Source organism: Notechis scutatus, chromosome 2, assembly GCF_049901735.1.
Source record: "Notechis scutatus isolate UNSWTSFEM ecotype Mainland chromosome 2, rNotScu1.2, whole genome shotgun sequence".
Classification (NCBI taxonomy): Eukaryota; Metazoa; Chordata; class Lepidosauria; order Squamata; family Elapidae; genus Notechis; species Notechis scutatus.
In genome coordinates, this window is record NC_142010.1 from 119,264,830 (window position 1) to 119,553,187 (window position 288,358).

The 288,358-nt window shown below is 39.8% G+C and overlaps 7 protein-coding genes and 1 long non-coding RNA gene across 15 annotated transcripts; 3 read left to right on the forward strand and 5 right to left on the reverse strand.

Annotated features, from left to right (window-relative positions):
• Positions 1–14,791: 14,791 nt before the first annotated feature.
• On the forward strand, positions 14,792–36,210 carry GPRC5C (G protein-coupled receptor class C group 5 member C). 4 transcript variants are annotated; one of them, XM_087956015.1, is made up of 5 exons: positions 14,792–14,963; positions 26,325–27,398; positions 30,674–30,768; positions 32,126–32,284; positions 32,437–36,210. In XM_087956015.1, exons 2-5 carry the CDS (start codon positions 26,366–26,368, stop codon positions 32,467–32,469), a joined length of 1,320 nt encoding a protein of 439 aa, XP_087812141.1. In that variant the 5' UTR covers positions 14,792–14,963; positions 26,325–26,365; the 3' UTR covers positions 32,470–36,210. The 4 variants fall into 4 exon arrangements, with proteins under 4 accessions (XP_087812141.1, XP_026531567.2, XP_026531566.2 ...); XM_026675782.2 differs by having other exon boundaries at positions 14,802–15,032; XM_026675781.2 differs by having other exon boundaries at positions 14,803–15,479.
• A 7,537-nt stretch (positions 36,211–43,747) lies between these two features.
• GPR142 (G protein-coupled receptor 142) lies at positions 43,748–51,224 on the reverse strand. 2 transcript variants are annotated; one of them, XM_026675785.2, is made up of 3 exons: positions 50,076–51,224; positions 48,917–49,063; positions 43,748–45,901 (listed from the first exon to the last, which is right to left on the reverse strand). In XM_026675785.2, exons 2-3 carry the CDS (start codon positions 49,041–49,043, stop codon positions 45,039–45,041), a joined length of 990 nt encoding a protein of 329 aa, XP_026531570.2. In that variant the 5' UTR covers positions 49,044–49,063; positions 50,076–51,224; the 3' UTR covers positions 43,748–45,038. The 2 variants fall into 2 exon arrangements, with proteins under 2 accessions (XP_026531570.2, XP_087812144.1); XM_087956018.1 differs by lacking the exon at positions 50,076–51,224 and having other exon boundaries at positions 48,917–50,054.
• LOC148132213 (uncharacterized) lies at positions 45,871–60,397 on the forward strand. The gene is made up of 3 exons (XR_015747714.1): positions 45,871–45,931; positions 57,246–58,420; positions 58,784–60,397. It is a non-coding gene; the product is annotated as an uncharacterized LOC148132213 (long non-coding RNA).
• Positions 60,398–64,427: 4,030 nt separating this feature from the next.
• Positions 64,428–74,084, forward strand: BTBD17 (BTB domain containing 17). Its single transcript, XM_026675784.2, has 3 exons — positions 64,428–65,267; positions 70,047–70,323; positions 72,361–74,084. The coding sequence occupies exons 1-3, from the start codon at positions 65,174–65,176 to the stop codon at positions 73,439–73,441; spliced, it is 1,452 nt and encodes a 483-aa protein (XP_026531569.2). The 5' UTR covers positions 64,428–65,173; the 3' UTR covers positions 73,442–74,084.
• Positions 74,085–75,585: 1,501 nt separating this feature from the next.
• Positions 75,586–117,477, reverse strand: KIF19 (kinesin family member 19). 2 transcript variants are annotated; one of them, XM_026675783.2, is made up of 20 exons: positions 117,022–117,477; positions 114,742–114,822; positions 100,523–100,633; positions 98,800–98,887; positions 96,949–97,085; positions 95,794–95,919; positions 93,446–93,640; positions 91,156–91,302; positions 90,269–90,391; positions 89,369–89,516; positions 88,451–88,625; positions 88,088–88,286; positions 87,644–87,914; positions 85,941–86,062; positions 83,299–83,453; positions 81,721–81,826; positions 81,244–81,340; positions 80,324–80,724; positions 78,362–78,521; positions 75,586–77,677 (listed from the first exon to the last, which is right to left on the reverse strand). In XM_026675783.2, exons 1-20 carry the CDS (start codon positions 117,058–117,060, stop codon positions 77,523–77,525), a joined length of 3,036 nt encoding a protein of 1,011 aa, XP_026531568.2. In that variant the 5' UTR covers positions 117,061–117,477; the 3' UTR covers positions 75,586–77,522. The 2 variants fall into 2 exon arrangements, with proteins under 2 accessions (XP_026531568.2, XP_087812142.1); XM_087956016.1 differs by lacking the exon at positions 117,022–117,477 and adding an exon at positions 114,908–115,172.
• Positions 117,478–122,577: 5,100 nt separating this feature from the next.
• DNAI2 (dynein axonemal intermediate chain 2) lies at positions 122,578–145,330 on the reverse strand. The gene is made up of 14 exons (XM_026675818.2): positions 145,261–145,330; positions 141,819–142,009; positions 139,490–139,651; positions 139,206–139,327; positions 137,305–137,447; positions 135,919–136,032; positions 134,362–134,501; positions 133,410–133,532; positions 131,269–131,492; positions 127,836–127,971; positions 126,638–126,784; positions 125,791–126,018; positions 123,844–123,888; positions 122,578–122,697 (listed from the first exon to the last, which is right to left on the reverse strand). Exons 2-14 carry the CDS (start codon positions 141,999–142,001, stop codon positions 122,674–122,676), a joined length of 1,791 nt encoding a protein of 596 aa, XP_026531603.1. The 5' UTR covers positions 142,002–142,009; positions 145,261–145,330; the 3' UTR covers positions 122,578–122,673.
• Positions 145,331–151,064: 5,734 nt separating this feature from the next.
• TTYH2 (tweety family member 2) lies at positions 151,065–215,949 on the reverse strand. 3 transcript variants are annotated; one of them, XM_087956020.1, is made up of 14 exons: positions 215,699–215,949; positions 196,677–196,849; positions 179,060–179,171; positions 176,292–176,512; positions 172,123–172,218; positions 170,677–170,749; positions 169,900–169,969; positions 168,078–168,133; positions 166,900–166,992; positions 165,296–165,406; positions 165,053–165,195; positions 163,898–164,083; positions 160,103–160,181; positions 151,065–153,840 (listed from the first exon to the last, which is right to left on the reverse strand). In XM_087956020.1, exons 1-14 carry the CDS (start codon positions 215,870–215,872, stop codon positions 153,760–153,762), a joined length of 1,668 nt encoding a protein of 555 aa, XP_087812146.1. In that variant the 5' UTR covers positions 215,873–215,949; the 3' UTR covers positions 151,065–153,759. The 3 variants fall into 3 exon arrangements, with proteins under 3 accessions (XP_087812146.1, XP_026531571.1, XP_087812145.1); XM_026675786.2 differs by having other exon boundaries at positions 165,296–165,388; positions 215,699–215,938; XM_087956019.1 differs by lacking the exon at positions 160,103–160,181 and having other exon boundaries at positions 153,577–153,840; positions 215,699–215,940.
• Positions 215,950–226,519: 10,570 nt separating this feature from the next.
• On the reverse strand, positions 226,520–234,034 carry RPL38 (ribosomal protein L38). The gene is made up of 5 exons (XM_026675788.2): positions 233,917–234,034; positions 233,707–233,735; positions 231,214–231,274; positions 229,209–229,331; positions 226,520–226,598 (listed from the first exon to the last, which is right to left on the reverse strand). The coding sequence occupies exons 1-5, from the start codon at positions 234,017–234,019 to the stop codon at positions 226,573–226,575; spliced, it is 342 nt and encodes a 113-aa protein (XP_026531573.2). The 5' UTR covers positions 234,020–234,034; the 3' UTR covers positions 226,520–226,572.
• Between the last annotated feature and the right edge of the window lie 54,324 nt (positions 234,035–288,358).

A 288,358-nucleotide genomic window follows, 5' to 3' on the forward strand; every position in this document is an offset into this window, starting at 1 on the left:
GATTTTGTATATTTGTGCTTTGCATTTTTATCAGTGTTGCCCACGGATGCTCAATGCAAATTTAAAAGTGGAATTTCATTGAATACATGTTCCCATATTCCATCTACATTTTCTTCTCCTCCCCCCTCCCCAGTCATGCAGTCCTATTTTCTCCTTTGTCATATAGTCCTCAGGATGCCGAAGTTAACCATGTAATCATGGTATTTAGGTAAAGCCAGAGGTAAACAGTGAAATCAGAAGTAACAGTGCCTTCAGAGTGGTGAAGAACTTATACAATTCAGGCATATTTGGTTGAAACTCCATCCAGCACATTTGGCTGATACGTTCAGTTCTAATTGGGAGAGACCTTCAAGACTTTCTCATATATCTTCCAGGGGAAACTCAATCTTTGTATCCTAACTGTGACATATAAAATATATGAGAATCAGTTTTGACTAAATGAAGGCCCGGGGGCCAGATCTGGCCCACAGGGTGCTTAGATCTGGACCGTGGGGCTGACCTGGAAACAGCAAAGGACCAGCCCACAGTGCCCTTGCCAGGGTACACGGCCCTCCCAGCCTCTGTTTTTGCTGGCAGAGGGTTGTAGGAGGTCATCGCAGCTGAAAACGGAGTTTGGGAGCCCGTTATTGCTGGTAGACTGTTCGGGCCACCACAGGCACCCCCCAAATATGAGTAACATCATGCTGGCCACGTCCACCCTGGTCACACACACCCCAGCCTCCCCCAAGGTCAACCACAACCCTGGTGCAGCCCTCAATGAAATCAAGTTTGACACCCCTGGACTAAATTAATTTAATAATGATTTTTTTAAAGGAAAAATTATATTTTAAGCCTTACAAATATTTTTAAAGGGACCTTTTTATTCTGTAGACCTCCTGACCACCTAAATTCCTTGGCCAGCCTTTTTTCTTCAAAATGCCTTATTCAGTGGCAGAGTCATGCAACTCGGATGCAAAGTTTTGTTTTTTAGATTCTCACTGATCAATTGATTTCTGCTCTTCCCTTTAAACTGCCTGCCCAAGGTGAACTGACAATCAACTTCTCCTTTAAATGAAGCCATGATGGCTGCTTCTATCTTATTAAGTTCTAGAAGCATTTGGAATATTAAAAAGTAAATGCTGACATTTTCCTCCAGTCCAAATCCATACCTCTTATGTTCACCATGTTTATATATATTGTACATTTTGTACTGTTTTAGTTAAATTGTGGATTTTTGTTGGTGGTGAAGTTTCCCCCCTCTTCTGATTGCTCTATTTTCTGCTTTCATTCAATTATCCTGATTAAGTATTCTTCCAATTTAAATAGTCACTGAGTGTGTTCTAGATGTACCTTTATAATAAACAGAGATCTATGCCTTATTTTCTTCCATCAGATCACTCCAACCTACCACTTCCTCCATAAAGGCTTGAGATAGTTTCTGGTGCTGCCTGTGCTTTAAATCATTTGCAAATCAATATAATGTCTTTTCAGTCTGTGACACCAGAGTAGAATGTGGATTTATCCATTGAAATGGATTGGCAGGAAGTTTGAAGCAGAAGAACCAGAAAATTTATGAAGAATAGTCTCAACCATGACAACTCAGTGGATGAATTCAGGGTCTTTCAGCCAAATCTATTTCCCCCGGGGCAGGTGTGAGGAAAGTGACAGGAGAGAATCAAGTGTACTTTGCCTTGAGCTCTCCGAGGAAAAAGATAGGATATAAATCTAATGAATGAACAGCCAAAGATGGGATATAAATCTAACGAATGAGTAGTGAGTACAATTTGTGGTGGATATTTCATCATCAAATCCTAGCTGTAGGGAAAAAGAAACAGGTGTGCTGAGGCAAGTTTATCTTAATGGCCTTCCTCAATCTGGCTATCTCCAGATATGATGGATCTAGAAGAAGTCATCCAGAGATGTTATCTGTCATCTTCAACATGTAAATTTAGCTGTAAATGCTATCATTAGACCAATGATCTTTGGTGCTGTCCCAGTGAGCAAGGGGGCATTTTTTTAATGGCCCTTAAGTTTGCTAGTACTTAAGAGTCACCATGTTCTTATTGCTAAACATTCTTCTGCTTCAGCAACAGGACAAGAAACTGTTGCTGGCCTCACATGTCTACTGCAGGACAACTTAAGAAAAGTGATCAGTGGATTCTCTTGCTGCTGAGAAAACACAATAATTCTCCCTAAAGCAATCCCTGCCTGTGGACTGGTGCTAGTCCATGGCATGCCAGAAACCGGCCTGTGAAAACAAGTGAAACCTTATCCACGGGATGCAGGCCACATGCAAAACCACAACACCTCCGGTCCATGGAAAAACCTGTCTCCATGGAACCGGTCCCTGGTGTCCCAAAGGCTGGGGGCCGCTGGCCTGAAGAAGACAAGTTTTGACAGATGGCTGGACCTGATCTTGAGCTAGCTGATCCATATAAGCGTGTGTGTGTGTGGAGTGTATGTGTGAGCAGGTTCTGTCCAATAAAGTATGCTGCAGCTACCAAAAAAGCCAACGCAGTTCTAGTCTGCATAAACAGAGGGATAGAATCAAGATCACATGAGATGTTAATACCACTTTATAATACCTTGGTAAGGCCACACTTGGAATACTGCCTCCAGTTTTGGTCATCACGATGTAAAAAAGATGTTGAGACTCTAGAAAAAGGGCAGAGAAGAGCAACAAAGATGATTAGGGGACTGGAGGCTAAAACATATAAAGAACAGTTGCTGGAACTGGATATGTCTAGTCTTATGAAAAGAAGGACTAGGGGTGACATGATAGCAGTGTTCTGATATTTGAGGGGTTGCCACACAGAAGAGGGAGTCAAGCTATTCTCCAAAGCACGTGAGGGCAGGACAAGAAGCAATGGGTGGAAACTTATCAGGGAGAGGAGCAACTTAGAACTAAGGACAAATTTCCTGACAATTAGAACAATTAATCAGTGGAACAACTTGCCTCCAGAAGTTGTGGATGCTCCAACACTGGGGGGGTTTAAAGAAGAGATTGGACAATCATTTGTCTGAAATAGTATAGGGTTTCCTGCCTAAGCAGGAGGTTGGACTAGAAGACCTCCAAGATCCTTTCCAACTCTGTTATTCTATTCTATTCTAAAGTGATCAAGGTTGACCATTCCTCATGCAGATCAGGCACAGCAGCATTAAAGCTGTGCTGTAGGAGACAATGGGGACACGTTGCCCAGCAAAGCACATACTTGTCTACTTTAATGGGCAAAAAGCACAAATCCTATCTTGCCCAAGGTGACGCTACTTTTGCCCAAGACCATAAGGTTCATTAAACAAAAGAGCCATTACAACTTAAATGGCAGAACTTTTTTGAATTAAGCCAAAGTAAGTTCTCTTAATGGAGAATATGTAGAGAAGTACCTCCTGCTTGAAACCAGCTCTGCTTTGTCCTGGGAGTTGCCTGTTAGGGCATTTCTGAAACTGTATCTAATGGTTTCGCATGATACTTATGGGCGTGTAAAAAAATGTCCCAACTTACATTTTTGAGATTTCTTCTTTCTTTACAGGGAAAATTTATCTTTCAGGAAACATTTTTAATGCATGTACTTAGCACTCTCTCATGAGTCCACAATGGAATGGGCTACCACATGACGTGATGAATGCGTTCTCTTTTTTTTATTATTACATAAACAACAGCTGGATGGTCCTTTGACAGAAATGTGCAGTGTATTCTTCATCGAATAGGGACTTGGGTTATATCAAGGTTCCTTCCAGTGTTTTATGAAACACCAGCTAGACTTTATGTGAACAGATTTCTCAATAGAAGTCTCGTTTGTCCTGATGCCAAAACCAAACTCACCAGGAAGGAAACACAACATAACCATAGGAGACAGGGCATGCCCATAGCAGTTAAAATATCCAAAGGGATCTGGGAAGAGCACAGCTCTGGAACATCTTAAAACCCATAACAAAGGAGACTTGGCTCCTGTGGCTCTTATATTCTCAGCAATCTTTTGCTTTATTTACTTATTTAGCAGCATGTGAATGCCCAATGGAATAATTATCAGTTGATAATACCAATTGATACTTGGCCAATGAAAAAAGTAACTCTAGGATTTTGACTAACTACTCAGTTACCAAAAGCAGAGGAGTGTATTCCAGCAACCCTTGATATTTTAATCTCTTGTCCTTCAATTGGGCCAGAAACAGAGGTGGGTATTCAGCAGGTTCTGACCAGTTCTGGAGAACTGGTAGCAGAAATTTTGAGTAGTTCGGAGAACTGGCAAATACCACCTCTGACTGGCCCCGCCCCAATCTATTCTCTGCCTCCCGAGTGCCAGCTGATCGTCTCAGACTTCTTTTGTTGCTCTGCACAGGAGAACAGAGCTGGAAAGCAGGTTAATGGGGTGGGGAGGTAATGGGGATTTTGTAGTATCCTTCCCCTGCCATGCCCACCAAGCATCACCCACAGAACCAGTAGTAAAAAATTTTGAACCCCACCACTGGCCAGAAACATGCTCAGAGGTAAAGAGGACATGAATTTGATGTAAAGAGGATTGACAATCGTATATTTTAAGTCACCAGGGATTGTGAAATAAAACATCAGTTTTCATCCTGCTCCACCTCAGATAGTTACTATCAATGAAGAACTGGAAAGGATCTGCATATTAAGTGCTACTGAAATGATGAAGCAATGGAGGAAAGCAAGTGAAATTACATGTTTCATGGCAAAAAGTTGTATTTGAATGGAAACGCGATTGAATATTCTTTTTTTTTTTTAAGCAAGTTTTATTAATTTCAAAAAACAAACAAATCATCATCAACCATTACATATTTGAACCTTTTTCCATTATAGATTTAACAAGTCAGATAAAACCTTATCTTATACAATACATTTCTATATTATTTCATCTATTTCTTTCTGACTTGATTATCGTCACTCTCTTTCTATGTTTCTACAAGGTTTCACCAATACTCTCAAAGACATAAACAAACACAAACATACATATAAAAAATCTTTTAGTAAAGTAACTTGGCCCCAGGTACCTCTCTTTATATGGGCTTTAATTATATTCATGCTCATCTTACAGATCATTACTTATTTTATTTACCATTCTGTATCTTCTATATAAACTTCTCCACACATTTCACTCTTCATAATTCTATCTTATTCAATCCATCTTAATTTAAATCATTATATTTGTATCTTTTGCCCATCCTTTATTATCCCTCTATCTCATTCCTTATAATGAAAAAAAAAAAATTCTCCTGAAATCACTAATCAGAGTATGATGCCTTTCTATCCTCTCCCTAAATTAATTAGATTAACATTTAAAATAACACCTAATAACCAATTTGATTCTGCTTGGTACATTCTATCTACTAATTTTTACTTTTAGTAACAATAAAAACAGAATAAAAAATCAAAAATGTTTAAATACATAATATCCTCCTAAATACGTAGTTAAATAATAAATCTAAATAATAAATCTTATAGCATTCTCATTGCCTTTCCCTTCAATATTTTATTACATTTTAAAAATCAATCATTATTAAACATTTCAACATTTTAATTTCTGTTTAACTCTTAAGCCTTTCTAATTTTCTATTTCTAATACAAATGTTACAGTACCATCTTGTGTACCTTGCAGAATCTTTTTTAAAAAAGATTTATGCTTTACCCATTATCCCTAAAAAGGATTCCTCTTTTCCCATCTAATTTTAAAACTTTGTGGCTTTTCTCCGCCTTTCCCCTTTCTTTCTTCCCCCACCAAATCTTCCTACCCCCCCTTCTTCTAACCTCTATCTTGCCGGCATCCCTTCTCTGTTGTATTCCCCTTTTCTCTTGTTTGCTATCATTATATTTATTTTGCATCATATTTTTCTCTTTCTTAAATGTTTTTTAGATCTTAAATCCTTCATTTTCCTCGCTTTCTTCCTTCCTTCTTTTTTAGATGAATTTTGGGATTCATTGAAGATGGCATCTTCATCTTCTTCTTGTTGTTCTTCAGCTTCCATCTGTATTGTCTGTTCATAGTTAACCAACGCCATTTTTAAAAAAGAAAAGCTTTTTCCATACCATCTTTACAGGCTGCTTTTGTTTGTTCATATTCATCCCTCAGCTCCTCAAAAGAAAAAGCCATTATAGATCTTTTCTTTTCTTTTTCCCTCTTTCTTCTCACACCAACCAAAATATTCCAAAAGAAAAATAAGACAATCCCAAAGTCCACAATCCTCAATCAATCCAAGCCAAGCCAAAATTCCCCTTTCTCTTCCAGGGGTAGTATCAGAGAAAGAAAAAAAAGTTCAAATCTGTGTTTTGAAGCCTTATTAAGATTTTATTTCTGTTTTCAAATCCTTAAGGCATCTCCTCCAACAAAATCCAACCAGATAAATATATTTTTTGTCCTCTCCCTTCCGACTTATCCCAAAGAGCTAGTTTTACCTGAAAAAAAAAAACAGGTTTCTCAATATCCATTTATTAATTCCGTCGGGGGGGAGAGTAAACTTTCCTTTCAGCACCTCAGAATTGCCGCTTATTTTCTCTTGTGGAAAAAATCATCCAAAAAGCCATCATTTTCAGGAATTAAATTAAATATATCTTAGAGTCCTGGGTCGACCAAGAAGACTTTCACTTTTAAAAACTTTCTCCTCTTCCTCCAGCGCATACTTGCCCAGCTGCCGGCTTCTTTGTGGCGGCCATTACGGACCGCCGCTGCACTGTCTTGGTAAAAGGAGGTTCTGCTGGCTAGGGAGGGGGTCTGCAGCACCCCCAAACCCTTTCCCGGATCCCCCCTACCTTCAGCTGCCCCTGCAGGGCAGCCTTGCTCCGCACCCTTTCGGATCGGAGCCCCAAAAACGGCTAGCGCGGCAGGGATCGCGCAGCTTCGCGAATCCCTACTGCTCGCAAAGCCGACAAACCGGAAAATCCGCGATTGAATATTCTTCATTGTTCTTGCATTGAGGTACTACAGTTTTGTTACTGTGTATGTGTTGTTAGGAATAACATAGGTTACCTAACGTAGTTTGGGTAAAATAATATATATAGACTATGATAGTGAATTTAAGTGTGTGTCACTTTAACTGCAAAGCATGTAATTTTGGGTGCGGCTGTAAAGCGCCATAAGAGGGAGCAAGAGAACTGGATTGATTGCTGGCTTACTGGATTGCTTGCTGACGATGATGGATTGTTAACTGCGTGTTCTCTGCTGTTGCTGAAGGAAGAAAGGAGCTTTGACTTCTTCATATCTCTACTGCAAAGAGATATATTACTGGACTGATATTTGTAAGTTTACCGACCTCTTTTTCGACACTGGACTTTGCAACTGAATAATCCCTGGACGGACTGAACTAGTGTATGATATATGGACTGTTTGACTATGCTAAAACTATTACTGGAATAAACTATTTAACTAGCACATTGTATCTGTTTTACTGAGTGTAAGCTGCAAAACGTTTATCTCACATATTTGCCTGACTGCCTGACTGCCATGCAGGTTCTGCTAGGGTGTATATCCCAAACACGTGTCAAGGTTGACCTTGGGTCCAAGTTGCTTCCTGCTGGGAATCATTCCATAGGAATAGGTCAGGACTAAAATCATCAGGATTTCTAGCAGAGGCCAATGAACTATGGAGCAATTTAAAACTAGGATCAACTTAAGACCAGAGCCAGTTTAATCTGAGAGGATCTCTCAAGAGATAACAAACTTTGTGTCCTGAGAAAACTCTATAAGCTTGGCTGACTGGCGTTCTGTGCATCCATGTTCACTTAAATGTTGTCCTTGTCAGCACTGTCATCCAATCCAGCAGTGGGAATAAGCTCTGCTGTCAGCACAGATATTCTGAGAAGATTTTTCTTCCTGTGCTGTCCAACTGCCTGCCTCTTACCCTTCCTCACAAACACAAAAGCCTTAACATAATGCGTTAATTAGTGCATTCAAGCCTGAATGGATATGATGCCATAGTCAGGATACGAAACCAGCTGTGGCCAAGCAGCAGCATCCAGCCCAAGAACAAGAAGATCACTATCAAGGCTGCCATCCCAAAAATGAGAATTGGAAAACTGCCATGAAAAAGGCAAATGTGCTCAATATGTCTTTTCTGCCAGATGGGTGGAGAGCAAAAATACACCGTCTCTTTTCCATGCTTTTCTAGGTGCCTAAAACCTCAACAAAAGCCATTATAGAAAGCTGGCAGGGAGGCAAAACTTCAAATCAAACATGAGCATCTGTGTGGGAGGAGAAAGAGAGAGAGAGAGGGAGGGAGGGAGGGAGGGAGAGAGAGAGAGAGAGAGAGAGGACGATGATGAAAAGTGCATTTCAATGTCATCTTTTCTTTTGTTCATGAGTCACAATGTGTGGCATGCAAGTACAAAAGGAATGGAAATGATCCTGCAATATCACCATGCATGTTCGGTCATTCTGACGAAATTGTGGCTTGCCGTGGATGCTGCTGATGTTATCTAGCTAATAGTCAACACCACCTAGTCATCCAGAAACATATACATTAAACGCAAGTCACTGCCAATATGAGGTAATGGTCAGCACATCACACAGGAAAGGCTCACTAGGGATTCCTTAAAAAGTCCAGTTTTTCTAATCTAGAGGAGAGAAAGTAATCAAAGAGAATACGTGTAGCTAGGAATGAATTCTTGGAGCTCTCTAAGCTTGGTTGTTTGCCTGCAGGCATTTCATTATTCCACCAGATAACATTATTTATTTTATTTTATTTATTTGATTTGTCAATTGTTTACAAGATAATAAGTATAAGTGTATACATAGTTGTGAATACATGAAATGGGTACATATAAGAAAAATAAAAGAATAAGAGAAACAATAGGACAGGGACGGTAGGCACGTTGGTGCGCTTTATGCACACCCCCTACAGACCTCTTAGGAAAGGGCTCAGGTCAATAGTAGACAGTCTAAGGTTAAAGTTTTTGGGGTTTGGGGAAGAAACTACAGAGTCGGGTAGAGTATTCCAGACATTGACCACTCTATTGCTGAAGTCGTATTTCCTGCAATCAAGTTTGGTGCGGTTAACTTTGAGTTTGTATCTATTGTGTGCTCTTGTGTTGTTATGGTTGAAGCTGAAGTATTCATTGACAGGTAGGACATTGCAATGTATGATTTTATATACCATGCTTAAGTCAGACCGAAGACGGCGTAATTCAAGGTTTTCTAGTTCTAGAATTTCAAGTCTGGTGGCATAAGGTATTCTACAACGAGTAGAGGAGTGGAGAACTCTTCTTGTGAAATATTTCTGGACTTTCTCAATTGTGCTAATATCAGATACGTAATGTGGGTTCCAGACTGATGAACTGTATTCGAGTATTGGTCTAGCAAATGTTTTGTATGCTCTGGTTAGTAGTGTGATATTACCAGAGAAAAAGCTACGTAGGATTAGGTTAACAACTCTTAATGCCTTTTTGGCTATGTAGTTGCAGTGGGCTCTAGCACTTAGATCATTAGAGGTGAGTATTCCAAGGTCCTTTATCCTATTATCAGTGCTGGTGAGCATGGGATTTGCTCCATGTTTATCACTTGCTTTGCCAATGTTGGTAGGAATGTGGTTTTCTCCTTGGTAGTTTCTTGATCAGAATATTGTTTTGTCCTTGATTGTTTGTCTGGTGTTAATCCCTGCTTATTAGGGTTTCGGCTACTGGAAAGGATGTGTTCTACTCTTTTTGTTTCCTTCTCAGCTTTTTTAAATTGCTACTTTTGAATGGTGTATATATGACTGTTGAGGGCTGATTTCTTTGAATACCAACCTTCAATAAATTCACTAGCATTTTTGGATACAGTTTGGTCTCAAATGCTCAGTTGAAACTATAGTTGAGTGTATCCATGTATTGTGAGATTATGGATTTTCCATGTTATCTTCTGACTATTTGGTGTTTATGATACACTGTTAATTTTTTGCCTGTCAGTCCTAAACAGGGGCTGTTGCAGTTCTTCCACTGAATATTTGAGTGACTCCATTTTTTGCCCTAGGCCTACTGAGTGTTTTGCTTTACTTAAGATGTTGTGGAAGACTTCTGTTGGCTTGTGTGCTATGTGATGCTATGTGGTTGTAATAATCGGTTGTTTCTCGGTTATTTTTAATGTGTGGTAGTGTTTTCTTTTTCTTAGCTTGTACTGGGTGTGCTGTCAAGAGTTGAATGATCAAGCACTTTTTAATAAAGTTGTGTAGGTATTCATTTTGCTGGAGGACATTGTCTAGTAGAGACTCTAGAAGGTTATTCCCTTTATCTGGCATTTTGGATTATTGCAACATGTTTGTATGCCTCAAAATTATATCTCTACACAACTCTTTTTGTAGGATTGGTATTGGAGGAGTTGGCTAATGTGGGTTGTTTTTCAATAGACTTGTGTTTCTATTTTGTCATTGTTTTTTCTGCTGATGAGGATATCCAGGAAGGGTAGTGTGGTTTTTTTCCCTTTTTCCCTTGTGAATTTTATTTCTTTGAAGATGTTGTTGATTCATGTGTCTTTTCTAGTTGTTTCTTTTTTATTATGATGGGGTATCATCTACATATTAAAACTGTATTTGGGATGCAGCTGCTTTATGGACTCTGCTACGAGTCCTGAGAGTGGTGGTTTCATAGGTGCTCCTCTGATTTAGTGGTATATTTGTCTATCAAACTGAAAGCAACCAGTGTGGCACAGGTTGATGATGCCCATGATTCTGGATATCTTGATCTTTAGTATATTTGGTTAGATTGGATATGAAGTGTAGTACCGGAAATGTGGCACAAGCCCATCCTGCTATGGAGTGAGTGAGCCATAATTGTACCCTCCTATTTTATGCATTCAGTGAAGCAATGTATCCTGCTGATTATTTTGTGGTCTTGGCTAAGAACTCTTAATTTAGTAAATAATAAATAGATCAGAGTCCACATCCATTTGCTGAAGACAGATATACTTAACAACATATACACACAGCCTGCAACAGCAATGTTTTATTGGCATTACTGCTTACAAAATTATGACTATGAACATGAGTATTCTTATTATACTATTTATTATCCTATAAAACTTAAACATGTTAAAATGTAACCTAGCTTGGATATTTTTGCTAAAATCCAAGCAGGTCTAATAGCTTGAGCCTAACACACCAGCAGAGTCTGAAGAAATTAAGAGTGAAAGCTGGCATTCAGGAGATGGTTGGGAAGTGAATTTTCACCACAAAACAGATGGCCACTGATTGTGAGGCCTGTGGTCCTAACCCTCAGGACTGTGGGCTGCCATCTACATGAGGAGAAGGAAACAAAATTAGCATGGGTTTTAAATCAAGAAATCCCAAAAGGACCAGATTAGGCAGATGTAAATACTGTAGAACCATTAAAGAACAAAAGGCCATAATCTTTTAACAAGAAGGAACAGGGTGAACAAGGAAATGATGACCAGGTAAGAAAAGAAACATACGTAGAAATCTTAGGGCAGTAAACTGGAATTAGGAGGCAAATACAAAGCAGGTTTATGATGAATACAGTTTTAATCTGGACTGCAAAAAGGTCACCAGGAAATTTATCTATTTGTTTGTCAATTTTCTAGACTGCTCATTTCCAAAAGGATACTGGGCAACTTCACCAAATAAAAACAGAAGGAAAACAACTTTACAAAAAGGGCAACAGTCACCCCAAGAAATATATATAATACCCTCCTTATGTCAGCCTGAGCCTAAAGGAGCCCATCAAACTTCTTAACACAAAGCCAGAGAAAAGAACTAAATATTTAGGCATTTATTTTATATAAATATGAGAGTCAGTTTGGTCTACTGGTTAAGGCACTAAGCTAGAAACCAGGAACCTGTGAGTTCTAATCCTACATTAGACATGAAAGCTGGTGGGATGACCTTGGGCCGGTCACTATTTCTCTCAGCCTAGCCCACTTCACAGTGTTGTTGTTTTGGAGGGAAAAATAGGTGAAAGGTGTGCTCAATATGTTTGCCACTTTAAGTTGTAAGTAAAAATTATAAAGGTGGGATACAATTTTAAAAAAAATATGAAATTGCTTTCATCCCATCATCACTGCCCACAATATAAATTTAAAGTTGTCTGTGGCTGTTCTAGTTTTAAATAGTATTTTCCCATTTGTTTCTAGCAGTAGCGTACTTCATTGATAAAGGGATTGCAATTGGGATAAGCAGCTAGAATCTGTCCAGCTCCTATTATCAACTTCAGGCTGCTATGGACAATACCTCTCTCCTTTGGTCATGGATTTCTATGCCCGTTTTCACTTGGCTGCAATTAAGAAGAAACTGGGCACCTGAGGTCCATAGAAGCATCTGGCCATGTGGGGCTGGAGCAGCACTTTTTGAAATTTGTATCAAGTCTTATTGGGGACTCTTTATTGATATGGCTTTAATGGTCTTCTGAAAGAGCACTAGAACCAATTTAAATCAAGAAAGAGAGCCAGATTTTGATAGCTGTGTGTTGCCAATGAGTTCATTACTGATTTTCCATTGTTAAGAAATAATTTCATACCACTATACTTTTTACAGTTTTTATTTTTTGGGGGGGCAAGGGGACTATTGCAGGAAGGCACAGAGGAACAGCATATGGTAAAGAGGGTAATCATCCCTGATACACTTCTTAACTCCTCCTGTGAACCTGTATCCTGTTAGTTGGGCTATTTTTGAAGATAAATTGAAGGTTGTTTTGAAAGAATGCACAAGGCTGGCTGGTTGCAAGTGCCCAGCGTCCTCCTTTCACCAGGATACCTCTTTTTTATCTGACTTGTCAGCCACAAACATTAACCATTAAAAAAAAAAAGATATTCAGAAACAGACATCAACAACTTTTTAAAGTATGCTTTTGAATATAGGTAGTCCTTGACTTGCAACCATTTGTTTAGTGATCAAAGTTAAAGTGGCACTGAAAAAAGTGACTTATGAATGTTTTTTTTTTTTTTTTCATATTTACGACTGTTGCAGCTTCTCAATGGTCACAGGACCAAAATTTGGATGCTTGGAAACCAGCATGTATTTATGATGGTTGCAGGATCCCAGAATCATGTGATCACCTTTTATGTCCTGCTAACAAACGAAGTCAATGGGGAAGTTCATTAGTAACTTAACTGCAGGGATTCACTTAACAGCTGTGAAAAGAAAGGCTGTAAAATGGGGCAAAACTGACTTAATGTCTTACTTAACAACAAAAATGTTGGGCTCAATTGTGATTTTAAGTAGCGAACTACCTGTGCTCTTAAAATCTCTATTCACCAACCTCATTTGTATTTATGCTGTTTGAGAAAGGTCAGATTCAGGTATGCTAAAGCAACTGCTGGTTTCCATATTAGGAAGTGGAACAAGATGAGAAACGTTTCGCTACTATATACTCAAGTTTTCATAAAACACTTTTAAGTATGCATAGAATATCTGAGTTAAAGTTCAGTTTAAATCTGTTCAAGAATGAAATGTGTTCAGCATTATGATTGAACAGTAAATCATCGGGTTTTATTTGTTCTGCCCAAAAGTGTCTTTGGAGGCAGATTTTTTTTTTGAAAAGTTTTTTATTTTTTTAAAGAAACATACAGAAAACACAAACATAAAACATAAAATCATCTTCGGTTACATACAGTGTGTCGGTTGGTACTAGTCTCTTGTGCGCAATCTCTACAGTCATTCCCTTCTAAATACTTTTTAATCCTCATATATGTTATATATATTTCTGATATAATCATTATTATTTAATAGACTTACTTGCATTTCATCATTTTATGTGAGCAAATCCCCATTTTAACTTAGCCTACTTTATAACGTTCATTTCATCATCACCATTTATTCAATCATATTTTATCCTTACAATACTTTATCTCTAAAAATTCTATTATACTTATATTATAGAGTATTATAAAACATTCCACTTCCATATTTTATTATCTAACCATTGATAAAATAAGTCCCATATTTTATAAAATTGTTTATCTTCTTGCTCTCTAATTTCAAAGGTCAGTTTACTCATTTCTGCGCAGTCCATACTTTTCTTGATAACTTCCTCCAATTTGGAGGCAGATTTTGAGGGTCCCACAGTAGTTCCACAGATTTAGAGACACCTATAGAAGCTTAATCCCTCCTTGCTTGCCAACTATGGGCAATAGCAGATGAACCTTTTGAGATCTCTGTACAATCTCAAAAAAGGATTTACATATCCAATACTTTTCCATTCTCCTCCTTTGTCACATTGGGCTCAAACTTCTTTTTTTATGTAACTATACTTCAGGAATCTTTCTGTGGACCATGTCTGTCCCTCACAGCCAGTCATTCAACACGCTAACGCTCCCTGGGACAAACCTGCCCTTTTTGGCAATGCTGTATGGTATTCTATTGCCAATGGTGCTATTAATTTATAGTTTGACTGAATTATATCGGCTAACCTAGCAGGCAGGTTGCCATCTTTCCAGCTCTAATTTGTGTAATAGGGCTGCTGACCTCAGGATGACTAACAGGTAAAAAAAAAGGCAGACAGGTCCCACCCCACCCTTAGAGCCAGCAATCCTCCTCATTTCTTCCTCTATTGTATCCTGCCTTGGTTACCTTTACAAATAACTCAAGCAAACATATCCAAACACACCTTCCTGCTTATTTTCCGCACAACAATCCTGCGAGGTGAATCGGCTGAGATTGACTGGCCCAAGTCATCACTCAGTTGCCTTTCACGACTAAGGCAGCACTTGAACTCACAGTCTCCCGTTTTCAAAGTGGATCCTTAAAATAACAAGGAACTTTAAGGGCAGCAACCCCTGGCATCTTTTCAACGCCCCAAAGGTTGAATCGCACCAATTGTATACCGTTCCTCTGAGACGATGCAGAGTTCTGTAGGAATTTCCCCACCTGGGCGTTTGGTGAAACTACACAAGTGAGAGAGCGAGAGAGTCTCTCTAGACCGAGTCAGACCAACCAGACTCTCGGCTCTTTCAACTCCTGGGATGGGATTTGTTGTCTCGGACACAGCCAGAAGGCAGAAATGAGAGAAGAGGCGGGGACGAAAACAGCCCGAGCGCCAGCTACAAAACCAGGTCTGGAATCGCAGCGCCACACAGAACCTGGGCAAGGGGGTGAGCCGAGAGAAGCGGGACGGGCTCCTGGTACGTAAGGCGAGAGCTCGGTTACTCGACACCCAAAGATTTCTCCGCCAGCCGAGAGCGAGGCCACGGCGGTGATTTATTAGCCTGCAATCTGGTTGCCCAGAGGGCCTGATAAGCACCCTGAATGGAGCCTGATGTCATGCTCGTGTCAAGCGGGTAGCTTCCCACAACAGAAAGCCCGGGAGCGTCACTCGAGGAAGAGGGGAAGAGAGAGAGAGAGAAAGGGACCTTGCTCAGTCTCGCCTCTCCCCCGCGTCGTTCCCAGCCTCGCCACGACACGCCCCCCCCCTTCCGCCACCCGCGCCCGCCACCTCAACTTTCGGCTCCGGCCGGTGGGAGAAAGGGGTCCCAGGGGCCGCCGGACGGCCAATCCCGCCGGCTCCTCAGCTCCGCCGAGCTCCGACCTTCTTGGAAGGGAGGAGCGCCTAATTGCCCTACCTAAAGCAGGTAAGCGTTGGGGCTTGGGGTCCTCGCTGGGGACGCGGGCTCCGCTCTTCTGCGGAGGGAGTTCTAGTTCTCAGCCGAGCCCAGCCCGGGGTCTCTTCTTCTGCCGACCCAGAAGATAACTTGAAGCGTGGAAGAGGGGCGCGGGGGCCTCGCCGCTGGTTTCTTTCAGAAACGGCAGCGGCGGGGAAGGTGGGGAAGGAATGCCTTAAAATACAAAGCAGCCCTCCCTGCTTCCTGTTAGGCGGCTCTCCTTAGCTTCTGCTTTGTATGGGAACTGGCGCGGTCAGGTCATCTTAACACTCGCCAGAAGTATGGAGCCGCTGCATGATGGTCCCAGGTCTTTTCTAAAAGTATAACTTAAGGGTGGTGATAGGTGTTGGGTGTGGATGTGTGTGTGCGTGCACTAGGCGATTAAGTATACGGATGTGTGCGTTTGGATTATCCGATGTTGTTTCTTTAACAAAACAAAACACAGCAAGGAGAAGCTTAAAGCTTTAAAAACCAATCTGGAACATTCTTTCATGTTTTGTTTGAAGAGTGTGGTTGAGGAAAGAGGAAAACAAAATAGCCCCTCCCCAAAAGGTTGTAAAGAGCACCCAGGGGCTTAATATGGTGACTGGGAATTTGCAAGGCAAAAGAGGGATTCTTTAATGGTTGGTGTATTACACTCTCTCCCGACCCCCCTCTCTCCCTCCCTCCCTCAAACCTTTTGGCTGGCTGGAGTGGATAGGAGCATGACATTGAACAATATAGGTTATCCCTAAGGCATTGGGAAGAAAAGAAAACTACAAATGTGCCTGAGAATTTTTTTCCCCAAGCCATTTGGTGGTACTTCATGTTGCCATAAAGGGTGGAGAATTGTGGTGAGTCGACTTTAAAAACCAAGCTACCTTATGGATTCTTCTTTCTGGTTTCAAGTAGGGGTTCTAGGGAATTTGTACAACTGTTCTAAGATGCAGAACTCTTGAGTACAGGCAACATTCACAGGGGTTATGAGTTAGCCAAAAGAGAACATTTGCTTTTTGCCTCTTCTGCAAACAAACATGAACTAAATTAAACTGGGACTTTGCTTCTTGACTAGGGAATATAGAAGGTAGAATAATGGGGTTGGAAGGGACCTTGAAGGTCTTCTAGTACTTTCCTAGGCAAAATGAGTGAAGTTGGAATCTGTGTGAGTATGTATCTTTAAGTCAGTGTTGATTTCTAGTGTCTGCCTGGACAACACCCTGAAGTTTTCTTAGCAACTTTTCAGAGATGACTTGCCATTACTTCCTTATTAGGGCTGAGGCAGATTGACTGGCCCAAGGTCACGCAGCTGATTTTGTGCCTCAAGCAGGACTACAGTCTCCCGGGGCCTAACCTGTTGTTTTAACCACCACACCAAACTGACTATCTTGAAGTAATAATGCATAAGCTGTTACAAGCTGTTTCCATGACCTTATCAAGGTTCCTTATCAAAATACTCAACTGATAACATTGCAGAATTGTTTAGTCACTTTGACATCTGGAGCCAGAGAAGGAATAAATATACAGTAAGTGTTTCCCAGTCAGGTAACCTTGATATATTTGGTTTACAATTCTTGTTGTTTCTGACTTTCAATCTTTGTGGCTAAGGCTCATAGGAGTTGCTGTCAAAACCATCTGATGAACATCAATTGAGAAATGCCAGTGTGTATGCTCTTGGAATTAGGCCAATATATAATATAGACTGATAACTTCAGTCAGTGTTATGGATACTGTTTGACCTCTCAAAGCAGGTCTGCAGAATTCAGCCTATCATAAACTGTCAATCACAATATACTCCAGTCTGCATTACAGGGTTATGCATTTGCCCTAGAACCTTAGCAAGACCTGTGGACTTCAAATCCCAGAATTCCCTAGCTAGAATTCTGTGAGTTGAAGTTCACAAGTATTAAAGTTGCCAAGGTTGGACACTCCTTCTCTAGAATTTGCACAACCAGGCATAGGTTTAAAAATGTTTCATACTGGATGTGATATTTTGGCTATGTTTGCATCACATACTGAAGCACAAACTTATCAACTACATTTCAGCCTTATGCAGCACATGAATTTGGCCACTGAGATTAATTTCTTGTTCATTGTATCAGGGAAACCCAGGATATTGAGTGATATAGTTCAGTTCATTATAGATAAGGATGGTGAGTGAACATTGCCACTATTTGTTATATTCAGCTGTGCTTTTTTAAGTTAACTAAGTAGATCACCAAACTCAGTTTCTGAAAGTTTGATATATACAATTTATTAGGAGCAGAATTGTAGATCTGAATATTCTTTGCAGGCAGATAGAGGTAGTTTGTGCTTTTAGGTAGAGGATGTATATATGCATATATGTCTTCATCGTCACCTGTTCCATAATGTCTATGTTACTTCTGTTTCACTGTTGATTTGTTCTATGGGCATCACTTGCTATTCTCACTTTTGCCTTTTGGTCTATATGAGCTGACCAAACCTGCATAATCTTGCTAAGGACTTTGTGTGGTAATCAAGCATATTTAAGATCATGTTGTTGCTCTTTCCTAAGACATCCTTGTGGGTTTGGAGCCATGAAGAAAAGAGTCCCTGAAATCTGTAAGGCAGGGGTGTCAAACTCAAGGCCCAGGCCCCAATCTGGCTGCGGGGTGGTTAGATCTGGCCCGCAGAGCCACCCTGGAAACAGCAAGGACTGGCCTGCGGTGCCTCTGGCAGCAAAAACGTGGCCCTCCCGAGCTCGGTTTTCGGCTGGGATGGCTTCTGCCAGTGAAAACAGAGCTTGGGAGGGCTGCCCTCTTGACCTCCATTTTCACTGGCAAAGGATTGCAGGAGGCTGTCCCAGCCAAAAATGGAGCTTGGGAGGCCGTGGTTGCTGGCATAGTACTCGGGCTGCCACAGGCGCCCCTGACACGAGTGATATCAACCTGTCCAGGGCCATCCTGGCCACGGTGATCTTGGCCCCCTGAGATCAAACACAGTCCTGATGCGGCCCTCAGTGAAATCGAATTTGATATCCCTGCTATAAGGCATGTATATGAACACTGGTGGCACAGTGGTTAAAGTGCAGTATTGCAGGCTATCTCTGCCCATAGCCCATAGAGTTTGATCTTGACAGGGCTCAAGGTTGACTCAGCCCTCCATCCTTCCAAGGTTGGTAAAATGAGGACCCAAATTGTTGGGGACAATATGCTGATAACTGCCCAGAGAGTGCTGTAAAGCACTGTGGGCAGTATATAAGTCTAAATGCTATTCCTTTTGCTATTTTATGCCTTCTTTTCCTCTCCTGCCAGCCAAAAGAAATAATTGCTCACTGCTTCCTCCTTCCTCTGCCATTTCTACCTCTCCTGCCTACAGAGGAGAGATTCATCTGGAAGCAGCCAACCTCCTTCAGACAGAGCCAGTAATTGATTCTGGGTATCTTGGAAATGGTGCCTGTTTCTTACAGAGGTGTGAATCATAGAAGAAAGGAATTTCTGGGCCTTTGTGGGCTGTTCTGCAGTTTGCCTGTTTGCCTTGGAAAGAAAAACTACCTATAGAAATAAAGCAACTTTTCCCATTATTTCTGTACTCTTTGAAAGCTATTGGGGAGAGGGGGAATATATTTGTGTGTAAACTGTGCTTGGTTTGTGTTGTCTACGGATGCAATGAGGACGCAGCTCACAAATGCATCTGGGGTAATGTATCATTTGGTACAAGTGGAGAAATGGAAACAGAAGTGTTTAATAAAATTGTACTCCTGGCCTGCCATGGAAACCAGATGTCAGAACTGCGGCTTCTCATAGGCCCTTGATGTCGTTGCCCTCAAGCAATGTTTCCAACCTCTCCTGAAAATGCCACATGTTATTTGCAAAGGGAATCTGGGAAAAGTAGATCCGGGAAAGCTCAGGCCTTTAATCCATCTCAAGCGACGCTGCCTTTCCCAACCAGCAGTGGATTTCAAACAGAGGTGCTTTTTATTTCCCCTGCTAAGTGAAGATGAGTGGAGGAGAAGCCTGCTGCATTCTTACAATGAAATAAGCATGTTAACCTGGGTCTTCAGTTCCTCCCTAGATAGCTGTTCTAGAGAAAACTAAGATAAATCTCAGGTACCGCAACAAGGGTAAGCAAATGTTTTAATCAAGAGCTGCCATGTAGAGAGCCTTCTTCTAATTTATTGTAGAATGCAGAGTTTCTATTTTTGTTTTGCACATAGTGATTATTACTGGTCAGGGAATGTAGGCTTGAAAGCTGCTTGGTGCTGTCCTTTCATCAAATGATTTATCTGACCAGATGTGATTCAGTGCCATCTTCCAGAGAACACCTTTAGAAGTACGAGAAGCTTCCTAGTGATGCCTCCTACAAATTACACATTTGTAATTGCATCTGGGGGCTATAACATATCAATGAGCATTGTACAAGAAATGAATTCTGATTGGTGAGAATGATAATATGGATCTTCTCCCCCATTCCTTTTAGAGTCATAGATGGGGGGAAAGGCATATCCATTGTAGTCTTTTATGAAGTACTAGCTCGATACCCGTGCTTCGCTACGAAACTATGTGGTTGGGCTTAGTTTTGGGGAGGAAAATAAGGGGAAAAAATTCTGCCTTTCCCTACCAGCATCCATCGGTATTCATCTGGCTAGCGTCCTGTCAGTGTGTGAGAGAGTTGAGGGCTGTTTGGAAACTGAAATAGTATTTGCTATGTGAGCAAGAAGGAGACAGCATGGAGCCTGGACATGGCTTAGCTCTACTGCTCTGTACTAAAGTTGCTTGGTGCTGTGAAAGTAAAACTGAAACTGAAACTCCTCTGCTTGTGTTTTGCATTTGGAACAGATTTCTTTTCAGGTGGGGAGGGGGAGTAGAACTCCTTAGCATTAGAGTGTGTTAATAATAATATATGAAATAATGCTCTGATGGTCATTTCAAAAAATCCTTTCTTAATGAGCACCTAGAAGCCAAGAGGAACATACATGCCAAATTTCAAGTTTGTAGGCTTTACGGTTCTGGAGATTTTTTGATGATGCATGAGTGGTATTTTGCTTTTATATACATAGATTAGCTATACTCCTATTGGATATTTTTCCTGCGAAAAATTGAAGTCCTCACCAACTTAGCAGTATCCTGTACACAGATCTGTTTCTGCTGATTCAAGATTGGAACTAAAGAAAGGTTAACAGCTAAGCTATCTTATCAGTACTTTGGGGAAGTTTATTGGGGTGGATTTCCAAGGAACTGGCAATGAAGTAAGCATCAATGTTTACTTTAGGCTTCTGCAACATTAATTAATGCTGAATCAAATAGTTTATTGGAGCACTTGGGAGCAGGGCAAAAGTGCTTGTTCTAAGAATCGAGATGACAGTAACTAGCTTGCTCAGAATCCCTACTCGTTTAGTATATTTTTATCCAGCCTTTCTGATCTTATCCAGGCATTGATTGAACAAAATCTGTATTGTGATTTTAGCAAAAAGGCTACATCATCTGCTAACAGACCATGCATTGACCCCTGATTTTTTCTTTTTGTTAGATAGGACAGCTTATATCCAGGATATAAAAAAAAATCTAGTCATTCACTAGAAGATGACAAAAACTTAGGTTTTTGTGTCTCATCATGATCTTCTAGTATCTGTATGCAACTCAGAACTGGCAACCCTGTAGCTGGCTATGTAGAGAAAAATAATCCTGTGTTTTCATGAATAAATATGTATGTGTGTGTATACACACAGAGAGTCATGCTCAAGGAAGCTACTATGTTAAAGAGGAGGCTACTATTCCCTATGATAGGGAATGAGAATTGAGAAAATTACACGCACATGATCTATTGCACTAAGGAGGACAAGATTCCCTCCTTCCACATGTTGAACTATCAACCACAGTTAGAATATGCAGGCCAAGTTGCCAGGCCCCTTTTTCTAAAAATTAAGTTATATGAACTTTGGGCTTGCAGTACAGTAGTTCAGATACCAGAAATGCCTACCTTTGTGTTGTTAATTCTCAAGCTGGAGCAAGCAGGTTAAAACTAGAGAATTGATAGCTTCCAAATAACCATAATTTATTTAGGGCCAGTGTATTAGTGATGCTGCACACATCACTTGTCAGGTGTGTATTTGTTTGGATCGTCATTGGTATGCTCTAAATTGACTTTGATGTTTTGCAAATGTTTTCCCCCCATTGGTAATAGTGATAAAGTGAGTTTGTGTGTAAGAGAGAGAGGGGGGGGGAGAGAGATTATTTCTTTTCCTGATAAGACATTCAGAATAAAGCTTCACAAATAATGCTCTTTAAAGTGAAATTGCACAGTATTGTGCTAATAAGGAAACGATGGCTATTAGAGTCATATCTCAGCAGCCTCTTAAATTAGGGAGCTTAGCTTTTGTTCATATGAGTAATTTAAGGTGTTATATGACAGTGCATTTTAAAAGGAATATTTGATGTTCAAGTGTTTGTGTATTTTGCTTAAATCTCTAAAATCTGTAGGCTTCCTATGGTATGTAGTTGCTTAAGATATTTTGGTGCTTCCTTTGCTAAGGCTGCATGAGTATGTTGAAGGGATATTGGAGGATGCTGTAGCTTTTAGAGTATAATGCTAAATCATCTCTCAGTGAAAAGTATAATATTCTATAAGGGTAAACCGACCCAGCTTTGATGTCTAGAGCATGCAACTCATGCAGTGCTCATTTACATAAGCTTAAAAAAGATCATGTAAATATTAGAATTAATAGACTTGAAAAGCTGTTATTAAATTAGCTTGCCATTTTTTTTACTGCATTGAAACATTGCTGGAAATAATGTTGGTAACTTTAAAAAAATTTTTTTTATATAAATCCAAACTCCACAGGATTATCACCATCACCCAGAGACAATGACTGAATTGGGCTAGTTATTTTATTTCAGTTATTATGTTGTTACTGGTTAAAAGTCTGTTGTCAGAAATGGTAGTAAAATATGCATAGAGACTAAATAAATAGAAATCAACTGGACAGGAAATTCATTGGCCTGATGTTTTCTTGCTTAACCATAGCTTATAACTTTCCTGCTTTAATATTATTATTTTTAGCTGTTGCAACTAGGATTCATATGCTTTCAACCCCAGAGGTACAGTACAATATTAAAAGCTAAGTTTATAACTCAAGTTTTAACCCAAACAATTGAGATTCCACATGAAATAGAAATAATATCTAACAAGCAAGAGCTCAGTGATTTCCTGATCTGTTCCTTAGCAACAGGGCCCTTTTAAAGGATCCCTACTAAAAATTGTTGCTTTATATTCTGACACTCTGATGCATGGTTCCTTTGACCTTTGGTGTCAAGATTACTATTGGTAGACTGTGAAAAATTGGATATGAAGAAGGTTTAAGAATTCTTCTTTAGGTTGTAATGTTCAGCAAATAGGATGATAGTCTGAATGAGTAGGGAATGAGTTTTTTCCCCCCTATGGAACTGGATGGCTGCTTTTTAAATCTGAAAAGCCCCGAATCCATAGATATAAAGTGGGTTATTTGCATGCCTATAGAAGAAAACTCAGTCCTTCTAGAGCAGGGATCCCCAAACTTGGCAACTTTAAGACTTGTGGACTTCAACTCCTATAATTCTTCAGCCAGCTGGCTGGAGAATTCTGGGAGTTAAAGTCCACAAGTCTTAAAGTTGCCAAGTTTGGGGACCTCTGGTCTAGACAGAGCTGCCTTCTAAATAGAGAGGAAACTGAAGTCTACAAAGTTCCCGGCCCAAGTATCAGCCCCTGAAACACACCTTAGGCCTGATTGGTCCCTTGCAGTAATCAGATTTGGAGACATGTGAGCACTCCAACCCCCTCCCGAATTTAGAAGTACATGGATTCCTCTGAGTTTGGGAACCAGGCAGTCCTGAGTAAGAGCCCAGCAAAGGGAGGGCTAGAGGGTGATATCTCAGAGGAGCACAGCTGAGCTGGCAAATGTTTTATACAATGAAATGGAGGGGCAACGTTCTTATTATGCTTGTCCCCCAGAACAGTTTAGCCAAAGAGAGAGGTTCTTTATGTGGAGTCTGTGCAGTTTCTCTCCTCCCTGTGCCCCCCCCCCCCACTTAACCCCTGCACTGTTTTATCAGCCTCCTTTTCTCTGTGCAAACGTCACAAGTCTGTTACTATCAGCTCTGCCACAACTTAGCAAAAGAAGTGGGAGGTGGCACAAACCTTTTTCTACTGCTCTACAGAAGAAGGAAAGGCTTCTCTCAACTTGCTTTGAACTTTTGTTAAATGTTTACATCAATAGCATTCATCCCTTGGGCTTTTCCAGTAGCCACCAAAAGCAGCTTATTGGTATACCAACTAACCTGCTTGACTTTAAAAAAAACAACAACACAACAGCCATGCAATCTCTTACTTCAGGGTGGAATCAGGACAAGTGGGTGGAGCTGAGCGTTTACTGGCTAGATACCTTTCCTGATGCCTGTGCAGAGTTTGCAGCAATTTTCTCTTTGAATCCTGATAGAGATTTTCTTGTTGACAGTGTTGGAAGAAATGTCTATCTGGGTTCAGTTCCAAGTTGAAAGAAAGACACTGGAAACATGGAGACTGCTTGGAAAGACGGTTTAATGATGAACAGGACCACATTGAGGTCCTGGGCAAAAAAGAGCGCATGGGTGAAAGAGGGAGAGAGATTTATAATCTCTGTTGGGCTTTGCTCCCTGTTCCTGTGGCAAGAAATGTATCCTGATTGGTTGTCAGACTCCCATGGGACCATGCAGAGGTAACTTTGTAGGTTGTCTTGAGTCACAAGCTTGATTGAATCTTGCTGGGTGATGTAATCTTCCCAGGTGCCATGTGGTGAGATGGGTAGAGGGCTAATCCTATCATGTCCTGAGGGCCAGGTCTTAATCCCATTACCCTGGAGCTTTTATGTTGTAGATAAGATGTCTTTTTGGGGCTATTAACAAAGGTGGGGACTGCTTTCCAAGGGCATGTTTCTCCTTTTCTCATCCAGGAAGGTATAATATTCTGCCTTTTTAATATTTCCTAGAATATTTCATCCTCCTAGGAGAGGGGCGGGTGCTAACTTCATACAACAGGATACCCCATCTACCTCTTGTGTGTTTCTAATATATTAATTTTCCCAGAAACTAGAAAGGAAGAGGGGAACGAAAATCCTCTCTTTCTAATTTAAACAGGCCATCTGCTCAGTGGCTCCTGCCATCTTATTCCGAACCTTTTTAAAGACAGCTGCTTGTAGCTTTTGACATCAGATGATGACTGTTTTCTTTCTATTTTAAATTTTAGATTGCTTGTATTGGCCAGATTGTTGATTATTAGTCTCTTGGGGCGGGGGTCCCCAACTTGTGGACTACGGCCTATTCACAACTGGGCCATGTGATGGTGGGCTGGCAGTGCTCGCAGCCCGACTGGTGCTCTCGGTGAGCTCTGGTGCTCACAGCCCCACTTGCGTGAGTGAGGGCACACACGCACCTGCTCCTCACACAAAACTATCCCCCTTCCCCCCCCCCATCCCCCTGTGCTGGGCCACAAACCTGGAAAGGTTGGGGAATGCTGTCTTAGGATATTCTTTTTAATTCCATGTTTAAGATTGGATAGCTACTTTTACAGTTTAGTATCATAATGCTTTGTCCTTCAGATTGCTCTAAGTTTTTAACTGTGCTGCAAGCCACAAAACACTGTGAGGTAGAAATATAAAAAACTGCCTCATAGCAAATCAAATAATTGACCTATGTGCTCCCTTGTGGCTTCTGTCTGTATCATGTTTTACCCGCAGTAAACTTAACCTAGGCTTCTGGATTTAATCTTGAGGGTTCACTGAACCATGAATTCACATAGGCTTGGTCAACCACAAGTTAAAAGGAGTAGGCTAGTTTAAATCTGTCATGGAAAAACAACTACTGACTGGCCATATTAGCTGCAGTTGTTTTTAATCTAGGTACAATCACATCAATGTTACTTTGGACACTACTACTGGATTTTCTGACCTTAGAGTACTGTAGGTCCAGGGGCCCTTATATCTGAGTGCTGCTGTTATTAGCTAAATAATATAAACAGACTAGAAAATTAATTCTTGATCTGCCTTAACTATTAGCCTTCTCTGATCTAGATTTAGGGAACAACTCAGGATAAAGTGTTGAGTCATTCTATAAACTGTCTTCCAGAATTTTGGAGTACAACTCCTCTAAGCCTCAGCCAGCATGGCCCATGATTGGGGGATAATGGAACTTAAAGTTTCAGTGAGCCAAGCTGAATAAGTCTGATACATTCAATCACCCAGCTCTGTTACTTTAATAAACTTGAACTTTCTCATAATTAAAAGTTCTAAATTTAGCTGTCTTCTGGAATATGTAGTTTGGCTGGCATGGAAAAGTGCTTTCAAGAAGTAGGGCTGTATCAAATAAACCTTGATCCTTGGCTAACCCTCCCACTGTAAGCATTTCTATCTTCCACAGTACTTCTCAGGGTAATAATCAACCTAGGACAGACACCGTTAAGAGCTTAGCAGTGATATTAAAGGTACTTGAAGAGGTGAACCAAAGAGGCCTAACTAACATGGTCATGACTAGCATGGAGTTAGAGAGGCTTCAAGGCTTTGTATGGGCCTCCAAAATTCTGGCTACATAACCTTTCTAAAGGTTACCATCATATTGTAATGTTTAATGTGATACAAGGAATAAGGGAAAATATTTATTTGGACAGTGTTTATTTTATTCAGCTGTAATAAACCCTACTTTGTCCTGGTTGTGTCCAATTTGGTGTGTGATCCAAAGGCCAAGTAATGATCCAAAGGCCAAGTAATGACTCTCAGTTGCAAAAATATTGGATCTGTCTGGAGAAGAAAAATATTTAAAGTATCAGCATTTTCATATAGACACTGTATCTTTTCTTTTTCTTTTTTTCCTTTAGTTCTTTCCTGAAGAGCCAAGAATATTTGCCATCATTCCATCATGATGGCTACACCCAGGACACTATTGCCATGTCTTTGGCTTCTTGTGCTTTCCATGACAACATGTTTAGCTCAAGCGACTTCACCACCACCATCCCCACCACCAGGATGTGGCAAGGACTTGAACTCCATCTACTACAACCTCTGTGACCTATCTGTCGCCTGGGGCATTGTGTTAGAAGCCATGGCTGGCTTTGGGGCTGTCATCAGCTTTGTCCTCACTGTGGTCTTAGTGGCCAGTCTGCCTTTTATCCAAGACTACCGGAAGAAGAGCTTAATAGGGACTCAAGCTTTCTTTCTGTTGGGCACTTTGGGGCTTTTCTGCTTGACCTTTGCCTTCATTGTCAAGCAAGGCTTCTCAACATGTGCTTCACGACGCTTCCTCTTTGGCGTCCTCTTTGCTATCTGCTTCTCCTGCCTGGCTGCCCATAGCCTCAGTCTCAATTTCTTTGCCCGGCAAAACACTGGGCCTCGGGGATGGGTCACCTTTGGCATGGCTTTTGTCCTCGTCTTGGTGGAAGTCATCATCAACACTGAGTGGCTCATTATTACTGTGGTGAGGAATGATGGTACTACCAAGGATCCCTGTGACCTGAAGAACGAGGACTTTGTTATGGCACTCATCTATGTAATGTTCCTGCAAGTAGCTACTTTCATTGCTACATGGCCTGTCTTGTGGGGACATCACAAGCACTGGAGAAAGCATGCCGTTTTCATTCTCCTTACTACTTCCTTTTCCATGGCCATCTGGATAGTATGGATTGTTATGTATGTTTATGGCAACCAGCAGGACCAGAGATCAACTTGGGATGACCCCACCTTGGCTATTGCTCTTGTCTCCAATGCTTCAGTTTTTGTTTTGTTTTATATCATTCCTGAGATTTCTCAGGTGACCAAGCCAGGACCAGAGCAGGCCTATGAGGATGATGTCTACCCCACAAGGGGGGTTGGTTATGAAACAATCCTCAAGGAGCAGAAATCCCAAAGCATGTTTGTGGAGAACAAAGCTTTCTCAATGGACGAACCTTCTTCAGGTAGGCATGTGATACTGATGAGGAGACCGGGAAAAAACTGTAATCAGAAGAACTGCATGCAGGTTTATACTAAACATATCTTAACATGTTTTTATGTAGACATGAAAATGATTATGGGTAGTCCTTGACTTACAACCACAACTGGGGCCAGAATTTCATTGTTAAAGCAGTTGTTAAGTGTATTGGGTCCAATTTTATGGCCTTTTTTGCCACAGTTGTTAAGTGAATCATGTGGTTCAGTAAATCTGGCTTCCCACATTAACTCTGTTTATCAGAACCCCAACAAGGAAGGTGTCAAATGGCAATCCCAGGACTTGGGGGAGGGGGGTCTGGAACTGTCTTGAATACATGCCACATGCCAAGAGTCCGGATTTTCATTAAGTGAGTATAGGGATACTACAACAATCATAAGTTTGAAAGGTGGTTGTAAGTCACTTTTTTCAGATCTGTTGTAACTTCAAACAGTTTCTAAACAAATAGTTGTTTGTCAAGGAGTAATTGTCCTGAAAAATTATTTGCTTAGAACAATGTTGCCTATGGGTGGATATCATAGTCATTGGTATCTGTGACCCAGCTGGAGAAGACCAGAAAAATAGCTGCATCTGGTGGTTATAAAGAATCAGATCCGTACAACTGCCTCTTTCAGGGAATGATGTTATAGTTGCCTAAATTTGTCGATTCCCAGGAGTACTGGGTAGCCTGTAATCTGTTCAAGAATGGTACGGTCATTGTGGTGAACTTTTGGGGCAGGGAGTTTACATAGTATCAATGCCATCTAATTCTACTCTATGATCTTATAACAATTCTTTGTAGTTGAATTTTCTAACTCTGCTGGACAGTAGCTCAGTAGATGGAACAATATATATATATTTTTTTTAAATAAATTTTATTAAATTTACAATTAAAAACATATCGACATTACATACACAAAAGGGAAAAAAAAAAAAAGAACACTCGGTCTTACAAACTGGAAAGAAAAGAGAAGAGGAGATGTAAAAGAAAGAAAGAAACAAAGAAAGAGAAAGAGAAAAAGAAAAAAAAGATGCGTTTAAAAACAGACAATATCCTTTTTGACAGACTGTCAAAAAAGATGGAACAATATTTTTGATAGCATCAAAATCAGACAGCTTTGCTAAATCTGAGCTGCTCTATAATTTAGTTTTCTGTCTTAAAATTTACATGTAGAATAAAATAATAAAGTTTATGGCTATATTTTATTGGGAGGAAGTAAATCTAGTAGAGTTTATATCTAAGTTTATACAGTGATAAATGATAAGTAAATTTATTATGTGTTTACAGAATTTCTAGGCTCGTACCTTCAGAAATATCCTTATATTTTGACATGGCCAGAAACCACTGCCTGCTGAGAAAGATAGAAATGTAGTACTATAAATAAAAACCAAGATACCACATTAAAACTATTTTCAGCTAAGGTAAAATCAATTTAGAATAGCACACCCAGTAGCTGAGTTCACCTTTTTATTTAAGTGAGTTGAAGATAAACCAGCTAGGATTTGATGCTATGCAGGACAAAACCTGTTGATTGTGTATCATATACAAATGGACTCAACATAATAAGCAAAATTTATTTTAGGCCCATGCGTCAGTTTGAAAGTATGGATTATTGTCATTGGCTTACTGATTACATCAGCCATATTGCAGGGGCTGGAAAGAGCTCAACTTTAGAGCATCAAGACAACCAACATTGTCTCTTGAGTGCCATAAATCCAGATGGATTTTCTTGTTCAGAGAAAGTCTCCAAGCACCTTGGGCTCATTAAAACTTACTTCGTCTATAGTTACCCGCAAACAAGACTTTGTTTTATGGGCAGCTTATGAAACAAAAGTCCCAGTAGCTTTTTTATGGCTTTTTCATTGGACTACATTGATCAGACGATGCTAATAAGCAACAGCAACTCACTGGAAAGAATTATAGATATGTGTTTATATATAGGTGTACTTGTAAGAAAGGATGCCATTAATTTGGGGAAGAGCTTTAAGGGTTTAGCTTTTTTTTAAAGTATACACTGTTATACAAACTTGTGACTTTATTTGTTAGGGTCTCTCTTGCTCTCTTTTTCTATTTTTAATCTTTCCCTGCTCCTAGAGCTATAAAAGTACCTGGGCACATAAAACCAGTATGCTAAGATTTTAATACAGATATACCATGTAGTCCTTGACTTACAATTATAACTGAGCTTGGAATTACAGTCATAAGTCATGGTTGTTGTGGAGTTGGGGTGCCCGATGACTGCATTCAATTTTACAACCTTATTTTGCAGCAGTTGTTAAACAAATGCCATGGTCATTAAGCAAATGCTGTAGTTCTTAAGCAAACACAGTGGTCATTAAATGAGTTCCTTTTCCCTAATGGGCATTCTTTTTTCAGAAACCAGAAGTATACATGCGAAGCCAGCCACACACACACACAAAAATGCCAAAAACTGTGGGGTGCCGCAAACAGTTGTTGAGAATTTAGCCCCAAAAGTGATTTTAATATAATTTTTCTCTTATTTCACATGAAACCCTACAGTCTCAGGTGGAAGCTTTCTCATAAGACTGTGCTAGAAAATTGGGTCTAGGACAACTCAGCACATAGCAACTCACCACAGCCAACTCGCCATTGGACAGGACTTACATTAATATGGAAGAAATGGTGGAATAGAATAAATTTAAAAAGGATGCAAAAGGATGGACAAAATAAAATGTGAACGACAGAAATTAAAACAATTTCTAAATTATTTTAAATACTTAAAATTGAATTGCTGAATTGTCCCGCAGCAAGTTGTCCCTCGATGAACTGGCCATGGTGAGTTGTCCTGAGGTGAGTTGGCTGCGGAGAGTTGACCACATCAGGTTCTCTCATTCCAAGAAAATCAACATAATTTTACATCTAGAACAGGGGTGTCAAACTCGATTTCACTGAGGGCATCAGGGTTGTGTTTGACCTCGGGGGAGCTCGGGGGGGGGCATGGCCAACTTGACGTCACTCGTGTCAGGGGTGCCTGTGGTAGCTCGAGTGCTCTGGCAGAGCACCATGGGCCGGTCCTTCGCTGTTCCCATGGCAGCCCCGTGGGCCAGATCTAAACACCCCATGGATCCAGCCTGTGGCCCTTGAATTTGACACCCCTGATCTAGAAACCAAGTTGTCTTAAGTTATTGACCAGCATTATTCTCCAGAGCCTGCCATTCAAACCATGCTATCTAGTTTTGCTTGTGAAAATGTTTGGAATAGTATATTTAAATGATGTTGTCCTGTGGCTTCTCTCTTTCCAGCTAAAAAGCCAGTGTCCCCATACAGCGGATACAATGGGCAGCTTCTGACAAGCGTCTATCAGCCCACAGAGATGACTTTAATGCACAGTGGGCCTGTAAGTGAATGTGCTGTTGTGCTGGCAGCTGTTTCTCCTTCTCGTCTTGCCTTGACTTTAGCTTAATTTGTTGGGTAGTAGGCTTAAAACAAAAAAAAAAATGGATCTATAAAAGATGTTAGAAGAAGTGGCTATGTTTGACCAGAAAAATGAAGGCTTCTCTGAGATGTTAATCCAAAAACTTTGTCAGATATCGGTTTGAAAGGGGTCATCACAAGCAGGAGAGATTTGAGGGTGTAATCTATAAATAAAAGCTGGATAGTCTCATGGATGTTTCTGCGCAAACCTTTTTTAAAAAAATGTTTAAAATAGCAAATTCATTGCTTTCATTTTTAATCTGATTTTTTGTATAGTATTTATTCCATTTTCAAAGAAAAAAAATGGAAATAAAATTAAAACGAACAATTTACCATATACAGAAAAGGAAAGAAAAAACATTATACAGCAAAATGAACAAACAAAAACTGTGATTACAACTGTGTAAGGCCTACTTCCCAAACACAGAAGGATATGAGATGGCAAATCCCCTTGATCTCTATTTTCCTAAGCAGAGGAGTTTAGCTCAGTTATTGCTTAAGTTGTGAATATTTGTTCAATTACTCACCTGAGTTGACATTGCCTACATTAATTTAGTGCCTCAGGTGTTTTCTGTGAGAGCCAGGCCTTCTCCAGCAGTTTTCTGGGCAACTGTTATTGAAGTTTTGAACTTGTACAATTAAAGAATCAAGAAGCTTTAAGGGTTCAGGAAAGATTTGAAACCTTCAGTCGTGGATCTAAAGTAAAATGGCATAAATTAGGCTCATTTTTCCTGAATAGTGTCCCTAAATTACTGTTTAGCAGTGGTTTACCTTCAAAATGTCTCAGTCTTCCTTGTTCTATTCAATTTTCTCCCGCACAATTCTAAACCTACATCATAGTTACCAAAGCTAGCAAATGTCAAGGCTAGTTTGACAGGCCTTAGTGAGACTGTAAGCTTGTAACTGTGTTAGGAAATGAGGAAATACAAGTGAGGGGCCCTTGGTGTTCTCCGAGCTTGGTTGTTTTCTTGCAAATGTTTCATTACTTAAACAAGATAAACATCAACAGCACTGATGTTGTTACCTACTTCGAGCAATGAAATGTTTGCAAGAAAACAACCAAGCTCAGAGAGTATCAAAGAGCCCTCATTTCAACCCTGAGCTACAAATATTCTCCTTTATTGAGAATATAAGTCTATGAAAGCCTTTTTATTGCCTTAAAATATTTTGGCATCATCAGCAATACTGGTTTGGTTTCTTTTGCAATTACAGTCACGTTTCGAAAACATGATTATACTTTTTGCCCTATTTTTATTATTTATTATTTTTGTGGGTTTCAGTTGAATGCCCCTTATGATGTCATCCTCCCTCGTGCTACAGCCAACAGCCAAATGATGGGCAGTGCCAATTCTACCCTGCGTGCTGATGATGCTTATGTTTCACAGAGTAAGCAAGCATCAGTTCAGAAAGATGGAAGGAACGGGCAAGCGAGCGAAATGGTAAGCCTTGGATTATTCTGTTGTAATCTTAGGAGCAACTGAATTTTTATCTGACCTTTCTACTTATATGCTGTGTAAAATAGTCTGTCTCTTTCCCAGTTACATCCCTAATGTTAAAAAACCTAACCTCTTAATGTCTTGTTTTGCCTTAGGCTTCATCTCCATATAGCAAGCACAGATGGTAGAAGTTTTGAGTCCTGATCTCCACACATTATGGTCCTTGAGGATGTCTTACAAAGCCTGCCTCCACAAAGGAGCATCTAACCGGGGCAAGGCCTCAGATAGACATGGAGAATGGAGATGTTATCCTGGGAACTGAGAAAATTTCATCTTGGTTGCTGAGGCAATGCATTTCTTTTTCTCATGCATAAACCAAGCGTTCTACTTGACATCTGTTACAGTAAATCTGGGTCACTGGGTCAGGATGCCACCTCCTGTTCTGTGTTCCGAACAGTGGGCCTTCTATTCTCCTTGGAGCCTTCAGTCAAATTTATAATTCCACCTCTGTTTTGCCAGTATTTTGAGAGCTTCCCTTATTTTCACCCCACCAATGATGGGCCACATTCAGAGCATTGAATCTTGTTCATTTTGTACAAATATGGTGTTATGAGTGCTGAGAAGTTCCAATCTACAGATCACAATTCAGCCTCTTGTTGGAGGAATAGATGCTTCCTGCATTTTCCCATCTCATGTCTACTCCCACAAGAGAGTGTTTTGGAAATCAGAAGGGTATCACTCCAATTATTCTTTAATAGAGGCCATTCTTCTTAACGGAGAGAGAGAAACTGGTCAAATGTAGCAAGAACTCTTATTTGAAGCCTGTTTTGCTTTCTCCTAATCCTTCTGTCTTTGGACCAAGCCCTGGAATGTGACATCATGGTATTGTTTGGGAATCCTTATTATCTCCTCTTCTGTTAATCCCTCCCTCTTATGAAAATTAAGGCTGCATATTTTTAAAAAAATGCTTGATGTTTTACTTTGAATGTCTGTGTTTATGCAAGATGTTGGATCTACTTTACATTGTGGTCAGAGTCTAAACATTCTTATCTGACTTTGACAACCAACTTGGTGATTGAATATGTTGGAGGCACCAGTGGACATGAAAGAAGGAAACTATATTAAAACAATATTTTCATTTTAATGACACATAAAATGGTGGAATTTGCAAGACTGCTGTCAGTAACTGTTTTGTCAAAAAAGTTCATTGCCGATTGTGCTTTCAATATGGATAAGCCTTCCTTAATTTGATCTTCTCTCGAACTGAAGGACAAGGACTATCACCCCAACCAGAGCGGAAGTGCAAGAAAACTGCCCAGATTTGGGTGGGGTGGGGTGGGAAATGCAGATCTATGAAGGGAAAGTAAAGGAATTTAATTGCAAGGAGAGGCCAGAGGGCTTTACAAGAGATGGGTGGTGTCATGTAACTGCACAAACTATTCCCATTGTAAAAGCTTGTGCTGCTGAATGGATTCTGTCAGGCTTAAAAACACCTGGGAGTGGCAGTTTCATTACAGAAATGTAATTGTCTCTTTTTTGGCATTACTCATCTTGCTTTACCTCGTCCTCACCAGGTGAGGATGAGTCACCTCCATTTAGGATATTTTATTATGCTGACTTATCTTTTCTCATCTTTTTTGTGCTGTTCCTTGGGGAATTGTTCAGACTCTGGAACAAAAACTTTCCCCTGTGGAGTTGTCTCACCTCACCTCTGATGGTGGGTTCTGAGATGCACAGTCTTACGCCTCAATAAATCTATTTGATATGCCTTCAGTTCTTTTCATGGTATCCCCCTTTCTCTTCATGTTTTGGTGTGCTAGTTCCTGGCTTATGTCCATCCTGTCCTTATGCTGCTATTGTGTGCCATTTTTCTCTTTGCCTCTTCTCTTTTGGGCTGAAAAGGGATGCTGTTTCTCTCATGCTGGCAGGAGAAGGAAGCTAGCTTGGTAAAAAGAAGCACTTCCTGTTTCTTGCAATGCATTTTCATCAAGTCTTCTCCTGGCCTCCTAGACTGATGTCCTCTGAAGTTTAGCTTGCTTTGATTGTGCAAGCATTTTGAGCAGGTAAATTCTTTTCCAGACTTCTCCAAATAGGAGCCTCCAAATGTGTGGGGACAGTGACTCCACGAGAGTTCTTTGGGCCGTCTTCTGATTGGAAAGGTATTCTCTACTGTCTATAGAAGGACCATATCCTGCCTGTAGAGTCTGTGCTCAGGAAGCAGACGGAGCAAGTTTATACTGACTCAGACCCTAGCTAGTCTTGAAGAGGCTTGCATTGAGTCGTGATTTCTGCTTGTCTTGCTGAGAATGCTGCTCTGTACCTTGCTAGAGGATGAGTCTGCTTCTGGCTTTTGGCTGAAAGATTCTCTGCTCTGATAATGAGGAATGATGTAATCTCCCTCTGCTAATGGAAGCTGGGTAAATGGCAGAAGACTAAGGAGGAATGTCCCTGACTGCTATTTCATCCAGACTACTCTTTAAGTGGATTGGGGAAGTGGTTCTTATCAGATATGACTTTTCAAATTCAGAATTGTCTGACAAATTAAATATCTTTTTTCCCCCCTAAAAGTGACTTCTGACGACTTGTTTTGTGATATTCTTTTGTGGGTTTGAGAACAAAGGAGGAAGAGTTGAGAAAGAGAAGGGCAAAAATTACAAATGTTTCTCTTCTGACTCTTTATTGTGCATTTCCTAACTGATGGATTCAGCTGATTAATAGGAAGGATTTGGACTTCCCAGAACATTGAACTTAATTATTCTACGATTTGAAAACTCAGATAATTTTATTTGACACAAGATTTATTTTCTGGACAATGTATGGAACATAACATTCCGTTCCAGTCTGGGTAATATTCTTGTTTTGCTCTTGTTCTATTCTTTTTAACTTTTTTGAAAAGATAAGTACTCTGCCGAGGTATTTATACTACTAATTTTAGCTGTAATACATTTTTGAGGAATAAACATTGACTCCAACGTGCTCTCTTTTATCCAGCCTGCAGAAATATTGTTCCTTATGGCCATGATTTCCTCTCAGAATTATTGGATAAGAGTCCCCTCATCTTTGTACCAGATATCCCAAAGGTATTTTTCAAAAGACAACAGGACTTTGGGGGCGGGGTTCCCTTAAAAATGTTTCACTTCTCATCCAAGAAGTTTCTTCAGATCTGAAGAAGAAGCAGAACTGAAGAAGCTTCTTGGATGAAAAGTGAAACATTTTCAAGGAAAAAAATCCCAAGAAGGTCCAGTTGCCTTTTGAAAAGCATCTTTGGGACAACTAAGACGTGGATAATTGACAATATCCATAGATGCTTTGTACCAGATGTTGTAGAACTCTAGATTCTAGAAAATAAAGGTGGCAAGACCCTATTTTCTGTGTGATGATAGCATTTCAACCTATCTACAAGCAGGAGAATCTTTCATTATTTAGGAGTCCAGTGATCAAGAACTGGCTACCTGTTTCTTGCTAAAATTGCAGGTTTGTTACCTGGCTTTAGGGCTTTTATTATCATCAACTTAAAAGCAGCTTATTTTAAATACCAGCTACTAAAGAATAACCAAGAAGTTACACTATCTAGTTGGACATTGTGTGACAAAGAATGCTGGATTAGATAGCTCATTGGTCTCATTCAGCAGGCTCTTCTTGGGTCCTTCTGGTTATGTCACTCTTTCTTATGGAAGTACAATGCACTTTAACATTGTATTTTGTGGTGGTTGACATTGTGGTGTATTCCAGCCTCATCCTTAGACGGTTACTCATGTAGCTGCATTAGTCTTGCAATTCTCTGAATTTCTAGCCAATAAAAATTTACAGGTGGCTTATTTTTTGCTCTTCTACCAACTTGGAGGTGGGGTGCCAGTCTACAGACAGAGAATGAATAAAGATATTTATGAATAAATATATTTTCTGAATAAAGATATTTTTTTTCCTTAGTGGAGTCCTTAGTGCTCTCTGAGCTTGGTGTTGTTTTCTTGCAAACATTTCATTATCAAACTAGGAAAGTGCATTCTTTTCTTTCTCCTTATATAGTCATTTCAGGCCAGATTAGGCCAGTATGTGATGGTGTGAATTAGAAGGAAAAGAAACTTCACATTATATTATTAGCTTTTAGCATGGACTTGATAGTTTTAGGAGTGGCAGTAGACTGCTTTCTCAAATAATTGTAGTTATCCTCTGGAATGATGAGCAAACTTTGTGAATATATGATGTATGTCAAGATCCTCTAAGAAATATTTTTGCATATTCCACTTTTAAAGGAATAGCATCAATAGCGTTGAATTGTATTAACAGAACCAGTGTTCTAACTACAGCTATTATTGTGTTCTGTCAAAAATGATGATTTAGTTAAAAAAAAAAAGAACAGCAATTTATTAGTCCATCTAACATTGTGGGCTCTTTTTAACAAGTCTTAAAAAACTGCTATGTCATCTATTTGCTGAAATGCTCCACGAAGTTTGTTATTATGCTTGAGGTGTTTCTCAAGCAGGAGACATGAAACGACCATAATGTCTTGTGAAGCGTGACATTGTTTTCAAAACACATCAGCCCTAACAAACTTTTCTGGAGTACCTCCATTAATACACAGTGGACTGGAGGTCATGCCAAGTTCAGGGGCTACATCCCTCAGCCAGATAGCCTTTCGTACTGGCAGCAATTTTTCTGCCACTCCCGGATATGGCAGCCTGAATAAACCGCACCTCCATTAATTATTTAGCTGCCCGAAGTGCTCTGCTCACTGTGACCTCTCTTAGTCCTTGGGACAGGCTGGTGCGAAGGTGGGGGGAAGAGTTACAGGAGTGGCCTTGTTAACTTGGTAAACAGCGTAGTCTCTTTTATGATAGGCCTGCCATTGGCATCTCTCAGTCCACCAGATTACGCAGGGATCTGATCTGAATGAATGTTTTCATAGTGTAGCCCAAATTCTTGGCCTGTAACAGTTCTCTCCCAGCTGATGCAGCTTCCCTCTGAGGGGGCACAATTATTAATGTTGTAAATTCATCTGGGCTTGGATCACAGTGACCTTCAAGCCTCTGTTTCAGGGCTGCTCCTTATCTCACCATTTATGAGGTGGCCTTGTTCTGGTTACAACACTATTTTATGCATGAATGGCTGCCTGGCAGGTCCTAGCTGCAGTATGTCAAAATAAAAAGGCTCAGATTCTGAATCACATATCCAGTAAGGGAACTCATAGTCTAGATTTGACACTTCTTTTTCTGGCTCCACCCCTTTAATCAGAAGCCTCTTACTTGGAAAAGTAAAATAAGTGTGTGTGTGGGGGGAGCTTTTCTTGGCTGTGTTGACACAATATGCTTAGTCATAGTTAACTACTGAATTAAATTAACACAATTCTCTTGAATTTGCAGTGTACATTTGGCACATACTCAACAGTCACACAAGTGGACTAGCTTAAAAAGTGTTTGGCTAATTTATAGCTCATAAAGTGCATTCTAGGAGGGAGGCTTTGAAAGAAATGAGTAGTCTTTAGTAAGACAACAGTTACCACCTATGGTAACTGATCCCAGTTGCTATGATAGTTCAATAAAGCTACCCTATTTCTTTATTCAAGGTCTAAAGTTGAGGAGGACAAATAGTAAAGGAATGCTTTTGCCCTTGCGCTCTGTTTATTCAATTCCCAGAAATGTTTGTCTAACTACAGGTGAAAAGGTTAGGCAGAGATGAGTGATGTGCCAAAATTACAATATGAATAGGAGGTATAGATAGAAGTTATAGAAGTCTTCAGCATTCTTCTTAGCAGTAGGGAAATCACAGCTAGAGAGAGAAACCTTCCCTAAAAACCATTTTGATTATGCATGATCTTGATTTTTTAATTGTCTCCAAAAATAGTGGGTTTGGTGCCAGGTTTTTATAGGAATGTTTCAGGTTTTTAATTGCATCTAATTTGGAAGAGTGAGTCATTCCTACCAACAATATATCTCAAGAAATTGACGTGACTCCCTGAAACGCTGCATGCATCCCTTGCTAAATGTTTCAGAAAATATTGAACGAAACAAAAAAAATTGTTGAAGCACCTAGGAAGCATCCCACTTTCAAAAACTTGAATGAGGTGATTGACCATTGTCCAGAGTTATCTAAGGATGCCTTAGCTTGAAAGAAACAAAACCAAAAGTACCATAAGCTATGTGAAGATCACTGAACACCAGGAAACTAACCAAAGCTGCTGGGTTTTCATTATAGCAAATATGTCAGCCATCTTAAATATGCAATAGCCGTCATGAAAAGTCTGTTTGTGGGAAGAACAGGCCAAAGAATGTGGGATGGAAAATCTATTATGGAGAACAGGACTACATGCGGAAAAACAATACCCAGCTTGATATTGGTGGTGTACCTTCCCAAGAGTAAAAATACTTTGCACCTGGCAAATTTCTCCAGGATTTGCTACTGTGGTATACCACATTTAAGCCATTGCTACAATTGATACATGGTCAGCAGAGCTTCAAGAACAATGGAGATTTCTGAAACTACCGGATGGAGTTAGTAGCAGTTAAATTTTCTCTGCAGTTGGCCACACCAAGCCAAAGTGACAAACACTGCCCTAGGGCAGGGCTGTCAAACTCCTGGCCCAGGGGCCGGATGTATCAAGCACTGCCCACGCCCACACCCGATTTAGTGAAGGGGAAAAAAGCCCTGCTATGTCATGTGCCGCCACCGTGACGACATGGGTTTGACACCCCCACACTAGGGGATCTGGGATTTAGCCTGGCTTTCTACAGCCAACACATTATCAAGGCTTCATGGGGCTTATTTGCTGTTACATTCAGCATTATATCCAGATCATCTATGGGTCAAGGAGTGTTTTATCAAGCCAGCCTCCCTCTCACTGGCATCTACTTCCAAGTGTGTAACTATGCCATTTTAGGAATCATAGGGGTAAACTGAGGATCAGCACTTTTGGATTGCAAAATCACAGAGCTGGAAAGAAATTTGGAGGTCAGTTAGTGCAACATCTTGCTTTGGTTTAATTTTTGTTATTATATTATTTCCATTGTCCTTGTCTTTTTTTTTTTTTTTTTGGCGCATTTGGAGACCATACCCAGCACTTCTACTTTCATGAAGAAGTTAAGTTTTGGTAAGTGCTGGATGAGAAAAATAGTACCAGTATCAAGGGTCCAGTCATCCTGGACATTTATACACTAAAACACTAAAAAACTGGAACATTTCTGAACACCCAGTTCCTTCAAATGCAGTAACAAGCTGCTAATGTGGAATGTTAGATAACCAATAACTAGCACAGAAATACTTGAAGCTGCTAGATATTTTTGTGATAGAAGAGTTTTCAAACTGAAATTTTTCACATTTTCTGTCCACAGTGTATTTGTAATTGATCCCTAAGGATTTAGGGAACAAATTTACTAAATAATCTATGTCTTCATCTGTCTTGTGTTTGGTGTTAAACATTACACTGATTCCTGGAGTCTCTGGAAATATTTAACCGGTTAGGCTATTGTCCAGTCAAATAGAATCCAAGCCAAGCCTTGTTTAATCATTATTTTTTAGAAGCTTGTTGGTGTCCTAGACGAAATTAGGTGAACTGGGAATTGTACATTTATCTGGGCAGTTTTTTCTTTCAGATTAGGAGCCTTAATCAGAAGGATGACAGGACTGATAAGGAGATTGTTTTAGACTATGCTGATTCTGTTTTTGGTTTTGCTTATTGAAACCAAGTGTTGATTAAGAACAATAATCCTGAACATCCAGTATCACTGGCCTCTTTCTCAAGATCTGTTTACTCCCGTTCTATTGTTAAACAATTCAGGACATTCCCAGTGGTGGGCTGTGCACTAAGTTGAAATCAGCTCTGGCATGTTGGGATGCCATGAAATTGGTTATATTTGATAGCTATTGTGATTTATTTCTGGATCGGTTGCACTTGAGCCAGTACCATCCCTTTCTCAGTCCAACTTACTTTACACAGTTGTTGTTATGAGGAAAATAGGAGGAGAGAGGAGTATTGGGTAGGTTTGGCACCTTGAGTTAATTATAACCATAATAAAAGTGGAATATAAATAATAATAAACATCAAATCGTAAGTATCATACAAAGAGCAACACATTCTAAGAAACATCTGTTTTTGCAGAGTTATATGAATATGTATGCAAGAAACAACCAAGTGGTTTCATTCTCAGACAGCTCAGTTGTAGGAATGGAAACAATAATTGGCCTGACAAAGCCTCATCTTGACTCTTTCACTGCTGGTTGATTTGCACAATGGAAAACAAGCCTGCTGTTTCCTTGCCGCAGCTGAGGTGGCCCATTAACCATTTCTTGAAAAGTTCTCCTTGGCAGGCTGAAACAGGTTCCAAGTGATCCATGGCCTCCAACAGCAAATGTTAACTCCTGCACCTCCTGCGAATATTCTGATTTGTAGGAAGGAACCATTAGGTGATACTAAATCAGTGTTTTTTCAACCTTGGCCATTTTAAGATGTATGAACTTCAACTCCCATAATTCCTTAGTTAGTGTAGGGAATTCTGAGAGTAGGTCTACATTTCTTAAAAGTTCCAGAGGCCGACAGTCTCAATTTGGCCCTTTGTTCCTTTCCCCAGTCCTTTGCTTTCCCCATGGATATTCTCTCCCTCCTGGCCAAAGTTCCTAGAGACTGATTGAAGTGCTTGGCACCATTTTCCCGCTTCCCTGTACTTGCCCTGCATTTGATTGATCCTGTAGTTAAGTGTTCTCTCCATCTCTTTATTATTATTTATGCATATCTTGAACAGATACCTTTATGATCAAATAATAACTCAAGATCTCCAGACTGGCTAATCCATAAGCATTTTATTGCATAAGGGGCAGTGGCATCTAAAATGACAAGACTTTCTTCCTGGGTCAAAGATGGGAGAAAAGCATACAATTGTGGGTGTGCAGCCGAGCCTTGGGGCAGAGAGCTTTAGATATCCATAGATGTCTATCTCTCATTCCAACTGGGTGATCTCTGTGCTATGACGGGAGATGGAGCTCTTCTCTAAACCATATGTAGTCAAGGATCAAAAATTCTGGGGCTCTGAGATTTTTAAAAACTTCTATTCCTATCTTGCTGTTCTCCTTTGCAAATCAGGAATGCTGCATTTGCACAACATCTTAAATCTGACTCTGAGTTTATTTGTTGAAACCTGAATTAACCAAACAAGCTTGCTAAGACACCTAAAAGATGAACCAAGGTCTAAGCAAGTGATGGCTCATGCACTTCGTGAAGGTAGTTCCTAGGTTTTTAAACTGACTTGGTGAATGTATTGTGCAAGCAGGGCACTGTGTCGGGTATACCTCAAGAGAAATAAGTAGCCTGATCTGATCAGGCTACCAGTAAAGAAGAAAACAAATAGTTCTCCCTCCCAGGTGTTTCTCTTGGTCGATTTTCCAATTTCTGGGACCTGCAAGGGGCACTGAGAGGGTCCAGTGGTAAATTACTAATCCTACAATTTTTGATAGCCCTCTAACTCAGCCTTGAGTTGATCAAGGTGTTTATTCATTCAGTTAAACAAACAATGAGCCACTTTTTTTGCCCTTCAATGGAGCTATTTCCCTTTGTAACTGACAAGCTAGGACTGGCCAGATATTTGTCTTCCTTGATGTTGGTCTGTGGCAAAGCAGGTGGCGGGCAGGTGCAACAGTAGAGGAGTGCGAAATTACTGTTTTCCTTTCTTCTTTGACATGAGGAGAATGTGGATTATTCTTTCAGCTGAAATGGTCTCTTTCTCTGAGCTTCATGGGCCATGGAGGTAGCGGTAGTTAGTGGTTAGTGAAGAGTGACATCACCAGAAGGCCGTACAAAAGAGACTCAGGAGGGTCATGCTTGAGTTTGCACAATAAATGATGAAGGAAGAAATGGAGTTCTACCTGCTTACCGCTTTGCTGCAAGCTGCCAAAGCAGCCATAGATCTGCCAAAGGAAGCTAAAATAGGGTAATTCAAGCAAAGGATTTGTGCCGGCATTCTCTGGCTAGCTTAGTCCAAGCCAGATCAGCGTGTCTGTTTATTCATGAACAATGAATTAAAGGCGGCTAAACGTTGGAGAGTCAACTGTGAGAAATTGTTCTTGCCTTGAGGGAAAGAAGTACTATAACGCTATAACCAGAGGGCCTTTCCAGCTTGCTCAGTGGAAATAGAGGAGGGGGGAGGTGGGTTGGAGGCTTCTACAACTTCAGAACATGGTGGGAGGAGCCTTCCTTTTATAAAGTTCCATAAAACATAATTTTCCTCTTTGCAGTAAACTAAGCCATCTGGTAGAGAACTATGCCAGCTTCTCTTCGTGCTTCCCTAGTACCTACCAAACACAGGACGTTACAAAAATATTATTTCAAGAGTATGAAAATAGTCTTCACCCACAGTTTGCCATATCCTGCTTGGGAATGTGTGTTACTATCCCAAAGCAGGTTTATCCTCTCTGAGAATAGCATTTTTCAATGCTGGCTAAAACTTTACTGGACATGTGAGCACCTCAAATCTGGAAGTCCCCAGCTGGGAAAGCCTTCTTGTTTCATCCTAGCTGTGCAAGTTAGTAACTGGCTTCTTCCTTGGCCATAAAGAAAGGCAAGGAGCCATAGCAGAGGTGGTATTCAACAGGTTCTGACCAGTTCTGGAGAACTGGTAGCGAAAATTTTGAGTAGTTTGGAGAACCGGCAAATAAGTAGTTTGAGTAGTTTGGAATGGATTACAGTATCCTTCCCCTGCCACGCCCACCAAGCCACGCCCACAGAACTGGCAGTAACATTCCTTCTTCTCTCAACAACCCTATGAGGAGTATTGGGCTGAGAACGAGTGGCTGCCCCAAAGTCATCCAGCCAGCTTTCGTTCCTAAAGTGGGTCTATAACTCACCATCTCCTGGTTTCTATCCACGTACCTTAAATACTATTATGTCCCTAGCAACTAGCATCCCTACCATGGACTAAAAAAATTGCCTGAACAAAAAGGAAATTGTCTGATCAGACTACTGAATCAAAAATTCTGTCACACAAAATGGAGAGAAATAGCCCTGCTTTTGAATTCCTCAAATTACTTTGAATATATGTTAATTTTAGGCAAAAAGCTTCAAACCCCCTTTGTAGGGTGGTGGGTAATTTATCCCCTAAGTTAAATAAAATTAAATTGTTCTGCTTTTTTTTTTAGCCTTTTAATTGCCCTTTTCTCCAACTTCTCCAACTATGCAATAACCTTTCTCAAGTGAATAGATTAGATTGGTAGCCAGCCTTTCAAGTATGAACACAGCCTTCATTAATAGTAAGTCAATAGTAACAACAAAAGTTAAGCAGACTTGAAAATTGTCTTATCTACACAAAACAAATATAAGCATTCTCCATTGACTTGTGGAATTTATAACAAATTGATCCTTGTGGACAGTTTGACATGGTGTATAGCCTAAGCACAGATTTCCCACATGAAGGAGAAGTAGTTCATTCAAGACAAATGGTAAGGATCCTCAGTGACACGGATTCATTTCACACAACTTGGGCTAAATCATATAGAAACTTGGTTTATTGAATAAATTTAAATTATCTCAGATTAAGCCATAAACCATGGCTTTTAAACCATTATAGTCACCTTCACACAACATGTTAGAGCCACACTAATGATTACTTAATATTTTTTTTATGAATGTTGGGTTGGATTGTCTTTATCAAAAAGCTTCAGCTCATGGAAGAAGTCTGCTTCTCATTTCTCTGCACAGACCTCCCAATTGTACATGGGAGACCATATGAATGTCCCAACAGGTTTACATCCAGTGTCTGAAGCTGAACTACATGCCTCTGTCTGTTCCTCTGGGAGAAAGCATGAGTTGATGCTTGGCGGGACATAGCTGGCTTTCCTCCCAGGCAGTGGTGCTTGGAGCTATTTGGGAAGCAGCCAGATTGGCAGGCCCTCCAAAAGGGTGTGAAAGAAGCTTTTCAAAGGAGGAGAAAGAAAAAAACTCAGAGAAACTCACCTAAAGACAAATATTTATGGGAGTGGAAAGTTAGGGGTGAGGAGTGAGGAGTGAAGAATGTTGGAATTTTGAAAGTGTGGAATGGATTATCTGGCTCAGAGACATTTACCACACAAAGGGATTACTTGCTTGAAACAATTCTGCCAGTTTCACCCTTCTAAACACATGGATATTACTATTTTTCTCACTTTCAGTCCTAGGGCATGGCTTCTTCAAGATCTCCTTGTATTTTGCCTTTCGTAATTGGGAAATCAATGCACCACAAACATCCCTTCTTGCTTTCTTTAAATACTGTATATACTGCCCTGGCTATGGAAGAATCAGAATCAGAACAGATATTGTGAATAGGAGCTGGGGATAAACCAGACATTCGTCATTCTGTCATACACTAAAGCATTCCACTGAGGTGGAACACATCTCAAATGGCAGTGAGTCTTTGAGGGTTGGCTCACCTCACTGAACAAGGATGAGGGTTATAAGTCCATAAAATAAAAGGAGGATGAACGCTTCCCTCCTTCCTTCCTTCCTTCCTTCCTTCCTTCCTTCCTTCCTTCCTTCCTTCCTTCCTTCCCTTCCCTTCTTCCTTCCTTCCTTCCTTCCTTCCTTCCTTCCTTCCCCAAACAATCCATTACTTAAAATAGAATAAAGAATGAACACAAAGCATCTCTGAATGAAGCTACTTCACTATCTCCTTCCCTTTTTTTCCTGAAGGAACTCAGGGCCACAAAGGAGGTCCTTATTCTCCAACATCTCAGTGCACCAAAAGGCCCATGGAATCCACATTCAGCCCAAGTTGAGCTGGTTTGCAGAAGGATGATAATCTCCCTAAACCGAAGTCCTAGCCCAGACCCCCAGGGGTTTCAGAGTCAATTCCAAAGTGGTGTCCTTCTTTGATGATTGGGTACACTGGAATCTGTAAGACACTAGCACTTCACGGGCAGTACGCCGGAAGGTCTTGCTGACAAAGCAGTAAAGGAAGAAGTTGATGGAGGTATTGAGCATGGCTACCATGTTGGCAACATCCAAGGCCAGGTGTACTCGCCAGTCCTGATTGACTGATGCCACGTAGAGGTGGTAGATCATGACAAATGTCCGTGGAGCCCAGAGGACAATGAAGACAGTGGTGACGGCCAACAAGATGGCTGTGGTTCTGCTGAGGCGGCCGTTGGGATTTCCTGATCGCTTGAGCTTGTAGATTATAACAGAGTTTGTCATCAGAAAGACAGTGCAGGGAATGAAGTAGATGATGAAGCAATGAAGCCACTTCAGGACTTTGTCCATAGTGCTGGGCGGGGAGACATCATGCCAAACATCTAGCCACCAGTAGAAAGGAACTCCAGTAGCCAGTGAGACTGTAAACATGGCAGCAATTATCTTCTGGGTGCGTTCTGGATAAGAGATAGCCCTGTACTGCAGGGGATGGCAAAGGGCCACGTAACGGTCCATAGTCAACAGTACTGTCACCCAGATGGAGGTGTGATTGGCCGTGAACTGTAAGATGTTGATTGCATGGGCAAAGGCACCTGGCACTTCGCGGCCCAAGATGGCTGCCTGCACAATGAAGCCAGCAAAGACCACAAAGACTTGAGTCAGGATGTCAGAAGTGGTGAGCGCCAAGAGGTAGCAGTACGAGGATTTCCGGGTACGAGCAGCAAGGCGGGAAAGTGCAGCGGCAGTTAAAATGTTAACTTGAACAGGGAAGAAAAGATAATAAAAAGGTAATAAAAGTTTTCTGTAGATAAGGAGTTTAAAAGTGCTTTAGGATGAATTAGTATTTGTATGCATAACTCTGACTAATATTTGGTTTCTGCAAAATTGTCCCAAATGGCCTCTCTTTAGCTTATTTGTCCTTGACGGGGCTATTATCAAGATAAAATAAAGCTGGGAAAGATAACAAACAGATACGGGTGTCAGCCAGAAGGACTAGAGATGCAGTCATTGTATTGGGACCCAATTACACCAATGAAATAGGAAGTAGGAAAGTGTCACCCCTGAGAAGTAATTCAGACAAGAAGCACCAACCATGAATACTAACGCTATTTTTATTGTTGCAAGTCTGAAAGTACATCTCTCTCTCTCTCTCTCTCTCTCTCTCTCTCTCTCTCTCTCCCCCCTTACCTTTACCTTACAAATTTGGGGTGGGGGTTCCTTTCAGAGATTTTCTCCTTACCTTTACAATCTAAGAAACTTGGGGCGGGGGAGGGGTTTCCTTTTGGAGATGGTCCTCCTCTCATTCTTTCTGTGAGCTAAGCTGCCTCTTATCTGACCAGTCCCTAGTCTGCAGCTCTTCCTCCTCCTGTCTCTCAGGCATGTTCTTACATAGGAACAATAGAATAACAGGGACCTTGGAGGTCTTCCTTCTAGTCCTACCCTCTAGTCAGGGAGACAAATGGTTGTCCAATCTCTTCTTAAAAACCTCCACTATTGGAGCACTGATTGATGGAATGACTTGCCTCCCCAGAAGTTGTTCCAACACGGGGAGGTTTTTAAGAAGAGATTGGACAGCCATTTGGTTGGAATGGCATAAGGCAAGGGTCTCTGGGAGTTGAAGTCCACAAGTCTTAAAGTTGCCAGCATTGCAGACCCCTGTGATAAGGTATACCACAGTGACCATTGACATTTCAAAACAGAGGAGGCTAATTCCCATGAACTGCTGAAGTAATACCAGGGCTTTGTGAAAACACATCATTTTCAGTATCGCTGGCATTGTAGATGCAAACACTAATGGCGTTGTGGAGCAAGCAGATTTCATACTTTTCTCTCTGAGCCAGCAGTCCCAGTTCCTCTTGTTAGGGACTCATAAAACTACCTAGCCCTAGGGGGAGGCCATCCATGTTCTCCACATCTTTGTTAGGTGATAGCTCCCTCTGGTGTTCATCTTGAAATTAACACTATGACTGTTCGTATGAGTAAAGTTGTACCCACTGTAATAAACTTTTCCCCCTCACCTTCCTATAGTCTTCTTTTTTAAAAAAAATTCCTGACCTTGCATTAAACTGTTGGGACAAGAAATAAAGTTTGGATTTCCCTTTGCTAAAAAAAAAATCAGTAGACATCGGAGAACATACTGATCTCTTACACTGAATAGGTTATTGGAAGGACTGGATGCCCTCCAAAATCTGTGCTCTTAACATTTTATGATTTATTTTTTTTTACTAATATTGATGAGCACAGGAGAAGTGAAAAAAAAGTTCCGTTGGAAGGATTTTGATGAAAATACATCAAGAAGTTAACAGAAGTTGTGGTGATTGTGGAATAGTAATTAAAATGTTGGACCAAATCCCACAGAGATCTAGAATCTAGACTGAGCACAGCTCCCTAGGTGAGTTTAGGCTGATGGCAGTATTGTTGTTTTATGGGGGGAAATGCTGTAAGAGGTCTGAAGCACTGTGGACTGGCAGCCTCCAGGATGAGAACAACTGACTTACGGACAACTTACAAACAGACTGTTGATTCTTCCTTCAGCTAAAGAATTGCTGAAGCCAAGCAATGCTTTCATGAACCACTGAAACTATGTACATTTAACAAATAGTGTGTTTTCAATGGTTCATGGAAATATTGTGTGGTTTCCGCTGTTGGTCGGCTTGAGGAAGGAGAATGTTGTCTGCCAGTTTTAGTCATAGGCAGTCCATTTGTAAGTATGAGTTCTGACTTAAATACAAATTAGAATTAAACACAGGAACGGGACTTGCTCATAACCTGAGCAGTGCCTGCATTGCTTCGAGCTCTTGAGCAAAAAGCAGCATATAAACCTAGCTACAAAATAAACAAGTTTAGTAATATAAACTTTATTAAGGTATTTTACCATATTTTACTATAATTCCTATATATTGCATCTTGAGTATTCCTAGAAAAATAACCCCAGTCCTTACTGTAATAATACTTCGCTTACAGTATTCCTTTATATATCAATCCTATGGGAATTATACAGTCCTTTTTTCCCCCATAGTTTAACATCTTTCCCACACTAAGGGCAAACATTTTCTATTTGTCACTTACCAATATAACATGTGAATGCTGGTAAGAGATAAGCGCTGTACAATAATCAGTGAACCCCACTGCAGTTACATGTAAAGGAAAACATTAAACACTTCTGGTTTTAAAATGAAGGGCTCAGTTAATTTCCTTCGTTATAATCCTTGTCTGAAAATATACCTTCTCAAATTTGGCTGGATACGTTTTATTTTTCATGCTTTGCAGCAGCTGTTTACCTTGGTTTGTCATCCTTTTGCAGCTCCCTGGCTTGTTTGTATTTAATCTGTGAGGGATATATGTCCCTTCCATTTCTATCTCCTATTCTCTATGGTGGCCTTTAGCTCCTATTTCCAACCATTTTCTCCTGATAGCCACTAGAGACAGATTCTTCTCAGCGGAATCCATTTTTTTTTTCTTGGCAGTCTTTCCCGCAAAAAATGTTTGAGTCCCTCCTTCTGCAGGCTTTTAAAATGTGATTTGGTTTCTGGACTGTATTTGTTTGAATTGATAGGATGGAGTTTTTATTGTGCCCTTTTACATACTCCACCCCCCCATGTGTCAGCTTGGCAGTACTACCCCAGACACTTAAACAAATAACCATAAAATCTCTCAACTATGAATTGTTGTTGTTGCTGCTTCTCTTCCTCCTCCTACCTGCTGGAAGTATGCATGAATACATCTCCCTGACACACCTGTGGAGCTGTCTGATTTCTTGATTTTTGTCTTACCAGGCAAACCCACACACAGCAGGATGCAGTAGTAGAGGAGGGCCCCTAGGCTGACCAAGCAAGGCGATATCTCTTTCTCATCTGGGTCCTTGGCATTGCTTCCCCAGGCAGGATCACTTTTGTTCATCTTCTCTTAGCGCCTTCCAGCTACAAGGAGACCAAGGACAATGGGGTTAAAAAATATGATAGAATCCTTGCTTACAATAGAAGAACTCTCACTGACCCTGGACCATTGGCTGCAGGAAATTGTTCCTTTTTTTTTTAAGGAACAAGGCCAGCAAAACAACAGTGCCACAGAATGAATCAATATTCTGCTATAGGCAATGATTGATTTCATTTGACCCACACATTTTCCCCAAGGCTGTCATTATCCCAGCAATTCTATATCTTTCCAGTTGAGTAAAGTTTCTGCCTCAGTGTGTATGTAAAAAAAGATTCATTGGTCTACAATGAAGTTTCTAAACCAGAGGTCAAAGGCAAATTTGACTCTTTTCCACCAAAATATTCAACTTCTGCTCCTTTTCTGTTAGGTGTGGGAAACAAGAACACCTAGAGATGTAAAGCAAAAGGACAGAATTATAATGCCCTCTCCAAAATTCAGGATAGAGAGTCATCATTAAGAGATTAGTGAATGTTCAGGTATATCTGTTGGGCATTTAGCAAGCTGCCCAATATGGTGGACAAGGGTGGAAATAAATGACTACATTTAAATACAAGAGGCATTCAACCAACTCTGAGATATATTCTATTCCATTTTACTAGTGTCTTGTTCCTTCCGGTGGTTATTTATTAGCTATGATGCTACAACGGGTTCCCTGCATTAACAGAAGAGTTGGGCTAGATAGCCTCTGAATTTCCATCAGGTAGAATGATTCTATTTCTCTATCTGGATTGACAGAGAGTGATATCTAGAAGGATTGATAGAGGGTTTTGGGTGCATCACTCCCCGCTATGGACCCCCCTGGGTCCCTGTTTCACTCTTTCCTAGCAAGTAGCAACTTTCTATCCACCTGGCTCCTGATGCTGGTAGAACTAAGCAATGTAACGACGTAGCCCAAGGAAATGCAATTCTCCTTCTTCTTGCTAGATCAGGCTAGGGCAGTCCAGTCTAGGTCACTACATGCCATTTCCTTGCAGATGCAATCTGGTGGAAACTTACCTTGATGCTTTGGCTGCAGAAATTGCTGTCCCGTATTCGCCAGCTCAGCAAGTGGTCCCTGCTGATTCTCCCCAGTAGATGATGTCTGAAGCTCCTCCTCCTCCTCCTCCTCCTCCTCCTCCTCCAGGCTGTTGTAGGGACCCAGAGAGAAAAGACAAAGACAAAAGCCCAGGGGGAGAGATGGAAAAGAGGCTGAGCAAACTGCTGGATTCAAGCTCTTGCCAAAGGAGGGGGAAAGAGGAGGAGGAGGAGGAGCAGTGGCAGGTGTGCACGTGGCTGAGACAGACCTAGGAGGGAGTGGAGAAGCCGGCTGGTCTGGCTGAGCAGAAATGGAGGCGGGAGGAGGGAAAGCTGAATTAAAGCATTGCCAGTCAGTTACTTGTGCTTACTTTGTATGGGTGCAGACATAGTATCTCAAACTATATGGTCCTTATGGACTTCTGCCCAGAGGCTCAGACCCTGAGATGCCCACTTGCCCAGAAACTGGTGCCCACTGATGTTGCTCAACAGTGGGTATTCCACAGCGAGGCTTCCTGCCTTTGAGCTTACCTATAGCAATAGTGTGGATCTAATCAAATCGGAGGCCATTGAGCTGGGACAGAAGGAGTGAAAAGAGGCTGAGAGAGCTAGAAGCAGCAGGTTGCTTCGCTCTTGTTCTGTTGACAGTTTGTCTCAGGATCAGCCATAGAGGTGATGAAAAAAAAAAAAGGTTACTGTGGTGTGGCTGCAACAATATGATCGAAGCTGCCATCTTGAGTTTTTTTTTGGCTCCTCTGACATCTCTAATGTCAATTATTACTCTTCCTCCCCAAAAGAGAGCTTCACATGTATTCCTGTAATGCATAGTCTTCTTTTACATGGCCTCCTTTTTCCTCTCCCAAAGCTAAATGTTTTTTGATGCATTTGCTTGAAGATGGAAATGAGAACTTGAGAACCTTCAGCCAGGGGCCTTATGGCAGAGAGGATGTCCCTCCAGGAACCCTGCCCAAACCAATCAGTGCTTCAACAGTTAAGTATCAATTGCTTGATTTGGACCTGGAAAGAGACCACAGCTAATGCAGATGGTCAAGCTCAAGCATAATGTGTTTGGATGGGCAGGTCCCACTAAGCTGTCCTGGTTTTGATTAGCTGAAACTTTTGGACAATGTTCAAAAGCAGTCCCAGATATCCTACAGATCATTGACCCAAGCAGGTGGTTACCAGAATGGGAATAATTATTGCAAAGCTTTTTTTTGTCCAAAAACATCAGCCAGTCCATTGATCAAACTTGCTTTGAGCCACAGATGATGCTGGTTCTTCTAGTATATACGAGAGATCTGAGAGGAGGCCCACACTGCATGCTTCCCTGCTTAGAATAGGTCAGGGGAAGGCAATCCTTCTAAGCCTGCTGCATTTCTCCCCCTCATTTTTTCAGTTGTGAGAAATTTTATACCCAAATATGTTTTATTCCTTATACTGTTTCCATCTTCCCTTAAAATATTAACAGAATCCACAATGGTTTGAGAATCAGTGCCTCCACTACATAATGGACAGTCAAGCTGAAACTATGTTAATCAACTAAAATTAGCAACTTCCTCAAACTCCTAAATAAGTTACCCAGACCTAATCCGCCTATCAAAGGATAACAGATAACAGATGATCAAAGTTGGAAGGGTTCTTGTAGGTCATCTAGTCCAACCCTCCGCCCATGCAGGAAACCTTACACCATTTCTGACAAACGGCAGTCCAATCTCTTCTTGAAAGTCTCAAGTGATGGCGCTCCCACAACGTCCGAGGGCATGCTGTTCCATCGGTTGATTGTTCTCACTGTCAAAAAGTTTCTCTTTATTTCCAGGTTAAATCTCTCCTTGTTCAGTTTCCATCCATTATTCCTTGTCTGGCCTACAGGAGCTTTAGAAAATAGCTTGACCCCTTCCTCCCTGTGGCAGCCCCTCAAATATTGGAAGACTGCTATCATGTCTCCCCTGGTCCTTCTCTTCACTAGACTAGCCAAGCCTAGTTCCTGTAACCGTTCTTCATGTGTTTCAGCCTCCAGTCCCCTAATCATCCTGGTTGTTCTTCTCGGTACTTTTTCTAGAGTCTCAGCATCTTTTTTATAATGTGGTGACCAAAACTGGATGCAGTACTCTAGGTGTGGGGCCCACAAATACAGAGTTAATTAAATTAGGTCTCCCAGAGGAACTACATGCTCACAAGAATAAACATACCTTCATACACACACAAACACAACTCAAGTGTCACCCTAAATTCAGCACATAGACACTTTACCCTGGACAAGCTCCAGATAAAAATCTGCCACTGTACCCCATTTCTCTGCAGCCTAGCCCTAAAGGCAAACTGTTTTGCTTTTAGGAATAAATATTTCTTCTTTCCTCAAAGCAGTCTGGGTCCCGTTTTTATTTATTCTTGCACAAGCCTGGCTCAAATTGGAACCCCAAGTTATTCTTCTGACACAATGATTGAGGAATATGGCAATGATGTAATGACAGTAGAAGGGTGTATGCATTGAACTTATTGGAATCCAGCTGTTACTAGTGCAAACCTTTTCTCTCCACTGTAAAAGGAGACAGTGTTAGCAAGTGACTCATTGCGGTATTGGTGTGTTGGGAGGAAGAAAAGTGCAACCACACTTGCAAGCTTCTGCTACTTTGGTTGACTTTAATATAGTTCTAGTTATCTTGCCTTATTTCCTGATGTGGTCTACTTTATCGGGCTGCTACATAGAATTGAACTTGACTCTGGATGATACACCCATGCAGTTTTCTTCCTGGAGTTAGGAAAGTAATCTGCCAAGCTTCTTCTTCGATCTTTGTCCTTCGACTGTGTTATGAATGTTGCCAGGAGGTAGAACGTATTAGCAGAAGATTTAAAAAACACATCTGGATGGCCTCTGCCATTCACTTAAGAATCTCTCATTGAGTCCATCACCTGGTTCAAGAACTGCTTCACAACCCTTCTGAGATTAAATGGTGAGGCAGAGCACATTTCCATCTAGGTCAGGGGTCTCCAACCTTGGCAACTTTAAGGCTTGTGGACTTCAACTTCCAGAATTCCTGAGCCAGAACTGGCTGAGGAATTCTGAGAGTTGAAGTCCACAAGTCTTAAAGTTGCCAAGGTTGGAGACCCCTGATCTAGGTGATATCTCAGCCCATCTCCCTATTAAACTTCTCCCAAGAAGCAAATTCTTACATAATTTTGGTTCAAAGCAGAAATGTTATGGTCTTGCTTATGAGGAGATCAAGGTAGCATAGATGCTGGAATGTTAGATAAGTACTAGGAAAAGATAAGTTGGAAGCTCATAAGTTTATTTATTTATTTTATTTATTTTTTATTTTTATTTATTTGATTTGCCAATTGTTTACAAGATAATAAGTATAAGTGTATACATAGTTGTGAATACATGAAATGGGTACATATAAGAAAAATAAAAGAATAAGAGAAACAATAGGACAGGGACGGTAGGCACGTTGGTGCGCTTATGCACGCCCCCCCTACAGACCTCTTAGGAAAGGGGTGAGGTCAATAGTAGACAGTCTAAGGTTAAAGTTTTTGGGGTTTGGGGAAGAGACTACAGAGTCGGGTAGAGTATTCCAGACATTGACCACTCTATTGCTGAAGTCGTATTTCCTGCAATCAAGTTTGGTGCGGTTTACTTTGAGTTTGTATCTATTGTGTGCTCTTGTGTTGTTATGGTTGAAGCTGAAGTATTCATTGACAGGTAGGACATTGCAATGTATGATTTTATATACCATGCTTAAGTCAGACCGAGACGGCGTAATTCAAGGTTTTCTAGTTCTAGAATTTCAAGTCTGGTGGCATAAGGTATTCTACAACGAGTAGAAGAGTGGAGAACTCTTCTTGTGAAATATTTCTGGACTTTCTCAATTGTGCTAATATCAGATACGTAATGAGGGTTCCAGACTGATGAACTGTATTCGAGTATTGGTCTAGCAAATGTTTTGTATGCTCTGGTTAGTAGTGTGATATTACCAGAGAAAAAGCTACGTAGGATTAGGTTAACAACTCTTAATGCCTTTTTGGCTATGTAGTTGCAGTGGGCTCTAGCACTTAGATCATTAGAGGTGAGTATTCCAAGGTCCTTTACAGAGCTTGGGTCATCAACAAGATCTTGACTATTCAGCTTGTATTTTATTTTCTGATTTTTTTTGCCAATATGTAAGACAGAGCATTTATTTGTTGAGATTTGAAGTTGCCATTTGTTTGACCATTCAGATACATAGTCAAGATCTTTTTGTAGGGTAGCAGTATTGTCTGTGGTATTGAACAGCTTTACATCATCAGCGAAGAGAACGCAATTGCTCTTAATATGATCACAGAGGTCGTTTATGTAGAGTATGAAGAGAGTTGGTCCTAGAACACTGCCCTGGGGGACACCACTATTGACAGGTACTGGATTTGATAGGACGCTCCCGATTTTGACCATTTGTTGTCTGTTTGACAGGAATGCTTCTATCCAGTTATTCAGTTGTCCAGAGATACCATAGGATTTTATTTTTAGGAGTAGTTTGTCGTGTACCACTGAATCAAAGGCTTTACAGAAGTCTATGTAGATTGCGTCTATTGCTTTGCCCTGGTCGAGTTGTGTCGTCCATATGTTTTTGCAGTGTAAGAGTTGCAGATTACAGGATAGTTTTTTTCTGAAACCAAATTGTTTATTGGAGAGTAGGTTGTTTGTCTCTAAGTGGAGGATGATGGATTGGTTAATAATTGATTCCATGACTTTACAGGTGACGCAGCATAAGGAGATTGGCCTGTAATTTTCAACTAGGCTTGGGTCTCCCTTTTTGAAGATGGGGATGACTGTGGCTTGTGACCATAGGTTAGGCAAGGAGCTGGTCCTGAAAGATTTTTCAAAGATTATGCTTAGAGGTTTGGCTATGGCAGTGGATAGCTTTCTTAAGAAGTAGGCACATATTCCATCCGGTCCAATAGATAGAGATGGTTTTAGATTGCGTAGTGATTTTTCAACATTGTCTTCTGTGAAATCGATATGTATTAGATCATTGTTGTTATCTGTGGTACGGCTAGGAAATACTGGGCATGATCCATTGCTGTTTACAAATACTGGGCCGAAGAATGTGTTAAAGATGTTGGCTTTAATGGTGTCGTCGTTGCAGTCTTTACCATCAGGTCCTATCAAGGGAGGGATGGACCTTGAGTCTTTTAGTTTGTTGTTTACAAAATTGTAAAAAGCACGGGTGGAATTGGTGCTTAGAAGGTTTTCCTCTTGTTTAATGTGATAATTGGTGCATTCGGTCTTTATCTGGTGGCATAAATTTTTGTATCGGTTTTTGAAATTGGCAACGTGACCAGATTTGTTTTTCCGCCAGAGTGATCTCTTTTGGATTGAAGTTTCCTTATTGATATGGGTAATCTGCTTTTTTGTTTTGTTTTGGGAGTTGTTGTTGGAACATATAGTTTGATGACTCTTTTGACTTCAAGTAAAAATATGTTCTAATGGTCTTCAACGGTATTGCATCCAGTGAATAGAGATTGCCAATCAAGATCATTTTTGCCTTTTTTGAAGTTACAATAGGGGATTACATCATTGTGGTGATTTTTGTGTGGACGTATGTTGAGACAAAAGTCAATCATATTGTGGTCACTACTGGAAAAGGGTTCTTTAGTTTGTATTCCGTAAATTAAATTCAAACTGTTGCAGAAGATGAGATCGAGGCAGTTGTTTAGTCTAGTGTTGTTGATTACTAGTTGTTCCAGTCCCAGATTTGTAATAGCATTGTAGAAGGTTGTGTGTATGATTTCAGTTGTACAATCATTTAGGGTCCAGTCAATATGAGGTAGATTGAAATCACCAAGAAGGATAAAAGGGTATGGACAGGATGCAGCCCATGTTAGTAATGTATTTAGCTTGTTTGCATGTTCGATGTCATAATCAGGTGCTCTGTAACATAGTAAGAATCGAATTGTGATATTTAAGGATAGTTCACAGATGATGGTTTCAGGAAGGGCAAGCTCCTGGGTAACTTGGATATTTTTTAGATGTAAGGATTTTTTATAGAATATAGCAACACCACCTCCTCGACGATTTTCACGATCTGATCGGTAAACATGATAGTCTCTTACTGTGGTAATGGAGTCGGGGAGAGATGCATTGAGCCATGTTTCACAGACAAATATAATGTCGAAGCTAGCCATATTTAGGAGGAAGAGAAATTCAGGTATTTTATTCACGAGGCTTCTTGCATTGAGTAGTTTGCATTTAAGGCCGGCAGTAGTTGGAATTGAGGTAGTTGGGGGCGTGCGTGCCTAGTCTTGGGTGATGGTGGATGGGTTGAGGTAGGGTTGTGGTTGAGGGTAAAAGCTGAGTATTGGGTTGCGTGGCTTTGTAAGATCTTCTTACCCTATCCATAGAAAGCTAGTGGCCTTCAGTGGTTACTATTCATGGTGGCTGGTTATTCTCTCCAGAATTACAGATGGCCTGCCTGAAATACTGCAATAGTTATTTAAATGCATCTATTGGGATGCTGAATGTTGGAGCAGATGGGCCCTTGCTGGGTTAGTAGAACTCTTCTTATATTAAAAGTCACTGAGATAAGAAGGAAGAATGTTACTCAATGATGCCTTTTAGAAAAATGGTGCACAAGGAACATAAATCAGTCAATCCTCCTCCTGTCAGTTTCCTATTTGACTGAAGGGAGACATTACAGAATATATATTTTAGCAGTTATAGGTGAAGCTTGAAAAGATAGAAATATTCAATTTCTTTCCATGCAAATTCTGAAAAGTTGGTTTGCCAGTTACTAACATGGTTTGTTGTAGCAACGTTGTCCTCTCATCAGAACTAGTATTCCAAAAGAGACATGAATCTTAAGAAAAAAACCCTGTTCTGCTACTAGTAGATCTAGTAAGACTGGGAAGACTTCACGTTTGCTAAGAATCCAGAAATGGAGTCAGAACGATCTTAGACCTAGGGATAGTAGCAAGATTGGGCCTTGGGTTCTAACATGAGCAACATTTTTAGCACAACCCAGCTTCTCTTGCCTCTCTTCCGAAGGCCATTTTATACCTGCCTTTTCTCTTTGCTTGATCAGGGAGCCATGTTGTTGCCTGAGACAATTACTTAGTCATCCTGTGATATTATCGGTTAATGCTGTTTTTATATTATCAGCTAATTCCTCTATTTTACAGATGGCTGCATTTAACATGTGTTCACCAGTCCATTTGAAGCATCCCTTGGCTGCTGGACTCTCTCTTCTTATCAGCTGTGCAGAGAACAACAACATGAAAAGGACCTAGCGTATGCGTCATACAACCAGAACACCCAACCACCCCAAGGAAGGAGAAAACTCTTTGTTTGAGGCATTTTCCTTTGCAATTTACCTAATAGAAATCTGCATATTTCAGTTATTCACTGGCTTTCCATTATATCACTGATTAAAGACGGGGTGAGGTACATGGTTGATATTGTCTGAAAAAATAAGAGCATGGCCACTGCTTGTCCAGCCCAAGGTATGTCCCTGAGTTCCTTTCCTCTCATTGATCTCAGTAAGAAGGGGCTCCCATGTTTCCTCTTTAACTACCTATCCAAAGCTGATTTTCCTTCTCTTATTTTTCTCTCTCCTTCACTCTGTTTTTTCTCTTGTAGCCTGTGTGCCTTTTCTCATCAAGCTGTTCTTTTTTCGCACCAGTGGCTAAATGAGCCGATCAGCAGATGGACTGCCAAGCAATTAACCTACAAATGGCAGGCAGCACTGAGCACCGTTGCCACTAGTAATATAAGAATCCATATTTGCCTGGTTATGGCACATTCACTTAGTGGCAGGTAGAAATAGGTGTGGGGTGACAAATGGAGCTGTACTTGATATCTGAAAGGGACAAGAAGCTACTCTGTTTTTGATCTTTGATCTCTTTTTCCCAGCTGCACTTCATATTTTCAGCTTGAAATATTTCTTTCTCAAGAGCCAAATCTTTCTCCCCTGTTCTTCTTTAAACTTGGAGATTCCTTCCCTGCAGTGTTTCCTCTCTCTCTCCTTCCTTCTCTCCCTCCCTCCCCCTTTCCCCCTAAAGACTATATTCTAGCGGTGCATTTTTAAAAATATGCACATGAATATATCTATATAACAGGGCCAGCAGTTCAGCAGGCCACAATCAATATTGGGTTGTGACTAGAGATGTAGGAATAGGTTTGATCATGAGATGCAAACTACCTTGGGTTCTACATGTCTTTTTAGCCATATCCTTGATTTTCATAAGCAACATTGTGGAAGAAGAGCTCAGTTAGTCTATAGATGATTTTAAAAAATCGGCAGAAACCAAGTACAATAGCCCCTTTTTCCAACTGACTAACTTTATTAAAAGGTACCGTGTTTCTCATATAATAAGACCGGGTCTTATTTTTTTTTTTGAGCCCCGAAAAAATGGCTAGGTCGTCTTTTCAGGGGTGACTTAATTCCCCCCCCTTGCATCTTCGGGCGGGCGGTGACAGCTTGGATATTGACCTCAGCGTTGGTGGGGCACTTCGTATCGAGGTCAACGCAGGCAGCACCATATCCGGGTGTGCAACAAAAGTACTTCCTAACGGCAAGGCCCCCCCCACCATTCCCCCCATTTAGCATGTTTTAATATAGGCCTTAATTTGGGGGGAGGGGCTTAATTTCATTTCATGCCTATAAAACATGCTGGGACTTCCTATTGGGGGAGGCCATATTGTTGGAGAAACAGGGTAGGTGCTTTTGTGAGCTGCAGCTCATTTCATCAGATTCATCCGCATTGAATGAAAGATTACAGATAGTCCTCAACTTATGACCACAATTGAGCCCAAAATTTCTGTTGCTAAGTGAGGCTTTTGTTAAGTGAGTTTCCCCCCATTTTACAACCCTTCTTTCCACAATTGTTTTAAGTGAATTGCTGCAATAGTTAAGTTAGCAATATGTTTATTACTATGTTGACTTTCCCATTGACTTTGCTTGACAGAAGGTCACAAAAGGGGATTACATGACTTCAGGACATTGCCGCTGTCATAAATACAAGTCAGTTGCCAAGCGTCTGAATTTTGATCACATGGCCACGGGGATGCAGCAATAGTCATAAGTATGAAAAGAGGTCATAACTCCCTTTTTTCAGTTTGTAACTTTGAACAATCACTGAACGAACTGTTGTAAGTTGAGGAATACCTGTATGCTTTTTATTTTAAAATTGTTAGCTGGGAAAGATGCAACCAGGTCTTGATTTTTAGCCATACTCTATAAATGTAATAAGATAGATTGGAGGTTAGTTATGGGCAACTCAATGACTCAGTGTACTTAATGTCTTCCCAGCAGGTAGCCCAATGCAGCCAATGAGGTTTCCTGCAAACATTATCAGTCCAGAGCTGAAGGAGCTTCTTAGATGACAGCGATATGCCTTCAAAGAAAAGTGCAGAAAATCCAGTTGCCTCTTGAAAAAGGCTTGATAATCCCATACTTGGGATTATCAGTCCAGGCTCAGCCAGCATAAGAAAGGCTCCTTCATCACTCCTCTCCCAGTATGAACTGTGATAACTGCTGTCCTAAGCATCTTTCCTTCAGTGGTGGGATTCGAATTTTTTTACTACCGGTTCTGTGAGCGTGGCTTGGTGGGCATGGCAGGGGAAGGATCCTGTAAAATCTCCAGTCAGAGGTGGTATTTTCCGGTTCTCTGAACTACTCAAAATTTCCGCTACCGGTTCTCCAGAACTGGTCAGAACCTGCTGAATGCCACCTCTGCTCTTCTTGGTTTAGTTACTAAATCCTTAATATTGAGAAGAGGAAAAAGAGTCTGATCAGATGACACCAAGAGCAACAATTACTCTGATAGAGATAAAGAACTGATTTTAATGTACCTTTTCCCTTATCCAGGCTGGGTAAGGATAGCTCTCAAGCTTTGACTGAGCCCTCCTTTGCCTTCTGTCTCCAGAAATATTTGTTATTTGAAGTATCAGCTCTGGATGCTAAAGTGCCAAGAAAGCGTAGATGTTCAATCCATCCATTTGGCCACTAGGAGATGCTCTTTGTCCAGAGTCAAATGATATGAAAACTATTGTCTGGAAGCTCAAAGGTAAAATTACTATTGATAGGGAAACCAATTCTATTTGTCTACCATTCAACCTGCCATCTCTATGCCTAGAAGACTACGGTGGAAGAAGGTTAAAGGGTTTAACATTAAAATTAAACTAAATAATTAAATTAGCTCAAATGAATTTTATAAACTACGGGCACTTTAGATGTCATCTTTTGTTGGCTATTTGTCTCATCCTGCAAAGTAGAAAACTTTGCTTTGGAAAATTGAAAATATTTAAATCAGCCCTGAGATTATCAATGGATAAGGAGGTGACTGTTTCAATTTATTAATTCTTTGATTTGAGAATACGTCACTTGAGAAATTTAGATATTTAATTATATGAATGTGAACCATTAAAAGTGTGGTTTCCAGACACAGGTGTTTTATTGGCTAAGTGATTGTTAATGGGATAAAATAAAAAAAAGAATAAAATTTATTCTTGACTTACTAATCAAATGTAGATATTGATTCTAGTATACAAAACCTAAAGATAAAAATCCAGTGAGTTCTGAACACTGCAAGAAGAAACAGTGAGCAGATTACTCGATATATTTAAGGGCTCCAACATACCATAAAAATCACATTATTTTTGATTTTAAAAAAAAGCAATGTCCTCGCTGCAACTATTCTTTCATCACATTCTTTCATCAAGAATCTATCCATGACCCTTTACACTTATGACCATTCTTTGGTCATTCAGAATGGAAAACTAGACACATAGATCCTGTATACATGCAAGAACATCTCTAAGGGTAGGGTTGCGTCTTTTGCCAAGTGAAATGAGAGGGGACATTAAAAGAATAATGGGCTGCATCTAGAACCATATAAAAGCCCCTTACCAGAATGATAAGGAGCTGGGGTGGGATTCGGGCGAACTGGATGTTAAATTTACACCTGGTTCGCTGAACTGGTAGTTGAACCGACCGGTTGGCCATACTCACCCCTCCCCTCCCCTCCCAGGAATTTCCATGAGGCCTGTTTTGGATGCAAGTAAGTGGGTCCAGGCGGAGGCTTTGGGAGGGCAAAAATGGCCCTCCAGGAAGTTCCAGAAGTTCAGAAACTGTTTCCAGCTTCCAGAGAGCCTCTGGAGCCCAGGGGAGGCTGTTTTCGCCTTCTCAGAGGCCCGAGGGAAGCTTCTGGATTCTGGGGAAAGCATAAAATGGCCGTCCCGGAAGTTCTGGTAGGCCACGCCCACCCAGCAACCGGGCAGAGAGTCGGTTGTTGGGATGTTTGAATCCCACCCCTGGGCAAGCTCCAATTGCACAGGTAAGACAGCTAAATAGAAGTGATTGGTTCTGAGGACGTGACTCCATTTGCTGAGCCAGGAGAAGTCACCCTGCTGTGGATGTGGATTTTTGCCCAGTGAAAGTCTCACGGAAGCGACCTCCTCTTCCTCTATCTCAGCACAGACTCGTTTTCATCTCCCCGGGGTCATGCTCTGGCAAACATAATGACTTTCATCTGAGATACATCCAATTTGGTCACAGCTGGGGAAATATTAGCTTGTTCCTATTTATTGAGTAGCTGTCTGGATTTATGCAGACATCTGGGTTGAATTAAGCAAGCAACTGAAGTGTAAACTCTTCTCTGCCCCCTCCTGTGCAAGCTTTTTATGTCTGGCCCGATAGTTTCATTCCCATCTCGCTGCCCAGATTTGGGCCATTCTGCCATCTCCTTTCCCACCGACTCAGTCAAGCTATTTACATAACCCAGGACAAGGAGAATCATTTGAATCATTTTAAACTCACGTTTACATGGCTCCAAGACATTTTGCTCTTTGGCACTGTTAGGCCACTGAGACGTTAGAAAATTCAGATAACGAAATAAAAAACTAAAGATAAAAATCCAGTGAGTTCTAAACACTGCAAGAAGAAACAGCGAGCAGATTACTCGATATATTTAAGGGCTCCAACATACCATAAAAATCACATTATTTTTGATTTTTAAAAAAATCCATTTCTCCACTGCAACTGTTTAAATTACCCAACCGTTATACAGTAGGTAGGGGTATTCTTTTAAGAATGTCTCTTCAGATAAAGCTTAATTTATTAATTAAATTGCACTTGATTAGTTGTCACTGGAGGAAAAGCCATGTATAATATTTTACTATTAATTGAACATATGCATATAGAATACACATTATAAAAACAAGGATAGATTTACTATGAAGATGAATTCCCTTTCCGAACAAACTCTGAACAGCAATCTGTATGCATGTAAACACAAAAGAATGTATGACAAATTACAATTAGAAAAACAGAAGCAATTACACACACACACACACACAGAGCACAACTTTTCTTATATTGATGGTGCTTTTATGTAAAAATGTCATAACGGAAACAGCTCTGATACAAAAAAAACTGAAATGGTTCAAGAGATTATATTTTTACAGAATGGGACAACCAACTCACTGTGGCCAACTCGCTATGGGATAATTCAACAAATACAAAAATTAAATTAATTTTGATGGAACAGTGGCCAATAATAATAAAATAAAATCAATCCAGAAATAGAAGACTTACAATAATTTTGATGACAACATGTTCATCAATAATAAAAGTAGCTTAATGAAATGATTAACACAGTATTGAATTGTCCCATGGCAAATTATGTCTGTGACAAATTGGCCGTGTCGAGTTGGCTGTGACGAATTGTCCTAGACCCAAATTTTTATAATATTTTTTTCTTGAGAAGCTTAACATAGTCCATATGGGGGTCTTTCCTTATATTGTCCTCATAACAAAAACCATGGTATGTATGCATGCATGTATATAATAGATTTTTATAGCCACTCAACTTGCAAATTGCAACTCTGACTGACTAGTGCTGGATTAAAACCAAACTATAAAGCAACAAGATGCAAACAACAGAAGGAAAAGAAGCTGACGCCAACCCTCAATCAGTCAATTTCCTGCTATGACTGTTTCATCCAGCACCCTTGTGCAATGCCTGGGGGAAAGACCTTCTGCAAGGCCAACAGAGCCAGGATTATTTGAATCTTGGAGCAGAGGTATGTAGCTCCAAAGGGCAGGCAGGCACCATGACAGAGAAGGCACAATTGCTGGGTCCCATAAATGACTCTGTTTTGTAGGAAAGGCTTGGAGCATATCTAACCCGTTGGATCTTATGAGATTGGCAGAATTAATAGGTGATCCAGCAAGTAGCCCAAGACTGTGCCATGTCTGTCTGTCTGTCTGTCTGTCTGTCTGTCTGTCTGTCTATATCTATCTATCTATCTATCTATCTATCTATCTATCTATCTATCTATCTATCTATCTATCTATCTATCTATGTCTGTCTATATTAACTCTACCTACAGTACCTACTTACCTGCATCTATCAACTATCATCTACCTATCTATCATCTACCTACCTAACTCTATCTAGTCTCTCTCTCTCTCTTCTGTCTCTCTGTCTCTCTGTCTCTCTGTCTCTCTGTCTCTCTGTCTCTCTCTCTCTGTCTCTGTCTCTCTCTCTCTCTCTCTCTCTCTCATCCAGCTATCTAGTTCATAACTCAATAAACTCCTTGGTCAACAGGCAATTTGAATATGGGTTCTTTTCTCCCCATTCAATGCTGATAAAAGATGTGCCATGCCAGGTCAGTTCATTTATGGCTGATTCAGATTCCTTTCACATAACATTTCCGCATGAGCAGATATAATCAGCTGGATCTTCCCCACACTGTTGATCACCAAACTGGGAGGTCTGTTTTCTTCAAAAGAGAAGAGACAGAGAGTGAAAAGTTAGGATACTCCTCCAGAAAAAGCCTTAAGCATCTTCCATGCATAGACTTGCCAATTTTTATTCTTTTATCTCTTCTTTTGTTCTAATTTTGATAGATTCTGAACTGCCCATAACGTGGACAGATAAACCTGGTTTTAAGTTATTAGCCAAGCATTCATTCAATAGATTACAGTACACTGAAGTCTTTATTTGCTACACAGACAAATAACCTCATGAATTTGAAATAGTGCAGGACATTCTAAATCTCTGCTGGGCTGCTGAATTGCAATTTTCAGAGCGCAAGCCAGGTTTTTCTTGCTTGCTGCTAGTAAGTATATTTAAGCATATCGTAGTACACTTATATACTTATATACCTTGTAAGGGAGACACTGTAACCATATGTAATGAAGTCAAGTCTCTTTTCCCCTACTGTGATACTGCCCAGCTGCAATACTATGGAAGTACCCTCATATCACTGTTTAGTCCATTAGTATGTCAGATTTATATAGCGAAAACTAGACTGCTCACTGAAGACCATGATATGGTGGCATGCAACTCTTTTGGAACAAACAAATGTCAAAGAGCAGAATATCCCATACTTCAGCAAACAGAGAAAAAATTGAAATAAGAAGAAATTTTCTGATAGTGAGAACAATTAATCAATGGAATAGCTTGCCTCCTGGAGTTGTGAATGTTCCATCACTGGAGGTTTTCAAAAACCAACCAGACAACTGTTTGACTGGGATGGTATAAAGGGCAAGAGGTTGGATTAGAAGACTTTCGAGATCTCTGACATCCCTATGAGATTCTGTGTTCTATGAAGCTCTGCTGCCAACTTTCAGTCAGCTGATAACAATGGACTTATCTACCCCCTATAAAATATGCAAAGACCATAGTTGGAGAGATAATTCATTCCTTTGTAACATTCATTCTATCTTCAGTCTTTTTGGACCGTTGTGTGGGGGAAGAAAAGAACTTTTCTAACTTTTGAAACTGAGATACCAGAAAAGCAAAAGCGAAAAAATGGATGCTCTTTGTTCAACTGCTTAGCTTCCAGCATGCTGAGGAATCAAGGTAGTCTTACTTCTTCAGGGAGACTCTGCCAACCGCCTGGGAGTCCCACAATGCCCCAAAGGCATCCATTCACAATCTTAACTGGTTTCCTTGGTAACAGCTGTTACTAGTTTTCCACCAATCAATGGCAAGCGGGACCAGGGGGAGTCAGTGTCCTATATAAAGAGTCAGACAGATTAGCCTGCTCAGTTGAGGGTTTATTCCTTCTGTGGACCTTCTCCAGGAAAAAAAGAAAAGCCATGGCTAAAGGGCTAGGGACCCAGCAAGCTGCACCCCGGCGATGGGTCTGCTTCTTGGCTGCCCTGTCACTGCTGTGTCTGGCTGTCCAAGCAGGTAAGAGGAAAGACTTCTGAGAAGGAACACTCCAGGTGAACTTGCTGGGCTTGGTGGTGATGGAAATGTGGTATGGGGGGGTCACATTTTGTGCATGGTATGAGTGTGGAAACCCCAAAAGAGCTAAAATGGGGAATGTTTGTGGCAGAATATCAGAATCAACAAAGGCTTTTCTAAGGGGTGCTGTCCAAAAGTGTGTTAGCCACGTGCAATGCATTTATAATAGATTTTGTTAAAAAATCAAATATTGCAGCCTTAGTTTGTCATATAACTTCAGCATGAGGAAATAAGAGGGAATGAGTCGGCCCCTTCTTTTCCACAGAAAAGCCTTCCACACTGCTGATTCCAAGGTTAGAAAAGCGCTTTGCTCATATTCAAGAGCCCAAGAAGTCGTGATCTTGCCCTCTAACTATTAAAGCTCCTTGAGAAAGCAATACTCTCAAGTCAAACTAATGTGTGTGGTTTGAACACTGTCAAGAGGGCTTCAGACCTAACTCAAACAGAGTGAGGATTCTCACAGCTTTGACCCTTTCAGTTTTCACCTAGCAACTTTACTTGGTCTTTAAACTCTGATTCAACAGGACTGTACTGGAAAGAGAATACATGCCGTGGTATCCTATTGGTCTTCACAACAGCCACTTGGATTATGGCTGAAATAGAAAAGGGGGTTTCAACAACAATAACAAACAACACGGACAATCTCCGGTACCTTTTCGCTGCTGGCTTTCATGTTGTTCAGAAAGGCTGCACCTTTTACTTTCAATCTCCAATTCAGCTTGATCAGAGCGGGCTTTGTTTCTAGAGGGTATCCTTTGGCTGAGATAAAGATTCAATATATAAAAGTTATATAAAAAATAACTCCCCGTTGTGAATTTGTATCCCATAAGTCCCATCCAGCTGGATTATAAACTGATTCAACCCAGACTTTTCCTTTTGATTTTCTTGCACCCTTCAGTGCCAATTGAGTCTGGTCTAGATTATATATATAAATGTATGGTATTCAGCTTTGTTCGGGTATTTTCCCACGTCATTATAGTTGTGCTTTTAAAGACGTGGGAAAATACCCAACAAAGCTGAATACCATACATGTAATACCAGCGAAAACTTAAGAATATATATATATATATATATATATATATATATATATATATATATATATATATATATATATATATATATATATATATATGTGTGTGTGTGTGTGTGTGTGTGTGTGTCTGTCTGTCTGTCTGTCTGTATGTATGTATGTATGTATATGTATATGTATATGTATATGTATATGTATATGTATATGTATATGCATATGTGTATGTATATGTATAAAATCTAGACCAGACTCAATTGGCACTGAAGAGTGCAAGAAAATCAAAAGAAAAAGTCTGGGTTGAATCAGTTTATAATCCAGCTGGATGGGACTTTGAATGGGATAAAAATTCACGACTGGGAGTTATCTTTTGACTGCGTTTACTGTGCTACCACCTATGTGAAAAGAAAGATGATATTGGGAATCTGTGCTTTTGTGTTTTAACTCATTTTTTGACATTCTAAATGTTAGCTATTAGCACTTAGCGGCAAGCCAAAGGCATGAACTTTCTTCAGTTGTGATCCAAGAGGTGGGGTGAGGTGGGGAGTTGGAAGTCAGGGTTAAAATGAGAAGATTGCCTCATTAATATGGTCTGCCTCACTGCGAAACAAGCATATCAATTTCCCACAGCTGAATGCAGGAAGCATCTCAGATAAATATCAAACAATTCTGGAATACGGATATGCGGAAGCCCACAAAAAGAGCTGCAGAGAGATGGACAACATGAGGCTGAAAGAGGACATTGTGTGGTTGTTTCTCTTCTCCTCTCTGGAGCGAAGTGTCACCAGTGCTTTTCTTTTTGAAGTGATTTCAACAAAAGTGATGTTTTCCTCGAAATAACCACATTGGGTGCCTTTCTCTTTAAGAAGCCTTTTCCCACCCCACAGTGCCTCTTTGTCCTTGAGAGAGAAAGAGAGAGAGAGAGAGAGAGAAAGCAAGTTTGTTTACTTGCCTTTGAATGTTACCCTTTTATCCCTTGCCCAAGTTGGACTGGACACAAGAACCAAGCCAAGAGATGGAGACTGTGAACAGGCTCAGCTTTCTTTCCTCCAGGGTGGCCCTGAAACACATCTTGGCTCGGGGCAAGCATTTATTCATTGGATGGCAGTGATTTCATTGAGTTAATGATGGCTAGGGAGCCAGAGGCTCAGATCCAACTCCCCAGAGTCGTAAGCGCCTGCTCTGACACCCTCAAGGAATATCAGGAGTAATTGCCATCCTCATGAGCTTGAGACCATCTGGTGTTATAGAGTGTAATTATAAAAGGCCATCCCAAATTGCAATAAGCTAGACACGGTGAGCCACAGTAAAACCCTGAATGTACCAGTCGTCTGGGTTCACTTATATAGATCTAGAAAGGATTACAGCAGTTTCTCAAAGGACAGGAATATAGGTTGCATAAATAAGCGTAAATAAGAACCTAATGCTCATATTCTAAAGTCAATGAATTAAGCACATCCCTTGATTGGAGTCAACCTTGAGCATCTTTAAACACAGTCTTGTTTTGTGCACCAAATGAAGAGTATTTCAAAGAGACTTTTTATCATATAATATAAATGGATAGTGTGCTATGAGATAGCCTTTCAAGCCCAGATATCATTTCTTTCTTTCCTGCCTTTGTTATTTTTATGAATAACTCAAAATGGCAAACACATATAATCCTCCTTCCTTCTGCTCTTTTTCTCACTGTGAGGTGGGTTGGCTGAGTGACAGTGAATGGCCCAAGGTGGCCCTAGCTGGCTTTCATGTCTAAGGCAGGACTTGAACTCATGGTCTCTTGCTTTCTAACCTGGTTCACATCTATTCTTTACATCTGTCTCACTCCCTCCATCGATGATTACTCATCATAAACACACATATACTATGCATGCATACACATTTGCACCTTACATCAAATCAAGGATAGGTTGCTTTCTCCAAAGTCTAATGATTATTTCCTTAGAAAAAAACACAGTCGTCAGGAGAAATGCATAACCCAGGATTGTTCCTCTTAATTAACTCCAGTAAAAAGATGTTGGTCAAACACTTGATTCCTTGTGATTCAGAAATCATTGTCAATATCCAATACAACAGCAATCCTTTCATATAAGCAAAGTGGTTATAAAAAGCTTTATGACAAGATGTTGCTTTGAGTCTTATATTATTCTGCAAATAATATTTCTCATAGCTTTGAGCTAAGAGATTCTGAAACTGTAATGGATCTGAACAAGAGAAAAAAACGTCTATTCCTGATTCTTTAAACATGCAGAACCGATTGTAACTGTTTGATTTGTGTGTGCCTTTGAATCAGTGTTTCCTACTGGCAATTGACTGGCTTAATTCCTGCAGTTTTCTTGGCAAGGATTTTCAGAAATAATTTACCCTTGCCTGCTTTCCAGGGTTGAGAGAGAGGGACTGGCCCAAGGTTGCCCATATGACCTTGTGTGTAAAATAGGACTAGAACTTGTGGTCTCCTGGTTTCTAGCTGGTGCCCTAACCACTGGACCAAATTGGCTCTTTATCTGCTTGGTAAATGACAATAATAAGGAGCAGCATATCCTATGAAGACACTGCAAGCAGAATCCATCTTTGGGGCCCTATTATTCACTTACACCAATTCAAGTGGAGTGGTCATTGTCGCCCATCACCAGGAATCACTACCACAGAATTTCATAGCAGTGAGTGCACTCATAAACAGAGCAATATATCTAACGAAATCATTTCAAACTTTAGGTAAGGAAGCTATTCTGGTTGTGAGCACTTTTAAAACTTTATTTATGTGAAGGATAGTGTGTAAACTTGATTTGATGGGCAATGTAGTGTTCCCTGGTAATTATTCAAGCCACACTTAGAAGAATAGGAGGCTTGAGTGTGCAAATAAATTATGATGTAATGCTGGAGTTATTCCTTGCTTTTTCCCTTTCTGCTCTTTCCAAACCCTGTGGTTAACGTTCACATTGATTTTAGACAGAAGTCAACTGAGATCTGAGATTCCCAGAAGATCCTTTTCATGACCAGCAGGTTCTCTCCAGCCCCAATGGGTATAACTCAGCAGCAGGGTTTCCCATCATTTTGAGGCAAAAACACATGAATGGGCAGTGGAAACTATACAATTGTTTCTAACAACAAGGACCATAAAGGCTGCCAAGCCCTGGACAAGAATCCTGGCTCTGTTTGGTCAATTCTGCCTTCCTCCAATGTGAAAGGAAACAAGTAAAAGAGAAACCTAGGGAGCAATTTTGTTTCTTTCCCTAACCCACAGATGGGTAGATGTTTGATGGCCCAGGGACCCCAATTAATGCTCATCAGTCCCCTAGACAAAGTAAATAACCATGGTTAGATGGAAATGTAACGGAGAGTAATTACATTACTGTGAAAAGCTTTCAGCCTCTACAGAATGTTTACCTTTCTGCTTAGCTGCATGGTGAAGGACCCTGGATGGGTAGAATGCCACGGAGAAAAAAATATGCCATACTGTTTGTTTTCCCTCTTGCTTGCATAAAGTTTGGTGCAAACTGATTTGAATTTGCTAGGAGGATATGTAGCAAAATCTGGTTGCAAAGATACTCTTAGCACCACACACTCTTGGCAAACTCCTGACTTGTACCAAACATTAATAACAACATGTCCCAGTTGCAATGCATTTTCTTCTGTCCTATTTTCCCGGCTGAATAATCTCACTGCCCATTCCTGCTATTTGATCCTGTCACCTGCAGTCCAGAAGGCAGATACCATCGGGGATCCCACGGTGGCTACCATCAACCACTCGCACTTACTGCTGAAGCGGCTTCAAGAGCTTCTGCTCAACGGAAACACCAGCGACACCACCCTGAGGGTCCACACGGCTGGCTCTGATGAAATTAAAGTCTTCAACACCCACCAGCTGATGCTCAGCTTGCAAAGCAAGACCTTTGAGACTCTGTTGCAGAACCAGACTGTGCTTGATTTGCACGAGCCACCCGACAACGTGGCCCTTTTTGAAAAGTTCATCCGGTAAACCGGCGGTGGTGGCTTGCTCTCCATACAGAGAGAGGGAGGGAAACTCTGTGGATTAGAATGTAGTATGTGAATTGTTTCCATGGACTCCATACAAGTGGGGGACACTAGATTTCTGAAGGCAGAGTTTGTCTTTCAGATTTTGTTATGCATTCGATAGTTGTGTTAACTGTGCTAAAGTGAAACTAACCTTTAGATGACCCTAACTGTTAGGTCCAACTGTTTTGGAGGGAAATTTAGAACATTTATATTTGGGTGGGCTTTTTCTAGTTCTATGATTGGTTAAGGCCAGGGGTGGGATTCAAATTTTTTAACAACCGGTTCTGTGGGCGTGGCTTAGTTGGTGGGCATGGCTTAGTGGTCATGTGACTGGGTGAACATGGCTTGGTGGTCATGTTATTGGCTGGGTGTGGCCAACTCAATATCACTCACATCGAGGCACGTATCTCTGTGGGGATGTTGCAACAGTTGTAAGTGTGAAAAATAACTACTCATAAGACACTTTTTTCAGTGCCATTGTAACTTTGAATGGTCACTCCACACAAGCAAAGTACTAGCAAAGGAGGGGGAAAAACTCCAGAGACATTCCTGAGACAGGCAGTCTAGTCCTGCCAAGAATGTAATAAGGGTTAACAGAGAGGCAGTTTCTGTAAGCAATGCCAGAATGTTTCCTTCCTGCCTTCCTTACAGGATTAGGCCAGTAATTTCTTCTAACGACCGGTTCTCTGAACTGCTTAGAATGTTAACAACGGGTTCTAGCGAATAGGTGTGAACTGGTAGAATCCCACCCCTGGTTAAGGCCCTGTGAGCCTAGAGTATAAATCACAGGCATTTTCCTGCAGTTCCTCAGTTTCACTTTTGAGTCAATAAATGCTGTTGCAACTATGCTGGTCTGGTTCTTGCCTATTGAAGCCCACAACACAATAGATTTCTCTTCCTTGTACCTAATGAACTTGTTTTACATGACTTTGAATAAAACATTGTCAGTGATAAACAGGTTTGAGAACCAGTGGTGGGATTCTTTTTTTTTTTTACTACCGGTTCTGTGGGCGTGGCTTGGTGGGCGTGGCAGGGGAAGAATACTGTAAAATCTCCAGTCAGAGGTGGTATTTGCCAGTTCTCTGAACTCCTCAAAATTTCTGCTACCGGTTCTCCAGAACTGGTCAGAACCTGCTGAATACCACCTCTGTTGAGAACACTGCTTACTAACATATGAAGGGCTTTTCTGCATAACCTTGGTATCACACCATCCTGCTTGTTCTAAGGGTTATAAACATAGCAGTAGATTCAACTCAACCTCCTGGCCCATTATGAAATAGCACACACTTCCCTTGGCTCTTCCAGGGGTTCCCACCTTCCACTTGCTGTTTAAAACCTTTGAGGGGAGTCGTATTGATGTAAGCTTGGGATGTGGGCCTGTCTTCCTGTTACCCGCTTGAGATTTCTGCAAGCATTTTCTCTTGCTGGGTCATTTGTCACCATTTTTCAGTACTGTTCTCTTTTAGGCAGCATGGAAATTGGGACTCGTCTGCAAGTATCAAAAGATCACCTTTCCCATTTCTATAATCAATTGAATCAAACCTGGCAGCACCACTCTAGATTATTAGGGCTTAGAGATATAGCAGAAGATGTGGGTGGGGTCGGGTTAGGGAAGCAGTTCTCTTCTTTAAATTTGGGGTTGCAGATCAGTTGGGAGAAAGGAAGTGAGATAGAAGTGGCTCTTTAGCCATCACGGTAAAGCTGCTCTTGCTCGCTTAAGCAGAATAAGCACAGCAATATCGATCACATGTGGATAGCTGGATGATTTTTTTTAAAAAAATGCCCAGCAATGGACACACATTCAGATTTGGTACTTATAAGAAATGCATACTACTTGCAATGCTGAATCGATTAGGGGATTGTGTAGATGGCTAAACAGATAAATCCCACTACCTCTTTTGTCCCCATTAAAAGGGAAGTTTTATTGTCAAATGTAAGCATGATGATGATTTAATTTGGCACGGAAAACAGATTCTCATTGCCTTCTTTCTCTAGGTATCTGTATTGTGGCGAGATCTCCATATTCCTCCACGAAGCCATCCCACTTCATCGTCTAGCCAGTAAATACCACGTGTCCAGTTTGCAGCGAGGGATAGCTGAGTACATGAGGGGCCACTTGGCTTGTGAATCAAGCCAAGGCCATGTGGTGGGATGGTATCATTACGCAGTGAGGATCGGTGACGAGGCTCTGCAGGAGAGCTGCCTCCAGTTTCTGGCCTGGAACTTCTCTGCTGTCATGAGTAGCCCTGAATGGGCCTCTGTAAGCCTAGATTTGCTGCTACTATTGCTTGAAAGATCTGACCTGGTCCTCCAGAGTGAATTGGAGTTGTACGCAGGCGTAGAGAAGTGGGTTACCACATATCAGCCTGAGGACCCTGTAGTGGAGAAGATCCTGAGATCCTTGCGTTATCCTATGATCTCCCCCAGCCATCTTTTCCACCTGCAAAAACAATCTCCGGTGATGGTGAAATACTACAGCACTGTGCAAGATCTGCTCTTTCAAGCCTTCCAGTTCCATTCAGCTTCCCCAATCCATTTTGCCAAATACTTTGATGTCAACTGCAGTATGTTCCTGCCCCGTAACTACCTCTCCATCTCTTGGGGGTCCCAGTGGGTTATTAATAACCCTGCTCGAGACGATCGTAGTACCAGTTTCCAGACCCAGCTGGGCCCCAGCAACTATGATTCTGCCAAGAGAGTGACATGGAACGTCCTCTTCTCTCCTCGCTGGCTCCCGGTGAGCCTGCGTCCTGTCTATTCCGACTCGGTCTCTGGAGCCATCCAACCTATCAGAATCGAGGATGGACGCCCCCGTCTGGTTATCACTCCAGCCACCACCAGCTCAGATTTTGCAGGTGTCAGTTTCCAGAAGACCATTCTGGTGGGCGTCAGGCAGCAGGGCAAACTCTTTGTCAAACACACCTATAACTTCCATCAGAGCACAGATGAAGTTGCCGATTTCCTGATATATGCTGACTTGCAAAAGCGCACCTCTGAATACCTGATTGACAACTCTTTGCATTTGCATATCATTGTCAAACCCGTCTACCAGTCACTCATCAAGATCAAAAAGTAGAAGGAAAACGGGGGAGAGACAGCTGGACACATCATGGGGAGAGAACCATTGGTTGCATTGGAGGATAGCAGTGATTCTACCATTCAGTATTAAAGTGTTTGACGTAGGCTCTGCATCTTTTAAGTCATATTGGCCCTGTTGGAGAAGCTCTGAGAATTCATTGTATAAAACAAGCTTCCTTTGACTCTGGAAACTTTTGTTTTCTAGAGGCAATTAATCAGGGAGTGGAGGGTTCTCTCATCTGTCTTCCCATTGTTTTAACTTAAGGTTTTATCTCCCTTCAATTTGAAGAGACTCAGGTAGAGCTGGAGATTCTCATGGTGCTTTGGAATAGATAATTATCAAAGATGTCACATAGGATTTCTTTTGTCTTTCTCACCTAATTAGAAGTTGTCTTATGTTCCCTTTGTTTCCCCGTTAGGTTTTGTTCCCTTGAGATAATTACAGACTGATATCTTGACAGAAAAACCCCTTTGGAATTAAATTGAAATTGGTGTGTGGTTATTCTTCTGTCTACTTTCAAATCTCCCTTGCTTCCTCTAGTTCTTTATATACCAACTGCAGGGAATTTCCATGAAGATAATGTTATGTGCGAATTAGGAGTACTTCCCTGAATCAGTTGAACATGGTTCAACAATATGGATTTCTGCTAGTTTTGTATTGGAAGTGTTATTGTTACTTGGCCTATTGTCACCTTAGTCATGGAGATTCTGCAGATTTTTGAAACCATATAAAGTTCTGCAAAAAATAAAAAATCCATTGCTTGTCCTATGTCTACTGCTACTGTCCATAGCTTTTTAAACAAAACTTAATGAGTTATTTTGATATTGGAACTGTAAGTCTTATGTGGAATAGGAAGGGTAACTAAAATATTACAAAACTGGTTGAAAAACAGGCCATAAAAGCCATTATATTTTTACAATCTGTGTGATCAAGTATATGTGAATTAATGGCCGGACAATATCTTTTCAGCACTCTGCAAATCAGAAATGTCTGATCATAGCTACTTCCAAAAGGAAAAAAAAAACTCTAATGCAGATTAAGATCCCCATCTCCTAATACCACATATTTCAAATAATCATAAGCAACTACTGCCAAAAATGTAGTGAGCACCATCCTGCTTTAAAAGGTTTAAGATGCCAATTCTTAAATCACCATTTAAAAATGGAAAATGTGACAAGTTAGTCTTCTCACCATCATTGTTCCTTCTCTGTAATATTCTCCTAATTAGAGTACAAGACAACATGGCTAGATGTTGCCTGTGGGACCTTTTAAACACGATAAATCTAAAAGTGAGTCGGCAGTGTATTTCTTGACTGTTGGTTTTACAGTTGACTGTCAGTCCTAAAAGGCCATCCACTCTTTCAATTCTTCATTGTTGTATTTGTTTGATTTTTTAAAATATTTAATCATTATTTCACTATGCTCCTTGGCTTTCATTACTAGGGGTCCCAGATCCTTTGCATTGTCTATCATTAGAGTAATGCCACCAGCATTGTACTTGAATTTCAAAATCATGCTCACCTTCTTCAGTCCAGCCTCTCCTGAAATATATTCAACATGTAAGTTGTCTATATAAAGAGAGAATATACAGCGTTGTCTGTCTCAGTCTTTAAGTCAGTCTTTCATTACGTTCCATCTGGACTGTGGCTTCCTATCCTATATTTAAGTTTTACATGAAATGTTCTGGGATTCTTATTTTTCTAAGGACATCCCACAGCTTCATATGGTCAACACAGCTGAGGATCTTTCTGAAACACATTGACTTCTTGGAATTCTTTCCAAGTTTTCTTAAAAATCCAGTGTGCATCAGCAATAATGCCTTTCTAGAAAAAAAAAAGCTTGAATATTTGGCATTTTACTTTCCATGTACAGCTGTAATCTGTGTTGGATGATCCTAAGTATTATATTGCTAGCACGAGAAACTAAGAATTTACATACTGTGTGCTTTCAATCTGTTAGCCACTGGGTCATTCCCTCAGATTTGCTGGCACAATTTGGCTAGAACATCTATTAATTCTTCTTTGCTTGCATTATTTCTACAGATACTCCATTAATCCCAGAAGTCTTCTAATTTGGTAATGACAACAGTGCTAAACCAACTTCATCTTCCAGTGCTAGAGATTTTTGTAAAATCAGAGTATCTTTTAGCAATAACAATATTTTTACTTGGTAAATGACCAGCAACATAAAACAATAAATAGGGAATAGAAGATAACAAATACAATTAGGATCAACAAAAAGAAATAAGTACAATTATATATTGGCAACTATAAAGTAAATCAAATATGGTATACTCTGAACATCCCTATTACAATATTTATTTATATAACACTAATAAATCTAATATATTAAAGTTATACCCTAAACTAAATGTCCTCTAAAATAATTTTAAAAATAACTGAATAAGTTGTTGAAGAAAATAGAAGTCTTTATTTCTTTAATTGGCTTTGCCTTATTAACACCATGAGAGCATAAAATTTGACTACTGCATGAATGGTGGCTGGATTTGAGTCTTATAAGATGTGTTGGATGTTGACAACCTTAGTATGCAGAATTTCAGAATTTCCATCTTTGATCTTACTTGAACCAGTTGCTGTTGTCCATTGACTTCCTTCAGCATGCGAATTTGAGAGTTGGAAGATTTCTTGGATGACTTTGTTTTCTGTGTCTGTTTTTAATGTCTTTCTTTGTATAGTTGTAATACTACTTCTTGTCTCTTCTTGTCAATCTTCACATTTTATTTTTTTATTCCTTCTTGATGTCTTCATCTTTTGAGTCTTTATCCAATTCCACACTATTTGAATTCACTGATAAATAAGACATCAATGTGTAGTTGAGCTGTTTAATCTTTTACTGTGTTGAGTTTCCCTGTGTTTGCGCTTCTTAAATTCCATGTTTCCGCTGTAATCTTGCTTTTAGCACAGCCAGCGTGTCTAGTGACTCAATGACTGGTAATACCCAGTGAACTTGGTGACTGAACCTAAATACCATCATAGCTAACAAAGAAAAGTAAACAGACCCAATTGGGGGAAAAATGAAGTCAGATTTTTAAAATAAATAAATAAATACAATGGGAAAGTTGGAATGACAAAAGCAGCTGGATCCCATGGGGAAATCTACAATCATCAAAATTAGGCAGAAAACAATCTAGACAGGGATTATGTATATCCAAACCTGTGCAAGATTGTTGTAAGCAGATCTTTCTGATGGCATAATATGAAACATCACGCATATTGCAAGAAGGGAGTCTTTGCCAATAAAAACTACAAGACTGGAAGGATTCTGGAAATACTCTGGAGCTGGTATTGAATATTGTTTGCTGTCTCACTTTACTTACAGACAGATACAAAAGGCAACATTTGGGATTCCATCACATTTTTTAAACCTCCTTGCTGAAAAAAGCAATAGTAAATTGTTTTGTAAAAAGACTTTTCTTGCATCCAAGCCAGTTAACAAGATCATCTAAAAGTCCTTGTAACCCCAAAGGTTAAATATATCCCAGTCATGAAATTAAGGATGGTGCTTGATTGACAACACAACAGCCCCCTTGGTAGAGAATCCTGGCCATAGGCAGACATAGTGTGTTTTCAAATGTCCACAAACCTTTTCCTCTGAAGATCATAGTAGAAAGGTGCTAGTTAAACATATTGAAATTACTGCCTTGGAATGATGCAAAAATACAACAAATCTTATTGCCAGGTTACCCCAATGCTGTGGCACTGTGTCCTCCTCCAACACATAGTTTAAAAACTAAAGAGTTGTGCTTGCACAAGAACCAATCTTCCACGTCTATCTTGGTATTACAGCACTGGATATATCCGGTGGCAGCCTTCTGTGTATCCATCGAGACAACTACTCATTTCAATTTGGGGGAACCTAGAGTCCTGGAGATTAAAAGCTTTTTGTGGTCAGAAAATCCTCTTGTCAGCAACCCTGCAACCCACCAGGCAAGCTTGTAGGCCTTCTGTTCAAGTTAGCTATTTCCTTCCAATGGTTTTAACCACAGTGTCTGGCCCTGACTGGCCCATCAAATGCTACCTTCCTGGAGCATCTCAACTTCTCTGTGCCTTCTCAGAGCTTAACATCGCCGGTTCTTCCCATCTTTGCCAGAAGGGTTTGTCCCATTCACTGTGACATAGTTCAGGCGTGGGGGGTACTGACTGGGCTGGCTTATTTTCTTGGAGATGCCACCTTGATGGGAAGCAACAGAAAGAGAGGATGCCTCACTGGGACCTGAAGGAATAAAACCAGAAATGAAAAAGAAGACAATCATTAGGGCTTGTACATGGCTACATCACAAGCTGGGGAATAATTGCAAAGCCCCTTAACAGTTATCATTCCTTAGGCTGGCCTTCAGTACAGCTGTGCCATCCCCAAAATCAATCAATCAATCAACCAAGCAATCAATCTCTTTTTTTTTCCTTCCTTCCTTCCTTCCTTCCTTCCTTCCTTCCTTCCATCCATCCATCCTTCCATCCATCCATCCATCCATCCATCCTTCCCTCCCTTCTTTCTTTTGTATTCAAGTCACTTCTGAGAACTGGACTAATCCCTGCAATTTTGGGGCCAATGTTTTCATCAGTGGCTTGCTATTACCTAATATTGAAAAAGAGAGCAACTGGCCCAAAGTCACCCATCTGGCTTGGTACCTCAAGCAGAACTACAACTCATAGCCTCTCAGTTTCTAACATTAACCACTACACCACTACAACTGGCTTTCAAACTGCAAAGGCAGGCTGGAAAACGATTCCAGGCATATTGCTCTACAGTAAAAGAGGCAGATCCAGTATGCACAACTGCAGGATAGACATCTTCTGTAAGGTGGTGACGCTCAAATTCTCTGCTGCAGTCAACAGAGACTTTGCTGCATTGAGGAGCAGTAACAGAAAATTTGTGATTTGGTTGATGCTCACATACCTGAAGAAGGCTGGGCTTGCAGAAGCCTCGCTCTGGACAACTGCACAGCAGGTTTTCCAATGCTGCGGATACTGTGCATCCCTCCTGCTGCCATTATCTTGTGCTCAGAACTGCTTTCCAGGGGATGTCGGCGAGAGGCATTGTTCTTTGGGCCCTGGAGCTGCCGGGAGTGGGGGGTGGGGAGAAGAGATGAACACACGGGTTCAAAGGGTATTTCATGGATAAAGAAATTCTTTTACCCCACCATGAATGATTAAAGCACAGGTTAGGCTCCATAAACCAAGAAAAACACCCTGGGTTTCTTTTTAAGCAGTTTGCTTTATTGTTCCTCACCTATAAACAGAAATTTTGCCAAACTGAAGCGGCAGACTACTTGCACCATTAAATATAAACTCTGAGAACTCCTAGGGAGGAGGTGTGTTTAACACACTTCCTCCCCACCAAACGATCTGGAATGCAACCCCTCCCTCCCAGGAATTCAGACCATGTCCCACCACACATTCTGCAAGGAAGATCTGAGTGGGAGGATTTAGTACCAGCTGGGAACAGAGACAACCATCTACTGGAGACGGTGTGCCAGTCAGGTACTCTGAAAGACCAGTTTTCTGATTTGGTATAAAAAGGAAAAGTGATCAGGATTGATGGATTGATTTTTTCTTGTACAGAAGGCCTTCCTGGCCTGCTTCCTCCTTAAATGCATGACTACCATAGCCCTATCCAGTTGATCTTACTAAGGACTGTGAGGGATATACATTAAGAATTCTGGTAGGAACCAGTTCAGAATCAGTTATTCTATGGTTCCCGTGCTTCTGATTTGGTATTGCTGTGCTTTCAATAGCATCCGCAATTGTCACTTTATAGTTCCCAAAGTTCCCTATGCTGATCTCAGGAGAACTACAGCCAAGGAAGGAGCAACAACTCATTGCGCTAATCATTCATTAATGTAGATTCGAGAATCTCAGAATTGAGGGAACCTCACACGAGCCTTTTGCAGCCTGCCTTTGGGAGAAAACAGAGAAAGCTTATTACCTCTTCGGACATTTAATCAGGAGTTTATTAGGATAAATAACTAGCTTAGGGTACAGGATAGCATCACCATAGTGGGACAAGGGTTCACTCAAAGGCTTCCTAAGTGGACCTTGAAGACGGCAGCAGAAACTCAGCACTGGGATTCTGGTGGTGATCTTGCAGCCTGCTAGTGAATTCCTACTTATGCCTGATTATAACAGAAGCAATCTGGTGGGAGTTAGCTTTGGCCCTCAGCTATGGAAGGGAAACCACCAGGATACATTCACAGTCTGTCATAGCTTCTGCAACCCAACAAGATAGCTCCAGACTTCAGAGGACAATTAGAACTGCAGAAAAAAACAATTGTTGCCTTCCACTGAGGACCTGTATACTGCACGAGCCAAAAAGAGGGCTGTAAAAATATATATAGACCCCTCACATCCTGGACATAAATTGTTTTCAACTCCTACCCTCAAAAGGACGCTATAGGGCACTGCACACCAGAACAACTAGACCCAAGGACAGTTTTTCCCTGAACGCCATCACTTTGCTAAACAAATAATTCCCTCAACACTGTCCAATTATTTACTAAATCTACATTACTATGATTATTAATCCTCCCATCCTTCCTTTCACCCATCCCCTCCCACTTGTGACTGTATGACTGTAACATTGTCGCTTGTAACCTTACGATTTATATTGACTGTTTCCTAGTATGATTTGATTGCTTATTGTACCCTATGACTGTTATTAAGTGTTGTATCTGATGATTCTTGACGAATGTATCTTTTCTTTTCTGTATACTGAGAGCATTTGCACCAAGACAAATTCCTTGTGTGTCCAATCACACTTGGCTAATCAAGAATTCTATTCTATTCTATTCTATTCTATTCTATTCTATTCTATTCCATTCCATTCCATTCCATTCATAGTGTTGGAATCGGGGAGACGTACCCTCTGGCCAGTAACCTCGAACGAGCGCGACCGCCGTTTCCTCCTCTTTGCCTCTAGGGATTCTTCCCTCTTCTCAGGTTTCTTGCTTCCCTTTTGGTTAACCCGGAGCCAGGGGCCAAGGGAGCATCTGGGGACGTGTCTCCCAGGAGCAGTATCCCCGGTGCTGCTTGACAGATTGTCCTCGCTGATGGCATGCTGCAAACTGGGACTGGCAGGCTGGCAGAGGGCAGGAGTTCCCCGGCAGGGGGTGTCCTCACTTTCACTCAGGGAGTGGAGGGAGAGGTTGCTGAGCTCCTTGGTTGGCTTCAGCAAGTTCAGCCTGTCGGATTCCAGCACTCGTGAACGACGCCGGGCGGCCTTCACCGCAATGTTTTTGATGCCGCTCGCCATCTCCTTGTGCTCTGCCAGGGGTGGAAGCATGTGGCAAAATTAAAAGCTTTTCCCTGGGTTCCCTTTGCTAGAGTGCCAGTGGCCCAGCAGGGAAAAGGGTGGAAAACACCAGAAAGCAGCTTACTCTCTTTTCAAAAGGGGAGGGAGGCCCTCATTGCACTGTCTTTTTCTGACCTGATGGGTAACTGGGAAGAATGAGGAGGCAGTAAGAGTTCCCAGTAAGTAAATAAAATAGGCCTCAGCTGCAGCTGTTAGCAGCCTTACTGCTTATGGAGCTCCATGAGGAAACACAGAATCTTTAAATATTTAATTATAGGATTTGCATCCTGCCTTTATTTTGTACAACTTGAGGCGGCGTACCTAATGCCCTCGACTATTTTTCCCGCCTATTTTCCCCACACGAGCTGAGAGAGCTGGCTTTCAGTTCTGAGCGGAGACTAAAATTCATGATCTCCTTGTTCCCAGCCCACCATTTTAACCACAATGTCAATCTGGCTCTCAATAAGTATCTAGCATACGCTGTATCTCACCTCCATGCATCAAGATGCCATCCGAACAATGATCGCTGCTGTCAGGGGAAGAATTCTGGTGGCTGTCCAGGATAAGCAAACTCTCCTGGGGTGTATACTAAGAAAAGAAGAAAGGAAGCAGGACAGGTTAAATTATATAAAGCTGTGATGGCGAACCTATGGCACGTGTGCAGAGCCTTCTCTCTGGGTGCGCGAGCCATCGGCCCAGCTTAGCTCTGATGCACATACATGCATGCATACATGCGGGGGGGTCGCAGGCACATGTGTGGGGGTTGCGGGAGGGTCACACACGCATGCACGAGGGGCGGGGCGCATGTGCAGGGTGCAGGCTTTGGGAACTTGGTGCCGAAAAGGTTAGCCATCACTGATATAGAGCTTCCCTGAATGTTACAGCTCCTCTCCTAGTGTAGCGGTGAGATCGTGTTTGAGTAAAACCACCGTATGCACTTCAAGACCCCTTTTCTCTACTCTTCATACCTCTTGACTGATCATGCCATTGACATGGATAGGGGGTGGAGTCATCACTGCTGAATGCTTCATCTGCCGAGCCCGAGGACTCGCCTTGAACACCTGAACTGCTTCACTGTTGAGAAAAGAAAGATAACTTTCTGCTGATTCCAACACAGCACTAGGCAAACAGACCTCACGTGGCTCCAAACTCTTTTTATGGGCTGCTGAGCCTCTATCCCAACAAATTTAACTGGCAAGACTGCCAAAAATCAACGGCAGGCTGTTTTTAAAGGGAAAACACCCAACAACCGTGCTATGGGTTCTAACAAGGCTTGAAAGAAATAACTCCCAAAATAAAATGCCTGTTCTGTATGTGTATACGATGCAGTCCTATCCACTGGACATCTGATCTGAATTAGATCTGATGAATATCCTGATTGTGACTGAACGGGCTTGCATTGTTGTTGTTGTTGTTTTCTAACCCATTCTCCCAACCTTCAAACAAGAGGAAGTGGTCTTCATGACAAACCATTTTCAGAGAAGTGGGGATGCATATGGGTCAGGGTAGGAATTGAAAAGTAAGGAAGAAAACATTCAAGATTAAGTAAGAGCAGGGAGGCCGAGAACAATGATGGAGAGAAACATGGAAAAGAAAGGCACGAGCATCTAAGAAGATGAAAGACAAAAGGGGGAGGAGAATATCTACTGTGAGCACTGAACACCTGTGGAAATTTACACTCTTAACTTGGTTTTGGTTCCAGGAAGCCTTTTACTCCTGAGTTTTCAAAGATCCACTTTTCATACAGAATAGAATAGAATAACAGAGTTGGAAGGGACCTTGGAGGTCTTCTAGTCCAACCCCCTGCCTAGGCAGGAAACCCTACACCCCTTTAGACAAATAGTTATCCAACATCTTCTTAAAAATTTCCAGTGTTGGGGCATTCATAACTTCTGGAGGCAAGTTGTTCCACTGATTAATTGTTCTAACTGTCAGAAATTACTCCTTCGTTGCTTCTCTCTTTGATTTATTTCCACCCATTGCTTCTTGTCCTGCCTTCAGGTGCTTTGGAGAATAGCTTGGCTCCTTCTTCTTTGTGGCAGCCCCTGAGATATTGGAACACTACAGGTAGTCCTCAACTTACAACAGTTCATTTCGTGACTGTTCAAAGTTTACAACAGCACTGAAAAAAGTGACATAGGACCATTTTTCACACTTACACCATTGCCGCGTCTCCACAGCCACGTGATCAAAATTCAGATGCTTGGCAGCTGACTTGAATTTACGAAGGCTACAGTGTCCCTGGGTCAATGTGACCCCCTTGTGTGACCTCCTGACAAAGGAAGTCAACGGGGAAAACCGCATTCACTTAACAACCCTGTTACTAGCTTACCAACCGCCGTGATTCACTTAACAGCTCTGGCAAGAAAGGTTGTAAAATGGGGCAAAACTCAACTTAAGAACAGAAACTCACTTGGCAAACAGAAATTTTGGGCTCAACTGTGGTCGTAAGTTGAGGACTACCTGTATTCTGTGGTGGGTGATCCATCCAAATTGGGAAGCCCTCACTTCCAGCTCCCTTTTGAAGAGTACCGAGCAGTTCTTACCTGTCTGATGCTGGAACAAGGGGTGGGAGGGTATTCCTCCGAGAATCCCGCCAAGGCAGCTGCTGACTCTCTGAACCCAGGGTCTTGACGCTCTCTTGGTCCGAGTCCAGGATATTTTCTGCAGGGAGCGGGGGAAGCTTTGGCACAGAAGTCTCCTGCACATAAACGTTTTCTTCATTTGAACCCTTTTGACATTTATCTTCTTATATTTGTCTTTTTTTTATCATTCTGTCAGCCACCCCTGATCGGTGAGATGGGCAGCAAATATAAAATTTACTAAATTAAAAAAAAAAACACCTAAATAATAAAAAACAAACAAAATAAAGAGTGAATAAAGAGTTTTGGAATGAAACTGAAATGAGTCAGATGTTGAAAAAGTCTTTAAGAGATTTTTCTGGGGGGAAAATGTGATATATTGAAGGGTGGAATTGAAACAAACGCTACAAAGGTTAGCGTCACAAAGACTGTGAGAACGTTGAAAAATTCTATGGCTCCAGGTGTAGGTAACGGAACTGGGAAAATGGCAAAATAAGGAAATGGTTTGGTTATATGCAACGAACACATCATGCAATTATTATTGTTCACTGCATGTGCAAGAAGACCCATCTGTTCTTGACCATTGGAAAATACTGTCACTGGGAGAAAGCTAACAAGACTGTGATGGTGGCTGAGCTTGACCACCTGTCTTCTGGACTCACCCTCTCCTGATGCGTTAAGGGAGGAGACATGTAATTGGGTTTGACAATATTGGACAACTTTTGCCCAGTTTTCAATCTATCTTTTTTTGGGGGGGGAGTTTCTCAAGAGGGTGGGTTGGTGCTCACTCCAGAAGACCCGGGATTATCTGGACCCCTTTCATTCAGGGTTCATTAGACTGGGGTACAGTACTGAGGCAGCACTGGTCTCATTAGCTGATGACTTTTCGGGTGGGGGAGGCATGAAGTGGAAGTGGTGCAACTGTCCTGGCTCTTTTCGTGGGCTTTGATGCCATCAACCATGATGAACTGGCTTCAGGGAGTGGAGAGACACTGTCTTTCAGTGGTTCTTCTCCTTTCTCCATGGCCGGTTCCAATTGATAACGGGGGAGGAGAGGTTATGCCTTAGGCCCCTGCCTTAGGGCTTGGGCCTCTCTCCTCTCCTCTTTAACATCTACCTGAAACTGTTGGGACAAAGTCATTTGATGGCAGGGGTGCAGTGTCATCCATATATTCATGGAGAAGCAGCTGCCCATTTCCACCCCAAGCCAGTCAGGTGATGCTATGGTGGAACTGACTGTGTGCCTGGAGGCTGGGAGGGTTTGAATGGGAAGGAACCGGCTCCAACTCAACTCTGGAAAGATGGAGTGGCTTTGGCCCTCAGGATCTGGTCATAAGTTATCTTTCACAAAGGTTGCATTTCCTCAGGACTGAACTGGTGTGCAATTTAAGGTTATTGTTGGCTTCACAGCTCCTGGTCAAGGAGCAGATGACTGTTGAGGCTGGGGAGGGGAAAAATCTGGATAATCAAAAAGCGTATCTTTTGGAATCATTCCCTCTTACAGAACAGTAAGAAATTGACCATGATTCCTTTCTTGTTATAACATGTTTTTCATCTCGTTGGCTTCTGTGCTCTAGATAATATTGCTTATCTTTAAAGAGATAACGAAAAGTGAGCGGCAGGCTTCCAATAAGGGAGAAAAAACAATTCAGTAATAGATTTTATGTCCAACATTCATAAAAGATGATATGAAAAGATTTTCAGGATGTTTAAACAGGATTTCATTTTTTTAAAAAAAAAATCTATACACTCTTCGTTTTGCCTTGCCTTTTATTGGAAAAACTGCTTTGTTTCTTGACACTCGGGAGGTTTTTTTTTTTCCTGGATGCATCATTAAATGCAATGATGGGTTCAGGAATAAAATGAGAAGTGAAATTAGCTTTTCATTCAATATTCAGAAGAAGACAGACAGCAGAAGAAAGAATGAACTGTAAAATTGATATTTACCACGTTATCTAAATGACTTACTGGAAAGGGTGATGGGCAACTCCTACCCGAGGACCTTCCCTTTCCTGGATTGAAAAGTCTACCCTGTCCCAATGTTGCATTTTCTACATTCAACAAGGTTGTAAGAGCCGTGGTGGCGCGGCGGTTATAGTGCAGAATTGCAGGCTAACTCTGCTGACTGCCAGCAGTTCGATCCTTAGAATAGAATAGAAAGAATGACAGAGTTGGAAGGGACCTTGGAGGTCTTCTAGTCCAACCCCTCTGCTTCGGCAGGAAACCCTACACCACTTCAGACAAATGGTTATCCAATTTCTTCTTAAAAACTTCCAGTGTTGGAGCATTCACAGCCACTGGAGGCAATCTTGACTGGTTCAAGATGGACTCAGCCTTCGATCCTTCCGAGGGTGGGTAAAATGAGGACCCAGATTGTTGGGGGCAATACGCTGACTCTATAAACTGCTTAGGAGAGGGCTGTAAAAGCACTATAAGGTAGTATATAAGTCTAAGTGCTCCCGCAATTGTCACTCTCTGCTTAATGGGACGCCTAGGCTTCCTCGGCTGGTGCAGACAGTTTGGTCTAAATATGGGCACTGTTGAGGCCCAAAGATATTACTTTTGGATGAAGTGAAAGGATTTCAGCAATGAGAACATCAATATACCTTAAGAGCTCTAACAGCTGCTTGATCCATGGCTGCCATTCGATCTAAGGCCCCTTCTTCCAGCTGTTGCAAGTAAACCTGATACAGTTCCTCCAGATGGGATGGCACCACTAGGTGAGACTCTGGCAATGAGAAGCGGAAGCAGAAATCAGGACAGGCAATCAGACCACAGAAGCTTCGACACTGGTCTACAACTGAGATGACAGTCCCTTGTAGTGTGAAGGGAATGGGACAGATGCTATGATTAGGAAGGCATTTGAAAGATACTGAATACTTTTGACGGGAAAAGCATCAACGCCATGAGTGCAATAGGCTAAGACAGGGTGACAAGCTGCAAAATATTCCTGGGTCTCAAATGCATGACCTGTACGTGGCCCTTCAGGATGAAGCCAGTATCAATAAAGATAAGCCAGAAAAACAGAAATTCCCTTGTTTACATATAGGCATGTACAGAAACTAAATGCTCGATTAATTTCTATGCTGTTTGCTCCTAAGGCTACTTACTCCCTAGAGATTTTTATGCCAAAGTTTGAAAAGATTTCATTACTGCAATCTTCAGGTTAATGAACTAGTGCTGATGCTTCTCCCATTATGATTTGAGTTTGAGACTCTTGAGCATAACACTGTGGGATGCCACAAAATTGTGAGGCAAAAAGATTTTTCAATTACATTTGAGAGAGGCCATCAATAATAGATCATAAGCAAAGGTAAGGTATGTGAATCTGAAAGAAAGGATAGAGACCTCTGTTGTGCCTCAGAGAAGTCTGGGAAAGTAGATGATTATTATATAACATCACTTATTTTCTTACATTCAACTTCCTTAATGCAAGAACTGGCCTCCCCTCTACCACATTGTATCAAGATTGTACGTGTGTGTGTATATCCATGACATATATACATCCATACACATCTATCTATCTATCTATCTATCTATCTATCTATCTATCTATCTATCTATCTATCTATCTACATCTATCTATCCAGGGGTGGGATTCAATTTTTTTAACAACCGGTTCTGTGAGCGTGGCTGTTGGTGGGTGTGGCTTTGTGGTAATGTGACTGGCTGGGCGTGGCCAACTCAACATCACTCACATAGAGGCACACATCTCCTCGCCTGGCCTCTCATGACTGTGGAGATGCTGCAACACTCGTGTGAAAAATGGTCATAAGTTACTTTTTTCAGTGCCATTGTAACTTTAAATGGTCACTCCACACAAGCAAAGTACCAGCAAAGGAGGGGAAAAAACTCCAGAGATGTTCCTGAGACAGGAAGTCTAGTCCTGCCAAGAATGTAAAAAGGGTTAACAGAGAAGCAGTTTCTGTAAGCAACACCAGAATGTTTCCTTCCTGCCTTCCTTACAGGATTAGGCCAGTAATTTCTTCTAACAACCGGCTCTCCGAACTGCTTAGAATGTTAACAACCAGTTCTAGCGAATAGGTGCGAACCTGTAGAATCCCACCCCTCTATCTATCTATCTATCTATCTATCTATCTATCTATCTATCTATCTATCTATCTATCTATCATCTATCTATCTATCTATCTATCTATCTATCATCTATCTATCTATCTATCTATCTATCTATCTATCTATCTATCAAATCTACATCAGTTCTACTCAGCTGGGAATTAGAATCCAACACCTCTGGAGGGCACTAAATTGGGAAAAACTGATCTACACTGGGCAACGTAGGTAGCCATACCATGAATGATCTGTCGCTGTTCTTGGATGATGCGGTGACAGAGGCTGCGATAGCACTCAAAGCGACGCACAGCTCTCTCCTGATGACGGATGAAGTTGTCCTTGAGAAGCGTACTTGATTGTATGGCTGTGTTCTTCACTTCCAGTTCATGTACCTTACACAGCAAACTCAGAACCTCTCTCTGCTCTTCTGAGCTGATGCACCATGGCAAGGCCTCCTCTAGCCGCTGCCCACACTGCCGTATATCCCAGAAGCGCCTTTCCAGCTCTGCCTGGCACAGAGAAGAGGTACAGAGTCACAGAGCCAGTGAAAGCCATGGATACCGGATGGGAGGAATGTTGCTGACTGCAGACTGCTCCACACCATAAAGTTGCAACATCCCTTCTTCTCCCTTCCCTCCCTTCCTTTAGCTAATATTCTGTCCACCCCACCAGCTTTTGACACCTTCTGTTTATGAAGTTTATCCTGCTCCCCCAGGAGAATAGCGATGTGTTCCCGAGCTGCTGCCACTTCCTGTGGCTCTGGCACATCCGAGAGTTCGTCCCCAGTGTCAGAGTCCTTCTCATTTTCATCTTTGATGTAACTCTCTTTTCGTTGCTCCTCTCGCCACTTTTGCGCTCGACGTGTCTTCTCCTGTTCCCAACTGCAAAGAAGGGAAGAAAGAAAGGTTGAAGAAATGCCTTATGATCAAGAGCCAGCAAATGACAGGCAACTGGCACATCTAGTCTAAGCTCGCAAAATAAGCTGATGGAAAACACGACCAAGGTCCTAGGAGTGTGTCCTGTTTGTTCCCTACTGTCTGCTTACTCAGCAATGGTGAGGAGATGGCGAGAGCTCTCGATCTGTATCTCCATGTAATTATTCTCCAACTCCATGAGGTGGCGACGCACATCCATCTGTTCCCGAAAGGTGCTGATCAGCTGTTCCCGGAGCTGATCCATCTCCTGCCTCTCAAAGTGATTCCCACGGAGCTGTACTTCGGCTGTACAAAAGGCGGAGAAAAGAAGTGTAACTGATACGGGAAATCCAATCAAAGCGCTAAGAGAAATGAAGCTACCGAATAGCCAAGTTTTTGCTCCCTTTCTTCCATGCCTTACTATTTCAACCATGCTTTCTGTCTACTTGCCTGCGCCTGACTTTTTCAAAACTTTCAGTGCCTCATCAAACCTACCAATCAGATCCCTTTTCATCCATAAGACAGAAATACCAACCCTACTCAATCCATGACCCAAACATATATACGCATTTCCCTTTCTTCTTTTTCTATAGGTGTCAAGATGCCATGGCAGGCATATTTCTGGAATGCTTCAGGAATGTGTAATGTAAGACTGATTGTGCTGGATCAAGCGAAAAGCCTGTATCTTTTAGTGTCCTGTTTCTCATAGTGGCCAAGCAAGTATCAATAAGGAAAATCACAAGCAGGATGTGACCAATGACACCTCTTGCTAATGTTCCTTAGCATTTAGGCATTATACAGAGGCATATCACTTCTAACATTAAAGGCAATGCATCCAAGTGATATGCCTCTGTATAATGTCTAATTGCTAAGGAACATTAGCAAGAGGTATCTGTGGTCACATCCTGCTTGTGATTTTCCTTGTTGATTCTTGCTTGGCTGTAGAAGATTTCTGGAAGATGAGGTTAGCCATACTTCATATATGAATAACCTCATCTTCCAGGCATCTTCTACAGTTATCTTCATGTTATGTCAGCAACTCAGCCTACCTTGAATACTCCGGATGTCTGACCGCATTGGATGGGGCTCCTGTTGCTCAATTTTGCAGTGCAGACGGTGAATTTCACGATGGAGTTCAGCAATGATACTTGTGTACTGAGCGATGTGGTAGGTGACGTTGAGATGGTTGCGCTTCACCTGTCAGGCGAAAGAGAGAGAGAGAGATGGATGGATGGAGGGAGGGAGGGAGGGAGGGAGGGAGAGAGAGAGAGAGAGAGAGAGAGATTGAGAGAGAGAGAGAGAGAGAGATATTGAGAGAGAGAGATTGAGATTGCAGGTGGATATCTCGAAGCTTGTTGCACAATATCTCAAGCTATTGCCATGGCTCCAAAGCTATTTCATGTTTATGTGTTTATATAGCAATAAATCTTGACTCCTAATTCTCAATCCTATATTCAGGAACTTACTTAAAACTTGTTCAAGCAGGAGACCCTATGCAATGTAGTGATACAACATAGCTAGATAAATGACTTTATCACAGATTAAGACAGAAGTCACATATATACATAAGATCCGTCAATTGTAGAACACAAGGATGTTCTGAGATGTTCTATTTGTTCTGAGATTTCAATTGTATGCTTTTTCCTCCTGCCTAAAATTACATCTGGCCATTAATTACTTATCCTTGTGATTGGAAGGCATTTCTTCAATGCTTACATGCTGGTTTGCCCAATTTTGGTTCCTGCCTTACCAGACCCAGCTCCTGCATTGATTAGAAAATATATTGATGGTAAGGCTAGAATTAATCATCTTTCAATGACCGGATGTGGAAGACTGGAGAACCGTCTGGATTCAGGTGAAACAAACTGTGTTATCTGAACGACCTCCAAGAGTTGGAATTCTAGACAAAGCAGAAGAAGCAACAAAATGCCAAGAATGCGGCATCCTACCGTGGTGCGGATATTCTTAGCCCGTTCAGCATAGGTCAAGGTGCTGCGTGACTCCTCAAAAGCACTACTTGCGGGGCTGATGTGAGCAATCATGACTGTACGGCTATTTCCACCTAGAGAATCCTGGAAATAGAAAGCACAGGATTGAACACAAGATGCCAAGAAGCCATACCAGACTTTCAGCAGCAGTCAGAACTCTGTCTACAGAAAAGGAGGAACCACATACACTCAGGTAGACCATGATGATTCTAAATCCATGCTTTAATACAAAAACTGATCTGACTAGATCAAGCCCAATCCCATCAAAGCAGGATCCTCAGCACACATTTTTTAAGCCAGGTTTGCTTAGGGAACCACACTCTTCATACTAGGTATTTGAATATTTAGTTTTCACCTATGAACACTTTGGGAGTCTGGCTCAAGAAATATAAAAGCTTTAATTTGAACTCTTAAGTTGCAGCCATAGTTATCTGCTTGGAACTCTCCAGGGTCCTGAAACTGTACCTTGAGCCATCATGTCTATACTGTACAAATAGGTAAGTGTGAACATTGCTTGTCTTATATAAGTCCACTATATCAACTCTCATCTCTTCTCCATCTCACTCAGTTACAGTTTAAATTACTCTTGCCATACATGTTTCCTTTTCTCTGTTCTACCACAGAAGAAAGCAGGCTATATCAAACTTATGACCAAATAAAACCAACCAGATTGCTATTTTGTTCACTGGAACATTTCATTCCACTTTTAGGGATAGCACAATTAAACACATATTGACACAAATATAACCCCCCCCCCCCCAAATCTCTCTACTCTGTTTTGCCTATCTATTGAAAATACATAGCTTTTTTTAGGCTATTCACACTCTCTGCTTTTTTGCCAAGCCTACCTTGAGAAGGCGAGTAAGCTTGCTGTCCCGGTAATTAACATATTTGACACCTGTCCTGTCGCTGAGAGCATTAATGCAATTGCCAAGAGCCAGCAGAGACCGGTTGATGTGAGCGCCCTCCTTCATACGCTGTCCACGATTCTGCGTCTATGGAGGTTGGAAAAGGTAGAATGGACATGAGAATGAAATTGCCATTCCAACACAGACCACTCCAGAGGCAAGCCCTATTTTTCTGAGATATAATTCTGGGGTCAGATTGAAATATACTTTCCCTGTCATAATTTTGCTGTCACTAATATTTAAGCTGCTTTTACCACAGGGGAAAAAAACTGATGGAAAGTAGATCTTATCAGGAATCAGGTTAAGTTCCTGATATGTTGAAATATGGTGACCCAAACAAAGAGGAGATTGAAACAAAAAAGGTCTTGATCCAAATATTGGATGGAAACTATATTAATGACATATCCATAAATTTCTAAAGAATGATACTTTGACTGACAGTGGTGGCACAGTGGTTAGAATTTACAGTATTACAGGCTAACTCTGTCGACTGCCAGCAGTTTGATCCTGACTAGTTCAAGGTTGACTCAGCCTTCCATTCTTCCAAGGTCAATAAAATGAGATTGTTGGGGGGCATTATGCTGACTCTATAAACAGCTTACAGAGGGCTGTAAAGCACTATGAAGCGGTATATAAATCTAAGTGCTATTGCTGTTGCTATTCTTGCATATAGGAAGCCTGTGTTCACTTGCATATAGGAAGCCTGTGTTCACATGAATATTCTACCAAGTTCTCAGTCCCGATACAGTTTCATTAGTATTTATCATTTCAAACTGGTTATTTAGAAGTGCCAGATAAATAGGACTGTATCCATAATAGCAACATTCTTAAGATTTGAATGTATGATTGAGAGTCCAAGATATCCCCAGATGACTGGACTTTTAGAGACTCTACTAATAGCAAATTTCAATCCAAGTGTTATAATAAGCCTGGTTAATTCTCTGGATTTTTTTTCTCTTCTTTCAAGGAAAGATTGCCCTTTTCTACATTAGCGGTCCCCAACCTTTCTGACTTGGCAGCTTGGTGGCAGGGGGAAAGGGGAAAGTTCTGTGTGAGTGGCAGGCACACACATAGCGTGCGCAGTTTCATTTGCACAAACAGTGGGAGAATGTGCCCATCATTCACACATATGGAGCTTCACGCATGAGTGCAAGTGCCTGCTGCTCAAACAAATGGAGCTTTGCACGCTTGGGCAAGTGCCTGTCTCTCACACAAATGGAGCTTTGCATGCTTGTGCAAGGGCCTGTCTCTCACACAAGCCCAGTTCTGAATGGTCCAAGGCCCAATAGTGGGTCAGGGCCTGGGGGTTGGGAATGCCTCTTCTACATCACTGTAACCTAACCTTCTTGTTTAGATAATAAGAGGATATATGTAGCTCAGGGTTGAACTGTTGGGTTCTATGTACTCTCTGACCTTGGTTGTATTCTTATAGATGTTTCATTACAGGCTAGGTAATATCATCAAGGTGAAGGAGAATAGGGTTCACATGGAAATATAAGAAATGGAGGCTATCTTGATAATAGCCATGCAATTAAAATGAGAAAAATGGACGCTTTATATTTGCATCCTGTCCTCATTCAAAGCTTTTGGGAGAGATTTGCTTTCTTTTTCTTTGCAGGATGAGCTAACTGTCTGAGCCAAGACCATCCCATCTTGGTTGGTCATAGTTCAACTACTCTATCATTCTTTAAAGAGCTGCTCTTACATTTATTCTTATTTCATACTCTCTGACAATTGAATTCAGGATGAATACCTTTTGAAACAACTCTCTTCACCAAATTAACTTTCTGTAATTCAGTGCATATAGCTGCAATGTTCACTGATTTTCTAGTTAAGTATGTTTTTTCATTTGCCTTCTGCCCTCCATTCTTTGTGTAGATGTTTTAGAAAGTAAATCCCTGAGAATAGGGTTATCCCTTTAGTCTTGTAAAACAGACACAGAAGAGTTTATTCTCAATAAAACATTCATCAATAACAATATCTCACTTATAGGACTTTCAGCAAAGTAATCATGCAAACCAATCCCCCCAAATTGGAAGTTAGCCAGTTTCCAGTCTGCCACTGCAAAGGCTGTTTCAATACTGAGGTTTCATCACCAAGCACTTCCTATCTTACTGCTTCCCTAATCTCTCTCTCCTCTCCTTTTCTCTCTCTCTCTCATTCCCCCCACGCCCCCATGGGTGTGTTTTTCCTTTTGAGGCGATTGGCCTTTTCTCCTCCACATCCATACCTGAGAAGCCCGCTCTGAGCCTGCTAAGTCAATCATGAAGAGTCGGCCTATGCGCACCTCCTGCATAATGTTTTTGATGCGGCTCTTTTGGCGCACGGTGACCTGCAGCACCGCATGGGAGCGCGAGGATGTTCGGTTGGCTGCTGTAGGCTCCTGCGTCCGTTGCTTATTGCCCTTCATTAACAACTGCATTATCTACATGAATGAGAAGAATGCAAATCTGACCAAAACTATTTGGTGTAGGTTAGCAATGTGCTACCAGTAAGGACCAGGGGGAGGAACAGAGCAAAAGGGCAGGTTTAATATAGTCTTCGAACTTCCTAAGCCCTATGCACATGAACAAAAGCCAAAGAGTCAGTCATGTTGTTGTGTGTTCTTTGGGAATATGCATTTTACGTCTGAAATTTTCTCATACCTTTGTATCTCGCTGCATATTGTTTTCAGCGAAATTACAAACCTATATAGACAAACCTGTCTTCTCTGCTTTCCAGAAAGAAGATCTATCTCTTTTTTCCTGATTGGATTTATTGTGCCCTGGTAGCAATAGTTATATAAAGGGACAATTCTGAAACAGAAACTCCTTTTTCCCTTCCTCAAAGAGGGTGGGACATGGGTTTAGCATATTAAAGACTTGGTAATGGAAAGCAATTGTGGGCATTGATCAGGCCTTAGTCAGCAAAAGGCCTTCTATCTCTAATAACGTATCAAGCCAAAGTGACTTCCATCTATAAAATAACGGGGAGCTGTGGATGGAGAAAGACAAACAGGACACCATCACCAGGAAAAGGCAAAAGGCAACTTTGAGTCCCAAATTTTATGGAACTTCAGGGGGACTCAAAGCAGAAAATGGGCAACTGAACAAGCTAAGAGATGCAGAAGAACTACAGACACAGAATAACAGAGTTTGAAGGGACCTTGGAGGTCTTCTAGTCCACCCCCGATCAAGCAGGAGACCCCATACCATTCTGGGCAAATGGCTGTCCAATGTCTTCTTAAAACCTCCAGTGATGGAGCACCGACAACTTCTGAAGGCAAGCCATTTCAATGATTAATTCTTCTAACTGCCAGGAAATCTTTCCTTAGTTCTTGCTTCTCTCCTTGATTCATTTCCATCCATTATTTCTTGTCTTGCCATCTGGTGCTTTGGAGAATAGCTTGACTCCCTCTTCTTTGTGGTAGCCCCTCAAATATTGGAACATTGCTATCATGTCACCCCTAGTCCTTCTTTTCACTAGATTAAACATTCCCTACAACTGTTCTTCATATGTTTTAGCCTCTAGGCCCCTAATCATCTTTTTTGCTCTTCTCTGCACTCTTTCCAGAGTATTATTTTTTTATAATATGGTGACCAAAACTGGATGCATCCAAGTGTGATCTTACTAAGGCTTTCTAAGGCTTTTGTTTTGTTTTGTTTTACTAATTACTAAGAGAGCAATTCTTTGCAAAATTTCTTCACACAATATGTTTCTCCCAGAAGCCTGCTGCAATGAAGTGAATACTAACTAAATAAATTTCCTTTGATATTGTGCCATGTGGTACATTGGTCCACAAAACCCATTATTTTTAGCTCAAATGGCTTGGGGAACGCTGCCCAAAACGTTCTTCTTTAACTGAAAAGAAGCGAGGTCAAGGGACTTGCAGCAGTGGTTTTTGTAACTAAATTAGTTAAAACTGCAAAATTATGCTCATTTGCTTGGAATTATTACTTGTGAGATGGATTTTTGAACAAGCAAAAATTACAATTTGACTCTGTTCTTTGAAATCTCTGTGCTACCACAGTACTAGGGAATATCAGTCTGATTTTAATTCCTTTCACCAGTACACAGTGAAAAAGACTAAATTTCTTGTTCCATCTCAGTTGTGTTTCTTTTTCTGCCTCCAAACACGAACACTCATATTCCTCAGCTTAATACCTGTCTTATATCCCACCAAGTGACAGAACAAACAAGTGAAGTTCTCAACTCTAGTCATGGAAATATAGTACAAGAATTAAAAAGGGGAAAGGAAGAAGAGGTTTTGATTTTATTTGTGGGACATTAAACAGAATGCTTTCTGGGGATTCTGGGTTGACAATGTCCTCCAAGGAGAAGTCAAAGAGTCACAGCCGTTGTGAGAAACAAAAAAACTGGGTTAGGAACTGTTACTCTAACCAAATTTTCCAGTTGTTTAAACCAAATGGACTGGATTTGGATGTTCAATCACATCAGACTAGCTATCATAGTGACAAATCCATGTTAGCCTCTTGAAGAAAGTTATATTAATAATTAGGATTACTATGTTGCAAGACTGCATTTGGCAATCAGCATGGTTTTTTTTTCTGAACCTTTGCAGGGTTTATTCCAATTCACCTCCTTAGCATTGATGGTTGAGACTTCTGTGATTCCAGCCACTTGGATGAAACCTTTAGCATCCTCACGCAAATCCAGGTAGCCCAAGGAAGGGTTCAGGAGGTCTCGGATCATCTCATTGTAAATCTAATTAAAAGAACAAGAGAAAAATTCTATGGTAAGGAACTGGGGAATTGTAAGCAGCTTGGGAAAAAATATATACTGGTAGGCTTCAGAATAGACAGAAATTGGTTTCTTTCTCACTGCCTTCTTAGATGCACCCTCCTCTTCTCAGAGACGAGGGAAAATACCGGGAAGAGCTCAAAGTGTCAGTTCTTCAACACTCTATGAAGTGAAGTCACAGAACAGAAGCATCTCTACATTCGAGTTCCAAGACCTAATACCAATTTGCAACACCTAGAATCCTACCAACAACAGCTTACTGGATTAGCTGGCAATCAGGCAGTGCCACCATTACTTTTTCTGTGCATTGAATGCAGCCTGGATTTTTTTAATCTGAAATGCTGCTGCAAATGCTAAACAAAAGTCACAGTCTGAATGACATCGTCAAGTAGATTCAATGTGGTGCACTGCAGGCATATATAAATGAGCTGATACAATGAGCTGTATGCCAAATCAGAAATATTTTGGTTTAATTTCTGAGTAAACACAGGAAAGTTGATTTGAGAGACAAGAAGATAGGAAAACCTGGATTTCCAAAGCAAAAAGGAAGCAAAATGGAAAGATGGTCACTCCACTTTCAAACATTTGGACAGAGTTGAGGGAAAAAGGAGAAAGTGACCTTCAATCCTTCAGGAAAGTTTTGCTGTGTTCAGGGTTTTCTTCCAGCCACTACTTCTTGCTTTTCCTGTTTTGTTGCTGAGTGCTGCTTGTTCCAGGCTGCTAATGCGAGTCAATATTATACTAGCATGAGTCCTAATGGGTTGCCATGGAAATTATCTCAACATACCATATGAAGTATATATCAGCCATAAAGGCGGAAAGGCTGAAGAGGACAGGATATGTTGGACAAGAAAAAAAAAAAATGACAGGGTCCCATGTAACCTTTCACCACTCAGGCAAAGTAGAAGGAGATACACACCACTTAATGTGTAAATAAATATTTCATTCATTCATTCATTCATTTTCCTTTCTGACTCCTTCAAAGTGACCTACCTCCAGGTAGGACATGGAGACTTCATACTCCATGTCATTGCTGGTCTCCTCAATAGCATGGAAGAGATCATTGAGTGTCTGGACATAAATGCCAGGCTCATGATCAGTGCCAAGCATGGTGTAGGTCTTTCCACAGCCTGAGATGTAAGGAAAGAGATCAGAAAAAATGGTTGATAAAATGGGATTTCCATTCTGGGATGATCCAAAACTGTCATTACATTTTCTTTGAAAGGAGCCTGGCATTCTTTTTTTTATAGATTTTTTAAAATCCTGTCTTTATTATTTTTATAAATAATTCAAGATGGTGAAGATACTTAATACTCCTTCCTCCTATTTTCCCCTCAACAACAATCCTATGAGGTAAGTTGGGCTAAGAGAGCTTTCATGCCTACGAGTGGACTAAATCTCACAGTTTCCCAATTTCTAGCCTGGTGCTTTAACCACTACGGTGGCTGCAAAAAAATGTGTTTTCCGAGCTATAGGCCAATCTCTGATTGAAGTTACGGAACAGCATAAAGGTTAAATGAACAAATGACTTTGTTTATGAAGAGACATTTATATCTTTGTGCTTCCAGTTAGCCTGCAATTAATCAATGAGGGCGTTCCGTTTTCAAACAATATTGAGGTCCCACATGGTATCACTGTGGCACACAAACCAATTAAATCCCTCCCAAACACTCTAAGTAAATGGAAAGACCCAGTAGCCCTAGGAAAAAAAACCAGGAGTCATCTACAACAGAGGTGTCCAACTTTTCTGGACCAGCAGTGGCAGCAGTAGCAGCAGGGGGAGGAGAGGGTGTTTTAGCACACTTGTCTGCCACTTGTACAAGTGGAGCTTTGCATGCTCACCTGCCGATTGTGCAGCCTGGTTCCCAGCAGATCACAGACTGGTACCAGTCCACAGACTGGGGATTGGAGACCAATATACACGACTGCAACAGCCACTATATCGGACAAACAGGCAGAAGACTAGCAGAACACATCCATGAACACCAACTAGTAGTAAGAAGACATGATGAAAACTCCTTAATTTCACAACACATGGACAGACTTAACCATAGTTTCAACTGGGAAATCATAAGCATCCTAGACCAAGCCAAACCCAAAAACACTAGAGAATTCCTGGAAGCCTGGCACTCAAACTGTCAATCAACAGTCACATAGAGATAAATGACATCTACGCGTCATTCAAAAAAGACAAGCAAAAAGGAAGCAAAAAGACCAGAACACCTCACCAGAACCAATATCTAGATGAACAGAGATTAACACCAAGAGTAATGGTAGACTAACAATTAAGAAGCAAACAATACCCCAATCAAGGAATTACCAATTCAGATAAATAAGTTAATCATAAGCAAATAGTCCAATTAAGGAACCACCAAGACCACTCTCAATGACACTGACAGAAGAAACCACCAATATATACAATGAGAGCAAACTCCACTCTCTACTAGTACTGATAATGTTACCTAGTTTGGTAATGAAATATCTGCAAGAAAACAACCAAGCTGATACAGCACCAAGGATGCCACAGTTTAACCCTGAGCTACAAAAATTCTCTTCTATCAATACTAAGGTATGCATGCCTGAAAAAAGCCACGAATTAAAACACTTGGTCCAAATATGTTTTCTTTTTGGCTGTCTTCTATTTCCCATGCAAAGCATATTGCTCTGCATTCATTACCACAAAGGAAGCAGCATTTCTCAGCTGAGTCCAATTGCTTCCAGGACTATACAGTCTATGCTTGCAAGACTACAGCAGCCTACAGTTATAGCAACCAGAGCTTGGTTGTTACCAACTCATTGGAAAATGAAATAGACAGCTTCAATCAAAACTGAGCCTGTTTTTACCTGTTGGGCCATAGGCAAAAATAGTTGCATTGTAGCCAGAGATGATCCCTTCTACGAGTCCTTTAGTGGTGGCACGATAGACCATTTCCTGCAGGGAGAGATGAAGAGATATGAATAGATGAAAAACATGAAAGAACTTACTTTTAGGGAAGAAGTAATTGCTCTAAAGATAAAGGTATGGATAGCAATGAACTTTATCAGACATATCTACAAAAGGGATAGAAAAAGTCAAGATGGCAATTATAAGTGCACAATTGAATACCTGTGTGTGAAACTGACACATGTATAACAGAGGTAAGGCTTCAACTGCACAGACATGATTGCCAACTTGACTTTTTAAACTTTTTTACTATGGATATCCTTGAACTTTATCTATTCCTCTTATGCAAGCAGCTCTTCAGTTTGGTGTTGCTACTGCCTTGCTATCTGGCATGCAATCTAACCATTCTGCCCATGGATCATTAACTGAAGAAGCTGGAATGCATCTTGAGATACAGATAAATAAATAGCACACAGAGCAACTATTTGGGGCAGTCCCATATGTCAGATTTATTGCTCCGGGGTTGACAGTGGTTAAGCAGGCCAAAATGAACTAGATTTATAGATCTGAAACAGCTGAGTTAAAACAAGGCACTTCCCTTTGGCTGGAAAGGCATTAAGCTGAAACTCCCCTTCTGAGCTAAATTAATAAAATAAAAAGGACTTGATTCTCTCTCCCCCTTGGCACTTGTCGGCTCTCTTCTTCTCTTGAAATGCTTGTATCTCTTCTTTAAAAATGTCTTGGTCTAAGAAACATGGAATGTCAATATTGGCTATATATACATCCACACAAAATGGGCCATGATGACTTCCAACACATTCTGAAAAACGATGATCAATGGTTGAAAAAATATGTTCATCCAAAAGGCAAGAGATTTTGGTTCTGTATTTCTAGTCATCTACTATATCTCACAAAACTCTTCTTACCCTACTCCTTCTCTGCTCCCCTGATTCTCAGCCCATGAATAATACCTGGCAGAGGAGGAACAGATCTCACTCAGGAACTTCAATTTCAGTCTATGTGCAAATAACTTCAAAATGGAGCTCACAGTTTGGCCCACCAGATACTTGTACCACCTCTGACACAAGCAGTAGCAGGCAGTAAAGCAATAAAGTTGAGCAAACAGAGTAGGGTATCCTTTGCCTTGTTTTGTATGAAAAAAAAATCAGAAATATGAGATTAGAAAAACAGGAACTGTGTAAGAAACTGTTTATGTGTTTTTCTTCAAGCAATGTCTGGATGTGCTTCTTCCTATCCCCACAACTTAGTGGGTCAAAGTAGATGGGACTCCCTAAATGTTTCTCAAAAAGAGGGTGATTTGGTTCAAAATTAATAACACACACACACACACACACAAAATAACAAGCATAACATCCACGTATAGTGAGGGGGGGGCAACTATGGCCCCTTTATGACCCGTGGACTTCAACTCCCAGAATTCCTGAACATACTGAGCTGACTCAGGAATTCTGGGAGTTGAAGTCCACAGATCTTGAAAGGGCCATAGTTGCCCACTCCTGTATATTAGGTGAACTTTAGTTATTCACTTAATTCCTCTCTCTGTCAATCTGCTGCCACAAATTCTTGGCCTCTCGACACACTGCTTTTTATCAATATATTTTTAAAAGTCAGGGTTCAAAAAAGTTTCTTCTCTGTTTGGAATGCCTGGGGGGCAGGCCTCACCTGAGTAGCAGCAAAATCAAAGGCTACATCAAACAGATAGGATTTCTCTCGTGACCGGTTGGCACGGAGCACATCATCAGGGTCCTCCATTGGGTCCATTAGCACAATCATCTGCAGGAATGGATTGGGATTTTGATAAATTATGTTAGGCGTTTTACTGAAGAGGCAGAAACAAATCTTAACAAGGGAGATCATGAAATGAAGAGTATGCCAAGTATTTTTATCCAAGGGGAACATTTTGCAGTCACATCACATTTTCAATTCTTTTCTCTTGCCCTTCTGTCGCAAAGGAGCAACAGATAAGATACATGACAGAACCTCCAAACAGCAGACAGGAACCAGGAAATAACTTGGACACCAAAGAGTAAAACCGAGGGAGATATAATCATAGCATTATTGCACAAGGTAGGATGTTTGCTAATAAATTCTCTTCCACCTTTGTCCCTGGCCAAAGAGAACTGGTAGTATTTCAAAAACTCTGCAAATTTGTTTGCCACTAGAAAAGAGAAACAAAGAAAGAGGCACATTATACTGGTAACAATGCTTCGATCACAGATCTGGACTTCATACTACATATTCATCTCTGTCCTTATTTTAGAAAGATTCTGTGCAAAATGTTACCTTGCTTCAGGACTTGTTATCTGTAACCATGAAATGTAATACCCTCAATGGCAAGATTTTCCCTCAAGCTCAACGCTAGTTGCCCGGTAACTGGCATTTGCTAGCTCAAAGGGAGGCAATTTAATGTACTTCAGTGATTAACCATCACCTATTACGTTGCTAGGGATTTATGAAAGGCATAATCCAAAACATATGGAGGCCACAACCTGCCTACCTTTACGTAAATTCTTTCTAATCCAATATACCCTGCTTTAGGAGTCTATATTTGTTCTTTAGTTGGAAGACCTTAGAACCTCAAGGTGAAACAAGACAGTAGGTTGAGAAGTAGAAACCTGAAAGGATGCTGGGGCAGAAAGGCCGGCAGGATTGTTATACGTGTTCCAAATGGTCTGGAGTTGCCACCCAGTTATTTTTCCTCTCATCATCTCAAAGTCATGTACAGGTAGAGGTGGTCCTCAACTTATAACCTCAATTTTGCCTCAAATTTCTGTTGCTAAGCAAGGCAATTGTTAAGTGAGTTGTGCCTCATTTTATGACCTTTTCACAACAATTTTTAAATGTATCGTGGTAAGTTGGCTGCGATGAGTTGTCTTAGTCCCTTGATGACCAAATGGGCAGAAATGGGTGGGTGGGTGTGAAGTTAGGTAGATGTAGGAGTTGAAGGGTAGGCAGTCCCTCGCCATGGAAAAACTGAGGCTTGAGGCTGGGAGGGGCCAAGTCAGAAATGGCTTGGATTGGGGTGGGTCCTTGTCTACTGACCATGTGGGTTTTGCTTAATGATGGCAACAGGTACTGCCAGAACAGCTGTCTCTAAGCGGGGAAAGTAATGTGATGTTTTGCTTAATGACCACTTCACTTAACAACAGAGTTGCTAGCCCCAGTTAGGGTCATTAAGTGACGATTACCTGCACTTCTAAGAGAAACTTCTGTAAGAAGGTAAATGTTTCCCCCGTCTAATAATTTGAGACTCTAGGGGGCGATGCTCATCTCTGTTTCCTAGTTGAGGGAGCCAGTGTTGTCTGAAGACATTCGTGTGGTCATGTGGCCAGTATGGCTACACATCGAGGCACATAAAACGCTGTCACCTTCCCACCAAAGTGGCAACTATTTATCTACTCGCATTTGCATGCTTTTGAACTGCTAGGTGGGCAGGAGCTGTGGCAAGTAACGGGAGCTCACCCCATTGCCCAGTGCTCAGGTCTCAAACCTGGGCTGTCAGCTTTCCAGCTGACAAGCTCAGTGTCTTTAAGTTTAACCGCTGAGCCATTGCGTCTTCTTGAGTTAATATACATAGAGTAATCTTCATTTAGCAACTGATTTGTTTAACATCCATTACAATGGTGATGAAAAAGTTAACTTTGCAGCCAGTTCTCGTATTTATGACCTTTGCAGGTCTGTAAAGCAACAGAAGGCTGAAATAAGATCATAAGCACAGTCATGGTTTCTCTTAGCGACCACTTCACTTAACAACCAAACTGCTAGTCCTAATTATGGTTGCTAAATGTGGATTATATTTATACTAAATAAAAATCAAATAAATCATAAGGACGAGAGTCAGTTTGATCTGGTGGTTAAGGCACTAGGCTAGAAAGAGGGAGATTGTGAGTTCAAGTCCCACCTTAGACATAAAAGCTAGCTGGGTGACTTTGGGCCAGTCATTCTCTTAGCCCAACCTATCTCAGGGTTGCTGATGTGGGGAAAATAGGAAAGTGTGCTGGATATGTTCACTGCCTTGAGTTATTTGTAAAAATGATAAAGGTGGAATACAAACAAACAAATAAATAAAATAATTTAGTGCAAAGTGAGAACCTAGCCTCAATGCAAGCTTTGATATTAATTTGGGAAACTGATGACATCCTATTCATTGCAGCTATATAACTTACACCTTCTCCAATAACTACCTGTATTTTCTTTGTTTTTCTTCCTGACGTCATCCCCACAAGGTATAACGGCTATTAATAGCCAGGCAAAGGGCCCATGGATCTCTTGGGTACTCAGACTGTGGCTGTGAATTGGCTTATATCTAATTAGACAGCCCAGCTATAATAGGGGAAGATGTGCTGGGAAATACCCAGAGGGAGGAAGATCAAGCCACTGGAAGCTGGGATGATATTCCATTGCACCTCAGAACTATGGGTTATGTTGAAGATGGTAATCCTCAATTCAGGGACAGATCAGGTCTCAGCCGAGATTATTTTGTTTAGGGTATGTTAACATCCGTCCCTTGTCATAGATCAGGGGTGTCAAACTCGTGGCCTCCAGGCTGGATGCGTCACGTGCTGGCCATGTCCACCCTTGGTTTAATGAAGGGGAAAAAAGTCATGATATGTCATGTGATGTCGTGACGTCGTGAGTTTGACATCCCTATCATAGATCAATGTCTCTTGTATCCAGGGTTCTCTGTAGCTGTTCCTCACTTCAGGAAGGAAGAACCTAAGCTACTCCAGGTATTTGATAGAACCAGTAGCGGTTTCAGAGGGGCTTGGAATGATTACTAAATCTCTGGCACAAGACCTTAGTTACAACTTGGAATGAGTATGAGGGCTTTAGGTTGGATCACACCTGTATCTGGACAGATTCTCTGTGATCATGGATCCTAGACAGCCCCCTGATTTATGGAGATCTGGGATATTTTGTGACAGACATCTAGAACAGAGTGAAACCAATTATTTGTATTGATAAGAGTGGCAAAGTATGCTTGCTTTTCTGCTTATTGCATCCAGACAAAACAGCCAGAGGCCTCATTCTTGATGACCAGGTCCCTTCTGTTTAAAGAGGAACAAGCAGAATCCCTCACAGAACTGCTGTGAAGGTTATTCTAGGTTTCTATTGGACAAAATCACTCAGTTTCACTTGGAGTTTGACTTGGTTGGGCTTGCCCTAGCTCATTATCTAGGAAGGGTTTGAGCTGACTGATTTTGAAGGGGCTGCATAGAGTCCTTGTTCTTGTGAGCATAGTCGCCTGTGTTCCAGAGCCACGCCCCTCCTGACTGAATAAAGCCTCCCAGAAGGTTGCATGAGTTGGGTCCAAGTAATGGTCAATGCCTCTTTGTGGGAGAACATAGTTCTACTTGCCTGCAAGAAGGTGGTGGTGGATTCTCTTCTCAAGAAGCCAATCTTGGACCTGACAATATTGAACAACTTTTGTCCAATTCCAGCTGGAGATGTTAGTAAGTGCTCTGCTTCAGGCAGTCCTGAATGAGGCAGGTATCTAGACCCTTTTCAATTAGGGTTCAGATTCGGTTATAACATTGAGATAACATTGTTAGCCTTTGAAGAGATTGGGATGAAGGCTGTATGTCCTCCTGGCCTTCCTGAATTTCTCAATAATTTCTGTAATATTGACCATGGTATCCTTCTGGATTGGTTTCAGCAGTTGGAAGTGGGGAGCACTATTCTGCAATTCTTTTTTCTTCATAGCTAGTTCCAGTCAGTGTTAATTGGCACAGAGAAGGTCTATCCCTGGGCCCTTTTATGTGGGGCGCATCTGGGTTTGGGCTTCTCACCAGTCCTGTTTATCATCTACATTAGGGGTTCCCAAACTCTGGGCTGCAGCCCGCTACTGGGCCATGACCTAGTTGCAACCTGGCAGTGCAAGCGGCAGGCCAGTGCACATGCACACCCAGCTCAAGTTGCGCGAGCAGCAGGCCAGCACATGCAAACATGTGCGCAGCTCAACTTAAACAAGTCGAGCTGGGTGTGCATGCGCATGTGTGCCGACCCACCGCTCACACAAGCTCCGGTGCACATATGCATGAGGGCACTGGCCCACTGCTCACGTGGCCCAGTTCCCCTCCCCTCCCCTCCATCAGGACGCCAAGCCATAAAGTTTAGGGAATGGTGATCTACATGAAACTGCTGTGTGAAATCAATCAAAAGCATGGAGGCAGTATCATTAGTATGCAAGATATACTTTATTATATATCTCCATCCAGGACAGGCAAGTGATGCTGTTGAGGTGCTTCCTCAGTACTTAGCGGCTGTAACTGAGTGGATGGGGGGTGGGGGCTGACTGCAATCCAACCCCAGCAAGATTGAGTTTTGGGCACCCTAAGCTCTAATGACCTGTTACTTTTGTCTCTTAAAGGGGTAGATTTCCACCAGAAAAAGTTGGGATGCAAGTTGGGGGTCTTCTTAGACTCAGAGCTCCTGCTCAATGAGTAGGTGGCAATTGTGGCCAGGAGGTTTTTTGGCATAAGTTCATCTTGTGTCCTGCACTAGGACGTCTTGGTCACAGTCACTCCTGCCTTAGTTACTTCTCAACTGGATTATATGACATGCTCTTCATGGGACTACCCTTCAAGACCACATAGAAACTACCAGTAGTCCAGAATGTAGCAGAGACCACCATCACTCCCTTTTAGTCCAATCTATCATATAGCAAGTATGAACCGAGGGAGAACCCCATGTAAACTGTCTCAAGTTCCTGGAGTAAAAGTAGGAATATAAAACAATATATACTGTAAGAATGTTAGTTTCCATTAGCGTCTTGAGAAGGAGGCAGTTCCATTTTGGGACCACCTCAAACTTCTGTAAATACCACTCAAAGTCCTCTCAAGTCCTTCAATGATAGCACTCTTATATTGGATCAGATTTGTCCGTCACTGACAGTGGCTTTCTGGGTGGACCCTACCTAGACATTAACAATAATGCAGTAAATATGGAACACAGAATGGCCCGTGAGCTAGTATAGCCAGCATTAACAAATGGATTAATGAGGAGTCCACCCATCTAATCCTTTCAGAGATAATTAATTTTCTTTTGTGTTGCTCTGATTCCTGTCAACTTTAATCTGGAATGACAGAAAGCACAGGTCCATACTAGCCAGGGGACGCTACTGATCAGGTGTCTGTTTATTAGGCTTAACTCCCACAAGATCAGCAACGAGAGTGAGTGAGAGTGGGCAGGCAGATGACGGCATGCATTTAGGATGGAGGGGCAACAGTGTTGCCATGGGACACAACTGACTTCCAGCTGCACAGTTGGGGCTTCTATCAATGCTGCATATTTACTGTACGTTTTGTAGTGAAACTTCAAAACATACAATGTAAATTTTAATATATTTGAATCTTGGGAACTTTTCTTATATGGCCGTGGCTGACCTTTTGGAAAGAATTATTAGGTTCCTATCGTTAGATTTGTTCCAGTCATATCCCCAATAGCTGTTGAAATAGATTCTATGCCTATACTCAGTAGACGCTCAGTGCTTTCACTGAGGATCTGACAGTGGAGAAGTAAAACTGGATACCTGCTATAGAAGCAGCTACTAAAGGCATAGCAGATGTTAGCATGTCTCCCCCCTTATGCCCTGTGAGCACAGCCTGTTGTCTTTGTGTAGATAGAGATCAGATTGCCTTTGACAGTGACATTGGGTTGGGTTTCACCATTTCTAAGAGGCCTTTAAAGGGACTCTGCGTAAGGCAGTCATTAATACCAGGGAGCAGAGAGGCTGGTTTAAAAAAAGCACAAGAACAAATTAACCAGTGGGGCATGGTGGTTAGATCTCACAACAGTGTTGTGGAAACCTGAATTCAATTCATGATGTTATTTACTCTTAAAAGATTTCTCACAAGGATTCTCAATTCTTGTGAAGATTCAAAGTCAGATATGTGAAGCAAATGATGAATAATGCCTTACGTCCCTGCCCCCACCGAGGAGGACAGGTGTAGCTGGTAAATTATGTAACTGGTAAAACTATGGAGGATATCCTGGGACTTCCCCAATATTTTATAGCCTAATAACTGCTACAGTTAATAATCACTTTAAATAGTCAAAAGCTCCACCTTATTTACACTAAGAGTTACTGAATAGCATTTCAATAACCACCAACGGATTTAAAGTATGAATGAATTAATGTATGTTAAAGGAGGGAGGTTAGAACATTTGGCTGGACTGAATACCTCTTGTTATAGGTTTTGTGCTACAAAGGCAGTAATAGATAACTTGCAGCTACCAAATTTCTTTTGGAGTCCCCAAGTGCCACATAAACTACCTGAGACTTCTCAGAAAACAACTGAATGAAAAACTGCCGGTGACCTTCTACCGCTGCACCATAGAGAGTATCTTAACTTACTGCACCTCTGTATGATTTGCCAATTGCACAGTGGCAGATAGGAAAGCACTCCAAAGGGTTAACATCATTGCCCAGAGGATCACTGGTTGCCCTCTCCCTTCTTTGGAAGAGCTTTATAGCTCCCGCTGCCTTAAGAAAGTTCAAAACATTCTCAAAGATCCATCTCATCCTGGGCACCCTTTTTTTTGAACTATTAGCATCTGGCAGATGGAACAGGATAATAAAAACAAGGACAAATAGGTTGAAAAACAGCTTCTATCCCAGGGCAGTATCTCTGTTGAATTCTACTATATAGTGCAATATTAATGCAATATCAGGGGTTTTCAATTTAATGTATAGAATGTGAAGGATGTGTGCTCGTGTTTATTTTCATAGTCATACACTGAAAATGGTATTTAATTTCGTTGTACGAGATGCAATGACAATAAAGTAAAGTAAACTAAACATGCTGCTAAAATTTGGCAGCAAGCAGCCCAGCTGAATTTTAGAGAATGGCTGAAAATCCTAACCAGGTATTATTATATAATTGGTCCTGCTCCCTTGGCCATTGGAACAGGGGAGATGGAATTGCACAAAATGAGTATAAAAGGGAAAGGAGAGAGATGTTCTTGATAAAGGGGTCCAAGGCTGCTTTAGTTTTCGTCTCTGTTCCGTGAGATTCCATTTCATTCTGTCATCACAGGTGTGCCAAGGACAGGACTTCAAGAGCAACACTGCCGCACGAAAAGGAATAATGTACTTCTTTGTAATGAATAAAAGGCTCTGTTAAAGAGAAGTAAGAGCCAGTTTGTTGTAGTGGTTAAGGCATCAGGCTGGAAACTGGGAGACTATGAGTCCTAGTCTTGCCTTAGGCACAAAGCCAGCTAGATGACCTTGGGCTAGTCATTTTCTCTCAGCCCTAGGAAGCATGCAGTGGCAAACCACTTCTGAAAAACTTTGCCAAGAATACAGCAGGGACTTGTTCAGGAAGTCTTTGAAAATTTGACATGATTTAATGGAAGGAAAAAAAAGAGAGAGAGAAAGCATCTTTGGTAGGGAATATATTATCAAACACTCAAACAGGTATGGCACCTGCATTTCAAAAACAACAAACAGTAGGAAGGAACTAAAGAAAGGGTTGAGCAGTTGAGAAACTGATCTTTTCATGTGAAGGCTTAATAATGATGGCTTCTACGCAGAGAAAGTAGAATGATTTAATTTCTAACCACTGCAGGTAACTCAATTCTCATGACAATTCTCTAAAATGATAGTAAGGACGCTGGAGCAGGCAATAAATAAAATGAGGCAAAGGATTCATGCAACTACTTCTGTTCCTTCTTCCCACTTCAGCTCATTTACACTCCAATGTCTCTTGCCCAGTAAGTGGTATCTGACAACTATGAGAAACCAAAGATTCCACATGCAATCTGCAAACTTCAAAAATCTGATGTGGCTTTTAAACCATATAAACAACTTTTCAAAACCAAGCAGACTATATATTTATAGTATATAATTATAATTGATTAATCTTAATATACTAAAATTTACACACACACACACACACACACACACACACATACCTACATATACAGGGTACATAACTGATAGCTCACATTGATATTTCTGATGTAATTTTATATTGCATTCTAGCAATGCAGCTTTCTTGTCAAGCTAGCTGAATTTTGAATGAAGTGTCATCATTGGATAATTAGGCAAGGATTCACCTTTTAAATGTGCTAACCAGAGGCATCCACAAATGCTGACCTTTCATACATAGGTTCATGTGATGTCACGATGCATACATAGGAGAAGTTTGCAATGGTGTAATATTGCTTTCATTTTTGATCTTTTGTCCCCCTCTGCAGATGCCTATAATATCTTTTGCAACTCCGAAAATGTCCCAGGGTTGTGCCACTGCAACCTGATAGCAAATTGTTGTAGCTTATTTGGTCACTTATTACTTATGTAATTTTATATTTCCCCAATCAATTTACATTAAAACAAAATAATGATCCACAGTAAAAATCTAATCCCCGGATCAATATAAATAGTTGGAAATGGCTGCCCATTCATCAATCAATTCAGGGAAAAAGTGATCATTCAAAAATGAGAGTTTTCAGTCTGGGCTTTCCTAAAAACAACAATGTTGGAACAACCATGCAGAAAAAGCCTGACTTGTAATCTGCATTTTCTTTATCTGTCATCATCAATAGTCAAGAAGTTGATTATTTAAGATGTAAACTGGGAATGTTAAGCTTATTAAATACACTGTTGTTGTTCTTACCATCTATTATGCTTATTTGGTTGCAGAATCTGCTGGTATTGCACAGAAATTAACTAGTTCTTATAGTGAAGCTTATCAAGACATGTTGCAAGGCTGAGTTTTTTCAGCCTGCTAATTTGGGCTGAGAGGGAATAAATGGCCCAAGAACACACAACTCATTTTTGATGTCTAAGGGAGGATTATAACTAGGTCTCCTTGTTCCTAGGCCAGCACATTAACCAATAGATCACCCTGGCTCTATCTTGTTGGAAGACTTAATGTGCCTAATTTGGGCAAAAATCTCCTTCAATCGCACATATTGTTCAAAATTGGCTTAAACATTGGCTTTTCACATATGATGTCATCAATTATGACTCTGCAGCCCTTGGGGGTGGCAAAGAAACAATTGAGGCCAAGGCAACGTTTATCAATTTCAGTTAGCTGAAGTATCTTCTTACAGGGTCCAAATTTTCTGGTTTCCGAAATAGCAGATGCACACACTTTACACTCAGCCCCTCATGGGATGCTGATATAAATAATTCTTTAACAGCGTCTGAATATCTCTGTATTTTAGTCTCAAAACATGATGGTCTTAAACAAGATGAAGGAAGTTATTTAACATTATCCATTTCGGATTTTAATGTGATATAGATGCAATATAAATCTTTCAATTAATTAGTTAAAGATAAATATCCTGGGATAGACAATCTGTTATTTTATTTATTTATTTATTTTGTCAAGCGATTATAAGATAACAGGTATAAGTATAAACATAGTTATGAATACATGAGATGGATACAAATAAGAAAAAATAAAAAAAAGAAACAATAGGACAGGGACGGTAGGCACGTTAGTGTGCTTATGCATGCCCCCTACAGACCTCTTAGGAAGGGGATTGAATTTATACCATCCCCCAACACGCAGAGGGTTAGGGTTAGGGTGGCAAATACGGTGGCAAAATTATCAATTTCTGACTATAATGCCTCCTCATAAAAGTAGAAATGGAAGGTCTCCAGCCCATTACCAAATTGCCTGAAATTGTATTGCCGTAATTCAGCAGCAAATCAACATGCTGAGCCTTTGTAAACTTTGCAGAATTGTTGCTCTGTTTACTAGCACTTTTAGTACATAACAGTACAAACAATCTTTTTTAGATCCTGTTACTGGAAGCATTCCTAACAAATCATTGATATTCTTAACATTCCATCCCACAAGATGGGATACTTTGCCCAAAATTATGAAAATGGACTACATCTGCTTGTTCAAAGTTGATCCCTTAGAGTCTTTCTAACTGATCATAGAAAGTAGGAATAAGCAAAAGCTTTGGACAGAATTATAGTTTTATCTATGTTTTTTCTTGGGCAGATAGACACCAAGAGTGCTTCCCAATTTTCTGGAAGAATTTGATTTGCAAACAAATACAAGTCCACCTCAGGCATGCAAGTTTAAACTAAAACGATTACAGAAAATTCTAAATAAGTTGGAAAGTTTTTGTTCTAATGAGTAAAATAACTTGAACATTGTTATTAATTATTAATTAATTTTCTTCATTAACACAAAATATTTTAAAACATTTAGTGATTAATAACATTTTCACAGCATTAAGATAGCAAAGGATCAAAATGTGGAATTCCACAACCCTAGAGAGGCTCCTATTTACCTGAACCCTAGATACCCTCCCACTTACTCTTATGCATGAAAGTAAATGTATTTGCACACTGGAGTGAATTTGAGCATCTTTTCTGCTATTGGGTATAGGGAAAATAATTTGTTAGGTTTGTATTTTGATATGAACTGGTGCAGTTTGTGCTTCTAAAACTAATAAACAATTATTCTTTGGTATTTATACTTCTTCAATTGATGTGATTTCATTCTTTGATTAAAATGTATTTTAATCAAAGGCTCAGATTATGGACGTTGTCAACCAAAATTACACGAAGTATGGGATAAGGCATTTTTGTGTATATGAATACAATGACTTAGGCATGTTCATGGACACTAATACATGTCAAGAGCTGAGCAAATGAATTAATTTTACCTGGGGCAATGTGCATATTTTAAAATGCATATTTTTAAATAATCATAAACCGAACAGGGCTAATTATTCTTTTATGTGGATATAGTGATAAAATAAGCGACAGAAAGACCAAGCCGAGGAACGCCCAACATATTTTCTTAATTTGGAAAAGGGAATCTGATACTACTTGACTGGAAATAATTTCTATTGTGGATATAATGTTAAGTGTATTCTGACACCTTGGAATGAAGCTAGCAAGCACCAACAAAGACTGCTTGGTAAGTTTTACTTTGTGGCCCTGAAAATTACTTCTGATTAAAATGAAGTCCTGGCTCACGGCCAGACCAAAAGGCATTAGTCTTTTGAGGAAATGTACTTCAGCTCCAGACAGGGATGTGGTTGTATATCTACTGCCTGATATCAGGCCCGGAAGCAATTCTGATGTTGTTCCTTCTTACTGCTTAATTCCAACCCTGTTTTGAATCCAATACCTTATTGTCATGACGACAAATCACTCCTGTAAACAATTTCCTGGCATGGTCCATAAAGCATTGTCCTCAGCTGGATGGGGCAGTGAGAAAGCTGTCTCTATGGCAACCTTAGTTCTAAGAAATAAGAAGCGACCCCTTCACACTGTATTAATAGGAGTACACAAATAACTATAGTAAGTTCAAATTTGCCTCTTTTTCTTTTTTTACTACATGCTCCGGTTCTTAAAACAACAAGAAAGATCTACATGGTTTCTTTTCATACTGTTGTCACAGAAACTCCCTCCCCTCCTCCACATACACTGGTCAAAGAGTCAAGGAAATAGTACTGCAAGGCACAATAATTGAATAGCTTGGAGGAATTGTTAGATATTTGCCTGGGTAAGATATCCATTTATCTTTGATTCCTTACTTTCAGGCTTGCCCCAAACTTTGGGCTACCTCAACAACCATCACTTTTGCTAATTATTCCTTAAATGAATATTGTGTCCATGATAGCCCATACTTAATCTGTTTCAACAGTGTGACTGTACAATAGGAAGCTAACTAATCAGAATATTCTGCAATTTCCAATTTAAAAAACAACTCTTGAATACATTGATGTGGCTGAAAACATGTTATAAACATGCTAACTAACTTTAGAATTTTTTCTGACTCTGTAGAACTGAAATTTCATGGCAATACTCTATCTTTAATTTCTTCCATAATAGTTTTATTATGAATAAATAAACTATCTGAATGACATCATTTAGAACAGCTGCCTTTTTGATGACTGATAATTTGCACTAGTCATAAATCTTAATTTTGGAAAATGATAAAATAATATTATATTATTCTGCCTCTTGCTGCATTTAACTATCTTTTGAAAGCATTAATCCAAGTCACCTAACATATCTGCACAATTTTTATCTTTTTCAATTGCCAGCATTTTTCTTTAATCAACTGTTTATTTTTATTTTATTTTTTGTTGTTTGTATTCATCTACTTTCCTAATTAACAGATTGCCTAACTAAGAGTATAGAAAGGTCTGGTCTGTTTGAAGAAACTGGAACTTTTATTGGTATCTTTTAGATTTTTTAAAATGCTCCCTTTGCTTAATTCCATTCTGTTTCTGGTTATTTTATGTATATATTTGCAGTAAGACTATGTAATATGACATGTTGCCTTTACGAGACAGACATCTAATCACATAGTTTTGACCTGTAAATCTTAGCAGTAGCAGATTATTAAAATGCTTTGGCCCTCTGCAATGGACAATGTATCAGAAAGCTACCCTCACTCTTAAATAACAAGATTTAGTTCAACTGCCTAACTCACTTTCTCTTCTACAAGGAACTCAATCAGCATTCACAATATTCTTTGTTTTGATCTATCATTGCATCTACAAATCCAGCCAAAAATGTATACCTCAAACAAAACCTACAGTTTAATCTCAATTATTAAAATTACCATTTAGTCTAATTTTCCCTCTTCATGGCAACTGGGCTTTACCTTGTCCCTCCTCCCTAAATACTGGGTCAGAATTGTGCCATTTAGCTCACTAGGTAAGGAAGTGGGGGAAGGCTACAGATTCCCCCAAGAGATTAAAAAAGATGGATCCATGGTTTGATAAGATTCAACAGTGGCAGTTAACACTTGTTTTTAAGAGATATAGAATTAATTAGCATACCATGGCACACGCACAATGGATTTGTCTGTACAATAAATACAAAGTAGACTCAAAAAATTCATTTCCCCAAACTGCAAAAACTATCTGTCACAAATGTTCAGCCATGATGTAATTTCTCAACCCTAACAAATATAGCATGTAGATACAACATTGTGGCTCCCACAGGGGACTGTCTGGGTCTCAGGAGTCAGACTTGTTGGGTCAATCATAGCCAACTCTTCTCATTAGTTCTCAGGAGAAGAGAAAATATATTCTTTTAATCAACATACTAATTTCCCTCCTGACTGCAGCAAATGGGAACCCAGCAAGGCTACTTAGCAGTTGCTAATAAGATATATTTCTGAGAGCTTTGATGGCCAAGAAGAGCTTCAATTAGCTAAGTTCAGTTTTTGAAGAAAGTGAGAATCAACCTTTAACATCCATGCTCTGAAGAACTTCAAACAAGCTTGACAGCCAGCCAGAGCTAAAGAGGAAAGCTACATAGAACACATCACTTGGGAAAAAGTAAACTTTTTGAAAGTTACAGATGGCAAGTTTCCTTGAAACTCCAGTTCAAAGGATCAGACTTCGATCCATTATGTGCTGCTTTTTATTTGTCTGAGACCTGGATGCTGCCAGTTAGAGTATACAGCAGCAGGTTAGATGGATGCATAGTCTGAGATCTATAATAAAGGCATTTTTATTTTTGTGTATATGCTGAGATCAGCTGTCTAGTACCAGCCTCTGAGTTTTGTTCCCTTAAGCCTGCTAGCATAGACAGTGGCAAAAAAATTATGGACCGTAACTCTGATCTCTGAATAGAATAACTTTTTCCGTGGATAGAATGCCTTTTTCTTTCCTCATCTCTGGAATTCAGAATAACTTTTGGATGAGGGGGTACTGATCCAACAAACTTTCTTTACATTAAATGGTAATGTCTTCCCTCGCTACTGGCTCCTGTATAAAATCTGAACTCAAACTGTATTGATGTGAGTTTTTAAACAAATGAAATGTGTTTCCCCCTCATGTGGGAGGGGGAGCATTTCCAGAAATTGATTTTAATTCTAGCTTCAAAGATCAGTTCATAAAACTAAATTCTACCCATTTATCAGAAAGGGTTTTCACAATACCTGGTCATCCACTTTGTGAGCAATGAGTGTGGCTCCTTCTTCCAGCTCTGCCATGCTGATTGGCCGTATGCGAAGTGCCACCTAAAATACAAGAAGATGGATGAGTGACTGAGATATCTCACAATTTGTGAAATAGCCAAAGAGCAACAGAAAGAAAAACGAGCACCTGCATGGAAGTCCTCAGTCTCCGTGCCCTGGCCATCCAAGGCCCAAAGCGTAAGCAGAGTTTCTTCAACTCCCAAGTTCTTCCCTGCCCAGTGTGCCTCATCTGAGTCCGTCTATCACCACAGAGAGAAAATCATCTGTGTGTCTCTGAGGCCCTGGCAGGTAGCCGCAAACAGACAATGAGAGGCTTTTTCCTTGGGAGGAAAGGAAATACCACCTGAACAGCAGCATTTCTGGAACAACATATCCAGCTACAGCCACGTCAGCCTATAAGATTCATCCCATTCAATCTCTAAAGCCTCCAAGAGATTTAGTGACTTCAGTTCACTGTTTCCCATACAGATAACAAAGGAGTGAACTTCAACTGCACAGCTCCCTCGTCCTATTAGCAGGGCTTTATCTGTTATCCTGACACGAATGTTAACACAGGATCTGAATCCATGGAAAACATCTTGCTTTCTGTTCCTCATGCTATTTGAGTAGAAACCGGGAACTTCTGGACATCATCCAAAATTTGCTGAACCACAAGTATTAATTTCACTCACCATTGGCAATTCTATAATATCTGTTCAGAAATGTTCAAAAATTGCAGTGAGGGGGCCAGACAGTTTCTCTGCTCCAAACCTAGAAAGCACATCCCATGGCATTGTTGATTTCAAAGACAATTAAACTATTTCTTGTGAAGCCAGGCAAAATGTCTATGATGGGTTCATTCTCCAAGAAAGATTTCTTTCTTGTTATACAAATACCGCAGCAGCTCTGAAAGGATTCTTTAAAGAGTCTTCTTTCACTTTTGAAATTTATTTCATACACTTTTCTCCACACACCCCCATCATAGCACTGACAACAAAAGTAACCACTTCCAATCCTCCAATACAATAGCAGTAACACTTAGACTAATATACTGCTTCATTACTTTAAGCCCTCTCTGAGCGGTTTAGCATCAACATATTGCCCCCAACAATCTGGGTTCTCATTTTACAGACTTCGGAAGGATGGAAGGAAGGATACAATAGAATTTTATTCCAATGCAATATATTTTCAAAATAGCTTTACAAATGTTGTCCTTGAACTGAATGTTTAATTGCACATTAATGTGTAATATGTACATACAACTTTCATTAAAAGGCAACTGAATGATTTAAATTATGCAATACACCTTATAAACCATGTTTGAAAAAGCTATATATATCCTCAGCAAGAGATCTCTATTTCCAATTTATACTTTTTTAAAATTCTAGTGAGCAATCAAGGCTAACTACAAATCCTTTCCATTCATATTTCTACTGTATTCTGCTGCCTCCCACAACTGCTTTATTTTACATTGGAAGCTCCAAGGAGTGGAAATCTCTTTTACTTTTCTTCATATTGCTCAACTATATGTACTAAAAATGCAAAACATAATAAACTGTATCAGACAACAACACTGAATTTGACCAGGAAAGCCCTTTCTTATCTGAGCATCTGTTTATAAAGATAAAGTTGAACAATTAACATTGTGCCTATATAATATACATTATATGAACACAGAATTATGATCAGAAAACACCCACTATTTTTGAAAGGCCCAGCTAGGGAAAACTTTAAAACCAAGAAGCTGAGCATCACTGACTCCCATTTTCTTTGGCACTAATGACATAAATGTGAGTATTGCTGTATCCAGTTGGGCATTATAGTGCAGTTTGACCATTTCACTCTACGCCATAAGATTTAATTGAGTTTTATGTATATTGCTATTCCAATTTATGGGACAGACTATGTTGATGGAAACAGGTAAGGCCAGATCCCTCTTGATGGGACAGGTCCTTTATATCGAGAAGACAGCCTTACAACCATCTACTTTTATATTTGATGTACTTATTAACAAATCTAATAATTTCATTCTGCTGCATTTGGTGGCTTCTTCTTGCCACTAGAAGGGAAGTTTTAACAAAAACCCTATTAAATGTTCCTCTCCAATTTCTAGTAGTTAGTTCCGCAAAGGCTTTGCCTGCTTTCTTTCTCAAGCTCCACCAGCTTCTTGCTTTTATTGATAATACTGGCCGGGAATTCTGGGAGTTAGAAGTCCGACTCTTTTGGGTCTAACCTTCCAGGCCCCTTTCTACTTCCACTCACCGTGAGCTGCTGATCCTTGGACCCTCTGGTCTCCTTCATGATGGTAACTGGGTAGCCCAGACAAGGCGGGCTCGGGCAAGCGAAGCTACAGCACGTGTGCAGCCCCCGCGCACTGCCAGATTCCCGGGACTCCTGGGTCTCGTCGGGTGTGAGTTCTGCTCTGAGCTAAATGAAATCTCCCCGCGAGACCAATGACAGGTGTTTGGGCGCCGCCATTCAATGGGTACTGGAGTCCCCCCCACCCAGCCCAATTACGCCCCCCTCTCTTTGGAGAGACAGCTGGCAAGCGGGCGCCCGGGCTGGGTCTCCCCTCGGAGAGCTCTGCCGCCACCGCCCTCCATCTGGGACCGGTGTGCAGGGAATCTGCCGATGGCGGGCCGCCGCCTCGCCTCGCCTGCCTCCTGGTGTTTCGAGTCCCCTGGAGATCTTTCCAAACTGTACACAACAACCGGGTGCGCGGGAGACTTCCTCCGGCTGATTCGGTGGCGCACCATTGGCTGAGTTGGGGTTTGAGCGGCTCTCCATCGCTCTCTGCCGGCCGGCGTGAAAGGGAAGGCCGAAATCGCCTGGCTGAGGCGGGAAAAGCGCGCCCTCCGAAGTGCGACTTTTGCAGTGCAGGAACAGGAGGCCGGAAGGTTGGACGGCGCCGTCGATAACATAATTTACTCTCCTAGCCTGCGCAGGGCGCACTTATTTCCCCCATAAATCCGGAGGAAGATTCTTTATTTTGTAACTGGCGCGGTCCGATCTAAGTATAGTATATAAAATCATACATTGCAGTGTCCTACCTGTCAATGAATACTTCAGCTTCAACCATAACAACACAAGAGCAAACAAGGTTAATCGCACCAAACTTGATTGCAGGAAATACGACTTCAGCAACAGAGTGGTCAATGTCTTGAATAGTCTACCTGACTGTGGTTTCTTCCCCAAACCCAAAAAACTTTAACCTTAGACTGTCTACTATTGACCTCACCCCTTTCCTAAGAGGTCTGTGCATAGTGCCTACCGTCCCTGTCCTATTGTTTCTTTTTTTTCTTCTTATATGTATCCATGTATTCATAACTATGTTTTTACTTATACCTATTATCTTGCAAGCAATTGACAAAAATAAATAAATAAATAAAAAAGACGAATGGTTTACAATAGTCCTTTGTTCATTAAAAATAATTTCATTAGGTATGTTTTTTCTTTGAGACATTGTTTCTCAAACTTTCTTCGGTTGAATAAACTGAATAACCATTTGGGAATACAGGGAACATCCAGTGAAGCCAAGAGTCCCCTTTCTAATTTTTTTTTGTCTTAAGAGCATGGGAGTTCAGTTTTTGGCAAATAAGATGATTATGGTGGCATACATGTACACTTCCTCTAAAGGCTTTTTAAAATAGATTTTGTACCCAAAATGTAATCTAAAATTAAGTTTATATTGTTATTTTGAATTTGAATTATTGTATTTATGTCTTGTCATAACAATATTTGCAAACTTGCCGGTCATGACCATTCTTCAACAACAATTTCTTGATTGATAAGGAGCCAGGGCAAATGGATTTCGGGGTCAGTGAAATCCTCATTCATTGTAGTTCATATTTGTACTTGTTTTGGTGGTTGTGGAATCATGATGCTATGGAGAAATGCGTTTTAAAAATCAACCGAACATCATATGGTTGATAATAGTTTCACTTGACTTGAGAATCCCTGCTCTAGGAGTTTAAGGTATACATACTGGTAGCACATACATAATTCTGATTTTTCCCTCAGGTTCAGATAGGTTGCACAGAGAGATCTTCTGTTTAGTCTTAAGTCCCCATAAGTTTCCATGGCTGAACCTAGGTCTCCCTATCCTAGTGCAAGTGGTCTAATGGGAATCCCCCCAATTTATGCTAATTCAGGGAAAAGAAATTTAAAACAAGTAATGGATACCCGAGGAAGCAACATGGCGGTCTGACTGAACATCTGACAGATAAGGGTGATATAATATAATCTAAGGAGATTCCTTGTTCCACCACACAGATGATCACACCTGCCATACTAATAATCAGATTGTGCTCAAAGGTACGGTATTCTACAGTGTGGTGAGATGTTCCCATTGTATCACACAGCGGACATACAATAGGCACATCCATTAGTTGGACTGATCCTTCTTCAAAGCTAAGTCTGGGCACAAGAAACCAGCTGAAAAGATCCGGACACTCTCACTGGCCAGAATAGTCATGGAGGGCTATGCCCAGAGTCCAGAGAAAAAGGAAGCTGGCCATTAGGAATCAGGATGGTGCCATCCTTTGGAGGATCATCTGGCCTCATGATTGATAGAATGCCCATGAATTATGGCAGACTGCATCCATGACTAAGGAGGGAAAATGCTAATTTAGCACTGAAATAGTTGAGGACATAACATTGATTCAGATAAGGGCAAATGATCATAGGAAGGCAACATAAGAAAAACTCGTTGCAGCAACATTTTGTGTCATTGGATACAACCGTGGAAAGATATGAGAGCTAGGGTGGTCATTTGTAGTAGCATTAGTATTAGATTCCTTTTCTTATAAAGGGAGCTGCAGTACTCAAAAGACTTGTAGAGATCATGGTATAACTCACATTTATGAATATGTAGAAAAAAGGAGGAAAATGAGGTATATAGCATCGAAGGGCTAAAGAAGGACATATCTCTACCATTTCTTATCTATGAATAGACTTATCAGGTTTTTTTTATCGTAGAAAATCTGGTGCCTTTTATAATTGAGTGTCAACAAATATTACTTTCTTGCTCACTATTATCTCTATTTAGGCCCTCATTTGGGAAATATGGGTGCTTATTTTAAAAGTATAAGAGTTTTGTCATTGTAAAATATGCACATAAGTATATGAAATACACCTGGAGCATGAAGAGAACAAGGATATTGATATGATCAGCTAGCAAATGAGTTAATTCAGAATGGAGAAATGGATACTGTAAAGCAGGGATCCCCAACCTTTTCGACGCCTGCCCGGTTCCGACATCAGCTGGGCGCCGCCCGGTGCAGCGTCAACTGGGCGCCGCCATCTTTTATGACGAAGGCTTCCGGTGGCGTCACGGGCGCTGTGTTCGTCAAAGATGGCGGCGCTTACGCTTCTGGTGAGCTTTTTCGGGTAGAAATGGCTTTCTACCCGGAAAAGCTCACCGAGCGCTAGCGCCGCCATCTTTTATGAAACAGCGCCGGTGAGCTTTCTACCCGGAAAAGCTCACCAGAAGCGCTTTTTACCAAAAAGATGGCGGCGCCCAGCAACCAGCGGCCCGGTAAGGCTTGTTCAGCGCCCGGTACCGGTCCGCGGACGTTGGACCCCTGCTGTAAAGTAGAACTTTCCAAACAGTGATACCAATATTTTGTTTATTTTTAGAAGAAACTTGACAGATCTCTGATCACTGTGAGAGTCAGTGTTAAAGAATCTAATGTCTTGAGTTGAGGTGGCTAATTATCAGTTTGAAGTTGGCCTAAATTTGTCTATGTTTGTTTTTCTGTACCACCATTGGCCTGTTAAGACAATCTCCTCCAATTGGCTGCCCCCCAGAAATGATACTATGCTGGCAGGGGATGTTGGGAGCAGAATTTCAAGAAGTTACACCACATTGGGGGAAGTTTGCCTGAGTGTTTTATAGTAGGCCACAGATGCCTATCTGGAGCATGATATTCAGGATCTTCCACAATGAGATATCCTTACATATACAGAAGAGGCCAAGTGTCAACAATCCCATATATTGCCAAATGTTCCCATGGCATTTCTAGATAGTTGTGCACTGGAGCAGCTAACTAATCAAGCATATATTTGAGCTTTTCATAATTCTCTCCAATGTCTATAAATGCTAACTAATCAAGCATATATTTGAGCTTTTCATAATTCTCTCCAATGTCTATAAATGCTAAGGTGAAACTATCCAGGGCAAATGATGTAACAATAAGATACACCAGCATGGAGCAAGGGGGCATGTCTTACAGGTTTCTCACTGTTGGTTAGTGCTACTGGAAATTGTACTTCATTCGGAGACTCACAGGTTTCCCAAAACACAGTTACTTGCTTGTTAGGTTGAATGGTTGTCACCCCAATGCATCCACTGTGGAATTTTACACAGTGTTAAATTGCAATTATCATTACTCCCAGGCAGGGTGCTGGTTGGGAGTGACTCCCTTTCCCAGTATATTTTATGGAGTGAGGGACGCTGTCTGTTCAAACATGATCTTGTCCTTTAAGAAAAGGGTGTTTTCCTATCATTCTAGAAACAAATATAAAAGTACAGAGAGCCCAGATGCTTTAATAAAGTAATGGTGGTGGGAACCTTTAAAAAACTATAGGAAAAGATACTGTCTCCCCAAGTACTGTTGATACTGTGGTAGATAGTTCTTTGAATGTAATGAATTAGCACATTGAGAAAAAGAGAAGGTAATTACTGTCTCCCCAGCTTATAATTTTCTGTGGCCAAAACAAAAAGGAATTTTATCCCTCCTTCTTGGAAAAAAAGTGTCTGTTAATGCTGAAAAGGAAACCTATCCACTGGGAACCATAATCATCTACCAGGACTTTACATGTCAATCTTTCAAGGTAACATTTATAAAGCAACAGATGGACACCATATAGATTGCGAAGCTACTCCTTTCCCCTTTGCCCCTGTCATTCAATCCTAGAGAAAAGTAGATGTTATCTTTCTCTTCTCATTTTCTAAAGTTTAAATACAGTAATTATTAATAGAAAGAGAATAATACAAAAATAATAATACAAGCATTTTTCTAACACTCATGGGGAGGAAGATTCACCAGCTCCACATCTCCAGCTAGCAGAATTCAAGATAAATTTAGGGGGCTTGGTTGGGGGTGGCAGTGGAGGAATGGGCAACTAGCAGCCATTCTGCCTTTCAAAAGCTGTTACTCTACCTATTGAGAGAATCAGCTCTGGAAAGAATAATATGATGTGCAACTGGTAGGTATTGGTTAGGGGGCAAATCGAATTCAAATCATGGCTTGCGTTACAGTTTAGAGGGCAAGCCCAATTCAGACTTCCAGTTTGGATGTGATAATAAATTACAGTTTGCCAGAAACCAAGAAGTACATACTGTAATGAAGCAGAGATAAGGGGAAGCATTAGTCATTAAGGGCTAAGTAATTCTATGACGGGATTTATGCATTATTCTAAACCAATTATGCGATTTGTATGGCTTTAGCCGAGTATGTTGTGTAAATGTAACACTGTGGTTTGTAAGCCATGGTTTATGGCCTCTTGGCTCTGGTGAATAGAAGGTCTGCTAGACCAATCACATTGCTGACTCATATTCAGACTGCTCTTTTCTCTCACCACAGCCCAACTCAGATGTGCTAGAAGAGAGCTTATTTTCCTATTTTTGTATGAATTTTGGCTTCATGGGGTATAGATTCATGTGGATGCTTTCTGATCTATTGACTAATTACAGCTTATTGTTATTTTTTGTCTCTTTTAGATTGAGAATTTCAATGTGTTTTCCTGGTAGAGACATTTAAAGCTAAGTTTGCTAGTTCCCATTAAGAGTAAATGGAGGAGAAAAGAGTACAAATGTTATCACTTTTATTGAATGTACTTTTTATGTAGAAAAAAAATAAGAGAAAGTAAAGCACCAAAGGAAATGAAAACTTTATGCAGGCATGACAACATTCACGCCTCTTCTTCCTTTTCGTCCTATGGGGGGGAAAAGAATTATTTTTTCAGCAGTTTTTTTAATAATCATAATGGCCTATCAAAAAGAAATACCATGCTGCTTCTGCTTTTTCTGCAGAGACCCTGGGAAAATCCCCAAAAAAGTCTGCAGGAAAATTCCCCACCCCGTTTTCCTACTGATCATTCTTTACTGTCTCCAGCTCCATTCTCAGGTGGAGAGAGAGAGAGAGAGACTTTTGGCTTCATGCAAGGAAAGCAGCAGAAGCAGCAGAAGTCTTTCTTTCTCTCCCCCAAACTCCGCCAGAAATGAGTCTTTCCCTGTGCAGCCTCTTGGAGCAGGATACCTTGCAGGATCCCAAAGACTCATTTCTGGCGGAGTTTGTGGGAGAGAAGGAAAGACTTCTGCTGCTTTCCTTGCGTGCAACCAAAAGCAGAAGCAGCCCTGGGAATATCCCCCAAAAAGTCTGCAGGAAAATCCCCCACCCCATTTTCCTACCGATCGTTCTTTATTTGGGATTGCAGGATACCCCCCCTCTCCCTCCCTCCCTCCCCCTCCCCTCTCCCTCTCCCTGAGAACGGAGCTGAAAAGCAGGTTAGGAATGTGGCTGCCTTGGAGGGGATGTGGGGGTGTGAGGGACCTCTCTCTCTCTCTCTCTCTCTGTATGAGAGAGAGAGAGAGAGTGATAGAGAGAGAGAGAACATCACCGCTAGCCCTCCGAGGTTAGATCGGATCTCTCTCTCTATCTTTCCCACCAATGTCAGCAAGTCATCGTCAATCAAAATTCATATTAGTGGTCCGCGGGATTTAAAATTATGAGTTTGGTGGTCTCTGAGGTCCAAAAGGTTGGCAATCCCTGTTCTATTCTATTCTATTCTATTCTGTTCTGTTCTGTTCTATTCTATTCTATTCTATTCTATTCTATTCTATTCTATTCTATTCTATTCTATTCTATTCTATTCTATTCTATTCTATTCTATTCTATTCTATTCTATTCTATTCCATTCCATTCCATTCCATTCCATTCCATTCCATTCCATTCCATTCTCATTCTGGAGATTTGAAACATAATGATCAGAATCTATAATCTGTCTCAACATAGTGCCCTTCAGAAGATTCTCAGTTATTGGAAGACTGATTCTTCACAAAATGTGAAAAAGGATACCAACCTTAGGAAACATTATTTCATTGTCATCTTCTTCAATCTCCCACTCCTAAAACATAAAGAACTTTCAATACATGAAGTAACATGAAACTGACATTTTTCTTCATATACAGCACTTTGGTATCTCTGAGGTCCCAGGAACCACACTGCCTACAGGAGTACCTTCACCCACATGAATTTGCTCAAATTTTAAGACTGCAGTTCCTCCTCTTTGATCCCCAGTTAAATTAGACCTGTTTGGTGAGACCTAAAGAACACATTACCCAGATTGCAGAACTAACTCTTTGGGAAATCCAGCCAATCCATTATTTGGTGCTTTTAATGTGGCATGGATTAAAAAAAAAAACTTCAAAAGATGCCATCCATAAACAAATGAACAAAGAAATAATCAAATATAAAGTATTTCCAGTTTTGCTGAGAGAGATGAAGTTTTAGCTGATACATATTGATGCTTTTTATAAATTTTATAAATCCTTTGACATTGAGGGACCATCTTCTCTCACAGTTGCCAAAATCATCATTGTAAGCCATTCATGCTTGCAGCACAGGAAGATGGCTACTGGAAACCTGTTTTTTTTTTTTTTTTTCTGAGTGCATCCTAATTTTAGAATTCGGTCCAAAGGGAGATTTGCTTGATGATATCATGCTATATTTTGCTAACGGACAAAATACATCCTGTTCTTCTGAGCTTTAAAGTGATTTGTTGTGTGATTTTAATTACATAATGATTTAATAATAATAATTTAATAATTTATAAATATGTATGTCACCCCAAGTCCCAATTACAACAATCAAACAAAGAAAAAAGATGGCAACTGTGATGAAGCAATAGATCACATGGATTATATCTCACCCACTGTTCTTGCCGTTGGATTTCTGTTCTATTATTAATTTTAGATTGTTTCACAAATCTGTAGAAAGTTTGTTTGATCTTATGATTTTTCTTACTTATTTTAACTTTTTAATTTTCATACTGCTGTTCACTACTAAATTTTTCTGCTTCTTCATGCCCAAGATGTTATTTTTATTACTGTTTTAACCATTTGCCCAAAGGAGAAATAAGTGGAAATGCTTGTAGGTTGGCTATGAATCTTTACGAGGAATGAATGATCCCCTAGAAAATACCAACATTCTGAGCTACAATCCTTGCACAAGTAGGTTATTCCTCTGATGCAGAGGGCATGCTCCAACACAATCTACAGGCAGTCCTTGACTTACAACACTAATTGAGTGCGGAATTAGGGTCATAAGTTGTGCTGGTTAGCAGGGCATCATGTGATTGACCAAATTTTTGTAGGATCATTGACTAAATCACCACTGTGGTAACTAACACTGTGATCATTAAGCAAATGCCACTGTCATTACGCAAATCCCTTGTCTTTAGTGTTTCTTTGATCAGAAACTGGAAGTAAATGCTGGGTTTTAGTAAAAAAAAAATCCTATAGTAAATCATGGTCACATGATTGTGCGATGCTGCAAATAGCTATAAAGGTGGGCTGGTTGCCGGGTGCCCAAAAATGTAATCACATAATAGTGGGGGAACTTTGAATAGTAGGGGTATTTTGAATAAGTGCCTTATATTTGGTCTGTTGGAACTTCAAATGGTTATTAAGAAACCAATCATAAGTCGAGGACCACCTGTATACAAATCCTCATCTTTCCTCAAGAAAATAATTAAATAGTTATCATAACTATAACTTTCTTTAGAGGTCTACCTTTTGTTTTTGGAAAATTCTCCTGTATCATACAATAATCTACAGTTTTGGGAAACAGTGTTTCTCATCTTCGTTCTGAGATGGGATTAAGTACATTATAAGTACCACCCAACAAACATTTGTAAGACTCTCCATCCTTTCTTGGTGTTTTGTTTTGTACCCATTACATCGGCCACTCAGAAAGGCCTCCTTTCCCCACATCCCACTGAGCTTTCTGTTACCAGTCGCACAATTACCTTTTCCACTTTTACTTTGGTTTGAGCTCGCTCCCGGCGCCGGAGTTCTCCTTCAATTACATCAAAGAACTCTTCACGGACTCGTTTCATAACTTCCTGAGGCTTTTCTTCCTCAGCCTCTTCTTTAGCATCTTCATCCTTGCCTTCCAGCTTGGTTTTCTCCTTGAGACGCATTTCACGGTGGCGTGCCTCCAGAATCTTCTCTCGCTTCGTCTCCCGCTCAAACATCTGAGATGCACATTAAGTGTTACAGGTGAAAGGCATGCTGCCCATAGTTATTGTGGTAGCAACACTCTTTATTCTACACAGTACCAACAGCAGCTAGATGGTGGAAAAATTGCCTGTCCCAATAATATATTACTGAATTTATTCCACCACCAGCAGCACTCTACCGATGAAAGGGATCTGTTGCTCATTTACTGGCTCATAAAGCAATAATTTGATGAAACACTATTGCTTGTATACAGTGGCTTAGCTCTTTTGAAGGATAGTATTAACAGACTGCCTTTGCCGGTTTATGTAAATGAAAGTAAAGGCTTCCTCAGACTGAACTTGATACCTGATTGCTACATAGCCCCTTTCCCCACCTTGGGACCAAGATGAAAATGTTGTTTCTATTAATCAGGTCCAACTCTGGTTAGTGATTTTTTTTGAGATCCAGTCCATATTGACTAGGAACGATCATATGTTGTAGCACTTGTGCTAACAAGAATACTTTTTTAAAAGGATATAGAGAACGAAGATAGAAAACTAAAATTCAACCCAGAGAAGGAACAATCTCACTTCAGTTCTCAGAGGTTTGCTTGCCTGGCACCTTGCCCATTTGTGACAAGCAGGAGATACTCACTGCTGAGACCAGGTTCTTCTCATTCCGTTGCAAAGTACAGAGGCCAGAAGAAAATTCCAGAAGTGTTACTGTGCCCAGCTTGGATCCACAGCCAATGAAACGCCCATTATCCTGCAAACGCAGACTGAAGAGAGCTTCATCGCAAACCTGGCGGGGGAAGACCAATTCAGGAGACAAAAAAAATATCCATGTTAATTCTTTCGCATTTTTAAGACAACATGTAGTCTTAACATAAAATATATGTAATCCTCATAGAAGGAGCCATTTCGGCCATTGAGACCAACTTCCTACTCAGTGAAGGAATTCTAATTAAAGTTATCCAGTCTGTGTTTGGAGATATCCAGGGAGGGACAATTCACCACTTTCTTTGGTAACTTGACATTCAACTAGAATTTGACTTTCTGTTAACTTTGGACTTTTGTGCACTGAGTACTAGGATACAATCTCAACCTGTTTTGAAGACCTCGGATCTTATTCTAATTCAATTGTCAAACAAAAGGAATGTCCCCCATATCTTTCTGATATAAAGTTGATTTTTATATTGTCTTTTGATAGTAAGATGAGTGGCATATACACTTAATAAATAAAATAAATAAAAATAAGGAAGAAAAAAACAGATTTATAAATTGGCATTTCTATTTCAGCAGTGATTATTATTCTTTGCAAACAGTTTTTACACTGAAACTTTAAAGCACACACACCCTTACTAAAATATGGATCAGGGCTAGTTTCAGCTATGATGATGCACACTGGGCTGCAAAATTTCCAGGATCTAATTTCACTTAAGACCGGAAGTTTAGTCTTTCGAGCTTTCACACTTGTACTGGAGTCAATCTTCAGAGTCTGAAAGTTTGGAAGACTACACCTTGAGTCCTGGTGATTGACCAAGATAGGATTCTACAACATTTTCCTGGTACCCAGATGTTTGCCTTCATTCGTGCAAAATTTCACCTCAGTGAGAAAGTGGCAAATTGTGTGATTGACATGCTAGTACAGCAGCATCAAAACAACTGTAGTGGGTATGAATCCCTACAGAGCTAGCAAAGTGACCTCAGTAGTATGAGTTGATACATCAAAACGGAGAAATCTTGTGATTAATGCAACTTGAGAGAGAAGAGAGAAGATCTTACAAGAAAAAGATTGGGATACAGAAACTCGCGGGGCAAGGCATGTGTGGTTTTCCATTTCCCTAAATTACCTTCAAGTGGAGTGTAGGATCATTTTGTTTGAAAAGAAAGTCCCAAACATCAAGGGTCCCATCCATCTTACTAGTGAAGAAGACTGCTGGTCGAGTTGTGCTCCAACACCCATCTGTGAGATAAGCCATATGGTATCTGCCGAAAATATATTGTTTATTTTTTTCTGTGCTCATCTCCCTGTGAAGATCCTACTTTGAAAGATGGCCTAGAAATACTCTAAATAAATAATTGTTTGTTCTCTTCTGTTACAAAGGATTCATTTAAGATAGCTGCAATATGAAAGTCCTTTTGTACAAAGTACATGAATCCTACTTGTAAATGTTGAGGTCTGAGCTTGAAATACCTGCATATTGTCCTTGTCTTACAACAGTTCATTTAGTGACCATTTGAAGTTACAAAGGCACTGAAAAAAGTGACTTATGGCCGTTTGTCACACTAAATGACTGTTGCAGGATCCCCATGGCCATGTGATTAAAATTCAGACACTTGACAACGTACTCATGATGTTTGCAGTGTCTCAGGATTATTTGATCATCTTTTGTGACCTTTTGACAAGCAAAATTCACTTAACAAATGTCTTGCTTAGCAACAGAAATTTTGGATTAAATTGTGGTCATAGGTTGAGCATTACCAGAGGTGGTATTCAGCAGGTTCTGGCCAGTTCTGGAGAACCGGTAGCGGAAATTTTGAGTAGTTCGGAGAACCGGCAAATACCACCTCTGACTAGAGATTTTACAGTCTCCTTTCCCTGCCACGTCCACCAAGCCAGTAGTGAAAAAATGTGAATCCCACCACTGAGCATTACCTGTACCAAATACTTTTTATAGACATTTCTTTATTTCTAATATTTATAGCCCTCCTTAATCCTAAGAGACCTGTGGTATGTAATGGCAAGATAAAATATACAAAAGGGTAACGTGTAAAAGCCAAAAAGCACATTTAAACAGGATAGTTTTAACTTGTTTATAAGGTGACCAACCGTCCTCCTTTAGGGAGGACAGTCCTCCTTTTGTAAGTTCTGTCCTCCCTCGAAAAGTGTCGTCCTACATGTCCTCCTTTTTGATATTTGAAGACTAATCTGTAAATCTCTGTATTTGATCAATGCCAAGCCGATCCGCTGTGCGTGATGTGAAGTATTTGTATTTGACATGACGATTCGTCAAGGCTCAGTACAGTGCGGCGAGACGCGATTATGTGACACATGCGCTCCACACAGGAGAACTGTTTTGAGACAGTGCCGCGTGTAACAGTTCACCGCGTGCAAGTGACTTTGTTTTTTTTCTTCAATTTATTTGTGTCTTCCTTCTCATTGTAAAAAAGTTGGTCACCTTATTGTTTATAAAATGCATGCAGGTTTGGTGTCATCTGCTCTCCCAGGAGAAAAGAGGAAGATGTTCTATTAATTCATCTTTTCATCTAACCAACCATATATGGTATGTGGATATGTGGATCATATATGTGTGTGGATATGAGAAAAGAGAAAGAATGAGCAGAACATGCTAAATAACAATCAACCAATAAATTATGTAATACCAAATGAGGGCAGGAGGCAGAGAGGTTTGGATAAAAGAATGGGCACACCATTACTGCTACCATAGTTCTTCCTAACTGGAAGTGTTGAAATTTATATAAAACAATAGCCTTCCATAGGTTTTCAGTAAACGAAAACATTCCTGATGGAATAGTTATAAAAGTTCTTAATCCAACGTATTTCAATGTCTGTATCCTGAGCTTCAGTTGAAGAAATCAGCAAAATGGTTAGCTTTGATTTGGAAGGAAGGCATTCCCCCCCACCCCTCATCCTCAGCCTGATTTCTAAACAGAGGATTGAAAAATGGTTGCCATAGGAATAGGCTTCAGTCAACCTATGAGACAATGGACCAGTATGAAGAAGATACAAAGTTGGAGATGGCTCTGAGCCCAGAATGTACTCTGATTAAAAAAAAAAAAAAAAAGGATTATATGACTATTGCCCAGACAAAAGGGAAGCTGTTTTGGGACAGTGAAAGAAACAAAACGATACGATTTTTTTTATCTCCCAACCTACTATCTGCTAACATAGGACCTTATGTTTAGTTACTGTAATACAGGATGAGTGGGTAGGAGTAATGAAAAAGCAGAATGTATCAGAAATAGAAAGAAATTAGGGAAAGTGAGACATAGAAATTATCTCTTCTTTACCAGCTCTTTTCTCACTCCAATTAATGTGTTAATTATTTTTGCAGATTTCACTTCGTTATTGTAACACATGCTTGTGATTTTTACCTAAGGAAGCATTTCTTTATTTAAATTTAACTTGGCAGATAGAATCCATCTGTTTAATTGCCAGTCTCGCTGTTCCGTTTCCTACCCATGCAGAATTTGCAAGTGAAACTCAAAATTGGCTATTTTATTTTTAAATAGTTTCTTCATTTGCTACATGGATTAAAGTGGATACTTTGCTTTGAACCTCCACGTAATGCCTCCAGAATATGCCTTCTTCCCTTTAAATAGGAATGCATGTGAGACAAAGTTATGCCATCAGACCTGGAAACCCCAAGGGACTGGGAACTAATGAAGTGGCTGTATTACTATGGACATCCTCCATTTGTTATTCCCATTTAAGTGTTTTTAAGTGCTTTTAATATTTATTGATGATACTTATTTTAAATTCTGTTTTAGTTCTGTTGTATGCTGCACAGAATCACGTGGATGTGAGATGGGCAGCTCTATACATCGGATAAATAAATAAAATATAAGAACTACTTCACTTTGTTCTCCAGTGCAAGCAGTTTCCCACTTTATTTTCCATTTAACATCACATTACATTTTATATGAAACATATTCACGTATGAAGATGCTGATAAAACCTTTGTGGTTAAAAATGTATATGTTTTTGAGAATGAATTTCAGTCCATTTTATCAGATGGGCTGTGATTCACAAAAGCCTATGCGATAATAAAATGTTAAGACCTCTTTGATATGCTTTTAAAAAGTATGTGAAACAAATATTTTATCTGCCTTTTACTTTCTGTTATCAGTAGTATTGGCAGTGTCTAGGAAGAGGGCCTTTTCTGTTGCTGCACCTGCATTGTGTGTGGATATTGCCCTCAGAAGTGAGGAAAGCTCCCAGTTTCTTGGCCTTCTGCAAAGGGGTCAAAACCTGGCTGTGTAACCATAGGGCTGGTTGGCCCCATGGGAACATTTCTCCCTGTGCACCTGTATTAACAACTGCTAATTCCCCCACCTTGGAGTTCTTCATCTTTTAAATTTTGTAAAAAAAATTATTTTATAATTAAAAAAATAATCCTAAATTATTCTGATTGTAATGTATAATTTTACTGATTAAATTGTACACCACCAAGAGCCCTTCTCTTAGGAAGATGGGCTGTTAAGAAATATGAACTATAAATAAATTAAATTAAAAATAATGGCCTTCATGGAGTTACCTACTTAGTCCACATGATGCATGATTCTTTGCTCTCTTCTGACCAAATGCGTGCTGTCCAATCCCCAACAGTCAAAAAGTTCTTGGGGTAGAAAGGATTTCTTGACAGAGAATAGATGGGGCCGTGATGGCCACTGAATGTGCAGACAATTTTTTCAGCAGGTGTCTTTGCCTTGCGGTTACAAGAAATTACAATCCCTTGCTCTGTTCCCACCATGAATTTGGTTGGCTGTGGAAGGTCAATGAAAAATTATGATTACTTACATATTTGGAACTTCTATTTGCTTGACAAATAAAACTTCCTAAAAAAGGAACGATCTACCCATTTAGTCTGCTCTCCTGCGATGCATATGGAGAAGAAAGACAGGGGTAGTAGTATTTTCAGAAACAGCACTGCAGTATTTATTAACAAAGATCTAGACATGGCACTCACAATATTCAAAATGATCTATGATTTTATTTTAACTGGTCATCATGTGGTGTACAAACAGGATGTACACATAATTAACCCCTGCGTTTATGTTATGTTCTCACCTGCATTGGCCACAATATTTTGATGCTTTCACAATAGGGTAAAGCAATAACCATTTAATATGAAAGATAAGCTCTGTGATATTGAAAATACAAGTATACTTTTCAAAGAATAATATGAAATAGAGTTCATACTTTGAAAGCAAAAATGATTCGAGAAATTATATCTGTTACCCTAAACAGGCAGCTTATAATTCTGCAGCAAAGCATGCATTGGGTGTGTGCCTGTGTTAATATTTTTTCAATGCAGGAGAAAAGAAACCTTCTTTTGTATGAACTTACTTCATTTCAAAGCTCTGATGTTAGATCTGGAGCATGCACGTGTGTATGTGTGCTCATCCATTTGTGTAAGTTGTGTGCGTGTGTGTATTTGACAGAGAGAAAGAAAGAAAGAGAGAATAAGACCACAAGTGTGATGGACAGAGATGTCCTTATCAATTTAGCCACCCTACTGTTTTCTCAGAAAACTACAGTCACATAGATTAGGGACCTGCTTGACCATGTAAGAAAAAATATGTTTATCAAGACTTGTTCCTACTGGCTATAGAGATAAGGCCACAGCAATTAGCTCCCTGGTAAGTTATCACTGGTTTCCCTTTCCACACCTCAAGTAGCAGTCTCTTGGAAATAAGCAATAGGTTGCCAGTGAGATGCTATTAAAATAAATTGTATGTCTAACTGCATGTTTTTAAATTGATATTTCATTCGTTCTCCATGTTACCTAAATACTTTTGCTGCTATGAATTTCATCTCCAAAAGGCATTTCCCTCTTATACAGATAGCCTTCAACTTGCAAGTATTGGTTTGCAAAGTTACACTTACAACTGGTCCTCACACTTAAGAATGTCACAGGACCCCCCACAGTATGTGATTAAAAATTAGGATGTTTGGCAACTGGCATGTACTGGTATTTATAATGGTTGCCGTGTCCTGGGTTTATTATATTTTATATATTATATTTCTAGAAAAAAGGAAAACAGCACAAAATTTCTGAATTATAGAATTACAGGTAGTCCTCAACTTACAATGATGATTGAGCCCAAAATTTAGGCTGCTAATTGAGAAATTTGTTAAGTGAGTTTTGCCCCATTTTATAACACTTCTTGCCAAATCTGTTAAGTGAATTGCAACAGTTGTTAAATTAGTAGCATGGTTGTTAAGTGAATCTGGTTTCCCCATTGAATTTTCTTGTCAGAAGGCCGCAAAAGGTGATCATATGATTCCAGGTCACTGCAACCGTCATAAATGTGAGTCTGTTGTCAAGCAGACAAATGTAAATCACGTGACCATGGGGATGCTACAATGGCTCATTCTTTATTATGAACACAATGTTCCTTATTAGGAAATCATGATTTTCCATGACTTGCTACCAGTTTATATAATTTTATTTTCTTCTGATGACATCTTAATTCAATTTTTTTTTAAAGGAAAAAAGAATACAGCTTTCATTTATTGCAATTTCACTCAAGGATGATGTATATCTTTCCTGTTCTAGTCACCTATGCTTTTACTACAACCTAGGAATTATGATGATGGATGTTCTACTGGCATCCAAAGCCTAAGAACTGATGAAAGAATTCAGAGGAAATGTATAAAATATCCAGCAAATACTTACCATTGTTGGCTCAAACTCCAATGCAATGGCTCCTAAAGCATTTTCTAGGATGCCTTTTCTACTGATGTCCATAACAAGTGTCTCAGTGGGCTCAGATAGTTTACGTATGTCCCACCACAAAACCTGGCCAAAGAAAAATGCATGTTAACTGCTATTAGATTTCCTGAATTGGTTTATGTGGGTAGTTTAAACTGAGGTGGCAACAATGTGATTGCATGGGATTGTTTGCTATCCTGTACCTATCCATTGATTTACTCAATTTTACCGTCTGGACCTAGCTTGGAAGATGAAATTATTGTAGGCTATTGTTTTTAAGATCGGTTTAATTATTTTCTATATGACTATCGTCATAGATATAGCTATACTTAAATTCACATTTTTAGCAGTCTAAACTTTAAGGAACATCGACTGTATAAAACTATATCCTAAAATGTCCAACGTGGCTTTATACCTCACAATTACTCTAGAGTATTTTGTGTCCTTAGCAATTACCCTAGTCTTTACTTTAAATCTAAATTCTGCCATCACTCTCCCAACTCAGAGCTTTATGTGAAAATTTAATGTTCCATAGCTAAATAAATATGTGATGGATAAAGACACAGACACTTTATTTACTGCTCTTGGTGTTACAAATCAGCTAGATTCTCCTAGATACTGGTATTGTAGGTAACTTATCAAATGTCGAATATCAAATTATCATCAGATGCTGGAATCAAATTAACAACAAATGCCATTTGTCACTGAGTTAGCCAAGACTGTAATGAATAATAAGCACACAATCTATTTTTAAAATAACAGAGCGAAGAGTCAAACCATTGCAAACCAAAGTGCTCTTATTTCTCTGAGCTCTGAAACAGTGGTTACATCTATTTTCTGATGCAAAAACTACCAATTACATTATAAGTAATTGTGACAAGCCACATGATCTATGCCTAGCTTTCTTCATTGTAACCTGTCCATCAGTGGAGCCTGAGAAGCAATCAGTTCCTGTTTTTGACTGAAGCCAGATAGCATTATACACAGGATCTCGATGACTAAGCTCAACTGCAGTTAATTCCACGGGTAGTGATCCTTTCCGGGTGTCCCAGTAAGCTGAGGGATAATGAAAGAAAATTGAGAAACATTATTAGTGTTACATTTTTATTTATTCATTGCAATTGTTTCTAAATAAAAATAATTGAAAATGGCTTACAAATGCAACTAAAATTACAATAAATAGCAATAGACTTATATACCACTTTATAGTGCTTTATAGCCCTCTCTAAGTGGTTTACAGAGTCAGCATATTGCCGTCAACAATCTGGATCCTGATTTTACTGACCTAGGAAGGATGGAAGGCTGGTGTCAATCTTGACCAATGAGAATCAAACTCCTGGCAGTGAGCAGTAAGTTAGCCTGCAGTACTGCATTCTAACCACTGTGCCACCACATTTCCTCAAAGACAGAAAAGTCTTGGAGGTATCCTCTTCACACAGCTTTGGTGGAAATAGCCCGATGGATCAGTAGCAGGGTTGATGACATTAAGAGCTCAGCTGAGCAGACTCCAGAAATGATCTTCACCTTTCTTCTCTACTACCCACTCTCAATCCTGTTACTTATTTATTTCTTAAATTTACATGCCACCCATCTCGCCAAGAAGCAACTTGAGGTGGCTTACAACCAAATAAACCAAGATGAAACTGTAAATATTACAATAATAAATATCAATGTTAATATTTTAAATTAACAAAGATGGTAAGGAAGAGAGCAGTATGTAAAGAAAGCAGTATTAAAGCTGCTCTTCAGCTGTCTGCCCGTAAAATTTTAAATTAATATTTTATATTATCTGGTTATTTCAAAATATGTATGTCAAAACATGGAATGAAGTTAAAAAAATGTATGTCAAGATGGAACAAATACAATTGTCCCTGTTAGAGAGAATTTATGGGATCAAGATGAATAGTTTACCTAGAATGTTACTGTTGTTTCAGACAATATCTGTTTAGATAACTGATGTACCATTTAACCAATGGCAGAAGGATATATCTATATTTGAATGGCAGAGAAGAAAATCCCTGAGTTAAATATAAGGTACAACAAGATGCAAAGAAGATGATTTTAAAATTTCTGCATTAGATAATTCCCCTTTTCTGACGCATATAGGCTGGGTTTCCGCAGATGCAGTATTGAAATACTTTTGCTTCCTGCAGCTTATATATACATTGGCAAGTGTAAGCGACAGAAATCCTTCTCATTGGACTATTACTGATTGTGTGGGGAAATCCAAGAAGAATGAAGTAGAATCATTTCTCTGTTTCTCATGGCAACAATAACTCTATAAAATATGACTGCAGTTGAACATGGCAAATAAACCATTATAGGAGGCACCTTTAAGTCAAAAGCCACATGTAAGTAAAGAATTGGATCAGAATAGATACATCAAATAGGGCCATTTCATCCAGTTTTCAGCAATTCATCAACTAAGAGTAAAATTACTTTTTCTTTACATTCATTATCAGATTTCCCTTACCAATCTGTCCATTGTAACATCCTCCAATTAGGATATGTGAATCTTTGGGGTTGTACTCTAAGCAAACCAAAGGTGAAGAAGGCTGGAAAACCATATCTGGTTTATTGGGAATTTCTGTCAAAAGGGAGAAAAAAGATTTGATATATAAAAGAAAAGAAACAAGCATAAGCATAGTTGCCTCTTTGTTTGCAATTCTCATGAAATGAGGCACATTTCTCACATTTCATCTTTCCTTCCTAGGTGTTATAGGCAGTCACCTCCGTTCCCCAGTCTGCTTGCACAAGAAAATAGGGAAAAATGAATGTGCTTCAAAAGGCAGAAAAGAAAGGATGAGACTGGTTTACTTATAGCTTATTAAATGAATTTTTACAGTACAGGTAGTCCTCGACTTACGACTACAACAGAGCCCAAATTTTCAGTTGCTAAGCAAGGCAGTTGTTAGGTAACTTTTGCCCCATTTTATGACTTTTCTTGCCACAGGTGTTAAGCGGATCACTGTAGTTGTCAAGTTAGTAACATAATTATTAAGTGAATCTGGCTTCCCCATTGACTTTGCTAGGAGTGTAGCGGCTCACGTGGTTAGGACGCTGGGTTGGAGGTTACCAAGTCTGTGTTCGAGACCCAATTGTTGCTGTGTGGCGGGGTGAGCTCCTGTCACTTGCTCCAGCTCCTTGATGGGGACATGAAAGGAGCCCTCACTGGCACCCCCCAGAAAACAGTGATGTCACCAGCTAATCTTTTCAACCCAGAAGTGCCTTAAATGGTACCTCCAACATGAATGGGATGGAGATTGACTTTGCTTGTCACAAAAGGTGATCACATGATCCTGGGACACTGCAACCAAGATAAATGTATGTTAGTGGCCAAATGCCTGAATTTTGATCACGTGAACACGGGGATGTTGCAGTGGTCATAAGTGTGAAAAATGATTGTAAGTATCTTTTTTCAGTGTTGTTGTAACTTTGGATGATGACTAAACAAGTGGTTGTAAGTCAAGGACTACCTGTATACAGCCATAAAACCTTTATCTGGTGGAGAAATAACATGCATTTCTGTACAAGCGAAAGAAGAACCTAATATGGAAATCGGGATATCAGCCTCTAAACAGGCCTGTTAAAAAAGCTGCCTTTTTCCAATGGAGCTGTGAAAGAGGGATGAAATGATCCAATCCCTCCTTGACTCTCCTATTGCTTTCTGGAGCATTGATTACGAAGAAATATTTCCTCCTGTCTGCTTTCTTTACAACAGGTAGGGTGACCATAACAAGAAGACAGTATTCATTCCTGGTAGTGAAGGAATGGATCAGTCAATTAAAAAAATAAAAAAGCTGTATAAATTTTTTTAATGCTGTATACAAATCATAACTGCAGTGTTTTCACCACTTACCAAGGTCCCATATATATGAGTCATAGGACATATCTTTTGAACTCCGTTGGAACTCAAGGTTGGAATAAGCTACAGCCAACTTCCGGCTTCGGTCAGGGTGCCAAGAGAGATGAGTGGCAGTTCTTTTAATCGGGTTTGGGTCCCTTTGATATAAAAGCCCAATAAATACACATTTAAGGTGCACTGCTCTGCTAAAATGGCTTACACTGTGACATTTGTCCGAGAAATGTGTTCCACATACATTTGTCATAGCAGATCATGCTTTAAAAAGATCCCCAAGAATACATTCAGTGGGGGAAAAATACTTAAAAATGTCCTTTTTAAAATCCCAGATGCCTACAAATCCTTACATTGAAAAGTGATTATTTAATTACTTTAAGACCACATGATTGAACTTAGCATGATGCTGTATAAAATAAGAATATTGATGTATTTCTTTCAATACTTTCTATATGCTGCCAACAACTCTTTTTTGTAGTCTATATTGAATAAATATATATATATGAGATTTTCTATTGCAATAAATTAGCACAAATAGGTACCAATATAGAAATTTTCAAAAAGCAGTAAGAAAAAACATTACCAACTGAGTTTAGGATAATTATCTTGAACAAGGGAACTTTCCTTAGGAGATTATAGTACAAAACAGATGAATTATAGTTTCAATCAATCAATCAATCAATTAAGCATAGAACAGCTGAAGTACAGCTTATCCAAAGCTTCTGCTCTGCATTCTAGGAGCCAAATTAAAATAATGCAGAATTATCCCACTATATGTGTCAATTAGTCTTTCATTTCAATACAAAAATATAACTAGATCCATACTCTCATTTCTGGCAATCAAATGCCAATATGAAGTTCTCAAGCAAGAAGTACCCTTGTACCCTCATTTTCTTTTGCAACCAATATTAAAAAGTATGGCCTGTCCTACTTAGAGGTAATACCTAAACAATTTGACCAGTAGGCTATTATTTTTCTAAAAATTTGTATAATCAATGTGGTTTTATTGATTATCACTATTAAATGATCTGTTTAATATGCTACCATCTGTTCTGTCTATTCTGTCTACATTTCATTTTCTTCTGGCCTCATTCATAATCCATCTGGGTGGCAACAATTAGCTGACCTTGACTGATTTGGAAAAGCTAACCAGGGTCATATCTAGTAGTATTTGGAGGATAAATCATCAGGAATGCCCAGGTGGACTGGGAAATTGGAAAAAAAAACATGAAAGAAGGCAGTAGGTGTTCTATATCATTGCTAAGAGAATGACACAGACTAATTCATCCGGTCAGCAGGAAATAAGCTCAGTTTGAGGAAAGGTTTATCTCTCACTGTTCACAATTTCTTCCATCTCTCATACATTATGCTGTCTGTTTGTATCTATAAATAAATCAGTCTGCAATCTGTGAGAGCTCCATGCATCTATAAAAACTGAGCTCACAAATGCTTGTGCTACTGTTTGTTCATCTGTATGGGTTCATTTTTTTGGTTACAGTAGATTATTAGCATGGGTCTCTAATCTTTAAAAAGAAATACCAGAGATTCTTCAACTTTATTTAGCTCTGTATAGAAAGTTGGAAGGAGGATGAATGTAGAATCAGCCTTCAGTCTGCATTTTATATCTTCCTTGGTTGCTTTGAATTATTTGCTAGTAACAAGGATTTCCAACCTCACATGTCCTTACGGCATGGGATTCTGCTTTCAGACTATCAGAAAACAATAAATTTGAAGTAACTTGCATTCTACAAATACAGTCTATTAGATAATTTAGTATGATCAGTGTCCACTACACATACAGTTTGCTGCTTTTTTCATATCAGCAGCTATAACAACCATTCTAGCAACAGCTTCTCTGATTGGATTAAAGCAAAATTTGAAAACATGTTTTTAGCCGTTACCTGAAAAGATTAATAGTTTTTGCTGATGGTGGCTCTTCAGTAACTGCTGCTGTCTCCTCCTCCTCAAAATACTCCTCATAGATATTGATGGCATTATTCTGTTTGATGCAGTGATCCATCAACTATTTTTAACAAAGCAACAGAATCAATCAATGGATGACCATGTAATTATTTGGTAAATGTAAGAGGAACAAAGATGGAAAAGAAGAAAAAATAAGAAAGGCAATATTCAAGTTTTTTTTAAACAGACCAATATATAACTAAATGGCATCAAAGATGCTTACGGTGCCAAGTTGTGTAATGACATTGATATAATTCTCATCCTTTTCCACTTTTTTCCGGAAACGAATGGTCTGTTCCATTTCCAGTGGGTTGACATCTTTTGGCCAGCCACCTTCCAAGTGGTTAATACCTCGGGTTTCCATTTCAAACCTTTCTGTGTTAACCTAATATGGAAGAAAGTCAAGGCTATCTTTGGATTGGGGTTATTTGTTTTCATATTTCATCATGAGAAGCTTCAGATCTAAAATTATTATCAATTGTGTTAGCTAATACCACTAACATACTGTATATCACCAGCACTTTTGCTTCCTTTTTTGAAGTATATACACACACAGCAAAGCTTTACAATGATAGTCATAAACATTGCAGCACAAATAGCACGTCTTGATGGCTGATTGGATTTTCCATTCATCATACCTGGGAAAGGAACAGCAGTGTATAAAGAATGAATTATTAAAATGTGAAAATAATAGCTACAACCATACAATGCATTGCAAAAATATAAAAACATTTATTTACCAATGATTATAAAAACTGCCTTTCATCTTACTTACTATTATACATACTAATAATCTATAGGCAGGTTTGTACCCAGAAATGGCTGTTTATTTTTGGAACCTGACCTTCTAAAATTATATACAGAAACTGTTCACAGAGGCTTTAGCCTAGAGTGTGTCAAATAAAGATTATTTCTATAATTTCCTGTCTGAGATTCTTTCATAAGATCTGGCACAACTTATATAAATGCCAAGTATGCATTCGGCTACAGAACTAGGGGTTCTCTCCAGAGATATGTAATGTACATGGCTATGGACAGCCACATGAATGAAAGGAATCTAATGAAGAAAACAAATAATCAGTTCCTCCAAGTGAACATGTACTGCATACATACTGTACGTTGTACAGCTTTTCTAAGAGGAATTTTATTTGTTTCTCTGTGTTTTTTGTACAGTATCAATGAGCTGGTTAGGTCTATGATCAGACCAGAATCATCTTGCTTCTCAGATTTTAGTAGTTTCATAGTGCATTAAAGTCCTGCACTATGTACATTTGAAAATAAAATAAGGGACAATACAACAAATCCTCTCATCTTTAAATGCCATGAAACCATAGTCAGCTGTAAGAATTTATGTGGTAAGGACTGAAAATACCACCTTTGATTGGATTTAATCTTTTCTATGACTGCATAAAACTTAATGGTATGAAAGTAAACTTTGTCCTTGCTTCTTTATTTTTTTCTGTTATAGATGTGCAGTATGCAATGACTGTGCTTAACTATTAATGCTAGAAGAGGAAATATGAAAGCAATGAAATCTTTTGTGGTTGCTTTTGTTCAAACTTGGGATGATAATGTAGTTTTTTTGTGGTAACTTATTAACACGGGAAACCACAATTGTTTAAAGGCTAAAGAGGGGGACAATATATTTTTTCTTAATTATTATAGTTCAAGCAGCAGTGGTCTTAAAAGAGAAACTCAACTATATTTTACAGAGAAGACAAAGCAGTTTGGTCTAATGGTTAAGGCATCAGGCTAGGAGGCTGTGAATTCTATTCTTACCCTAGACTTTGAAAGCCAGTTGGGTGACTTTGGGCCAATTACTCTCTCAGCCCAATGCTCCTCGCATGGTTGTTGTGGGTAAAAAAGGAGAAAAAAGGAGTATAAGGCATGTTCACTACCTTGAGTTGTTTATAAAAATAATTAAGTTGGATAAAATAAATAAATAATATCTATATTATGGGTGCCTGTTAATATATGGCAGATAAATTCAGCAAATGAAGTTCTCAGTTCGGTGTTAGAATAAGCTACATATCTTGAATGTATTTTGACCATTTTCTGTTTTAAAAGACATTCTTAAAGAAGAAAGAAGGCTAAGAATTTTCTGGTCCTATCCTTTAAATAATCCTTTTGCTTAAAAACAACAACAACCCACATTGTACTGTCGGCAGAGTTTACAATACATAAAAATCACCTTTTTACATGGAGAAAATCTATATTAGGGGTATCAAACTCACATCATCACGTTTTTGTCATGTGATGTATCGTGACTTTTTCCACCTTTGCTAAACCGGGGGTGGGCATGGCCAACGCGTGATGCATCCGGCCCACAGCTCACGAGTTTGACACCCCTGATCTATGCAGTCACTAGGAATTGAAAACAACTCGATAGGATATAATCAATCGATTTTACATACATGGGTGAACAATAACCTTATATTTCTTGGTTATACAAAGTAGGCAGATGAGATTAGCCATGGATCTTGTCAGAGATTTCCTTTGAGACAGAAACAAATATACCGTAGATATTATTCATTCAAGATCAAGCAATTTACCTCATGTTCTGACATGTCACCAGCACATTGCACTCCAGTATCAATGGGGTCTTTTTCGATAAAATTTGTTGCTAACTCTGGATCTGGCTGAATGTCCACATTGATCTCTGCTCCTCGATCGGAAAAGCTGCATTGTCGACCAAATTCACTGCGCTTCTTCAAATAAACATAGACAATCTCCATGCTGCTCACTTCAAATGAAAGAAATAAGTTAAGCTGTTTTTTTGGTATTATTTGGATAATTTTCTACCCCAAAAGTTGTGAATTACTGAGGTACAGGAAGCTTGGCCTCAGGTTATGGCAAAAGCTGCATCAGATATGAGGGAGATCAGTATAGCGCGTTATCTTGACAATTTTTGTAAAACTATTTGAAATGGTCACCACTCTGAGTATCTTCATCCAAGACAACATTTCTGTTAAAGGAACTTTGTATTTTCCCAGCAGTCAAACTACAATATTTTGTTACTAGAAAACAACCGGAGAACCAATTAATCTAGCAATTTCCAAGGGAAAGAGTAAGTTATTTGTAGATCTCACTTGGATAGTGATTATGACTTCATTGGCAAATAATGATGCAATATCTCCTTTAATACTTACAAGAAGCTTGGGAAATTAAGAATTTTAATAACTGAGCAAGTGTATTTTTTAGACTAATATAAAAAAAGAGGCAGAGCAGAAATAACTAAAGCAACTTAAATCTTCTAATATTTCAACGAGATACCAAATGTAGGGAACAGTATGGCAGAACTTGGGGACAGAGTGAAAAGAGGGATCAGCCTAGAATCCCTATGTAGCCACAAGTGAACTAAGTTCACACACACCCCCCCCCCCCTTACAGTGCATGCGTGGACTTAGACTTTTGCACCTGACAACAAAGGAAGAAACAGCGAAAAGGAATAATACTTTTTTGTCCTGGAGAAGAGCAAATCAAACTAAAAGTCCTGGAAAGAAAAGTTTCAAATTTAGACAGGTTTCTTAAAACCAAGCTTTTCAGAGAGGATCACTAGTTTTCCTCTGTTAGCAATGGTAACAACCTACTTTGGAACTGTTACCAAAATAATTATATGGATGTGTCCATAATCCAGGAGAAAAGTAAACTTGAAGATTCATTATAGTTCTACATACTACACAGTTACTAAAACTTCCACACTCTCCTGTTTATTATGCCATAACTTTTGGTGGATAATTTCATGAGATGAAATTCCATTATTACATGTGACAGACTGTGACCTTCAGAAGATTATGTCATACTAAAAGTGTTAATATTTAAGAGCCACAATACTGTATTTGGGTACTGAAATCTGTTGTCTAGTTGATACAAACGTAGTGTATAGGATACAAAGCTAAACAATACTTTTAAAATGCTTCTTGAGATGTGGTATTCAAAAAGTCTAACTTCAAAGACCTTTGTCATATACCGGTAAGCTAAAATTCTTGAAGTTCCGGAATTATTTTGTCAAAATAATTATATCATACATATCATGCTCACCAGTGGATAAACTTTAAAAATGAAATATAAAAATACATAAATAAAAATAATAAAATTATATCTATAAACATAGTTTAGTTTATCAAATTCATCGATTCTCAAATATTGTGAGGAAGAAATACTTTATCATTATCTGAATGCAACCTCCCAAGGGAAAGAAAAAAAGATAAACATTGTATGGATGTGTGTTTGTGTGTATGTATGTATTAATATGCAACAGATAGAAAGTAAGTAAATACTGTATTTTAAAAATTATGATGTGACTAAATAATAAATTCGGTCCATGCCACTTCTTGTATGTCATCTGAAAACATGGAAATCACAAAACAAGAGGGCCTCTTTCTGCTTAATATGAAGTGAATATTTACATGACGTTTTTCTACCCCAAGGGCTTCTCATATGATTGGGATGATCTATATGAAACATTATTTCAGGTATCATGCTCTCAAAATGTTTAATACTTGTAATTCAATGCCAAAATCTTTAATTCAATTTGCTAGCAAATGGCACTCATTTCTTACCAATAGTCAAGAAGATTTACACATGGCATTAAAACCATGCTGCTTCATTTGCCTTAGTTATGGCTTCAAAGCCATTGCATAAAGGCAATTTCATATAGTGTACTGTTCAGTAATTGAGAACAATACGATATTTGAATTTGCAGAGGCTTTAGGTCCCTATATTTTCAGCTCTTGGAGCTTTTCAATATCATGCTGCCAAAATACTAAATAATGCAATTTCTTACCAATTCCAGCAGGAAATGCAATAAAATTAGGCCCCCAACTTCCATCCTTTGCCCACTCTCAAGTGACATCATAACATCACTTACTGCTAATGCAGTGAGTGTCAGTTGGCAAAGTAGTTTCAAAGAAAACCTCATATGCCCCTTCTTTTGACTACTTTAAATACATTTGAGGGCCAAAGGATAGGGGAAAGTGTCAAAAATAGTTTAACAGTTGGAGAGAGGTATGATTGTACTGAAGAAAGATTAGGATGTTTTTATAAAAATCTTATTGTAATCATAATATCCTGTTTCCAGCTATGATCTGTCAGACAGATATCTTGGGAAATATACAAAATGCCAATGATGCAATGGCTCTGTTTTTGTTCACCATCATCTGATGTTGTGAGGTATATTTCTTCAGCATGAAGAGTGATGATTCATATACTGTAATAGGCAACGAAAGCTATTTTGAATTTGGGGTATTTGGTGAACTCTGATAAAAGAACAGCAGAACAAGAAATGGAGGGATTAGAGAATTGGTCCTGGAAATAAAAAATGACTGAAGGCTACTGAAGAAAAAAAAAATCAAAAGAGTAGAGAAATAATTTGTTGGGGGGGGGGGTTCCCCCCAGAATTTTAATCACTGTAATTGTTAAATGCTTGACTCAATTTTGAGATGGGCAACTATATGAATCATATATATTTCTTCCTGGATTGTTTTTCTTAATTATTGTGGGTACTATAAGATACTGTCATGATGCAATGATCTTAAAGCTATAGTTAATGTGAATAATAATAAATAAATCTTACAAGATTGAATCTAGGTTGGCCACCGGGACAAGAGGTTTTACTCTTCCATAAATCTTAATATGACTTTAAACTGAATTCTGTTTATTTTGTTTGTCGAAGGCTAGAGTTTATTATCCTTGAAAGATGTAAAGGACAAAAACAGTAGCCCCACCCCACCACTAAGCATGTACAGAATCCATATCCTTCCATCATATGGAAAGTGGAGTCAGCATCCTGGGATCAATTTTCGGCAGGAACAACATCGGATTCTGGAGATCACCCCAGCTAGCAAAAACCCTGGAAGGAGGGGAGTTTTCGCCTGTGGCGGTTCGAGGAAGGAACCCAGTGGGAGAGGCAACGAAGAGGCAAGAGCTTGTTCCCTTCTCCTCCGGGATCAAACCCTCCATCAACTCCCGCCACCCCGGTTCCCGCCTCCTTACCCCTCTCTGCTCCCAAACAGTCCAATATTCCACCTTGGGGAGGTAAAGCGTTTACTCGTCTCCTAGCAACGGGTCCTTGGTGTCACGTGGCAGCGACAATTCATTTTCTTAGAAGCAGGGAGAAACCATCTGCGAAGCCTGGTTTTTTTTTGGGGGGGGGAATGAACCAAGCGGAAGAGAAACAATACATCACATTTCCCTTCCCCCGACGCCCAAATCAATCCTCTCTTGAAATGTGGCCATTGGGAGAATAGAGGTTTCCCAGATTCGATAGGCAAGAAGTAATGTCTTCTGAGTAAGTGCAGAGTGCGTTAGAATGGGAAAATGCCCAATCAGATTAAAAAAAAAATACAGATATTTTGCAGTATTACCTTCAGCTTAGTTCCCAGTCTTACTGCAAATATTAGGACGACCACCAGTATACAGACTTTTTGTCTCACTTTCGTTTTTTTGTCTTTGCCCGGGTTATTGCAGCCCGGCAGTTTTTTTTATTACAAGTTTTATTCTTTCCCCCTTCCGTCTCACAGAAGTATGGAAGGGAAAAACGATGCCAGCGAAGCGGCGACACAAGAGAGAGCAACGCTGTGCAAAACTCACGATTAGCACAACCTTCTTACCTTTACAAAATTTATTAAGGGCGAAAAATTTTTATTTATTTATTTGATTTGTCAATTGCTTACAAGATAATAGGTATAAGTATAAACATAGTTATGAATACATGGATACACATAAGAAAAATAAAAGAAACAATAGGACAGGGACGGTAGGCATCTTGGTGCGCTTATGGACACGCCTATGGTAAGGCAAGCTTATGCATGCCCCCTACAGACCTCTTAGGAAAGGGGTGAGGTCAATAATAGACAGTCTAAGGTTAAAGTTTTTGGGGTTTGGGGAAGAAACCACAGAGTCAGGTAGAGTATTCCAAACATTGACCACTCTGTTGCTGAAGTCGTATTTTCTGCAGTCAAGTTTGGTGCGGTTAACCTTGAGTTTGTATCTATTGTTTGCTCTTGTGTTGTTATGGTTGAAGCTGAAGTATTCATTGACAGGTAGGACATTGCAATGTATGATTTTATATACTATACTTAGATTGGACCGAAGGCGGCGTAGTTCTAGATTTTCTAGGTCTAGAATTTCAAGTCTGGTGGCATAAGGTATTCTGCAACGAGTAGAGGAGTGGAGAACTCTTCTTGTGAAATATTTCTGGACTTTCTCAACTGTGTTAATATCAGATGCGTAATGTGGGTTCCAGACTGATGAGCTGTATTCGAGTATTGGTCTAGCAAATGTTTTGTATGCCCTAGTTAGCAGTGTGATATTGCCGGAGAAAAAGCTACATAGGATTAGGTTAACAACTCTTAATGCCTTTTTGGCTATGTAGTTACAGTGGGCTCTGGCACTTAGATCATTAGAGATGAGTACTCCAAGATCCTTGACAGAGTTTGGATCATCAACAAGGTCTTGACTATTCAGCTTATATTTTATTTTCTGATTTTTTTTGCCACTATGTAAGACAGAATAAAACTGTCAGGTTCCTTCGAGCCTCAGCAAACGGAATGCATCGTCGAATCTGATTATTTCAGCTCACGCTGCAGTTCCCCTTGGACTTTTTTGGTAGGGGAATGACAACTTTCGACAACTTTAAACAATGGAGTGCCACTTAAGAGGGCATCGTAGTTGGACTGTTCTCTGTAGAAAGAGCCATTTCTGAAATAACTACCTACTATTTCCAACAGAAGAGAATGTGTGTAGCTCAGGGTTGAAATATGAAGTCTTTGGTGCTCTCCGAGCTTGGTAGTTTGCTTGCAGACGTTTTGTTAACCAACTAGGTAACATTATCAGTGCCTGAGTGCAGCACTAGCATTGATCATGTTACCTAGTTGGGTAATGACTACAGGCAACAATCAAGCTCAGAAGGCACCAAAGACTCAACAACCTTATATATTCTTTTCTGTATATTGTTCTTGTACAAGCCAGAATGTTGTTGCATTCTATTGACAACTGCATTTATTGCAGGATTGTGTGTGTATCTGTTTTGTGATATGATCTGGTTGCAGGTGTACATAAACAGCCATCAAATCCCATCAACAATTAGTATCACTGTTGGAATGGACTACAGTTTATTACAGATCACTGATAGTTAACCGATCACTGATAATCACCTTCCCCCCCCCCCCCAAGAGTCTTTACCTGTCTAACCAGGTTGAGCAGAATGGGCATGCTGTGGATCCTTTCAGGCCAAAGAATGTCAGCTGGCTATGATCAGAAGACAAAGTTTTTCAGCAATAGCTCCTGCTCTGTGGAATATTTTCCTTCCGAATATCAGGATGACCCCAACTGTCAGCCTTTCATATGGCCTTAAAAACCTGGTTATGTTTCCAAGGCCGGGGTGCTGAATGTGCCAAGGGCCCTGTTTCCTGGCTATATTACTAATTGGCCAAGTATCTTGCTCTTAAAACAATAGCATGTAGACTTATATACCGCTTCACAGAGCTTTACAGCCCTTTCTAAGCAATTTACAGAATCAGCATATTGGCCCCAACAATCTGGGTCCCCATTTTATGGACCTCAGAAGGATGGTCAACCTTGAGCCGTTCAGAATCAAACTCCTGGAGTGAACAGTGAGTTAGCCTGTAGTACTGCATTCTAAGCACTGTGCCACCACAGGACTTTTATGTATACTTCATTTAGATGTGCTTCGTGTTTTATTGTTTTAATGTTTTTATAGTTTTAAAATCTTTTAATATTTTTGGTTTTTTTTTGTTTTAATTGTAAGCCATCCACAGACAAAATCTATCCCCTTGCAGCCTCCAAAGTTACTCCATTAAATTCATTCATTCAATTTCTATGGCTGCCCATTTCACTGACTGAAATGGGCAGCCATAGAAATTTGAATGAATGAATGAATTTATTGCAGTTGTTTGGAGGTTGCAAGGGGATAGATTTTGTGTGTCATGACTCAATGGGTGAGAAATGTACAAAACAGATTTTGGCTAACAGTCAGAGAATTCTTGCTGTGAACTTGATGTCTATGAATTTAGTTTTATTCCTGAAATGTTTCACTTCCAAGTAGAGAACATTGACAATGCCTTGACATTAACTTTTGAATTGTATGACCTAGTAGATTGTGTCATCTCCACCTTCATCACCCCAAGATTCAACTTGCTCTGACCCTGCTAGTTTTTCTTTTTAAGTCTTTGAAGACATGGCTGATTCTTTGGGTGCTGGGCTAGGATATTAAACATCCTAGCCCAGCACCCAAAGGATCAGCCATGTCTTCAAAGACTTTTTTAAAAAAAATCATATACTACACCTTGCAGGAAAAGCTCATTAGAGTTTTTCCTGCAAGGTGTAGTATATGATTTTGATTTTTTAAAAATATGCATATTGTAATACTGTTGTTATTGTTGTATGAATAATATGAGTACAAAGAGCAAGCAGAGAATTATGGCAGAGAACTTGTGAGAGATTCAGATCTAGATGGAAAACATATTCCTGACTGGTATTTTTTTTACTGCTCTTTGTTCAAAGTAAAACAAAGAGTTTAAACATCCTTTGATTAGTGTTGTCATTAGCACTCTTGTGTATTATTTTCTTACATAATTGCTTTCCAAACACATTTCCATGACCCCCATATCTTGAAAAAGAATCACACTAATTGAGGTTTGAATCCTGAAAATGTTTTTAGTTATGCTAAACTCAGCCACAGATGGCTGCATTCCAAACAGTGTATCTCTATTATTTGAAAATATGGTTTGGTGTAGCTTCAATAGGTGAGAGAGATTAAGCCCGAGTCTCTTTTTAGGACTCCACTTACACAACCTGTATCTTGATTTTATTATCTGGGCAAGGAATGCTTTTCGACATTGGAAAACGTAATTTTGCTTCAGGATCAGCTTAATCAATGCAATATCAAAAGGCTGTTTCTCTGTATTTCATGTTCCTTAGATCTGTTGGGTATAATGCGCTATGTTCTTGCTGTGAGCTCAAAGCCCAAACTGGTAAAAATGCAGCCCCAAGGCTTTACTATTGTGGATATTCCAAATGAAGTTATAAACAATGAGACTTAATCACTTAATGCCAGGATAGCTTTTACAGTCAGTGGAAACTCTTCTTTTGGATTGAAGAATTTGTTTAAGAGTGTTGTTCCAAAAATAACAGTGACTTGTTTGCTTATCTCCAAGTACAGTACAGATAGTCCATAATTAAGGCCAAAATTTCAGCTGCGAAGTGAGACATTTGTTAAGTGACTTTTACCCCATTTTACAACTTGCGAATCTTAGCAGTTCCTACGTTAGTAACATGGTTATTAAATGAATTTGGCTTCCCCACTGATTTTGCTTGTCAGAAGTTGCAAAAGGTGATGACATGATCCCCGTCACAAATATGATGATCACATGATCCCCTTCACAAATATGAGTGCATCGTCACAAATATGAGTCAGGCGTCTGAATTTTGATCACATGAGTGCTGTTGTAACTTTGAACAGTTTAGATTAAAAAGAGTCTGATTGTTAGCTGGAAAGCTAGTATATTTGTGTGTGGTTACCTTTCTTGGAGAGAAACATTTATACATGTACTTTGACTGCCTGGAATGTTTTGGTCCAGAGAAAACTATGTCAAGTAATTGTGTCAGTTAGCATCATCACAATACCCTAACCCCCACCAATACTGGCTGGGCAAACTACTGTATAAAGTACAAACAATAAACCCCAGCACTCAACTGCACTGATGATGTTACCTAGTCAGGTAATGAAATGTATGCAAGCAAACAACCAAAGTGTCAGGATTCCGGCAGTTACCCCAATTAAATCATGAATCTCGAGCCAAACTTCCAAAACGTCAAAAGCTTCCATCATTACATCAAAAAGCTCAATTGACGTAGTAGGGTTATGTCGTCATCAAGAAGCTAATGACACACTGTCCATTTTGGACAAAGCTAGATGATACATGCACATTATACTTTAGCAACAGTTATTGGACCTAACAGTCAGGACAAAAACTGTAGAGGGCCTTGCTTTTAACCCCTATCCCCACTGTACAAAAGATATGTTTAACTTGCACATCTCATTCCAGTTGGGGAAGGGAGCTTTTTTTTTTTTTTTAGTTAAATACAATAAGTAATGCCAGGTGCTTTAAGAAAAGAAAATGAGTCCATTTTGAAACTGTGATACTTGAGACCTAGAACACTGTATTTATCAAGCTCCAGTATTAGGAAGGTGGTTATGAAGGTTATGAAGTATAATTCGGATATTTCCAATCTGAGATTTAAATTCTGCTGTTCACTTTAAACTTTCTTATAAAAGAACAATATAATTCTAATGTTCTACTGTTGTCACCAAACTATATTATATATTAAATTGAGAATCTGAAAGACAATTAAAGCTTACTGATTGATAATTTATGCTTACTGCAAATTTAAACTACTGTTTAGCATACTATTTTCCAAATCAAGGCAAGTCTTTTTTTTTTGGTAGACCTTGATTACTGTATAAATTACACAAACTGCAAATATCTTCTTAAGAAACATTTGCTCCGCTTATATATGCTTGCATTTTCAGGTTTTCTTTCAGATTTATAACATCGTTGCTACTTGACTGTAGTTCTGTAGTATTATAATACATATATACTATTTTATTTAATAACATAATTAAAATAATGTGTCCATCGATTAATAGTGTATCTCTTTTATTTTTGCCATTTGTAGTACTTAAAGTATATCTAATAATAACTAATCCCAAACACAAAGCTCTGCATTGAAAACAATTGAAATCAAACTAAACTACAAAAACAGGAAAATGAAACTCATATTTTAGTATGTGTTTATTATCAGTTTCCCAGTCAGTACATATAAATCAGGCACAGTTCTGAAGTAGCCTGTGATAGTTAATTCACATGCATTTTCTTGTTGAAACCCCCCCCCAATTTTAATCGTACTGTCATCCATAGCGTTACTTATAGCATAAAATTAAGATTCTCTTCTCCCCTCTGCCTTAAAAATGTAGCCAATCACATATAAGATATATAAATTATGTTGCCGTACATGACAGGTACAAGTTATCCTTGATAGAAAGACATAGTATGCAATTGTTGTCAAGTAATTAAAAATCTCTGTCACATTATGCATCTTGGAGGGCAACTCTCTATCTTTGCAGTTGTTATTACTGTAGTGGTCATCAGTGGCAATTTTGAACGATGTGCAAATTGTCCAAATACTATGTTGACATCATTGGAGACATGCATTTTCAGCAGCCTGTGAAGATATTCTAAGTTCTTTGAACTTAGTTGAGGAAACCCACCTGTTTTATGTTTCCAAGAGAGTGCTCACATATTGCTTTCATTTCCAACTAAGCCTAAGTGTAAAAAGGTAAGCTAACTCATTTGGGAAAATTTAGCATAACCCAAGAAAATGTAACTTGTTAACTTTAAAAGGAGTTGCTTTTGGCAAAAGTTGAAATCAGACCTGTAAGAGGCTTTGATTCTTCAATTTGACATACTGTACTTTGATTTCCTTTTTTCAGTGCTTCTCATTCTCCTTGGAATGCCTCCTGTCCAAATGTTATTATTTCTTTTACTTTCTCCAATAGCAGCTAACAAGAATAAGATTCTGTTTCAGAAAAGCCCACAAGATCTTCGTTACCTGAGGGAATGATATGACAGTATCTCCTGCCCGTGATTGCTCATACAAATGGTGACTAGACTGGAAAAGAAATCTTAACACTGGTAGTCGAAAATGGCTGCTGAGATAAAGGACAGACTGCCTGGCACTGTTTTAACCTCCATCTCCTGGTGGCTGAGATAAAATGAGAGCCCGCAATTCTCAGGGCAGATACATCAACAATTGTTCTACCTCAAGAGTATGAAGAGCAGGATAAAAAGCAGTGGGAAGGGCAGAAAGAACAGTAGTGGCTATGAGAAGGAAACTACACTCTCATAGTGACAGATGGCAACTGACTTCTTACAACAGTCTGGGTTCAGTTTAGTTTGAAAGGAAGAATCTTAAAAAATTAGGCGGACTATCTGAAAGACTTCTGCTGAGTGTAGGGCCCACTAGCAGTCTTGTCAAGCTGTGTGAAGCTGAGGACTTCTCTTTAGTCTTGATCTGGGGAACCTGAAACTTGCCTCACTTTGCCCAGTAATAGGACTAGCCCTTACAAGAGCCAAATGCATGCAAATAACAATGGAAGTTATGAACAGTTCCTAATTTCATGAGTTCTTTCATGGATGTAGAAAGCAACACATTATTCGGAAAAAGAAGTACTTTCCTTTTCAATATTACCTGCGTATTAGAGTAGCCAATCCAGCCCGATTCAATGTTCCTGGTATTTTTGATTCCCTCACATACTAATAAAAATGTATTTTTGAATACAATTTGCCATACAAATACATAATCTTGGACAGCTAATTTTTTGCCTTTACTTTTAATTCCCCTGTGTGGGGGAGGAAAATCAGTGCCAAAATCAGAAGTTGGCTTGGAAAGTACATAAAAAAGGTGTAATCCTTAATAACAGAAAACTATAAAAACAGACACAAAAATGATGTCCTTTGGATAGCTAATATAAAACATAGACTAAAAAAAAGAAAGCAAACAAAATAAAATATGTAATAGAACAAAAATAGACATTTGTTCTAAATAATACCTGAGGCCACCATAACAGGAGTTGGTGAAGTTCATGTCAGTCCTTGATGCAAAAAGAGTGAGTGACAAGTGGTAATATTGTGCATGAATTTCTGTATCACAAAATACCAAACAGGTTCTATCAAAAAGGATGATGGATGATACGGTGCTAAGCCAACAGTAAGTTCTGTGCAGAGGCCTCTTTAGAGGACACTAAAAATTCATTCTTCTGTCAGCATTGCATGTGATTCAGAAGTGAAGCGCATCTTCTTTCATGGCAAGCCTCTGCCCCATTTCTCTGAGGTTAGCATTGTACACCATGTGTCAAGTGTTCACTTTACTTGTACAGTGTACTGGTCTTATTATCTGCCCTAATAAAACAAAAAGGAAGACAGAACTGCCCTGTCAGGCATGAACAAAACTGCCCTGAAGTTGGCGCAGAAGAAAAGGAAACAGGACTCATAGCATTAATTGCAAACCCATGGCAGGACTTATCCTAATTTCACATCTCCCTGCTTCCCCAATATAAGAAAACAAAGTTTGGGGAGGCCACTGCAGTAGTGATAGGAAATGAGCAGGAATCAACAGACCTCTGATCCTTACCACATTGGATGGAGGATCCGGGTACCATCCTGGGTCTGCAACAGAGGAAGACGTAATATTGGAAGAAGAAAAGCTGCCAATCAAGCACACAGGATAATCCTTGAAGAGTAGCTGGATTGCCAGCAGAAATTTTCTTCAGCTTATCTGTATTCAACACCTTTGAAAAGCTCACCAGTTTGCTAGGGAAACAATCTTATTCCCAGCAGTCTATATGTGCCTTCAGTTATTATTGGGTTTCACTATAGCATCGTGGATGGTTTCTTCTCTACGATCTGAGTGCTAGGCTGGAAATTCGTTGCTAGGCTGTCGCCGGAAATCATCATTAACCGCAAGATAGGTGGCTCGCATACTTGGAGAATACTAGGCAGAGGAGAGAGAATGGGAGATAAGTTATACATTGTGATTTCAATGACAAGCTTAGGATTTTACTGGGGAAAAAACAACTAAGATTCCTTCTGAAGTCTCACAGATGAAATAATAGCTCTACCAAACCAACCAGAAATAAATGTGCTAATGATTTGTACCATCAGGAACAGAAGAACATGCTTGACCATTAGTAGCAGAGATGGAGTGGGATGAAATGACAACAGAAAGGCAACTAGAAAGGAAATGTTGGCAAGGCCTAAAGATCTTGTGATTCCAATGAGAAATTGGGATAAGCATCCAGCTGCTATTCTCCACTACCGGGACACAGCAGTAATGGAGAAAAGGAGAATATTTCACAGGAAAGTTGTGAGTTGATTACACAAACACCAATAGCAAAGTACACATTAGCCTAGTATTGAATTTTGTATTTTTAAAAATTCAACAGAAAGTGTAAAAAAACTTTCTTTTTCCACCAGAGGTACAGATATAGAAGGGACCCTGGCGGTTTTCTAGTCTAACCCCCCCTGCCCAAGCAGGATCCCCTATAGCATTCTGGACAAATGGCCACCCAATCTCTTCTTAAAAACTTCCAGTGATGGAGCACCCACAAATTCTGAAGGCAAGCCGTGAAGGAGTAGAGTAGAAGAGAAACAGAATTACAGTATTGGAAGGGTTCTTGGAGGTCTCCTAGTCCAATCCCCAGCTCAAGCAAGAGACCTTATACTATTTCAGGTCATAACCAGTCCCATTATCAATAAAAGATTCCTTAAAAGACTTTAGAGAAGATGATAGAATTAAGTTAGGCTTTTTTTCCTATTAATTTCCCTATTCCCTACTACCACTTAGACCACCTCTAAGGAGTTGAGGTAAGAGTTGGGTTTATTAACAGAGACAACCCCAAAAGTGATATGAACCAAATAGGTTCATATCACAAATTTCTGTCATACTGGAAACATAGCACTAAGGAACAACTGTGGGCCTATGTACACACACCTTTCCTTGTTGTATCAATGACTCATAATGAAGTTAGAGAACAAATACCTTCCCTAAATCTGTATCCTCCAAATGAGCTGGAATTACAGTCTGTAGAAATCCCCTCCCCGTTCCTCCCCCATTGCTGCACGGAATGGAATAACTCACCATGGGCCAACTTACTGTTGCCAATTCACCATGGGCAATTCACCGCAGCCAGATTGCCACAGGACAACTCGCTGCGGCTGACTTGCCGTGGGACAATTCAACTAGTTTATTTAATTATTCAAAATAATTTTAAAAGTATTTTAATTTTTGTCATTCACATTTCATTCAGTCCCTCCTTTTACATCCTTTTTTAAATAATTATATCTCATCATTTCTTCGATATTATGTAACTTTTGCCCTAAAGCAAGTTGGCCAGCGGCAAGTTAGCCATGGTGAATTGTCCCGTGGCAAGTTGACCATGGTGAGTTGGCCACGGCAAGTTGGCTGTGGTGAGTTGTCTTAGATCCTTGCTGTAGCTTCAGGATATCTGGGGGACATTAGGTTAGAGAATGCAGGCCTGGGAAATATAATTGGTATATATGAGTGCAATGATTTATTATGAGAAAGTTGTGTCTTACCAGTCACAGCTTTAAGGAAAATTATTCACAGACTACTTTTCTGGAACAGAATAAAGCTTGAAAATATTTCCTTAAGGCATTTAAATCTTATTCAAATTGGACTACTTGCTATATGGAAAAGAGCTACATTTAATTTTACCATCAGCTTTGAGGTTTTTGCAATAGCAAATATCTGCAACAGTGAGATTAAAGCCTCAAAAAACTGGCACAGCCCCAACATTTAAATGCCCAAATTAGAAATAGTTCCTTGAATATTCAAACAACTGTTAGGCTTGAAAATGGATTGTGGCAGCTTGTAATACAAATAACTAGTCTTCCTGATCAAGCAGGCAGCCTCTCTACACATGCTTTCCATCTTTCAGGCAGATTGCTATTAATCTTAATAGTTCACACCACAGGGCATTTACTCCACAAAGCATATACAGTTCTCAGAATAGTATATATATAAAAATTAGGGCTGCATTTAAATATGGATTTAGGTTGCATTTATCTACAACATCACAACATAAATCTGAGTCTGCTTATACATCGCATAAGAAACCAATGTTACATGACTATGCAGAATGCAAGAATTCAGTTGTGACATTAGAAAGAGGCAGCTGTTATTCCGTTTATACTCTAGTGACTGAACTAAAATGTACCCACTTCTCTGTTTTATGAGGCATGCAAAGTTCACCCATACAGAATGTTGGTGAATGGCTTAGGATTTGTCTATCTAGGAAATAGCTTGTCTCTGGAAAACTGGTTCCATTAATAGAACAGCAGCTTCAGCTTCCTGAGCTATAGAGTAAGATTATTCTGCTTTGTTACCTCAGAAGAGAAACTCAAGATCTTTCCCATTTGTGGCTGAGAGGGCCGGAGGCAATCTTTCTACATTCCTTTCTGAATAGCCCCTCCAAGTTTACAATAGGCACCAACTCTGATGCATTTCAAGAAGGCCATTAAAACAATATTGCTCCCCAGAGTTATTAATGGCTAATTTAGATGTTGCCATTGTGATGTGATGTTAGTAGGTGGATATTTAATTTATTGTAACTGTTTCATTGATTTTGTGTTTGTTTCATGTAAACCACTGAAAGTCATACCCAGAATACAATATATAAAATTTTTAAATAAAGTGTCACCCTTTGAGTTTCCTTTGGCTGGTTTTTCTTTGGAACAGCTAACTCACCTCTCTCTTATTATCAGAACTGTTAAGACACGCATTAACTGCAGAGGCATAATTTGTATTTGATGTTTCAATATTAAAGTCTTGTTTTTAATACTTATGAGAGCCTGGTCTTGGTTCGGTTTAGTCAACTACTTTGGTGGTCTCTGCAGCTGTATAACAAATGACTGATTCGCACATGGAGTTGTCATAATGTGTTTGGCTTGTGGCTTAGCATGATTTCTTGGTTGTGGTCTATACTCCAGAGGCTTTTGCTATTGGGATGGATCCAGACATCATGTAAAGCCAACCCGCCTCCCACTCCAACACCCCAGGAAAGAATTCAATGAAATAAGGTTGTTTTGCAGGGCTCAGGAAACATGCCTACTCTTGTGGCAATTTGTGCTTTTTGCAGTGATCTCTCAGAGATTCATGTGGCTCCTACACTTGTATCATTCAGGAAACTATTAAGACCTGGGTGTATTGATTTGGGACTGGATAATTTTGTCCTTTCATTTTATTCTGTTTTGAATACTTTGGTCTTCCAGTCAGTGGTATCTTTTATATGTTTTCATAGATAAATTAGTTTTTAGTTGTAAACTTAGAGTCTTTTAGAACTCAGGTGGCCTATATATTAAATAAGAAGAAATAATAATGGGGCAAATGACAACTTCAGATAGGGACACAGGAAGTGGAAAGGCATTGGACTTTCCCATTTCTTCTGTACTTTATATGTGCACCTGCTCTAGTTTATTACTCGTCAAAGGCTAGGGACATATTTTATTCTTTATAGATTAAGTTGCTGAATAATTTCCCAATAATTTTCCTGTTCTTTTAATTCAAGTTTAGGCTCATTGATGTAATTATTCATTTTATGGTAGCATTTCCATCATCAGCCTGTAGCTTTTTAAAAAAGAAATTAAGTAGAACACAAGCTCTTCAGTGCCTTAGGTCCCTTTTTTGTCTTCCTTGTAAACATTATTTCTTAATCTTTCTACTTTTGCACTTCTATTCCAAGTGAAACACTTTAATCCAATGGAAAAGTAAGTAATGTTTGTACAGGAGGAAAGGAAGGGAGGGAGGGAGGAAAGGAAGGAAGGAATGAATTTTAATTTCATAATGATTGGTATTGTACCGCAACACAGAAATCTTCTGAATTAGAACTAGGTTCATGATATGCACTAAATATTATCTTCAGTTGGCAGTACAAGCTTGTGGGAGAAATGTGATCAAGTGAAGTTAAGTCTCAACCATGCAAGAAATAGTCAAGAACTGAATGCAAAAATAATGCAATCCAAACAGTAAGAGATACTAATTAATATAATGCTAGGCCTATGTGTCACATACATAAGGAGAGGGAGGGAGGGAGAGGGGAGAGAGAGAGAGAGAGAGAGGTGCATAAACATGTAAATAACTTCTCACTTAAGAGTCTCATACTTTACCATGAGTTTATCATAATATTTTAATAGGTGGGAGCAATCAAATTTACTCAGTCTGGACACCTTTCACACAACTACAGAAAAGCAGCAATTTTCTCTTGTGCTCTGCCTTTCTAATATTCCCCCCATTTCACTTCTTTATACAGTTTTGGGGGGAAGCACTTGTTGTAACTGATGAAGTATATTGTAATTTCCAAAGTTGAAGGCTATGTTAAATCTATTCAGCTTTAAAGGGCCTTGCTAGTTTGATGTTTTATTGAAGCATGGCTGTCCTGTGGGAACTTTCCGAAAGGAAATCTCCAGCTGAGTAAACCATAACAGTAACAGGCCCTATGGAAGGCTCACTGCATCAAATTCAAGAGCTTTTACTTATTGACTATTTAAATCAGCATGACTGGAAGTCTGGAATAAACGTTTTGAAAAATGTTATTCCCAGCATGGGTTCTCCGCATGAAAGCAATTGGGGAATCAGCACTGCTCAGGAGGGTTTTTAGTTTTGCTCATTTGAAACACCATGCTCAATCCATATGCAGCATGCATTGTTATGGGGAAAACCAAATAGCCCAAAATGACCAGAAATTTCCCCCACAATTCTGCCCTGCAGAAACCTTGAAAAGGTCTCCATTGTCAATTAACATAATCCACTCTGCTAAACTTTTCCAAAATATGACATTCTCTAGATGTGCAGGGTCTGCAGTTCTTTGAATGTTCATCCAGCGAGACCAAATGCAGGGACTTACGCACACTGCAGCCTATACATTTCAGGAAGGAACTAATTTGCAGAAAGATGTAGTAGTGAGTCTAAATGCAAACTAATGGCAATTTTAAATGCCCATAATCTATAGATTATACAGTATTTGTATATTAGGAGTTTAGGGATATTTACAGCAAAGGGAAATCTCTTATGAAAAATTGTTGGGGGGGGGGGGGAGGAAAACACCCCATCCCTCTCAAGATACTTTCAAAATGCAAGCCCCTTAAAAGGCAATATAGCTCCAAAACAAACTGGATTGAAAAACAAAGCAAGCATTGCGAGCAAGATTTTTTTTTTTAAAAAAACTTATGTTAAACAAAAAAAGTGTTATGCATCATAACATTATACATTTGCAGAAAAAAACATTTTATAAAAATAGACTAAGGCAGGGAGCAATTAAAAAAGAAATGATACCCACTCATTTTCTAGATGAACAGAAACTTGCAATTCTTGCCTCCAGAAACAAACAAAATGTTAAAGATGCAGAGGAGAGCCAATTTGATCTAGTGGTTAAGGGACCAGGTTAGAAACCAGGAGACTGTGAGTTCTAGTCCTGCCTCAGGCATGAAAGCCAGCTGGGTAAGTTTTGGCCAATCACTCTCTTTCAGCCTAAGCCATTTCACAGGGTTGTTGTTGGGGGAACAATAGGAGGTAGAAGGAATATTAGGTATGTTCGCTGCCTTGAGTGATTAATAAAAATAATAAAGATGTGGTTAAAATATATATATAAAAAACCCAACTGAAATATATAAACTGTGTAACATGCACTGTGTAACACAATCACGCAAGCTATAGCAACAACAGCCAAAGTCTGCCGATGTGATAAGAACAGTTTGCCTGAGTGGCTAGCAACCAAATAGCAATGCAATACAACACAACATTTTTGGGTCTTTCGCTATACAGCTGACTGAAGCTAGCCAGAAGGATGCCATCTCAGTGGGAGATATATTCTACATTGTGACTAATTGATATAGCTAAAACAATTGTGGGAACAACAACAAAAATAATGCCAGCTTCCAGAAAGCAGGGCTGCAGCAGCAATTTTCATCTTCAGATAGCAGTCTAGATTCTGGATTGTCGGTCCATTGAAAAGTTTGTATTTAAATCAATATACTGCCTGTTTTTTCATCTCTAACATTGGGGAGGGGGGAATCCCATAAACCAGTATTTTGTATTTTCTGACAAAAGCCAGAGGGTTTTACATCCCAGTTTTTTTTTAAAATGTGTTTGTTAAATTGAACAGGAGTGTTAGTAAAAGCAAGGGGGAAAAATAAAGGGTTTGTTATAAAAATGATTTAGCCTCCGGAGCCCACCATACCGTGGGGGGAGGTGATCCTCTTCCAATCAGGGGGACGTTTTCATACCGTGGATTCCCACCAAAGAGCACAGCTTGGTTCCTGCAGGTAAAGAGGAGTCAGATCAGGAGGACAATCTATTAAAAGGACATCTGTTATGGGCTAAGAAATATTCCTGACATTCTCGCAGAAGCAGGGGGTTCTTCTTTGGGGCAGAAGCTTGTGGAAGTGGGGAAAAGGTGGGAGTGTGGATATGTGGTGCATTATTCACACTCGGGAGCACTACGGTGCTTCCAAGTTGAAACAATTAGCCAGTGACATCGCTGTTGTTCGGGGGACATGCAGTTGGGGGTTCTTTCGTGTCCCCATTAGTGTGCCCACAAAGGGGTACCTATCTATCTACTTGCGTTTATATGCTTTCAAACTGCTAGGTCGGCAGGAGCTGGAGTGAATAATGGGAGCTCATCCTGTCACACAGCAGCACTTGGATCTTGAGCCATTTATTAATTTTGCCTCTTGCAGCACCATGAAGATCATTTAGAGGGGGAATCAGCACTCATTCATATATTCCCTGATCACAATCTTTTTTTTGCCCTGGTACTCTCTATATGCATTAGATGGGAACTTCCATCATCATGAGCCATGGTGGTGCAGTATTGCAGGCTACTTCTGCTGCCTGCCGCCTGCCTGCAGTTAGGCAGTTCAAATTGCACCAGGCTCAAGGTTGACTCAGCCTTCCATCCTTCCGAGGTGGATAAAATGAAGACCCAAATTATTGGGGGCAATATGCTGACTCTGTAAAACCTCTTAGACAGGGCTGTAAAGCGGTATATAAGTCTAAGTGCTATTGCTATCTCCAATTAAATACTCACAGATGCAGCTGGCTGAGGAAAATACAAATTTAATTCCCAATGCATTTGAAGAATTCTTGAAACTGCACCAGCTCTCATGAGCTGTCTCCTTGATCTGTGAAACACTATGGGGAAGGAATTCATTCTGGAACAAACTCCTCTACGTTCAGTGAGCACTATGTACTGTGAAGAACAACTGAGCCTTGAGAACAACAGCAAAGGGCATGTGCACGCTCTTTCTTTTATGTGCAATGGGTGTGAGAGGAAGGACATCCAGCAAAATTCACCCAGGGACATTAACATTAATTAATTAACATTCTGCCCCTCTCCGGCCTAGCAATGCTCTAAGTTTATTTTCCAATAGCAATAGCAATAAGACTTATATACCACTTCACAGTGCTTTACAGCCCTCTCTAATCTGTTTACAGAGTCAGCATATTGCCCCCTCCCCAACAATCTGGGTCCTCATTTTATCGACCTTGGGAAGGCTGGAAGGCTGAGTCAACCTTGAGCCTGGTGAGATTTGAATTGCCAAATTGTAGGCAGCTGGCAGTCAGCAGAAGTAGCCTGTAATACTGCATTCTAACCTCTGCACCACCCTCTACAATACCCTCCAAAGGAGAAAGAGGATGGGAACAATGGGATGATGGCTGCTTGCTTATCAAGTCCAAGTTTAATGCAGCTTTTTCTAAATGTTCTTCAGACATGTGGGCCTCCCATTCCCATTATCCCCAGATGGTAGGGAATTTAGATATGTAACCAAAGTCACTAGGTGAAAGGCTGGCAACTCAGCAGTTCCACTGAACTTTGCAACCACAAGTGAGTGTGAATATAGCGCAGGACATTCATGGGCCTATATTCCAAGTGGACAACCAACTTTTCTGCAAATCTTCTTTATATGGCAGAATTTATATGCCTGTGAAAAGCTCTTGGTATTCCACTCAGGTAGTTTTTAGGTAGCATTGTTTTCTCTGAGGATTTACTATAATAATGTACAGTATCTGAAAGAACAGTTTTGAATCATCTTCCATTTTTAACCCAGACCTGGAATCAGCAACTAGGATATGCTTCTGAGGTCACAATTGGAAAAAAAAAATCATTCAGCAATGAAATCGCACAATCTGTCTTCCTATTTAAATTGGAGTCATAAAAGCGGGCAACACAATGCTCCCTTCCTCAGCTCTGTGACTGGGCAGAAAAGAGACAACTTGTTTGATTGCTCCTTAGCAGAAGCACTTTTCATATCTAAGATTTTGCAGCAAACGGTTCAGGGAGCTGAAAAGGGAGACCAGACGGTTTCCACCAGGTATGAAAACAGAAATGGGAAATCTCCTTCGTGCCGTTTTGGATGATCTTCCTGTTACAATGGACCTTTTCTATTGTTAAACCTCGCTCAAATTCAGTAGGCAATTCAATGGTAACACCATCTCCTTGAAGGAAACACTAAACTTATGAAGATACTGAAGATATGAATTCCACAGCTTCCTGAAATCCAAAGTAGGATTAAGTTGTATACAACACATATCTGCATAGTGACAGATGGGATACGATGCCATTTCCAGAGCTTCCCCACCATCTTTTCTGATGGCTGCTGACATCTATGGCCAGAGAATCTGTACTGGAGCTAGAAGTTACTAGCTCCAGTATAGATTCTCTGGTCATAGATGTCAACACCACCAGAAAAGATTTTCACAGAAAAGGTGGCAGTAGCCATGTATATCTTCTCATGCATAAGTGAAAAATAAAGATTAACTGGAGTCAAAATAAATTCCTAATAAATGTATATACAGGTCCATGTATGTTGCTTGACCAAAATATGGAAATAGTTGTCACTGTCTTCAAGATTTAACTTCTAGCCTAGCCTGCAATCTTAGGATTTCTTAATAATCTCCATTCAAGGACTAAGCAACTCCGATAATGGTTAATTTTTGTTGACATCAAACATTCCCCTGATTTTTCTTTTTATTGTTATCCATTATTTTCTTCCAAGCCACAGAAAGGTGCAAAAAGGAAGTACCATCTATATTTGTAGATGAGATGGGATTTTTGGGTTTCAAAATACACTCCCAAAATTGGGTTCAGGTTATCTGCAGACCAGTCTGTCATGGCCTTAAAATCATAGTTTTATAAATGATAGCATAACACTTTCGATTTTCTGTCCACTGCTGTGATTAAAAATTCAAGGATTGACTTATCCACGGGTGACCCATTTTTCATGGCATTTTGGGTTGAAATTTCAAGGGTCAGATTATCTGCAATTATAAATGATAAACAGACAAGACTTCCTCCATCAAGTCAGCACATTTTCCAACCAATCAACAATAAATATATTTAAACAAAGATCTTTTTCATAAAAGGGCATGCAAATGTATATGACAACTCAACAAGGAAAAAAAAACCCTCTCCCATGTTAAATTAAAGGATCACACCACAGTACTTAACAAATAATAAAAGATGCAAAAAAATAGGACAACAGCTTGTTTCACACATCTTCTCTAGGGATATTTTAAGAACTGCATCTAAGCTTTATTTTTAAAAATGTTTTTCTCCAACATACAGTTCAAAAGTACGGTTTCTCAATGTTTTTCATCTTTAAGGCTGTCTTCTTTCAATAAGAAGGCAATTGCTAGAGCTTGAGTACCCAGCAGCTGTACAAAGCTGGATTTTGGGTCTCGTGGCTGGATGTCAGGACTACGGGGGACATGGGTTGACAGCTATGAGGTTGGCAAAATGGGAAAACATAATGGCTTTAAGAGAAAGATGGAATGATGGAAGCAACAACAAAAAGCAGCACAAATCTGAACAGGACCAGACAGTACCAGAGAGTATTGTAAGTTAAAGTGCAGAACACCAAATAGCAGAGGCTATCTCTGTTGCCACCTTGAAAACCTCACAGGAGAGGATGTGGGCTTAGGTACTGATTACTGCTTAACTTCTGCATCTTCTACTAATTCCATGCAAACTTACATGTACTCAGACACTGGTGCGTTGGAGATGGTCTGGGCAGGAGGCTGAAGGCTTGTCTGACTGCCCAGGCTGCTACTGTAGCTACAGAAACTACGGAGTTGCCCACGGTTGGGATTGTGGGCAGCAATACGTCGAGCCTGTGGGTTGAAAGGGTCTTCTTCGTCTATGTCATCATAATCCCGATCCCTAGAAGGAAAAAAACAAACAAACTAGTCCATCTTAGAAAATCAAATCAAATCCGAAAGCAGGGAATGGTTATGGACGGAGTGGCAAATGAGAAGATGTAACACTCATTCCTGGAGGGATCAGGTATTTCAGTTGCTTAAAGTATCCCTTAATTCCAAGGTTTCTTTTGTAATGTTAGCAGAGACCAGGAAAGGAACCATAGTATCTGAAAAAAAGGAGAGCTTTTGTTCCATTGCAGAAAACCCAACCCTAAGGGACAGTTCATATACCAGTATTAATCAGGAGACAGGAAAAAAAGGCAGAAAGAACTGGTTGTGCTTCTTTCACTATTTTTAGATAATGAAAGAAGAACGAATCTATAAAGTTATACAAAATTGATTATTTTGATGATCAGGAATGTATTATGTATTAAATTTATATGCCACCCATCTCATTGTCGAGTGACCCTAGGGAGCTTAAAACTAAGGAATGCTAGAGAATGCCTATATGTGATGCTAGATAATGGGGGGAATATTCTTTTGTTGTGTTTTTCTCTCTCATAGATGAATTGTCTGATTCTCTCCCCCTCTTACTCTTCTCTCCATCCTCTCTCAGCAACTTAAGGGTGAATGTGAGAAACCCTGAAAGACATGAGAGATTACTATTCAACAATTGATGAATGCATTCTGTTAAGTGACATTAAGTGGCCATAATGTTACTAAATAACCTTATGCTGTGCTATTTAGTCAATATCTCCCACTGCGTAGTCTCTAGAATGCTCCTGTAAGTTCTTCAACATGCATAGCTCTTACTCTGAAGATCAGCTCATAAATCTGCAACTTTACTGAAGGAGAAATCAGACTGATGTTCTAGTTGTTGCAGAAAAATCACCCGTTTTTATTTTATTCATCCCTTTTTCAAAACACCCCTCTGTCATCAGCAAGGTTATTTTGACTTCGTGGTATCCCTGGGAAACTTATTCTGTTTTACCTGCTAACTAAATGTTTCCAGGCTCGAGGCATGGCACATATGATGGTGGAGAAGGAGACAGCAGCCATCAGAGAGAAGAGGGTGAGGTAGAGCAAGCCTTCCACCCCATCGTAGCAGATCCCAACCAAGGCATCCAGGTAATCCTTTAGTGAAAGGAAGGGGAGGGGGGGGAAAGGAAGCGTTTTGCTCCTGTGCTATAAACACCTTTGTCCCCAAAGCACCTTTGTGCCTTATGCTGCTTACTTTGTGAAGGCCTCGGCAGTCCAGCATAGCAGTCAGCTGATGGAGGTTGATTTCAGAGTAGTTCAGTAACTTCTGTATATCAAGCAGGTCTTTCTGCAGCAAGGGCAAAAGCTGTCAGAGAAGGGGGCATATATTCTATTGGAAAAGCGTTCACATGCCTAGAATGACTGTCCAGCCATCACTGTGGCTGTGGCCATCACTGTGAATAGATCCTTCCTGGCTGGCCTACACAGTACTGCCTCTCTGATTTTATCTTGTGATGTCAAATTGGGTGGAGAGATGGTGAATGGCCCAGTGACTTTTTTTTGGCTGACTCCAAATTGGAACCGTTGTCCTTCTGATCTTACTTTAACAGTTGCCCAACACTGGTTTTATAGAAACAGGGATAACTTTAGAACTATAATGGTTTTACAAAACCTCATGAAGAAGAAAATGGCTTCTCTTGGTACTGCTATTTGCTATTACCGGGGAGTCTCTCTCATTTGATTTAAACGCTAAAAGAAAGTCAAACAGAAGTACCTTATTGTTCATCTGCGGGCAATATATACACAGAAAGTCATCTCACTTATGCATTGAGGCATTGTTTGATTTCAGGTACTTTTGCTAAAGCTCCATATGGAAGCTCAAGGGCATGCATGCCGAAGCCTGTGGAGTTGGCAAAACTGAGAAAGCAAGGACAACCTAATTTTCAGAAAGATATCTATGTTAGTCTGAGATAACTTTTTTTTTTTTTTGAAAACCATCAGCCACAGTCACAGTAAATTATTAATTTGGAGTCTCTTTGAAATAGTTTCTTCTCACAACTTTCACATCTGGACCTTGGAGCTTCTCAGATAAACCAATGGCTTCATCCCTTGCTTACCATCTCCCACAATGCCCTAGGACATCTTTCTCAGATACGTGAGGAGCCTATGGGGACAGACCCACCTACCCTCTGAAGCCAATATTACACTTCATTTCACATGGCAGACAAAAAGTGACCATGCATATGTTGTTCGACTCCAACTATCATAAGCCTTTGCTACAGTTTGCAGGTTGCTCATCCATGTTATACAGAATGTTGAATGGCATTTCCTGTCCAAAACCGATTTGTTAAGCAACTGGCTTCTTTATCTAGCTGAAGAAGGCTTTGAAATTTCATCTACATCTGAAATGTACAGAGCTCCCAATTACTAACTCTTTTCTGTTCATATAAAATTTCACTCCATCTGTTAAAATGGCTTCCAGTCGCTACAGTATTCTGTCCAACTTTATATTCTCTGGATATGTTGGGAATAAAACTCATAGAATTATCTGGAGACACCGAACCAGTGAAGACTATGATTACAGAGGATCCTAGACTTCTACCTCTGCTACTGTATGGTCATGGCATCTATGTCCTGTCAACCATAAACTATGATTTTTCTGCTGCTTGTTTTACCTTCAGGTAGTTCATAAGAATATTTAACATTTCCCTGGTTAAATATGTGCTCATATTTTGTATTTGTCAAATACTGTTTCTGAAAGCAGCAGGTGTGACCCACTTCTAAATATATGTAACTCAGAAGCTTCCATCAAAGAACCTTGCCTGCTTCCATAGGAAAAGACAACATTGTGCAACTTACTTTGGCTGTAGGGAAAAAAGGCACTGCAAACTGCACAAGACCCTGAATTTGGATCTGCATAGTTGTGAGAGAGCGCTGATAAATAGTCAGGGTCTACAAATAAGGAACACATCATGCAAAGTATTAGCCATTTTTTTCTACATAAAACTTCACTTGCAGTAGAGATAATCCTTGATTTACAACCACAATTGAGCCCAAAATTCATTGGTATGTGAATTTTGCAACTTTTCTTGCCAGAAATATCAAGTGGATCGCTGCAGTTGTTAAATTAGTGATTCACAGCTTCAAGTGAATCTGGCTTCTCCATTGACTTTGCTTGTCAGAAGGTTGCAAAAGGTGAACATATGGCCCTGGGATCATATGGCAACCATCAGTAAATACATGCCAGTTGCCCAGAGTCTGAATTTTGATCATTTGACCACAGGATGCTGCAATGGTTGTTAAGTGTGATAAATTATCGTAAGTCACTTTTTTCATTGCTGTTGTAAATTTGAATGATCACTAAATTAATGTTTGTAAGTCAAGGATTTCCTGTAAACAGATTAATTTCTATCCTCTTTCAACACCTAGGAGTCAGTCCACACTCGTTTACATCGATATTCAAAATATCAGAAAGCTTTCTCCCCCTGGAAATGCAGTGAACTAAATGGGTCTCTTATCTCCATCTCATAATCAATACCTTCTATGTAGAGAACTTTTTCCAGGACTTAGTGAGATTATAGAAACCATAGCTGCAGATTGAGTAAGGAGACATCAAGGCTGGATCTTCCAAACTAACCAACATGTTCAGATAAGGATGTTTCCTTCCCTGGGGAGAGCCCTGTGGTGCAGTGGTTGGAATGCAGTATTGCAGGCAAACTCTGCCCACACACCAAAAGTTTGATCCTGACCGGCTCAAGGTTAACTCAGCCTTCCAAGGTCAGTAAGTAAAATGAGGACCCAGTTTGTTGGGGGCAATAAGCAAATGATGCTTCTAGATTGTAAACAGACCAGAGAGTACTGTAAAGAGTGCTGTAAAGCTATTGCTATTGCTATTTTTGTGGAGAGTAATGCTCACCAATTTTCCCTGCCCTATCACTGAAAGCAAACCAATTCTTGGAATAAAGAACCAGGTTTCTCTTTTCACAGCTATTGGGGGATCCTTTGCCAATGGTGTACAGAGGCAAGCAAGTTCTTACCTGTTGAAAGGGGTTGGTCAGACTCTGTCTACAATACAGGTAGTACTGTACGATTTCTACAAAAGCAAAGTGCAAGAGGAGGAGCATTAGTTATTAGTTAAACTGTGACACTTTTAGCAACTTCTTCTAAGCCACACTGAGTCAGCAATGCTCAGCACCAGTTGAGAAAGCAATGTATAGAGTGTCTCAGTTTACAATGCTGGCACTGTCTAATGTATGTTGAAAAAATAATGCTGCAGAAAACTCTGTATCTGAAGGTTTTGCCAGACCATGAGCAGAATGAGAAGCAATATTTGAGTATATCTATTTTCATGTGTCACATAAATCATAGCCTGCCATGAATGTATTACTTTGGAAAAACTTCAGCTTTCATTCATAAAGCTACATCTTACACCATATCTCATAAATACGGCCCATCTATTAGTATAAAAGCAACTGCCAAGGGTAACTACTAAATGATTGGTTTACCAAATCTTTATCCCTACTTAACCCTTCCTCGCTGATTCTTCCAAACCAATCTCCCCTCCTAATCTGAAGTTCTGCCTTAGCATGTGAAGAGACAAAGCAAATGCCAAGGTTAATTAGCAAATGGTCACTTCACATAATCTCCTATCCTTACTAAACTTGCTTAATCTTTCCTCTCTCGTGGAGCCTTCAAAACAAGCTGGAACAACTGCTAAGCCGTGGTTCTACCTTAATAAAAGGAAATAAAATGAAATCTGAATTTCCTAGCTTAAGAAAAAAAATCTCAGAACTTCGGCAAACATTAACAAAAGGGATATTTTGGCACAGATTCTATAGCCAGGAGTATTCTCTTACTGCCTCTGTTCAGAGGATATGTTAAACTGATTGGGGAGGATCATTTAATGCAGAAGCAGAATGGGGTAAATTAACTCCACTTGGTCAGTGTTCCCATAAGATGCCAGTTAATGGACTGTTCAGGTTTGACCAGAAGAGCTCCCTTCTAACTTTTTGATTCTATGATCTTTCCATGCTACCAAATCAGAAATAAATTTTAGAATGGCCCAACCAAAGAGGCCTCTCTAGGACTGTGATGGTGAAGGTGGCACACAGAGCCATTTGTGCCGGCACATGAGCTGCAGGCAAACTTACCTCACTGTGTATTGCGTACCCCACAGCTGATTTTCAGCCGGTTCGAGGCCTTTTTCGGCCTCCCAAAGGCTTGAGGAAGGCTTCTGCAAGCTTTGCAAGCCGAAAACTAGCCCCGTTTTGTCACTTCTGGTATTTTCGGAAAAACAGGAAGTGACAAAACGGGGCTAGTTTTCGACCTGCAAAGCCTGCAGAAACCTTCCTCAAGCCTTTGGGAGGCCGAAAAAGGCCTCAAACCAGCCGAAAATCAGCTGTGAGATGCAATGCAGGTAAGGGGGCGGCGTGGGGCATGTGGGGGATTGCGCGCGCATGCGTAGTGGGCATAGGGGTGTGTGCATTGCCTTCTGGGTGCTGGCATGCGAGCACAAATGTGCAACCACGCACACAATTTTTGGCATAGGAGCCCAAAAAGGTTAGCCACCGGTGCTCTAGGATCTATTTGTGTGCTCCTTGTTGTTTTAACCCTTCATTCCCAGTCACAAAGTGGATTGGAAAAGCACAATCAAGATTCTGAGCACTCTCTACATAGATATTCACATTATCACTGAATTCAAGTGAGGTATCTTAAATCTCTGGATTTTGTATAGTGATATTTATGTACTGTATGCAGGGCTGGGCCTAAATCTACATCACATTTTATTTTTCTTCAGTCAACTGTCACTTCAGGGTTTTCCCTCCACTACTCAAATGATGGCAAAAGCAATATTTTTACCTGCACTGAGGTCACTTTTTGTCATATTCACAATGAATTTATCTGGGGACACGCAAAAGTCACTGGTACCCTATAAGAAGCAAAAAAAATATTTATGTATTTATTTTGAATAATTTTTATTACAGATTTTTAAAAAGAAGATCAAAATTAATGTGTTCATAAAAGTAGCCTTCTCGGATAACAAAGAAACCAGAGCAATAAGAAGGCTGTGATAACTGTTAAATATCTCATGCTTAGATGAAAATTACTTTCTGATATTCCCAATTGTCAAAAAATTAGAATTAGCAAAGTTTGTAAACAGCAGAAAGAAAATCATTTAATCTCTTCCTGGCTCACCTTGAAATCTTGGCAGAAGTGCCACCAACTTACAAGTCGAGCATTTTATGAGATTGGCAATGATGAAGGTACATGGCAAATTAATTTTCCAGACAGGCAACCAAGCAAAACACCTTCAAGATAACTTCTGCTCATTTTAAATAACCAATCTCCTTCTTGCTCAAAATTCCTCCTGCTAAGTGTGCATTGTGCTATGATAAGGTGTGATTCTGGAAACACAAAAGCAGGAAATGCTGCAGGAAGCAAGGCAAGGAAGAGCAAAATGCGCCTCCCCAAATGAACAGGACTTTAACCTGTCAGAAAGTTGGAAAGAACAATTGGATGGTCTCCGGTGGTCAGTGAGACCAGGACCTAAGGCATCACAGTAAACAATGAGCCCTTAAAACAACCACAGTTTGACGTTAAAGAGACAGAAAGCTCGAGTTCAAGCATTGGGCTTACCACTGCTGCTGAAACATCTGCTGCAAAGGAAGCCCAGCTGAGACAAAGTGTGAAAAGTCCACAGCACAGCATCCTGTGGGCAAAAAAATAAATGACAAAGAATAAAAAGGAGACTTCAGAAAGGTGACAGCAAGACTCTGCACCACTGGTCTGAGAGCTGTAACAGGATAGAGGCTTACGTTACTACTGTTCTTACTCCTATAGCATCTTCTAGACAAGTCTTGATTATGCCTATCACAAAGATGCAGAGCATAGCCAGATGCACGAGGAATATTACCTATAAATCAAATGGTGCGTGTGGGAATTGAATTTAACCACCTGGAATCCAGTTCCAATTAATTTGTTTGCACAAACTGATGAAATGCATGATTGTCCTGGATATTTTGATCCAGATCAGTTTCCAGTCTTACTAAAATCTATCCTGGACACAGAGCTCTCTCTCCCCCTCCCTCCCTCCTTCCCTCCCACACACACACACACACACAGAGAGAGAGAGAGAGAGACAGAGACAGAGACAGAGAGACAGAGACAGAGAGAGAGAGAGAGAGAGAGAGACAGACAGACAGACAGACAGACAGACAGACAGATGCCTGTACCAGAAAAGATATGTTTCAAACCAATGCTAGAACAGATATCCAAGAAACCAGTTTCCTCTAACTTACAATTCTGGTAGCTTCATATTGAATTTGTGTTCTTTTCCAGACTGACTGGAAAAAGCAATATGCTGCATATGGAGTGGGAGGTAACATTTGAAGAATTATCTTCAAACACAAGAAAAAGTATTAGTTTTTGCAGACTTGGGCTGGTGGTATGCTAGAACAGCTGTGCCATAAAAGAAAGCAGCTATCTACGGTAAGACTATCAATTCCTGCTGAAAACTATAATCCTTTATTCTGTCTTTTTATTTTGTTGTATTTTCTTGTTCTTGTGCGGTCACCCTAATGCAGGGCTGTCAAACCCCTGGCCCATGGACTGGATGTGTCACGTGCTGGCCAGGCCCATGCCCGGTTTAGTGAAGGGGAAAAAAGTCCCTTGACGGCATGAGTTTGACACCCCTGCTCTAATGCAAAGGAACACTCACAGGAGGAAAAGAGAAAGCTAGTCTAACACATCCTATATCACAACTACAGTACATTCTGGAAACAGTTTCTAAAATTCAGATGGAAAATTGCTGGTTGGTGTACTTGGGTAGAGTTGTGATAGGTACAGTAGAATGCATGGAACATGGAACTCTTCGATCCCTTCCACGTGAGCATACCAATTCTACGAAACCCTCCTTAAATCCCACAAGCGGAGACCTTTGCCAAGTGGTTTTTCTTCAGGGAGGACTCTCTCCAAGAGTGTCCAAGATCATCAGACGGCATGAAAAATTTGAGCACCTTGCGCATGGCTGTGAAAGATACCTTGTCTTCCTGCCTCTCTTGTGGAACGACTTTGTGTACTCACATAATAAGCAGACATCTGGCGTGCTTAGTCAGCCCCAGGCAGGCAATAAGGCAAATCACCAAGTCCAAAATGAACAGCAAGAGGTAAGAAAGCCATCTGGAGAAAAAACGAGAGAGAGAGAGAGAGAGAGAGAATACTTGGGTAACTCATTCATCCCTGGAGCAACTTGGTAGGAGGAAGGATGGTGAGATTGAAGCAGGACACTGTTCTTAGGCTTTCTGTGGGGGCAACACCTCCGCAGAACCCTGGAACAACAACAACAACATGGCATTTCTACACATTATGCAAGTTTGTGAAGGGCAAACTCCTCCTCTAGAGCAGGGGCCTCCAACCTTGGCAACTTTAAGACTTGTGGACTTCAAAACCCAGAATTCCTCAGCAGATGAGTTCTGGGAGTTGAAGTCCACAAGTCTTAAAAGTTGCCACGGTTGGAGACCCCTGCTCTAGAGACTTGGAGACAGACTGCTGAAATTGAAAGGAAGACATTATCCAAGGGACGTTCAAATGCAAAGGGAGACATTTACGGCTAGCAGATTCAAACAGATTCGAGAAACTGAGACTTCTGCAGTGCAATCATACTTCCCTGGGAATAAGCCAGGGGTGGGACTCTACTGGTTTGGTGGAACTGGTAGCTCCGAAGATCATCTGGAAGCGAACCGATTCGCTCCGACAATCAGCTGCTGGGCCCACCCACCGCCCCCGGCTCCATACTGACCTTTATTTCATGCTTTTGACGCTCAGGTGCATTGCGTGGCACAGTGGATTGCCGAGCGTCAGCTGTTGAAGACACAGGGAGAGTGCAGGAGTGCAGGAGAAGGTCAGTAGGAAAGCCTCTGCGCATGCACACACCCATCAAACCATGCCCACTGAACCGGTGGTAAAACAATTTGAATCCCACCACTGGAATAAGCGACACTTACTTTGAAGCTAACGGGCAGGCAGTTGCAGGTAGTAATCGACTTACAACCATTCGTTTAAGTGACCGTTCGAAGTTACAACGGAGCGGAAAAAAGTGACTTATGACCAGTTTTCAAACTTACAACTGTAGTAGCATCCCCATGGTCATGTGATCAAAATTCAGATCCCTCGCAATTGACTCCTATTTATGACTGTTGCAGTGTCCCCAGGAGTCACGGGATCCCCTTTTGTGACCTTCTGACATGCAAAATCAATGGGGAAGTCAGATTCACTTCAACAACCGTCTGACTAACTTAACCACTGCAGTGATTCACCAAACAACTGCGGCAAGAAAGGTTGTAAAATGGGGGGCAAACTCACTTAATGAATGTTTCACTTAGCAACAGAAAATTTGGGCTCAGTTGTGGTCATAAGTCGAGGACTACCTGTACTTTCCTTTCAAAATCACAATGGACAAATACTGGGCAGGAGAAAGCATTGCGGGTAGCTACAAAGCTAATTGGGGGGAGGGGCAAGAGGAATGAGCCAAGCAAGGAATAAACAGAAGGGCAAGAGAGGATATGGGGACTTTATGCCTTTATCTTATAAGGTTTTATTTCTCAAAAATAATACTTTCAAATGTTCTCAGGGTATTCCAAGAGCTGGCCTAATGCAGTTTGCCTGCAGTCCCACCTAGACTGGGGTGGGATAAGTGATTTTTTTTTTTTTAACCTCCTGCATAAGAGAGGCTCTCCCCAAACAATCCGAGGGTCTAATCTAGGATGCTTTTTCATGCAGGCGTTTCTATGAAAACAAGGCTTTCACGAGACATGAGTAGAACAATTCAATAGCACAGAGTTTTAAACTAGTATTCTATTATATTCTAGAGCCTGTGTGTTATAGAAGGTGGTGATTTTTGAGAGCCCGTTTTTAAAAACTTGAGCTGTAGATGTGTTGGAAATGCATGATGAAATTTCAGGAATGTGTAAATCAATGTAAATTGAACCATTTACACCGGCTAAGAAAATGCAATATATATGTCTGGATATAATCCTATTTAGTGGTTATCTGGCTTGCTAATGTTAAAAGTGCCTCCTGGTCAGTAAGGATTCGCTCCCACTTGCAATATAATGCAGTTTGCACAATGCTCGGTGTGTTTTGTGCTTGCATATGCATGCAACTGCCTTGTAATCCATGTAGCTCATTCCTGGAGCCCATGAACCAGAGTTGTCTTTCTGTATTTTTGCCAAAGGTTTTCTTTTTTTAATTGCAAGTACTATTTTCTTACAGATTTATTCACAGAGGCTGTCTGCTTCAATAGTATTACAGACAAAGTAGAAGAGACAAGATCTGTATTTGTGCTTCTATTTTAGTTAATGCCTTAACCTTAACTGGAATCCGATTCAAATTCTTCCACGTGTGGCCAAGAGTTAGTCATAGACAAGCTGCAGCTTTTGGTGCAACTTCACTACTTCCAAGATATTTCAGAAAGACTAAGGGAAGGGGGAGGAGGGAGACACACTTTTCAGCATTCAAGGCAGTTCTGGCTTCATTTTGCTCTCTGAGCAATTTAAATAAGTAAGTATATCTATTTAAAATAAACTAGTTTAAGTATAGACATTAGATGTGTAAATGGGATGAATTTGAGACACAGCCCATGAAATAGTATAGAATAGAATTCTTTATTGGCCAAGTGTGATTGGATACACAAGGAATTTGTCTTGGTGCAAATGCTCTCAGTGTACATAAAAGAAAAGATACATTCCTCAAGAATCATAAGGTTCAACACTTAATAATAGTCATAGGGTACAATAAACGATCAAACCATACTAGGAACCATACTAGGAATATAAATCATAAGGATACAAGTGACAGTTACAGTCATACAGCCACAAGTGGGAGGGGATGGGTGATAAGGAGTGATGAGAAGATTAATAGTGATATTAGTGCAGACTTTGTAATAGTTGAACAGCGTTGAGGGAATTATTTGTTTACCAGAGTGATGGCTTCCAAGAAAAAACTATTCTTGTGTCTATTTGTTCTGGTGTGCAGTGCTCTATAGCGTCGTTTTGAGGGAAGGAGTTGAAACAGTTTATATCCAGGATGTGAGGGGTCTGTAAATATTTTCACAGCCCTCTTGTTGACTTGTGCAGTATAATAAATAAAAATAAATAAATAAATAAATAAACCAAGCGCATATTTGTTTGCTGCAGAACAATGTTTATTTCCAGAGTTCGATGATACCTTACACTAGCTTTACCCTGCCCTCCATGTATATCCTAAAACTCAAGCGTGCACATGAGTTCCGTCAGAATTCTGCTTCCATTTATGACAAATATTCAGTGAAACCATGTTGATCAGAACGGAGACGTTCTGAAGTTGGTGCCTATACAACTTTTCGTGATGAAGCAGGACCTCTCCTGAGTTGAAATCATAAGCACGATTCAGAACCTTTGCCACTAGGATGCAGAGATTTCGTGGCAATGTTCGTGTTTTAATCACTGTCTTATACACCTTCATAATTTGGTTTTGTTTTAAAGAAAGCTGTCTCATGCGGGAAAGAAAGAATTAAGGAAAAACCCAGTCACTTGCCCAGAATGATGCTCCTCATCCTATCTGTCCAATCACTGCCCTCCTGGATTTTGCTGTAAGTCTGAAAGATGTTAGGCTAAGGCGCATTCCATCAGGGGTAAAAGGAAGGGAGGGAAAATAGCAATAGCACTTAAGACTTATATACCGCTTCACAGTGCTTTATAGCCCTTTCTAAGCGGTTTACAGAGTCAGCATATTCCCCCCAACAATCTGGGGAAATGAATGAAAGAATTCCTGTCTCTGTAATGGTGCAATGAAATCCACAAAGTGCTACTTTAAGGAGTCAGTCCATTGGTACAAACAAACAGGGTATCTACTCTGCTGTTCGGCAATAATTCTGTAGGATATCAGAGCAGACACTTTTTCCCCCAGGAAAAGCCAGCAATTAAACTGTGGAGCTACTGTTCTTTCCAGTAGCTTTAGGAGGCCTGAAGGAAAAATCTCTTTGAACTTTCAAGACCTTCTAGATTAGATCAAACAGCTTCTAACAGGAGACCTCAATCTTTCCCCAGCCGAGGGCCTCTTAAATACATTGACTTCATTTTCTGCATTTCTCAGTCAAGAGTCACCCTGAGTTAGGAACATGAGAAGGAGGACATCCAGCTTGGAGAAGGCTGAAATGCACTCACTCTCCAATAGCTCCTGACTGGCAATGTATGTCTCTTGCTATGATGACTTACCTGTAATATTCTACATAGCTGACATCATTGGCAATCTTGGACAAGTCTATGGTGACGTCACTCCACACAGGAAGCCCTGACAGTTGCAGCACAATATTGTCTGCCATCTGCTGCATGAATTTGAGCGTTTGTACATATTCACTGTGGGTTGCAAAGATCTCATTCAGGCGGGCCACGTGCTGCTCCAGAACTATTTTCATCTGTGTCGTAGTGCCTGAGACCTGCCAAAAGACAACAAGCAGGCCTATGAGAACCAGTAGGCAGATAGCTTCAAATAATTTGTAAAGCGGAATGAATGATCACAATGACATTGACTTATACAGGTAGTCCTCGACTTACAACCACAATTGAGCTCAACGTTTCTGTTAAGTTTTTTTTTAATCTCCAACAAATACTCAGAATTAAATTTGTGTTCTACAGGGATTGACCTGGGGGGGAGGGGGGGAATCTCCCTTAGATAAAAGCAGTTGTGTCATTTTTAGTAACATTAACTGCAACCAGACACTTCTTCCAATGGGTGTTCTATCTTTCACATTGATGCTTGGAAATTACCTCCATGCTTGACAGCTGAAATGTGGTTCTTCTTGTGGAGCATAGTGTTTGTTTCTATTAGACATGAACGCATCTGTGTACCCTCAGAAGTTTTACTTCTGATATTTGTTCATTTTGCCAGACATTTAGGGACTCATCCATGTGGGGGTTTTCTGACAAACTTGTGATAAACCTCACTGTTGACTGTTGACTTCACTGACCAACAGCACTCAACATATTAAAGCTATCATGAATCCTATTTTCATTCAGTGCTTCTCTGATAGTAGCCATTAACACTAAATTTAGCCAAGTTGAAAAATGTCTGCATATCTCTGAATTTCTTCAGGACATTTTTGTGATTTCCTGGACAACTTTTAAGTTTTGCTCTTTGCCTGATTTTGACAGCCCCCTTTAAGAAAGTGCACTATTACCTCAATTTGCAAAATTGTTTCTGATTGTAAGTTTGGAGTCTCAATTCTTGAGAAATGGTTTTGAAATCTTCCCCCCCCTCCCCCATCATCAGGCAACAATTTTGTTGAAGTGGCAATCTTAACAGATTTCTTTTTGTGGGGCATGACTTACTTCTGACATCTAAGTGGTGACCTCTGACAAGGAAGCCAAAGTTAGTGGTATTTATTTAGGGCTGAGCTGAGTCAAACAAGCACTGATTATTTAGTGAGGTACACAATTGGCCTTAGTTATTCTTTAACTGAATTTACTGTTTCCAGTGAACAGTACTAGAACATCTCATTTTTTGATAACTATGAAATAAATGAAACAAGGACCCCATGTATGTCTTCTTCCTTCAGATTCCTTTTATATGTCACAGGGATCCACATGAAACTTCGATAAAGTTTGTTGGCAAAGATATGTAAAATTAACAGAACATCCCAAAGGGATCCTATAGCTGTGCAGCAAAAGCAGGATGAGACAACTAGAAGGATGTTAAGTCACCATCATTCTATGGCTACATTCCCACTCACTCATATCCTTTTGGCACTCTCAATGCTTCTTTGTTCAACAGTGTTCCTCCCCCTTCGGTTTCAAGCAATCCTTCCTCAGACAATATGTTCTCATGGGTTATCTCAACCCAAATCCTTACACTATGATCTCAGCTCCCTTCAACAGTAATAAAATAACTTCAGATAATTGATCTGAAGTTAATCAGAGCCAAGGCATTTCTTGATAGTACAAAAGTCCATTTAGTCTATTTTACTGACTAACCAAAGTGTTAGTTTCCAATCTCAGATTCAGATTTCTGACTTTCTGTTTTTGCAGCCGGTGTGCCTTCTGGAAAAAGAAAAACTACCAAAAACCTTGCTTATATCCAACAGAGACAGCATATGATGCAACCACCTCTTTCAGATTATGCCATTCTGAAGTACAGATGGATAGTAGCTTCAGGGAAAATATAATGATAGACTGTAGAACTGTTGATATGAATCCATTCTTTGTCCAGTACTAACTGTCAGCTTTTCCTCCAAGAGAGGAATGAACCAGTTAGATAAGATTGCAGGAAATCTGTAAAAACCATGTCAAAGAATTTCAGCAGCTGTAATGATTCCTTATTTAAGTAAAGGGTATTCAAATCCACTTAGATATAATTTTCTTCCCTGCACTCTTCTCAACGGCCTTCTTTTTTGTTCAGGTTGGCTTGTCTTCATCTGCTCTTTATTTTACAACTGCACAAATTGCTATCAACTTGGCTATGAAATAAGGCATTTTCTTGATCAAGTCTGCCAGCCTGATCAGACTAGTCGGAGAACAGTTTCTTCAAGGTGTGACCTATAGGAGGTGGTGTAGGATCTCCTGCTTGAGCAGGTGGCTGGACTAGAACACCTCCAGAGTCTCTTCCAGTTCTGTTCTGACTGATGGACAACAAATACCTGAAGGTGAAAATTCTGTAGCATCCTTGTCCTATGGAGTAGCTTACTGGTGAGATGGCCACAATTCTTATCCAAAAGATCCAAAACTTATTCGGAAATATTAAGATCAAGCTTTCCTAGAGGGTAATTTGATTGATTCTAGACCCATCAATATAAAATTTCCAGAAGTTATTAGCAGGAAAGCTAACCCTATGAAGTAGAAAAGATACTTCAACTAACGGTAGACCTCTTGGTATTAGCTGTTCCAATGGATGACCATGCCAATAGAATCTTATTCTCAGATAGCTGCTTCATCTTCCAGCATTCCACAAAATCCATCTAAGGTTGTTTACCTCAGAAGAGATCCCTTACCAGTGAATCAACCCCTGAGAGGGTGTGATTAGCATTATCAAGGGCGTAGATCAGCTGGTAAATTCCATCGTTGGTTTCACTGTTGCCATAAAACCCAATGCCAACAGCCGCACTAGAAAAAGAGAGGAAAGACAGAAATGTGAGTAAAAAGAAAAAGTAACAGATCAGGGTCATTTGATTGCAGCAGCATCACCAAGGTTAAGACTGAAAATCATTAAGGTGCTCCATCTGCTGAAAGGAGAATTTTTTTAAAAAGTCCTTCAAATCTTTCCTATAATGAGGAGGTCTTGGTCTTGGTCTTGGTCTTGGTCTCTCTGTCTCTCTCTCTTCCCCCCCTCACACACACATTCACACATGGGGGGGGGGGAGATTTCAATGATAATACAAGGTTATGGATTAACAGGAAAAAGTACTGCTTTCCAGAAAGAGGTGATATTTCTCATTCTTACTCTGTGAAACCGACAGCTTGAATCTCTTCCTTTAGATGTTCATTCTCCCCTTCCCTGACAAATAACAACAAAATTTTGCTTTGGTTTTTAAACAGCGATGGGAATAAAGGCCTGATGGACCTGTGAAGCCCCATAAAGGCTTTCTGTATGCCAAACTGATTAAGTATTTCCACAGATTCAGATTCTTGATATGTTTACTTAACGAACTGTACTATTTCGTTGTATTTTTTTTTAAACAGCACATCATTTCTGACCATTCTCTGAGTCCTTTATAAATAGTTGCAAATGGGAGTTGATTAACTCCTTTCATTTAGGATTAAGGATTGGCCTATCCTGCAGGTCAAATATCTGACTCTTCAGGAAATTCAACAGGAACTTCAGAAAAGAAATCTACCTTTCTCTATCCAAACATATCTAAAAGAGCTAACAGCTTAAGAGCAACTTACTACATAAAGGACCTCCGTATAAATTTTATAAATCAATCAATCAATTCAAGCCCTCATGCCACAGAGCTCATGAAAGTTCCTTGAGAATCCCTAGAAGCAGCTAAAAGAAGGAAAGATGGAGAAACTAGTTTTCTGGAACTTCCATTCAGTCAATGTAATAATGAAAGTGACCCAAAGAAATCCTTTCGTTTTGCTAACTTGATACAACTTTTTAAAATTACGGATCTCACCCCCTAGATATTCCTATTAGGGAAAGGGAATATTTTTTTGAGTCTGCCATTATTATCATGGGAAATCTATTTTGTATGTGGCTTTTTAGTAAGCCTTTTTGATCTAAGAAACATCTTTACCGATGCTAAATTTCACCAGATGGATTCAAGAATCTTGGATACATTAAATACACACAATTTTCATGTTTAAGAAAAAGTAAAGAGGTATGGTTATGCCTATGTGACACTCATATACATATTATGCACGCACATTATTTTTTAAAGGTAATTTTTCATGGCCTGCCCTATACATAGAAAGAGTGGCAAAAAAAAAAAAAAAAAAGGACAAGCATTGTGAAACTATTGTCAGATACAACAATTGAGAGAGACCTATTTTGGTACAGAAAAGCAAAACAGTGTTTTTAAAAGTTTGGTTTCTACCTTATATCCTGCACATTGCACTCTATGAAATATTTGAGAATATATGAGAAATATGAGAAACAGTATATATACACACCCTCTGCCCAGTAGAAAGCTACACTGCATTTTCTAAGTTTTCTTATTTATCATATCCTTTCAATCAGAATATTGAACATTTAAGTAATTAATCTTCATCTAATTTTTACATTCACTCTACTTTTTGTAGAAGGGAACAATAACAGCATTCTTCTAATTGTCAGGCACACATGTAGTCTTTTACACAAACAAGCTACATAATCACTCCATAAGCAAACCATATCCCTATTTTAACATTTCTTCAGTTACACCTGCCCCCTTATTATTTTCAACCTACTCACAGCATTTATGATGTCCTTTTCATCCATTTTTCTGGAATATTACCATTTATAGTTTTTGTTTCAAATCCATTTTTATACACTCGCATTTCATATAAACCTCCATTCCTTCCGCAATTCTCTTCAGCTTCACCCCAGTTTGTAATTCAATATTTTTTACGTTTACTCTCCTCGAGGTTCCTGGTTTATGCCTCCTCACTCATTTCCACCAAACATTCTTTGCAGCTTTTTTCTTTCTACATATATTATATCAGGGTTGTCAAACTCAAGTCCCGCGGGGCCACCCTGGAAACAGCAAAAGACCGGCCCACTGCCTCTGCCAGCGAAAATGGAGCTTGGGGGGCCGCTCTGTTTTCGCTGGCAGAGCACTAGCAGAACTACTAGCAAAAATGGATCTCCTCAGCCCTACCCGGGCCACCACAGGTGCCCCCGACACGAGTGACGTCAAGCTGGACATGCCCCCTCCAGCCCCCGAGGTCAAACACAACCTTGATGCGGCCCTCAATGAAATCGAGTTTGACACCCCTGCATTATACAATAATTATAATTACCACATCATCATTTTTGGAGAACTTGCTCTCAATTCTCTTTTTTTTTCCCCTCCATCCACAATCTCTTTCACTTCATTTCTTCAGGCTCTAAAGACCAGCCTCTTTGCCAAGGCCTTTGCCAAAGGTGATGGAAATCCCCCTTTCCCTTGTTCTCATTGACTTCAACATTTCTGACTTCTTTATTCTTCTTCATACAGGCAGTTCTCGATTTACAACAATTCATTTAGTTACTGTTCGTTCAAAGTTACAACATCACTGAAAAAAGTGACACATCACCATTTTTCACGCTTATGACCATTGCAGCATCCCCTTGGTTATGTGATCAAAATTCAGAGGCTAGGCAACTGACTCAATATTTATGATGGTTGCAGTGTCCTGGGCAGGGGTGGGATCTGACTGGTGTAACTACCAGTTCGGTGATTTTTCGATTTGCGCACGCATGTGCGCTTTGTGTGCACGCGCGCCTGACACGTACTATGTGCCCGTGTGAATCGTCATCAGCTTGCTGCCTGGACAGCTGAGCAGCATCGTGCACGGGTGCGCAGCGGTTGAAAAAGCCCTTTTTTCCTGCTCTTTCAACCGCAGCTGTGCCACACAAAGCAGCTAAGGTTGAAAAGGCAGGAAATAAAGATCAGGTAAGAGCCCGAGCAGGTGGGTGGGCCAAAACAGCAGCAGACATAGAACCGGTTCTATGTCTGCTGCTCTTCAGAGCTACCGGTTCTACAGAGCCGGACAGAACCGGTAGAATCCCACCCCTGATCCTGGGGTTGTTTGCAACCTTATGACAGATAAAGTCAGTGGGGAAGCCAGAATCGTTTAAGAACCTTGTTGCTAACTTAACAACTGCAATGATTTGCTTAACAACTATGCCAAAAATGTCGTAAAATGGGGCCAAACTCACTTAATAACTGTCTGGCTTAGCAGCAGAAATTTTGGGCTCAATTCTGGACATAATTCGAGGACTACCTGTACTTTGTTGTTTCCTTGTTTTTAAATGGTTTTAACCATTGGTAAACCACCCAGAGTTTCTGGGAGTTGGGTGGCATATAAAATTAATAAACTTTTATTATTCCTCTAACGTCCTTTTCATAATTCTCATTATTGCAACCTCACACCCCCACACAGCAGTCCAAAATATTCTTTTTACTCCCTTCCGAGCAATTTCCACATGTTGTTTCCTTTCATCCACTTTCCATTTATTCTGTGAGGAAAGTACAAAAGATACTAATTATGAACAGTTTATTGTCTGAAATGCTTCACAAGGAACAGGACAGCGAAGGGATGAGAAACTGAGACATATTGGGCCAACGTGAGAAATGGTCTACTTTACAGAGATCATGAATGGGCACTTGAATTACCTACGATTCGTATAGGTTTTGTCCCCCCAAAAACTGTATGATGGCCTGATGGTCACTTGGCTACTGTTTGGCAAAGGACTGCAGGTTTTCTGCTGACATTAATGGCGTGACACCAAGCAATCTAATTTCTGCCAGCTAACTGTTAATGTAATAGTAATAAGGAATCAGCGAACTGTTAACAGCTGGAAGAAAAGCTTCATTACTTTCTCTTTCTTCTGAGTAATTCAAGACAGCAGTACAAGGGAGGGAGAGATAGAGAGAGCCAAAGTGTCTGAGGGGAACTGGGTGGTAGAGCTGTTAAAGGGTTCTAATCCGAACTGTTTCAAATTAAATATAAATCAAATCAAATATAAAACATTCTGCTTTGAATAGAAAAGGTCTGTTTTGAGTGCCAAACAGGCTGGTTTAAACATTTCAAATATGTTCCAGGTTTGAATTGGATCTGTTACAATAACAATACAACAAAGCCAGAAGGGACCTTGGAGGTCTTCTAATCCAACCCCCTCCTGAAGCAGGAGACCCTATGCCATTCCAAAAAAATGGATGTGCAATCTCTTCTTAAAATCCTCCAGTGATGGAGCGCCCACAACTTTTGAACACAAGCCATTCCACTGAACAATTGTTCTTACTGTCAGGGAATTTTTCTTTAGTTCTAGGTTGGATCTCTCTTTGATAAGTTTCCAACCATGGCTTTTTGTTCTGCCCACAGGTGCTTTGGAAAATAGGACAGCCCTTTCCTCTCTGTGGCAGCTCCTAAAACATTGGAAGACTGCTATCAAGTCACCCCTCGGCCTTCTCTTCCTTAGACTAGACATACTCAGTTCCTGCATTTTATCCTCCAGTATCCTAATCATTTTTGTTGCTCATCTCTGCTCTGCACTCTTTCTAGAATCTCAACATATTTTTTTGTATTGTGGTGACCAAAACTGGACTCAGTATTCCAAGTGTGGTCTTACTAGTACAATATGAAGCGGTACTAACACTCCACAGGATCTGTATATTACCCCTCTGTTGATGCAGCTTAGGACTGCATTGGGTTTTTTGGCAGTTGTAGTACACTGCTGACTCACGCTTAAGTGGTTATCCAATTGGACTCCTAGTTCCCTTTCACAGTTACTGCTGTTGAGTCATGTACCACCTATTCTATACCTGTGCATTTGGTTTTTCTTGCCTAAGTGTAACATCTTACTTTTCTCATCACTGAATTTCATTTTATTAGATAGGGCTCAGTGTTCACATCTGTCAAGATCCTTCTGAATCTTGAGTCTATCTTTTAAAGCAGGGGTGTCAAACTCAGTTTCATTGAGGGCCGCATCAGGGTTTTGCTTGACCTTGGGGCATTGGGGGTGCATGGCCAGTGCATGTGATCAAATGCCACTTTTGCTAGTAGCTTGTTTTGCTAACAAAAACAAAGCTTGTGAGGGCTGTGTGTTCCAGGGCTCCATTTTCGGTTGCGACCGCCTTCTGCAGCGCTCTGCTTGTGAAATTGGACTCTGGGAGAGCCGCATGTGGCCCTCCTGAGCTCTGTTTTTGCTGGCAGAGAACTGCAAGAAGCCATCACAGCCAGAAACGGAGTGCACGGCCCTCCCAAACTCCATTTTCATTGGCAAAAGTACTGTGGGCTGGTTCTTTGCTGGTTGCCAGATATATGGGCCAGATATAAGCACCCTGCTGGCCAGATCCAGCCTGCAGGCCTTGAGTATGACACCCCTGTTCTGGCTTGGTATCGTCTGCAAATTTGATGAGTTCCTCTTTTATCTCTTCATCCAAATTGTTTATGAAGATGATCAAGAGTACCGGGACTAAGAGAGAACCTTGGGGTATGCCACTGCATGCTTCCCTCCATGTTGGTATGGTTCCATTGAAGGCTACATGTTGTGTTGGTTGGTCAGAGAGTTATGAATCCATCTGGTGGTGAAGCTATCCCACTTTTTTTCTTTTACCAAGAAGTAGGCTGTGATCTACTTTGTCAAATGACTTACTGAAGTCCGAGTATACACTGTCCACAGCATTTTGATGGTCCACTAATTTAGTCACTGTCAAAGAATGCAATAAGGTTTGTTTGGAATGATCTGTTTTCCAGTAATAGCTTTACTTATTTCAAGGCGTTTGCAGATCTGTTGCTGATTGATCTGTAGTTTCTTGGGAGATATATATTTCCTTTTTGGAAGACTGAAATCACACCAGCTCTTTTCCAGTCCTCTGTAAATTCCCAGGGTCTTTAAAAGATATGGTTCAGTAGTTCCAACATCCTATCTGCCAGCTCCTTCAGAATTCTGGGATATAATCCATCTGGTCCTGGTGATTTGAACTCATCTAGAGTGAATAGATGTTGTCTTACCCCTTCTAGGAGAACCACTGCTTTTTGAGCAAAAACCCAAGCCGAACCATTTCTAAAATGCTCATCCACCTCATCCACAACCACCTCTGCTTCAAGCACTCTTGGCTAGCTGCTTTACGTTCCTAATGGGGTGTTACCCGTTCCAAGACAATTCAATTCATATCCCTAGTACATTAGCACATACAAGGGTACACCTGTAGTCTTTAGGGTAAGTAAACTTGTAGCCAATGGATTGTTCACCCATGAAACTATTTTTGTGTAGAGAATATTCTAAAACCTGCCTGTGGATCAGCTTCCAGCTTTGGGATTCATTGGCCTTTATATCCACTGTATCCATTTATAGGCATTACGTAAGGCAGGTTTCAGTTCTGTTCCTTCATAAGATGCTTTTAAAATGGAAAGAATTGAGCATATGACAAATCTTACAAACTGCAGACACTGCAAATAGATAAAAAGGGCACAGGCAATTTGCTTGTCTATATCAGGTGTCTTCTTATAAACAGAACATACACTTTTCAGTCCAAGGATTTTTAAGCCACTGCCAGTTAATGGATATGGTAAATGTAGGACCTTGCCAACTTACAACCTAAACAGTTCTCAGTAAGTTTACAATTGAGATAAGGGCTAAGGTCTACAATATTTCAGCTGTTCAGCTGTTCTGGATTCAATTCCCATACTTTCCAGCCAGCCAGGAATTATGAAAGTTGAAGTCCAAAACACTTGGAATCAAATTGGGGACAGATGACCTTCCCAGCTAATTCAATAGAGGATGGTTAACCTCATTTCATTCCCATTACTTAAAAATGTTTGTAAAGTGGCTTGCATCCAAATACTGAGAGAGAGAAAAAACCCTCTTTTTTGTTACAAAAAGTTATGAAAATTTGCAGAAAAATATTGTTTTGGGTTAAAAATATTTTTCCTGTAAAGCTTCAATCATGATAAGTAATACTGTTTCTTTCCAAGGAAAAAGATGCTGTTTGGGGAGAAACATTCACTAATTCATACCATTTTCATTTATTCAGAATAACCAACATGCTCTATTTTGTCATACATCTTTACTGCAGATTGAAATATCTGTCTTGAGCACCCATTTTGTTCTAAGGTAATGGAATGCATGTGCAGAATGATTCCTTGGTTCTTTCCTCACCTTACTCTTAAAAGGTTTCACTGTGTTGTGGGCTGGGGTTATCCCACACTATATGTAATAAGAAAGAAGGATATACAGTATATCTTTTGCTTCTTCCCAAAAATTTTTTTTCTTACGATCTTGTTGAAAGAATTGGGGGTAGCATCTTTTTATTTCCTGATGAAGCAGATTACAGTAGCTAAGGGATATGCCAAAGAGCAAATAATCTTGCATTTGCACACCAAGGCAGCTAATTAGAAATCATCCATCTAAGTCAATGGCCCCCAACCTTTTGGGCACCAGGGACCAGTTCTGTGGAAAGGAGGGGTCTTTTGCAGACCAGAGGGGGCGTGGTTTTGTGTGCTGCCTGCATCCCTCGGGTGGGGCTTCATTTGTTTGCGCAGACCTGTTTCTGGCATACTGTGGACCTGTGCCTGGGGGTTGGGGACCCCTGGTGGAAGTAAGAGTTCTTTAGCTGACATGATCTGCAACACACCTCCCCTGACTGAACAGGTGCAAGTTGATGTAATGGAGAGAAGATGGTTTTCTAGGTAACCTGGCCCTATCCAACATAAGGTTTTAAAGGTAATAACTAACACCTTGATTTTGTATCTCTCTGCTCCAGTGGTGGGATTCATTTTTTTACTACCGGTTCTGTGGGCGTGGCTTGGTGGACGTGGCGGGGGAAGGATACTGTAAAATTTCCAGTCAGAGGTGGTATTTGCTGGTTCTCCAAACTACTCAAAATTTCCGCTACCGGTTCTCCAGAACTGGTCAGAACCTGCTAAAATACCACCTCTGCTCTGCTCCCAACAGTTCATTAGCATCGGTACTTGATTTTATAGAGCTGCATGAAAAGGTTTGAGCATTTCTGGTTTGATTGTATGTTTCACTGAATTCCTATGTGAACAGATCTCTTTCAAAGATAATTTGTTGGAGCATACAGTTTTTGCACAAGCTGTACACCCAGCTCTTACTGGACTGTTTTTACAAGTACTGCAACAGTGATATTTCAGTCCCACCTGTATTAGTATTATTTATATTCACAAGTACTTATTTAATATGCAATTATGTTATCTTATATGCATTCGCTGTGCAATATTATGCTTGATTAATATGCCCCTTCATCTTCAATGAGCAAAGAAGTTCCCCCTTTTCAGAACACGACTTTAATCATACAGTTTAAAGTAAATAAGCAATGTCCCAAATTATTATTAACATTATCAGAATTCAGTTTCAAATTATTTTTTAATAATTTACATAGGATTCAGCTACCAAAACTGCCGTGAAATGGCAAATGAACACAGCAAATTAAGCACTTCAACCTGCATAGAGTTTCAGACATTTTACACTACTGGTTTCATGCATGCTTGTTTTTGCACAAATCTGGGATGTAAATGATATAAACATTTTAAATTTGAACTGTCTACATTTATCTTTCCCTGAGGATTTTCTCTGGATCAGGGGTTTCTCTAGCCTGGATTATGGTATATTATATTATGTGGATTGTGTTATTATTATAAGGTGCCTGTTGGTGTTGTGAAGCTGAGTTCATGAATCTATAGTGTTTTTGGAATAAGAACCCTTATTCCAAAAGCCCTTTTGTACTATACTAGAAAGGACTTTTCTACAACTTTTCACTTTTAAGTGACCTGAGGTAAATCCCTCACTAAAAAGATTAGAAAATAAAACAAAAATGTCTTATTACTACCATAACAACTAATGTGTAGATAGTTAAAAAACCTCAAAATAGATTGGATGAATTAAACAATTCTACTGATTAAAGAATTATCCCAGAAAATATGTTTGCTATGAACAAGATGGTTATAATTGCACATATCCACTGTGAGATGTGATGCCATTTATTTATGCATTAATAATTGTGCGGCAGATTATTATAAAAGTTCAAACAGAGACTTTAAGAAGAAGACATCAAGCATATTGTGTTTTCTGTTGATTTGTCTAAGGATAAAGGCTGGCAAGTTTTTTTTTAATCTTCTTCACAATTTTCCTACTTAAAAAAACACCACGATTGCAGCTAATTTAACAGCGTAACCGTACACTTTCTAGTTTCCTTGGGAGAAATGCAGAAGAGAAAGAAAAGCACAAAGGTTCTGGAAAAAACTAGGTTGCTTAGGAAGACAGAGGAAATGCAGGACGGTGAATGTCATTGTTAATTACTTAGCAATAGTTTATACAGGGGGAAAGCTATTTGGTTTGCGACTCTTGTTCAACTATCCTTGATACCTCAACCAATAAAAATGATTCATGCTTGCCAGCTTTCCTTTTATTTTTTAATGATTTCCTTGTTTCAGATAGGCTATACTTTCTAAGCGCTGATGTGCATTTCTCCAACTGAACTGTACAGAAGAGTACTCAGCTATGGCTATGTTTATCTCCTGCTCATTAAACATTGATGCCAGCTTTGAATTACATTCCTCACGTAGAACGTTGTTTTAAGGCTTCCACGTGGAAGTATGTTGCAGGAGACTACAGACCATTATAGAAAGCATCCCTGGCAGTTCTTCTCTACTCTTCCACAAAAAAACAAGCAATATTGGCTTGGAGACGCTACAGGGCATGGCCTGTCAACTTCTGTAGAACCGGTTGCTCCGAAGAGCAACAGACATAGAACCGGTTCTATGTCTGCTGCTGTTGTGGCCTACCCGGGCTCTTACCTGACCTTTATTTCTTGCTTTTTCAACTGCAGCTGCTTTGCGCGACACAGCTGCAGTTGAAAAAGGGCTTTTCCAACCGCTGTGCACTTGCACGCAGCGCTGCTCAGCTGTCTGGGCAGCTCAGCAGGTTGTAAACTGCACTCGCGCGGCTCATGCGACTTGCATATGTGCGCGTGACGTTAATAGACAGAACCGGTAGTTATACCAGTTGGATCCCATCCCTGATTAAAAGTACCTGGAACCAATCATATTAAATGTAATTAATTAATGTAATCTAAAGCAGGGGTCCCAAACTCTCGGGCCGCAGACCATTACCAGGCTGTGGTCTATTTGGAACCCGGCCATGTGAGTGGTCAGTTGGCAAGCAATGGGCCGGCACAAATGTACATGTGCGCATGCATGCACATTGTCCCAACATCTGTGCAAGTCAAGTTATGCATACATCTGTGTGTGGCAGCCCACTGCTGGTGCAGCCCTGTTCCCCTCTCCACAACCACTCCCACTGATCTAAAGTTTTTGTTCTGACTTTGAACACATCCGGAATGTGGTGGTTTTTTTAACCAAAATAGACACTGTTCTATTACATTATTGCAAGTTACAATTTATTCCATTTTCAATATGCATTCAAAATTACAGCCAAATAAAACCAGGGCTACAGATTAAAGGCAGGATTGTATACACACCTATTTTGAGGTCACTGCATTTGTTACCACTTTGGCTTCCTGACACAATTTATAAATCCCACTATAGTGTAGTGGTATCTTAAATGAGCAACTCCTCATTAAGCAGGTTTCTGTCTGTTCAACTAGTTGTCTAGAAAGAACCTGTTGCAGAGTCCCTCCTCCAGGTAAGATGCAAGCAGTTTGGGCTAGAAGTCAGATCTATAAATTTAGGAAATGCATTACCTGCAGTAACATGAATGACCTTGACTGTTTTCTTCCTCTGGGAAGGGAGACCACATCTCTCCTTTAACGACTGCAATATATTCCTTATATTGGAAATAATCACTAACTGTAGATGTGACTGCAATATTATGTGAATGTAACTTTTCAATAAAATAAAATTAGCTCATCTGGGGTTGTTTCTTGTCTGGTCTACCTTGTAAGGGTGACATTTTGCATATCTGAAAGTATATTTCTCCTTCTGTTTCCTTTCCAGCCTAAGAAACTGGGGAGTCCTCTTGTCCCACCCCCATTCTGAGCCTCTTGCCCCACCCACATTCCTGCTGTGGGTACAATTACTTTTTTCCTAACCCTACGTACCCGGTCTGTCAAGATCATCCCCACATATCATTAAAGGGCCCTCCTGGGAAGGGCAGACTTGGATATTTATCTGCAAGTCTGGTGTGAGGAAAACGTTGGGCATCTGTTGATTCTGCTTCAAACTGGACTCTAGCCTTGGAGCAGGTCCTACAGTGGTGGCTGGAGTTCAGTGTGGCTTGATTATCTAGGACAGGAGTCGGCAACCCACAACTCTGGAGCTGCATGTGGCTCTTTCATCCCTCTACTGTGGCTCCCTGTCACCAGTCGGTGCCACAATTTTGAGAGGAGCTTCCAGTTGTGGGGGAGGGGGGGGAAGCACAGCATGCCAGGAGGAGACTCTATGGCAAGGGGCGTGTTTCCAGTCGGCTCCCCAATTGATAGGGCTTTCAGTTAGGACAGGTAGAGGAAAAAGGACCCCGTGCTAGGAGGAGACTCTATGGTAGGGGAACCGGACTTCCGGCTGGCTCCAGAATTGAACAGGGGGTTTCCGGTTAGGACCTTTGTGGCTCTTTGACTGCTTAAGGTTGTTGACCCCTGATCTAGGAGAAGCTTGATCCTGATGAAGTAGACAGGGTACATGTAACTAATGCACAGCTTACTTACCTGTGTATTAGATCTATGCCCCTCATGTTTGGCTAATGGTGGTGAATTCTTCCTTGAGATGGGGATGGTTCTACCATCTTTTAAAGAGGCAGTGGCTCACCCACTCAAGAGCCCATTGCCCAACTTCATCAGATAATTTTCATTTGGTCTCCAACCTTCTCTTTTAAGAGAAGATGGTTAGCTGGTGGATTATGTAGACTTGCAAGATTTATATCAGCTCTCCCTGATAAATCAGTCAGAAAACACAATTAGATGAACTAATTCTACTTTACTGTAGAAACACATTAACAGACTTTTGTAAGTCTGAAAGTACAAACTTCCCACCAAACTTCTAACTGTTTTATCCACTTAGGCAGGTCCTACTTATGTTTCTTTCTCTGACTATTAAGCCAGCCTTATTGTCTGTTTCTTAGGCAACATCTCTTCCCTTTGTCTCCCAAGGTCATCCACACATTACATATAGAAAGGCAAGCTTGAATCATATACCTGGACTGCAAAAATCCAGGTGACCACTAGATAGCAACAAAACATTAATATGTCTATATTTTTTGCTGCAATCTAATGGCTATCTGGATATCAGTAATTAAATTGAATTGAATTCTGTATTGTCATTGTATGTATATACACAGTATACATACAAAATTCACATAACACCCAGAGACTAAACTCAACATGCACACACACATGACAATCCCCAAGCACTTCCCCACCAAAATTCCCCGCCTCCTAAAAACAGACAAGCATCCACACAACAGACCAAGTAATACTGTCCAACAGCTCACTGATGGCCATCCTTGAGTTCATTGTTAAGTGCAATTATAGCTCTTGGATAAAAAATATTCATAAAACATGTGGTCCGAGTTTTAATTGTTCTATATCTTCTGCTAAAAGGCAACAGTTCATAAAGATTGTGAGCAGAATGGGAAGAGTCTAGTAACCTAGATATAACTGTTCACTTAATTTTAAGTAGTTTAAGGAATAAATATTAACCTAAAAAACCACTTGTGATTCTCTTCTCGATAGAGTAAATAAATAAACATTAACTATCAATGACCAGCTTAAAAACAAAAGGAAAACAAATTGTGATAGCATGTTATAAAGCAATGTGTCATTTAAAATCTAAAGCGTCAAGTTAATGGAACTGAAGTAACTTTAAGAGAGGATTCATGCCAAATACAAACTTCAGTTTGATAGTTTGATCATACATCAAGACTCCCCACTGATGTTTCTAAGCACATGGCAAGCAGAAAATAAGACAGAGTTAGGTATATAGCATAATATGTATAACTCCATTTAGACTGTTTTTGCTATTTATTTAAAAGTCAAAGAACCAGATTTCCAGGTATTGGTATTTAACTCCTTACACTAAAGCAGCTGCAATCAAGACACCCTAGGGAACTTAAAAAGTACTTAGGTATTTTATTTCTCTGCTTCCTCCCCATCTTATTTGTTCAAAGTTCATACATTTATCTGATTCCATGGAGATGGTTTTGCAAAGTTTTTAATCAGCCTGAAGGCCTGGAAATCACGTGCCTCTGTTCTGGGGAAGGAAGCAAGTCATGGGAAGAGCATGCTGGTTTAATCATTATGTTTATTCCTAAATACAGATAGTTCTATTCAGCAAAGAGAATTGGGAGGGGGGGGGGAACCCTCCACCTTTGGAGGCTCAGATGACTCTCAAACAATTAAGAACTAAAATCCTTGTAAGTCCTTGGAATAAGTAACTGAATGATCTAATTGAGAACAGTGTTTATAGAAGAGAACTAGCAGAATCCATTGGAAACCCATCAGAAAACACATGGAAGGAAATATATGAAGCACATATGTGGATGTCATTTCCTCTGTGTTTGTTGCTAAGATTAACCAGATGGTGATACAGAATGCCTATTTTTAACATTGCAAGTTCTTAAAAAAAAATAAAAACCAAAAAAATTAGCAATAAAAACCACAAGTAACTTGACTGGCCTAATTTATTTTCTCTGCTCAACTACCCCATAATTTGTTCGATTTTGATTTAAGATTTTGTTGGGTTCATATTTTCACACAACAATTTAATGTTTACAGGGTTTATTGGCTGCTCCAACTGATGAGTGGTTAATATATAAATTTGGGCACTGTAACTGCTCAGTAAACATAGTCTGAATAATCCATGGCTTAGTCGTGCAATGTATGAAGCCAGCTACTGTTTGAAAGTCTCAAATAGCAAGATAAATTTAGGGCATATCTATTACCAGTTTTTAATGCCAAAATGTGATTAATAATTGAAACACCAAATCTGCTTGGAACAGGGCAGCATAGAAATGAAGTAATTAAAAATAAAAAAAGTCAACGATGAAAGAAAAGAATCTTTATTTTCACTAATATATCAATGGTTGATGTTTTGGCTATTATTAAACTTGATAAAAAGGGCTATTGTTCATTGGTGATGTGAAAGAAACGTCAGAATATACAAAATTCAGCTTTCCATGAGAGTGGACAATTCTTGCCACTTTAGGTAATGTCACAAAGGCATACTGACCTTCCCCAACTTGCAGCTCTCCAAATGTTTGACTACAACTCACATCAACCCTAGCCAGGCCTAAATGTTTATGGAGATTCTCAGTCATCCAGGTCATGGTTGTCCCAAAGGTGCTTTTTCAAGAGGCAACTGGACTTTCTGGATTTTCTTTGAAGATGTTTCGCTTTTCATCCAAGAAGAACTGAAGAAGTCTTCAAAATGTCTTCAAAGAAAAACCAGAAAGTCCAGTTGCCTCTTGAAAAAGCACCTTTGGGACCTAACCACACCTATTATTTTGCTACTTAGAAATGGCAGCTCTTGAGCAACTAAACATATCCAGAGGACATTCTTTCTGATTGCTACTATTTGCAAAGTACCTCACTATTCCAAGATTCTTTCACCCTGGAATTCTGTATTCTGCTTTACTGTAAAGTATAATGCCACTCCAGAGAAGAAATCGCGCAGAATAATTGGTTAGTGTTGGTCCAAAGCAGCCAACGTAGATGCATAACATGTCCTCCAGAAATAGGGAAGGAATACAAACAAGGTTAATAAAAAAAGGAACAGAAACACTCATTAAGTTCAGTGAGCTATAACAAATGAACTTCCTCTGGCTGTCTTTTGTCATTTGTTTGCTTTTAAGAAAGTTGCAAAAGTGGTTTAGCAGAACCAGGTTGATTAGGGGTTGAGGGGGAGAAGACATACAATTGTCTTATTTCGGTTTGGACTTTGTTCGATTCTTCCTAGTCTTTAGCTTTTGCGGTAGCCTTTAGATGAACTAAATGCCCTTTGGCAATGTATGACCTGGATGTCTTTATCAGTGACAAATCTGGAAGGCATAGGTGCACCAATTTATAGGCTGCTGAGTAAAGATAAGATCAGCAAGTCAATGTTTTACATTTAAACCGACCAAGTACAAAGGAAACAGAATGATAATATCAAAAGGCACTGGAAAATGTTATTGTTTACATATGCACACACTTGGGCCTTGAACCACAACTTAGAAAGCAACATTTGACCCCCATCTCTGTGTAAGTTTAGGATGAGAAATAGTCTTATTCCTTGATCTTGCAGGGCATATAATGTAACATTTGAAAGTCTTCTTTTCCCTCATACTTCTAAACAGAGCAAAACAGAATTCTGTTGTACATTTCCAAGTTTAACTGTTATGAATGTTCAGATGCAGAAGACGACTAGATCTTGTTTATATGAACAATTGTGAGATATAGCCCTGGTTTAACCACTTAGCTCCATCAAAGGATTGATGGGATCACTTGCCCATTTTCATATCTTGTTTTAAATTAATCATGAGGATAAGATTTCCTGTCATGTGCAACACCCCTGCTCTAGATGATCATATTTGAGTCCAGGAGATGAAGATATAATCTCTGTTTCCTGAGGCTCCCAGTTTTATTCTCTTCTAATTTAGAGCCTATATGCAAATGTCATGTGACCCTTGGAAACCAATTATGCCATCCCTTTGAAAGAAAAAGTAAAACAGACTCCTCCATTGTTTGATTTCCTTTAGCCTCTTGGAGGCTACAAGGGAGATGAATATTGTCTATTGCCAAGATGGCGCCATTGACAGCTGCCTTGGTGAAATGTTCTCTAATGGTTTACACTAAGAGCATATGCACCAAGACAAATTCCTTGTGTGTCCAATCACACTTGGCCAATAAAAAATTCTATTCTATTCTATATTGGAGCACACTAAACGTCTCAGCAATATTAAAGCAAAACCTAGAATTATGTGTGAAGCTTTGGGGCACCTACAAATGGGCCTTCTCCTCTGAGTCAGGAAGTGAAATGGAAGTGAAGCCAATGACTCCATCCTTCATATGGGTAGCAGCGAGAAAAAGAGCAGGTAATCACGCACTTGGCTAACAGAAAGACAGTGAGGCGATCCATTATTACCATTTCATTTATTAGAATCGGGAAGACAGTTTCTTTGAAAGCATTGAGAGGTTGTGGTGAATTGATTATCATCATCAAAAGTATAAATGGATGAGCTCATCTTTCAGGTCAGATGCCCAAGATAAATACTATTTTTTGGACCACTTACTCCTTGGTGATCAAAACTTGTAGCTTGTACAATTAATTACCTTTCTGAAAAGCATCTTCACAAAAACATAAAAATAAAAAAACTTTAAAACAGGCACAAGCACAAACAAAAATATTGTTAGGATATCTATAGCCCATGGAACAAGAACTACTAGAGGCAGAAACCAGATTCAGAGCAGGGGGCACTTGAGATTGCATTAACATTTGATGGATAATGGAAAAGGCAAAAGGGTTCACAAAAAGAGTATTTATTGTTTCATTTACCATTATCTGTGAAGATCAGGGATGTCAAGCCCAGGGGCCCGATCTGGCCTGGTGGGGGGATCCTTAGATCTGTCCAGATCTGGCCCGGGGATGTGTGTGCTTAGATCTGGTCTGTGGGGCCACCCTGGAACAGCCCGTAGTGCCTCTGCCAGTGAAAATGGAGCTGGCCACACCCACCTTGCCCCCCCAAAGTCAAACACAATCCTAATGCGGCCCTCAATGAAATCGAATTTGACATCCCTGGTGTACATCACAAGATATCATTGATAGCTTTTAAAAATAGGGTGATACCAAGCAATCACATCTGCCTATTGTCCAAAATGGTATAGGGTCTCCTGCTTGAGCAGGGGGTTGAACTAGAAGACCTCCAAGCTCCCTTGCAACTTTGTTATTCTATTGTCACACTTTTTTTCCTTCCAAACTATAAACTAAACAGGTGTGGAAAAGAAGCCGAGCTCTTTGTTTACACAATGTGTAATTTTAGCATATAATATACTATGAACTCTCACTTTCCCAATATCCATCTATCCTAGCATTCCAGAAAATAAGTAGAAAAGCTATGGTTATAATACTCAGTGTCTTATTTTGCAGTAACTTCAAATGCGAAACAGCTTGGGAATGTTTCCTTGGACATAGATTTTATACTCTCAGTTTTTTTCCAGTCATATACTATTACACAAGAAGAACTCAACAGGCCCTCCTTATAGCATTTAGAATAACAGATCAATCGGTCTTCCTATGGACCCACTGTTTAACTCAGGGATCTCCAAATTTGGCAACTTTGAGACTTGTGGACTTCAACTCCCAGAATTTCCCAGCCAGCAAGGCTGGCTGAGGAATTCTGAGAGTTGAAGTCCACAAGATACCAAAGCTCTTGAGTTACAACTTTTTATACAGGACATTTTAAAAAGCTGTCACTGAAGAAAGCTTTCAAAGCTTTCCCACACCTTTATTACAAATCAGACTGAAAGAACTCACCAACACATGAGAGCGGCTACCACAGCAGTCCAGGTGATGCAACAAGAATTGGGCTTCTTAGTCTCCGACTCTTCCTCCTTCTTGCAGCAAGATAGGCAGATGAGATAGATGCCAAGGAAAACCAGGTTGAGACCCAAGAAGAGAACTCCAGTTAGAGCCAAGAGGATCAGGGACTATGAGACAAGAAAGGGAGAACTCTCTTTAACCCTCTGTTTATGGCTTAAAAACAAACAAACAAGTAAAACATTTTCCTGCCATCAGTCAAAACATATTGTATATTTGATGCTGGAACCAGAGCTACTAGCCCTAATGCTAATCTCTAGCTTTGGTCTTACCATAATTTCAGAACTGAAGACTTGCTTTTTATCATCACTTGATTCTTGTAAACAAATGGCCAAAAAATGGATAGTAGACTTTTTGTACACCACAGCATATAAATTAGTTTAAAACTAGCCTTTCTAAAATGAAATCCACTTGGAATTTGCCTTGCTTAAACTACTGGAAAGCAAAGGAACAGAAAAGATATCAAATATGTTAAGATCTATTTCCATCCAAATGCCAAGCTGTATAGTTTAAATTTAGCAATTGCCAACTAAATTGTTAAATTTTGCTACAGCATCTACTTAAACAGCTGTTTATTTATTACATCAAATACTATATATACTTCTCCAGTAGTTAAACGAACATGGCAAATTAAATTTCATGGAACTTAAATAAGAATCCCTATAAACTCAGAAAGTCGGGAGGTAAAAAATGATCCTATTTTATTTTGTTTATTTTTACCCCACCTTTATTGTTTTTATAAATAACTCAAGGTGGCAAAAATATCCAGCACATTTTTCTCCTCACCTCCTCCTATTTTCCTCATGATAACTACCCAGTTAGGTGGGTTGAGCTGAGAGAAAGTGACTGCCCCAGTCAGCCAGCTGGCTTTCAGGGTTAATGCATCAGTAGAACTCATAGTCTTCATAAAAGATGTTCATATTGCAGACCTTAAGGCTCCTTACATGTGTGATAAACACAAATTACAAATATTAGAGATATTAGCCATTACCAGCTATATCAGTCATTTGTGACTTGAGTGGTTAAAAGGGAAAAAAATTAAGAATCATCCAAATGATGTTTTCCAAAATCATAAGAACTGGTCTTACTTGCTGGAGATAAGCAATTAAATGACCATTAACAAGCTTTATGTGCCTAAACAGAAGTGCCATTCTCCCATAAGAGGTAATTATGCCTCAGGCATCTTTACCATTAATAGCTGCACAAATATAGGCCAATTCAAGGCCCTTTCATGGCTGACAGTGGTGCAATTGCCTATTTACTGATTTCTAAAAAATGTTTTCCAACCCATCATCCAGTTAACTCTGCAACACAGAAATGGTTTTAGTTTTGCAGGCAGAAAGCACAGTACATTTAGAATGCCTGAAGCCAACCAAACGCTCTACATGAAAGATGGACCTCTCTTACTGTGTGAAATTATTTGGCTTATGAACCATTCTGCATTTGTAGGATTGCAAATAGGCCATAATAAACATTAAGATAAGTGCAGTGCTAAAATGCAAATGAAATCCCCAATTAAGCAGGAAAAAAATAGAATGGCTCCTGATAAATCTTTAATTTGTTCCTTAATTTGTTCTACTACATTAGAGCTCACATCCTTCTCTCACTATATGGTGTCTGTACACTGTTATAATCTCTTGACCGAGACAAATTTTAGGACATTCTGCAAAAACTCTATCTTTTATTATTATTAAAATGTTGGTTCTCTATATTTTAGAAGAGTTGGTTCCAGAAAGCAGAATCAGTCATGCCTTTCTTTCAAAGGTAACATTTGATAGTATGTCTAATTTTTTTTCAAAACGCCATTTTTGCAGAACCTTTGCTGCCATCCATGCTTTTATTGGAAATATACTGTTTGTGCTATAGATATGAAGCGTGTGGAATGATGTTTTAGCTCATGCCACTATTACATTTCTATACAAAGTTGATGTTTTATTAAGGGGAACACCAAGATTGGAGAAAAATCTTATTGTTGCATAATGCAGTTTAGGAACAAGATATATAAACTCTATTTTGACTCGGTTGATTTACTTTCTCTTGAAGGCTTTGAACAAGATACCAAACTGTTATGCAGTATGTACAGGTCGTATTCGACTTACAACAGTTCATTTAATGACCGTTCAAAGTTACAACAGCACTGAAAAAAGTGACTTATGGCTGTTTTTCATATTTAGGACCATTGCAGCATCTCTATGGTCATACGATTTACATTCATGGATGCTTGACAACTGACTCACATTTATGATGATTGCAGTGTCCTGGGGTCACACGAACACGTTGTCACCTTCTGACAAGCAAGGTCAATGGGGAAACCAGATTCACTTAAGAACTCTGTTACTAACTCAGGAACTGCAATGATTCACTTAACAAATGTGGCAAGAAAGGTCGTAAAATGGGCTCAGTTAACACATTTCTCACTGAGCAACATAAATTTTGGGCTCAATTGTGATCATAAGTTGAGGACTACCTGTATACACTTGATAATAGATTGGCCCATCATGCACCACATTTTTTTCAGGTGGATGATTTTCAGTCCTTTCCTCACCCATCCACCTTGATCTTGCATTCCCTTACATGTAGTCCTTGACTTGCGACCACAATTGAGCCCAAAATTTCCATTGCTAAGTAAGACAGTTACCGTAAGTGAATTTTACTTCATTTTATGACCTTTCTTGCCACAGTTTTTAAAGGAATCACTCCAGTTAAGTTAGCAACACAGCTGTTGACAAAGTAACAAAGTTAGTGGCTTCCTCACTAACTTTGCAAAAGGTGATCACATGTCCAGGGGACACTGCAAACGCCATAAATATGAGCCAGTTGCCAAGTGTCCGAATTTTGATCACATGACCATGGGAATGCTGCGATAGTAGTAAGTATGAAAAATGGTCACAAGTCACTTTTTTTACTGCTGTTGTAAATTCGAACGGTTGCTAAATGAATGGTTATAACTCAAGGTTTGCCTGTATTTACATTCTTCCTTCCTTCCTTCCCTCTCTCCCTCCCTTCCTCCCTCCCCCCTCCCTTCCCCAATCTGGAATAATTTACAGTGATATTTTACTACATCAAATGAAACAGTATATAATTGACAGAATACATCAAGGCACAGGATAATACAATAAAATGAATAAATAACAACCAGATTGCCAATATAAACAATTACAACACCTTAACATCAAACTCCAAGAGCCCTGAATAAAACTGTTCTCTTAGCAGCCTTATGAAATGATGCCAGAGTTATTGCCAGATGGATCTCTGAGGCAGTTTGTTCTACATAGTGGTTAAAAAAACCCACTGACGGTAACAGACCATATACTTCTTACTTCCCTTACCAGTGGGACACTGAGCATAGAATAACAGAGTTGGAAGGGAACCTGGAGGTCTTCTATTCTAACCCCCTGCTTAGGCAGAAAACCCTATAGCATTTCATTCAAACGGCTGTCCAATCTCTTCTAGAAAACCTCCAGTGCATTCGCAACTTCTAAAGGCGAGCTGTTCCGCTGGTTAACTGTTCTAACTGTCAGGTGATTTCTCTTTATTTCTAAGTTGCTTCTCTTCTTGATTAGTTTCCACCCATTGCTTCTTGTCTTGCCTTCCGGAGCTTGACTCCGTCTTCTTTGTGGCAGCCCCTGAGATATTGGAACAGGGCTATCATGTCTCCCCTAGTTCTTCTTTTCATCCCCACATCCCCAAACTAGGATAAGCACACATTAGACGCTGCTTACAATTGACATTATGGGAGGTGTTAGGGATAACATTGTTTTACCCTAACTGTTTTGGGTAAAGATAATAAAATGCTGAATCATGGTTTGTCAGATAAAGTGTATGTGACTTTAAGCTAAAGGAATGTAATTAAGGGTGCATGTTAGTGTTTGGGGATTAACCCCCTAGCAGAGTATTGCAGCAGTAGTCAAGCCAGGCAGCCAAACGAGAGTGGAAGGGCCCCAGAGTATACACACACTGAACACAAACACTGTTTGTAGTTTAAATAGTTTTTAATCCATTTAGATATTTGGTATCAATGTTATACCTAACAGTGCAGCTGTAAAAGTACTATATAAGCAGCAAGGCACTCTCTGGCTCTTACTGGCTGGCTTATTGAAGACTGCATTCTTGCTGGATCGGGGAGGAGAAGAAGTGTTGGATTACTTTGAAGATATTTCTCAACGGAGAGAAGATAAGTTTTGGACAGATTTATTATATGTGTACTGACACTGGCTATTCGACATGGACTTTGCAAATAGAGTATCCCTGACAAGACTTGACTGAAATGATATATGACTAATGGACCGTTATTTGACTATGCTATAATTCTTAAATGGAATAAACTATATTCTTGATAGCACAAACGTATCTGTATTTTTACTGCGTGTTAACTAGAAAACGTATCTCACACATTTACCTGTCTTCCTATCTGACTTCGCTGCACATTCTGTTTAGTTTGTTTTCCTTAACACCCGTTGGGGAATCCAGGCTTAACAGGAGGCATCAGGGCTTGCTGGGAAGCCTCAGCTGACATCAGAGATCAGTGCCAATTATGCATTTGAGTAGAAATGCAGATAGGTTCACACTACTTGTACATTGCAAACAGTTGGTGAATCTGGTTGTGCAACAAATAGAAATCTATAGCATAAGCAGTTACTGTATAGTGGAGAAGTACACCTGCCCTCCCTGACACGTGGGCTAAAACCCCCCAGAGCACAGGGCAGGTAGTCCTCGACTTACGACAATTGAGCTCAAAATTTCTGTTGCTAAGTGAAACATTTGTTAAATGAGTTTTGCCCCATTTTATGGCCTTTCTTGCCACAGTTGAGTGAATCACTGCAATTGTTAAGTTATTAAGCGGCTTCCCTATTGATTTTGCTTGTCAAATGGTCACAGAAGGGGATCACATGACCCCAGGACACTGAAACCATCATAAATATGAGTCAATTGCCAAGTGTTTAAATGTTGATCATGTGACTACGGGGGTTATGCTGCAACGGTTGTAAGTGTGAAAAATGGTCATAAATAACTTTTTCAGTGCTGTTGTAACTTCAAATGGTCACTAAATGAACTGTTGTAAGTCGAGGACTACCTGTAATCTAGCTGGCTGAGAATAATGAACTGCTCATTGCCTTCTTTCTTTCATTTATTGTTAAATTGCTAAGAAAATATGAATATACATTATGACAGGGCATCATGCAGCTTCCTACACTCTCTTTCAAGCTATTTAGGACATTAATGGAATTTATTCTATCTTTCTTCCAAAAAGGAGCTGAGTATTTTGCAAACAACTTTCCGGATACTCATCAGTTAAACTACTGGGCCAAACATCATTAGTTAATACAAAGAAACTGTATACTTGCTTTCCAGTGCAGGATCTCAAAACTTAAACTTTCAGCCTTGTTGCCATGCTTTCACTGTCAGAGGATTGTGCATATGCTATGCATATGTACCGTGCATGCATTTACTGCGACAACAGAGACATGTATATATTAGACATTTTCTAAGGGTGCAGGTGAAGTGCAGATTCTTAATTACATGGAGGCTATTTAGGGCAACAGTTCATAGTGATTGTAATATATACTAAAGTTTTTCAAGCCTCTCTTGAAACTATTAGAAAAAAAAAAGATTTTCCAAGAGCTTTTTAGGAACATTTTCCAATGGCCTAATTAACCAGAAGCTTACTTGGGAGTGTTGGGGTATATCCCATAAATTTCTTTTAAACATAGGCTGTATTGCCTTTGCATACTTTACAAATTCCAGTTTTCCATCCCTCCTTGCATATTGAAATGTTCCAATCTGATGGGCTCTGTCTTCATGTGTTAAGTTGCTAATTATTTTTTTAAGCAAAGCAATTTTTGGAAACAAAGATTTTACCGGGAAATCATAAGGGTGGGAAAGTTTTAACTCCATCACATTTAGTTTGCTGTTCTTCCTAGGTGTTGAGAGCCCACCCACTGAATCTGAATTGTTTCTCACTTTTCGTTATCAGAAAACACGTGCATGGCAAAACTTCACAGGTGTTGCTGTTTTTAACCACAGTGCTTTTCCACTGTGCATATAAATGTATCCCTGTAGCTTTAGTTTCTGATGACATGTTTGAAAGCAATATGTTACCCAAGAAAGTCAGATAAATGTTGGACAAAATCCATGGTCTTGGCAACTGGATAGTCTTGACAAATACAGTTGGGTTTTAGCTCAGGCCAACTATAGCTTCACTTGAAACCTTTGAACAATCTGCTTGTGCTCAAGCCAATCTATCGCCATCCTCCCTGAATTTTTTTTTTTTTTGAAACATAGGAAGCGGGAATGCTACGCAGGCTTTCAAGTCCTGGAGGAAATCAAATAAAGAAAATGCTCATTTCAGAGCCAAATGATAGTTCAGCTCGAAGCACAGAAACAAACTAAGAAAATAATAGCAATACCAACAGCAGACTTATATACAGCTGCACAGTGCTTTACAGACAGTGCTTTACTAAACAGTTTACAGAGTCAGCATATTGCCCCAATTATGTTTGTCCTAATTTTACTAACCTTGGAAGGATGGAAGGCTGAATCAATCTGGAACCAGTCAGAATCGAACTGCTGGCAGTCGGCAGAGTTAGCCTGCAATACTGCATTCTAACCACTGCGCCACCATGGCTCTTGCAATGAAGAATGAAGGGCCATGGAGGGTATAACTCACAAAAAGGCTATTTGCAATAGGTTGTAAGTGATCAGTCACTTCCTACAATTCTCATAGGACAATATAGAACAATGGCAGTCTACATGCAAAACATTTCCAACAATATGCCATGTTAACAATCATTGCAAGACAGCAGTAACTAGGCAAGTGTGAATGAAGCTGATGGGAGGTTAGGTCATTCTCTAGTACCAACTGTGCACTTGTTCTAACCTCAACGAAGGGCACTGGATTTGAACTTCAATGCCATTATAGTCTGCAATCTCGCTACTTAAAGACCTGCATTCATCTTGTATGAACTTAGCAGACCAATTCATCAAACATCAGAGCAAATTTCTTTTTGTTTTTCTAGACTAGAGTACTATCCTTGGGTAAATTAAATGAGCTCTTCTCTGTCTGCTTAAATGCGCTTTGAAAATAATTTTTAGGTTTTATTAATGTTTAGAATTCCATTGTAATATAAAAGACAGCTCAATAAAGGTGTTAACTCAATGTCCAGCATCAGGCCCTCAGTATCAAAATGCTGTACTCGGATGGACCAGATGTTCTTAGCAAAATAAAGAATAACACATAACATATTATTTGTTTATTTATTTAAATGTACTGGCCGCTCAATTCCAGCGGACTCTTTAACCCAGTACCAAAGAGGGATTGTATTAATGGATGCATCAAAAACAGTTCTCTCAAGGAAAATAAAAGCTTTCCTTTTTTCCACTGACGGCAGAGGCTTTGGTGCTGCTTTTTATTAACCAAGCCTGTCAAAGCAGTGAGCCTTGCATGACACAGGCGCCAAGCTGGAGTCCCCAACGAGAAGCAATTTGTTTAAAACTAAATCACAAGGATTGCTTTGAACACAGAACAGCTTTTTTTGCTGCTGAAACTTTAGTTGCTGTCAAAAGACATCTCTTGACCCCCATTAGGACAGAAGTACGCTTTGTCGGACGGTGTTAAAACCTGAGGTTCCCATTCAGCACCTTCAGATGAATGCTGAGGCAAAAGGAAGAAGGGAAACCAGGCAGATAAAGCACAAAATCCCTTAAAAGCACAAACATCTGCCAGAATGACAAAAGAAGTCAATGGAGACCCTAATACAATAAAGGCATTTGTAAGAGCACACTTGGGGAGGGCAGAGATATTTTTCACAGAATGCAGCCTAACATAAAACAAACAGCACGTATTTATTAATCAAAAGACAGCTTTCTGTGGCAAGAAAAAACTTGTAATTTGACAGGAGAGAAGAACAAAAGCCCTCAATGCAATATTTTGGGCCTTCGGGTGTGAAAACCTCAAAATTCCTCACAGGAGATATCAAGAATGTGTAATCTTATTACTGCTTCCTTTGATCCACATCACTCAATTCAACCCACCTCCCTTTAAAATATTTCAGGCCATCTTCAAAGGAATCCAAGTGCCGGTAAAAAAAAACCCAGATGGAAGAATTTTAATCTACACATGCAAGAACATTTCAAGGGGACAGAGATGTCTTTGTACTTTAGAGATAACTGAATGTACGTACTTTTTTTTTTAAAAAAAGAACACAGTAACATAGCATGGTGATAATGTTTCAATAAAACATATTTTGAAAAAATAGATGATGAGTAGAAATAGAGACATGTATTATAAACGCTGTAATTTGATAACTAACTGAACATAAATTTTGTCAGCTTCATTCATCAGCTGTCTTAACTGGGCCTAAGGTAGAAAAGTTTAGCTGTGATATTTTAAAAAACTAATAATAACTACAAAGAATCTTCTATGAAACAGAACTTGTTTTTTTTCTTTGTAAAGAGAGAGTAATCCAAAAACATAGGGATTCCATCTGATTCTGAACAGCTTCTATTCCATTCCATTTTTTAAAAAAGTACATTTTTAAACCATTGCAATGCAATCATTTATTAACTTTATCTTCTCCATATCAGACAAACGGGAACCATATCAGCAGAAGAGAAGAAAGATCCATGAAGGGGGTCCATGTGGGGGATAAGGGCTGGTACAGATGTTGCAATGCCAAGGAAAATCACTGAGATGTGGTATCTGAAATTTCCATGGTCTATTCAGAAACAGATCTCTCACACTCTGATTGCTTAGAGTGCTAATTTAGAATCACTGTTCAGCTCCAGCATCTTTAAAATCAAAAGTAGAACCATCGCTTAGATATTGGGCTTGTGTCAAAGTCTAGCTAGGCTACCAAAAGCTAGGTTGCCATCTGATACAGAGATTCTTCATAGCTATATGCAGAGTATTTGGAGTAGATAAGACGACCAGCAAGGCCAAGATTAATAATGCTCATGGATGCATGGAAAGACCTTTTCAACATCAGTTCTTCTAGAAATAAGTAAACCTAGGTTCACCTTTTGTAAATAAATAAACCTAGGTTAGAGGTCTGTAGGGAATTACATACTTGCAGAAGATGCCCATGCCAATCAAATGCCAGTTTTAGGGTTGCAAGAGAGTCAACATGCAGGGTGTGATGGAACTGGAAGATTTATGAGTGTGCGTGAAACAAAACAAAAATTTGTGTTTACCAGGTTCTAATCATTTGATATAACAATAGCTATAGATTTTAATAAGATGTGATGTGCTAGGGAGGGAAAAACGAGGCTTTTACTTTTATCAGTGTACATCTTGGAGACATATTCCTTTGCAGAGTGCAATAGCCTGCCAGAATCAGAGCAGACAAAGGATGCTTGATCATGTGAACAGGGGCTTGTAATTGGCAACCACTGTCCCCATAGCCCATATCGTTTGCCTGCAATGAAAAGCATGCAATAAACATTTCCCTGCCACCATCAAGTGCTCTTGAGATGAAAAACAAACATTACAAATCCCCTAGAGTGGGCAGTTGTGCCATGCACCATTGTTCACTTCTTTACTGGTGTAAATCTAGCCAAACATTGCCAGGTTTCTATGAGGCAACAATCCACAGCCTGGGCAGTATCTGCTTCTCCTTGGATAATTTCCAACCCTGAGGTCAGAAGAGTGTGGGAGGAAGAAGAAATCGTTCTACTTCCTTCCCAAGCCACCAACTTCACATGCTCATAAATGGCTGCTCAGTCTCATCTTGGCAGGACGCCCTTTAATGCATGGTCAGCAAGCAATAGTACTGCTATCTATTATCAGCCAGGACAAGACCAATTTTGCAAACAGCATCTCTTACTCACTCTCTCTTTTCTAAACTTACAGTCACCTCAGTAAGAGAACAATGATGCATCATTAAATGGAATATTCAACCTACCAATGAAATGTATAAATTCTGAGCCATAACTTTTCTCTCCTTTGCTTTTTTATTCTTAGTCTCAGTAGAGAAGGAAGAAAATAAGAAATCACACTATTTTTTGTTAACTGGAGGATAAAGAAATGTCATTCACGGTATCACTGGAATATAATCTGCATACTGACCCCACAATTTTGGTTGTAGATTAGCATCAATATCAACCCAACTGATGTGACTTGTTAAACCAAAATTGATGGCAGAGGAGTACAGCTACTCCATAGCGGAGGACCATACTTGGCATTTAATTACATCTCAATGGCCATATTTTGAAAGTAGTGGGCAATGTCAAGACGGTAATTTGTATTCAGTTATAGTTAAATAAAGTTGATATGATTACTACCTACTTAGGTACTGAATAATGTTTACCTTCTATTGCATTACAAATTCCAGTTCAGTAGTAGCTTTTGGAGAATTTGGGAGGTTATACTGTTGACTGTTGGGGGACATTAAGGCCCAGGATTTCACCTCTAATTCAGGGCTTAACATTATGCATAAGATCAGAATTTAAAGTGAGCCGGCCCATTGAGGCTTGTTCAGTATAACATCATTAAAATAAACAATGGCTAATGCATTATACAAATCCTACCACACAAAGTGATGAACATATTGGCTCGGAACAGATTCAAATGTGGTGTTACACAAAAGAGGGCCTGAAATCTGACATTTAAGGAGCTCATATAAATTGGTCTGCATGAGGATTGCATACTGAAAATGGAGACATTCAGATTGAAATTTATTTGATTCAATAAAGACATGGGAAAACCCCGAGTATGCAGCCTTCATGGTGGCTTTAGGAAAAAAAAGAAGCAATTCCTTCTCGGGTCCTGTTTATTAGATGGAATGTTTGACAAAGGCCAGACAAAAGGGGAAGTAAGGAAACTGGAAATTATAACTATTTGGAGCCAGGGTATACAAGGAGGCAGATGTGCATAATTAAAAAGGTTCTTCCTTTTTGTGCCTCTCCTTTGTACCTCCTCACAAAGTTTTTTGAACTGTGCCTTTTACCAAAGTTTAAAATATATCTGCCAACCTGGCATGTCTAGAAAAATAAATAGATGCTCCAGAATCAAATTAAACTAAAGTATAATCGTATGATTTTCAAGATTCAAAAGGAAAAAAAAATCTAATATTTTTCTTGTCACTTGTACATTGCAAAGGTTACAACTCTTGTGCTATAAAGATAAATCCCTAATTTCAGCTTCATCAAAATGTATATTTATCCTAGAAATATTATATATATATATATATATATAAAATGAAATTTATATGTAATATATATGAAATGTATATTAATGTTTTAATTAAGTTTAGAGACATTAAGAAAGAAATATATTTAAATTCTGGATCATTCCATCTTATTGGGAGTGAAGAGTTATTAAATGTGTTCATATCTGTGATGGTATTAAAATTCTTAATACAAAATATATTCTTTCCTTATACCAAAATATGCTTACATACATTATTTGGACAATAGACAGAAGAGACCAATCCGCTCTCCAACCATGTCCTAAAACTGCTTTTTAAAACATACAGTTCTCAGAATTTGGATGTTTATTGCCTGGGTGTGTGTTCTTTTCCTGAATTTTTTTGTGTTATTATTTGGTTCTGAGTTTTTTTTTAAATAAATGCTTCCTTATTTTAAAAACTCTGAAGTCAAGTGTTAGAGAAAAACAAACATTTACTTATATTACATCCTTGTCCACAAAAAGTTTCAGCTTTTATTATGGGATATAATTAGAAAAATTCTGAGAAACTATCAGATTATAACTGTGAAAACTTCAGATATTTTGAAAACAACAGACCAATAAACTTTTCCATTTGTAATTATAATACAGTTGATCACATACAATACGTCGATCATTCTGGAAAATCTGGAAAATTGTAAGGACACTATTAATAGTTTCTAAATTTCAGGATGCAATACTAAGCTGTGGTTTGTTGTGATATGCAAAATTGAAAGAAGCTGCAATAAATGTAGGGTTTAAAAGTTCCTTCTCAAAGTTGTATAATTTAGATAAGAGGCTTGCTTCTACTCTTAATTTACTCGAAGCTTCCCAAATTACCTGAGTAGGAATTCTGAAGCACAATTTAGAAATCATTTTTGCAATGGGCCTATTTGAACTATCATTAATACAGGTAGTCCTTGACTTACAACAGTTCATTTAATGACATTCAAAGTTACAACAGCAGTGAAAAAAGTGACTTATGACCATTTTTTACACTTATGATCAGGGGGTGGGATTCTACCGGTTCAGCCCAGTTCTATAGAACTGGTAACTCCGAAGAGCAGCTGACACCGAACCAGTTCTCTGCGACGATCTTCACCCGCCCACCCCGGCTCTAGGTTGTGCTTTATTCCCTGCCTTTTCTCCTCAGCTGTTTTACACAGCACAGCTGAGTGCTGCTCGTCAGCAGGAGAAGGTGAATGTTTGCCGGAGCCGGTAATTTGTAAGTAGTTGCGCACGTGCTTGCTCACTGAACGGGTTGTTATGCCAGTAGGATCCCACCCCTGCTTATGACTGTTGCAGCATCTCCATGGTCAATTCAGATATTTGACAATTTATGACAATTGCAGTGTCCTGAGGTCATGCGATCAGCTATTGTGACCTTCTGACAAGCAAATTCAAAGGGGAAGCCAGGTTCACTTAACAACTACGTTACTAATTGAACAACTTCAATGATTCACTTAACAACTGTGGCAAGGAAAGTCATAAAAATGGGGCAAAGCTCACTTAACAAATGTTTCACTTAACTGTATAAATTTTGGACTCAATTGTGGTTGTAAGTTGAGGATTACTAGACAACCCATGATCTCTGGGTCATCATTTCATAAATATTTTTCTTACCAGTTTGCTTCAACAACGATAGAGCTTCTAAAGTACTGATTTCACTGGGAAAATTATTAAAAATTCAGGGAGATATACATATTCATGTAACCCATGTTGAACAGCATAGCCCAGTCAAAGATCAGGAGTTGACCACAGGAAATATTTTATAACATTTTGTTTCATATAATAAAATGTTCTATGATAATGTTTATATCATAAAATGTTTTATATAATTTGCCAAAATTTTAATTCCACGGGAGTCATAGATTTTGGATGCATTTTGTAAATTAATCCATTTGTAGTAACTTGGTGGAAAAGGTTTTGCCATATGATCTCCATTTCGCCCAGTTAAAGGTAGATGCAAAAAAATTAGTAGCATATAGATTAACTATCGTATTATATACTAATAAATCGTGACTGAAAACAGGCTGATGAAAAATTTATCCTGGATGTTCAAGACCAGAACTGCAGGGCAAGACATAAGGTTTACTCTAGTTTCTTCCTGGTAGTAGAGCTAAGCTAAACGATACACATATCTAGAGACTAGCATTTCCGAATCTTATCACTTTCTGATATGTTAGACAGGAAATCTTCAAACTTTATGATATTGCATTCTCCAAAAATGATAAATAAATTTATACCACTACATCATCATGAATAAAACAAGATATTTCATTGTAATTAGGAGTGGATAAGAAATTTAATCATATTTGATATTTGCACTCACATTTTGCTTTTCTCCAACCACTTGACACAAACCACCATTTAAAAAAGCTACAAATTTTAAAAGAAGAGCTAAAAATACTGGACTTTATTTACATACTAGCTTGATACCTGTGCTTCGCAACAAAACTATGTGGTTGGGCTTAGTTTTGGGGGAGAAAAATCAGGAAAAAAAAATCTGCCTCTGCCTACCAGCATCCATCGGTATTCATCTGGCTAGTCCTGTCAGTGTGTGAGAGTTGAGGACTGTTTGGAAACTGAAACAATATTTGCTGTGTGAGCAAGGAGACATCAAGGAGCCTGGGCGTGGCTTAGCTCAACTGTTCTCTACTAAAGCTGCTTGGTGCTGTGAAACTAAAACTGAAACTCCTCTCCTCTGCTTGTGTTTTGCATTTGGAACAGATTTGTTTTCAGGTGGAGAGGGGGAGTAGAACTCCTTAGCATCAGAGCATGTTAATAATAATATACGAAATACTAATGCTCTGATGGTCATTTCGAAAAATCCTTTCTTAGTGAGCACTTAGAAGCCATACGTGCCAAATTTCAGGTTTGTAGGCTTTACGGTTCTGGAGAATTTATGATGATACGTGAGTGGTATTTTGCTTTTATATATATAGATAGAACAGTCTGTTGGAAACAATCTGCCTTCACAACACTGATTGATGGAAGGTTTTAACAGGAAGCTAGACTCACAGATTTAGCCATCTCTCAAAACTCATTCTGTGTTTTGCTTCTTGCTCTGCCTGCTCACATACAAAGTAGGTTTGGCCTAGCAATGTGACAGCATTGGTCCAAAAGAAAGAGATTGACTTTCCTGTTTTAACTTATGCTCAGTCTATAGATTCAAAGGGATATGGGCTAAACAAGTCTGATACATTTTATCAGGTCTAAAGGTTACATTTCATTGTGCAGTTTCAGACTTGCACACACACAAAATTCTTTCTAAACTATGTTTCTTATCAGCCGCACTATTTTACAGCTACATCTTGAAATCATGTTCTGGATTATGTCACAAATAAACGCCAATCATCTTTTTAAAGATAACATGCTTGCAGCATAAATGTCAGATTACATATCCTTTGGGTTTAATAGGTTTTTCCCCCAGATATATGAACAACATATCCATAGCCAGTAAACTGTGACTGGTGATTTTTGCATTTATAGGATACTGTTCTGGAACAACAGAAACTATTATTTATTTTAACAACAAAAAGCACACTTGTTTTCCTGAACTTGTATCAAATGTATCATAAATTCTTTCCTTCTTTTTCAGGAGATACTTATGGAGGAGCAAGAGACTCTGAAAACCTACCACAAAAAGAAACATTTATTAAATTCTTGCTTTAACCATAATCAGATCCAGAATTCTCACAATTATAAAGGTTGCTATAAAATCCATAAAGTAGGTTAGAGTCATTTGTGCCAGTGTTTGCTTTCCTGCATATAAAGTCCATTAGATGGTTTTCCAGGTAAACACCTAAAGAGTGGCATTTAACAAAATATAATTGCATCCATTTTCCACTGTTCTGATTCTTTCCCTTCCAGATCTATTAATGACACTTCTCCTCTTTGCCATCTGTGGCACTAGCCCCCGGCATTTTAGAGATGTGCATGTCTCAACTAAATGGGAATTATTCAAAATCCTGGACTCAATTAATCCCGTTCTAATTCTTCAGGCCTGCCCACACAATGGGAATTTTTTCACCCACAAGCCACAAATCTCCAGAAGTCATGGTATTTTGAAAAGTGCAACCAAAGGCAGTACAATATAAGCTATGCAAAGGATGAAAATCATGATTTTCATCCCATGGTGAAACATATCCAGTTCTCATGGATAGCGCTGCATTCAATCAACATGGTGTATAAAAAGGACAAAAGGCTATTCACCCCCTACATTTAGGTCAGCAATTTCCAGTGACAGGGGGCAAGACGGACCCACATTTACAGGAACTTTCACTATCAATTTGTCATCCCCCTCCCCCAATGAAAACAATCTATTTAGGAAAAGAACTTTGGTTAAAATAACACTCTGTATCTGAAGATCAGAATATAGGGATTCTCAAATGATGAGTCAGGAAACCTTCAGAGATTGCAAGTAACTTTCAAAAGATTCAAAAACTGAATTTCCAGGATAAGTGACAGCACTGTCAAACCTTGCTCTTGGTAGGTAATCGGCTTTACTACAAACAGTGAAGACACTCGTGTGTGCCCCTTCACGTCAGTGTTGACTCATGGTGCTGCCTGGCAAGTCCCTTCACGTTTTTTTGACAAGATTTTGGAAGTGGGTTGCCACTGCCTCCTTTCTAAGGCTGAGGGAGAGTGGTTGCCCCAAGGTCACCCAGCCAGCTCTGGGCTTCAGACAGGACTAGAATTTCTGTTCTCCTGGTTTCTAGCCTTACGCCCAATTGGTAACTATTGGTAACTATTACACCCAATTGGTTCTAAGGACTTTGTGATACACTCATGAACATTTAATTGTTAAAAGAGACACACATTTAATCTCCTGCATAGATTTATTCATGAAAGCTGATCGTACAAAATTGCTTGTGACATTAGAGGTTATGGTATTTGTAATGGTAGAAAATGAACACAGGAGATACACTGAGTCAAACACAAAAGGAACACTGATGAACAATTCATGATTCTTCTGGCCAAAATCATCTTGTCCCAACTATGCTAGGATCCTATATGCTTTTTAAAATAAAAACATGGCTATTATATAAAAAAACAAGCTGCAGAAATCTGAAATGAAAAATAGGGAAAATAAATCAGGTGAAAGCAACAAATTAACCAAATACACACACACACACACACACACACACACACACACACACACACACACACACAGGGGGGGGGGAGGAATAAGCATCCGACACTACATAGTCTGCTAAGCAAATTACACAAAAAGATGGATAAAATTAAGTTCTCTGAGGCCCTCCTTCAGTGGATCTAAATCAAGGATTGGCAAACTGTATTGCTTTTATGGGTCATTCCTTGAGAATCTACCATCTGGGGCCAATTTTCACAAAGTGATACAAAGTGGAGCCAAACACATTGACCTCCTTTATCCCCTGAGTCATACTGTGTGGCATAAATTCATAACCAAGAAGTGTAGATCAAAGAATTCAACATCAATTCCTAAAAACACTACACAATCTGTGGGCAATTCGGTTACATGTCAATCTTCACTACCTTATTGCAAAAGAATCATTGATCCTCCCCGCCCCCCCAAAGTAGTAATAGCCAATCTGAACTATGAAGATATAATGGTATAATTTTAGCATGCCTATACTACCAATCTCAAGAAGTAGCAGAAATACCAATATATAAATTTGGGCTCTCTAGATAGAACACACTACATGCAGCAGAATAGACAGGAAAGGAAATGTTGCAGAATGCCTACACTATTTTAAATGAGTTTACATTTCCAGGACCAGGTAAAAAATGATATCTCCGGGTGCCGAAGAAGCATGAAGAAGTTATTTCTAGGTTGTGTGTGAGGATTTCTGGAGTGTGATGAGTTGGGAGGGTAGAAAATAGACAAATTACGTAGAAGATCCCCAAAATGTCAAACCACTCTGCCTATCATATGTGCCCTTGGTTCTTCTTTGGAAGAAGAGACGTCAAGAAAGTGAGAATGAGGAACCAGGTTATCTGTTGTGACCCAGAGCTGAGGACATGGCGTGAAACCAATTGATCAACATCTTCAGACTCTGCAGCTCTAATCCCTAATCGGCTGCCCTTCAGCAGAAGAGCACCAGATTCCAGGGTTGGCACGCTATGAGAAATAGCCTCCTTGGGACTGTAGGACAGGATGCGCACCAGTTTGGCCAGGGGGAAGAGGGCTGCTGGGACATTTATGGCACTCAGCTTCAGAAGATTATGGTTACCATAATTTCTTTTCTTGGATATATCAACAGCTGCTGCCTGGAGTGCGACCGCTCTCCTTGTCTGACCCCTCTTGTATCCAATACAGATAGTCCTCAACTTACAACCACAACTGAGCCCGAAATTTCTGTTGCTAAGCAAGGCAGCTTTGCTCCATTTTATGACCTTTCTTGCCATAGTTATTCAGTAAGTCACTGCAGTTGTTAATTTAGTATCATGGTTGTTAAGTGAATCTGGCTTCCCCATTGACTTTGCTTGTCAGAAGGTCACAAAAGGGGATCACATAACCCTGGGATACTGCAACTGTCATAAATATATGCCAGTTGCCAAGCATCCAAATTTGGATCACACGAACACGAGGATTCTGCAATGTATGAAAAATGGCCATTTGTCACTTTTTTCCCCACTGCCATTGTAACTTCGAATGGTCAGTAGTAGTTGTTGTCAGCCAAGGACTACTTGCATGTAATAAGTTACGACCCACAGCTTGTCCAAATAACTCTTTGCCTACAGTATCTCTGATTTACTAGGACTTATCCATGACTATCCTTTTGATCCTGGACCTCCATAGAACAGAACAACACTTAGAACCAATGACTGAAGACTGAAGAGAAATATGTCCTGGTCTAATTACTTGTCAGAAAGAATTAGTTGACCAAGACACAGCTTGCCTCAATATACAATGGATTCAAGGTTTCCATATATCAAAGAGTGGAGGGCCATCTTTTAAGAATGTTGTAGTTTAATCCCAGATTATACAGTACATCTAGCATCGAGCAGGAGACAAATCAGACATCTTCAAGAATCCTTCCAATTCTATGGACCCACTGAGGCTGCAAGATGATATAGGGGAGCAAAGAACCAAAAGGATGCCCAACTGGGGAAAACTGAGGGGAAGTCCACTGCCCAAAAGGTAGGTTTCATCCAGACAAGATAAACTTTATTTTATTTTTATAACTTCGAGGAACAATCGATGGGGATCTGGTTTTAAAGCAGCCAACAGGAAGCTCAGCCACCTCAACCTTTTTAAATGACAGAATCCCCAAAATGCTGCATTTTAACGTAAGGCTATCACGCCAACATCAAAGCAGAAAAGGGCTAATCCCCTAGCAACCAGAAATGCGAAAACAGCGAAACGTTACACGCCAGGACTTAGAAAGGGGGGGGGGGATCACAACCATTACTCGAGTACGCCAACAAGGCACAAAGTACTTCAGACTTCACCACGCTTAATCGCGTCGCCGATCTGGAACGGTTAAGTGACCGGCCGGGCTGGGTAGAGCCCGAATCGTACAGAATCGTTTATATATTATATATGTATACACATATAGGAGGGGAACCCAAGGCTCCCCTTTCAAGATCTTAGCTGAAGCCCAAGACCCGAAGTGGTCGAAGCAAGCAGCCGGCCTTCCCTTACGGACAACAGGAGCAGGGCGCAGATCTGGAGAAGATCCAGATCCAGCAAACGCCCGAAGCTTCGTGCAGCCTCCGGTTTGATGGAAGGCGGCAAAGGAGCAAAGCCATGCAAAGTCAGGGACGGCCGAGGGTGCCGAGGCCACGAAGGCGGCGGACGAAAGCGCACCTGCTGGTAGTCGTCGTCCCTCGGGCGGAAGGCGTTGGGTACGGGTCGCAGGCTGAAGCTCAAATGGGGGAGCCCGTGCAGCCACGATGTCCACCAGGGCGCGAGATACTCGGCCCGCGCCGCCAGCAACATCGCTCCCGTCCCTGCTTGCAGCACCGGGGGCCCTCGAAGCATCCGCTCGCGCCGGTCCACTCCGCACGGCGGCCGGGGCCCTGCCTCCCGCGTGCCGCCTCGAGGAGCTCGGCCGCCAGGTCCCGCCCCCTCTTTTCTTTCGAGCGGCAAAGGGCGCGGAAGCTTTAAGGGTTGCAAGCTGACGCCCCCTGCAGGATGTCGGGGACGGTGCTCAAAGGGTTCCCCTGGCTCGGGGCTCTTTTTTTTCTTCTTCTTTTCCTGTCAGTCGGGGGCACAAAGGTTTGTTTGCCTGTCTCCAGGCGAAAAGGAAGAAGGTTCCCCCCCCCCCGCCCCGCCTGGAAGATGTCTTCACCCGTGTGGGAAACCCACTCATGCCAAGTTATGAGGATCGCACAGGAGTATTTCAAGGCGGATCTGCGTGGGAGGAGCAGAGGGGTGGGGGTTTACTGCTCCTGCCACTCCCTCCCTCTGAAACAGAATGCAGAATTTGAAACCATCAAATGGATTACGGATTTTTAAAATATTTCATTCAAGGTAGTAAAACAAACAAATTAGAATGTTTACAATATTAGTATCAATAGCAAGTCATTCTGGGTTTCTTGCATGCTCCTAATTACTGGATAACTCTTCAATGAAAATAAATTGGAGGAAAAGTTATATTGGCATGGAATGAGTGGGAAGAATTTAATCCTTCTTTAAAGGGCTCTAGTAAAAATAACCCCATTTTAAATCATTCAAGAATATTGAATTTGAAAAATGTATATTCTATTTGAAAAATGTATACTCTGGTTAGCTTGTTCTGTCACAATTCACTGTGTTGTCATAAATACCACGAAACCATGAAGGAAAGAAGACATATTACATATAGTCCTTGACTTATTACCACAATTGAGACCAACATTTCCATTGCTAAATGAGACAACTGTTAAGTGAATTTTGCCCCATTTTATGACTGAGTCACTCAGTTGTAAAGGTAGTAATGTGATTAAATGAACCTGGCTTCCCCACTGACTTTGCTTGTCAGAAGGTTGCAGAAGGTGAGTATATGACCCTGAGACACTGCAACTGTCATAAACACACGCCAGGTAGCAAGCGTCCAAATTTTGACAAGGTGACCAAGGGGATGCTGCAACGGTCGTAAGTGTGAAAAACGGTCATAAGTCACTTTTTTCAGTGCTGTTGTATCTTTGAACAGTACTAAAAGGATTGTTGTAAGTCGAGGACTACCTATAAACCCTTATACTCCATTCACCTTTTCTATGAGGATTTCCTTTGACCTCTTCCCCATCGGGCCCAACTATTTCACCACACAGCTTGTCTGTGGTATCAGCTCCAGCAAGAAGAACTATGGACAGAGATGCATACAAGGAGAGAGGCGAATTTGCAGATACAGCTAAACAACTTGTTTTCCCCACCATAAACCAAGATAGAAGAGATGCTGATGATTCGCTGCCAGGTCCTCTTCATATTCTTCGTTTGTCTCTGAACTGATCAGTAAGAGGTCAGGCTGGAAGAATGAAGATATACGGCGAGATGAAGAGATAGTTAGGAAGATACTAGATTGTGCAGAAATGGATAGATTGCCATTGAAAATTAAACAGAAAGAAGATGTAGAATATTATCAAACATGGAGTCTATTTTACCAATGGTTGGGAAAAAAAGGGTGGAGATTAAGAATGTAAATTTGTATTGTTAAGCACAACACAATGTTTATTAAGCACTAAGAAATGTATTTAATAGAAAATCAATAATAAAAAAAAGAGTTCAGGCTGACAGTATCCCCCAGGGGGCCAGGTTTCACCAAAGGACTCCCAGTTGTAGCGCCTCACTGTATTTGTTTAATTTTTTAAAAATTCCAAATGTAATACAATACAGATAATTTATATGATTGCTACCTATCCTCTCTCTTCATGCCTAAACTGTCTGCTATGGAAATATCCCTGTAGGTGATAGATCATATGCAGATTTCTTTTCTGGATCAGTACATGGAGTTTGGGTGTGCAGCTCTTCCCTCTCCTTAGTGAGGTTCACACATAATCGTAAGCCTTTTTAACATGATGAATATAAATAAATATAATCTAATAAAAGAAATAACAATGGATACATCCATGATCCATCACATTAAGCTAAAAGCTATCATGTTACTTGGTGTATTGTGTGCACCTCAGCTTCTTTCTACAATAACTTTTTAAAAATTTCAATGAATACATTGCACAGAGATTTAGCTGGATCTACATACATACATCTACATACATACAGTTATGTGCATACGTCAGTCAGGACAAGTTTATTTGACTGCTTCTAAATCACTGACAGCATTATTTTTACACATTATCAGTACACACAGGGTTTTATAGAATTGTACAGCAGCAACAAACGTCAGATGCTTAGCCTCCTGACAATAAATTTGAAGAGGAGAGTGAAGAATGAACCTAAAGGCTAGTCCTATAGCCATCAAGACCAGCACTATTTTCATTTCTGTTGTAACTATGTAAAAGGAGATTTGTTCTTCTGTCTTATGATAAGTGAAAGAATAAACAAAAAATAGATTTAAAAGAAACTGTAAGAGACATCTGTTTGCGAGAAGATACATCATATAAACCAAGCTACACAAAGCTATTGCCAGAAGTAAAATAATAATCAGGGCTTACTGAAATGTGCTATGAACATGATTCTAAATTTTGTGTGTAGGACTGAGTTATTCTGCTCTACAGTGAGTGTAAAGCTGCCCTTTGGAAGCACTTTTCACTAGAGAAGGGCAGTAATCTCATAACTTATTTAAGCACCATACATAAGTGATCTTCTGGGTCTAGTCTGTTCATCAAACAGGCTACTCTTTCATTTATAGAAATTTAGCCAAAGGAGATGCAGAAGGGGCACAGAGTCAACCAAAGTTACTACTGTCCGCTGCCATTCTGATATTCAGCAAAAACAAACAATGGTAAAATAATAATATGTCAATATGCCATCTTCTTTCCTGCAGGAAATTTCTTTTTGACTTCTGGAAAAAGTACCTGTGAAAATGAATGCAGGCCAATACAACTTAGTTAAATTGACCTTAAGTGCTTTCTTTAGAGCTGGTCTTTTACTAGAGAATACTTTCCTAAAAGGCTTGGCAACTGTGCAGTTCCCCCAAAATGGAATACCTGGATCTGCATGTTGATTGGTTATGTGCCATCAAGTCATTTTCAACTCCTAGCATCCACATAGATAGATTTTCTTCATGACAATCTATCCATCAGGTCATGTAGGTGTTCCAATTGTGTACTCATCACTACCATAATGGGGTTACTGGTCATCCTATTCTTTTCTTCCACCTTTCCCAGCATTAGAGCTTTCCCTAGAGAGCTAGGTTTTTGCATAATGTGTCCGAAGGAAAAGAGTAGGAATTGTAATTTCTACTATCTAGTTTCATAGTAATCTAATTTTAGAAATGTACAAGATTCACTGAAATTTATTTATTTTACTGGACATATATGCTGCTGTATCAAGTGTGGTTCTGAGCAAAAAACAGAACAAGATCTAAGAAATAAGAACTCCCTAGAACCAAGGAAAATGTCCTGAACAATTAGTGGAATAATTATTAATAATTAATCAGTGAAACAGCTTGCCTTCAGAAGTTGTGGGTGCTCCATCACTGGAGGTTTTTAAGAAGCGATTGGACAGCCATTTCTCTGAGATGGTATAGGGCAGTGGTGGCTAACTTTTTTGGGTTCCTTTGCCAAAAATTGTGCGCACGCTTGCACGCTCGTGCTCGCATGCCAACACCCAGAAGGCAATGTGCACCCTCCCATGCCCCCTACGCATGTGTGCACAATCCTCACCCACCCACCCCCGCCAGCCCCTTACCTGCACTGCGCCTCACAGCTGATTTTCGGCTGGTTTGAGGCCTTTTTCAGCCTACCAGAGGCTTGAAGGCTTGAAGGTATTTTCAGAAAAACAGGAAATGACAAAACAGGGCTAGTTTTCAACCTGCAAAGCCTGCAGAAGACTTCCTCAAGCCTCTGGGAGGCCGAAAAGGGCCTCAAACCAGCCGAAAATAAGCTGTGAGGCGTGCACATATGCAGTGAGGTAAGTTTGCCTGCAGCTCGCGTGCCGGCACAAATGGCTGCGTGCCACCTGTGGCACGCGTGCCATAGGTTTGCCATCACGGGTATAGGGTCTCCTGCTTGAGCAGTGGGTTGGACTAGAAGACCTCCAAGGTCCCTTCCAACTCTGTTATTCTGTATTCTATAGATTACATAACAGTATAAACATAATAAAGTAAAATAACATTGTAATAAATAGAAGTCTTTAGAGATTCTCAATCATCCAGGTCATGGTTGTCCCAAAGGTGCTTTTTCTGGAGGCAATTGGACTTTCTGGTTTTTCTTTGAAGATGTTTCGCTTCCCATCCAAGAAGCTTCTTAAACTTTGATAGGATAGTGTGGAATGGAAGGATTTATATTCCTTGTAGACATCTAGTCATTTGCATCCTTTTAGAGGGTCACTGAAGCACTTGGAGGTTGATTGGTGTCCTCAGGGTCACCTGAGTGGTGCTCCTGGTTCCTGTAGTCTGCAATTTTTTCTCTGGAAATCCATTCCCACTTCCACACCATTCAAAGGGTGTAGAGATTCTCAGTCATCCAGGTCATGGTTGCCCCAAAGATGCTTTATCTGGAGACAACTGGACTTTATTTTTTCTTTGAAGCTTAGCTTCTCATCCAAGAAGCTTCTTCAGCTCTTCCCCACTATCCTGTCAGAGCTGAAGAAGGATTGTAAGAAATAATATCCCACATGCTGAAGTTCAATTATAATATCCATCCTGATCCGAGAGCTTAATATGGCTCCCTTAGCTCTCAAAGACCCACTGAGACAGCCTGGTTTCAGTAGCTTTATGAAAGGAACATTGTTCTACAGAAGGAATCTGTAATTGAGCAAGTCTAAATCTGTGATTCCTGCATAGAACATTCCTGTGGGGATAGGGCCTGTGGGAACCATGTTGTCTGGATCTTAGTGAAGAAACAGACTGGTGAGAGAAGCTGGTCCTGCAGATAGCCAGAACCGGAATGATGAAGGGTTTTAAAGATGTCCATAATCAAACTGAGTTGCCCTTGGAAACAAATGGTGCAGTGTACTTTGACATAGTTACTGTGATGACCCAGGGCGTGGCACAAAGGCAACACAGTCAGATAAGCAATAAGAGTCCCTTTATTATTTCCAACTTTGCCCCCAATGTCCAGGTTACCTTCAGGCTGGAGAAAAGCTCTCCCAGGAACAGCCTTTGACTGTAGAAAATTCAGTCCAAAACAAAGTACACACAAACTGTAACTTAAAATCCAAACAAACCAAACTGAAGTAATTAGTTTGGCAGGGCAGAAGCAGGAATTTCAAACTTGAAAGCATGGCAAAACTCACAGTTGGGAAGATGCCAGGAACACAGATAAGCCATGACAATACAAGATAAAGTCACGTTTGCTCCCAACAGCTTGCTGCATGCAGCTTGCCTTTTTTATACACTGTGTTCCCAGCTGCAGCTAATGAAGGGAATCAGGGCCCTTTCCTCCCCCGTAAGCCACGCAACCCACATTGCTCTCTTCTCCATTCTTCCCTGCGTGCCCTAGGATGAAGAGGGGGTGGGCCTGGGTATTCCTTTGAATTCCCTCCCCCTTGTTCTACCTCTTCCCTGCTCTGCCCAGCCAGACTTTGCCCTTCCCCAGTTTCTTCCACAGCCAATGGAGCCACACACCCACTCTCTGTCAGCTGTTCGGCTTTCTCCTCCAAGTCAGATTCCTACAGGGGCATGATAGTTACTAAGTCACAGTCTGAGATTGCATTTGGATTGGTAGTCTTCAAGGATAGTAAATCAGAGAGATAATAAATGAAACCTGATTGATTGCCATAAGGAGAGGAACAAACTTTTCCACTATGTAGCAGCACATATAAATCCTGGGATAGATTCATAGATCTAAATTATAAAATACTGTTGAATATTATCCTTAGTTATTGCACAACACAATTCAAGGAAGATAACTGGGTAAACCTGCTGTTTACAACAAACTCATTTGATAGATTATCAGATAAGTTTTTCAGATTTCTGGATGCATAATGATATCAAGGGACAGCTTGACAAGGAAGAAGAGTACAAAATACTTGTGACTGTGGGCAAGATCAGACATATTTTTGAATCTTACTAAACCAAAATTATAGGATTATTCACTTTATTATTTTTAAACATTCAAGAAAAAAGATTAAGAACAGCCACAATTCATTTCCATATATTATCTAAATAGCTTAAATCTGAGCAGTGATTTATGATTAAGCATTTTTTTTCACAATTCTATCATAATTTCTCCCACTTCAAAGGAGAATTACTCTAGTAATGTGAAAATATGCCTTTTCTGCACGTCTCACTTGTGAAAAGGAACTTCCTTGGCATTTAAAGCAAATTGTATGTGTGTAAACCTTTTGCAAAACTTTTATTTGAAAGAGAATATTTTGGAGGGGGAACAAGAGGAAATTAACCAGACAGCTTAACAGGCTATTCTTTGTAAGCTTTATGAATCATTGAACCAATGGTCTGTATTTATAGCTTCCAAGAATTTATATTCTTTGGTTAATAGAATGTATAAATCCCGAAGATTTTCCAGTCTGAGGTCATGACTTCCAGCCTGATGCAATTAATCTTTAACGTCTAACTGAAGGGTCCTTTCAAGGGAATGGTAATTAGCACACGATTGGAATGCTACATCCTATGCTAGATAAGGCGTCTTTACATGCATAGTGGTAGGATTTATGTTCCATTAGATATTTCAGGCTTGTTTAAAAATAATAACAGAACCTGAATCTTTCAGGTTTATTTTCTCTGCATTTTGTATGTTGCTTCCTGATATTGCATGTTGCATTCGCATTGTACAAATTGCTTCTTGTTTATAGACTAAATCTACAAATCAATTCAAGCAGGAGTAGAAACTGAACAAATGAGGAAGGGTGTAACAGCCATGATTTTCTCCCAAGATTTGTCATTACCTCTGAACCTAACTATAGTAACCCCAGGTCTTGTTGATGTGCATGTCAGTTCATGTATCTTTGTATTCTTTTGTAATCTAATGTGGTCTGACATAAAATGCCACCTATGCCAATGCATCTGTTCCATTTTCAAAGAATTCTTCTGGGGCACAGGAATATAAATACTGCCAAACTTTAAAGCTTACATTCATTAAAAATATATTCTATGGTCTGAAGAGTTAATATGCAGAGATTAACGCACTGAAACTCAGATGTCGAACTAGTTAAAAAAAGTAGTGATTTCCCCCCAAATACCATGCATTTATTGTTAGTGAAGACAAAATTTGGTATGGCAAAGCTAGTTTCTTCTCCACTTTAAGTGGATTTTCTGAATTTAATAGTATTTTGGACCCCAAGTTTCATGAGCTGAACTCTTTTTACAGGAAAAATCTCCTTCAGTTAGGGAGAGATAGCAGCAAAAACACTTTTCTCTCTGTAACCTGCTGAAAAGAAATCTGCTTTTGGAATTCTGCTGTATCTAAGACTCTTCTTCTATTTGTGGAAATGGAAGTCAGAATCAAAGCCATGCTTTATTTCAAAAAGTATGAAGAAGTGACTTGCAAAAATATCTAGCTATACTTTTCCTCTTGGATTTACATGAATGGTTCTAGAATTATCAGTTTGTACTTATTGTTTAAAATCCATTAAAAAAAAAAGCTACTGGACTACTCATTGTTTAAAATCCATTAAAGTAACTACTGGAGTTTTAAAAAAGTTCCAAACATGCAATTATTAATGAACAATGCTATGGGAGGGAATGGGAGACATCAAAATTATATATGCTTATATGAAAATCAGGCAAAATTACATGAAGTGGTGACAGAAAAGGCAAAAGTACGTAATATAAATCTGTATGTTGCTTATTTTTAAGGCTAGTAGTGTCCCACTGTAAAATGAAATTAAGAGGTTTTCCATTTATCACTGCAAATCAGCATAACCACCTAACAGCTCTTCTCACTTAGCAGAGAACATTTAATACAAGTTTATTTCTGCTTCAGCTGCACTACTAAAGATGAAAAGGAGATAATTCTGCCATCTCAGCCTTTTTGCAAATACATAAGACGGGAGAAATGCTACTTAAGGATGAGACTCAAAATGATGCTTAATTTAAAACCAGTGTTTAGAGAAAATGGTAACTCAAGTCCATATTTAACATCTCTTCCTACAGGGCTGACAAATCTTCTACTGATCCCCCTTTTATGGCTATGAAGCATAAAGTGTTCCATCCACTTCTACCACTGGAACAATGAGTGCAACCAAAGAATGCTAATTTTCACAGGCAGATACAAAGCTTCTAGTCTTTTTCTGACAAACAATTCTCTAGCGTCGAACAATACACAGTAGGATGCACTGCCACCATGTCGGTATCAATTAGAGACCAAAGTGAAGTGACCAGATATGAGTTGTAGCTGAAGCTGAAGCTTCAAATGCATTACTCTCCTGCTTGATTTTGAGATCCACTTGTATTTTATAATATTGAGAAATTCATCTCACAAAACTTGCACTAGGTGCTTATTAACGGGATAGTGGCAGCCATAATTTTAATACTGAATGTATAATTACAATTCTGAGGCATGGGATTTTTTATTCTTTTCCCTCTAGGATGATGATGAGCCATCATATAACATTATATATTGCAAATTGTTATAATTCACAAAGGAAAAGTTGTTATAAACAAAACCTTATTCATACTACAACATTTTATTCATTTAAACTGGGTTCTCTTAATCTAGTTTTAGGACTTGTGCAGAGACAGATCTATTTTTTTAGGTCATATTTCTGCAGAAATATTGGAAATTCAAAAAAAGTTGACGAACACTTAAGCTTCACTATATTTTCTGTGGCAGAAAAGTTATCACCCTTTATTGTACTTAAAGATACCCAGTGCTACCATATTCTAATCAAAACTCTGCTTGGCTATCAGCCTTAGACTATATATTTACAATTAATCTCCTGGAGGATTTATATTCAAAAATAGAAGAGTTAGGAAGCCATTATTAGTGCTTACTGCATTTATATCTTGTTTCCCCTGAAGCCATAGAATTGTGTGTATGTCTGAGGAGTATCACCTCTTATTTTATCCCAACTATCCCGTCAGATAAATTAGGCTAAAAGCAAACAATTTAACATTTGTGAGCTCCATAGTTGAATGGGAACTTGAACCTAGCCACCCTAGTCTAATACCTTAACCATGTCATTAGATAGGTACAAAATCACTCCAGGATTAAATTACAATTTGGTAGACACTCCTTATGAAAATCTTATCATCCACATCAATGCTGTATGGCCAGCAAACTTAGGTTTGTCTTTTGCATCTTGACATGGAACATTTATAATTTAGACAACACATTAAATAACAATTGTACACTGTTGTGTGGTGTTTATAATGATCTAGAAATGTAACAAATACATTGAAACATTTTTTTTCCTAAATCCCATTTTATTTTTGTAATCCAGTATCACAAGCCCAGTTTTCAAGAAAATTTTTATAAACAGATAGGTCTTAACCACTGATCTGGTAATTATGGCAAGCAGGAATTCCAGTGGACATTAGGATGTTGGAAGTATAACTCACTGGTAAACTAGCATGAAGAATCTGAAGTTTCATCTCAGTTGAACAGTTTTTCAGGCAGCCAATAGACAAACATTTCCCACATGTTCTTTCTTTGAAGTCTCTGCTGAGTTTACCATTATCTTTCTTCTGGACAAGTAGATACACCTTGAAGTACAGCATTGCTATTTTTATTTTCTGCCTCTAGGCTTGATAAGTATCAAGAAGCATTCTTGGAAATAAAAAATGCTACAGGCATAAGCGGCATAGCATGCCGGTTTTCTATTTTAAAAGATTTAAAAAATCTTTTAAAACCTCTGTACAGCAAGAAGTCTGACAGCTGTAAGAAAATTATTTGTAGGTACGTTGGCGCCTATGGGCATCTCAGTGTATCTTAAAATGCATCTCTTAATTATAAGATTTAGAACTCCTGCTTGCCATGATGACCAGATCAGTAGTTAGAATCAAGATTTAGTTATGGGAAGAAAGCTGGCAGTGGTCAATGGAAATATAACTCTTTATAGACCATCCCCTGCATTATTCATGAATACCTTCTAGAGCCAACAAGAGGCTTTCAAAACAAGATCTGGAATGAATGAATAGTCCCTTTGCAGGTTGCATGTTTTTATAGACAGAATGCATATACTGAGAATTCTGACTTATTATTACGTGTTTCAGCTTTCAAAAATCAAGTGTGACACAGAGGCCTCCTGATCTTGGTCTGTTAGAATAGACTCCCTAGCCTGGCCTACTCAGAGCCACTGGGTTAACATTCCCAATACATCTAAAATATGCCTGCTTTGGAGAAGCTACTTTAGGGGGTTTCATGCCAACTTGCATCTTACTCCAATATTCAAAAACTGTATTTGCAAGAAGTCATCTCACGTGCATCAGAACTGTAACCACTCCAGACAGGTACTGCAGGTGGAAGCTGCACAATGCACTACCCAGATCAACCCTATTTCAAAATTAAGAATAGACGCTTTTTGTCTATGCCTATTGATTTCACATTGTGGAAGGTCAATGTTTGCTTGGCCAGTTATATATTTCCTGCCAAGCTACTTGCAGAAAAATATGACACTGACAAGACAGAAAGTTCATTCCTTTATTACAATCCACCGGCCAAATTCCAAAGAGGACATATTCACTTCAGCTCTTTTACTGCCAAACCTAGAGAGAGAGAAAAAGAAACACATACTGAAAAAGAGCAAAGAGACAATATTCTCATTATTTCTGCTTGCAAAACGATCATTTTAAACAAGTTTCTCAAACACAAGTTGTCTACCTTTGAAAGGAGACCTTCCTGAGCAAGTGTAAGAGCATAATTTGCAGCCTCATGGCTAGTTTTTAATTGGTGGCTTGATATAAATGTCAGTAAACACCTAAAATATCTATGTTCTCTTTATTCTATTGTTCTATCCAGCAGAGACGTTAAATTTGATGGCCTAAATGCAGCCGCCCAGCTCTACAATATTCCCTGCTACACAAGTGACATTTAAATACAGGGCTTTAATGTCAGCCTGTTAGGCTGACATTTCATTTGTATCTGCTGCAAAACTAAAAGCTCTCCCATCTGCCACATCCCTTGGTGGATATTCATTACACTGCTTTTCAATCATTTCCCTCTAAATCTGTTCTGTAAGTTTAACCCCCTTTCCCACTTTGTTGCCAATTCTGAAACAATACTGGTGCCCAAACAAAATATGTATTATTTGGATTAGTCTACTAAAAACCTCATGCTTTCTGGTATCATTTCATTTAGTTCAGTCACCCTATATTTTTTAACATGAACTAAGCACCAATTTATTGTTTTCCTTAAAATTGAGTTATCTATTAAAAGCAAGCTTTCATTTTGATATCAACAAGGAAAATGTATTTCTATTTGTTAAGCAAACAAACAGTACAGTAATTCGGTTTACAATGCAAAGGGATTTAAGTGATTAAATCCCACTAACTTTGAAATATGCTATGCTCATTGACTGAAATCCAATGGAAATTAAACTTCCTTAACTATAGTTTCCTTCTCAGAGGAAAAACACTATCCTTCTAAGAGATAATGCCTAATTAATTTAACAGTATCAAGTAACTTCAGCCAGTTTACAGATTCATTTTGTAAACATTTTAAAGTGTGTAACTGCCTTTCAATTTTAAGATACTATAGTACATATTAGGATTAATTTCAAATCAGTTTTAGGCACATAGCTTGGTTCTAGTTAAATGAAGAAAGTGGCCTTTCAATTTATTAGTCATTAGGGTGTGGCTAAATGTTTCATTTTATTCATATCACCTGACAGTTCAAGGGTGGATAAAAATTGATGATTTTTTTAAAAAAATAAAAAAATCAGATGTTTTTGATTTTTATCAAATTTATTCTAATAAAATGCTTTTGGAGTAAAAATTTATCTAAAGAGTGTTTTCTATTTAAGATATATTAATAATTTAGTTTATTCAGCATGAAATGGAGCTTAGTTATGTAGCATGAGATTGTATATTCTGCAATATTGGGACCGTCGATGAGTCAACAGCAGGACAGAGTTCCTCTTTAAAAATTATGATTTAAATCGAGTTGATTTAAATCAAATCCACCCTGGACAGTTCCATAAAACTGTTGGAAGATTTCATCCTGGAATTTGCAGTTTGTGTCAAAATACAGATAATATTTAGACTGAGTCTTTTACAGCCTCCCTAGAATTAGATCAAGAGATCCAGAACCAATGCCTGGATATGAAGCAAATCACTAAAGAGTAACTCAGCTGTGACAGAGGCATTTTTATTTTGTAATGCTGACTTTGGAATAACAATTTAATCAATGCTGGATAAAATAACAAATGTAGGTTCACAGCTCAGCAGTTTCCCTGCACTTGGCTTTGACCTCAGACAGGAGCTGTAATTGGGAATGCCTTCATCCAGCTTAGGTTACTAGAGAGAGAAGATGTGGTTAGAATAACTGATGCCTTAATACTCCACATCTGGAGGATTGCAATAAGCTGAAAAGTATTTAGAAATAACAATGACCCAGAATGCTATAGCCAGGTTCTTTAGAGAAATTTCACTTAGGAAAATAGGACTACTTTATCTAAATGGTTTCCAGGATCAATTCAAACTGCTGGCAATGATATTAAAAGTTTATTATCAACTAAAATATGTAAATGGCTGCTTTTCCTACCCATGACTACTTTGCTGTCTTCCCCTTCCCACTTCTTGGAGGTATCAATTCGCTGACATTAAAAGGAGGAACTTATAGCAGTTCTGTCAGGCTCTGCAATTTCATCTCAAGGTGGCCTTAGTTTCATCTATTAAGGAGAAGTTAGGTGGAAGCTCCCCATTTTCTTTTTATCCGTTAAAATGAACCACCTATGTATCCTCACTTTGATGTCACAGCATCCTTAAGCACCTAAAGTTAACTCTTCATCCAAGGCAGTTTGATTTTATTTCTTCACATGTTTATTTTCAGGAAGCCTGTAATCATTTAATTTTTTCAAACTTGCCCAGTATCCCAAATGTTCAGGGTTTCTCCACATACAATACATAATAACTTAGTCATTTTAGATTTAGTTTGTCTTTTATCCAGGTGTTGAGAGCATCTTATATATTATCCTGTGAGACAGGCCTAACAAAAAGAGTGACCCAATAAGAATACCCATCATCTTATGAAAAAACATATATACCTAAACTATATACCTAAAAACTCATAATAAGAATCATTTGGCTAAAATGTGGGACTATTTGCTTACTATTAATTTTAATCATGTTGCCCAATTCCACTTATAATTCAGTTACCTGGTGGCAGAGACTGCTTCAGTTTTTCAGCCTTTTCCTTATCTGTGATAACCAGGGTATACAGATATCGGCTACAACGCACCTTGAACTTTACATTGTCTTTATTCTTCTTGATCTTAACAGCTATGATATTAAAACATTAGGGTTATCATTATGCATTGATTATACTAAGGAACCTGCCTAGTAGAGAGAGAACATTTTGAGAGAGAACATTTTATTACATCCACTTTATCTCATGATGACAGAGACACTTGTGAAGTAGATCTAAGTTATCATACATTTCTAAAAATGTTTTTCTTTAAATATCTTACTGGAATAATCTTGAGGCTAATACTTGTTACAGACTCATACATATCAAAAGTACATAAAAACAACCCAAAGATTAGTTGCTGTGATTTTATTACTAATAGCAAACACTAACATCTTTACAGTAGAGGCTTACAGTGTTAAGAGAAAGTCTGTGAACAGTTTAGAATAATCTGTAAACCTGTAATACTATGACCAGCAATGTGTTATCAGCTTGACTTAAGATCTATTACATGATTTTTATACCCCAATAAACCTGCACTACACCTTTAAGGAACATTCTGAGGCAACAAGATCTGCTATTCTTACAATGTCCTATGAAAATATTCATGGGTCTTCCATAAGGAACTGTTCAACAGATTACTGCAATATTTTCTGTGGACAGAGGGATCAAAAGTAGAACTTTGGCGGGAAAAAATCAGAAATGTTGCATTGTGAGAAAACAATCGTGCTTCTGCTAATGATCCTCATCCCAATTAGCATGCCAGTTGTACTATCATGATTTGGGGCAGTTGTGCACTGTTGGGATCAAGAGGGAACAATGGAGTCTGGACTATACTGAGAAATTCTACAGGAGCCTATCTGCCTATAAACTGAAACTTAGTGAATTTGGGTCATGCAGCACAACTATTATCCCAAACACACAAGCATTATCAACAAAGAATGACTGAAACAAAATAAAGTTTGCCCTTTGGAATGGACAAATCAATGTCCCAATTTTAACTCAAATGAATTGTAGCATGAACTAAAGCCAACAGTTTCAGGTAAAGATTTTCTTCTGCATCAGATTCTGGGGGTGATGCTCATCTGTTTCTTAGCCAAAAAAAAAAGCCAGTCAGTGATATGACTAGCACGACTATATGCCGAAGTGCAAGGAACACTATTACCTTACCACCGAAGCGGTACCTATTTATTATCATCGAGTTGAAACTACTCTGTACAGAGGAAGGGCCCAAAATATCCCCAAGCAAATGCACACCGTTAATATGGACAAGAATCACTTCACTGAAACCACTGCTGCTCTGGGAAACATCAGTAGTTATTATATAAAGATTCACGTATTTTTCCATCAAATGTTCAATTATGGATATTCCTAAAAGGCTCACAAGCTTGTATGTAGTTGTGCAGTACATTTCTAAGTTTCAAAACCACTACAAATAAAAGCTTTGATTCTGGCTGACTATAATTCCCAATCTGTTTCTAAAATCAAACATGCATAATAACATGTTTAATGGCAATTTCTTAGTTGATTATAATGCCCTAGAAATTTACCATGGTTAAGTAATGCCAAAGAAAGCTACTACAAAACTTTATGGTTTTTAAATGACTCTAAATGATGTAAATTAAAATTGCTTTGGAGAATGTTTTACTATTAAGCTTCCAATCATTTACTTAATGATGTTTTATATAGGACAAAATATTCAAAAACATCACTTAAAAGTATCGGCAAAAAGAGGCATTGCTTTTAAAACATAGTTGGGAGGAAAGAGAATGTATCACTAAGACATGGCTCTTCAATGACAGCGTTTGGAAAAGACCTGGGTTGCTATGGAACATTTAAAAAAGTTGATAGTGCCCATAATTAATATTAAAGAATACTGTTCTAACGTAGTAAGTGATATTGTATTTTCAGCATAAATGAAAATACACAACCAGTATCATTAGTGAAACAAAGCAAAGAGCCTCGATTGGTACTCACATTTTGCATCTTTCCTCCTGGCAGTCAATAGAAAATCTTTGATCTCTTCAATTTTTCGAGGCTGTAATAAATACGAGAATCAACGTAAGTCTAGCATCTAGTGCATTATGAAAATACATTTTATTCCTGCAGCCCAACAACTTTCCCTTTTCTGCCAAACCATTCTATTAAATAGAAAATTGTAAACTTTATGAACTCATTCTTAGCAAAAAGTGTCAGAGCTTATAAGAAGCAGACAGGAATGAATATTAGCAATAGAGAATATTTGTAGCTCAGAGCTGAAATGTTGTTTACTTGTAGATGTTTCATTACTCCAAACTAGGGAACATAGGGACTAGCACCGATGATGTTCCCTTGTTTGGGTAATGAAAAGCTGTAAGAAAACAACCAAGCTCAGAGAGCACCAAGGACCGCTCAATGAATGTTAAGACATAACAACCCAGTGACTATGAGAGCTATTGGTATCTTATCTTATAAATTGTAACTTAGTGCAGGAGAGAGGGAAATCTGGGAAATTCTTCACAATATTCTGAGTGGCTTCACCTTAATGAGTTTGCTAATAAATGAGGCCTGGAAATTCTTCTCAGTTTCCATATTTGTTCCGAATACTAGCATACAAGACATCTTACTGCTCTGTATGTAATTCTTGCCTGTTAAACCCTGCTTGAGCTTGCTCACCTACGACTTTGAGAAATCATGTTCTGTCATCTGGACAAGCCTACTTCCACATCCCTTTTCTCCTGAAGAGAACGAGATTGACTGAAGAGAACGAGATTGGCTAAATGCAATTTGGAGCAATCTTGGCAGTTTTCCAATAAAATGTCCATCATAAACAAGGGTCACTTGTGAGAAAACAGGCCTGATAACTAAAAGTAACTGGAATATCTTCAAGCATGTCAAAAAACACAGTCCATCTTCATGAAAAGATTCACTGGGATCACATATGAAACATTTGTTGAAACTGCTATAACTTTCTTCAAACTATAATTCTAACCCTTTCCTGCTGTTCCAGAATTGGAAAGGCTGACAGCTTTGGCTGGTGTTTTATACAATTAAGACTTTCTAGATGCCTTTGTAATTCCAACCTTTCACCTAACTTGGAGTAAGTAAAGTGAGAAAGGCCAATCAGGAGTTGGTGAAAGATTTCCATCTCCCTTTGCAAGGGGCATAAAACTTACCAAAATGGATATTTTATCCTATTCTGGTATCTACAGGCAACAGGCACGTGCATCAAAATATCTTGCTGCAGCACAAAGATGGTTATCTTATTCTTTTATCCAGCAAAGATCTCACTCAAAAACTGTGTTTCAAAAAAGCTAGTACAGGTGATCCTTGACTTACAACCACAACTGAGCCCAAAATTTCTGTTGTCAAGCGAAATAGTTGTTAAGTGCGTTTTGCCTCATTTTACAACATTTCTTGCCATAGTGGTTAAATGAATCAAATCAGTTGTTAAGTTAGTAACACAGTTGTTCAGTGAATTTGGCTTCCCCATTGACTTTGCATGTCAGGTTGCAAAAGGTGATCACATGACCTTGGGACACTGCAACTGCCATAAATATGAACCAGTTGCCAAGCATCTGAATTTTGATCACATGACCATGCAATGATCGTAAGTGTGAAAAACGGTCATAAGTCACACTTTTCAAATGGTCATGAAACAAATTGTTGTAAATTGAGGAGTACCTATATTTTCACACCAAACTGTGTTCTTCCAGTTTCTTCTCCCCCAGTACTAGTACGGGACCTTTCATATACTTTCCTTACAGCAAAGCAGGGATGGTTTCTGGGCTCAAGAGACTAACAGGCTCAAGTCCAGTTACTACACTGACGGGAAACTTCCAGGAAAGATATAGATACAGACTAGACCGGTAAGTTGAAAAAAATATCCTGGAAGAAGGCAATGACTAACCACTTCCATGGTTTATCTAATCCAAGGGTCTTCAAATTTGGCAAGTTTAAGCCTTGTGGACTTCAACTCCCATAATTCCTGAGCTAACATGACTGGAGGAGGAATTCTGGGAGTTGAAGTCCACAAGTCTTAAAGCTGTCAAGTTTGACGACCCTTGATCTAGGATAACGGCCTTACAGTACTAAGAGCCAAGCAACATCTGAAAACTTACATTTTTAAAGTTGCTTTCCATTGCTATTCTCCCCAGGTTTTGCTGCATTTAATTTATGGAATGGAAATGAAGAGAAATCGGATGAAATTGTTTTCTTACTTTATTTCCGCTCCATATATTAAATTTAACTCAATGTAAAAAAAAAAACCCTCCATCAAATAAAACTATGCCTGAGTTGTTTAAAAACGTAAAAACTAAATACGGGAACAGATTTAAACATGAATGGAACATGAATAAGGTCAGCCATTCGTCATTATTAAAATGCCCTTCGCGGGAAAGGCTTTTTCTCTCTGTATCTTTTCCCAACCGACTTCTTTTTAACTTTGGCATCATCAAAAGAACAACCGATTCAGGAGCATCCGCCGCTTACCATGGCGAGGGTTTCTTGGCCGCAGCTGCCTGCAGAACAGAAATCAAATCGTCAGAGTCAGCGAGTAAATTGCCGGAATAGGGAGCGGGGGGTTTCAATCGCCGACTTATTTTTCTCCCGATCCCCTTTCCCGCCCTCCGTTCGAACAAGCACGGTCACACTTTCGGCACCTTAACGCTCCTCCTCCGCCCTCTTCCCAGCTGCCCCCACCTGGATTTTTCACGGATGCCAACGGATTGTAACCGCCGCTTACCGAGAAGTTCGAAACAACAGCAAAACCACCCGGGAGAGAAAAGAACAAGCACTTCCGCATCCGGATAGTTAAACCCTGCTAGCTACGGAGGCCGAGGAAGTTCATAATAGCAAGCGAGGCAAAACTAGCTGAAACCCGGCGGTGTGGGAGTGGAAATGCGTGGCGCTTGTAAGCACTTTGTAGCTGGGTATCAAGGATGCCGTACGCATTATAGGTGTCAAATCAGTCTTCTATGTATGCACAACTGGAAGCTTAAAGAATTTGCTTACTTGTGAACTGTTCCTGTCTACGAATTTAGCGCAAAATGCAGGCGGTATGAAAAGCCAGCAGCGCGGGTACAATTTGCAGCAGCATGGATTAAATGCATAAAAAGTTAAGCGACCACCACCCTGAAGTTAAAAAAAAAAAGTTTTCGTTGTCTTATTCAATCAGAAGCAAAACAGAAACTATTCCTGAATAAACCATTATACTTAAACTTTGTACTTATGCTTAAGGTAATTGAGGACGCAGAGAGATCTATTTCTTTGTAGCTTTCGACCAGAAGGGAATCGGCAAGCAGCGCTCTAACAGCAGCAGGACCTAAGAAATTTTGATGAGGGCACTGCTTCAGAAGTACAATAATGATGAGATTTCTCTCTCCCCGGAGAAAAAGGGGGAACAACCACATCCTTAAATGTATTGCAGGAAGCTTAATTGTACACCTTAGAAAAGCGGTTTTCCATAGCAGTTTTTATCCATGCTGAAAGGATTATGAGATAGCAGGTCGGAGGTTCTGCTGTCTTATGATGGAAAAATTATGCAGACAGAGGGTTTCTAGGAACCAGTCAGAATGGATTGAAAGAGCATGGAAACTTGGGAATAGAAGAAAATGGGTGACAAAGGAATAGGACTGAGCACCCACTGAGGAATCTACTTTGAGAAATGAAAGTGTTTGGGATGACAATTTGGTCTGACAAGGCTCTTACAAATTTGCATAGTATGCATGCTATTTTATTATCTATTATCTTCCACCCAGTTTATATCATGCTTTCTGTAGAACAGAAAAATACAAGGGTGTACAAATGAATTTTGAGTGGGATAAAACTGTCTGAAGTCCTTAGGCAGAGCAAAAACCACAAAGATAACATTCAAATGACAAAGGAGCGTACATCAAAAACCCAGAAGCTAAGGAAGAACACTGGGTTCTAGTATGTTGCTCTGATTTCCAGAATTGGACTGATTCCAATTAGGTTTGGAGTGGATAAAGTAAAGGTTTCCCTTGTCCAGTCCTATCCAACTCTGGGGAACAGTGTTCATCCCTGTTTCTTAGCTGAGGGAGCCAGTGTTGTCCTCAGACATATCTATAATCAGGTGGCCAGCATGACTATAGGCTGAGGCACATGGAATTATGTTACCTTCCCACTGAAGTGATACCTATTTATCTAGTTGCATTTGTATGCTTTCGAACTGTTAGGTGGACAGGAGCTGGGGCAAGTAAAGGGAGCTCATCCTGTTGTGTGGCCGTCAACTGTAAATTTTCCAGCTGATAAGCCCAGTGGCTTAACCACTAAACCATTGCGCTCCTTTGGGGTGGGTATAACATGAATATTACATGCTTGAAAAAGGAATTATTTTTGTGGGATAGGAAAGTTTTAGAAGAAAGCAAATCAGAGGTTCCACCCCAGTGGTGGGATTCAATTTTTTTTACTACCACTTCTGTGGGTGTGGCTTGGTGGGCATGGTGGGGCTTGGTGGGCGTGGCAGGGGAAGGATACTGCAAAATCTCCATTCCCTCCCCACTCCTGGGGGAAGGTTACTGCAAAATCCCATTCCTTCCCCACCCCACTAACCTGCTTTCCAGCTCCGTTCTCCTGTGCAGGGCAACAAAAGAAGACCCAGCCAATCAGCTGGGACTCGGGAAGCAGAGAATAGATGTGGTATTTGCTGCTTCTCTGAACTACTCAAAATTTCTGCTACCGGTTCTCCAGAACTGGTCAGAACCTGGTCACTTTTGCTTCACCCTAGATATGAAGGAGGGAAAAATATTCTCTCCAACATTGACCCTGGCTTGAAAATGTAAGGTTTTTCTTCTCCAGCTCGAGTGCTTCTATATAACCCTGCATTCACCTGTGATTGCCTTTCTTTAGAATAAAGCTAACTAGAATAGATTGTTGCTAATATAATATCTGAGTGCATTTAACCTTTTTCTTTTCTTTCTTAACTCATATTGCCTGATAACTAATACAAGCTACATAGAGAGTAGAGAAATCAAACCTCTTCTCCCAAAATTACCTTTGTGCAGAACCCGACACAAGCTATTGTGAACATCAACCAAAGACCTCACTGTCATTATGTCCAGAATCTTTTACTTCCTGATTATATGATACTTGAGCAGAACATGACAGGAGCATATCGCACCACCTGATTGGGCAGAACCAGAAATTGTGAAATATTTGTATCCTCTACAATCATTGTATAGGTAGTCCTCATTTAGTGACTGCTTTGCTTAGCAACTTTTTGCAGTTATGACACAAACGAAAAAAATAAGGTTGCAAACAGTTCTCACATTTATGACTTTCACAGGTCTGTAAAGCAAGGGAGTAAACTCCCAAGTACAGTCAGGGTTTCACTTAACAACTGCTTGGCTTAATGACCAACTTGCTGACTCCAATTATAGTTGCTAAAAAGCACTACCTGCAATAGCAACAACATTCATGTAGCAAATTTCAAGTATTCAGAGTGGTTCACACATTTGATCTTGGCAATCCTGATTGAAACTTAGCATGATCGACAGAATCCCTCCTTACTTTCAGGAAGAGTTTAGGGCTGGCTTAACTGAAGAAACTGAGAGAAATTATGGCTGAGGTGAAATTTAAACTGGCATGATTCCATTTCATATTCTCAGCAGTTATAAACTCCCAGATCTCAGTGCTTAAAATATAAATGGATCTACTTGTGACTTGAATTCCTGAGAAAAATCAATATAGAACAGCATTCATGTTTTGCTCTATCGATTTATACAGTATCTGTTATGTTGGCCTCTATATACATTAAGTTGAAGTAGTAGTTGCATTTATTAACATTTGCTAGAGTGATGGGCATCTTTGGGCCATCAGAAATGGCAGTTGTTTCAGGAGGGGCCTCGGTAGATAAAACGGACACATGCCCCATCTTTACCTATCCACAGAGAAGCATGCATCATCAGTTCTTCTTGTTGCACTGAGATAGTAGTAAAAATACTTGGACTGCTTCAACTTATACCCTTAAACATCTACTTTGTGTATCTTTATAATGAGGGTTTTTTTAAAAAAAATTGTATCCTTTCAAGGATGATCTGTTGGGGGCTATCTGCAGTTCATCCCACCTCTTTTCCTTGTTTTACCATAGTCTCCCTTTCTGCCCAGGGTTCAAGAAAGAAGGCTTGTGTAAGAAACCTGAACTGATAGCTTAGACAGACCTTTTGAAATTAAATGATGGGTCTACAGTCCCCCGCCTTTACTTTATACAGGAGAAAGAGAGGTAGGGCTAATACAAAGCCCCTGCGTGTCCTTGGTTTATTTGTGTGCTCTTGTACATATTTGTTCCTCATTTCCTTCAGCAGAGCCATGTATGTAATGATAAAAATGAAACACAAGGGGGCACCCTGAATACGGGTTTGAAATAAAGTGGGTGATGAAGAAAAATGGAAATGAAAAACAATCCACCCCCCAAAGGGAGACTAATCATAGTTGCAATCCAGCTTGGCTTGCACAGGAATCGTGTTCACCTTAGGAATTGCTTATTAGCCTGTCATTAATCATTATGCGTGTGCAACTACCTGGCGTATCATGAAATCAAGATCATCTGCCAGTAGCAAAGGCCAGCCCTCAGTGAGTTTAACCCTCAATGAGCTTAACTCATTCTATGTGACAAGATCACATTCTTCTGCCTTAGAAGCTCTCCTGTTTCCTCACTGCTTTCCCTTCTTTTAACTTATTGGAAAAATGATAATTAACATGAATCCATAGTGCTGCTTAATTCGTAGGAGCCCGCCAGTGGTGGGATTCAAATTTTTTTACTACCGGTTCTGTGGGTGTGGCTTGGTGAGCATGGCAGGGGAAGGATACTGTAACATCCCCGTTCCCTCCCCACCCCACTAACCTGCTTTCCAGCCCCGTTCTCCTGTGCAGGGCAACAAAACAAGACCCAGCTGATCAGCTGGGACTCGGGAGGCAGAGTATAGATGGGGGCAGGGCCAGTCAGGGGTGGTATTTGCTGGTTCTCTGAACTACTCAAAAATTCCGCTACCAGTTCTCCAGAACTGGTCAGAACCTGTTGAATACCACCTCTGGAGCCCTTCCTCTATTATAGAAATAAGATAATCCTTCACTTAAGACTGGTCACTTACAGACTTTTTGAAGTTAAAACAGAACTTCCCAGAGCTAATTACAACCCAAATTTGAAATTATGATGATCAGCACCCCTGACCATTATGATTGCATTTTGTGAGTGCTTGGTAACCAACCTGCATTTGTGGCCTTTTTATGTGACCACAACTTACAATGCTTTTTATTGGAAACCAGTGTTTCCTTCTGGTTTCTGGCAGAAAAGGTAATTGGTTACAATGGATTTGCTTTAATGACTGTGGTGTTTGCTTAACAAACACTGCAAAAAAGGTTGCAAAATTAGACTGGGTCACATTTTAACTGGTTCGACTTACGACCCTAATTCTGGGGTCAACAATGGTTGTAAGTCGAGGACTACCTATATAAATATTATGAAAGGCAATCTTTCCTTAGCAGCTCTCTGACTATGAATAACTCTCCTCCCCTATCGCATCCCAGTGAAGAATTCAAAATGAGCATTTCATTTTCACAGGACTCAATAATTATTATCTGTGACCTAAAATGTAATTTTATGTTACCAATCTTACTTTGCACCTTGCTTCAGGATTATTAGGGTGATAATGAATGTAAATGGGTAACACATTTATACATTCAGATCATTTCCATTTTGAGTATATTTTCCTTATCTTACTGAAGCCTCTAAATTAGACCTCCTCCCTCTTTTCTGTCATTTTACAGATCTGGAACTAAAGCTGAGATACAGAGATTTCATAAAAATGATTTGTTGTTGTTGTTGTTTTGGAAACAACATCTCCCAACTGCAAAGTGAATGCTGTTTAGTATGATCTTTGTCATGAGAAGCAATCACAGCTTCTGGTGACATTTGGTAAAGCTTGAAGTTGTTTAGAAGTTATCAATCAATTTTAATTCAGTCACAGACCGCCATAGAACAAATAACAATTATGTAAAATAGAAATGAAAGTAAAAAGTCATATTGAGAGACTCAAATAAGGTAAAGATAAAATTATTAATGTGAAATTGTAGAGGTCATGAATTCAAAAGCAAAAGAATCCTATAAAACTGAAATGGATTTTATAAGAAATAGTCTAAATGCTATAAATAACTATGATAGATAACTCTAAAAGGAGATAAGAATATTAAAATTTCTAAAACACTAAAAGAATATAAAGCTATGCTAACCTATACTAAGTTTAACATTTGCTGAAGGTCTGCTACAATTTGTTGGGATTAAGACTGTGATGGTCCACCAATTATAGCAAAGAAGTAGCAAAATAAAACAGAGCAGTATGTGCATATTTAAAAGGAGAAGTGGAAAAACGGCAGAGGGAGGGGAACAATGAAAGGGAAAAAAAGGAAGAGAAATGTATTGAGTGATGAAAGTCTAATTAAGGTTCAGCTTTATCTCACTTGGAGAAGTTGTTTATGTTTTGACAAGAACCAGAGGACATTTCTCACACATTTCTATAAAAAACAACAACACAGCAATGCAGAACCCATAGTTTCAATATCTCCCTCACCTCAAGGGCAGAGCTACGATATGTTATAGAATATTTCCTCTAGGAGGCCAGAATGGAGGACATTACAGTGAGCTAAAATAAAATATCTTTTGGTGCTTGGCGGGGGACGGGACGGGACAATATTGTAAAGGTAGCGTGCAAGAGGAACACTAATTTTGTAGCTTCTGTGGATTAACGTATGGTAGAACCTAGCTGAGGTCATTTTGGAAAGCCACATCTCTGATACATTGCTTTGAAAGATGCGTTGGCCTGATCAAATTTCACTGGAATCAATACATTGGGGCAGAATCCACAATGGCTTCAGGCGGCACCAATAAATGTTTGCTAAGAAGTTTGGGATTTGTCTGAAGAGTCAAAGAAGCAAGACAACCTGGGTTGAAAACTTTTATGAGCCAGTAACTTAACATGTGCTATTTGGGCATGGCTTTTAATCAGAACAATTCCAGCTTCAGCCTGAAGGTTGAGTGAGGAACACAGTGAGGAACTAAGACCAAATTCCTTAGGAAGCCTGATTGTACTTTAATGGTTCTAGATTCTTATATGAACATATTTGGAAGCCTTAGGACAGCTGTGATATTGTTTTGGTATCAGATACTTTTAGTCCACCAGGTTTTGTGTGAAAAAAATAAGGTTCTACATTTAGGGAAGAAAAACTAAATGCACAGGTAGAGTATATGTGGTACCTTGCTCCATAGTAGTAACTGTGAGGGGGATTTTGGAGTCCTAATGGACAATCATTTAAATAGGAGCCAGCCATGTTCTGCAGCTGCCAAAAAAGCCAGCACAGTTTTAGGCTGTATAAACAGAGGGATAGAATCATGTGAAGTGTTAATACCACTTTATAATGCCTTGGTAAGGCCACACTTGGAATACTGCATCCGGTTTTGGTCACCATGATGTAAAAAAGATGTTGAGACTCTAAAAAGTGTGCAGAGAAGAGCAACAAAGATGATTAAGGGACTGGAGGCTAAAACATATGAAGAACAGTTGCAGGAACTGAGTATGTCTAGTCTTATGAAAATAAGGACTAGGGGTGACATGATAGCAGTGTTCCAATATCTCAGGGGCTGCCACAAAGAAGAGGGAGTCAAGCTATTCTCCAAAGTACCTGAGGGCAGGACAAGAAGCAATGGGTGGAAACTCATCAAGGAGAGAAGCAGGGGTGGGATATGACAGGGTTAACTACCGGTTTGGGATTTATGAGCTTCCCTGCATGTGGCAAGCCACGCGCCTGTAAATCGTCATCAGCAGGCTGTGTGCAGAGAAGCAGCCTTTGAAACAGCCCTCTTTTCCTGCTTTTTTAACTGCAGCTGTGCCTCGTTCGGCAGCTGAAGTTGAAAAATCAGAAAATAAAGATCAGGTAAGAGTCCAGGTGGGTGGGTGGGCAAAAACCTCAGCAGACATAGAACCGGTTCTATGTCTGCTGCTCTTCAGAGCTGCTGGTTCTACAGAGGTGGACAGAACCGGTACAAACCTACCCCTGGAGAGAAGCAACCTAGAACTAAGGAGAAATTTCCTGACAGTTAGAACAATTACCAGTAATCAATGGAACAACTTGCCTCCAGATGTTGTAAATGCTCCAACACTGGAAGTTTTAAAGAAGAGATTGGACAACCATTTGTCTGAAGTGGTGTAGGGTTTCCTGCTTGAGCAGGGAGTTGGACTAGAAAACCTCCAAGGTCCCTTCCAACTCTATTATTCTATCCTATCCTGTGAAAAACATCTTAATATGGTAGCTACACTTTTTCAATCTTTTGTTTTAGGGACTTAGAAGACTAATATCTGGCAAGGCTTGGACCAACTTAAGGGACCTAACAGTGCTGGATTTTGTTCCGTGTGGGAGAATCTGGAATGTGCTTTTTGTTTCAGATTGGGTGCTAGGCAGATTTGAGGAATATGTGCTGTCATCAACTTGGCTAAATCATCTCATTCTAGGTTTCTGCCCTTCTCTCCAAAGCTGCTGTAATTGAATTAGCTTGTTTTTAGTCCTTTCAACTGAAGAGAATGTTGGAAGGAATTAATGCAGATGTGCTCCATATTCTTTCTCTCCGTCACCAGGATAATTCTTGTCAACAGAACAGACTGGACCAAATGTGATGTTGGAGGAGAAGCTGACAAGATAATGAGCCATATCTGGCCAGGGGCTATAGAGAAAAATTCCAGAAAAAAATCCCTACATCATGTACCTTCAGATCATGCTCTGGCACAAATTATCTAACATTAATACACATATAAAATCCTGTGGTTAATTGTGGGAAGGGTTGGGGGCCAAAATAATTGGGGACTAACTACTTTGAAATAACATATAGGTGGTCCTTGACTTATGACCCACAATTGGAGCCAGAATTTCCATTGCTAAGCAAGGTGGTTGTCATGGTGATTAAGTGAATTACTGCAGTTATTAAGTGAATCAGCCATTGAGCAAATCCGGCTTTCCCATTGACTTTGCTTGTCAGAAGCCTTTTGGAAAAGTCGAAAATGGCAATCATATAACCCCGGATGCTGCAACCATCATAAATCATGACCATTGTCAAATTTGATCACATAACTGGGATGCTGAGACAGTTGTGTGAGGATCAGTCTAAATCACTTTTTTCAGTGCTGTTGTAACTTTGAACAGTCACTAAAGGAATGGTTGTGTCATGTCTCTGTTGGAGCCTGAATCTGCGGAGGAAGATGAGCTGGAACTGGAGCCGATGGAGATTGAGGGGGAGGCTTCGTTGGTTTTGGTGGAATGTAGGGAGGAACATGCTGAGTCAGGCCAGGGTTGCTTGTAGGCAGGGAGGAAGGGGGAAGGATGACCAAGAGAGGCTAAACAGTGAACATGAGAGACAGAGCTCAGGCAATGAGCAAGGACCACCCGCTCCTGATCCTCGAGCATGGAGAGTGGTGACAAGGCGAGAACAGCACAGACTGACCCAACTACTCTGGAGGGGAGCACTCTGCCCCTCTTCACAAGGCACACCTGGGGACTGAGACTTAAGGAGATGCTGTGGGAAGGGTAATTTGTTGGGAACAATTGCTGAATTCCTGGAGTTTTGAATGTCACTGCCGATGTTTGAAGTTTCCTGGATTTCCTGCTTTCTTTCTGGCTTCCTGGATTAATTGCCTTGCTCTTTTGCTTTCGGGACTCATTGACTTGCTCTGCTGGATTTCTTGCTTTATAGCCATTGTGCTCACAGTGTTGGGCTGAATTACTTGCAGCCAGAGGCTGTTGGAGGTGTGTGTGTGTGTGTGTGTGTGTGTGTGTGTGTGATCACTTTGCTCTGGGACGTGCCAGAAATGTGGGAGCATTTGGGGAAATTTGGAGCAATAAAGGTGCGGTTTGAACTGCCAGCTGCCTCTGTTGCCTCTGTGCTGTGCTCCAGGTCATGACATGTTGTAAGTTGAGGACGGCCTGTATGAATACTTACTTTGCTATGATAATACAGACCCAAAAGCTGTTTGCATCCAAACAATTGCATGGTACTATGTCTATGATAATATCACCACATTTTCCCACAGTGCGGTATTCTCTCCTGTCTCTAAAAGGCAGCATTGTGCCAGGTCAGTTGCTCAATTCCATGCTAAACTTGAGGTAAGAGAAATAAAACACCAGTTCACAGATTTAGTGCAAGGGTTCCTGAATGATCACTTGTTTCAGGTGTGCCAGGATGGCCGTGAATTAGCCTTAGGGCTGTTGATTGGTACAGTTTGAGTCAATACAATGATGGTTACAGCCCCAGATGGCTGGTAGGTGGCATTAGGGACCTTTCTACTTGACCATTCCTTCACCTAGACAGAGTACTTTCCGCAATTACACTAGTGAAAATCCGAGGGAGAATGGGAGGGAGAATGCCACACTATGTGACCTTGACTTGATTAAGTCAAAATTAAACATCTTTCCAAAAACACTTTGATGTAAGTGAGAAAGAGCCTGCTGAGTTTCATCTAGGAGATGGAGATGGTATCTGACCTTTTCCAAGACTCTAAAACTGTGACCACTTAGCCTACATCAGCAGAGGAAATGAGGACACTTTCTCACATCTAGGGGAATTATTTTGGAGAAAGGAAGCATCCGTCTTTGGTCTAAGAGAGATAGCATCATCCCATCTATCAAAATGTGACGGAGAGAGGGAACACGAGCTACGGGAAAATATACTAGCCCTTCTGAGAGCAAGGGATGTGGGGGGAAGCAAATCGGCTTGTATATCTATTGCATTATGTGGAAGTAGAAAGGAAATCGATAGAGCTGTCATGCCATTAATGCATTTAGTATTGCAAACTCTCCAATCATGGCAATTGTACCAGATGGATGTTTCAAATTTTTTTTAAAAAAAAGGAAGGTGAAGGAGATAAGCACCTGACATGCTGTAAGGAAGTCAGAAAGAAGAGCAACTCTTGGGGAAAATAGAGCTAATAAATCACAGTGACCTGAGCAAAGTCTAGAACAGGTTACTGATGGAAAAGTCCCTTTAAATAAATAATCATTAAAAATAACTAGAAATAGCTCCATATGAACCAGGTTAACGGGACATTGTGTAATCATCTTTCAGGGAGAGAGTTCTATTTTACAACAAGGACAATGAGGAAAAAGAGACAATTCTGATCTGGGTAGGCTATACCCATCTTCCTTTCTATTCTTACAAAGTATAAGTTTGTCCAGGCTGGACATAATATACAACTATGAATTGCTAATGCCATCTTGAAATAGATTAATCAAGTCTCATCGGAAAGATTGAGAGATCAAATCAAATAAATCAAACCAAGATTGGTGTCTTAAGTTTTAGGTTGTGTGTATATTTCCTCCTCTTCATCCACTCACGCTTTATGTTCTGGTGTTTTTGTTTCCTTCTTAGCTTTTTTATTGTCTCTTTTGAATGGTGAGGAAATATGGTTTATTTCTATGTGTCCATTGATGGCTGATTTGTCTGAATGCCAAATTGCCAAAATTCCCTAGCATTTTCACACCAAACTAACTTCAAAAGCACTAGGGAATTCCTGGAAGATTTCCATTCAGACCAGAACACATACTCTCCAGCAATCAGATAAGCAGGGATTAATACCAGACAAACAATCAAGCAGAAAACAAGGTCCTAATCACAGTTTTTGGTTGGCTTTGTCTCAGTTTTGTTTTACTTTATTTTTATGGGATTACATGCTTCTCAATAGAGAATAAACAGGATGAGACAAACAGCCTGATATTGTTACTATACAGCATCAGACACAACAGGTCAAGGTAATTAAAACAGTGCCCATACATTCAAAAAGTAATTACTGGAGCATCACTGCAATCTTCAAAGTGAAGAGATTTAAAAGACCTTTAAAAAAATATAGTGGCTGGTTTAAAAGAAAGCATTCTCTCTCTTGGCATAAAGCCTGATAAGTAAACAAGGATTGTTTACAAGCAAGTCATATGAATGATTACTGTTGGCCACCAAATTTTAAATTTCAAAAGAGCAATTGAATCTGCACTAAGTAGAAACAAACCATTTCAGAGGCTTCATAAGACAAGACACAGAACTTGTATTTACTAAGAAATCAATAGGTTTAATCATCTTTTCCCATTCAGAATGGGAGGGAAAAACTCTGTAAAGAAAGCTTGGATAAGAAGAGGCTGTCTCCCATAGAAAAATAATTGTGTTGGAAAAAAACACTTTTACATGACAATGCTGATCAGAATTGGGCTGGAGAAAGAAAAGCAGATGAGCTGGCTAACTTTAAAGAAACCATAATGGAAGATGATAAATAATGGCCAGCTTCTGATAACAAGAGGACTAATTGCTATGTGACTAAGAGAAGCTTTCAACTTTTTACATATAGGGCAGAAAAAGAAAAGAACTGTTTACATTGATTCCTGTGGCTCAGCTATTAAATGAGAAGCAGCATCCTTTCTTTTAATTAAGTTGTGATGTTGGCAGCTTAACATTCAGGCTGGACATGGAACATCCCTCGTGACAAGCAAAGTTTTACCAATTCTAAATTGGCAAAGTGTCAGTCTCTTCTCCAACCAGGCCATCAGTCAACTGACTTAGAATACAATATATCATCTGTAGAACTCAAATATAAGCAGCACTCATCCTGTTCTGGAAATCACCCAAATCATCCAATTATCCTAATATTTTCTTCAAGTCTTTATATTTCTTTCTTGAGGGCAGTCAGAATATCTGCCCTAAATAACCATAATTTCTCTTTCTGGATCTCCTTTTAGAGGACATGACACACAATTCTTCTCTTCTCTTCCTCTTGTCTCCTCTCTTCTCATCTCGTCTCCTCCCCTCCCCCCTCCTCTCCTCTCCTCTCCTCTCTTCTCCTCTCCTCTCCTCTCCTCTCCTCTCCTCTCTTCTTCCTTCCCCTCCTCTGAATTCAAGAATAAGCAATATCAAATTCATGGCACAGCTATCTCTCAGGTTCTGTCATGGGGTTGTTGTGGATTTTTTTGTGGGTGGTGGTGGTAAATCTTAGTTTCTTAACTTTGGACCAATGAGAAAATTAAAAAACAGAGACTGTAAATTTTGAAGCATAATCTCCGTAAAATAAAAGTATTTTGTCTTCCCTTTTTAAATATTGTTTTCCACATAAAACTCCAATAGTGTAGATATGAGGAAGCTGTAGAAAAAGACAAAAGGAACCAAAAGAAAAAAAGAAAAAGAAAAGAAAAAGAAAAAAAGACACCAGCTTTTCTGAACAGTGTTGGAATAAATTGGGGGGAGATGTCTGCTGTCCTAAAAGAGTGATAATTTTAACTAAAATCCAATTCCAGATTGAGATTTGGATAAGGAAAGTTATTCAGCTGTCTTGTTCTTATGGAAGGCAATTGCATTTGATGTTCTGTAGTCAAAAGCTGATGTTAAATAAGATAGAGAAAATTGGATGATTCCCTGATGTTTATACTGGGGAAAGAGGTCATACTGAATGATTACATTTTTGTCCACCGTTGTTTGAAGGAATCTCAGGACAAGATACACACAAGCTTTTTCTGGTTCCATTTTCACAAACACCTTGTAAGGAGATTAGATAGAGAGGCTGTGATTACCAAAGAAATGTCAGGGCTGATCAGAGATTTGTATATGGATTTAGATCAATTTATTATGATGATTAAAGAGCAATCCAAAATAGAACACATACATCCTTGAACATAAGACAAGATAACCAATATAGGAACTACCTCAGAATTTAATCAATCAGTTGCTGGGATGAACTATAATGCTAATCACTATATAAAATTAGTTCACTTTCTCAGAAACTGCTGAATCATGATCAGGCAATTTTTTTTTTTTTGCCCATCCTATTGGTTCCCTGAGTTTAGGACTTGTTAAGTATATTTTCCAATTATCCTCTATAAAACACCAGTTTGATTTAGTGGTTAAGGAAGCAAGTTAGAAAGCAAGATATCATGAGTTCAACTCTTGTCTTAGTCATGAAAGCTAATTGAATGACCTTCAGCTAGTCACTCTCTCTCTTAGCCCAATTCATTTCACAGGTTATTGTTGTGGAGAAAATAAGAAGAGGAAAATGTGCCAAATATGTTCATCACTTTGAATTACTTGTAAAAAACAATAAAGGTGTGATAATAAAACAAACAAACAAATACACAATTGAAAAACCATGGCTGGAGGGCTAGGGCAGTTAAAGAGGTAATAAATGCCAGTGTTTGCTGGTCAAATAAGTGGGAGGACAAATCTTGGATGAAAGCTTCATTTGAAATCACTTGCCTGTTCCTCTTCATGTTCATCTTTGCATCATGGTGAGTGAGTGTGCTGATGAGGAAGGTCCCAGAGGTGGAAGAGAATTTCTTCCCTGTTATACAAGTGGATAAAAATGTTGTTGCCCTTGCTTCATGCAACCAACTACTTAGGAACTGAAGACAAAGGGCAGGAGTGAGACTGACCTTGGGACAGAGTCCATTGGCTTGCCTGGCTGTTCCTTTCAGCTATTGCTGAGCACAGCTTACGCTGGAGGAGGATAACATTGCTGGACTCCAGATTGGTCAACCAGGATCCACTGGCTATGAGGCTGTGCATGCTCATAGTGTGCATATGTGGGATCCCAGTGGTGGGGTTCATTTTTTTTTACTACTGGTTCTGTGGGTGTGGCTTGGTGGGCATGGCAGGGGAAGGATACTGCAAAATCTCCATTTCCACCCCACTCCAGGGGCAGGATACTGCAAAATTCCCATTCTCTCCCCACCCGACTAACCTGCTTTACAGCTCCATTTTGCTGTGCAGGGCAACAAAAGAAGACCCAGACAATCAGCTGGGACTCAGGAGGCAGAGAATAGATGGGGCTGGGGCCAGTCAGAGGTGGTATTCTGAACTACTCAAAATTTCCACTACCGGTTCTCCAGAACTGGCCAGATCCTGCTGAATACCACCTCTGATATAGATAGCATGAAGAGACACTCTGGTCAGTGGCAGACTGTACAACCCAAACTAAAGGAATAGATGATGATTCTTTATTTCCTACTCAACATACCATTATATGACTTTCTGGAAGGCAAGCTATTCATGTGTTTTATAACATTTCCATGGAATTCCTATGGATGGAATAATAATTCATATAATCATCACAAAAATGGCCAGTGGAATCCAGGAATGTGTTTATACGTGTGTGTGTCACTGTGCCTAAGTTTATATACAATTGATGGAAATACAAAAGAATACCGCTGTGTTGTTGACTTGGTTAGTGGGTTTCTTGGGAGTGGTGGTGGTTTCTGAGCATGCTCTTGATTGTTGCTGATGTTCAGATTCAAAATACCTTTATATATGTTGTGGGTATCTTAAGTCTTCAAGGGCATTCTGAAGCTATGCAATCTAAAGGACAAAAGATCATGCACATCAACTCAGCAGGCTGCCATCAACCTATCCTCCTTCCTTCTAAATTCTCATTTTGCCTGGAAGAAACTGATACTGGTTTTGTTTGTGTTTTTGTCAGCCAGCTGCTGTGAGGCTATTTAAAAAGGGAAGGGGGAAAAATCAATCTGCAGGTGAACCTATAAATACCAGGGAGGAGATCATTCATTTTCCTGACTATCTTTAAGGTTAGGTTTTGGGGAGAGACAAGATTTAGAAGAGAATATCTGTTTTAATACTTGTTTTTAAAGTGACCCTTTGCTAGGCTGACTGGAATTAATTGTTATTATTCTTTTTACTGCCATAGTGTCCTTCTGTTCTCGAGAAGTTCATTGACTGAAACCGGTGAAATTCAATGATTTGAATTGGTAAAAAATAGCCCTGGTTGCTATTACTTTATACCAAGTATACCACAGAGCCAGTAGGGAAAAAAATTGAATTTCACCCTTGAACTGAAAGGTTGTATCTTCTATGAAAGCTAAGAGAGCCAGTCCCAAAGATACTTTTTCAAGAAACAACTGGACTTTCTGGTTTTTCTTTGAAGACATTTCACTTCTTATCTAAGAAGCTTCTTCTTCTTCAAAAAGATCTTTCCATTCGCCACCATTCAGTCAGAGCTGAAGAAGTTTCTTGGATGAGAAGTGAAATGTCTTCAAAGAAAAACCAGAGAGAAAAAGCACCTTTGGGACAGCCATGACCTGGATGACTGAGAATCTCCACAGGCACTAAGAGAGGCAGTTTGCCCTAGTGGTTAAGGCACCAAGGTTAGAAAGTGGGTTCTAGTTTTGCCTTAAGCATGAAAGCCAGCTGGGTGGTTTTGGGCTGGTCCCTCTCTCTTTCAGCCCGACCCACATCATTGTTTTGAGGAAATAGGAGGAGGGATGTGTTGGATATGTTCACCACCTTGAGTTATTTGTAAAAACAATAAAGGCAACAGATACAAACAAATAAACAGCTATAGAGTCGGCCTCTCTCCTCACACTCCTTCCAGTCTGAATTCCCATGCTCCCTGTGCAAAGGCTAATTTGCACCGGAAGGCTAAGCTTTTGAGAATGGGATCCCATAAACATTGAGGGCTTTCTCAATACTCCCAAATTCCAGAATTTGGAAGGTCAGGTCTAGTAGGCTGTCGAATAAATCCTTCCAGGCAGAATAAATGTTAAGTTATAAAATTAAAGGTGCTGAACCACCTGCTATTTTGATTGGAACCCAGACCTTCCTTGTCTCCTTGACCTTTCATTGCACCACCCTGTGCCAGCCCCCATGTATGCGCTGCACTACTCTGGATTCTACAGGCTTGTTATAATGCCATCAGCTTTCAGCAATTATGTCAAGTACACATTTATAGCAATTAAGGCATAACAATCTCCATCATCAGAAGGTTGGAAAATTATCATATATCATTATCAGTTTTTAAAGAGCACCATTAAAAGCCTAAATACAATTCTGAAAGACCTCAGATTTCTTGCCCCCTCAGGTAAGTAAGCACTTGGATTTCTTTTTCAAGCTACTGTTGTGGATCTAAGTACTATATTAACACCAATCCTAAGTACTATATTAACATCCCTTCAGAGTAGAGCTATATTGAAATTTGCCTTGTGATTTCTAAGAAAAACACGTTTTTCCCCCTTCCTGGGGATATTTCTGAGCCTATTTTATTAGAAACAGCAGAGAGTGTTTTATGGTTAAACATCTTTTCCATCACTCTGAAGCCTTCCTGGCAGCCTGCACCACCTCCCTATCTGAAACAATCCAATGGAAAAAAAATAATTGAATTGGAATTTAATTGGAAATTTGGAGCTGGACTTTGGAAACCCAAGGAGTTTTAGGAGTTGAGACCATTAGTTGCCTGCATTCACGCGTATTCCTTGGATACCTTGTACAGTGGCATACCTGTTGTATTTGACACCTGGAGTGGATCAGGGGCTGGGGTGGGATTCTACCAGTTCGCACTTATTCACTAGAACCGGTTGTTAACATTCTAAGCAGTTCAGAGAACCAGTTGTTAGAAGAAATTACTGGCCTAATCCTCTAAGAAAGGCAGGAAGGAAACATTCTGGTGTTGCTTACAGAAACTGCCTCTCCATTAACCCTTATTACATTCTTGGCAGGACTAGACTTCCTGCCTCTGGAATTTCTCTGGAGTTTTTTCCCCCTCCTTTGCTGGTACTTTGCTTGTGTGGAGTGACCATTCAAAGTTACAATGGCACTGAAAAACGTGACATGACCATTTTTCACACTTATGACTGTTGCAACATCCCCACAGTCAAGGAGATGCGTGGCTCGATGTGAGTGATATTGAGTTGGCCACGCCCAACCAATAACATGACCACCAAGCCACGTCCACCCAGTCACATGACCACCAAGCCACGCCCACCACCTAAGCCATGCCTACAGAACCGGTTGTTAAAAAATTTGAATCCCACCCCTGATCAGGGGGTTGAACAGCAGTGCAAGTGCCAGACTAGCATAGACACATAACCACCAGTCTACTCTGGTCCATCTTGGTCACTGCATGGCACTGTTGATTGCTAATAGTGTGCTAACATCAGCAACTTGACTCCATACCTACCACCAATCCTTCAAATAGCCTCCTTGGCATCTTCAGCAGGTAAGAGGCTCTTCCTGGTCACCCTTCATCTTCAATTCACCAAAAAGCTTCACAAGAGCAGTTTTAGTTGGGTTGGTTAAAGTTCTCTACAGACAATGTACCCCTTTTTGGCCCAGGATAGACCATTCCTATAACCTTGCCTTTGGTAAGCCACTGCCTCGTAATTAAATAAGCACAAAAATAACATGCTTCTCCCACAAGAATTTACCAAATGTTTTGTCTTGTTCAAAAGAGAAGAATCTCAAAAGCAGGTGCTTGTTCATCGTACTGAATGAAAATTGGTAAAAAAAGGCATTTTTTCTACATAGCATCAATTCAGAGTTTTTAAAAGGAATGAGGCCGGAACATAGAAAAAAAATCTGAGATTTATTCTGGATTTTCTAAATATGACCTTAGTCTGAAGTACCATGCATTCATCTACATCCTTGAATCATTGTGTGAGGCGGTCTTTTGAAAATATATCTCAACAAAGTTTCATAAAAGGATAAATATAACCAGATCTTAGATTTAAGTCTAGCAAAATACCTTTCTCAGATAACCAACCTTCAGAGAATCTCAGGCTGCAATTCTACAGGTGACAGATCTGTAGGAACCATTGTGGTATGGCCAACTCTGACTCCATCTGCCCTAGTCAGCTGGGCTTCTGACTAGCCAATATCAGTAGAGAGTCAGTTTAGTCTAGTGGGTTAAAGCACCAGTCTAGAAAGCAGGCGGCTGTGAGTTCAAGCCCTGTATTAGCCCTTAAAACCAGCTGGGTGACTTTAGGTCAGTTTCTATCTCTCAGCCTAACCTACCTCATAGAACTGTTGATGTGGAAAAAATAGGAGGAGGAACGAGTGTTGGATGTGTTTGCTGCCTTGAGTTATTTGTAAAATAATAAAGGCAGGACACAAATTAAATAATATATATAAGTCAGTAAATAAGAAAGACCATAGATTGCCCATTACTTTGGGAAATCCAATAAGTTTCATTGAACTCAGTGGGGTTACACTTGACTAAGCCATAATGAGGCCTGTCTGGTTTTGTCTTAAGGGAGGGAGGTGCTCAGCTTTCTCTGGGGTGAGGGATGTATTTAATCTTTGAATGATATGCTCTAGATCAAGGGTATCAAACTTGCGGCCGGATGTATCATATGCTGGCCATGCCCACCCCCGGTTTAGCGAAGGGGAAAAAAGTCTCGATAAATCACGTGACAACAACATGATGCCACGAGTTTGACACCCTTGCTCTAGACTGACCTCCAAGAAGATACAGATGGGGCTAAGAGAAAGCTTAAAGTGCTTTCATGTACACTTAATTAGAATTACATATTAGGAACATGGTTACCCTTTAATAACAAAGATATCAAATAAAGGAGAATATTTGTAGATTAGGGTTGACATGAGGGGTCCTTTCATGCTCTCTGAGCTTGCTTGTTTTCTTGCAGACATTTCATTACCCTAACTAGGTAATATCATCAATGCCAGTAAGGAGTTTGCTGTCAGTTTATATTCTGGTGGCTTGCCTGTCTGTTTGAGTTGGGGCGGTCTTAGAGATTCTTTGGTTGGAATGTTTACTGATGATTCTTTGGCAGTTTCTTGATTGGGACATTGCTTACTTGATTGTTGGTCTGAAACTAACCTTGGAGTTAATCTATGTTGATATGGATTACTGATTACTGTTGGAGAGGTACTAGAGTCTTTTTGTTCCCTTTTGGGCTGGTTGGTTGTCTCTTTTGCATAGTCTATATCTGTTGTTGGTGTCTATGTGTCTGTTGATGGCTGATTTGTCAGAGTGCCAGGTTTCTAGAAATTTCCTGGCATTTTTGGACTTGGCTTGGTCTAGGATTGCCCTCACCCACACAAATAGGCAAGGCACCAGAATGTAAACTGACACACACACAGCACTCCTTACTAGCACAGATGATGTTACCTATTTAGGTAATGAAACATCTGCAAGAAAACAAGCAAACTCAGAGAGCACCAAGGACTCCTCACATACATATTCATTTTACTTTTTACATGCTGTTAAAACAAAAAATGGTGATATCTGCAGGTAGCATGTAGCCTTTTCCACAGTCCTCTTACCAGTGATGGGATTCAGCCAGTTTGCACCATTTCGGGAAAACCAGTTGTTAACTTTCTGAGCAGTTTGTTGAGCTGGTTGTTGGAATAAATCATTAGGACGGAGAACTGGTTGTTAAATTATTTGAATCCCACTACTGCCTCTTACTGTATAAAGCGTGTTGTAGTAGTTTTGTCTTGAGTGACAAAAGCACAAATGATAATTGACAAGCAGATCCTAATTGGAGAGGAAGAGCTGCAGTTTCTCCTTGGAGGGTGTAAGTTTGGCTACCAGGGCAACCTGACCAATTGGGTCCAGTGCAGATGTAAAAGTGCCCAAAGGCTGCAGACCGGAATCTGCCATCACCACGATAAGGACTGCAGCAGCATGCTTAGAAAGATAGATTGGTAGTGAACAATGATAATTATGGCTGTGTACCCAGGGAGATGTTTATAACTCAGTAAAATCTACCTTTTCTGTTGTTGTTGTTGCAAGCCTATTAAATAAAGCTGTTTAACATAGAACAAGGAATTACAGCTCCATAGAGGCCTTTCCATTCTGTAGCTCATATGGCAGAAAGCCTGTGGATCTTGATGCCTGTGTTTTCTTTCCTGGGGGGAGATGCGATGAGAAATCTCTTTAGCTAGACAATGCCAACTTTTCAGAGCCTCAGCTTAACTTCCATTAAAGCACATGTGGACATCTCATACATTTATGTATTTATTTACATTGTTTAAGGGAAAAAATATAAAGGTTTTCCCTGACCAGACATGTCCGACTCTAGGGGGTGGTGGTCATCTCCATTTCCTAGCCGAAGGAGCCAGTGTTGTCCAAAGACACTTCAATGTCACGTGGACAGCATGACTATATGCCAAAGTGCACAGAATGCTATTACCTTCCCACTGGAGTGGTACCTATTTATCTACTTGAATTTGCATGCTTTTGAATTACTAGGTTGGCAGGACTTGCGGTAAGAATGGGAGCTCACCCCATCAGGCAGTACTTGGGCTTCAAATGGCTAACCTTCTGATGGACAAGCCCAGCATCTTAATCACTACACCACCACACCCCATTTACATTCTTACTTTAGGCTTATAAGCTAACCCAATCAAGGGCTCAGTCTTGGGCTTTTGATATGCATGCTTTCAGTAAAACATTAAGTGACTCCTATTCATGGAACTGAGGACAACAGCGTTGTTATCTGCTTAACCAAGGAACAGCCTATCCTAGTTAAGAAGATGTTTGATCAGTATCTGTGTATCAGAGGTTTTCCAGTCCTGAGTGTTTTTCTTGATGTCCTTATACCTTATTTCCATAATTTGCACTTCCCCAGTTTCTAAAACCTCCTTCACAATCCATCTTCTCCCTGTCCGGGAATATGGTGTCTCCTATTTCATAGGCCAAGTTGAGGTTTCCCTGGTCCTCTTTTCTTCTCAGTTCCTTTTTTCTTTAAGTTTTGTGTCTCCTTCTTTCCAAGCCTCTGTTGTAAGATTGGCATATCCCTAAATATCTCCTATTTTTTGCCCCAATGTCCTCCATTTGTCTAGGAAGAAAAAATATATATCTTGAAATGTTCAGGATTAGAGGATCATGAGATACCACAGACATGCACAGCTTTCAGGAATCATAAGGACACACTTAAGGAAAAAGGAATGTTTTACCCTCATGATTTGAGAGACAAGAAACCAAAAATAATGTGCTTTTAAAGCTTGCCTAATTGCACATGGACAAAGCACCTAGGCAGAAATTGTCCCTTAGCCTTTGCTAAACAAACATGAGTCACCAAAGGATACCTTGGAACGTAACCAACCAATTCTTTCCCTCTACCTCAGGATGTCACCAATATTTTCTCTACTTCAGGGTGTTACCAATCAACACTTTCTCTCTACCTCAGGGTGTCACCAATTAGTGCTTTTGCCTTGTCTCTTTTGTAAGCTTGCCAAAATATAAATGACTGTTTTGCTTTGATCAGAGTTCCTCTTTTGAGAGAGATAACCCCTTTGCTGTTGCACAACAATAAAAGAGACATTAATGTGCAAAGGGGATTTCTCCCGTCTGGTGACTTGTTTGGTCAGATGTCTTTGGGTCAATCAATTGCTGTGTGAAAGAGCATGGGAGATGGTCAGCATGCATATTAAGTAGGGTGTTGCAAGCCAGAAGGGCCAGAAGGATTGACACTGGCTTTCAAGAATTTTTGGTTGTTTGGATGCTTTACTGAATGAGCTAAAAAGTGAGCACCTGAACCTTAAATGATAGAGGCCTTTGATTCACGCAGTTTAAATAGCAGAAACTTCGATGTCATTTCAAAACACGATGGCCTTGTAGCTCGCAGGAAATTTATGTAGCAAATATTACTTTAATGGCAGAAACCTCTGATTTCATTAAAGAAACATCTGATTTCATTAAAGAAACATCTGATTTCATTAAAGAAATATTTTTGATTTTAAAAGATTGCTTCAGGTCAACATTCTGGGAAAGGAACCCAAAGAACCTAATTGACCTAATAAGCCATTGGAAGTTTCAAGGTGCTACAGGAGCACAAATAAATACTTTCTCTCCACGTAAATAGCTTCATCACTTCCGCAGAAAGCTGAAATACGGTAACCTTCCTTCTTTTGTCATTAGAATGCTGAATACCATCACACAGCAAAGTTCACCTTTATGCTCTCCTTCAACTCTTGGCTACTTCAGAGCTCTTTTACTAAACCATCTGGTCTGTCCAAACACTTTTCAGAAAGCAGTTCCTATGAACATGGGTTTAGTTTTCACGTGTTCTTTTTCACACATGCACCCTACTCCAATTCTGGGATTGTTTCTTCTATTGGGGAAAACAAAACAAAACCCACCACCATTCACACAATTCTGGTGGAAATTATGAATTCCTCCTACCTTGAATGTACTTTACCTTTTATAACTCAAATATAACTGTCCTGAGCTGGTTCCACAATTCCACAATTCTGGTGGAAATTATGAATTCCTAACTTTACGTTTTTATGACTCAAACATAAGTTTCCTGAGCTCCTTTTAAATAGAAGGAGATCTAAAACAAACAAACAAATAAACACATGGATTAATGCCTCAATTGGGATTATTTCAAGCACGGTGTTTGCAATGTGCCCATTACAGCAACAGCAACAGCAACAGCCACAGCAACGGCACTCAAAGGTCCCACCAGTGAATGGTCCAGACAGATCTTTTAGGCCTAGTTACTATAAAGACTGGCAAGCTTGCCAGGCTCTAGGTGGCCCTCTGGCCCTCTTGTAGATGGTCCTTTGGGAGTTCAGTGCAGGTCCAATGAGTGGCCGTTCTGTCCTCCTCATTCTCAATGCGTCTCTTCTGCAGCTGGGCTGCTCTGCACAGCGCTCCTGCTGATCATAAAAATCACAATTGATATTTCCATTACTTATAATTTACAAAGCGATTACCTTTAATTTCTCTTTTATTGTATTTTAATGGCTTAAAATTTCTTCTTGATGAGGCTGAGCAGACAGAGATGGTTCAGCGGGAGGACTGGATGGCACTGTTCTTCTGTCTTTATACCCGCAGCTTGTTACAATTCCCTCTTTTGCATTTAAATCTTATGCCAGCAGCTGCAGAGCCCTTGCCCTGACACAGGGAGATGAAGGGGGGAGAACAGAAGTCACCCTGGTACTATCTCTCCCAGCAACCAGTGTGCGGTGCTCCGAGCCTTACTTTACTGCACATTTTTCTTGGTGAGCACCCCATTTACATTACTGTATCACTAATGGGTAAGGGCTTTTGCACAAAGCAGTTGTAAATCAGAGCCTGGAAAAGTTCAAGAACAAAAAATGAAAATAAAACGGATGTTTTTAAAGGTAACCTGTCAAAACTGCTTCTCCCTTGTTAGTGGAATTTTGGGAATGGGTTTTGAGGAAAAGACAAGTCAATTGTGGCTGAAAGAAAAATCAGAGTTAAGTTCCAACGTTTTACACTTCTTTTGTGCATGTATATGTGAATACACAGAAACGTATCTCTATTTGGCTAAGGGTTTTAGAGTTAGGACAGTATCTGAATCATACAGTGTCAGCTGAGCCAGTGCTACCACATGCCAAATGCCAAACTCCAACTTGGGGAAAAGCTCTGGAATTTCCATAAAAAAAGTTTTAAGTGTGTCCTGTTATTTGGCACACACACAAAAAGAAACACACACATAAGATGGTCTCAACTTTGCCTGCAGTTTGCATATGGCAGTTAATTTGTAGAGATGCAAATTTAAATACAAATGGTGTCACACAAAGAAGAATACAATGATTCTCATTATAGTGGGGGCCACTGTGACCAGGGGACTTAGCTCAGTCTGCTGTCCAGAAGATAATTGTATTCCTTTCAGTGGATTTGGACTGGACAATCCATCATTTAGAAGAAATCTTCAGCTAGACAATTCTCCTCTGAAAAGGTGAATGCAGTTCCATTTTAAGACAAACCCAAACTTCAGGCCCAGCACATTGAAAATTTCCTCCACATAAATGAGGGTTGCCCAATCTTAACTCTCACTTTTTATTGTTCTAAAGGGCACCAAAATATCAGCAAGCTTCACAGTTTTGCTAGAGAGCTTACAGCTGACACGGATGCACAGAATATCTGGAAGAATCATAAATTCTAACAGCCTCACCTTGGGTTTCATTCTTAAGGGTTTGGACCCAGACCAAGAATTAAACCTGTTTTCTCCTACTTGCTTTATCAGCATGGGAGTGCTAATGCCAATTTGTTACAAAGCTTGCCATCCCTGCCCATTTTAGAACAATGGCTGTAATTTAGAAAGGGCTGATCCCAGGACCATCAGTTTGCAAAACTGCTCTCGGCTGCAAGGCCCATCATACTTACAGTGATTTCTGTGGTAGAACTCTGGACAATAGGTTTTGACCATTCATGTACTATATATTTTCTCAGGTAAAATTTTACTGAATTCTATAGTATTTACTCACGAATGAACATACATGTCCCAGGATAATGCTAAAGATCCAATCTGGGTTGGTCACCGCAACAGGAGGTTTTTGTCTTCCGAGCTTTCAGACTTGTGCTGGAGCTCATCTAGCAGAGCATGTACTTTGGGTTATCCTATGTGGGGATATTTATATGATGCCTATTGCATGTGACTTTTTAGATGTTGATTTCGATGTTGAGGGCTGGATATTAAGTCATTGTCTGTCATTTGCTTGTGGTCACCTCCTAACTACTTAATAAGCTGGTGGTAAAGCAGCACTCCTGTTGACTGTTGGGGCACCTGTTTCCTACTTTAATCACTTCCCTGGCTGTTTTTATGCCTGCTTGTCCAACAATCTTTATAGCTGCATTTTCTCAGTCATATATAGAAATGTAAATAAATTAATTAGGCAGACTATAAAAAAATGAGAGCTATATCCAGCTTGAACAATTCTTTAGTGGATCAGATAAAGCCCATGTTATCTCCTGCAACACAGAACTGGTAACCAGATGTTTGCAGCTGATGTTTGACGGCTGAAATTACCCTTCATTCATTACTGGATTTCCTTCCATCAAGATGTGCAATTGTATTAATGGAAGAATTCTGCCTTCAACAGTAACCAAACCCAATGAATGTTTTAAATGTGAATACATTGTTTACTGCTATGAATGGTTTCACAGTAAGTGATTCCAATCTGGATACTGCAAAACTTCATCTATTGGAATGAGGTAGGATAACATTTGATAGATACAGTTAATGCTGACAGTACCTTTGAATAATAGGCATTTCTCCCCAGATATCTGCTCTTTTGCTTGCAGCATTTTTTCCTCACTCTACAGCTTGATTATGCATATATTTAAAGGCAATGTCTAGTTTGCAAATTCCAAGTGAATTCTAAAAAAGAAATATGTTTTCTCTAATAAAAAAGGCTAGCTGGTGCCCTTTCCCACTACTCCTTTGTCTCTTATAGTGTGTCGGGCCAGATTTACTGTCCTTCACACATGAGGACTAACCTTATGCTTGCTTGTTTGCTTATGCGCCATCTAGTCATGTTCAGTTCCTAGCAACCACATAGATAGATTTTTCTTTGTGAAGAGCTGTGCCTAACCTGTTCTTTCAGGTCTTCCAGCAATGCATTCCTTGCCATTCCTGTAACTGAACCCATTCTCCCTGCTGCTGGTTGACCTCTTCTTCTCTTTCTTTCCATCCTTCCCAGCATTAGAACCTCCTCTGGAGAACTGGGCCTTCCCCTGTGTCTGAAGTCAGGTAATTTGAGCATGACCATTTCTGCCGTAGGTGGGCACTCTGAGTTAACTTGTTTGATGATCCACTGGTTGGGTTGTTTTAGTTGTGCATGGTATTAGAATTCTTTCCCAACACCAAAGTTCAACAGTTTTCCTATCTTCCTCCTCCAAACCACATGGATGTTGCCATATTAGATCATCCCAATCCATTTTGAATATTCCTAAATCAGGAGTGGGTAACTTTTGGTTTTAAGATATTGCTTAATTACCCCTGCTAGCAGTCCCAACCAGTGTCGACCTATGGTTACCAATGTTATATATCGATTTGTTCTTTGACTCATAGAGACTTATTGTCTATCTGGTGCCATGTATTTGTGGGAAGGTAAGAGTGTATAGGCAGGAGTGGGATTTAAAAATCCCAGCAACCGGTTCACTGATCAGTTGCTCGGTGGGTGTGGCCATTGGCTTGGCCTACTGGAACTTCTGGGAGGACCGTTTTCGCCTTCCCAAGGGTCCGGAGGCTTCCCTCGGGCATATGGGAGGGCAAAAACGACCTCCTGTGGACTCTGGAGGCCCTCTGGAAGCTGGAAACAGGTCTGTTTCTGGACTTCTGGTACTTCTGGAAGGCCCATTTTCCCTCCTCCCAGAGCCTCCACATAGACCCTGCACTTACCTGCATCGAAAAATGGCTGTGTGGAAACTACTGGGAGGGGTGGGATGGGGTGGGCGGGGCCGGCTGGTCGGTCAAATACTGGTTTGGTGAACCAGATGCAAATTTAACATCTGGTTTGTCCGCACCGGTCTGCACCGGTAGAATCCTACTCCTGTGTATAGGTACAAAAGTATGGCTATATAAGAAACATTCAAGGTGGGTCTTAGAGGCAGAAGGATTTATTCTAGAAGATTTCAGTTTACACACTCAATGAAAGAATGGAGATCTTCAAGAAGGCTCACAAGGAATGGTTCTTAAAAAATGGCTGCCATGTGAACTACTCATAGAGCAGGGGTGGGATTCTACCAGTTCGCACCTATTCGGTAGAACCGGTTGTTAACATTCTAAGCAGTTCGGAGAACCAGTTGTTAGAAGAAATTACTGGCCTAATCCTGTAAGGAAGGCAGGAAGGAAACATTCTGGCGTTGCTTACAGAAACTGCCTCTCCGTTGACCCTTATTACATTCTTGGCAGGACTAGACTTTCTGTCTCAGGAACGTCTCTGGAGTTTTTTTTCCTCCTTTGCTGGTACTTTGCTTGTGTGGAGTGACCATTCAAAGTTACAATGGCACTGAAAAAAGTGACTTATGACCATTTTTCACACTTATGACTGTTGCAGCATCCCCATAGTCACGAGAGGCCAGGCAAGGAGATGTGTACCTCGGTGTGAGTGATGTTGAGTTGGCCACACCCAGCCAATAACATGACCACCAAGTCATGTCCACCCAGTCACATGACCACCAAGCCACGTCCACCACCTAAGCCACGCCCACAGAACCAGTTGTTAAAAATTTGAATCCTACCCCTGCCATAGAGGCACCTGTACCTGTACATCTAAGTGAGTGTGGAGAGTTGAACAATAAAAGTTGTAAATCTGCATTTGATCAATCTCTGGATCAATAACAACAAGTAGCACTGGAGGTGTTGCAGAGACCCTCTTTGTAAACCATCTGCGAGAGGCCAGATATATGGGATCCTGGGAACTATTGTTTAGCTGAAACTTTCCCACTCTTCTCTTAAGCCAATGTTTCTAAAGTTTGGTCCTAGGACCCTGGGGCTTCCCCAAGTCCCTCTCATGGGTCTGCAAAATCAAAATGATTTGCCAGCCAACATTGAAATATAATACAATAGTAAATCCCACAAACAATTATGAGAAGCAGCAGTGGCAGCAAATGCATCAATTTTAATTTTTAATGTGGTAAATATTGATAATCCATACAAACAAAAAGTCATTTGCAGTCCTCCATAATTTTTAAAAGTGGGAAAAGTTCCTGAGGAAAAATAAAGTTTAAGAAAAACTCATATGTTTATCCTAAATTGGGAGGCCACTATTTTGTGTGTTATCTTAGGGAAAACTGAAGATCGTGTTTAATCTTGTTTCTGTAATTCTTTGTCTTCTTTGACCTTTGAAGGATTCTTATATTTAGGTGCCCACAAAAATCTTAAGAATCTAAAAACGTATTTCACTGGAAATCTTCCTAATCTAAAAGTAATGCTGGTTTTTAGTACTGGGTAAGCCCTTGCCTTTCTTCAGTCACACAAGCTGGCATTCAAGGGCCTAGGAAGCTTAGGTATGAAAATCAGATTCTTTATTGTATCCAAAACATTTCCCAGAGATGAAATTTAGAAAGCTATATCTGAGACTTAGAACCCAAGAAACCACTAGGTGTCAGTGTGTCAATAGATATGAAAGAATCACAGATTCACCCAGTATGAGCATAGGAGTACAGTATCTGGTGTTATGTATCTGGGAGAATCCATTGGTCCCCTCTAATTGTGAAAAAAGATTGAAATTACCTTTCTTCTTTATGGGTGATAAAAGATCATACTAATCTTCAACAGTTTCTTAATAAGAGAAATTGATCACCAAAGCAGTGAGTCAGTGGCTTGTATTAAGTCAAATTTGCTTAACTATAGTTTATTAATTAGGTCACAACTGTTTTCATCTATGTAACCAACTAAGCTATGAAATGTGTTTTATAAAGTAGAATGGCAATCTTCAAGCAGCATGTTTTGCAACAACCAACAAATGGCATTTAGACTCAGTGCAGAGCATGGAAATGCTGGACTGAACCATATGAAAATCACGTAAACGTCCTAGGTAGAATTCTTGTTCTAGGAACCACATCAGATAACATGTAGCACATAGTCATTTCCTAAAATATGAACTCACTTTTCATTTTGCAGGGCAGTTTGATCACTCCTGGGCCTGCACTTAACACATGTCCTAGGCCAGGGGTGTCAAACTCAATTTCATTGAGGGGCGGATTAGGGTTGTTTGACCTTGGGGAGCCTGAGGTGTGTGGCCAGGGTGTGTGTGGCCAGCTCGATGTCACTCATGTTGGGGGCGCCTGTGATGGCCCAAGTGCTCTGCCTGCAAAAACGGGTTCCAGAGCTCTGTTTTCGACTGTGATGGCCTCCAACCCTCTGCCAGGGAAAACGGAGCTCGGGAGAGGTGCTGTTTCCAGGATGACCCCGCAGGCCAGGTCTAAGCACCCCATGGGCTGGATGCAGCCTGTGGGCCTTGAATTTGACACCCCTATCCTAGGCCATAGGAACAGGTACGACTCTCTCATCTTCAATAGGGTAACTGTTTTAGCACAAGTCCCCAAAATGTGGTGAACAACTCACTGTCTCACAGCCAGTTATGCCTTGGTGTATTATGTTGTGAAGCAATTGTGCTGTTGTGCTGCTCCATGGAGACAGAAATGGAAGAGTGGAGCAAGAGGCTTTATGGAGAGTCTCCTGATATATTATACATTCAGGGCATGAAAGAATGACTCTATCGGAGAACATGGCCAACTGTGTGATGGGATCACTGAACATGAGCAGATTATCTACAAACACATAGCTCTCTCACCAAATTTGGACTGGGAAATGAAAATCTTTGGTTTCTAGTCACACTTTTAGATGGAATTAATTGTTCCTCTCTTACCCCATACTTGCAATCTCTCTCTTAAGCCTTAAAACAATACTTTTCTGGCAAGTTTGACCAAACAAGCCATCCATGCTGACTTCATTATGTTTGACAGAGTAAAGAACCTTTTCCAGCTTCTTTCTCTGGAAGGCCTTGAAGGCCATTTTTCAATTTTTATAGGAACCAAATTAAAGTGGACAATGCTGCTGAAGAGACACTATCAAAAGAAGCAAGTAAGGAAAGAACATCAGTTGAGAAGCTGCTCCTCAGGAAACCTACTCAGGTAAATATAAGGGGACTTTGATGTGAGAGTATGTACCATTTTAAAAGCTGGCCACTGTTCCCATGACATCAGAGTAGGAGAACTGGGCCAATCAGGGCAATCCTTCCTTCCTTCCTTCCTCCCTTCCTTCCTCCCTCCACTCCCCCCTCCCTCCCTCTACAGCTTGACAACACTTCCCAATACACTCTTCCTCTTCAGAATGGGGGTGGAGGAATAGTCAAAAATAGCACAAGTTTTTCTCCTCACTTTCTTTTCCTTTTGGGTAGAATAAGGATTCGTTGTTGATGCAGAATCTGGATTAGGGCAGCAATTTTCACTCCCTATTTTGACCTCTCAAGTTGGCATAAGCGATAAACATTAAAGTAGCGTGGAGACCAAGCGGATGGATTTGCCCTACATTTGCAGTTCCCTTTACAATAAACTCCCCATACAAATAACACAACTGTTTCTTTCAACCCTCACCCTTTTATCCTCTAGTCCATACAAAACCATCAATTAAACACACTTATTGCATATGCAAGATTTCTTTAAATTGCTACTGTTACCGGTAGTACTCTGCAATCCTATATGTGCCTATGGAGTCCAACTGAAATCAATGAGGCTTATTTCTAGATAAGAGAATATTAGAAGGCACCTTTTCCCCCCAAAAGAATTAAATTCACACAAACACCATCAGGCAGCACTGATTACATTTGTACATTTGCAACCATTTCCGAAAAGCACCACAAATTACTTCGCCACAAATTCATTCCCATCTTATGACCATGGGCTTATACACTTAGTCCTCGACTTACCACCACACATGAGCTCAAAATTTCTGTTGCTAAGCAAGAAAGTTCTTAAGGGAGTTTTGCACCATTTTATGACCTTTCTTGCCACGGTTGATAAGTGAATCATTGCAGCTCTTAAGCTGGTAACATGGTTGTTACCTGGGACCCTGAAACTGTCAGAAATACATGCTAGTTGCCAAGTGTCCACATTTTGATCACACAAGGGTGTCGCAATGGTTGTTAAATGTGAAAAATGTCATAAGCCAATTTTGTTCTGTGATGTTGTAACTTCAAACGATTACTATATGAGTGGTTGTGAGACAAGGAATACCTATAATAGGTAAATGTAAAGGTTCCTCTCACACATATGTGCTAGTCATTTCCGGCTCTAGGGGTGTGTGTGCTCATCTCTGTTACAAAGCCGAAGAGCCAGCGCTGTCTGAAGTCAGAAAACAGATAATCAGAATTGGAAGGGATCTTATAGGTCATCTAGTCCAAACCCCTGCCCAAGCGGGAGACCGTACACCATTTCTGACAAATGGCAGTCCAATCTCTTCTTGAAAGTCTCAAGTGATGGTGCTCCCACAACTTCTGAGGGCAAGCTGTTCCATTGGTTGATTGTTCTCGCTGTCAGAAAGTTTCTCCTTGTTTCCAGGTTAAATCTCTCCTTGTTCAGTTTCCATCCATTATTCCTTGTCTGGCCTTCGGGTGTTTTAGAAAATAGCTTAAATCCTTCCTCTCTGTGGCAGCCCCTCAAATATTGGAAGACTGCTATCATGTCTCCCCTGGTCCTTCTCTTTACTAGACTAGCCAAGTCCAGTTTCTGTAACTGTAAGACGTCTCTGTGGTCATGTGGCCGGCATGACTAAACACCAAAGGTGCACAGAACGCTGTTACCTTCCCACCAAAGTGGTCCCTATTTTTCTACTTGCCCTTTTACATGCTTTCAAAGTGCTAGGTTGACAGAAGCTGGGACAAGTAACGGGAGCTCACTCTGTTATGCGGCGCTAGGGATTCAAACCACTGAACTGCCGACCTTTCTGATTGACAAACTCAGCGTCTTAGCCACTGAGCCACCGCATCCCTATAATACATCCATCAAATATCAATGGGAAAATCCTACTTGTGATTTGGTCACATGTTGAATCCATTAGAACTTTGTCAAAAGTAGCTGAAGGCATTCAAAAATCATGCTGCTCTCTTCCTATCCACTGTTTGAGCAAGCAACCAACTTCGGAGCTTTAGAAGCAAAGGGAAAACCCAGCTCTAAATTTTAGGGAGCAAGCAATTGGCTATGGTTGTTCAGATGCCATCATTGGTTGCATTTGCCCTGGTTTGGAGGAAAACAAAACATGTCTCCAATGTCATGTGGAAGATAAAACCTATCCAGATAAAATGACTGTCAGGTGAGCATGTCCATATGAAACCCCCACATCCCCAATAAAGGGGCAGAATTTTGGGACAAACAGCATAAAACTCTTCAAAGTCAGTTCATTGATTTTGAGGATCAGGAATTTTCACTGAAGGGTTTTGCTCTGGGGATAATTCGGGGGATGTCAAGGTTATTTGGGTTTTCTTCTGCCAACCTCACCTCACATCCAGGCATGTCTGGCACCGGCTCCCACTTCTAGCTTTTCCCACCAAATGGTACCTCTTTATTTACTTGCATGTTTACATGCTTTCAAACTGTTAGGTGGGCAGGAGCTAGGGGCAAATGACAGGAACTCACATGGTGCCATGAGTTCAAATGGAGTGCCAACAAATCCAGTATCTTTAAGTCACTGAGCCATCATGCCCCCTAGACAATGGTACCCACTCCATAGTAGTGTCAAAACAGAAACTCCAGGGAGTCCAGGTGTTCAGGAAGTCAACCAGGAGTGGAATTCAAGAGAGATTTTTCCTTTTCTTTTGCAGTCTATACCCAGTCTATACCCACATACTGAGAAGCTGAAAGCCAGACCAACTACCATCTATCCATAGCTCTGTGCATCTATCTTTTACCTTTAAAAAAAAAAGAGAATGTTGAATTGTTCATAGGGTAATTAAATTTGGGCTTGACCTTCTCAGAGGATTTCTATATACAAAAGATTTTAGATATAGGAATAAATTACTCCAATGTCTGGGAGGAAGAGAAAAAAAAAGAAAAAGAACTTCCCAATGGAATCCATTTTTTTCCCTTCAAAATTGCTTGCTCTTCCCTTTATGTTCTGTTAGGGAGGAAGAGAAGGAGGAATAGCACACCCTCTAGAAACTATTAAGGGTTGAACTGTACCCCTTTGAGAAATATTTGCCATCTTTATTTATTTTACGAAAATATATATTGTTACTTTTGTTTGGGGGTTTGACTTCATGAATTGTTTGGATGTTCTGCCGTTGTTAGGATTATCGATTAAATTTGTATATTTCTCCTTACTGTGGATATTCTATTGTTGCCTGTTTTTCTTAATTGTGGTGTTTTTTCTTGCATTGCATTGTCTTTGTAAGGAGTCTGAATGATTTGGCAGTGTTTAAATTTAGATCATCATAATATTGCTATTAACAACCATTTTCAAAACATGTAAGATGAAGTTGAGTGGTTTCCTGAAGTTGGTGAGGTTTCACATGTAAAACATGATGCTTATCGATAGAGAACCAACATATGTGTGTGAAATTTGCTTCTATCCATCCCACTAAGTTAGAATGCTCCTTTCTTCTTCCTTTGAAAAAAATATATATTGCACATAGATGTCAGGAAGCCTAGCAAATAGTGTCATAACATTTTGACCTATTCTATTATCTCTGCCGTTGAACTCTAATGTGGTGTTAACTAGAAATCACAACAGAAGTTAATAGCTAAACTTGTTCCTTATCTGTTTGGTCTCCACTTTGTACAGCATGGATCAATAATGGGCAAGTTGTTCCTTCAGGGATAGTTGAATTTCAGTTACTCATTGGTGTAGCAAGCCCAGTGATAGGAATTGTGGCTTCGTGATATACAAAATTGATTATGTGATGACATCTTACTATATCCAGCTCATTCATCTTTCAATCCCTGATGGCTGACAATCAGTGATCTTAGGTGGAGGCAGAGCTATTCTTCTAGCGTTGTGATGTTTATGGTCTTAACCTTTAGATGTTACATAGACAATGGGGTAGTGAAAAGGAAGACATAGAATAGTTGTATGGAATATTTCTTATGTTATTGAGAGGATCCTTTATGAGACAACCCAAGAATAAATTATGAGCAACACATGAAAGTAATCCAAACAACAAGCACACTGCATGCAATTTGGTGGGGGTAGGTGAGGGGGGGGCAGGAAGAGGAGCTGGATTTTGAGCAGCAAAAGGGCAGACTGCAGGTGTCTTATGTTTGCACCATTATTCATTTCCCAAGAACTGCTAGTAACTTGGAACTAACTGTTGGAATGTACCCTTTTCTGATTAACTGCATTAAAAATATTTATGAAATATATTCAACTGCTTTAGTCTGGAAGGACTCCAATTTGTGAGTATTATCTAAAAAAGAAAGGTTGCAGCTGGTTACATAAATAAACAAGATTAGAGCTGTGAAATTAGTAAAGAAACACACGAAGGTTAGAAAGAGGGGAAGCGCACAAGAACCATAAAATCCTAGAGTTGGAGATGAGGTCATCCAGTCCAAAGTGCTGCTTGGTGAAGGGTTCAGTAGAGAATCTCTGACATTTGACCACCCAGCCTTTGTTTAAAGACCTGTATGCTTGATTGATTAGTCAACTGATCATATCGAGGTCGAAGACCTGTGGAAATTAGAAGATTTGACAGGCAATTGGTCAGAGAGAATAAAGGAAAAATATATGTTAGTTGTAATATAGATTTTGGAAAGATGAATTAACAGTGCCGGGCAGTATGTTGATACATGTCTTGCAGAAGTCCTTGGAAGGCCTTAACAAAGAAGAAGACTTTGAAACCATGAGACACTGAGTCAAGAATTGGTGCTTTAGGCAAGAACACTGGGAGAAAATGGGAGGAACACAGTTGGAAGAGATGGGCTATTTAATTAAGAGAAATAGAGCAGAGAGAACAAAATGTCAAAGGAAGTGAAAAACAGAGAGGGGATGAATGTAGAAGCATAAGACCCATTTTGTTTTAGAGACACATACTATTTCCTTGCCTCAAGCAACCCACCCACCTAGCCATCTACCCACACAGAGAATGCTTAGCAGGAAAAAAAACATTTGCTTTTTTAGGTTTTCAAAACCAAATTAGTAACAACATTGACACAGCAGCAGCCGCACAAATAGAATGATCTGAATTTGGTCTAGAATGTGCCAAAATGCTGGATGTGAAGAACATTTGCAGTAGGCAAATGTTCTTCATATCCTAAAAATATAGGATACTGACAATTTTGGCACACCCTGTCCCTGCTTGTTTCATTTAGCACAAGCCCGCATGCGAGTCAAAGCAGTGGAAAAGCTTGCCTTCAGACATTGTGGGTGCTTCATCGCTGGAGGTGTTTAAGAAGAGTCTGGACAGTCACTTGTCTGAAATGGTATAGGGTCTCCTGCTTGAGCAGGCGGCTGAATTAGAAGACCTCCAAGGTTCCTTTCAGCTTTATTCTGATTGATTGATTGAGTTGCCCAGTCTGACCTGGCAGCAGAGTGATTGAGCTGCTTCTTTCATGTTAGTTGCTAACAGTAGCCAAGTCCTTCTGGAATGACCTTTTCCCACAGTCTGTGAGGTATGTTGCTTTTGACATCAGGCCTTAACTGGAACAACTCGATGCAACTCTTGTTCCTTTTGTGAAGTCTCAAAGAAAAAAGAGAGCACGAATAAATATTCCCCAGGTTCCTCTGCCTTTTGGAACACAGTATACGATCTATTCTGAAGGAACGATGCTATACGAAACCCACTTTTTTTCAACTTGGAGAATATTTTCTTGACAATTTCATTTAGGGAAGGTGGATGCTTTTTCTGGCAAACCCTGCCTGGCAACCCCCCCCCCCTTTATTTTGAGTTCCAACATTTTGAAATGTGGTATTTTATTTCACAGAGCTGATATCAGATAAAGGGTTGAATAGATCTGGACTATGGTACTGGAAGACTATTTGATTTATCCATAATAGCAGTGGAGAAAAGAGAATTTCAATATTGCAATTTCTTCTTACCCTAATGATTCAGAGCTAGGCCAGAAGATTAGCTATGACCATGACCAATATACAGTAGTCCTTTAGTGAAGAAAATTCCTTGGGAGCTTTGTAAAAAGAGAAAGAGTGAACACAAAATAGGAACATACAAAGCTATCTCATATCCACTGAGATAATTGTTGCATTTGATCTTTGTTATTTACTGTGTCGTAGAGGTGGTATTCAGCAGGTTCTGACCAGTTCTGGAGAACCAGTAGGGGAAATTTTGAGTAGTTCAGAGAACCGGCAAATACCACCTCTGACCTCTGACTGGTCCCGCCCCCATCTAGTCTTTGCCTCCTGAATCCTAGCTGATCGTCTGGGTCTTCTTTAGTTGCCCTGTACAGGAGAACGGAGCTGGAAAGCAGGTTAGTGGGGTGGGGAGGGAATGGGATTTTGCTGTAACCTTCCCCCAGGAATGGGGAGGGTATGGGAATTTTGCAGTATCCTTCCCTTGCCATGCCCACCAAGCCATGGCCACCAAGCCACGTGACGCCCACCAAGCCACGTCCACAGAACTGGTAGTAAAATTTTTTGAATCCTACCACTGCTCCGTCGGGCATTTTTCTGCAATTTGGGAAGAGATGCTATTGCTCAAATCCTTCTTGACTGCTTCTGTTGGGAGTCAGAAATTTGAATGGGTTCAATAACAAAGAATGAACTTTGTGTGTTAACATTTGAAAATTTAATCCCAGGCAGCTTCAAATGTTTGGATCAGACAGCAAAGGCTTTCACAGTAACAGAGGCTGCAGGGACTGAAACTGGAAGCTTTCTGTCTGTAACACCTGTGCTGCTATGTCATTGTCTCCACCCAAGCTTTCCAGACTAACTTAGTAATGGGAAATAATTTTTACTACCGTATTAAAAAAATTGCCACCTCGTTTTTCAAATGAGCTTCTTCCATGAAGTGCTTTCAGTTTCTGGCTGAATAATAATCCAGTGCTAAACACAATGCTAAGTAGAAGATGTTTTATATTGCTCCTATCAACTCCTAAGCAATGATCAAATATTGCTCTATCATGGGCCTTCCCGGACATTTCAAAATATCATCCCCTCCAGTTTTTGTCTTCAATGGGGAAAATATGCAGCAAGACTAGTCTTGCTTTCTTGTCCCACCAGGGATGTAGTTATGGAGTTATCTGGAGACTGGGGCTTTACTGCAAAGCAACAGAAAGTGCTGGGTGTGGGAATCCAAGAGGTCCCAGAGAAGAAGCTAGGTATCTCCTGCTTGGCTCCTGAAAAGTTCTTGCTCAACTGGAGATGGCTGTTTTTGTCTTTTGCATTCTGGGCATTCAAGCAGAAAGAAAAGAAGTCAGCTGTGAACTAAGGACTTCCAGCTGCTCTTTCTAACTCCCTGCCAAGAGAGCTGAGAAGCTGTTGGGTTCATTCTAGCTTTCCATTATCCTCCTCATGGCTTGTCTTGCAACTTCACATTGGCTATGATTATATTGTAGTTCGGGATAGGTCAGTTCAAAGATTAAGAAAGGAATGACCCAAATGCTCACTTTGGGTAGTTTTTCTGTGATGAAATCAAAGGGATGAGTGAACATAATTCATCAAGAACCCTGGGGGCACAGTGGTTAGAAGGCAGAACTGCAGGCACAATCTGCCTACATCCTGGAGTTCGATCCTGAAAGGGGCTCAAGGTTGATTCAACCTTTCATCCTTCTGAGGAACCCAGATTGTTGGGGGCAACATGCTGATATTGTAACCACCCAGAGAAAATGGTGAAGCACTATGGATAGTATATAAGTCTAAGTGCTATTGCTATCACTATAATAATTTATAAAATGGAATTGGAGCTGGGTGGATGTAACAGATGTAAATAAAAATATAAACAAACAAAAAAATAAATAGCTGCAAATATAGGCTCCATAAATTCCTCAAGAGCAGGGCTGGTAAACTCACGGCCTGTGGGCCAGATACGTCATGCGCTGGCCATGCCTACGCCTGGTTTAGCGAAGGGGGAAAAAGTCATATGTCACATGATGCTGCCATGATGACACGAGTTTGACGCCCCTGCTCAAGAACCGCAATATTGAATTCTGAGTCCCAGTCTAGATGTCCTCACATGACTGCATCAGACCCTTTCCACTTGCAACACCATTTTCTAATCCTAAAGTTTTTACCTTCTGCAGCCTGTACTGTGGAATTTAGATTAATGCCAGATTGCTGTATCCCCTTGTTTTCTCTCTTCCTCCTCCTCCAACGGTCTCTCTTGTCGTTTAGATTGGTGTAGATTTTTCTCTTTCACTTAAAATACGGTTGCTATCAGAAGGATAGAACTCCTTTGTTTTCTCTATTTGTGTCCCAAGCTGGGAATTTAATACAAACCACCAGATGATCAATGGAGAATCAAAGAAGTTGTCTTTGATTGGATGGATGCAAAGGGGATTATGTCTCTGTCCTTTTTTATATGACTTTTAGTTTAAAATTTAGCCAATTGTTATTAATAGAACGAAGTGCACCAGTTTTATTACAATAGTTTTCTGCTCTATCAACATGAACATCTTCCTCCTAGCATGAATATCTTCTTTTCATATTCTGTTAAAACAGATGATTCCTTATCTTACAGTTACGGCAAACTTCCTTTTTTATGGCTAAGCAGAACTCTCTTTATCTACAGCTAAAACAATGGGCTTTTTATCTTTCCTATACCTGCGTTTTTCTATATATAAGATATATGTCTTCTTTTGCTACATGATATATTCAGTTGTTTATACTGACAGGAACCAGCTACTATCTTTCCTTATTGTAAACATATAAGAAAAAATATTCCAGCGTTGCAATAACAAGTTGTCCAGCTTTGACTTAAAATATATTGTTGAGATTTTTTCCAGGACTGCAGTACCTTTTATTAAAAATTTCTTGCTTGTACTTGTGCCTCGGGTTCCAGGATAATATTAATGCACCATCCTCTAATTAGTGGATTCCTCTTTTGTGTTTCATTTGCATATGTTCGTTATTTTTTTATTCTTTTGTTCACTGTGAAAAACCTTAAATATCAAAATAAAAGGAGAATAAACTAGTAGAAGGAATCTTCTACTACTGGATTTCATTTTCTTCCCTGCCCCCCAATTTTCTTTAATTGTGATACTGGAAACATGAGCTATTTAAGAGACATTTTGGCTCCAGTGTCAAATAGATTTAGACAGAAGATAGGTAGAATTAGAAAAAAAGAAAAACTTCTTAATGAAGCTGTAGTGGCTCTTTGTTGAATATAAGGGTTATAATGGATGCTTTGTAGATGATAATGCAATAGATGATAATTCCATGTCTATCAGTGCCATGTGTAATTGACAGACTGAATTTTATCATGGATTTTAGTTGTTATTTATTATTTTATACTAGAATTTTTAATTGCATATTTACTGAGTGTTTTTATTTGTTTTGGTCTCTGGTCTATGACTGTAATAAACTGATTGATTCAAGTTACAGATCATTCAATCAATCAGTTTATTACAGTCATAGACCAGAGACCAGAACAAATAAAAACACTCAGTAAATATGCAACTAAAAATTCTAGTATAAAATAATAAATAACAATTAAAATCCATGATAAAATTCAGTCTGTCAATTACACATGGCACTGATAGACATGGAATTGGGACCATTGCATTATCATCTACAAAGCATCCATTATAACCCTTATATTCAACAAAGAGCCACTACAACTTCATTAAGAAGTTTTTCTTTTTTTCTAATTCTACCTATCTTCTGTCTAAATCTATCAGTCTTATCAGTGCAAAATGGAGTCACATTTTTATACCATTTTAAAAATACCATTTTATTCCATTCCATTTGAACCTCTGTGTTTCCTCTTCTTATTTGAGACCAAGGAGCAATACTGCTGGAAAATTCCTAGTTATTTTCAGCTGGTATCGTGGTGCATCTAGCTTTTCTCATAGAGTGTCAGATGTCAAGGAACCAGTATCCAGTCTGGGGCACATAAACTGCAGATCATACTTAAAAACAGAAAAAGAAGACACTTCATAGCTGTCTTATTTTGTTAACACGGTACACAATCTCCACTTGCTGAAAGGTTTAATCTGATGGGTTTTTAATTAAAAAATGGGTACAAAATTTGCCAGATGGGAGTTCTGTCCCCTCAAGTCATTTCGATGAAAGCATTATTTAATAATTCCTATCATTGAGCAATCCTACTACTATTTTGTGTGGTATGCTTTTTCTGTGTTTGGCCAGAAATCTCACCTCAGAAACAGGACCTGGAATACTGTCTGATCACAACATAAAGCCTGGGAGAACAGAAATAACCAATATAGGTTCAAGATACTTTCCTGTAAGCTATGCAAGAGCTCTTTCAACTTTTCATTGTTTTCCATGGAGTTGATATCTGTGTGGGAAGGAGAATGCAGAGATGAATACCTCAAACTACAGAGCAACAAACTACAACAGACTTACCAAAAAACTACAGAGCAGTCCAGCAAATTCTTAAGCCACTTCTTGTACTTTTTTGCAACATATACCGTCCAATCAGATTTCCTTTGCAGCTTTTGTAAGTCATGCAACTCTTACGCCTCAAGGCTTCCCTTGTGACTTCACCAAATGGATACCCATGTCTGTGAAAGGATTTAGAAGATCATTCCCAACTTTTGTTCTTTTCAATCCCCTTCCATGCCAAGAACCTTTTGTCAAGTCTCTCAGTTTGATAGTTTTTGACAAGTTTTTCCTCATCAATCAAAGTATGTTGACAGATTTCTCCTGGTTCCTAATGTGTCATTCCTATGAAAATGTCACAAGGCTGCATGATCCTTTACATAGCTGTGACAGTTGTATTGATCAATCAGAAAGTGTGATGAGTCTTTCCTAAATCTTTCATTGTAGGTCTTACATTAAAAAAGTGACACCACCGTCCTTGGAGTAGCAATAATTGATCACAGAAATATCTGCCACACAGCAAGTGTTCTGTATTCTTTTACATTTCAGACATTCTGACTTTGCAAAATGGGCAATATTTCACATACCTTGGCTCCATAGTACAGGAAAAATAAGATTGCCTTAATATTTTTCTTAAAACATTGAATTAATGCTGCCACTGCAGTTTTTGGTTCACACATCTGGGGAGTATGGTAGAAGCCTAATATTACTATATTAACAACAACAACAAAAAAACCATGTTACTGATACTGCACTGCTATTATATAGAACTGAATCATGTATGTTTCTACAGCCAGAGATTCAAAAACTGAATGCCTTCCAAATACACTGTTTCCATAGGATCCTTGGTATCTTATTGATAAACGGCATTAGAAATGAAGCCATCCATCAGCAATGTTGCAATCAGGCAACAACCGCTGATGAAATCTAAAAATGACAGCTGAAATAGTTTGGGCATATTTACAGAATGGATCCAATTTGCTCCCTCTACAAGCTGCTCTGGATAACTCAACCCTAAAGATGGAAAGTTCAGCATAGGACACCAAGAAAAACTGGGATAAGAGAAATATTAATTGATCTAGCTCACTGCAAGGTGGCTTCAGAGCAAGCCAAATCCCAACAGGGGACACGGTGCTTTGGCAAAGCATTGTATCAAACTCCCTGTAGCACCCACAGCAACAAATTGGTTGTGAAATCATATTCTCTTTCTCTCTCTCTCTCTCTCTCTCTGTATTATATATATATATATGTCTGTCTGTCTGTCTGTCTGTCTGTCTGTTTGTCTGTGTATTTTCATTTAACCAGAGATATGCATTTTCTATTACTTAGTAAAAAATAGCTATCAATCAACAATTTATTGTTTAGCTAAACAGATAATAAAGACATCATTTAAAATATACAACAAAACATAGCTACATAAAACATTTTGATAATAACTGCATAAAAACATAACTTTTGAGGAGGGAGATGTGGTCACTAAATGCTCATGAGTGAAATCATTTATAGTCCATGGCATATATTTCTATAAATCTCCTTCGCATCATGTTCTTGCTACAAATTTAGTTTCCCTGAAGGTAGCTTATTTGTCTAAATCAGTCAGAAGGAATTTCACTTTTATTGATCACCTTCATTTTATATGCTTTGACAATCCAAATTAATATTTCTCTCTCATTTCATTATATATTGTACAAAAGAATGAGCAATGGTCCAAACTTTCCATAAATGGTCCATTATAAATGCCATGATGTGCCAAGCATCTCTGAATATCATCCCATGCAGTGATCCTGTGGTTGAATGGCTTGCAACTCTCGATAGAATGAGCTACAAAGCAAGTCATAGCAGCAAATCTGCAGAATATGTGTTGTTCTAAATAGGGGAAAAACTGGTTTGCTGTAAGGTCCATTTGCACAGCATTTCCGTGGATATAAAAGCAGCAAAGGGACTTTGGATGCAGCCTTACAATTAACACCATAGACTAATTTTCTACCTCACATGAAATGGGCTGTAACCTGTGAAAGTTTATGTCACTTTGAAATTTTCAGATTTTAGGCTGCTGTAAACCATATAAAGCTACTTTCAATATGGCTTTGCACAAAAGTCAAGAAGGCCGCTACACATTGAACTCTTCATCTGCTTTGCCCCAATCCAATCCAATCCAATCTAATCCAGTCCAGACTTTCAGATTGTTCAGTCTACAATTCCCAGAATTCTCAGATAGCCTCCAACATTTTGGTATGCATTATTGAATGCACCATTTTGAGAAATGTGTGGTTTGGTGTTACTATCTTCATATTGTTCCAGGAACTATGAGTGAGGACAGACAGTTAAAATGTTGACCAAATAAATCTTCTAGTACCCCTACATACTAATTTGAAGCTGAAAGAATAGCTATGCCTTAGGTCAAGACTGACAATCCAATGGTCTATGTGCCACACCTCAGTCTTTCTTGTGGCTAGGGAACTCCTTAAATTCCACTAGTAAAATCCAATGGTAAAACTAGTTTGGTGCTGACAGAAGCAAACTACCATAGATGTGCCAAAATTATAATATAACTTTATGTCCCTGTAACCTTACTCCTCCTGAAAGGACTCAACATCTGAGTTCAGTTCTGGAAGAAGAAGATGATGAAGAAGAAGAATAAGAGGAGGAAGAGGAAGAAGGAGAAGGAGAAGAATTGAACTTGCATGCTGTCCAACTCTCAAGTACTGTCCCCACTGGCCCTCCTCCAGTTCTTGGTGGCTTTTAAAAATCCAACTCTCTGGAAAAAAGCTGCTCAACCTTCCTTTAACCTTGAACTGGTTATATAGATTCAAGACACTTGCTTAAGTTACCAGAAGTGAAACTTGTTTTTTTCTCCTGCTAAGAAGTGCATTCTTCTAATCACTGTGTGAAAATTGGAGAGCAGGACATCCTGGCATCATTGTTATATAAACACTATTATTACTTTTTCAGCAGCTCAGATCCAGAGTACTGCATTGTTTGACGTTAGCTGTAAGATGGTGTGATCTACAGTGTCAGCACCAATCACTGGCCTTGGGTTAGCATTTCCAGGGCTGTTGAAAAGCTGCCATTAGCTTAAATTAACCAGTGTTATTCCTTAGTAAAACCTACCAGTTATTTTTTGAACCTGGGATCTGTGTTCTTTCCGATTTCTATGCATTAAAAGAAACAAAACAAAAAGAGTAAAAAAGGAATTATTATCAAGTTATTGGTAAAAGCAATTTATTTTAGCAGGTAATTCTGAGTCCGAGCCAAAGCCAATCTGAGAATTGCCTTCTGATCAATTCAGTGGATTAATTCTAAGCATTTGTGAGGTTTAGGAAAGCTTAGATCCCATTGTCCAACCAGAACAGTAAAGTCTTGGCTTCAGATCCTCTCTTGATTAAAAAAGGTAAAGTTTCCACTGCCAGTCATGTCTGACTCTAGTCACAAGAGTCATCATCTCTGAGTCACAACCAAAGAGCCAGTGTTGTCCAAAGATGTTACACCATGGTTTTGTGTGCTGCACTGGCTTCCAGTGGAAAGCCCTGCATGACACGAGACCAGATTATTTGGGGGAACCACCCTTCTTCCAGTCCTACTAAGACCAGCAGAATGTGCATGCCTTATCTGTTGAACAGTGTCACCTCATGGGACCCAGGAAATGTACCTTCTCTGTTGCAGCATTTGCCCTCTGGGATCTGCCCCAAGCCTCTTGAGATCCATGAAACTCAACCCTGCTAGTATTTCAGAAATCCTTGAAGACCTTGATGTTCTTTTAGGCATGACTTCTGGAGGCTAGGTGAGCCCATCACTGTGTTTGTCTTCTTAGGAGCTGGGTTTGATTCCAGCCATCATTCCAGCATGTATATGTTTATTTGGTTTTAATGCTATGTGTGCACCATCCACAATTACAATGTGATTAAAAAAATGTATCAATCAACCAATCAATAGTGCACTGATTTATTTTGTCCAGCCCTGTTTATTTATACTTGCTCTGATAAAATGGTGAGTGAAGTTTATAGAATAGAATAGAATAGAATAGAATAGAATAGAATAGAATTCTTTATTGGCCACATAGGGAATTTGTCTTTGGTGCATATGCACTCAGTGTACATAAAGAAAAAATAAAATACATTCATCAAGAATCATGATACAACATTAGTGATAGTCATAGGTTACTAAAAAGCAATCAAATCATACTAGGAAATAAATAAAACCATATAAATCGTAAAGATACAAGCAACATGGTTATAGTCATAAGTGGGAGGAGATAGGTAATAGGAAGGATGAGAAGAATAATAGTAATACAGTCTCAGTAAATTGTTTAACAGTGTTGTTCTGGTCTGCAGTGCCCTATAGCGTCGTTTGAAGGTAGAAATTGAAACAATTACTATCCAGAATGTGAGGAGTCTGTAGATATTTTCACAGCCCTCTTTTTGACTCGTGCAGTATACAGGTCCTCAATGGAAGGCAAGTTGGTAGCAATTGGTTTTTCTGCAGTTCTAATTATCTGTTGAAGTCTGCGTCTGTCTTGTTTGGTTGCAGAGCCAAACCAGACAGTTACAGAGATGCAGATGACAGACTCAGGAATCTGACTCTGTCATGGGAGGAGTGGGAGGAGGAGTTGAGTTTGTTTTCAGCCATCATTTTAATTTTTTTTGTTCTTATTGTATCTGCTTGTTCGGTTTTTAACTCTATGTGTACCACCCAGAGTCACAACCCTGATGCATCTAACTAAATAAACCGTTCATTGAATTATTTTGCCCTACCTTATTCACAAGCTTGCTGTTGCAAAGCTAAAATGGTGAAGTGAAATTAGTGGGAGGAGGAAGAGAACAAAAAGGGCTACCTTTAAGTTCCTGGAAGAAAGGTGAGATGTAATTGGAATAGCTAAATATAGGCTGCAGCCTTAAACATACTTCCCAGGTGTTACATCTTATTGAACACTATGGGGCTTTTTTCTCATTATAAGTGAATGGGAATGCATTGTCAACATTTTGCTATTACTGCTCCTTACTTGCTGGTGATTATTCTAGTTACTGAATTTAGACCAAGAAAAAAAAAGGCAAGGATTAATATGATTCCTCACTTCCAATTCTTCTAAACCAGGCTCACCAACTGGTGGTCCGCGAGAAAATTTTGGTGGTCCGCAGAGAAATATCACCCCCCCCCAAAGCAGTTAACCCAGGCTGCGCAGGAACACAAGGCTTGGGTCACAACAAGAAGAGGTAGTGAGGGGTCGGGGGAAAGGGTGGAGGGGCGGAACTTGCCTGGCTAACCGAGCTGTTTTTTCCCCTGCTTCTTTTTTCTTCTAAGCAGGTAAGGAATGTGGCTGCCTTGGAGTGTGTGTATCAGTGGTGGGATTCAATTTTTTTTTACTACTGGTTCTGTGGGCATGGCTTGGTGGGTGTGGTGTGGCTTGGTGGGCGTGGCAGGGGAAGGTTACTGCAAAATCCCCATTCCCTCCCCACCCCACTAACCTGCTTTCCAGCTCCGTTCTCCTGTGCAGGGCAACAATCAGCTGGGACTCGGGAGGCAGAGAATAGATGGGGGCGGGGCCAGTCAGAGGTGGTATTTGCCAGTTCTCCAAACTACTCAAAATTTCCCCTACTGGTTCTCCAGAACTAGTCAGAACCTGCTGAATACTACCTCTGGTATGTGTGTGTGTGTGTGTGTGTGTGTGTGTGTGTGTGTGTGTGTGTGTGAGGGATCTCTGTGTTAGATCGGATCTCTCTCTCTCCCCCTCCCAAATGGAGCTCAAGTGCAGGAATGTGGCTGCCTTGGGGGGGGGGAATGTGTGAGGGATTTGTCTCTGTGTGTGTGTGTGTGTGTGTGTGTGAGAGAGAGAGAGAGAGAGAGAGGTTAGAACAGATCTCTCTCTCTCCCACCAACGTCCGCAAGCCACCATCAGTCAAAATTCATATTAGTGGTCCCCAAGATTTAAAATTATGAGTTTGGTGGTCCCTGAGGCCCAAAAGGTTGGCAATTCCTGTTCTAAACTATGTAAGTTCATTAATTTTGGGGAAATCTTTAAACCATTTCAGCTCTTCCAAATCTGAACTTTTCGAATGGAACTCATAGCACATCCTGAGCTTCATCAGAAGGATACACTAATTCATTACATATCTTTGGGATGTCTTTGAAACCCAAAGTAATTAAACTACTTTAACTGCTGGTCTGTATTTCTATTCAGTGAATCTGGGAATGGTATCTGCTAAGGATCCATACAAATGTACTTTACAAATTTCTTTTTATTCCGCCCCCCCCCCCAGGGCTCCAGAGACCCCAAAATGCAAGAGATGCTAATTTCACTCAGAATTTAATTAGATACATAGAGAAGAATCTCCACCAAAGCTGAAATTAGCTATGGAAAGCTTTTAAGATGACTCTGCACACGTGTGTAAGGCTGCATTTACACGAAAAAAAGCCTTTTTAAAATAACCTCACCTCATTTCCTCTTTAGTTCTTATTAAGAGATCAATATAGATGCAGTTAAAACAGCACAAACAACTCTTTAATTAGCAATCCATGTCCACTTTAATATATTGGGTGGCTATTCCTGAAGAAGGTTGTTTAGAAGCTTCTGAAATACCTTTCCCCTATTATGGGATTGTTTTTTTTCCTTTGAACATTATCTAACCAAAGCAGCTTGCTCAAATCCAGTAAGTATTCTAATTCTTCCTAGATGCTCGGTTCCTTTGAAAGGACTATCTTTTTACTAGAAAACAAAGAATGTGAAGACAAAAGTAGTCTACTTTGTGTAAATGACATGAGATATGAACTCGTGTCTGGATATTACATTAATATCACAGATTATACACTTGTGAATAATAGTCCGGTATCTAATGATGAGTGCCTTTATTCATACAAATGCAGCCTTGATATCTTCAGCAATAACCTGACAAAGTATTTCTATTGGACCAACAATATTTATCAGTAAAATCTAATACTGTAAGTCTGCAAAGTACTGCAGATATGAGAAAGACAAAAGCAAAGCAAAGCAAAGCAAAACAGAGAATGGGGAAAAAGGGAAATACGATTAGTACAAATCCTAACCAAATTCACTAGGGAGGCTTCGGTTGTTCTGGTACCAAAACAAGACTCTTTTTCCTTTTGTCATCTTTATAGTTCTTTTTTGGGGAAGAACATGACTTTTTGTGTGTGCTGCAGTTCCAGCACTATTTCAGGACCAGCTCCTTGCCTAACCTATGGTCACAAGCCACAGTCATCCCCATCTTCAAAAAGGGAGACCCAAGCCTAGTTGAAAATTACAGACCAATCTCCTTATGCTGCGTCACCTGCAAAGTCATGGAATCAATTATTAACCAATCCATCATCCTCCACTTAGAGACAAACAACCTACTCTCCAATAAACAATTTGGTTTCAGAAAAAAACTATCCTGTAATCTGCAACTCTTACACTGCAAAAACATATGGACGACACAACTCGACCAGGGCAAAGCAATAGATGCAATCTACATAGACTTCTGTAAAGCCTTTGATTCAGTGGTACACGACAAACTACTCCTAAAACTAAAATCTTAGGGTATCTCTGGACAACTGAATAACTGGATAGAAGCATTCCTATCAAACAGACAACAAATGGTCAAAATCGGGAGAGTCCTATCAAATCCAGTACCTGTCAATAGTGGTGTCCCCCAAGGCAGTGTTCTAGGACCAACTCTCTTCATAATCTACATAAACGACCTTTGTGATCATATTAAGAGCAATTGCGTTCTCTTCGCTGATGATGTAAAGCTGTTCAATACCACAGACAATACTGCTACCCTACAAAAAGATCTTGACTATGTATCAGAATGGTCAAACAAATGGCAACTTCAAATCTCAACAAATAAATGCTCTGTCTTACATATTGGCAAAAAAAATCAAAAAATAAAATACAAGCTGAATAGTCAAGATCTTGTTGATGACCCAAGCTCTGTAAAGGACCTTGGAATACTCACCTCTAATGATCTAAGTGCTAGAGCCCACTGTAACTACATAGCCAAAAAGGCATTAAGAGTTGTTAACCTAATCCTACGTAGCTTTTTCTCTGGTAATATCACACTACTAACCAGAGCATACAAAACATTTGCTAGACCAATACTCGAATACAGTTCATCAGTCTGGAACCCTCATTACGTATCTGATATTAGCACAATTGAGAAAGTCCAGAAATATTTCACAAGAAGAGTTCTCCACTCTTCTACTCGTTGTAGAATACCTTATGCCACCAGACTTGAAATTCTAGAACTAGAAAACCTTGAATTACGCCGTCTTCGGTCTGACTTAAGCATGGTATATAAAATCATACATTGCAATGTCCTACCTGTCAATGAATACTTCAGCTTCAACCATAACAACACAAGAGCACACAATAGATACAAACTCAAAGTAAACCGCACCAAACTTGATTGCAGGAAATACGACTTCAGCAATAGAGTAGTCAATGTCTGGAATACTCTACCCGACTCTGTAGTCTCTTCCCCAAACCCCAAAAACTTTAACCTTAGACTGTCTACCATTGACCTCACCCCTTTCCTAAGAGGTCTGTAGCGGGCGTGCATAAGCGCACCAACGTGCCTACCGTCCCTGTCCTATTGTTTCTCTATTCTTTTATTTCTCTTATATGTACCCATCTCATGTATTCACAACTATGTATACACTTATACTTATTATCTTGTAAACAATTGACAAATCAAATAAATAAATAAATAAATAAATATTTCAGCCTCATCTGAATGTCTAGAAGTGAAATCTATGAATGGATGGATTGTATTGATAAATCTTGCTTTTGGGACACATATGCGGAGGGAATAATCAGTTAGGATACATTCACAACTTGCCATTTCATGCTTGGATAAGAAGTTTATGAGGTAGGGGTTTTTTTTAAAAAAAGAAGAGAGGAAATATTGACCCCATTCTCTGAGATATAAAAGATCGAGATACGTTTCCTTCTTAAACAGATCAGTTTAAGTCAATACTTTTCCTTTCTTAAATGTGAGCCTGTGGAATCCAGATCTATGAAGTTTTACTTGTAGAAAATGAATTAGATCTCTTTAAAGCAGGGATCCCCAACCTTTTCGACGCCGCGCCCGGTTCCGACATCAGCTGGGCGCAGCGGCCCGGTTACAGCGTCAACTGGGCGCCGCCATCTTTTATGACGAAAAGGCGCTTCGGTGACGTCACGGAGCGCTGTTCGTCATAAAAGATGGCGGCGCTTAGCGCTTCTGGTGAGCTTTTTCGGGTAGAAATGGCTTTCTACCCGAAAAGCTCATCGAGCTGGCGCCGCCATCTTTTTATGACGAAACAGCGCTTCGGTGAGCTTTCTACCCGGAAAAGCTCACCAGAAGCTTTTTACCAAAAAAGATGGCGGCGCCCAGCAACCAGCGCCCGGTAAGGCTTGTTCCGCTGGCCCGGTACCGGTCCGCGGACCGGCGGTTGGGGACCCCTGCTTTAAAGGATGCCTTTCCAGGACCATGGCAGCAGAGTGAGAATTCATCATATAAAAACATGAGCTGCTCCCTCAGTTCATGGTTCTGATGTTTTATCAACTTTATTGTTAGGTTTAGTTCCCTGAGCAGAAAAACAGGAAGTCACATTAATACAAAACAACATTTTCTAACTAATCTTTACATTTGGGAATGATTTTTCTTGTTGTTTTAGTATTTTGCATATGAAAGCCTATCTTTATCTTTCAAGATTGTAGCATGGGTTCTATTTAAGAAAAAAACATAGTTAAAAAAAAGAAAGAAAATAGAAATACTTGTGCATGTTCCATCCCTATGTTAGTTGCGGGAGAAGATTTTGGAGTTTTGTTTGCTGCTGTAATAGTATGTGAGAATGACCTTGGGAGATTGATTCCAGAAAAGCTGCCTAGGGAATGGTCGTATAAGAGATGACATAGTCTGCAGCTGGCCAGGCAAGAGGTTCATAAGGAACCTTTCCTAGTTTCTCAGGCTGTAAAACAGAAAGAGAGAGAACTGTACTTTCAGACTTTTGAGATTCTCTTAATGTAGCTTTATGATAAAATAGAATTAGTTTATATGACTCTGTTTCCTGTCTAATCTCCAGTCAGGTTGACAATTTCAGACATCATCATCCATATTTCTAAAAAAAGGATCAAACAATTCAGGGAAGGTAATGGTTCCCAGGTTTGGTAGCTGAATGCGCCCTGTGAAATCAAAAGTCTCTGAATTCCAGCTGCTAGGAACTACCATCTGGTAGATCTTGCTTATTGGGTCCTTTCTTGCAACAACAAAAAAGCTATCCACTGCCATAGCCGAACCTCTAAGCAGCTCCTTTCAGGAGCAGCTCCTTGCCTAACCTATGGTCACAAGCCACGGTCATCCCCATCTTCAAAAAGGGAGACCCCAGCCTGGTTGAAAATTACAGACCAATCTCCTTATGCTGCATCACCTGTAAAGTCATGGAATCAATTATTAACCAATCCATTATCCTCCACTTAGAGAGAAACAACCTACTCTCCAATAAACAATTTGGTTTCAGAAAAAAAAACTATCATGTAATCTGCAACTCTTACACTGCAAAAACATATGGACTACACAACTTGATCAGGGCAAAGCAATAGGCGCAATCTACATAGACTTCTGTAAAGCCTTTGATTCAGTGGTACACGACAAACTACTCCTAAAACTAAAATCTTAGGGTATCTCTGGACACCTGCATAACTGGATAGAAGCATTCCTGTCAAACAGACAACAAATGGTCAAAATTGGGAGCGTCCTATCAAATTCTGTACCTGTCAACAGTGGTGTCCCCCAAGGCAGTGTTCTAGGACCAACTCTTTTCATACTCTACATAAATGACCTCTGTGATCATATCAAGAGCAACTGCGTTCTCTTCGCTGATGATGTCAAGCTGTTCAATACCACAAACAATACTGCTACCCTTCAAAAAGATCTTGACTATGCATCAGAATGGTTAAACAAATGGCAACTTCAAATCTCAACAAATAAATGCTCTGTCTTACATATTGGCAAAAAAAAATCAGAAAATAAAATACAAGCTGAATAGTCAAGAGCTTGTTGATGATCCAAACTCTGTCAAGGACCTTGGAGTACTCATCTCTAATGATCTAAGTGCTAGAGCCCACTGTAACTACATAGCCAAAAAGGCGTTAAGCGTTGTTAACCTAATCCTAAGTAGCTTTTTCTCTGGTAATATCACACTAACTAGAGCATACAAAACATTTGCCAGACCAATACTTGAATACAGCTCATCAGTCTGGAACCCACATTACGTATCTGATATTAACACAGTTCAGAAAGTCCAGAAATATTTCACTAGAAGAGTTCTACACTCCTCTATTTGTTGTAGAATACCTTACGCCACCAGACTTGAAATTCTAGACCTAGAAAACCTTGAATTACGCCGTCTTCGGTCTGATCTAAGTATGGTATATAAAATCATACATTGCAATGACTTACCTGTCAATGAATACTTCAGCTTCAACCATAACAACACAAGAGCAAACAATAGATACAAACTTAAGGTTAATTGTACCAAACTTGACTGCAGGAAATTCGACTTCAGCAACAGAGTGGTCAATGTCTGGAATATTCTATATGACTCTGTGGTTTCTTCCCCAAACCCCAAAAACTTTAACCTTAGACTGTCTACTATTGACCTCACCCCTTCCCTAAGAGGTCTGTAGGGGGCGTGCATAAGCGCACCAATGTGCCTACCATCCCTGTCCTATTGTTTCTTTTATTTTTCTTATATGTACCCATTTCACGTATTCATAACTATGTATATACTTATACCTATTATCTTGTAAGCAATTGACAAATCAAAATAAATAAAATAAAATAAACATCTTGTATTGTGTGAAACCAAAAGCTGAATTAGAGACAGCCTAGATCTAATCCAGGAGACTCTTCATGTTAATGTGGGGTCTAGCCTGAAAGGTGTGATGTGGATTTGCACTTTTTGCACATTTCCCAGCGTTTTTCAGAGAAGGACATTTGAGTTCGTCAGAAAAATGAATTCACCAAAGGAAAATCAAAGTTGGATTGGGAAGGGACAGATTAGATGTAATCAAAATTTTGATTCCAAGTGAGGAGATCAGTTAGAGAGCAAGTTTTCTCAGTTTCCTTCCTTCCAGATACATTGGAATTATAATTCCAAAATTTTGTCTACATTAGTCCTTAATTTACAACATTCATTTAGTGACTGTTTGAAGTTACAATGTTATTGAAAAAAAGTGACTTATGATCATTGCAGCATCCCCATGGTCACATGGTCAAAATTTGTGCACTAGGCCAGTGGTGGGATTCAATTTTTTTTTACTACCGGTTCTGTGGGCGTGGCTTGGTGGGCGTGGCAGGGGAAGGATACTGTAAAATCTCCAGTCAGAGGTGGTATTTGCTGGTTCTCCGAACTACTTAAAATTTCTGCTACTGGTTCTCCAGAACTGGTCAGAACCTGCTGAATACCACCTCTGTGCTAGGCCCCTAGTATGTATTTATGACAGTTGCACTGTCCCTGGGTCAGGGCAAAACTCACTCAAAACTGTCTTGCTTAGCAACGGAAATTTGCAGGTCAATTTGGTTGTAAATTAAGGACTGTCTGTTTTGCAAATCTTTCTCACCTCTGGTATCAGGTCACACCAGGTTGGAAAGGTACTGTTTCATTGTATTCAGCACCAGATTTTGAAACATTGTAATTTTCAGAGAACGAGTTTGTCTTGGCAATATCTGAATAATGAATGTTTCTGCTGTAAGCACAGATCTCAATCCTACAAGCTGAAAAATCATGTTATAAATGAAGAATTATGAGCAGAACATATTGAAGAAGTGAAAGGTCTTTCAAATGTTTAGGAAGTATGAATTTAAAGCAACATGTTTATTAAAGAAATTAATTTAAAGATTTGTTTATTAATGCTGATTACTAATAGACACTGCCCTTAGGGCTCCAAAATTAATTTGCCTTTATAATAATATTCAGTTTTTGATAACAACATTTGGAATTGACTTTAGATATTTAGATATTCTGTGCAAAATATTAAATATTCATTGGTTTTGCAAACTAGCTTTTTATAGAAATGAATTATATTCCCTGATTATTGTGAAGAAATGAAATGAGTCTCTCTGTATATACATTTCTATTTTATATATACACAGATACAGGTAATCCTTTCTTGCTCAGAACTACACTGAAAAAGGAGATTTATGACCAGAACTTGAAGTTGTGCCAGTGTCTCAGTATTTCTGTGGTGACCTGATCATATTTGCCAGCTTCCAATAAGCCAAGTCAGTGAGCAAGCTGACAAGAAATCACAAGTCATGGTCACACAACATGTTTAACAACAACAGGAGATTCACTTAATGACTGAAGCTGGAACTGATGTTGTAACTCAGGCATGGTCATGTGACATTTCACTTTATGACCACATTTCTTAGTGATGGAATTTTCGGCCCCAGTTGCAGTCAATAATTGAGAACTATCTTGTATAAACACGTACTCTCTCTCTCTCTCTCTCTCTCTCACACACACACACACACACACATTTTATTTATATCCTGCCTTTATTATATTTATATATAACTCAAGGTGACAAATGTACCTAATCCTCCGCCCTCCTCCTGTTTCCTCCACAACAACCCTGTGAGGTAGTTGGGGAGAGAGAGGGGGGAGTGAGTGAGTGAGTGAGAGAGTGAGAGTCAGATTGCTCGGAATGAACCAATCGTAACTTGCCATTATATGGGCCAATAGGACGTGCAGGATTACGATCCTGCTAGGCAAATGAATCTTTATTAATTACATTTCTTTAGTTCACAACACTGAGGGTGACAATCGTAATCATAATCAGAGCCAGGTTCAGAAGATGGCAACAAAGATGAAAATGGAGTTGAGGATGTGTACTATGAGCACAGGCAGAAAGAAGTTGGATTATTCAGTCTGGAGTTGAGAAGTCCGAGAAAAGACATATTACAAATGAAGACGAGGATATGTGTCCCAAGATAATGTTGCAGGATCTTCTAATCTAAGTTGGTGACCGAGACCACGGGTTTTGTCTTCTGAGCTTTTGGAATCATGCTGGAGCAAATCCTCAGGGAATTTCTTTGTGTGACATACTAGCTGTACACAGATGCATAAAGGGAAGCTAGAGTACCTGAAAGATGGCCAAAAACCATCTTTCCATTGTCACAGAAACTAGGACCAGAAATAATGGATACAAGGTGCAGCTATATAAATGTTATTAAGTCTACAGGAAAACTTTCTTTAATTGGATTTTTGCATGTTGCAGAGGGATAAACTAGATGAAGTCCCACCCAACTCCACAATTGTATACTGCTGTGATTCTATATGTAATTAACACAGCATTTTTGTTTTGTACAGAGAAGAAAGGAAAGACTTCAAATGCACAGAGGAGACCTGGAAACAGATTGTGGCCATAGACCCAGGGATGAGTTTTATGCATCTATCCAAAGTTTATCCACCCAATTTACATTTGAACAGCTTGTATGTGCATAGTGTTGTTTATTTCATCAGGAAATTCAAGGGTAGCGCTGCTAGGCTGAATACTAATATTCTCCGTTTGTGCAAACATTTGGTTTAATATACAACATTTTAGGATTATGGCCTTGTTACTGTACTCCTTCAACTTCATTGCCTCCATCCCTACCCCTCAAGCTTTTGACTAACTTCTTTTAAC

Excerpts from the sequence above, each read along its gene's own strand:
- BTBD17 (XM_026675784.2), top strand. The coding sequence starts at position 65,174 with ATGGCTAAAGGGCTAGGGACCCAGCAAGCTGCACCCCGGCGATGGGTC. Across the intron at positions 65,268-70,046 it reads GTGTCTGGCTGTCCAAGCAG|TCCAGAAGGCAGATACCATC; the intron begins GTAAGAGGAAAG and ends TGTCACCTGCAG. Across the intron at positions 70,324-72,360 it reads CTTTTTGAAAAGTTCATCCG|GTATCTGTATTGTGGCGAGA; the intron begins GTAAACCGGCGG and ends TTCTTTCTCTAG.
- GPRC5C (XM_087956015.1), top strand. The coding sequence starts at position 26,366 with ATGATGGCTACACCCAGGACACTATTGCCATGTCTTTGGCTTCTTGTG. Across the intron at positions 27,399-30,673 it reads AATGGACGAACCTTCTTCAG|CTAAAAAGCCAGTGTCCCCA; the intron begins GTAGGCATGTGA and ends CTCTCTTTCCAG. Across the intron at positions 32,285-32,436 it reads ACGGGCAAGCGAGCGAAATG|GCTTCATCTCCATATAGCAA; the intron begins GTAAGCCTTGGA and ends GTTTTGCCTTAG.
- DNAI2 (XM_026675818.2), bottom strand. The coding sequence starts at position 142,001 with ATGGAGATTGTCTATGTTTATTTGAAGAAGCGCAGTGAATTTGGTCGA. Across the intron at positions 139,652-141,818 it reads GTGACATGTCAGAACATGAG|GTTAACACAGAAAGGTTTGA; the intron begins GTAAATTGCTTG and ends CTTCCATATTAG. Across the intron at positions 136,033-137,304 it reads CTCATATATATGGGACCTTG|AAATTCCCAATAAACCAGAT; the intron begins GTAAGTGGTGAA and ends CCCTTTTGACAG.
- RPL38 (XM_026675788.2), bottom strand. The coding sequence starts at position 234,019 with ATGCGGAAGTGCTTGTTCTTTTCTCTCCCGGGTGGTTTTGCTGTTGTT. Across the intron at positions 233,736-233,916 it reads GGCATCCGTGAAAAATCCAG|GCAGCTGCGGCCAAGAAACC; the intron begins GTGGGGGCAGCT and ends TCTGTTCTGCAG. Across the intron at positions 229,332-231,213 it reads CAGGAGGAAAGATGCAAAAT|CTGTTAAGATCAAGAAGAAT; the intron begins GTGAGTACCAAT and ends TTAATATCATAG.
- TTYH2 (XM_087956020.1), bottom strand. The coding sequence starts at position 215,872 with ATGCTTCGAGGGCCCCCGGTGCTGCAAGCAGGGACGGGAGCGATGTTG. Across the intron at positions 166,993-168,077 it reads TGACCAACCCCTTTCAACAG|ACCCTGACTATTTATCAGCG; the intron begins GTAAGAACTTGC and ends CCTTATTTGTAG. Across the intron at positions 160,182-163,897 it reads GCACCAGTGTCTGAGTACAT|GAACCAAGCTGTGCTCTTTG; the intron begins GTAAGTTTGCAT and ends CTTTACCTGCAG.
- KIF19 (XM_087956016.1), bottom strand. The coding sequence starts at position 115,009 with ATGAGGCACACTGGGCAGGGAAGAACTTGGGAGTTGAAGAAACTCTGC. Across the intron at positions 83,454-85,940 it reads CAGCTGTTAGAGCTCTTAAG|GAGACTTCTGTGCCAAAGCT; the intron begins GTATATTGATGT and ends GTTTATGTGCAG. Across the intron at positions 80,725-81,243 it reads TGGCATCTTGATGCATGGAG|AGCACAAGGAGATGGCGAGC; the intron begins GTGAGATACAGC and ends CACCCCTGGCAG.
- GPR142 (XM_026675785.2), bottom strand. The coding sequence starts at position 49,043 with ATGAACAAAAGTGATCCTGCCTGGGGAAGCAATGCCAAGGACCCAGAT. Across the intron at positions 45,902-48,916 it reads GCTGTGTGTGGGTTTGCCTG|TTAACATTTTAACTGCCGCT; the intron begins GTAAGACAAAAA and ends TCCCTGTTCAAG.